The 288,358-nt window shown below is 44.0% G+C and overlaps 1 protein-coding gene across 3 annotated transcripts; it reads right to left on the bottom strand.

The window, feature by feature from the left end:
- Positions 1 to 118,907: 118,907 nt before the first annotated feature.
- GAP43 (growth associated protein 43) lies at positions 118,908 to 277,368 on the bottom strand. Of its 3 annotated transcripts, none has more exons than XM_069202651.1 (4): positions 277,021 to 277,342; positions 203,308 to 203,851; positions 197,087 to 197,125; positions 118,908 to 119,554 (listed from the first exon to the last, which is right to left on the bottom strand). In XM_069202651.1, exons 1-4 carry the CDS (start codon positions 277,048 to 277,050, stop codon positions 119,466 to 119,468), a joined length of 702 nt encoding a protein of 233 aa, XP_069058752.1. In that variant the 5' UTR covers positions 277,051 to 277,342; the 3' UTR covers positions 118,908 to 119,465. The 3 variants fall into 3 exon arrangements, with proteins under 3 accessions (XP_069058752.1, XP_069058753.1, XP_069058754.1); XM_069202653.1 differs by lacking the exon at positions 118,908 to 119,554 and adding an exon at positions 156,099 to 156,154; XM_069202652.1 differs by lacking the exon at positions 197,087 to 197,125 and having other exon boundaries at positions 277,021 to 277,368.
- Between the last annotated feature and the right edge of the window lie 10,990 nt (positions 277,369 to 288,358).

Raw genomic sequence — 288,358 nt, 5'->3', positions numbered from 1 at the left:
AGTCAGCATCAGGAGAGGACGTCGTCAGGTAAGTGGGGCGGGGCAGGGTTGGAGGGTAGTTTTTAGGGGTAGGGGGTGGATTAAGGGCTTGGGGTGGGGGAGGTCGGGTTGCTTGTTTTTTTAGGGACTGGGGTGGGCAGATTGGGATAGTTCTGTTTTTTAGGGGCGGGGATTGGGGCAGTTCTATTTTTAGGGGTGGGGTGGGGGTGTCAGGGTAGTTTTGTTTTGGGGGATGGGGTTGGGGTACTTTGGTTTTGGGGTTGGGGTGGGGGATCGGGGTAGTTTGTTTTTTGGGGGTGGAGGGATCTGGATAGTTAGGTTTTTTGCAGGTGGGGGGCTTGGGTAGTTTTGTTTTTGGAGGTGGGGTTTGTGGTAGTTAGTGTTTTTGGTGGTGGGGGCCGGGGTAGTTTGGTTTTTGGGGGTGGGGTGGGGGATTGGGGTAGTTTGGTTTTTGACGGTGGGGGTGGAGGGGTCGAAGGTTTTTGGGGCTGGGGGGTCAGGGTAGTTTGGTTTTTGGGGGTGGGGGATCAGGTTAGTTTCGTTTTTTGGGATGGGAGTTGGGGTAGTTAGTGTTTTTGGGGTAGGGGGTCATGGTGGTTAGTGTTTTTGGGGTGGGGGTAGGGGGCCAGGGTAGTTTGGTTTTTGGGGGTGGGGTGGGGGGAATCACAGTACTTTGTTTTTTAGGGGTGGGGTAGTTTTGTTTTTAGGGGTGAGGTAGGTTTATTTTTGGGGGTGGGGTTGGTTGTTTTTAGAGCAGGTGGGAGGTTGGAGTAGGTTTTAGGCCTCTGGGTGGGTGGGTGTATTGGGGTAGTTGTATTTTTAGGGCGGGTGAGGGGGTGGCATGCGAAAACGATGCATTTACTTGCCTTTACTAGGTAGTTCTGGTTTTTAGCGGTGGGGGATTGGGGCAGTTCTGTTTTTAGGGGCGGGGTGGGGGTTGGGGTAGTTTTGTTTTGGGGGATTGGGAGATCGGCGTACTTTGGTTTTGGGGGTGGGGGATTGGGGTAGTTTGGTTTTTGGGGGTGGGGTTGGGGGATCGGGGTAGTTTGTTTTTTGGGGGTGGAGGGATCGGGATAGTTAGGTTTTTTGCGGGTGGGGTGCTTGGGTAGTTTTGTTTTTGAAGGTGGGGGTTGTGGTAATTAGTGTTTTTGGTGGTGGGGTAGTTTGGTTTTTGGGGGTGGGGTGGGGGATTGGGGTGGTTTGGTTTTTGAGGGTAAGGTGGAGGGGTCATTGGTTTTTGGGGCTGGGGCATCGGGTAGTTTCGTTTTTGGGGGTGGGAGTTGAGGTAGTTAGTGTTTTTGGGTGTAGGGGGTTGGGGTAGTTAGCGTTTTTGGGGTGGGGTTGGGGGGTCAGGGTAGTTTGCTTTTTGGTGGTGGGGTGGGGGGAATCACAGTACTTTGGTTTTTGGGAGTGGGGTAGTTTTGTTTTTAGGGGTGAGGTAGGTTTATTTTTGGGGTGGGGTTGGTTGTTTTTAGAGCGGGTGGGGGGTTGGGGTAGGTTTTAGGCCTCTGGGTGGGTGGGGGTAGTTGTATTTTTAGGGTGGGTGAGGGGGTGGCATGCGAAAACGATGCATGCCGTTCCACAATTGCCTTTACTAGGTAGTTCTGGTTTTTAGGGGTGGGGGATTGGGGCAGTTCTGTTTTTAGGGGTGGGGGTCGGGGTAGTTTTGTTTTGGGGGTGGGGGATCGGGGTAGTTTTTTTTTTGGGGTGGGGGATCGGGGTTGTTAGTTTTTTGGGGTGTGGGTGTTCGGGGTAGTTTGGTTTTTGGGGGTGGGGTGGGGGGATTGGTGTAGTTTGTTTTTTGGGGGTGGGGTTCCGGGATCGAGGTAGTTTGGTTTTTGGGGGTGGAGGGATCGGGATAGTTAGGTTTTTTGCAGGTGGGGGGCTCAGGTAGTTTTGTTTTTGGAGGTGGGGGTTGTGGTAGTTAGTGTTTTTGGTGGTGGGGGTAGTTTGGTTTTTGGGGGTGGGGTGGGGGATTGGGGTAGTTTGGTTTTTGAGGGTGGGGGTGGAGGGGTCATTGGTTTTTGGGGCTGGGGGATCTGCATAGTCAGGTTTTTGGGGTTGGGAGATAGGGGTAGTTTCATTTTTGGGGTCGGAGTTGAGCTAGTTAGTGTTTTGGGGGGTAGGGGGTTGGAATAGTTAGTGTTTTTGGGCAAGAATCAAGTTGCACCATTCAAACAGAAGCAACATATGTACACATGCCTTGGTTGTGCCATGCACCACAACACATACACATCCTGGACATATGTAAATCACCAGGGCTACATATCAACATGTACATATGCAGCACATAGGATGAAAGGCATGTCTAATTGCTGTGCCTGTGGTTGTGTCATCACAACATATCTTGCATATAGTCAAACAAACCCTACCAACACAACTAAGACATCAGACACTAGGAAGTCAGTCAATACCATTCCTGGGTTTACGTCATGGTGGTGTCTCTTGCAGACACTCTTCGCAAGTGCCTTGTCCCATTGCCGAAACATTTGTGTGCTGCATCTTACAGCACACATTAAAATGGCACCTTAGCTAATATTACCCAGACATGTGCAGGAAGCACCACCACCCTGCACATAAACATCCTCATAAGGCTGCCACTTCTCCATCATGCAGTAAGGATGACTGTCTGGGTGCAGGGAAAAATAATCTGGACAGCTACTGGGGGATTTGCAGTGTGGTCCTGTACCACAGGAAACATGGCACTACCCAGTGTAACTAACCTGAGGCAGTGTGGAGCCACACATATTGAAGCTGATCAGAACTGTACTACTAGAGGAAAAACGCACTACAGATTGCAATCTGTAGGTCACAACACAGACAGGCTGAGCCCCCAAATACTCTGACAGAACCATGTGAGCCACATAGAAATGGAGAAACAATTACACAAACACAACATATGGTGTATGCCTTTGAACATCACGGTGTCCTGTATCACATTGATGGGCGGGCGATGGTGCATGGGCAAGTCTGGCATTTGTAAGACTGCTAGTGCAGTGTACTCTCTGCTGTTGGCAGTTTGAGTAACATGCTGGGATGGTGGGTGTAAATCTGTCTCCTCATGTCAGCTCTGTGGGGCAGCTACCACTACATTGTTGATGGATCAAATAGAGGCAGCGCCAATATTGGGGTGCATTGGGTGTGACAGCACACACTGCTCTTATCACTGCAAATCAGGCAGTAGAAAGCGCAAAGGGCCAAGGCATGGGGCCCCCTGCACTGCCCATGCCAGGTGCAATGGATGTGCAGGGGCACCTATGGGCACACCACATCAAATTACCACCAACCTTTGCATGGGGATTGACCTCCATACAAAGGCTGGCAAAAAAAGTGGGAACATTCCTGGAGGGTAGTGCTGATCATAATACTGGTCTGGTGTCACAAGACAGGTGGCATTGCCAGTCTGTAAGCTGCCGGCAACCTGCTACTGCCAGGCCTTTGGCCCATGGGGCATTCCCCATGGACAACATGTGCCGCTCCCACCTGAGCTGTTGGCGGTGGTCATATTGCCAATGGCAGTCTGGTGGTCATAGGATGCCAGACTTGTAATGAAGGTCCATGGATGCACCAGTACAACTACCTGAAAATTCTCCATCAAACTAGCTTGAGGCCCTGATCTAAGTTTAACATTAGGCAACTGGCTATGTCCATGATTTTGTGGCATCAGACACTGTCATGTAGAAAATGATGTTCACATCAACAAATGATACCCATGCTGGCCATCCCGGGGCCCACCCCTGTGCCAGTGTCAAATTAGCTGCACTGCCACAATGCCGCATCTCCTGCACCATAGTCCAAGGATGGCTGCATTGAGGGGGAGATCATAGTTGTGTAGGAATGAGTACCTTCCAGCACAACCAGAAACTGAAATGGCAATCTGCTAGGTCCATGTGTGCTGTGCAATGTAGCACACATATACATACATCAACATGAGGAGAAATCAAAGTAAACAACAATATAGCGCCTTGGTAATGCCATCCCTGGGGTGGTGTAAGCTTTCGGTACTGCCCTGGTGTATGAAAAACATGTAAAACTGGGACAGGGGTAAATTGCAACCTGTGTTGATGTGGCTTGACCAGTGCAAAAGCCATTGCAAAGCCCTACCATGCAAATGGATGCATAGGAAGGGGCCACAATAACAAGATGTCAAGCCACCAAAAGGAAATGCATCATACCTTGTAAATATGACGCAGCCTATTGCACCACCTGAGCCTCCCTTTACGTGACACTCAGGTGGGGCAAAGGTTTGTTAACTTGCACCCATAATGTACAAGAACAAGCTGTACGTTGTCACTGAGCCTCCAATAGCAATTCAGTGACATGACATGTCAACTGCTACAACATAGCAGGATTGATTTTACACCATCTCATTGCAGAGGATGATGGCTCTCCTGCTGATCTGCCTGTCCTGGAGTTCTCCGATGACCTGGATAACCAGATGATAACCATCAGCCAAGAGACTCTGCAGGATGTCCTGGTATCTCTCCAGACACCACCTCCAGTTGCAAGGAGGACAACCAACGTAGCAGCCATCACAGACCCACGTCACATGACCCACCCAACACCCAAATATCACAACCTGCAAGCACCGACACATCTCAGGAGTCCGAGGACCAAGGGACAAGCTTCTAGAGGACAGTGGTAGGAGTCTAGCGGGAGCTGGCCAAGCAGGTGCGGTGGGTATAGAGACCGTGGCAGCAGCCTAGAGGGAATGCTCATGTGCCTTGTAACAGCTAATGAGCACACAGCTGCCAACCGAGGCACCCCCTCCCCACTGCGTGGAGTCCAGCAGTGTCTGATGGACATACCTTCTGCCATGAGGGATAGGCCACAACAACTGCCCTCCCAAACTGTCAGCAGCATGATTGAGAACAAGCTGGATTCCATTCAGCATGAAGAGCCCTCCCTCAGGGCAGACACAGCTGCCTACCACCAGAATGTTGCTGCTATCCTGAAAAATCTGCAGTTCCTCCTTGCTGCAGTGATGCCATATGTTATTCCACAAATGGCAGCTGCTGGGAATTGGGACTCCACATATTCAACCTCTGAAGTGTGTGTGGCCCCCTCTACCTCCCCACCACCACCAATGGCACAGGAGACACCACACACATCTGAGGATGAAGATGTGGAACAGATCACCTTCACTCGGAAGAGTACCCGGTAGCACCAGCCAATGCCACATGGTCAGTATTCTTCTTAGCTCTGTGCTAAAGATCATGCCAGTGTTATCACAGTAGGATATGTGCACTCTTCACCCACACACTGTTGACCTGTCTGCTATGGACTGTCATTGTCTCTCACTTACCAATTGTCAATTATTGTTCCTCCGCACTTATCGACACTACTCCGAAGCATGTCCCACGACATGTCCCTCAACCCTGGACTTGTATTGTGTCACAAATGTATGAATTTCACAAATGGGGTTACTGACCTGGACATTGTAAATATTCACTACAACACTTCCACTTGTAAATAAACACCTTGTACACAAATAGCATATCTACGTCTATTGTGATACATCGACTTAGCTAAATGATTGTAGTTTGTGAATCTATGTCATTGGTCACAGAATTTCAGTACAAGAGTGCAGGACTGTGGGGGCACAAAGCTACACACAATGTTCCTAACGTGACAATTGTGTATGCTGATCTCATCACCTACAAGCAATTCACTGAGATGTGGGAGTTTGACTCTTGCTTTAGGCAAGACTGCTGGTTTAAGGATGACAGTACTTATGTTTGTAGGCGACTAGGCCTGTCCTGCAACAAGTTGCAACTGTCGTCCCAACCCTCCCGGCTCACAAGCAGCACCTCACCAAAAACCCAAACAGTAAAAGGTGATTTGTGGCAGCCTTTATGCATGGACTCAAGAGTGTGACATCTCAGGGAGTTTTGTGGTTAAACAGAGAGTACCCTTCCTCACATGAACAACATGTCTCAATCAAAACACAGGCAATGAAGGAGATGCAGTAAAGTTTTCAATAGGTTTTATTAACAAAACTGCAATCTACGATAAGTTGCATGGGCTGCGATGAGTGGGATAATGACTAATGCAAGAAACAGAATTGTAAACACGAGAGTCATTAACACGAAGACCCCCACCATCCTGCAATAACATGCATTGACATATGATGTGTAATATGCCCTAATACCCTAATATGATATACCTAATCTGTAGCCTAAAAGAGAGCTGGGTGTGTTAAACCTATTCTGCCAATGCCATGTCCATGAGAAGAGCCCCCCAACCCTCATTACCTTGGAACAAGGTCTCTAGCTCAGACTCCATAGGGACACAAAGACTGGGTCAGTGTCAAGACGACGTGCAGCATTGATAGCAGAGATGGCATCTGGTCGGAATCCCTCTGACTGTCTGTCTAAGTGAGGTGAATTGATACAGATCTGCTCGGACCCTGGCGTAGGTCTGTTCCCAAACAATAGATAACAAGACAGGCTTGGGACGGCAATTTATGTAAACAATTCCCTCGAAGGAGTGAAGAGGGAAAGTACCTAATGTGAATACCTACAGTTTGTTTAATTTTGCCACTTGATATTGACACCTTAGCGCCATGGCACTGATAACGTGAAACTAAAACATTGGCCTAACTAGAAACAATGCAGCCATCTTGGAAACATATAATTAAATAATTGCGCTAAAACAGACAAGCTAAGTAGGGTAAAAGTCACTAGATGACGGGGCACAGGTCCGCAAGCCAAAAGGCTAAGCTAACTCGTGTATCCCATTGAAACAAGATAGGATTCACTACAGAGTATGTCACAAATGAAGGACACATATATGGTTCCATCACCATATACGTCAGGTATGGCTGAAAAGCAAGACTGGGGCAATATTGTCAGCTGAAACTACCAGAAGAACTCATTGGTGTGGTACAGAGGTATCTAACCTCATTATTGATGGCCACCGGTCAGTTTTGCAGGACAGAGTTCCAATTGCGGCTGTTGTTAGATGTGCTACAGTTCCTAACATTCCTACTACAGGACCCCGACACTGCCAGCTGAGGTACCAGACCTACCTGTCCAATAGAAAGTATACATAGTCATAATGAGTGGTGGGTACACTGGATGGCAAATGCATGGACTAGAAGATGTGATGTTGCAGTCAAAGCAGACAGCTCCGTTGTCAATAGGAATTACACATGGTAAATGAGGCTTTTGTAGGCAGGATGGATTCCATAGACCATTTCCCCAAGATGGACAGTACTCAATTGGAGAGAACCCTGAGACTCACACTAATTACACAAACTGTTTGCAATGTTAACAGGATATTTATTATAAAAAGGATCTAGTAAAAAAAAACTAAAACCTACCATACCCTGAACTAACCTATACTAACTATGCTTTTGAATTTGGTTCGCTAATAAATCTGACCTCTGGCCATTTTGAGTAATAATCTAACAGAACTAAAGCAAACTTAGCATTTGACGGCAGGGTGTAAAAAGGACCAATCAAATCAACACCTAGTTTCACCCAGAGATAAGTGCGGAATTTCTCAATCGCCCACCAGCAGGCTAAGAGCTCCTTTTCAATAACCGAATACAGGCATTCCGAATCTCTTAGTACTCTGGAAGCAAAACCCACAGTGTTTTCACCATCAGGAGTTTGTTGCGTAAGAACTGCCCCTAAACCCACATTACTGGCCTCAACAGTGAGCACAGACTTCAGCTCAGGATTAAACGGTTTCAGTCCCACACATTTGGAAAGCTGAAGTTTGTGCTCACTGTTGATGCCAGTAATGTGGGTTTAGGGGCAGTTCTTACGCAACAAACTCCTGATGGTGAAAACACTGTGGGTTTTGCTTCCAGAGTCCTAAGAGATTCGGAATGCCTGTATTCGGTTATTGAAAAGGAGCTCTTAGCCTGCTGAGCGTCCAGCTACTCCGGAGAGACAAGGTTCAACTGCCAACTCCCGAATGTTTAGACGCTTGCGTTCGCAGGAACGCGCTGAGAACACACACATAACATTATCCTCTTCCCTTCACATTAAATAACTAATAAAGGATGCTAAGAATACTTATATTGTAATTATAAAAAGAGAACACATAAGAAAAACAGAGAACATCTAAGGCAAACCAGTTGTTACATCATTATATAGTCCTTCAAATAATTAGGACATTTCCGAGTCCTCATCGGTTGTTCACGAACAGCAACATTTGTTTGATTCTTTCTCTCTTGATTTGCACTGGTACCTTGTGACTCACACCCCTCAGCTTCATGACCAGAACCATGCCTTACACCAGAAGTAGACACTCCCTCTCCTCCCCAGAAGAAAGAGCTAGAACATTCCTCCTCCACCCGACTTAAATCACACTCACCACCCGTCTGATACAAGGCCACATTCCTCACATTCCACTTCTCTCCTCCTTCGATCTCAACATGAAATTTTCCCACCTTCTTCACACAAAAAGGGACCCCTAAATTTAGAAACACCCCCCTTCAGTCTACCAGACTTGACTTTGACCCAATCTCCAACCCTCAATCCATGCTTGTGCTGAGAGGGTACACAAGTCTTGCATCCACCAGATGCAACCCACTCTTGAAGCCAAGAAGGAATCAATTTAGTCCCCACCGATCGTCCCCTCATCACTTCAAAAGGAGAGCTACGAGTAGCATTATGAATCGTGGAACGATAAGCTTGTACAACATCAATTATCATTTTCCGCACACAACAATGATTAGCCAGAGCTAGTTGTATAGTACCCATGATTAACCTGTTGATTCTTTCAACTATTCCATTACCCTGTGGATAATATAGGGACGTCCTGGTATGACGCACTCCACAATTCTTCAAAAATAAACACATCTCATTTGAAGTCAATTGAGTGCCATTGTCTGTGATAAGAACCGTGGGAATACCTTCCTCCCCAAAAAATATCCTCCAAAACCTTTATGGTTGTGGTCGTGGTGATATCACGTACAAATCTAACCACTAACCATCTTGAGTGCACATCTATCACCACCTCTGCGAAACGCATTTGAAGCGGAAGTTCCAATAGTGGACCAATAAAATCCAAACAAATTGTGTGCCAAGGTTTCCCTGGTTCTTCAATATGCCCTTCCACCCTGCCCACACCAACTTTCAACCTTTTTTCACTCTCCTTACACAGCCTACACTGCTCCACCCAACACTTAACCTGACCATCTAAGCCTGGCCACCAAAAAAACTCCTTCAACCTCCTACTTGTCATTCCCTGACCCAAGTGACCCTCATGAGCCAGAGAAAATAATTTAAACCTCAACCCAATTGGTGGAATAAAACGCTCACCCCGCATCAACACACTCTCCCCACAACACGACAATTCGTCCAACACATCCAAAAATGGCCTCACAGACAGTGGAAGAGAACTCCCTCTTCTAACCCCTAAAGAAACTAACTTAAAAACACATTTCAGACAATCATCCACAGCCATCTCATGCTTCCATTCTTCCAATGTGAATGTACCTAAACCCCACTCTACCACATCACCAATGGAGGCCACAGCATCATCAGTATCACAACACCTTATCGATTGAGAATCAACTCTCTCCCAATCAATAGACAACCTAGACAGGCAATCCGCCTGAACATTTTTCCAACCTTGGACATACTCCACACGATACAAATATTCTTGTAACCTAGCAGAAAGTCTGGCCAACCTCGCTGACCCCTTTCCCACACCACCAGCAGACAGTATCCTTAACAGTGGTTTGTGATCACTCCTTAGAGTAAACTCCAATCCCCACAAATATGTTCTAAAGTACTCCGTTCCCCAGACAGCCGCCAAGGCCTCACGTTCAATAACAGAATAGTTACGTTCTGTCAGGGTCAAAGTTCGAGACGCAAACGCCACAGTTTTTTCACACTTACCATGCATTTGTGACAACACCTCTCCCAACCCTGTGCTACTGGCATCCACAGTCAAAATAGAGCGCATATTAATATCAAAAGCTGTTAGGATACCAGCTCCACAAATTTCTTCTTTGATCCCATTAAAACACAACGCCTGCTCATCAGACCAACAAAACTTACTTCCCTTCCTCAACAATTTCCGAAGATCCTCAGTTTTGCTTGCAAACTTATCCACAAATTTAGAGTAATATTCCACAAGACCCAAAAAGGACCTCAACTGTTCCTTATCAGTCGGAGCTGGTGCCAACTTAATAGCTTCTAATAAGCTTTTCTTTGGCTTGATACTCCCATTCGAAATCGAGTACCCTAGGTAGTCAATTTCTTCTACCAGAAAGGTGCACTTCTCTTTATTCAAGCTCAGACCAGCCTCATCAATAATCTTGAGAACTTTTCGGAGTGTAATGTTGTGTTCACCAACTGTTTCCCCCATCACTAGCACATCATCCTGGAAAAATAATACTCCTTTAACATCCCCAATTTAGCCATCATTCTTTGAAACACACTTGCCGCAGATGCCAAACCAAAAGGCATGCGGGTAAATTGAAAAGTACCTTCTGGAGTGATAAACGCCGTAATATGTTTGGATTCAGAATGAAGCCTAATCTGATGATAGGCACTTCTCAAATCCAATTTTGAGAAAAACCTACCATCCTTAACCAAGGTTAACAGCTCATTAATATTTGGCAAAGGATAGACATCCACCACAATATTCTGGTTGACAGACCTCAAATCCACACACAACCTCACTTTGCCATCTGACTTCCGTGTAATAACAACTGGAGAAACCCATGGAGAAACCTCCACTGGTTCGATGATACCCTCTTCCAACATGTTGCTTATTACTTTCTTGACTTCATCCCTGACAACAAATGGTATTTTACAAACCTTGTGTTGAGTCGGGTAAGCATCATCCTTCAACATAATCTTATGTACATCCCAACTCTTTCTTAAAAACATTACCAGCCTCCTTTAAAATATCATCCAACTGTATGTTATCTATCAACAAAACCTGATTGGATGTCCTGGGACTGATAACTATGTTGAGATCAAATTGATGCATCCAACCTAGGGTGGGTGGACCTTCAACTGCCACATAGATTTTCCCAATAACCTTTCTATCCTTGAATTGAATTTCTTTTAACATATATCCCAGCAGTTGAATTTCCACACCTTGATACCCACCAGGGGATATATCTTTTGGCAACAATTCTTCCTCCGCCCACCAACGTTTAAAGAGACTCTCAGGGATTATGGTGTACAAAGAACCAGAATCCACCATGAGATTCACTTGGACATCCCCAATATAGAATTGAGCCATTGGTCTAGAGCATCTACGGTCACTCACACACACACTCGGAATCCTTCCATCCTCAATTGCTAATATCCTGTCCTCACAAGTTGATTCACAGCAGTCTTCCACAATATTTATGCTCGGTTTCAACTCCTTAACAAATCGGTTACCTTCCCTGCACACACGAGCATAATGCCCCCTGCGACCACATTTGCGACATTCCTTATTGATAGCAAAAAATTTCTTGGAATCCCCCAAGTGTAAAGTACTGCCACACCGAAAACACTCCTTTTGTTGGCTTTTAGTACCCCCCCCTTTCTTTGGCACAGTTCCAAGTTCCTGTTGAGATCCAGTAGACTCGCTTGATAAAACCATAACTTCTCCAGTTTTCTCTTTCCTTTCTATTTCTTTTATACAAAGCCTCGATTCTTCAATAACTTTCGCAAGGTCAATTGCTTCTTGCAAGGTAGGATCCTTTGCCGCTCACAACCTCTCCTGAATTTTTTCATCACGGCACTGAATGATAAGTTAATCACGTATCAGTTCATCTGTCATAGTACCAAACCTACATTTGACTGATAATTCCCTCAGCCTGGACACAAAATCGTCAATAGACTCATGAAAATCCTGGGGTTGCGTATAAAATTTATACCTAGCTAGTACCAAATTGGTTTCTTTAGCAAACCTATTCTCCAACCGTTTAATGGCTTCTTTAAAAACGTCATCCATAGGCTGTCCATTTGGTCCCATGGAAGGAGGAAGATATTTAAAAATCCTTTGACCCTCACACCCCAAAGTACTTAAAAGAATAGCTTTCTTCCTTAGAGAAGAAAAACCTTGTCCATCCAACGCTACAATATAATTCTCCAACATTTCTATCCAATCTTCCCAAGGAAGAGTTGGAACACCTGGAAGTGGAAGAAATAATGGTGGCGGAGAAATATTAGCCTGGGTAGCCATGGGTCCTGTAAAAAAAAATTTTTTAACACCAAATAGTTACAATAGAGCCCTCCAAATGCACAGTATATTAAGTCACTTCCTCTGTAGTGCAAGCTCCTTTCCTCCAACCTGTGTTCCTGAATAAATCAAAGGATTTCCCTGTTTGTTGCCAAGTAGACGCTAAGGCTCAACAAAGTAAAGAGCGTCTAAGATTTCACGTTGCTAGAATGCTGTCACATCACTGGCCAATATGCAGAGCGTCTAAATTTGCCACGGAGACACAAACACCCTGACAGGCTGCCGGCCGATGTGCGAAGCGCTCCTGGTTGCCTAGGAGACGCTGACACACTTGCCGGCTGATAAATAAGAAATGCCGTAGGAGCGCAGTAACCAGCCCACTCCACAGTAGCCAGCAACCAGAAACAGTCGAAAGTATGGCCAGAATGGCCCCAAATCCGTGTTCTCACAACTTCAGGTTGCTTCGTTGAGACACCGCTGCTGAAAGCCGCCGCCGGGCAAAACAGGATCCTCACGACCAGCCGCTACCAACAACCGGAACAAAAAGAACAGCAGAAATAGAATCCAGGGCTGACCTAGGTCGCGCACAACTCTCGTCGCCAAACTGTGGTGAATAAAAGCTATGAAGTCCACGGCATAAACAAGCTTGAAACACAGCTTTATTACCAGCGCGACCTAGCGTCCAGCCACTCCGGAGAGACAAGGTTCAACTGCCAACTCCCGAATGTTTAGACGCTTGCGTTCGCAAGAACGCGCTGAGAACACACACATAACAACACCACATTCTAAACATTGACCCCATCCCGTTAAGAAACAAGAAACAAGTAGGACAACAATGACTATAACTACACATCTACTAACTAATACTATGACCTAAACAAATATATATTTTTTTTTATTTTTTTTATTTTTGATTAAAACACATATAAACCCCAACATGACCCCCCCACCCAACAACCCACCAATAAAAACCTAAAAATATAAACCCACTCCCTAACTACACTTATCCTAACTAATGGCTACACTACACTAACCTACCACTAACGACAGAAAACCTAAACTAAAATATGGTACAACTTTAAAAGGGAGGGGAAGGAACTGGGAGGTGGTCTATCACAGTATAAGTTCATTTGCGTGACTTCTTGACCTTCTTGTTGATGTACTTGAGGACTTTGCGGTACTCTGCCAGTTCCTCCTCCAACCTGTCTAAACGCTGGAGTACCAGGGTCACGTCCCGACGTAAGTCCAGTTCCAATTGTGATGGAACAGCAGCTGGTGGTGGCAAAACTGGTGCGGGGGTGGCGACTGGTGCTGCAGCAGTGAATGGGGTAGGTGCAGCTGGGAGCCACTGCACTGAGGATGTTCATACTCCATCCGTTGTTTTGGGTGGGAGAGTGGGTCCCCCGTGTGGGAATGCCCGCCATGCCCCAGATGCTTTCTCCAAATGGAAACTGCGTGCCATGCGGCGGTAACCTGTGTGCTCCAGGATGTGGTGGTACCTTTCTGACCTTCAGTTGAACTGACGCTGTTCCTCATTGGTCATGTTGGCAGCTGCAAAATGAGGACAAGCAACTATCACTATTAGCATTGGGTGGAGTATGTACAGATTTGTAACTTGCACTGCTACAGCTGATTACACATACAGTCTTACACACATGCCTCTAAAAATTTGAATTGCACCTCATCTGCCTCTATATCCAACTATACATCACCAGTATCTTGTACATGTCAGTGGGATGTCAATCCATTTGAAACCATGATAGCCCAGAGCTAGACTGCTAAACATCACTCTCATCTACACTCTGAGCATCACGGGTCTCAACAAGTATGGATTTCCTGTCTCCCTGAGCTGAAGGGGGGTTGGGCATGCAATCCATCAGCTCAACACACCTGGTGATGCCCCAAGGCCTGAGGACCCATCATGGAGTGTAGGAGTGTAGGAGTGGGCCAATTGTTAGGGGGGCTGCCAACTACAAAGCTGGTATACTAAGTTGTAGTACAGCTACATTCATGTGTCCTGGTGTAAAACCTGGCCTGAGCCTACATAACGGGGGTCCAGCTGCATTTCCCATGCTGTGGCCACATGTGCAACTGATGCTACTTTGATATGAGAAAAGTTGTGCTAACCCTGACCTGCACATTCACTGTTGTCAAGACATTACAGCACTGGAGCCCCTTACCCTGTGCCATGTAGAGTTACGTGTGTTCAAGTGCACGCACATGGCTGTTTGGAGGCCCTGAAGGCCCTGAAGGCCACAGCAATCATGTCACACCTTTGTGCGCTGCAACTGTTTCCGGGAGCATCTCACATCATCAGCAGATGCATGTCAGGTATCCTCATAGCACCAGCTACACACACAACATTGCTTTCTCATGCATCTGTGATGTGATCTACATCAGTCACAATTTACATGGTAGCTGCACCGTATTGGTTACACTGCTGACATATGGTGTTAGGAGATTAACAGACTTTGACCTGAAATATCTTGAGTGGAGTTGTCCACACATTGTGTACATAGATTACTGAAGTTCAGGACATTATGGCTCCTTGCTGTACCACTAACTCATCATCTCTAAAGGGTAGTGTGGCACCAGTGGTGTATGTATGTCTCCCACAGAATCCCCAGAGAGATTAATGCAATTGGAACCCAAAATCTGCCCCATCTTGTCATGAAGTGTGAGCTATGTATGGCACACATTGTGGATTATGGTGCTGTGACAAGGTTGTTAACAACAGGCATGCTATGTACATATACAGCTGGCCTGTGACCTACGATGGCAGACATCCATAAATATGTGGTCAGCCATAACTAATCCCTTTACACACAATTCCATGCCAGCACACGTTGCCCTTTGAACTACATGCAAGGCAATCTCATTGCACAACCCCACAGCATACATGATGGGAATGTGAAGGAGCACCATGCTGACGGACAATTGGCAGCGCAGCACTCTGACAAATTAACAATGCAGGGATGCGCAGTATTGAATAGGAGAGGGCACATCACTGTGTTGTCTCCTACGCCGGCGATAATCTTGCTTCCAGCACTCGACCCAGCCACCCTTTCGCCATGGTGCTTAGCTGGCTGTGTTGAAGGGGAGATAGTCTTTGTGCATGGAGGGACATGTTCCAACACAAACAGATTCTACAAAGGGACTCTGCACTTTTGATGTGTGCTGCGAAAATGCAGCACCCATTGAAAGAGCAAAGGATGGAAAGCACAGCAACATATATGTTAGTCTGTTGTGGCCTGCTAAAGCCACAGCTTTGTGTCTTTGCATGATTTGCTATAGCCTCTTGTGTAAGGAAATGTGTAGGTCTGGGACACCATCTAATTGGTATGGGTGTTGCTATGGCACAGCCACTGCAACACCCATTGCACGCTCCTTCCACCCAAAGTACTTCTTGTCAAGGGGCCATATTCACAAGTTGATGTGAAGCCACAAAATGTGTACTAAGCCCACCATCTATACACGGTGCAGGGCATAGCTTCCCCATAGCCTCTCAAATATAGGCCTCTTACACATGCCCATGATGTCACCATCCATCCTCCTATGACATCTTATCATTGGTCCAGAAAACTACATCGCTCATTGCATTCCAGTCTTCTGACTGACTCACACCAAACCCTGGAATAGTTAACAGGAGCCACAAAATGGCACTTACTGGATGCATCTGGGTCTTTAAATCTCGCGACCTCTCCGATGGTGTAAGGGGCATATCCACCTGTAAGACATAAATGTAGACCATTGCTTAGTGTAAATCCTACTTTAAGCAAATGAACAATATAGTTCAGTGTATTATGCTGACTCTGATACACAATGCACAGCACAAATGGAACTGCCCGTGGTCTGGACCCAGTTTATGGTCAGGCTCCCAAACATGGCCTGGCAAAATTACACAAAGAGGACAATAAATATTGCAGTATTGCAGCACCTATTGCATCCATACTGTCCTTGTGGACCTTAGTGCACCCCATACTCACTTCCATATGTGTGCGTAGTCATTATTAAGTCACAGCATGCTGGCATTGTGGGCCAACATCATCTTTACATGTGAAGGCCAATGATGCACTCAGCAGGAGATGCTACAGATCACGGACCATCCTGCTGAGTACATAGGGGCCCTTCTCAAAATATTCTATGCACAGATTTCACACCTTCACTCAGCAGCACTACAGAGTGTTTGGAATTCATACTTTGGAACATTTGTTGTGACGCTGAGGTATAGATTTTTGCCCTCCCTAACTAATTTTTACACATGCCTCTTTAATGGCACAGGCGTAATTCCTAGCTGTATAATTGAGAAGTTGTACTGTGCATGCATCACTACACTTGGGGCCATAGATATGGAAGTGGCCAGCATCTAGTGCTGTGCCTGTTGAAGTGCAGGCCCTCGCGCACTCCTGATACCACCATGTGTGCTCCATCTCCAATAGACTGCACACCATGGTGGTAGTTAGGGGGAGTAGGGTCAAAATTGTTTTACAGTAGTCTGGTGCTTTGCAGGATTGGCATCATTATTCCCGAGTCCTGATAAGCACTGAGGGGCCCATTGATCATGGTGGAAGCTTATGTTTAATGGCAGCAAAGAGCATGCATTAGGAAATCCACCTAAAATGGGGTGCAGCAGTCTCATTGACTTTACTTTGATAATATGGAGGCCCACTTTGCGCCAGAACGGCCCCCTTTGAATACATTGTGGATGGCACAGCCATGATGTGAACCAAGCCTTGCAAAAGTGATGCAATGCATGCATTGTGCCACTTCGTACAGACTACCCTGGGTAAATAGTAGGTTAGCGCCGCATTCCTGTCAATCACATGACACTATGGCAGCGCGAAGGTTGTGCTAGGGGCACTTACATATGCCCCTTTGTGATGGTTATGCAGGGTTCATCATACATGTGTCCTGCATTGTCTAAATTGTATGACATTTGATCTGCAGGCCTCAAGTGGGGCAGGACCTCTTTATACAGGTTGCATACAACATGTTCACAACTTTACAAGCAGCACTCAGACTTTTCTGCAATTGTCAGTCAAATGCTAAATGCAGCCGATTATATAGCAATGGGAGACTTACCAACAGTTCCGCTGATTTTGATTCCCAAATGATCCAGTGGACTCTGCTCCCTTGCCACCAGATCTGCCCACTGATACTTGAGCTGGTGCTCATTGCATCCAGTCTTGAAGATCCTCCCCAGATGATACACAACCTTGCCCCACCGCAGATGCCTTGCCTCGGTGGGGTAGCCCAGGATCACCCGGCTACCAAGTTGCAGCATGAGGGGCAGGTAATGGGCCACCAACCAGATGAACCCCCCCCCCAGTTCATCAGGAGATATTCTCCCCATTCTACCCTTCCCAGACATGACAAAAGGCTACAGGACGTTAATCAAATAAAATATGGTAAAGGAAACTTAAACCCAAAACTGACCCCAACTCCCAAAACTACCCCAACAACTAAACTACCCAAGACAGACACCCCACAATACAATGACAAAAAAAGTACACCAATAATAAAAATGACAAGTAAATATACAGGCCCATATTTATACTATTTTAGCGCCGCATTTGCGTAATTTTTCTATGCAAAAGCAGCGCAGACTAACAAAATACAACTGTAATTTGTGAGTTTGCGCTACTTTTGCGTCAAAAAAGAGACGCAAATGTGGCGCTAAAAAAGCATAAATATGGACCACAATGTGTACACCAAAAGCACAGGACATAGCACAAGGGACACAACAAGACCACCATACACACCACAAATCCACCAGCACCTTCAAAATACAACCACACACAATCACACGAGAACAGACTGTGAAGTGAAAGTGAAACTGCACTTAATGTACCATGCTTGCAGGCAGGATATCCTTATACATCACTTCCTGGGCGTGTTTTTTTTTTTTTTACGCATGGGAGTCATGTGTAGATTTTTCTTCATGGTGCACTGGGAGTAGTCCTAATGTTTAATTGCCTCTCAGGGCCCAGGCATCATTTCGCAATGTTTCGGTGTGGTTTTGATGCATTAGCATCATTTTTTTTTTACGCACATTGAAATACTGTCATTTTTACCATTATAGCCCTTGAATGCACCCTGAGTAATTGCAGATGTTATATGGGCTAAATACTATGTAGTATATGTTTTTTGGCTACATGTGCAAGTTTATGCATGAATGTCATTGTGTTATGTGTTCACATATGTGTATGACTAGTGATTAGCAGGTAGAGTACATACTTATGTCTGTGGGCAATATATGTCTACATACCTACCAACATATTTTTATATTGGCCTTGTGTCAGACACATGCAAGGCACGTGTCAACCATTACATTTTGTACGCAGAGCATGCAATAGTCTGGGACTGAATTGGCATCATGTATCACCTGTCAAGTTGCGTGTGCATGTGTCTCTACTCACTGGTTACTTATCATAATTACCTAATTATAGGACAGCTACACACGTGTCATATATTTTCCTATTAATCTTTTGCTGCAGATGTTATGGACAAATGTGTTGGTGAAGAATGCTACATGCCATGTGTCTGTATGGACATGTGTTGTGTTGTTTGTGTCATACGTCACGACACTGCTGTGTCAAGGGGATGTGCAAGCTCACATTGACATCTTCCTGCATAGACAGAAGTTGTCCTTTTAACTATTGCCTGTGTAGTCACATCACTGGCACATATGTGCTGTACATCAGTACACAATTGATGGGTAGGTTCATGCTCTCACAGGTTTTGTGACACCTATGCCATTATGTTGCTGCTAGGGTAGCTTTTGCAGTGAATCCATTCACATTACCACAGGTCTAGTGTCAAAATATAAATATGGAGTTGAGTTTGCTCTGAATTAGCGTAATAAAATGACACTAATTCAGTGCACATAGAGTATACATATGGGCCATAGTCCTGCAATTAGTGTGCTTTAACCAATGTAGTCAACATGTGTATTATATGTCTTTGCTTCTTTACAGCCTTCGTGGGATTATATTTGCTTGAAAGAAAGATATGGCTAGAATTCCAAGATATAGTGAATTCCTAAGTTTGAATCAGTTCATCATATTTAATGATCTGTTCTTTCTCAAGTCTTTCAATAATAAATGTATATATTTGATCAGGACCTGCTTGCTCATCGAAACTGAATAGTCCTTAGATACCTCAACGATAGTATACAAACTAAAGCCTCGATTCTGCTGAGAACTCAAAGCTATTAAACCAGGCTCACCAAATCTGTCATTCAAAGTCCAGTAAAAGAGTAAACATGTTGTTAATCTTCTTGAATAGATGTTACTATTTATGAGTCAAAAGTACCACTCCCATAATACGGAGCATGTGTCAGGTTATTATTTTTACCAGTTGTATGACCAGAATGGTTGGGATAATGTGGATACAGGTTCTACAATCACACATATCTTAAATAAAGATTGCAAAGAAATATGTGAGAAAATCAAAGTGTGCTCTTCATATGTACAACCATTGGCCTTTGATAGAAAGAAAATCAAACTCTTTGATTTCTTTCAAAACTCAATTTTATTTTCTGGTAGCTGTATCATTGTAAGAATTTATATTGCAAAGAATGGCTATACCATTTTAAGGTAGCATGACCAAGGAAAGGAAAAGAAATAAGTCCTGGCAAACATTCACCAATCGGGGTCTGGAGATAGTATTTTTTGTGTATTATGTAGAGAACATTTTAGAAATAAATGCTGATATCTTACAGGATAGTTTTGGATGTCACCAAGGCTTTGAGCACAAAATCATTCTAAAGAGCATCAGGGATAGTTCAGAAGAGCATGTGGAAGAATAGGTTACAAATTAAGGCCCTCATTCTGACCTTGGCGGGCGGCGGAGGCCGCCCGCCAAAGTCCCGCCGTCAGGTTACCGTTCCGCGGTCGAAAGACCGCGGCGGTAATTCTGACTTTCCCGCTGGGCTGGCGGGCGGTCTCCTTCAGACCGCCAGCCAGCCCAGCGGGAAAGAGGCTTCCACGATGAAGCCGGCTCGGAATCGAGCCGGCGGAGTGGAAGCTGTGCGACGGGTGCAGTTGCACCCGTCGCGTATTTCACTGTCTGCGCAGCAGACAGTGAAATACATGTAGGGGCCCTCTTACGGGGGCCCCTGCAATGCCCATGCCAGTGGCATGGGCACTGCAGGGGCCCCCAGGGGCCCCGCGACCCCCCCTACCGCCATCCGGATCTCGGCGGTCCGACCGCCGGGATCTGGATGGCGGTAGGGGGGGGTCAGAATCCCCGCGGCGGTGCAGCAAGCTGCGCCGCCGCGGAGGATTCAATGGGGCCGCGGTACACTGGCGGGACCCCGCCAGTGGTGCCGGTCCGACCGCGGCTTTACCGCCGCGGTCGGAATCCCCATTGGAGCACCGCCGGCTTGTCGGCGGTGCTCCCGCGGTCCTCCGCCCTGGCGGTCAAAGACCGCCAGGGTCAGAATGAGGGCCTAAGTTATTGAAAATGTTGGCTCTTAAGAATGGGTGTCTCCCGTAGCCGTTGCCAAACACAAGAAGAGTTGCATCCATTTGTGTGTTGGTCTACGTTCCTTGAACAATAGTCTCCTTGTTAATTCGCTCTTTCCCTCAACTACATGTACTGTTAGCTCACATGAGTGGGGCAACAATGTTTGATTGATATAAGATTCGTATTTCATCAAATTACACTTACAGAAGAGGCTTTGACAACATTTGCAACCCCATTTGGCATTTTATGCTTCCGAAAGATGACCTTTGAGTTTGTATTGACAACAAGGTAACATTGTTTTTCAGAAATTAATATAAAGGTTGTTTTGTCATAAAAAGGTGGTACTGACAACAGGACAATATCTTAATTGCAACCAAATTTTGTTTGGAACACTATACACTGCCGGAGAGAGATTTTGTAAAATCCTTAGTCACAATGGCATGAATGCAAAAACTGTAAATTTATGCAGTATTTGAGTTGTTTAGGTCATCTGAGCTGTTTAAGCCAAACAACTGGAGTTCTTATGTGATATCTCTGAGAAAGAGGTTTAATAGTTGGGGTGGATTGAGATCCACCTCAAGTAATAAAGGCTCTACCCTATTAAGTCCAGTGAAAGGTTTCAGTAATTTTAACCTGAGCTTATCTCTTGGTAGCTATGGCAGAGAGCGAAGAAACTTACAGAAAATGTGTAAAGCATCTAGAAATACCAAAACAGTTAAAAAGTGGACAATACAACAGAATAAAAATCCCACTCCGATTTTGTTGATGCTAGGTGGCCAAAACGGCGGCAGCGCAGTTGTAAGGGACAGGAATGTGTCATATCATATTGATATGTCTCAAACCTGCACTTTCCTTTTGATGACTTGCTGCTCTGCCCTCTTGCAAATTCTTGAAAACTTGGCCCTTAATGCCAAACTTGGAATTATCGCAGGCGTATTTGACTAGATCTGTTTCAAACTTGGCTGTTGAGTGGGAGAGAACCATGCCTGTGAACTTTACCCTTCTTCGTTGTGCAAAACAAGTGGAAGTAGTGAAATATCATTATTATTATACTTTTTTTGTAATCTTTATTTGTAAAGACAAGGAACAATACAAAGAAGCAGGAGACACCATCACATCAATGAAAACTTGAAAGATACACCATAGGTAACCATCTACAAGTACCGGTCTGAGGTTTATCTACTTGTATAGCAAAAGGGTTGAGATGGTCACTGAATGATGACAGGTGATGGAGTAGGAGGAACGTTGTGCTGGAAAAAGAGGCTACATCTTTGGAAATGAAGACTAGTAGGGTTGAGTGGGGCATCTACATGTGATTCATGTGCCAAATCTTGCAGCAGAAGTGTAGCCGATAGTGCCTTTAATGAAGATACAATTGTATTTTGTAAGTTTGCGCCGCTTTTGCGTAAAAAAATGACACAAATGCGGCGCAAAAAAGTATAAATCAGGGCCATTGTTTTCTGGCCTGAACTGAAATAAGAAATTCTGAGCTGTTAAAAATGAGAAGTTCAGTGTGTCAGCGAATCTTATCCAGAATGAGTTCAGTGATTCAGATTATAATATGGCTTCTGTAATTTTGAGTGACGGTGTTGTTTCTGACAGTTAGTGATTCTTAAGATGAAGAGGTTTATGGGGTGGACAGTGTCCCAGATATACGCAGGGTCACTAATATCAGCAGATTTAGATGGATTCTCGAAATATATACGTTTTATTTTCTTTTAGTACAGGGAAGAGGAGGTGTTGGCAAATTGCATGTTATTGATGTGACCTTCGAGCTTTCCTGTGCAAGAGGTATGCAGTTTTCGGTATGGTCTGAGGGCGTTCGATTGCAGACCTTCACACTGTCCCTTGGCGAGCCTGTCCTCGGGTGGCGGACACAACTCTGGCTCTTGCCATCAGCAAACTTTCAATAAACCTACTTGGAAACTTACCTGTGGGCTTGAGGAATTCTCAGCCTACTGTCAACGGTATCATGAACATTACAAATCACTCAGCGTGAGAATATAAACAGTGGAAGAGCTGGCCATTCATACCACATCATCAATTATGTAGAGGAAACTCAATATTGGGCCCTAATAATATGGGACACCTCAAAAATACAAATTCATTGTGACTGGCAACATATATTTAAGATGGCTGGAAGCAGGCTACAAATCATTATGTCATATTTTGCAGTCATTCATTTCACACCAGCCCTATCTATCTCTTTACATTAAAAAAAAAATTACATTGTAAAACCCCAGGCTAAGTGTCTTTTCCTATCATGTCCCATCCATTCAGCTTTTTAAATTTCAACACCCTATAAGAGTTCAAACTCCAAGCTCCCTCCCGGTAAGTTCAAAGGTTACATGACCTATAGTGAGCAGCAGTGAAAGAAGGGAGAGGACTATGGGTTCTGAGTGTTTTTACATGTATTCTTGGAATACCACTAATCATCGGGAAACCTCTTTCTACCACACCTTGAAAAAAATGAAAAGCTAGTTATTCCAACGCCATCTCTTAAGGTAATGGGATCATGTTTGTGCCAAGTTCAATCTATGGTAGAAATTTCTCTCTAAAGCTATTGCAAGTAATTATGTAAATAAGCATTGACATTGGTTATTCAATTGCAATTCTGTGTGCTTCAGTGCTAATATTTACACATATGAAAATATATGATGATATTGTTATCCTTTTTAGCACCTATATCTGTATTATTATAGTGTTAATAGAGATAAGAACAATGTCAATGTATGCCAGGATATGTGTGCGCATAATAAGAAACTTGCATTACTATTGTCGATTCCACCAGATGTGACCTCCTCATTAACCCCGAATCAGAAATACATGGTCAGGCAAGCTCTGCTGCCTAGGCCTGGAACAACTGATTGACAGATCACAGATGGGGTGACACGAAGCCTGTAGACAAACGCTTGAATAGAAAAAACCCTGATTGATCCCTCAGATAGGCAGAGACGCCACAATAGTCGTAGGAGACTGGCCCCCAATAAAACACGTTTGGCTGAAGGGGCGTGCGTGCGTTCCCAAAACACCATAAAACTAAATGCTACATGAAGTTAGGAGCACTCACCCAATCATAACATAACACACACAACACGCAGTGTTCACATGCTCATCATGCCAGACATCTGGACATGTTACCTACTGGCCCACATTTTGTCCACGCATGGTCAAGATCCACCTGAGCACTTTATCAGGTGATGAAATTTACAACTTTGTGACTAGGACTGGATTCCTTTCTGCAAAGAATGTATAGAATTGTTTTATAACTCCTCAAGAATTGTATATAAGGATGCTAAGAACTCTGTAACTTTGAGAGACTGTTCTCAGACCCCGACTCTGTACTGTGCTCTTCTGGCCACTGCGTTTAATTAAATCAACTGTTCATGTTTTGCCATACGTCTCTTGTCTTTCATTTCTCTATGGGAAATCCACATTCGAGCAACAGTAGGGCTCACTCTTTTACTCTGGAACAGGTATACTCCGTGTGATAATAACTTACCTTGTTTCCTACATTTTAGATGTGGTATATGCAACTCTCACTCTTGTAACTTATAGCCAGTAGCCTGATTGCAGTGTAGACATTTGCTGTCCACTGGGTATGGTAGGCACAATATAAATCTGATCATTAATAAATAAATACAATCAGTGTATGAGGTTGACATTCTTCCTTCATTGAGTTGCTGCAGTGAGTGGCCAAGAGCGCTGCACAATGTTAGCGTCCTTGCCCTCCAGCATCATCACTTGGTTTGGGCCTCATTCTTACTAATAAAAATAATCCCCACCCAGGATAAACTTATAACCCATGGGAGTGCACAAGCCCTCCTCTGTGAAAAGGAAAGTTGATTCAGTACAATTCAAGGAGCAGCAGAAGTGGCAGTGTGCATTCTTAGACCACGTCTCCCGTTTATGTTGTATATATGTATGCATGTATGAATGTGAGTTTGTACATATGTGGTATTTCTAGAGCGGGAGCCTAGACAAAAAGCTTGGGAGAGCTATACAGGGTCAACCAACAGTCCTTCAAAGCCTTCTTCATGCTGCTGCTGGTCTGAGAAGGGGTCATGTGGGTCCTGCCTTCATGACCCATGACATTAGGGGCAGCAAGTACCATGCCAAGGGTAGCATGTCCTAACCATTGGTTCCCCAACTTGACGTCTGTGTAAGTGGAGTAAACAGTGCTAGGATTAAGAGAGTCCAATCACTTTGAAGAGTTTACTGGCATGAGGGAACTCCACATGGATGTTGTTGGCCAAGAAAATAAGCGAGTGAGGTGCAGGGATGTAGTAGATGGAGTGTTGGTGCATCATGGAATGCAGCAATAGCGTTGAATTCCAGGTGTGTCAGTTACCCCAGTGCCCCATATTGTATGGATGTGTTTCCTTTGCTCTAATGAACTTTTTCTAAAGGAATGATCTGATGTGAAGAAGATCCTTATAGATTTGGCGACAAGCGGAGAACGTGGTATTGAAGACGTACCTTACTGCAGCGGCCAGTGAGTGACTAATAAGAGAGTGAGGAGCAGAGCGACGTGCCCAGAATTAAAGCAGTGTGACCACGCTACTGTTTAATTGCACTTTGAAGGTGAAAGGTGCTGTTTTAGATTCAGAGTTGCACTCTAACTACCCACATTTAACATTCAGCTAGTCTTTAGCCGCGGGTGCCTTTGAGTAGGAGGCACAGGCCACGACTTTGTTCAGCCGTCATCAATCCCGAGTACAGCGCGTGAGGTTTCAGGTACTTCATTCGCAGACCAAGAACTGGCATTGTGTCTACACGCACACGAGTGCATGTCCACGAGTGAACTCGGCAGCGGGGGTTTAACGTGTGCATACATGCGGCTTCATTTAATCTGTGGGAGTAATTTCTTTCGGACCTGTGATCCTTAGCGTTGTCTTTGACGATGTCCCAATCTTCACACTTGAATTGAAATCACATAGAAATAGGACTATATTTTGAATTAAATGGGAAGGGGACTATGCAAGTGATCCTGTTTACCCTGGTTTTCAGCGATTTGCACACTGTGGGCCTCATTTACAAGAACTGACACTGCTGCGTTGCGGCAGCAATGCATCAAAATAACTTGCAATTTTGTATGACAGAATCCTGCGCCATGGATACGTTGTTTTTGCAATATGGCACACCAGGGCCTAAGGCTCCTGGGTGCATCAAAAAAGATGCCTCAGTGTGCGCCCTGTCATAATCAAATCTGAAGCTTCTGCTGCAAAAGTGGCGCAGGGCTGACTTGGCACATAAAGTGATGCTAATCGGCCCTGCATCACTTTTAAGTATGGAATGTATAAAAAAAGGACAAAAAATGACACTTTGTTTGAAAGAAATGGCAGACTTCACAAAAGACAGCCATGAAGCAGGGAGCAGGCAGCAGAAGCAAGGACAGCGACCCCAGCACCAGCCAGGATGTCCAGACAGACTTCCAGGGGAAGAGGAAGTGCAACTTCAGTCAGGAGGAGAATGACATCTTGATCACTGAGGTGACAGACCACTGACATCAGCTTTTTGTCACCTCCAAATTTCCACTAGAGAGGAAAGAAGCAATTTGGCCGTTCATAGTGGAGAAAGTAACAATGTGGCACAAGCGAAGTTGACTGTCACTGACCGTCACAACTCCCAACAAGTGCTGGAATGATTATAAGAATGATTATAAGTGACAGACAAAGGAGAAACTGTCCAACTACCTGAAAACAGCAATGCAGACGAGAGGAGGGAGCCCTGCGCCCCAGGAGGAGCTGGATGCCTTGGAGGAGCGGGTAGCACCTGTCATCCCAGATGAGTTGGTAACTGGCGTCTCAGGACATGACAGGGCCGCACACAAGGTACAACCACAGCCATGGGGTAAATATTAACAAGGGGCAAAGTGGGCCAAAAGGTTATGTTATGTAGTGCAGCTAGCTATGTTCCAGCGCTCCACTGTACTGTGTGCACAGCAAAGTGCAGTAATCAGGATCATGTTCCATTAAGCGGCTCAGAAATGTCTGTCACACCGCCCAGTTACGTGTTCCACAGCTCAGCCATGCTCCGTCACAGTTCTCAAATACATGTGTAAAGTACAGCACCAGTCCAGGTCCACTGTTGTATACTGGCACATGTAGTGGAATGTACAATATGAGTCACCAGAACTACAAGTCCAACAGTACAAAGTAAAAAACATGGGGGCACAATCACAAGATAAGTGACGCAGGGCAGCACTGCAAGTCATCTTGCTGAGCTGTCCTGTGCAACATGTAAAGGGGAGGAATGGGCCGTACCTACAATGGGCTGCCTAGCGTTGATGCAAACACCCTTGCACCAGGATTGTTCCTGTGCAGGAAGGGACACCTTTCTGCACAAAAACAATCATGCCAGGCTTTGTTCTCTTCCTATGTGTGCTGCAGAATACCGCACACATAGAAAGAGGAAAATAAGGAAAACAATCAATATTTCTCCTTGTTACACCTCCCCTAGGGCGGTGTAAGACTTTATTGCATTCCCCAGTTTAAAGATCCTTGTAAATCAGGGAATGCAACAAAACACATGGGTTTTGCATTGGAAAACCCACTGCAACGCCTACGGTATGCCCTTCTGACGCAGTGTAAGGCAATGCAGTGATTTGTGCTGCCATGCCTCACCCCATATCTACAAGGCCCTAAAAGTCCCGGCAAAGTGGTTTTGCATGGACTTTACTGCCGGTGTGTCACAAAAAGTGACGCACCGGCAGCGGAAGCTGCATAAAAATATGCTGCTTGGACTGGAACAACACACCATGCATGGACATCTGAACCCTAGACAACCTGATAGTGACAATGCAGGACACCTTGCATCACAAGGCTATTGTATTTTACATGAGAACATGCACACAAATGTACACTGTAAAATAAACAAATGGCATGTGCTTGTCAGAGAAGAAACAGCTCACCTGAGAGGGGGCATGTTAAGTATGAACACAAAGGAACATGGCAAAAACCACTGGCATATTAACTGGCATGCCAATGAATAGCACGCAGCTGTCCTGATGTAGGTGGTGAGACCACACAGGTGTCAGTTGCCATGGAAGGGACCACCAGAACTCATGTCATGTGCTAAATCTGACTGGGTCAGAGTTAGTGCAAGTGATGCACATCCGAGGACCATGTGTGTTGAAACCAAAGCTGATGTGTTGTCTTGGTGGGCCCATGGCTGGCAATGCATTGTAAGTGCTAACTGAGTAGGTTTAACTGCCACTGTGTCTGAATGGGGAGACATTGCATAGCAAGGCGGTGAGAATGGATGTGTGTTCTTCAAGGTAACCTAACTAATACATATGCACTGCTGTGTCTGACTGTGTGACACGTGTGTTGCAGCTTGGAAGGGATGACAGAGAAGAGCCCATTAGGGTACAACATCCTATATGTGCTGTGGTCCTGGGTGAAGATGTAGCATGTGGTAGAAGGGGATCTGAAGGGAAATTGTGTCACTATGCCACATATGTCTCAGTAGGAAGATGCGAAATAGGGATCTGTCGAGGGACATGACAAACTAGTCTACCACCACAAAGGGCGCAATCAGCTATGTTTGGAGACTGCAGTGGATGTGCCCAGTCATGTTGCTAAACTGGGTAGATACATGTCACCAGTGCCAGCACTACTAGCATGTGGGGCACCGCTTGACCCATAGCCCTCATTATCAGCCAGGCATGTGAGAACATTGGATATAGACATACATATTCTTGATGTTGCAAGCACATGAGAGTCAACATATGATCTGGTTTACATCACTGTGTGGAATAAAGTTTAGTCAGTGACACGTCTATACCCTTAGACGAGGTACACAGTGCCCACTGTCCCCAATGATGAAGCCAAAAGTGTATCTAATCAAATCAAATGAGTAGACAGAAGTAGGAAATACATGGTAAGTACATACCATCACACATTCATGTGGTGTAGCAAGGTTGTTTTGTGTGTAGGGTTGTGCAGGATATGTGTTGCAAAATCAATACTTAACCACATGAATGTACAATGTGCATGCAAGACAGCACAACAAAGCAGACTGCCATAGTGTACAGTATGAAAGCCTGATGGCAGGATCATTACAAATTCATGACCAGACCCACATCATCTGCCCAGGAGCAGTGGGCTGAATACTGGCCATTGGGAATGCAGACACCCTGGGGATTATGTGCAATCTGAAAAGTAGTGGTGTCAATATGTTAAAGCACAATCACTATAGGCATTATGAAAAAAATACTGAAAGTCACCTTGGCAGATGTGGACCTGACCACTTATCATACATCCAGAAATCATAGGCCCAGTGACCTGTGTAACTTTGTTGCAGTATGAGCCCTGAGACAAAAAGTCTGCCTTATCATGCAGTGTTTTTATGAAGAAGGCAGAGATACTGCCATATGTAAGGCTACTGCAGTGCAAATAGGACTCAATACCTCGGTGTAACAGACATCCTATTCATCAGTATTGTATTAAAAGTAATAAATTAGCAAATCAGTTTGTCAATCAGATTACTCATCTCAGCATCTAACATAGGTCACCATTAACATTGTTCTCTCTCATTGCATAGGATGGACCTACACCTCCTGAGTAGCTGCCTGTCCGGGGAGACAATCTGGCTGAGGATGACAGTCTGCCAACCAATGACCAAGACACCCTCTGGCAAATCCTGGCCTCCTTTGATACACCATCTTCGGTTGCGGTAAAGGCCAACAGCGTTTCGGGGTCTTCTGAGGATCACCACCTGCCAGCCCACCCCCATCCCTAGACTCCGAGGACCTCCAAGTTGAATTCCAACATCATCTAGTAGGTGTCCAGTGGGAGATGGTAGCTGTGGTGCAGATCGGGAGGGAGACTATGGCGGGTACCCTATAGGCAATCCATAGGTGCCTCAGTCCAAATAAGGACACCTCTTCCACTATACAAGACATCTACCCTCTGCAGACTCCAACAGTTCCTGGCTGATATTGTTGGTGTCATGAGACAGAGATATGAACAACTGCCCTGCGAAAGTGGCACCAACATGGTTACCAAACAGCTGGGGGAAATTCCCAACATCCTGGAGTCCATGGAGCAGCAGCGGGACACATACATCACCACAATAGGTGCTTACCATCACGACATTGGTGCTGTGCTGGCAAACCAGCAGGCCCTTCTCAGTGCATTGCTGCCTCACTTTTTGGTACAGAGAAATGCTGCTGCGGTTTGGGGCTCTACATCTTCAGCCCCTGATGTGTGTGTGTTTGTGTGCCTCCTTCCCCACAGGTACTAACACCATACCTTCACTGGAAGCACCACACACATTAGAGGAGAAAAATGTGGACTTCACCTCTTTCCAGCATAAAACTGCCCGGTAGCATATCTCTGTGCCAAATTGCCAGGTCCTCTTTTGTCCAGTGCTGATGACCATGTCAATGTACTTCCAAACTGGTACTGTCCTCAGTTTGCTGTCCCACCTGTTGATCTCACCCATTTGTTGACTGTCAATGTAGTGCCCTATTGGAAATTTTCTCCTTCTCTTCATCACTGAAACATTCCTCTTCTCAACATGTCCAAGGCAATGTGTCCCCCATGGACTCTGTCTGGACATTCTATGGCTCACAAACAATGTTGGGATTGTTGTACCAATGACTGCCACTTGCACCATACACCTATGTTCACTTTGTTGTATGTCTGCTCTTGAGCGGACAGAGTACACCATAGTGGAGGTGCTGCCCCAATAGAACCAATATATTCTCAAAATGGAGTTGTGTTCAATAAACCCATGACAACATCAGCAGAGGCCAAGGGCAAAAGTAGATGTGAACCCTATGTGTGTCTGAAGTAGCAAGTACATACCCAAGGTCACGTACATGAAGTTCTACTATTAGCAATAAGTCAATGGTAAGAGCGAATTAACTCCTCCCCTCCCTGAATGGCCCTCTCCTCCTGACCCCGACATGACTGGCATCCTACTTGGGATGCAGACCTCTATTTTCCCAAAACCATGAAACAAGCGGCATTTATAGTATATATCTGAGCCATCTGTGTTTTCTTCCATATGACCTTGTAGTATTCTGTGTTTTGAGTTTTTACCTAATAAAGAATTGCAAAATGAAAAAGATTGAATTAATTTACTGCCCAGGTAGGGACATTTCCATTGATACTATACTGCAATTGACCCTGCGGTTACAATAAATTGGTGCAAGGGAGCGTGTGTAAGTGGCTGCCAACAGTGTGTGACCCAACACATCCTTAATTACTCAAAATTGCATCACTTATTTATCCATACATAACATGTAGCTGCACTTACACACACAGTATAACAGTAGGTGAATACCTGTATCGGGCTAGGTGTCCAAGAAGGGAGATGTCACATCACCCACGGTACTGCTAAAAACAAGGCCTGTACAGTTACTTCAGTCGTCCAAACTCTTTCACTTGTGCATCTTAGTGCCTCTGCCAACTGAGAGCATAAGATGGCCCCAAAGAAAGTTGCTCCCAAGAAAGTGTTCGTTGAGAAGAAGCAGCTTTTCACCAGTGGCATGCCGACTGCAACCTTTTTCGGGAAAATTGTTCCATGCCACACTGGCCTCCTGGGAGGAACCTGGGAGCAGCACTCCCGCACCAACAGCATCACCCCAACCTAAGACAAAGTCTGTCAGTGAGGCAGCCACGGCAATCATGGCGACACCGAAGAGAAGGGACGTTGAATTAGATTTGTCCCTTTTGCAAAGCAGTACCCAAATGTTTCAGGAAAGAGAAAAAAAGTAGAGAACAGCCACAGCCCATAATAGTAGATCTTCCCAAAGTTGGAGCAAAACAGGAGGTTGAGCTTCCTGCCGAGCAAGAACCTTCTCTTTTAGAATCAGTGGCTCCTAAAGGGTACTACTCCACCATCTTCTCCAAGCAATGATACAGAAATGGAGTGGACCCTGGCAGAGTCTGGGAGATGCCAGGAGAGACATGGGAAAAGAAAAGTTCCAGAAAGCCTAAGAATCATGAAAGGGGATGATGAGGAGGAGGATGATGATGACGAGCCAGTCATTGTGGAAGTTGGCATAGAGGAGTATGACATTGAGGGATGTTGCACAGGCAGCACTGCCAGCTCCCAAATTTGTAAGGCCCCAGCAGGGTTCTGCACCAACCTAGACCTCAGTATAAATATGCCCGGCAGAGAGGCAATCGACACACCCACCTACCTCCAGTTCTTCTTCTTCAGGCATTGCCAGTCGCCCAATGAGAAAGTACTCTTCCCCAGTTTGGAACTTTTTTACGATTAGCAAAGAGGAGGAGAACATTGCGATATGTTCCATTTGCCATGTGAGTGTTCATCGAGGTAAGCCTGGCTCACATTATGGTACTGGAGGCCTTGTGACCTCTATGAAAAAACATCACACAATCTGGTGGGAGGAGCACCTTAAAAAATGCCTGAAAGTGGTTTCAGTGATGAAGGTGAGGAGAGCCGGGAAACATCAGCTACAACTGGTCAAGTTATGGTGGAAGGTGAGGAAGTAGAGGGTGACATGCTCACGCAAAGCAGCCCTGTCCCAATCACTGCACCAGAATCACCTGCCTCAGCAACTTCACAATGGCACAGGAAGACTCTGAGTCAGATGGAGACACCATGGCATATGGTGGTGACTGCACAACAAGGCACATTGAGTCTACCACTGCCTCCATCTCAAAAGTCGCCTCCATCAGTGGCCCCACAAAAGAAAAAAATCCAGGCTACTATTATGGGCATGTTTAGGTAGGAAAGGCCCTGTAACTGCGACATCCCAATTGCAAGTTTTTACAATGGGAAGCTGGCAAAAATGTTTGTTCTGGACCTCCTCCCTTTTTCTTTTGTGGAAGGAGTGGGATTCTTAGAGTTGATGCCAGCCATTTGCCCGAAATGGGAGGTTCCAAGTTAGACCTGTTTTGCCAAAGTTGCTGTTCCAGCACTACATCATGATGTGCTGCAATCAGTTGGACAAGCTTTTCAGCAAAGTGTTGTCCACACTATCCCCTAGACGACAGACATGGGTACCACTTGTCAGGCTACTGATTAAATGTGCACCACTTCACACTGGATCTCTTTTGTGGGGGTAAAGCAAAGCCTTATTACATATCTTGCGCCCTGAAGACATTTTTAAGAGCATTTGGCGGCATGCAACAGTAACCATGCTCGCCATAGAGAAATTGCATACAGCTGCAAATATTTTGGACACGTTTTAAAGCAAGGTGCCTGAATGGCATGATCCAGAGGTCTCCAAATTGAATTTGTTGCCACGGACAATGGCAGTAACATAGTCACGGCCATAGCTATTTCAGGGTCCTGTGTTTGGCACACTGCTTCAACCTGGTTGTGCAAGACTTACTCAAGAAAGAAGACATAGGGCCTGATTCCAACTTTGGAGGACGGTGTTAAACCGTCCCAAAAGTGGCGGATATACCACCTACCGTATTACGAGTTCCATTGGATATAATGGACTCGTAATACGGTAGGTGGTATATCCGCCACTTTTGGGACGGTTTAACACCGTCCTCCAAAGTTGGAATCAGGCCCATAGTCAGCAATATACTGACCACCTGCAGACAAATCTGCATTCATTTCAGCCATTCTTTTGAAGCTGGAGAGTGGTTGCAGATTATTCAGTGTGGTAACAGAGTACCAGTTAAAACCCTGATACAGGAGGTGCTGAACTCAACCTATTATATGTTGCAATGTCTGTTTGAGCTGTACAGACATAACAATGAATATGCTGTTGATCGAGGAGGGGATGCAATTGCAAAACCTATGAGCATGGATGCGGACAAATGGAGCATAATCAAATGCCTAACACAGATGCTGCTCCCTTTTGATTTTTTTATGCAGGAAGTTAGCAAAGAGGACAGTATGATGGACCAAGCTATCTTGTTGTTGCATCTGCTACAGGAGCAGCTAAAGAAGGTGTCTGAAAGGTTTGCACTCGGAGGTGTGAATGAAAAGCCAGAAGCCTGTGCCTTGGTTGAGAGCTTAATCCTTCATTGGCTTGTAATGCATGGCTGCAAAATGACATTACCTCATCCAAAGAGTACATCTGTGCCTCCCTACTTGATCCACACTACAAAAAAATCTTTCCTCTTTCATTCCTTTTTCTGAAGGGGATGTTTCAAAATACAAGAAGTGGATTGTTAAGCAAGCTGGAGAACTGGAAGAAGAACGGATGGAACATAGTGTCCCACTCCGCAGCTCTGGGGTGCCGCCTTCAATTTCCAGAGAGGGCAGTCTTGTCTCACAGCAGCCAACACCAGCAACAAGAACACCGGCAACAACAGCAGCAAAGGAATCGGACCAAGCTCTGCAGGCAGCAATAAAGTATCTGGCTTATCCTGTAACTAGTGTGTGCTGCACGTGTGTTCAGTGCAGCTGGTGCAGTTGGAACAGTGAGAAGAGCCAGTCTCATATCTCAAAATGTGGAGAGTTTAACTATGATCAAAATGAACCAGCATTTCATACCACTTGTTTACACCATTCCGGAAACACCACAGGAGGAGGAAGAGGATGATTGCTCAGAATCAAGTGTGTTTGCTGACCAACGTCTGCGTGAACCACCTGAGTTTGAGGATGAACCGTACTTCCTGGACCGAGTATGCCAGTTATTTCTCATTTAACTTCTTTATTTCTTTGAAAAAAATAATTGGTAGTGGAACATAATGTTTGTGTAACGTTTATGCTGCACCACCATTTTTTAGTTACATAATATATGGCCGGATTGGAGTTGGACCCATGTGCAGTGACCAAACCCCCACATTCCCTTCAGGACATTAGAGAAGATGCCTGCCTCCCTCACATGCCATTGTCTATCCTTTTTTAATATCACCTAGCTGGGCTGCCCTAGAAGATCATTAATTAAAAGACTGCCAATGCTAATGCCAAATTACAGTGTGTTGCAACATGATACCAATGGAGGAGATAATATTTCGTTTAACCACATACCTGCATTGGAATAGGTAACTACTAACTATTGCACCAATGAGTGGTGATGTATTGAGTGATTGTGAGTGATGATTGATGTATGTGGTGGCTGACAGTGAGGGAGGGAGTTCAACAAAATTGTAAACTTGATTCTGATGATTTGCACTGTTTGAAGGGTGATGGGTGATAATTTGTTCCTGAAAGTGATTGGTCTTTCAAACTTAGTGAAATTTACCTGCAGGGTGAACTCCTTTTTTCCAGTCCCTCAGACTAATCAATTTAGTTACCACAAATCTATACAAAATTCTCCAGTTCTGTTTCTCTACTTGTTCTTCAACAGCAGTGCACTTGACTACACAGGTCTACCTTCGCTCGGTTTGGGACTGCGACGGAGTTGCTGAGAATCAGGAAAAGGAGGAAGGAAGGACTCAGGGCAGGACTATCTCAACAGCTAGAAAGTTATTGACTTCAAAAAGAACCCATGATGATGGCGAAGACTCTTAGGCCTAGTACTCACTCAGCTATATGGACTGGAGAGAGGTGCATTGTTTGGAAATGCAGCTCAGTATGTGTTTGCTGCATCGCTGGCTTAAACCTCAAACTCCTCTTATGTTTTTGCTCTGCCTCTGAGTCTTCGTGGTGCACTCCTGACACCTCGTGAAGCTTACCATGATTTCTTTTGTCCTTCTCCTTTAGTCTATAATACAGTTACTGTTTTTTTCAATATGCAGGCCTTCTCCTAGTCTTCACCTGCATGAACAAAACTTAATGAAGGCTCAGAACTCAAGCTTACCTACCAGACAGGTTCAGACAGCAGGCAATTTTGGGCAGTGAAATGCGCGATGGGTGCTACTGCACCCGCTGCATATCAGCATTGCTGCCGGCTCTATTACGAGCTGGCAGCAATGTTGATGTGACTTTTCCGCTGGGCCAGTGGAAGGTAACACTGTTACTGTCCACTGGCCCAGCGGAAAAGTCGAAATAGGGAGCCAGACATACCAGCGGTATTCTGGCGCCTGCAGCCTCGGCGGTCTACTGGAAGACTGCCGAGGTTGTAATGAGGGCCTTAGTTTCTACCCTGACTCCGAAGAGTCAGATGAATAAATAAGATACATCACACATGTCATGTATAAAACGCTGATATATTTATCCACTCTGCTGTAAGCAGATGGTGGTAAAAACGATACAATGCACTACAGGGAAAGGAATGGGCTATATAGATTGTATTTGTCATGTTCATCACAGAGTATCCCTTACTCCAAACTTGAAATCAAATTAGGCATTTACTAGTCTGCTATGTTTTCCCTCTTATCTCATAACCGAGCTTACAGAACCTCTCTGGAATGCACTTCTGAGTTTAAAGAAGACATTTATTGTTATTAATTCTACACCACGAGGTTCCTGAGAGACGAAATTAGTAGATTGGAAGCACACATTCAAAAGTAGTCGCAGCAATGAAAGCAAAATATATCAAAGTACTTCTCAGTTGCAATGTACACAGCAAATATAGGTGATTATATTATAGCATAACTTCAAAGCGAAGCATAAAAGTTAAAATTCATCACTGTAGGGCCTATAGCTCAGCTTCATCTTTCTGGGGTCTGCAAGTTGATGACTCCGGTCAACTGCGAGAAAGAGATTCTCTACCCAAACAGGAGACAGGCAACTGACGTCTAGCTCCTGTGAAGTCAAAGCAGATTCAATCTACCTGGCTGTAGCCCAGAGTCATCCTTAAAAGCAAACTCAGTGTGAGAACCGAAGAACCCCGGAGAGTGGTCAATTCTCCCGAGCCCCCGAGCTCTCAGACTGGATTGCGAGGTAAACATAAAATCTACGTGCTCTTATCAGCTAAGGTCTTGTGTGAAGAAAACAGCTTGGTCCATCTTGTGGAAAAACACAGCTTGGAAAAACACAGCTTATCTGCAATGTCTAACCCCACTTTAAAGCCAATAGGCAGCTAACCTAAATAGCAAATGTAATGTCTAATGTCATGTCAAAGCCAATAGGCAGCTAAACTGAATACAGAATGTAATGGCCAATGCCATGTCAAAGCCAATAGGCAGCTAAACTGAATACAGAATGTAATGTCTAATGCCATGTCAAAGCCAATAGGCAGCTAAACTGAATACAAAATGTAATGGCTAATGCCATGTCTAAGCCAATAGGCAGCTAAACTGAACACAACATGTAATGTGCTACTAGTGAACATTGAGCAACTAATATGCGCAGTGGTGAAACACAAAGTCATTGGTCAAACACAATTAATAGCATCACATTCCACCCTATGACCAATGAATTTTTGTTTCATACCTCTTATTTCAAACAAAAACAAAAACATCAACACAAAAAAAACATTATAAGCAAATCAGATTTGAATGATAAAAGCAATCACTGTAAAGCAATGGAAGTGGATTAACATATTAATCTCATAACCTTTCACATCAGATACATCTACACAGAAAAGTGTCTCTAAAATAGCAATTTGATGTAACATGAGTTCTACTCATGTAAAGGTGCACGGTCCACCTGAAAGGTTTGCTGGAATGTAAGTTCCATACGAAAAAACACAGACAGTTAACTGGTAAGGTTGCTTAGTTCCAGTGGAAGAATATAATCAAACTAGTTGAACTTGAACTGAAGGCGCTAGTTGCGCAAAATGGATCCATGGTGTTTGTACTTTAATCAATCAGGTTCAGGTTGGGGGTTCGGTCCCTTCCCCGACCCCACACGCACACACCCGAAGGGAGACCACACAGCACACTCATGGTCGGTGGCAAAACGTGGTAGGATTTGCAAAAGAAAAAAGTATGACTTTTCCTGCAAATAACATTTGTCATCTGAAATGTGCCCTTCCTCTTCCTTTCCCTGTTTTATAATCAGCAGGAGGTTTTTGGGGCCCTTTGTTATGATTTCTGCAGGTTCTGGAGGGTCACTTGGGGCTTCAACCCCCACCTCAGCACTGAGGTTTTTATCTGCGACACCACAGCTTCCCTTTCCTTGCAGTGTCAGAAGGGCTGGGGCAGACTCCTTCTTTACCAAACCTCCATTCACTGCATTTTTGACAAGTTGGGCCATTCTGTCTCCAATTTGTATGTTATGAATGAATCAGATTATTTTCCAGTAATCAGCATCATTTTGATTTCTCCTTGGTAATCTGCAGCAATCACTTCCCCTAAAACCTGATCAATTTGCCATATCTGTCCTGGTAACTTTCCTCTCCCCAACTGCTCTGTGACTGTTTGTGGGACAGATTGCTCTTGTGCGTGCTGCACAGTTTTTATCAAATCTAGGGGAATGTGCATCTCTCTAATCTCTGCCCACCTGTAAGTGGCTTTTTCTCCAAGCTGTCCACATTTCTGGTGCACCCACTTAGCCATCCCCACTAAGTCAGAATTCTGGGTGGACACTTCAGACTCAGAATTGTTCTCTTTAACATCTGCAAGGGAATTGAACCAGTTATGTACAAGCCATGTGGAAAACCAAACGGCTAAACCATTGGCAGTGAACCAAGAATCACTGTAAAAATGACACATCTCAAGCAGCTCTTGCTTTAAAGTCTGACACACATTGTACAATGCTGTTCCTTCTCGTGTGCTAGAAAAACACTTTTCAGTCAATGAATCATTAGTAAAAAAAACATGCTTTTTATCTTCATGGGACACGAATTCAAATGGTGCACTCAATTTCACTGGTGTCTGTTTTATCTGTGGTACTCCCTGCACCCTCTCCACATCCTGAAAAGGGGCTTGTGACACCTGTTCATGTAGGGCTGCAGTGACTATGACTCTAGCCCTGTCTTGCATGTACCAGATCCAGTGTATGATACTAGCTTCCTGTACCTGTCCTAAACTGTGAGATTTAGGTGAACTCATCACCCACTGCATGCTTGATATTTCAGTTTCCATACTCCAAAGTTCCAGGGGCACTCTTGACTTCCCCTGTTCCTGATTTACATGTAAATCAGTGTTTCCCTCTTGCACTGCGCAGAAACCTTAAGTCTGAATTATTTCATTTGCCAAATTAAAAGCGCGCAGCTGCTTATATTTTTTCCTAGATACTTTATACCAAAGTGTTAAGATTTCACTCAGATGAGGGCTATACTGTTTCCAAAAATCAAACAAGCTAATGAAACTCGGTGTAGTGCAAACAGTAAGAAACTCTAAAATCTTTTGTTTTACTTGTGCCTGTAACTGCACATTTTGCGACGGTACTTCTGCCATGTAATTAATTTTCCTATGCAGAAGCGGTCTGTAAATAATATTCTGGGCTCTGTTCTCAGTGTTGTCAGTTAAGGAATGCGGGGTGTTTTGCTCTATGCTCTGCAATAGTCAGCAATAGTCAGCTAACCTAAATAGCAAATGTAATGTCTAATGTCATGTCAAAGCCAATAGGCAGCTAAACTGAATACAGAATGTAATGGCCAATGCCATGTCAAAGCCAATAGGCAGCTAAACTGAATACAGAATGTAATGTCTAATGCCATGTCAAAGCCAATAGGCAGCTAAACTGAATACAAAATGTAATGGCTAATGCCATGTCTAAGCCAATAGGCAGCTAAACTGAACACAACATGTAATGTGCTACTAGTGAACATTGAGCAACTAATATGCGCAGTGGTGAAACACAAAGTCATTGGTCAAACACAATTAATAGCATCACATTCCACCCTATGACCAATGAATTTTTGTTTCATACCTCTTATTTCAAACAAAAACAAAAACATCAACACAAAAAAAACATTATAAGCAAATCAGATTTGAATGATAAAAGCAATCACTGTAAAGCAATGGAAGTGGATTAACATATTAATCTCATAACCTTTCACATCAGATACATCTACACAGAAAAGTGTCTCTAAAATAGCAATTTGATGTAACATGAGTTCTACTCATGTAAAGGTGCACGGTCCACCTGAAAGGTTTGCTGGAATGTAAGTTCCATACGAAAAAACACAGACAGTTAACTGGTAAGGTTGCTTAGTTCCAGTGGAAGAATATAATCAAACTAGTTGAACTTGAACTGAAGGCGCTAGTTGCGCAAAATGGATCCATGGTGTTTGTACTTTAATCAATCAGGTTCAGGTTGGGGGTTCGGTCCCTTCCCCGACCCCACACGCACACACCCGAAGGGAGACCACACAGCACACTCATGGTCGGTGGCAAAACGTGGTAGGATTTGCAAAAGAAAAAAGTATGACTTTTCCTGCAAATAACATTTGTCATCTGAAATGTGCCCTTCCTCTTCCTTTCCCTGTTTTATAATCAGCAGGAGGTTTTTGGGGCCCTTTGTTATGATTTCTGCAGGTTCTGGAGGGTCACTTGGGGCTTCAACCCCCACCTCAGCACTGAGTTTTTTATCTGCGACACCACAGCTTCCCTTTCCTTGCAGTGTCAGAAGGGCTGGGGCTGACTCCTTCTTTACCAAACCTCCATTCACTGCATTTTTGACAAGTTGGGCCATTCTGTCTCCAATTTGTATGTTATGAATGAATCAGATTATTTTCCAGTAATCAGCATCATTTTGATTTCTCCTTGGTAATCTGCAGCAATCACTTCCCCTAAAACCTGATCAATTTGCCATATCTGTCCTGGTAACTTTCCTCTCCCCAACTGCTCTGTGACTGTTTGTGGGACAGATTGCTCTTGTGCGTGCTGCACAGTTTTTATCAAATCTAGGGGAATGTGCATCTCTCTAATCTCTGCCCACCTGTAAGTGGCTTTTTCTCCAAGCTGTCCACATTTCTGGTGCACCCACTTAGCCATCCCCACTAAGTCAGAATTCTGGGTGGACACTTCAGACTCAGAATTGTTCTCTTTAACATCTGCAAGGGAATTGAACCAGTTATGTACAAGCCATGTGGAAAACCAAACGGCTAAACCATTGGCAGTGAACCAAGAATCACTGTAAAAATGACACATCTCAAGCAGCTCTTGCTTTAAAGTCTGACACACATTGTACAATGCTGTTCCTTCTCGTGTGCTAGAAAAACACTTTTCAGTCAATGAATCATTAGTAAAAAAAACATGCTTTTTATCTTCATGGGACACGAATTCAAATGGTGCACTCAATTTCACTGGTGTCTGTTTTATCTGTGGTACTCCCTGCACCCTCTCCACATCCTGAAAAGGGGCTTGTGACACCTGTTCATGTAGGGCTGCAGTGACTATGACTCTAGCCCTGTCTTGCATGTACCAGATCCAGTGTATGATACTAGCTTCCTGTACCTGTCCTAAACTGTGAGATTTAGGTGAACTCATCACCCACTGCATGCTTGATATTTCAGTTTCCATACTCCAAAGTTCCAGGGGCACTCTTGACTTCCCCTGTTCCTGTTTTACATGTAAATCAGTGTTTCCCTCTTGCACTGCGCAGAAACCTTAAGTCTGAATTATTTCATTTGCCAAATTAAAAGCGCGCAGCTGCTTATATTTTTTCCTAGATACTTTATACCAAAGTGTTAAGATTTCACTCAGATGAGGGCTATACTGTTTCCAAAAATCAAACAAGCTAATGAAACTCGGTGTAGTGCAAACAGTAAGAAACTCTAAAATCTTTTGTTTTACTTGTGCCTGTAACTGCACATTTTGCGACGGTACTTCTGCCATGTAATTAATTTTCCTTTGCAGAAGCGGTCTGTAAATAATATTCTGGGCTCTGTTCTCAGTGTTGTCAGTTAAGGAATGCGGGGTGTTTTGCTCTATGCTCTGCTCAAACGGAGGCTCAGACTGGCTCACAGCTGTCTTAACCCCCTCATTACTGGAATGGGAATAGCCAGATTCTTCTAAAACAGCAGTTTTATAGATTTCAGCATTATCTTGCTTTAATGTGTTCTGGCTAATTTGCTCACGTAAATTCTTATTTTCATGTTCTAACTGCCTAAATCTCTCCTGCATTTTTCTGTAAGCAGATAAAAGTATCCAAACCCTTCTCTCAAAAACAAAAGGAACATCATTTCTTTCAAAAGGCACATTTTATAAATATGCTTTATCACAGCACTCATCTAGTCCTGATAAACAAGAAAATATGTTTCTCACAGCACCATAAGGCAGTTTAACTTCACATGCATTTTCAAACATGGTCTGCCGTGCTTCTTTAATTCTCTAAACAACAAAAAAAACAATTACACTTTTGAATAGTGCACTTCGAAACTCCAATTTCCGACTCTGAAAACTGACGACTAAGCCAAAATGTTCTGCTTTCCCTCTTATCTCATAACCGAGCTTACAGAACCTCTCTGGAATGCACTTCTGAGTTTAAAGAAGACATTTATTATTATTAATTCTCCACCACGAGGTTCCTGAGAGAAGAAATTAGTAGATTGGAAGCACACGTTCAAAAGTAGTCGCAGAAATGAAAGCAAAATATATCAAAGTACTTCTCAGTTACAATGTACACAGCAAATATAGGTGATTATAATATAGCATAACTTCAAAGCAAAGCATAAAAGTCAAAATTCATCACCGTAGGGCCTATAGCTCAGCTTCAACTTTCTGGGGTCTGCAAGTTGATGACTCCAGTCAACTGCGAGAAAGAGATTCTCTACCCAAACGGGAGACAGGTAACTGACGTCTAGCTCCTGTCTGAAGTCAAAGCATATTCAATTTACCCCGCTGTAGCCCAGAGTCATCCTTAAAAGCAAACTCAGTGTGAGAACCGAAGAACCCCGGAGAGTGGCCAATTCTCCCGAGCCCCCGAGCTCTCAGACTGGATTGCGAGGTAAACACAAAATCTACATGCTCTTATCAGCTAAGGTCTGGTGTGAAGAAAACTGCTTGGTCCATCTTGTGGAAAAACACAGCTTGGAAAAACACAGCTCATCTGCAATGTCTCAACTGCAATGTCTAACCCCACGTTAAAGCCAATAGGCAGCTAACCTAAATAGCAAATGTAATGTCTAATGTCATGTCAAAGCCAATAGGCAGCTAAACTGAATACAGAATGTAATGGCTAATGCCATGTCAAAGCCAATAGGCAGCTAAACTGAATACAGAATGTAATGTCTAATGCCATGTCAAAGCCAATAGGCAGCTAAACTGAATACAAAATGTAATGGCTAATGCCATGTCAAAGCCAATAGGCAGCTAAACTGAACACAACATGTAATGTGCTACTAGTGAACATTGAGCAACTAATATGCGCAGTGGTGAAACACAAAGTCATTGGTCAAACACGATTAATAGCATCACATAGTCCAACTTTACTCACTAATAGGCCTACTCACTGGTCTTGCCCACCACTACAGATTCTTTCTAACAAATTAATTCGCTGGGCAATACGGAAAGGAAACTTGACTCACTCTGCTGCAAAGTAAGACAGAGGGATTAGGTGGGTAGGTAGAGCTTTTGCTATAGAAAAGAGGGGTGTCAACATTCATCAATTTATCATGTGCCTAAGCTTTGGCTGATTCAGTCACTTTGTAGATGAAAGTCTAAAAGGAAAAAACTGAAGAGGTGTAAAATAAATCTGTTAATGGAAACCATGAAATATATTTTGGAAACACTTCACATAGCCATAAAAATGGGGCACATGCCAAGAATGGATTTTTCCGTTTGTTTGGTAGGCTGGAGCGTAAGAACGTAGGAAAGAATAAAGGAGTGAAGTACTAAGAGGTCACTGAGTAGACAAAGGGAAAACAGCACACCTTGTGTGTTTGGTTTGCAGTGCATTGAAAATTTAAATGTTGCATTATCTGAAGCAGGCGCACATTGCACAGCCAACACTGCAGGCAGGAATTGAACCATACTGCACTTCCTCGGTCATGGGTGGCAAAATGCCATGGGCAGGGATGGGGTTGATAAATGATGATGATGGGTGGGATACATATCGCCTGGTTTAACAAATACAGTGAGTCAATAAATTTGAACACAAATTAAAATATCCTGCACTTTGAACCATAGCTTTGATAACCATAAAAGATAAAGTAAGTGAAGCAGGTGAGCAACATGCCCCTCTACAGAAGAGCTCCCTTGTTTATTCAACTCAGCAATTATTCTATCTTCCGTTCTTTCTTCCTACTATATTATTCACCCATGGTCACCATGATTTAAGCTTTACTTTCTCTCCTCCAGTATTTCTCCAAAATTCACAATCCTTTATCAATCCATTTAGTATCCACTATCCACCCTTTCTGTCAATCATCTTTTCACCCATCCATCCATTTACCCAATACCCACCCATGCATCCTTTCAATCACCTACACATCCTTTCCTTTCTCTCATTTCACCCATCCTTTCTTTTAACATTTCATTTGTTCCTGTTTCCATCAAGCCATAATTTTAACGTACATTATGAATGCCTTTGCTGAGTTTCAGATAGAAGAGGCCGTAAGTAACTCAACCAGCATTGTAGCTGTAACGCAGGGGGTTCATGATCACAATGCCCTTGTAGCTAGCGAGTAATAGTAATTGTCATTAAGCAAGCAATGTGACTTACAACCGCCCGTCCCTGTCATCGCTTCTCCCCCTGCTCCATCTGCTCCTACAGCAGAACTTGAGCCAGCTCCACTGGTGTTCGTTGTGGCTAGAAAATAAAACATTATACAGTTTTTAGATGCCAGGCACAACTCCCCTTAATTTATTTAATAAAAAAATGCAACCACAATACATTGTTCCAGTTAGGTTAGCACTGCAGTATCTTCTATCACAAATATCACATCACTCTGGACATTTTGTTGGTTCACAATGTTAGAAAAGACAGGTAGGCAAGCCAAACAAATACTTTGCATAATGGAGAGGAAGAGCTATAGCCTATGATAATGTCGACTCGTGATCACTGAAACGCAATGAAGGGGTAGAATAAAAATAGTCAATGAAAGATAGAAAAAAAAGATAACGCAGGGATAACAGGAATTAAATACAAATTGGATAGTAAAACTGGAAAAAAGGAGACAGTATAAAAAAAGGGAATAAGGCAAAAGTAAAAGTAGTATAATAGAGTGCAGAGGTAAAAGTTAGGAAAATAATAATAATATTAAAAGATAGGACTTACTGGCATTAGTAGAGCCTGCAGCATTGGTGCCGGTGGTCAGCGCCTCCCCAGCTCCTGCTGGACCCACCTCTGAAATACAGAAGATAACAAATAGATTAGTGGTACAGTTAATCTCCACAAAATTATTGTAACAGGCAAATGCAGTAACATTGTACTTATCTAAATCAGATCGCCTATGGTGCTAGTATGATCAACTATTGTTGAGTTGGCTATACTCCTAAAATACCTATTCTGAATTTCCTTAACAAAAGATACATTTGGAACTAATACATTGCTATGAATGATCTTTGATTCTATTCTCGTTTCCCAAACCCCTTGATGAACCAACTAAGTCTTCCTTTTTTGCATTGCATATATGCATACTACTAGTATTACACATCACTATGAAATTGCTTGGGACTGTATGAGCTACATAAAGAAAGTCACAGAGAACTGTAACTCACTGATATCACTAATTCACTATGGTGACTGATGGAGAGAGGAGAATGCATTGCCTTCTTAAATAATCAGCCAAATCGAGTGCCGACGAGTACGATTAGGTAGCGCTAAGCACCTGCCTAGCTCAAACTGGATCTCATAATAATATTCGTAACATAAACTAAATGTAATTTACCTCTGAGTGGGAGCAGCATGCTATTTGGAAAAAAGTTAGCATTGTAGAACACGTTCACAACAAATAATATAATTAATACTCACTGAGCCTTGGAATCTCAATACCTAGTAGGTCGAGCAGGTCCTGCTCGTGGTCGATGATATTCACCCAGCGATGCATCAGCTGTTGAGTGGTGCTCTGGACCTAGGTGGTTCGTTGGACACACTGGTGCAACCTAGCCCAATGCAGCCGATGCTCCAGCTCGGGGTAACCGCTACCAGTCCTGCCACCTGCTGACAGCACGGAGGGGAGCTTATGCTCCACATAAAAAACTGTGCTGCCACCTCCTCCTCACTAAAGATGGGCCGAGAACGCACCCCTTGGCAGCACTGCGGCCCACAAAGTAGGCGGCTGCTGCTGGTTGTCCGGCAGGGCCTGTCGCTGCTACTCTCCTGTTTTCTGGTGCCGCCCTGCTCTGCCATTATACTGGGTGGTGGGGTGAAGAAGAAAAGAAACAGGAGGAGAAGGAAGGAAGAAATAAGGGAAAAATAAAAAGAAATACAAAAAGTCACAAAATGCACTAATTTTTTTTTAAAAGCCTAAAAATATTCGGACACAAAAAGACACACTAAAACAATAAATAAAAATGAGGGGTAGATGAATTAGAAGGGTGGAGGATTGAGGAGATTAATAAGAGATGTAAAAAATAGGCCCAGCACCATAAGCAGAGTGAAAAACAAGATGGCCACACCCATGCGAACTGCCTGGTGCCATTCGTGTGTGATTGTGAATGTGAGAACGTACTTCGCGTTGTGTTTGACATAAAACACAATGCAAGTAGGTGCGACAGGGAGCTCAGCCTGTCCACGGAACTCCAGGTAGCGCAGTGGAGTTTTTTTGCCACTTCATGGATGGTATTTTACTAATCCAAAGCTGCAATACTGTGCCTGCAGTAGTAAATGGCTTTTGTCATTTTACAGCTCGTCAAGGTTTACACTGTGTCAAACCTATGCTTAAAGACTTTGCTATACAAATGGCAAAAGATTTTGGCCCATATTTATACTTTTTTAGTGCCGCATTTGCGCTACTTTTTGATGCAAAAACGGCGCAAACTTACAAAATACAATTGTATTTTGCAAGTTTGCGCCGATTTTTCGTTAAAATAAAATGATGCACATGCGGTGCAAAAAAAAGTACAAATATGTGCCTTTGTCCCTATCTAGCTCGGCGTAGATAGCACTGTGCTGATCCTATGCTTAAAAACTTTGCTAGATAAACGGACATTTGAGGAGAGCAAATCTAGAGTGTCGCTGGTGTTGCAGGGTGCTTCTTACTAGAGCTGCTCTCCACCTAAACTCGGGAACTACCCAGAGTTCTCTCTTCCTTTTTGCATAATTTATGCGTCACTCTTACCCTGAAAGGGATTTGTTTTGACTTATACTGGGTGCTCCCTTGCGTCTCAACAAAGCTAAACCTCTCTGAAGAGCTCTAATGAGAGTGAAGCATGTGTCAGGGGTAGCTTTTACTCATTCCAGGTTGGCTTGGATGGTATTTTACCAGTCCAAAGCTGTAATACTGTGCCTGGAGTGGTAAATGGCTTTTGTCATTTCACAGCTCGGCAAGGTTGACACTGTGTCAAACCTATGCTTAAAGACTTTGCTGTACAAATGGCAAAAGACTTTGTCCCTATCTAGCGCGGTGTGAATAGTACTGTGCTGATCCTGTGTTTAAAAACTTTGCTAGATAAACAGACATCTGAGGTGAGCAAATCTAGGCCCATATTTTGTACTTTTTTAGCACCACATTTGCGCCGCTTTTTGACGCAAAGGCAGCGCAAACTTACAAAATACAATTGTATTTTGTAAGTTTGTGCCACTTTTGCATCAAAAAGTGGCGCAAACGCGGCGCTAAAAAAGTATAAATATGGGCCCTAGAGTGTTGCTGGTGTTGCAGGATGCTCCTTACTGGAGCTGCTCTCCACCTAAACTTATGAACTATCCAAAGTTCTCTCTTCTTTTTTGCATAATTTATGCGCCACTCTAACCCTGAAAGAGATTTATTTTGATTGTTTTATATATATATATATATATATATATATATATATATATATATATATATATATATATATATATATATATTTTGTTTTACTTTTTTATACATAACCTAAACATAGACCCCCCCACTCACTAATTGACTTAGCCACCCATATCCCCAACTAACAACTATAAAACCTTAAAATCTGCAAAAGCACTAAACCTAACCCAGACTATCCCTATTCTAAAAATTATCCTAAACTATGCTAAAATGCTATACAAAAATGTAATTAAACAGTAACTGGGAAAGGGAAGCAAGTCGGAGGCAGTCCTAAATTTGGGCATTAATCCGCTCCACAGTTTGCTGCAAGATCTTACCCATATCCATTAGTGTGGCCACCTGTTGTTCCAGGGCAGCCAATCTCGACTTCACCTTGGCATCGTCCTTTAGAGCCTGCTGTTCAAATTCAGTCCTTGGGACTGGTGTTGTGGTATGGCCAGTAGTGGAACTGCTGGTCGTGCTGTAGAGTGTCTCATAACTGTCTCAGACCCCTCAAAAGTGGCCCTTGTGCTTGGCCTGTCCTGCATTTTTTGGCCCTGTTAGACCTGACGGCCTTAGGGTGTTCACCCCTAAGTTTTTGCCTGCCTCCCTCCCCTTTTTGGACACTGTTTTTGCTGGTTTTAGGACTCTGCGCACTTTACCACTGCTAACCAGTGCTAAAGTGCATATGCTCTCTCCCTTAAAACATGGTGGCATTGTTTCATACCCAATTGGCTTATTTAATCTACTTGTAAGACCCCAGTAAAGTGCTCCACATGTGCCCAGGGCCTGTAGATTAAATGCTACAAGTGGTCCTGCAGCACTGATTGTGCCACCCACGTAAGTAGCCCCTTAACCATGCCTCAGGCCTGCCATTGCAAGGCCTGTGTGTGCTGTTTCACTGCCACTTCGACTTGGCATTTAAAAGTACTTGCCAAGCCTTAAACTCTCCCTTTCCTACATCTAAGTAACCCCTGAGGTATGCCCTAGGTAACCCATAGGGCAGGGTGCTATGTAGGTAAAAAGCAGGACATGTACTTGTGTTGTTTATATATCCTGGTATTGTAAAACTCTCACATTTTTTTTCCCACTACTGAGATACCTGCTCCTACCATAGGATAACATTGGGGCTACCCTCATATATTGTTTGAGGGGTAGATTCTGATCTGAAAAGAGTAACCAGGTCATATTGAGTATGGACAGAATGGTAATACAAAATCCTGCAGACTGGTGAAGTTGGATTTAATATAACTGTTTTACTGTTTAAGAATTGCCACTTTTAGAAAGTGAGCATTTCTTTGCACTTAAATCCTTCTGTGCCTTACAATCCACGTCTGGCTGAGTTGGTTGACAGCTCCCCTGTGCATTCCACTCAGACAACCCCAAACACAGGATGCTCAGTGACAGGGCCTGACACTTACATGTCAAAGGACAGTGGCCTGCCCTTACACAATGGACTGGCACACCCCCTACTGGGACCCTGGCAGACAGGATGGAACTGAAAGTGGACTTTGTGCACTTCTAAGACACTCTTTGAAGTCTCCCCCACTTCAAAGGCACACTTGGGTATTTAAACAGGGCCTCTGACCCTACCAACTCAGATACTTTTGGACAAGATACCACTGGGGAAGAAACTCCGAACCAGAACCTGCAACCTGCCAAGAGAAGCTGCCTGGCTACCCAAAGCACTCACCTGACTGCTTTGCTGAAAAGGACTGCTGCCTTGCTTTTGCCCTGCTGCCTTGCTGCTCTCTGACTCTGCTGAGAAGTACTCTCCATGGGCTTGGATTGAGCTTGCCTCCTGTTTTCTGAAGTCTCAGGGCCAAAAAGACTTCCTCTCTGCAGAGAACTCCTTGTGCAGCGAAAATCGACACACAGCCTGCCGGAATCGACTCACAGCCTGCATCGCGGTGAGAAAATCCCCACATGCCGAACTGGAACGATGCAGCCCGGCTCCCGGAGTGGAGATTGACGCAGCACCAGCATTGCGACCGAAACGTCGATGCACGGCCCACAGGATAGCCGAGCCAGAACGACTCAGTCGGACTTCCTGCGAGAAGAATGGATGCAGCGCTTGCCGTGTGACAGAAATTTCCCCGGATCGATGCAGCCCCCTGTGACTTCGTCCTGCACGCCCAGGATTTCTCCGCCTCATCCCCGGAGCTTCCAAATACCCTGCACCCGAAGAGGATCCAAGTCCGCTTGCCAGAAATCGACGCAAGGCCCTTGCTGCATGAAAAATATTGACGCATTGTGTGTGCCTGCAGAAACCAACACAAACCTACCAGTTTTCTACGCATCTCCTCCTCTGTAGTCCCTTGCGGATAATTTAGATGCAAACCAGGTACTTTGTGCTTGCAAGAGACACTTATTGCTTTTAAGAACTTAAGACTCTTTTTATCATTTTCTAAAGTGATATTTCAACGTGAACTTATCAAATCTTGATTGTTTTGACCTGCATTTAATCAGATAAATATTCTATATTTTTCTAAACCTGTGCGGTGTATTTTTGTGGTGGCTATACTGTGTTATTGCATGATTTATTGCACAAATACTTCACACATTGCCTTCTAAGTTAAGCCTGACTGCTCACTGCCAAGCTACCAGAGGGTCGGCACAGGATAATTTGGATTGTGTGTAATTTACCTTGACTAGAGTGAGGGTCCTTGCTTGGACAGGGATTACCTGGCTGCCAACCAAAAACCCAATTTCTAACATTGGTGGCAGCGGTGGGATAGGACTTGTATTTGTGCAGTGACAAACAATAGCTACATTACACTACCTACCCACAGTTGAAGGTCAACCTGATTTTTTAATATTTTTCTGCAATTTCGTTTTCTACCTGACATTTTTAACTTAATCCTCATTCAACATGTCTCTGGCTGGTTCTCAAGCAGGAGCTGATGATTTTGACCTAACCAAGCTGGAGAGATACTCTGTTAACCAGCTGAAGGGGTTCTGCAAGGGGATGGGAGTACCTACCTGGGGTACCTCCAGAAAGGAGGAATACCAAAAGGCGCTGAGGGCCTGGGCAGAAGCCCATTCAGATGAGAATGTTGAGGAGGAGGAGCAAGAGGATGTCCCCTCAGAGGATTTTTTCCCAGCAGTGGGGGTTGTTACCCCTGGAATTGTGCCCCCTAGTAAACCAGGGAGCAGTGTCTCTAGCCATGGCCTGACCACAGTGGAAAGGAGTGAAGAGAGAGAATTTCAACTGCAAATGGCAAAGTTAAAAATTGAAGCTCAACAGTCTGAAGCTGAGGCTGAAAGGGCTTTGGCTGTAAATAAGTTTTTGTTGGCTCATGAACTGAGTCTCAAAGAGCTGGATATCAAGGCGAGGCAGTCTGAGTCCAGCAGTGATGGTGGCAGCATACATGCAGGACCTGCTGGGGAAAGGAAGGTTCGTATACCAAAAAATGTAGTGCCAAGTGATGTGGTGGGAGATGACATTGATAAGTGGTTGGCTGCTTATGAAGTTGCACTAAGGGTTCATGGGGTCTCTGAAGAGCTTTGGGGGGGCGGCTGTGTGGTGGTATGTACAAGTAGTGGGGAGGGACACACTCCTTGCATTGGATCCAAAGGATCAAAACTCATATGCACCCATGTAAACTGCTTTACTTAAGAAGTTTAGGCTGGCACCCGAGAAATACAGTCAGAGGTTCAGGGACAGCACCAAACTCTCCATACAGAATTGGGTAAACTTTTTTGATTTCTCCAGTAAGGCACTGAAGGGATGGGTGCAGGCAGTAAAGTAGATGACTATTTGGGGTAATATAATTTGACCCTGAAAGAGCATATGTTCAGGGTTTGCTTACAGAGCTGCACCAGCACCTAGTTAACAATAAGATGACTGATCCTAGAAAGCTTGCTCAGGAGGCGGACCTCTGGGTTACCACCAGAGTGTCCAAGAAGGTACCTGTAGGGACACCCACAAAGGTTGTCAGGGTTCCCTCCAGAAGAAAGAGGGGGGAGAAAAACTTAAAAATAAGGAGTTCTCAAAAGGCCCCCAAAACAATTCCCGGGGAAGGGTGAGGGTGGTAACCAGTCCCCACCAAAGGGAAGTTTATCTCCAAATGCTTAGAGTGCTTCAAGTTTGGACACTCTAGGGGTGACTCCCAGTGTCCCAAGAGAGCACAGCCCCTCACTGGAGGGCAGGCACCTAGGTTGGATAGTGTAGCGTTCGGAGGGGAGATGGTCCCAGTTAGCTTTGGGGAGCAGATAGAGATCATCTTAACAAAACGGGAGCGGAGGGGAGATGATTTTAAGACCCCATACTGCCTCCCCTGAGCGTGCAACAAATAACACAAAGAGTATGGGGTTTCATGAAGGTATAAAATAAAGTGAAATTGTAGTAGACCCTCTGTATCTCCCGGACTTCGGGACTTATATGTGTGCTGAATGTGGTTATCAGAAAAGGCTGAGGGGAATTTCTCCTTACGGACTAGGGGGTCTCACTTACTATATAGAGTCATGCTTCATCATATGACCACCTACCCCCATCCCGGTATGGTAGTACCACCTGGATGGACTCAAACTTGTTGTTAAAAGAACTCAGAGGGAGTACAGAAATAAAGTTTATCTGGATAAAATTGGGATCCAGTTGTACTACATAGAGTCTAAAACCAGCTAATCAATCTCCTGTGTAACATTACACCTTTATTGGCGGTGATCATTGGTGAGATTAACAACACAGCGGGACGCTTCTAGAGAATAATGACTTGAAGAGTCACCGGTAAATCACAGCAGATAGAGGTGTCACTAGTATCACTGGGAGATAAGGAAATGGTGCAAAAAGCCCACATGCCTGCCAATACTTCCAAGTATAGACAGTGGGTCACCATTAATGGGCAAAGGGTGGAGGTTCTGCGTAACACAGGAGCCAGTGTGAATACTGTCAGGAGTCAGCTGGTGTCTGCAGAGCAGGTCATCCCTAATACATTCCACCAGATCATAGTCACTGGCAATCGCGAGAGCCACCTACCGGGAGCTCTGGTTCCCTTTGAGTGGGGGGGGGTCTCTGGTACTCTAAAAGTAGTTGTGAGTCCTGCCATGCCTGTAGATTGTGGGTTAGGTAATGATCTTAAGCACACTACTTGGAAGGAGGCAGAGCTCAGATCCCACCTGGAGATGTTACATTTGTCTGAATGGGTCTGCATGACCACACAGTCCATGGCTGCCTGGGAATGGAGTCAAGGGTGTCCGGAGCCTGGAACAATGGCCCAGACAGCTGCACAGAGGAAGGGCAAGGGGCATGGGAAACCGGTCCCAAATATTTCCGTGGCAGTTGACGGGGTCCCAGAAGAGGTGGCCTCTGAGCCAACTGGGGAGGATATTGCCACCCTGGGTAACCTGCCTGAGTTTGCTGGCTGGCAAGTGGAGGGTGGGGCAACCAGGGAGGAATTCTGCAAAGCGCAGAAGGAGGGCCCCACTCTTGAGGGTCTGAGGCAACAGGCCTCAGCCCAAGCAGCCGGTGAAGCCTCTGGCAATCCCCACATTTATTGGGAGAATGATCTCCTCTACATTGAGCCTAAGGTATTGGCTGCTGAGGCAGCACATGTGCTGGTGGTCCCCCAGTATTACCGGGCCTTCCTAATGGGTCTGGTTCACGACATCCTCCTGGCGGGACATTTGGGCTAGACAAGACCTTTGCCAGGCTTGTACCCCCTTTTATTGGCCCTGAATGTGGGTAGCCTCAGATAATTTCTGTAGGTCCTGCCCAACCTACCAGGCTAGTGGGAAGATAGGGAAAAGGCTCAATGCCCCCCTGATCCCACTCCCCGTCGTTAGCACCCTCCTTTGAAAGGGTGGGCATTGAAGTCATTGGTCCCTTGGACCCCAAAACCGCCTTAGCAACAGGTTTATCTTTTAGTGGACCATGCCACCCGCTATCCGGAGGCAATCCCTCTAAGGACAGTGACTGCACCAGTGGTGGCCAGAGCTCTGATGGGGATATTTACCTGTGTGGGGTTTCCAAAGGAGGTTGTGTCTGACAGAGGCACAAACTTCATGTCAGCGTACATGAAGTCCTACAGGTTTACCACCCCTTACCATCCTCAATCCAATGGGCTTGTTGAAAGGTTCAACAAGACACTGAAAGGCATGATCACTGGCCTGCCAGAGGCCATGAGGCGTAAGTGGGACATCCTCCTGCCATGCCTTCTCTTTGCTTATAGGGAGGTGCCCCAGAAAGGGGTGGGGTTCAGCCCCTTTGAACTTCTCTAAGGATACCCTGTCACGGGACCACTAAGCATGGTCAAGGAGGGGTGGGAGAAAGCTCCCAAGAAACCTCCCCAGGATGTGGTCAGTTACATGCTGGCCGTCCGCAACCAGACACAGCGTTTCTGGAAACAGGCCAAGAGCAACCTTGAGGCCAGTCTTCAGGTGATGAAGGAGTGGTATGACCAGAAGGCCTCTCTGGTAGAATTCTCATCTGGAGGCAAAGCATGGGTGATGGAGCCAGAAGACCCTAGAGCTATCCAGGACCGCTGGACTGGCCCATTTGAAGTCAAGGAGCGAAAGGGGGAGGCCACTTACCTAGTGGACCTCAAGACCCCTAGAAACCCCCTAAGGGTTCTCCACCACAACAGACTGAAGCCTCATTTTGAGAGGTCTGACGTCAGTATGCTTCTTGTGACAGATAAGGGCATGGAAGAGGCGAGTGAGCCTCTCTCCGACCTCCTCTCTTCCAAGGAAGGTGATGGGTCAGTGGAGGGTGTTAATCTCTCTGACTCCCTGACTCTAGATCAGAGGGGAGACTGCTATGAGTTGTTGGAGCAGTCCTCTTCCCTGTTCACCCTAACTCTAGTCAGGTTAAGTCACACACAATCCAAATTATCCTGTGCCCACCCTCTGGTAGCTTGGCACTGAGCAGTCAGGCTTAATTTAGAAGGCAATGGGTAAAGTATTTGTGCAATAAATCATGCAATAACACAGTTTTACCACCACAAAAATACACCACACAGGTTTAGAAAAATATAGAATATTTATCTGATTAAATGCAGGGGTCAGAACAATCAAGATTTGATAAGTACACGTTAAAATATCACTTTAGAAAATGATAAAAAGAGTCTTAAGTTCTTAAAAGCAATAAGGCCCTGATTTATACTTTTTTTGCACCACACTAGCGTCATTTTTTGACGCAAAAGCAGCGTAAACATACAAAATACAATTGTATTTTGTTAGTTTGTCCCACTTTTGCATCAGAAAATGACACTAATGCGGCACACAAAAAGTATAAATCAGTGCCTAAGTGTCTCTTGCAAGCACAAAGTACGTGGTTTGTGTCTAAATTATCTGCAAGGGACCGCAGAGGAGGAGATGTGTAGAAAACTGGGAGGTGTGCTTCGGTTTCTCCGGGAGCAGACACAGAAGATGCGTTGATATTTTTCACGCAGCAAGGGCCTTGCATCGATTTCCAGTGCGCGGCCTTGGATCCTCTTCAGGTTGCGGGGTATTTGGACGACCTGGGGACGATGCAGAGAAATCCTGGGCGTGCCGGACAAAGTCACAGGGGGCTACGTCGATCGGGTGAGCGAATCGGGAAAATTTATGTTGCAGGGCAGGCGCTGAGTCGATTCTTCTTGCAGGAAGTCGGGCTGCATTGTTCCGGCTCGGCTACGCGTTGATCCAGTGGGCCATGCGTCGATGTTCTGGTCGCAATGCTGGTGCTGCGTCGATCTCCACTTGGGGAGCCGGGCTGCGTCATTCCGGTTCGACGTGACGTGATTTTTTCACCACGATGCAGGCTGTGCGTCTATTCCGGCAGGCTGTGCGTTGATTTTCGCCGTACAAGGATTTCTTTGCAAAGGTGAAAGCTTTTTGTCCCTGAAAACAGGAGGCAAGCTCAATCCAAGCCCTTTAGCACTTCTCAGCAGAGCCAGAGAGCAGCAAGGCAGCAGGGCAACAGCAAGGCAGCAGTCCTTTTCAGCAAAGCAGTCAGATGAATCTTTTGGGTAGTCAGGCAGCATCTCTTGGCAGGTTGCAGGTTTGGGTTCAGAGTTTCTTCCCCAGTGGTATCTTGTCCAGAAGTGTCTGAGTTGGTAGGGTCAGAGGCCCTGTTTAAATACCCATATGTGCCTTTGAAGTGGGGGAGACTTCTAAGAGTGGCTTAGAAAGCACAAGGTCCCGTTTCAGTTCCATCCTGCCGGCCAGGGTCCCAGTGGCGGGTGTGGCAGTCCATTGTGTGAGGGCAGGCCACTGTCCTTTGACATGTAAGTGTCAGACCCCCCATCCTCCCAGCCAAGGAAGACCCATTCAGTATGCAGATGTATGCAGGTGTGACTGAGCATCCTGTGTTTGGGGTTGTCTGAGTGGAATGCACAAGGGAGCTATCAACTCATCCAGCCAGACATGGATTGTAAGGCACAGAAGGATTTAAATGCAGAGAAATCCTCACTTTCTAAAAGTGACATTTCTTAAATGATAATATTAAATCCAACTTCACCAGTCAGCAGGATTTTGTATTTCCATTCTGGCAATACTAAATATGACCTGGTTACTCCTTTCAGATCAGAATCTACCACTCAAACAGTATATGAGGGTAGCCCAGTGTTAACCTATAGAAGGAGCAGGTCTCACAATAGTGGAAAAACAAATTTAAGTGTTTTACACTACCAGGACATATAAACTACACAGGTACATGTCCTGCCTTTTACTTACTAGCACCCTGCCCTATGGGTTACCTAGGGCAGTGGTTCCCAAGCTTTTGATTTCTGTGGACCCCCACTTTAACATTAATGGAACCCAGGGTCCCCCACTAAATCATCATTGGAATCCGGGGACCCCCGCCTGAGTTATTACTGGAAGCTGGAGACCTAATTTGTCAATATTTTTTATTTTATTTTTATTTTCTAGGCTCTTGCGGACCCCCTGAGAAGGCTTTGCGAACCCCCAAGGTTCCCCGGACCACAGGTTGGGAACCACTGACCTAGGGCATACCTTATGTGTTACTTATTTGTAGAAAAACGGGGTGTAAGGCTTGACAAGTACTTTTAAATGTCAAGTCGAAGTGGCAGTGAAACCACACTCACAGGCTTTGCAATGGCAGGCCTGAGGCATGGTTAAGGGGCTACTTATGTGGGTGGCACAATCAGTGCTGCAGGCCCACTAGTAGCATTGAATCTACAGGCCCTGGGCTCACGTAGTGCACTTTACAGGGGTCTTACAAGCAGATTAAATAAGCCAATTGGGTATGAACTAATGTCACCATGTTTTAAGGGAGCAAGCATATATGCACTTTAGCACTGGTTAACAGTGGTAAAGTGCGCAGAGTCCTAAGACCAGCAAAACAAGTGTCCAAAAAGGGGAGGGAGGCAGGCAAAAAGTTAGGGGTGACCACCCTAAGGTTGTCAGGTCTAACATGTGTCCCCCCAACTGAAAATGGGGAGAGCTACCCAACCTCCTGGGAGCTCTCAACACTAAGGTGGAAGTATCTGGAGAGACCATCAGCATTGGTGTGGTCAATCCCCAGGCGATGCTCCACCGTAAAGTCCATTCCCTGTAGGGAAATGGACCACCGCAAGAGTTTAGGATTCTCGCTCCTCATCTGCATGAGCCATCTTAGGGGTTGGTCCTCCCCGTCCTCATCATCATTCTCAGGGCCTACGTGGTCCTTATTTCCCTCATCCAATGGGACATTTTCTGCACACATATGTTGTGCAAAATGTAGCACACAAGTATGATTTTATATACCATGGGGGGAAGTAGAGCAATAGTCCCCCGGGCTTGTCAAGACAGTTAAAGGGTGACTGAATGACTTCAAAAGTCTGCTCCACTATTGCCCGGATCATGCTAAGTGCATGGTTGTAGCTCCGTTGGGCCACCATCTGGGGCTGTGCAGACGAGGTCGTGACCCACGGTTGCAGACCATTTCCTTAGTAAGCTGAAAGGACAGGAGAAGAACAATCAGTCAATGGTCATGATGGTTGATATGCCCACATTCATGTACATTTTGTTATGTGTCCTGAATGACTCATACACTTTTCAACAAGTATGGGACGTGCACTGACATTGTTTAGCAAATGTGTCCTTTTATTTTTGGTATGACTGACACTGTACTACAATTACAAGCATACTGGCCTGTGTGATACACATACTATTTGTAATACTTGTGAGTGCCAATACCAGGAATGTGCTGAGTCTTTACTAGTATGGAGAGTCAGTTAGCCAGTAAGGAGACACTTCTCTCACACTCCTCTATCGTGTTTGTTTGTGACTTCTTTTGGCATTTCTGAACTAAAACTTGTATGATTTTACAATATTTACCCAGTGCAGATTGTACTGTCTCATTCATTCACACATATATGGATGTGACAGTAGTAGTCACTGTTGTTGGTTAGCTACTGCCATGAATAGATTTTTTGAGTGCATGTCAATGTGGGATATGATATTCTACACATGGCAGTGCACTGTGTCCACTAGGTTGATAGTACACAAGGGGAGAGATATGTGGAAGTCTTACACTATACAGTGCAACTGATAAACTTTCAAATCTGCATTGCCTCTCTGACTGAGAACAGTGTAGGACATATTTTCCAACCATGTCAGCATTGGCAGACAATGGACATCATTGCACCAAGACAGGCACATTATCTATATGGTGAATGTGTGGCTGCCTGTCCTACGAGATGTACTTTGTGCATGAGGGTCTACCTTGCTGCATAGCCAGAACCCTTTGAGGACTGATAGAGTAGGTTTGTGTGGCACATAATGGACCACACAAAGGATGGCAGGTGTGTATATGATGACTAATGTAATTTTCCATGGTACACATGACCTGGAGAGGGCAAACCTTTTGAAACTTTCTCAGTTTTCACAGGTATTGGATACATGACATGCCTCATGACCATGGATGTTACCTGCAGGAACCCAGACAACAGAAATGGAGACCCTTCCTTCAAAACGGTGTTGTAACACAGCAGTTTACATAGTGTTGCATTGCTGATGATCTTTCCACCATTTTGAGACACACACAGGGTCTCATTTATGAGTTGTTGCCACAGGGCTGCACAGGAAGTCACCTACCTGTGCTGTTCTGCATCAGATGGAAAGGGCAATGAATGTGCCATATTGATAAGAAACTGTGCATTTGTGTTCCTTCTGCATGCACAAGATCACAATTTGGTGACTAACACCAACATAGGTGCCCTTGCACCATGTTGCAGGTATATCTGCGTTGTGGGCTAAATTGGAGGTAAGTAAAACACTTACAAGTCTCAGTCCTGGGTCATAGGCTGCCCACCGTTGGGGGTTCAAGGCAACCCCAAAGTTACAACACCAGCAGCTCAGGGCCGGTCAGGTGCAGAGGTCAAAGAGGTGCCCAAAACACATAGCCGCCTATGGAGAACAGGGGTGCTCCGGTTCCAGTCTGCCAGCAGGTAAGTACCTGCGTCCTCGGGGGCAGACCAGGGGGGTTTTGTAGAGCACTGGGGGGGACACAAGTAGGCACACAAAACAGACCCTCAGCGGCACAGGGGCAGCCAGATGAAGTGTGCAAAGCAGGCGTCGGGTTTCAGGTAGGAAACAATGGAGGGACCCGGGGGTCACTCTGGTGGGGCAGGCAGGCACAGGGGGGGGGCTTCTCGGGACAGCCACCACCTGGGCAAGGCAGAGAGTACCCTGGGGGTCACTCCTGCGTTGAAGTTCGGCTCCTTCAGGTCCTGGGACTGCGGGTGCAGTGTTGGTTCCAGGTGTCGGGTCCCTTGTTACAAGCAATCATGGTCAGGGGGAGCCTCTGGATTCTCTCTGCAGGCGTCTCTGTGGGGGCTCGGGGGGGTTGTCTCTGGTTACTCACGGGCTCGCAGTCGCCGGGGAATCCTCCCTGTGGTGTTTGTTCTCTGGATCTCGAGCCGGGGGTGTCGAGTGCAGAGTGGGAAGTCTCATGCTTCCGGCGGGAAACGTGAAGTCTTTGGAAGTTGCTTCTTTGTTGCAAAGAAGTAGCTGGTTTTTTACAGGGCCGCTGTTCACTGGAGTTTCTTGGTCCTTTAGTCCAGGGCAGTCCTCTGAGACTTCAGAGGTCGCTGGTCCCTGTCGGATGCATCACTGGAACAGGTTTTCGAAGTTGGAGACAGGCCGGTAGGGCTGGGGCCAAAGCAGTTGTCGTCTTCCTCCTTCTCTGCAGGCTTGTAGGTCAGCAGTCCTTCTTGTTTCTTCAGGTTGCAGGAATCTAGCTTCCTAGGTTCTGGGGTGCCCCTAAATACTGAATTTAGGGGTGTGTTTTAGGTCTGGGAGGGCAGTAGCCAATGGCTACTGTCCTTCAGGGTGGCTACACCCTCTTTGTGCCTCCTCCCTCTTGGGAGGGGGGCACATCCCTAATCCTATTGGGGGACTCCTCCAAACTTAAGATGGAGGATTTCTCAAGGTAGGGGTCACCTCAGCTCAGGACACCTTAGGGGCAGTCCAGACTGGTGGGTGACTCCTCCTTGTTTTTCTCATTATCTCCCCTGGACTTGACGCCAAAAGTGGGGGCTGTGTCCAGGGGGCAGGCATCTCCACTAGCTGGAGTGCCCTGGGGCATTGTAACACGAAGCTGGAGCCTTTGAGGCTCACTGCTAGGTGTTACAGTTCCTGCAGGGGGAAGGTGTTAAGCATCTCCACCCAATGCAGGCTTTGTTTCTGGCCTCAGAGAGCACAAAGGCTCTCACCCCAGGGGGTCAGAAACTCGTTTCTCAGCAGCAGACTGGCAAAGACCAGTCAGTCCTGCACTGAAGGATTGGGTAAAATACAGGGGGCATCTCTAAGACGCCCTCTGTGTGCATTTTTTAATAAATCAAACACTGGCATCAGTGTGGGTTTATTATTCTGAGAAGTTTGATACCAAACTTCCCAGTATTCAGTGTAGCCATTATGGAGCTGTGGTGTTCGTTTTTGACAAACTCCCAGACCATACACTTTATATTGCCACACTGTACTTACAATGTCTAAGAATAGACTTAGACACTGTAGGGGCATATTGCTCATGCAGCTATGCCCTCACCTGTGGTATAGTGCTCCTTGCCTTAGAGCTGTAAGGCCTGCTAGAGGGGTGACTTATCTATGGGGGTCATTCTGACCCCGGCGGTCTCTGACTGCCGGGGCCAGGGTCGGCGGGAGCACCGCCGACAGACCGGCGGTGCCCCGCAGGGCATTCTGACCGCGGCGGTTCGGCCGCGGTCAGATGCGGGAAACCGGCGGTCTCCCGCCGGTTTCCCGCCGGTTTCCCGCTGCCCTGCAGAATCCTCCATGGCGGCGGAGCGCGCTCCGCCGCCATGGGGATTCTGACACCCCCTACTGCCATCCTGTTCCTGGCGGGTCTCCCGCCAGGAACAGGATGGCGGTAGGGGGTGCCGCGGGGCCCCTGAGGGCCCCACAAAGTATTTCAGTGTCTGCTATGCAGACACTGAAATACACGACGGGTGCAACAGCACCCGTCGCACCTTCCCACTACGCCGGCTCAATTCTGAGCCGGCGTCCTCGTGGGAAGGTTGATTTGCCCTGGGCTGGCGGGCGGCCGCCCGCCAGCCCAGGGCAAATCCCAAAATACCCTCAGCGGTCTTTCGACCGCGGAGCGGTATTTTGGTGGGGGAACTTCGGCGGGCGGCCTCCGCCGCCCGCCGATGTTAGAATCACCCCCTATGCCACAGGCAGTATTTTGTGTGCATGGCATCCTGAGGGGGATGCCATGTCGACTTTGCCTTTTTCTCCCCACCAACACACACAATCTGCAATGGCAGTGTGCATGTGTTAGGTGAGGGGTCCCTAAGGGTGGCACAACACATGCTGCAGCCCTTAGAGACCTACCCTGGTCACAGGGCCCTTGGTACCACTGGTACCTTTTACAAGGGACTTATCTGTGTGCCAGGGGCGTGCCAATTGTGGAAACAATGGTACATTTTAGTGAAAGAACACTGGTGCTGGGGCCTGGTTAGCAGGGTCCCAGCACACTTCTCAGTCAAGTCAGCATCAGTATCAGGCAAAAAGTGTGGGGGGGGGGTAACTGCAACAGGGAGCCATTTTCCTTCAGTATGGGTTTGGGTGGTAAGGGTATTTTTTAGGTTTTAGGGTGGGTAGGGTTGTTGGGTGGCAAGGTAATTATATATGTATCAAGTGAGCCGCAACTGATATCAGATGCCTGCAATTAATTCTGCTGAGCAGCCAGGCAGTTGGCTTTTGAAAAAGGAAGGAAATGTTTGTTCTCTGCTGATGAAGGGAGTAACCCAGAAACACGTGTCCAGAAATGTTTGTAAACCCAAGGCCTGAAATAATGAAAATGCCAAAGAATTCTCTGTAAGTTGCTGACTTTGTTACATTCCATAATGACCAATTGCGAGTGCGCTTTTGTTCAGGACAACTCTCTTTGTATATATATATATATATATATATTTATTTATATACACACACATACACACATATATGGATACTTGCGACTTTACTTTTTACTACTCATAACATGCTTTTACTATGACATTTTCGTGGTAGAGGCATGAGTGGTAAAGGCATATGTGTGGTAAAAACATTCATTGTAAATGAATGTGTGATAATGACCATGCACCCTCCTTGTAAAGACATGCATGGTAAATGCATGTGTGTACTGCTTTTGGAATGATCCGCTCATGTACCAGTGCCAATACGTAATTTGCCAATGGGCAAGAATTTTGTGGCATTTTGGACTAAGCACGTCATTTGCCATTGATGTGACACTTTCCTAAAACTTGTATATATAGTAGCCTCAGTCCTGTGTTAGATTTTAAGGGGGGCCTCTTACCTTGCTTAATGACGCAGCCGGATGTAGTGCTAATAAAAGAATGATGCAGGACAGAGAAAAGTGATGCATTATGCCTAAAACGTCACTTTGTAAACATGAAGTACACAAGCTCCTTGTAAATATGCCCCTATATACATATTAAAAATACATCTCTGCAAAAGTATTAGTGCAAATTGGTATTCGGTGATTTGCATGTTGCATATAAAAAAGCAGAAGAAGAGAAGAACATCACTGTGCAAAAGGACCTTTGCTTGGTTTTGTACCCTTGATTCACATACGCTTCAACTTTTAAGTGTATTTTTTTGCTCCTTCTTTCAGATGGGTGTCATTTTTTTAGTTGAATTTTGGTTTTGTTAGAGGTACAAGAAAATGCAGAATGTATCTTCCCCAACTCCTTTTTTGCAGGAACCTGGTGATCTGCTATAAGAGTGGAACTTATGGTTGAGATCTTTCAAGGCATATTTATCTGCATAGCTGCAATTGATGCTCAGAAGTTCAGACTAGAAAGAATAAAAACGCCTAATGGTGGCCAAGATGGCGGCGTGAGCGGACGCGTTGGTCCAGGCTCCACCGCCTAGGCCTCCAAGATCGCTTTGCGAACCCGGGACTCTGAGGGTCGGTGGTGCCCTTTTATAGCGCCTGGTGCTGTGGGGTGCAGGCTGTCACGAGGAAGACCGGGACAGCCGCGGCGAAGACAGGCGTAGTCGCGGAACCGCGCGGCCTGCGCCGGCGTCTGTGGCCGACAGACACGGGGTGCGGCAGATCGGGCCGCGTGGTGGGTCCTGGGCCCAGTGGCCTGTTGGCTGGGTGCAGTGACACGGCGGAGACCCAGGAGGGTGCTGCGCTGCCGCGGTGCGGTGGGGCCTGCGCCAGGGGACTGACGCGGAGCTGAGGACCGGGGCCCCTGTGGGTTGTTGCGGCTGACTTATTTGGCCCAGAAGAGAGCGGAATCCCCGGACGAGAAGACGAGCGGGCCGGGGCATGTTTGGGCAGCCCTGGCTTTGGAGCGGAGTGGCCTTCAGTGATGCAGTGGGGCCGGGGCCACCAGTCGCGGTGCGGACGGCCCACGGTGGCCCTATCCTGAGCTAAGGCAAGCAGCGGAGTCGAGAAGGGCCACAGAGTGCCCGAGAGTGGAGAGGTCAGTGGCGGCTGGTGGGAGCATAGTGCCCGGGTGCCTGACCCCTTGGTGAAGGTGTGAGGAGGCCCTGGCTGAGCTGGTTGCACGGTTGCAGTAGGAGTGCTGGAGCGATGACGGCCTCTAAGCCCAAGTGGGATCGGACAGTAAGAGACATGTTGACCGGAGTGCGCCCAGTGCCGGGTGGGGCTCCTGAGAGGCTGCCGGCTGCGAGGTCCCCTGATGCAAGGGGGAGATGGATGAGGACGAGGGGGCTCCTGTCACGAAGGGCTTCCTTACCTCCTTGTTTGATTCGCTCCGGAGCGATCTGCAGGAACTCTGCAGGGACATTTCTCAAGAGGTGAAGGAGCTGCGAGTGGAGGTCACATCCCTGGGTAAGCGGGTGGCACAGGTTGAGGATGGTGAGATTTCCTGCGGTGAGGAGGTGGCAGACCTGCAACAGGAATGCATACGCTTGCGGGAGCAGCAGGATCTCCTTCAGATTGCGGTGGAGGACCTGGAGAACCGGTCCCGCAGGCATAATATCTGGATTAGAGGGGTGCCATCTGGGGCTGAGAAGGAGGGCATTGGAGACTTTGTGGTGGCGCTATTCTGCTCGATTCTGTGCCTAGAGGAGACCCGGGAGATTACATTAGATAGAGTCCATCGTGTGATCCACGCAGGTGGAACCGGGGACCGTCCGCCGGATATTCTGGCATGTGTCCACAGCTACGGGCTCAAAGAAAGTATATTGCAACGGGCACGTAATCTTCCACAGGTCCACTTTAGAGGGCACCAGCTGCAATTATTTCAGGACCTCTCGGTATGGACTTTGCAGCGGCGGCATGAATTTAAGCCCATTACGGAGCACCTGCGAGCACATGATGTGTCCTACTCCTGGGGTCACCCGTTCTGACTTATCTTCCGATGGGAGGATCAGCTTCGCCAAGTGAAGTCAATATCGGAGGCGAACAGTATCCTGGGTCTGGAGGGGGATAGCCAGGATCTGGGTGCGAAGGTGGGTCCGGTTGGCGGGGACCGTCTGCGTTGACGGAGAAAGGAGAGAAGGAGGAAGCAGCAACGACCTACTGTATCGGAGCAGATGTCGGAACGGCAATCGGCAGTGAGCAGCATGGCAGCTGGGACCAGTACTTAAGCATGGGGCGGGCGAGGACGGCTGGACACCTGTGGGTCGCAACAGCGCAGGCCTAATGGCCGCTTGAGAGGGGCCTGGGCGGTGGAGGTCGCTGGACCTTGTTGACAAACTTGTGGGGTTCTACGGCCCAGCTGAGACTTTTTCCTCTTTGGAGATCAATGGTTGTTCGTTGGTGTGCTTCCCTGGGAGTCAGGTCATTGGATGGCTTAGTAGTTTGTCCCTGCGGTCCGGAGCGGCTGCGACGCTGTTCTGGGTCTAGGTTCTTCCGCGGGGCTCCCCCCGAGCGATTGTCCCCTTGTGATGCATGGCAGTTAATTGTCTAAGCTTGAATGTCCACGGGCTTAACAGCCCGACTAAGCAGCTGGCGATCCTGTCAGGACTCGAGAAGTCTGGGAGTCATATTTGTTTGTTGCAGGAGACACACTTATTGCATAAGGACACATTTTGCATGCGTTCAAGGTGGTTCTCTAGACAATTCTGGTCTTCCGCAACTATGAAACACGCGGGGTGGCAATACTCCTATCGAGGGCCTTCTCGGGGGAGGTAGTGGGGAAAGTACATGAGGTGCAAGGCAGGTTTTTGGCTATTAGAATAAGAGTTAGGGCCTTCTCCTTTACTATTGCTTCCCTGTACACTCCTAATGCCCAGCAGGAAACCTTTCTGAGGCAGGCTGTTTCCCTGATGCTTAACTCGCCAGTCAGCGCCATTCTGGTGGGAGGAGATTTTAACTTGGTGATGGATAATGAGCTCGATTGTTTGGGTCACCGCTTTGGGCAGACTGGGGCATTGTTGGCGGCGGGGCGCCAGTGGCTGGCTGCATGTGGTTTGGAGGATGTATGGAGGAAGGCGCATCCTACGCTTCGGGATTATTCCTTTTATTCAGTGGCGACCAAGACGTATGCACGGCTCAACCTTTTTCTGGCCTCGCAGGAGTTCATTTCCCGGGTTAGGGAGACCACAATCAAGCCTCGAGTTTTGACTGACCATGCTCCTATTACTGTAGAGGTTACCATGGATGTAGGCCGGGTGGGTTCTTCGGGCTGGCGCTTTAGGGATTCCTTGCTCCAGAATGGGGCAACGGTGGAGTCGCTCCGGCGTGCGATCATGGACTACCTTAGTTTTAATGATGATGGGAGCACCTGTTGGGAGACTGTGTGGGAGGCTCTGAAGGCGGTGGTGAGGGGTGAGGTGATGGCGCTGTCCGCTAGAGATAATAAGGCAAGGAGAGAGATAAGGGAAGAGCTGGAGCAGAAGGTGGCTGTACTGGAGCGATCCCATAAATCCACTGGCGCACCTAGAATCTGGCGGGAACTGGAGAAGGTGAGGCAACAGCTGAAACGGCTAGACTGGGACAGGGCGGAGTATGCGGTAGCGCGGTTCAAGCATAAATATTACATTGGGAGCAATAGGTGCGGGAAGCTTCTAGCGCACCGGTTGCGAGCACAGCGCGCGGAGTCGACGATAAAAGTGATCTGTTCCCCTTCGGGAAGGGAGGTGCGCTCGAGTGATCAGATTACAGAGGCGTTTGTGGAGTTTTATAAGGGTTTATACGCGGCCGATGAGTGGGACAGTGTGGCTCTGGACTCTTTTCTGGAGGGCATAGCAATCACTCCTCTCGGCGAGAGCGAGGCGTCTTTCCTGGGCCAACCGTTAAGGTTGGAAGAGGTCATATCAGCGATTTCACGCCTAAAGGCCTAGCCCTGATGGTTTCACGACACTTTTCTATAAACCCTTTTGCGTGGAACTCGCGCCACTTTTGGTGTGGCTCTTCAACTCCTTTCGGACATCGGGGGCCCTAGAGCCTAGTATGTTGGACGTGATCCTTGTGGTTATCCATAAGCCGGGGAAGGACCCAGAGGAGTGCGCCTCATATAGGCCGATCTCACTCCTGAATATAGACGCTAAGCTACTCACTGGAATTCTCACTCATCGCCTTAATCTTTACATGTCGGGTCTTGTTGATCCGGATCAGTCGGGTTTTATACCACACCGACAATGTGCTGATAATACGAAGAGGCTCCTGCACCTGTTAGACAAAATAGATCGATCCCGCAGGGAGGCCCTTTTCCTCTCTGTCGACGCGGAGAAGGCGTTTGATAGGGTTCACTGGCCGTATCTTTTCTGGGTACTGGAGTGCTACGGGCTAGGCCCCGGTTTTAGATCTTGGATCCGATGTATTTACCGGTCTCCTAGGGCGGTGGTCCAAGTTAATGGCATGCTTTCTTTGCCATTTCCTATCAGGCGAGGGACTCGACAGGGATGCCCGCTCTCTCCCTTCTTGTTTGCGCTATTTATGGAACCGCTGGCGCAGCGTTTGCGGGACAGCCCCTTGGTGTCCGGTGTGAAGTTCGGCGGTGACCACCATCTCATCACTTTGTATGCAGATGATGTGATCCTTACCCTGGCGGAGACCACGACTTCACTGCCTGCGTTGATGGAAATAATTGCTGAGTTTGGCCAGGTTTCTGGTTTCCGGGTGAATATGCAGAAGTCCCAGGTCCTTGGTCTGTCAGTAAGCTCGGAGCATGAGGAAGACCTGAGAGCTAGATACCCCTTTCTTTGGTCGTCTTCACGGCTTTCCTATCTAGGGGTTGAGTTGGCACCTACGGCTACAAAGACGGCGAGCTTGAATTACACTAAGTTAGTTCGTGAAGTGCAGCGAGACCTGGAGTCCTGGGGGAGACATAAACTGTCCTGGCTGGGTAGGGTGGCGGCAGTGAAAATGACAGTTTTGCCGCGTATACTTTATGTGTTCCAGGCACTACCTCTGACTCCACCGCCTCGGGCGATAGCAACTCTTCAATCGACGGTTTTGAAATTTGTCTGGGACGGTCGGCCGGCGCGTCTCCCGCGACGGGTTTTATATCGCTCTAAGGGGGAGAGGGGTCTCACGATTCCCTGCCTTTTGCGATATTTTCAGGCGACGCAGCTCCATTTTCTTTTAGAGTGGAGTCGTCCACTTACTGAGAAATATTGGTGGTGGGCTCTCATATATGGAAGGAGCCCTGGCTCCGGCGGTGGCACAGGGCTGGGGGACCCTACTCTTCCCCGATCACGGGAGCAACGTTACGTATTTGGGACGCAGTGGCTTGTCGATCGGGGCTTACGTTGTTTCTGTCTCCGATGACCCCCAAAGGCGCAAATCCTAATTTTGAGCCTGGGCTCCGTGTAGAAGGCTTGAGACGGTGGTACGAAGGGGGCTGCAAGAGGGTGGGGTGCCTCTTTGATGAGCAGGGAGTGATGTCCTTTGATCAGATGAGGGAGGCATATGGCTTGACAGGGGCGGATAGGCTGATGTACTACCAGGTTCGGCACTGGGCCCTGTTGCCAGCTAACAGAGCATTGATAGATAGGCCTCTTACGCCGTTTGAGAAATGGCTGTTGATGAAGAAGGATGATAAACGAGTAATTTCAGAACTTTATTGGCTTCTGCAAGGGGAGGGGTGTCCGCCTAAGTCCAAGGGGCAGTTGAGATGGGAGAGGGAGCTGGAGAGGGAACTGTCGGATGAGGAGTGGGACAGTATATTTTACAGAATACACCATACAGCCTAAAATGCAGCAGGGACAGAGACAGCATATAAGGTGGCCTCCTACTGGTATTATACCCCAGCAAGGATACACGCTTGGGACCCCAGCAAGACTCTGTTGGAGAGGGTGTGGTGGTACCGGTACCCTTGTGCATTTACTCTGGCATTGCCCCAAGCTCCAGCGATACTGGGAGAGCATTATAGATGATATTGATACAGTGTTCCGTACGAAGATCCCTAGATTTCCATCTTACATCCTGCTGGGTTTGCTCCACGAAGCTAGGAGCTGCAGCTGCTCCTAGCTTCGTGGGGTACAGATAGGGTACCGACACACGTGTCCTGGCTTCAGAAGCTGTGGTTTATCCTGGCAATGGAAAAGCTCACTTTGACTTCTCAGCAACGGGTGGGTGATTTGGGCACACAGTGGAGGCCGTTCTTCCAGATTTTATCCACAGAATTTACAGAGTTGACATGCCCGGCTTATCTGAGAGTCCTGGGGCTGACTTGAACTTTGGTCAGGTTGCCTGTTTGGGGGGACTTTCGAGGGGACTGGGGCTATGTGTGAGGGACGGGATGGGGGAGCGGAGAGACGAGAGAATGGGGCGGACTCTTGAAGGGAAGCATTGTTGGTGTGTTATTAGTTATATGTATGCTTGGTATACTATACATGGAGCTCGCAGCTTAAAGGATTTTAGTGCGTTAGCCACCTGCTCTTTGGACCGCAACGAGGAGGATGATGGCCAGGTCCCTTTGGGCATACATCAGGGATTCAATGGAGGGACTTGTGTATGCCGCTCTGGAGCTTCTCTGCCGCGGTGGTGCATTTTATATGTCATGCTGCGATGTTCTGTACCTTATATGTTTATATGTTTAAATCAATAAACAGATTTGATCCATAAAAACGCCTAATGTATTAGAGTTTGAAGGTAGAATGTGTACAGTCACCTACCTGAGTATGAGCCCACAGCTGATGAGGATCCTGATGAATTTGACACGACTGTGGCCCAGTTGGATGAATACTTTTCAAAAATTAAAAATGTTGTAGTGCACAAGTGTACATTTTTTACAACGTTACAAAAACCCAATTAGAGTACTGATGCCTATGTTACAGTGTTGAAAGTTCTTGTGAGTTTGATGACTTAACTTCACAGTTAATTAGGGACCAATTAGTGTTAGGATGTAGTTCAAAGAAAATACATTAGCGATTTTTAACATGTAAAAATCTAACTTTGGACAAATCTATAGCTATAGCCAACAGTATTGACGGGTCTTGTGAGGATGCAACATTTTTAGAAGAATCATTTGGCAAAGTTACAGTTTCAGGAGCTGCAGTTGACAAACCAGTTACTAAATTTCCTTTAGAGGACAGAAAAGTTGGGGGGTCAAGCAAACCAAGTGCATCAACGTATCAATCACAAAAAGTGAGTTGTAATAGATGTGGTTCCCCAGATAATGTTTTTTCCTTCTAGAACTGTCCAGCTCATGGTCAACAATATAAGAAATGTGGGAAGATTGGCCATGTCTTCAGAGTGTGTCGAGGTGTCGAGTGATTGTGTTCACTGTGTACTTAGTGAAGTGTATGAGGACAGTGAGGCAGACAGACATGGTGAATGTAAGGAGTTAGTTTTAGGAGTGAGGTGTGAGCTCTCTGAAGAAGGTGATCATATTGCTTACTCTGACACTGATGTTATGACTGAAGGGAAGATGATCAAATTGCTAGTTGAGCTTATGGCCCATGTTACCATTGTAACACAAAAGAAATGTGATCAGTTTTGGTCAAGTAAGACTTTGTTGCCACCAGATGTTGTGACTGTGGCATTTCAGGGTAGCAGAGTGGATTTGGTTGGCTATTTTTGGGCTATCATTGAGGTGTTAGGGGAATCAATTAAAGGAGAGATGTACATGGCATGTAAAGGCATCAGTGTATTGGGATGGGTGCATGAGGCCGAATTTAAAATGACAATAAGACCTGGTTTAGATAGACTTGTTACCATTGAGAGAAATGACATTGGATCTGTTACTGATACAGAGAATGTTTGGAAAAAGAGGTTCAGTAATGTGGTTCAGGAAAAATTAACAAGCAATATTGATTTTACATACACTATTAAAGTTAATCACGATGTACCACCTGTAAAGTAGAAATTACTTTGCATTCCTCTGAGTGTAAAAAATGATTTGTCTGAAAAGTTAAAGGATATGTGTGAGCAGGGTATTATTGAGAAAGTGGAGGCAACTCTGTGGTTGTCTCTGATTGTTTTAGCAAAGAAGAAGTCAGGTGAACTCAGAGGGCATATTTACAAGAAACTGATGCATCAGTGGTGATGCGCCAGTTTGTTTGCGTCGCCCCTGCCCTACCTAACGACACCATGGGTGGGTTATATTTACAATATGGCACACCATGACGGTCGGTAGGACAATAGCTATTGTGGTGCTTTGTTGCAGTACCGTCAAAAATTGTTACACTAGTGCAGCAAAGTGAAAGTGAAAGGAGGCCCATAGGTTTCTATGGGTTTCTATGGGTGCATCATTTTAATGCCTGCTTTGAGCAGGCATTAAAAGTGATGCCAAAAATGGCACAGTGAAATTGTAGATTTCACTGTGCCATTTCTATGGGCCACCTAGCGCCAAAACAGCCCCCTTGCATACATTATGCCAGGGGAAGGCATAATGTGGCGCAAGGGAGTGCAAAGTGGCACAATGCAAGAATTGCGCCACTTTGTAAATACAGCACAGCAAAAAAGCCTTCCTAACACCACAAAAAATTGCACTAATGTGATGCAGGAAGGCGCTATGGGCTTGTAAATATGCCCCAGAATGTGTGTGGATTTGAGAAGCATTAATGGAGCCATCTGGGTAGATAATTTCCCACTACCAAGAATTGAAGATTTGATTATGAAAATAGGTCACTCTAGCTGGTTCATCAAGCTAGCCTTAAGAGTGACACATCATCAAGTGGACTGGACAAGGACTCACAACATTTAACCACTTTCATTACTCCAGAAGGCATTTTCCAATTCTGTAGGATGTGGTTTGGCATATCTTCTGCCGCAGCAGAGTCTTTGCAAGACTGGTGTCAGCTATGTTCTATGATTTTCCACCAGTAGTAGTTTTTCAGGATGATATTTTGATATTTCGAACAGCGAAGGTTAACATGATCAAGTGTTGAGTAAAGTGTTGAGTGTACTTGAAAGTAGAGGAACTACTTAATGAAAAGATAACTGTATCTTTAAGAAAAGAGACATTGAGTATCTTTGCCAGGTATTTTCTGGTCAAGGAGTGAAACCTAAACCCAGTCTTATGAGCATAGTTGAAGCAGCAGCTCCTAAGACTAAGGAACAACTTTTATCTTCCTTAGGGCTGTGTGAATTTTATGTTGAGTTCTTGAAAACCTTTGCAAATACATCCGAATGTGTTAGAGTGTTTGTGAATTGAATTGGATTAAGCATTTATAGAGCCCACTGCCACTCCAAAGGAGCACCCTGGTGCTATTGTGAAAAAATAGATCCAACCATAATCAATATGTGAAAATAACACCTGAGAAAATCATCCACTCAGAAAATAAGAGAATAGCACAGTGTGTCAGAGATTTCAAAGATTTAAGATTTTGAGTGCTTGCTATAGATAAGTTCTGAATCAATAAACCTTAGGTGGCCAGGAAGACGGTCCCAGGCCTTGGTACCTAGAACAGTGAATAATTTGCCCCCTCTGATTCTTCTTCTAAAAGAAACAGGCTTGAGCACATTTTCTGGGAGGATCTCAGGGTTCTGCTCATGATATATTGGGTGAATCTAGATGTTAAATATTTTGATCCAGTTGCTGTGTAGGCTCTAAAAGTCATCAAGAGAATTTTAAAAAGGACCTCTGGCAGTCAATGCAATGCTTTTAAGGCTGCTGAAGCAGATGATCTTCTTACCAGTTTAAGAACTAGTCTGGCGGCTGCTGATGGACAACTTGAAGAAATGTGTAGACTTTGTGTAGTCTTCAGTTTGTGAAGAAATTTTCAAAACCACCAAGGAAGAGATCATTAAGGTACCTGCTCTACAACCGTTTGTTGAGGAAAGGCAGTTGTCACAGTAGATGCATGTGAGTATAGGTTGGGGGTAATCTTGTCCCAATTTGGATGCAAACATGAATGACCTATTGTGTTTGCCTACAGGACATTATGGCAGGCTGAGTAGAAATACGCATTAATCGGAAAAGAACTGTTGGTATGTGTGGAGTGTAGAAAAGTTTAAGCAATATCTATGGGGGAGGCCATTTGTGTTGAGAACAGATCATTGCCCTTTAGTGAATATCTTGTCAGGAAAGAACGCTTTACAGCCAGGATTGCAAGGTTATCAGCAAGGTTGTTGGAGTTTACATTTGCAGTAGAATATATTCCAGGGGGAAACACTACTGGGCAGATTGTCTGTCAAGGCAGCCTATTCAAGGTTCAGAAGATCTTGAGTGGGAGTCTAAGATTGAAGGATGTTTCATCACTCATGTTGGAGATGTCAGCATCTGTAGTTAGGGATAAGATTGGATCAAAACAGGTGAGGAGGATCATATTTTGAAAGAAGTAATCTCTGTAGTGAAATCCTGTTGGCCAAAAGAGAAGAATGTACCTTATAAATTGCAAATGTATTGGAAATTTTCTGAGAAATTGTCTATGGAAGAAGGGAAGTTAGAACATGGGGACAAATTAATTTCACCTTGGGGTTTCAGTCAATGTATCATTGAGCTGGTACATTTGGAGCATTTGGATTCAACTGAGACTACATGGAAAGTTAGGGAGGATTTTTGGTGGCCAAGCATGGCAAGTGAAATTGAGGATTTTGTGAGAAATTGTTTGAAATGCAAAAGGAGTGACAACGTTTTGGTAACTGAGGGTACCATTGAAACAATCACATTGTGTCCAAGTATAACTTGGCAACGTGTGGGTGTGGACTTCGTAGGACTGAACCAGGTCTTGTTCAGCAACATGAAATACTTTGTAGTAATGATCAATCATCTGTCAAGATGGGTTGAAGTAGACCCAGTTTGTGAGCCTACAACATAGAGAGATTTATTGCTTTCAGAGAACTTTTGCTACAAAAGGTACTACACTAAAAATTCTGATTGCTAATGATGTTCACTTTACTTCTGTAGAAATGACTTCATTTTTAATCAGATGTTCTGTAAAGCATGTAAGGGCAACACTATATCATCCCGAAGTAGCTGGAAGGTAGAACGTTTCAATAGAGTTTTGGTAGATTGTGTGCAGCAATATGGACGTAGGTGAAGCGGTCAAGGAATTTGTTTGGTCATACAATGTTACACCGCACAGTGTCACCGGGAGGATCGCGATTGAATTGATGAGAGGGAGAGAAGCTACTACGGAACTTTGTCCTTTTTGGATGGTTCAGCTCTTTCCAAAATAAGGGGATGTTTGTGAATGGTGGAAACATGTTGAAAGGCCATCCAATTTGACCAATTTAGAAGGGATAGATACTGAGATGAAACAGAAAGTAATTAAGTTGAAATAAGGAGCCTGGGTGTGTGATAAAAATCCTATTTTGGATAGGAAAGGACTATCCAAGTATAAAGAACCGACCCAAGGGCATGAGGTACGAAAGAATTCTGTGAAGTTGTCGGATGTAAATTGGTGGAGTGCTACACATGTTGCATTGATTCCCAATGACTACAGTAACATTACTTATAAAAAAGCAAATGATGATGGGAAAATGGATAAACTGAATAGTCCTGTAAGAACAAGTACTCGTACTAGATTTGCACAAAACAAAAATGGCAAGATTTTATCAGTCAGTGAAAAGGGAATTTCATGTATTTTATTATGTACTGTGTTTCATGTATATAATTTTTATTTTTGTATGTGTAATTCATTTTTTTTTTTTAAGGTTGGTGGGTGGGTGGTGTTATTAAATGAGGAATTTGTGTAAGAAATGGTTCACAGTTAGGCTGAGGTAAGAAGTTGTATTTCTTTATAAAAGGGTAGATGTGTGGTGATGTAGTAAATGAAGTGTTGGTGCATAACAGAATGCAGCGATGTCATAGGCATTCCAGGAGTGTCATTTACTTCTTGTCCCTTATTGTGTGGATTTTTTATTTTTAACTCTAAAAAACCTTTTCTAACTGACTGATTTGGTGTGAAGAAGATCCTTACATGAGGACAGGGATGTTGGACTTGTCCCTTTTTGCAGGGTTGTCCCCAAACGTTTTGTCTTCTTTCTACTATTTTTTCTGACCAGTTTTTGTTGGCTTTAGGACACTGGGCACTTTAACGCTTCTAACCAGTGCTAAGGTGCATTTGCTGTCTGTCTAAAATGTATTGGTGATTGGTTTATCCATGATTGGCATATTTGGTTTACTAGTAAGTCCCTAGTAAAGTGCACTATGTGTGCCCAGGGCCTGTAAATCAAATGCTAGTAGTGGACCAGAAGCACTGACTGTGCCACCCACATGGGTAGCCCTATAAACATGTCTCAGGCTTGCCACTGCAGTGTCTGATGTGCAGTTTTAAACTGCCATTTTGACCTGGCAAGTGCATCAACTTGCCAGGCCCAAACCTTCCCTTTCACTACATGTAAGGCAGGCCCATCGGCAGGGTTCAGTGTATTTAAAAGGTAGGGCATTACTGGTGTGATTTACATGTTCTGATAGTGAAATACTACTAAAATTGGGTTTTCACTATTGCAAGGACTATCTCTCCCATAGGGTAACATAGAGATTGCCTTGAAATATCTTTTAAGTGCAATTTCCCATTGGGAGCAGATGGAGATCTGGAGTTTGGGGTCTCTGAACTCACAATTTAAAAATACATCTTTTGGTGACATTGGTTTTTTAATTGTAAGCTTGAAAATGCCACTTTTAGAACATGGCCATTTTCTTGCTTAATCATTCTGTGCCTCTGTCTGTTTACTGAATACATGTCTTGGTCAGGATGACAGTTGGGCTGTTTATGTATCCACTCTACACAGTCACAGAAAGGGGGCTGAAGTGTGCCCTGCATATCCTGATGGCCCCTCACCAGGCTGGTGAGTGTTACTGAGCTAGAGTGCTGGGTGCACGGACACTTGTACCTTAATATGGCTGTGCCTGTCCTCACACAAAGCAGTCCCCAACCATTTGAAGTGTGTCTGGGGCAGTGCAGGGAAAGGCAGGGTCTTATGTACTACAAAGACTTCTCTTTGAAGTTTGCCTACTTCAATTACAGTAATGGGTATACGTACTGGACCTCTGACACCACAAAGTTAGAGTACATGTGGACTGAAGACATTCTGCCATGAAGAAGAGCTGGATGCTGTAGGAGAGGAGGGACTGCCACTATGCCTGTTGCTTTGTTATGCTGGACTGCTGTGTGCTGCTTATGTCCTGGTAGTGGAAGGTATGGACTTTGCTTTCTACATCCTGCTTTCCAAGTTTCTCCAAGGAATTGAACTCTTGCCTCCTGTTAAGAAGTCTCAGGGATATCAAAGATTTCACTTCCCAGTGCTCTTCTGCTGAGAGTCCTGACTTGCCAAGAGGTGTCACCTCCAGTCCCTGGGCCCATGGAAGTGTAAGCTGGTGAGCTGAAGGAGACAATCTACACAGCGCCTGTCCTGCGGCTGAACTCAGTGCTGTTCTTGCGGCTGCAGAATCAATGCAGCACCAATTTCAGCATTGGCTCCAACACAGTGCATCTGGATTTTCCACCCATCACCTTTGGGCCTCAACTTGTCATCCACCCTGCACCGCAGTGAGGAACTGAGGCTACGTGTCTGGAAATCAACGCATCACTTCCCCTACCAATAAGGAACCGACACATCATGTCACCTGCGAGGAAAGAATCGACGTAACACCTAAACTGCACAGTAAGGGACTGACGGCTCACTTTATTTTTCTTTGACACAACCGGGTGCTTAAGAGATAAGTCTATTGAGTCATTCGGATTAAGACTTAATATCTTGACTTGTGTATGTTATTTGTTTTTGTCGTTTTGGTCTTGTTTTACTCAGATAAATATTGACTATTTTTTTTATTTGTGAAGTACTTTTGTGGCCTCTTCACTGTGTTACTGTGTGTGTGTGTGTGTGTGTATACATATACTTTACACATTGCCTCTGAGATAAGCCAGACTGCTCGTGCCAAACTAAAAGGATATGGGGGGGTGAGCAGGGGTTATCTCAGCGGTGTGATTCCCTTAACCTGACTAGAGTGAGGGTCCCTACTTGGACAGGGTGCAAACCACTGCCGACTAGAGGACCCATTTCTAACAAGGGGCATAAAATAGGCCTCTGTAGCCCCTGCGTTGATGGGATGCAACCCTTCCAGGGCCCCTCAAACATTGAGAGGGCCCCCATTCAGCCCAAAGCCAATACATATCTGTGAGATGGGAGACTCGGGGATCCTCTTCATATTTTGCAGAGGTGGGCATCACTGGGTGAGTTTCATCCAAAACCTGCCTTTGAAAGCTAAACTGATGTGATGGCTCTGCAAATGGAATGCTTGTTCTTTCTCTGTTTCATATTAGGCTCATTTCATGCTTCAGGAGGGCTAACCGCTTTGGCTTGCAGCATCTCTTGGTCTCTCTAAATTCTGCTGATGCTGCATCGCGCGCGCCACTTGCTCTCCACCAGTGCAGAATTCATTACTGCTGCTGAATCTGTGAATGCAGCTTTGAGCAGTGATAGATGCGACTTTGTCAAGATGAAAGAAGCAACTTGACAAGATTATGCCAACTGGGTAAAGAGTGTGGGTGAGGGGAGGTGCAGCGTCTGCTTCTGTTCCCTTACAGTAAGCAAGTAAAGAGGACTCAACAGGAACAAGCATTTGCAATGCAATGGGTCTCCAGTTTGCTCGAGTTAGAGCTATTAGCGTTGTAAATTCCTAACTGGACTTTTGTTGTCACATAAACGTGCGGTAAACAAGCAATTATCCATGTAACAGAGTAGATGGCCAAGGCAGTAACAAAACTGCCCCAAGAAGGGACAAACATAAAGCATTTACCAATGATAACAGAGGATTTTTGAAAGGCAACCCCATGAAAGAGTGATAGTGATGGGCGTGCGGTGGGTGTGGTTAAAAGCCCACAGATAAGATTACAACAAGCCAAAGCGCTTGCTCGCTTGACCTAAAAAGGCTTCCTGTGGTATCTAAGAACTTCATTTTACCAATGTAGCAGGAGTGGCGAAAGTGATTTCATGTCTCCTTTGATCCTTTGATAGCACTGTAACGTTTAGGCTTTTAACGACTACAATTTACGCCTGATGATTTGGGAGAAGGGTAAGCAATGGAAAACACAGAAAGTGATATGGGGCTACTTGTGGGGTCGTCCTCCATCAAGGAGTAAAGGTTAAGTTCTCTGCTGACCGAATGGACCATAAAACACATACAACTCAGCTCCTTTGTCAACAGAAAGAGACATAGCGAGGGAAGGTACAAGTGGAGGAACGCATCGTCCGACATAGCACAGTTGGTGAACACCAGTGGATGCTCTGACACTATTACCCACTTCAAAAGGTGTTTCCTGCATAAGGAATAATTCACTGAAGTATTCTCTGTGTTATGGGGGCTAATCCAAGTACATAAACTGATAAAAAAGAGAGTAGGGGCATACAAAATTTGTCTAACTTTCGAGTATTTATGTGATATTTTGGGAAAATCACGTGAAGCAGCAGCTACTCATAATTATGTGAACTGCAAATATGTCATTTAGTGTTATATTTTAGTGTGAAATGCACCCTTGCATCAATTTTTTACACAGGTATACATTTTGAGCTAAAAACGTGGCACAAAAAATATAGGGCCATATTTATACTTTTTGACGCAAAGCTGTGCCGCCGCAGTTTTGCGTCAAAAATTTTACCGCCGGCTAACGCCATTTCGATGCTCCGTGCGGGCGTCCAATTTATACTTTGACGCATGGCGGCGCAATCAACAGGTGGGAGTCATTTTTTTTTACGCACATCGCAGCGTCAAGTCGTAAAGGAAAATGACGTTAACGCGACGTAATTGACTGTGGGTCGATTTACGACAGCGCAACCCGGAAAGCACCGTTTTTTTTTACGCAATAGCGTCAAAAATACCTGCAAACACTGCCCTTTCAGCAGAGGAGAGCCAAAATGGATCCCAGATGCCACTACAGACCCCAGGAAGATGACAGCAGACCAGGAACCAGCCAGGATGATCCATACAAGAACCAGGACATATATAGAAAAAAAAGAAAGTGTCGCTTCAGTGCAGAGGAGCAGGAAATCCTGGTTAAAGAGGTGACGGAACACCAGCACCAACTGTTTATCACCTCTAAGTTGCCAATCAGTAGGAGAGAGGCCAAATGGCAACAAATTGTTGACAAGATCAACAGTGTGGCTGAAGTACGCAGGACAGTCACCGAGTGTAAGAAACGCTGGCATGACTGCAAACGTAGGACAAAGGAAAAAATGGCCAGGAACAGGAAGGCAGCACTGCAGACTGGAGTGAGGAGTCCAGCACACCAGGAGGCCCTGGACCGCCTGGAGGAGATGGTCGCAGCCGTCATCCCTGAGGAGATCGTCACAGGGATTCAAGGACAGGACAGTGCAGACTACCACGAGACAACGCACATGCAGGGTAAGTCGCATGGGGAATTATAATGCAATAATGTTGACTGTAAGCAGGGGGGGAAATACCTACTACACATTGCATGTAAGTCAGCATATACATGGAGTGGCATGGGTAAAGGGGCACCGCAGGGGGGCATGCCCTGCACATACAGAAGCTGGGGCACAACATAACACAACACCAACAACAGTCCCATGGGGGCATCCTGTCATGACAACTATGGAGCTAAGGGAAAGCCTCGACAGGAGGGAAGGCCACTACGTCAAACTTACATCCTGGCACTCGTCAGCCAAAATATCTCCTACATTAACTAGGGCCCTATCAGCAATCCACTAGCCAAAACAACAACTGCAATGTAACTGCAACAACAGTTGACACTACCACCTCTGATCTCTGTGCAGCTATAGTAGCCAATGGCAGTAACCTCCCCATGGAACATACATACCTAAATTAGGGGGTGAGGATGACATCTGCAACAATCTCCTGAAACAAGACAAAGGCCCCAGTACACTCATATGTCAATGCCCATAGTTGTCACATACATCAGCCAAAGTAAACAGCAATAGGAGCGACACAGCACTAAGGACACACCCATGCTGCATATGTCAGGGTCCTTCACGTGCCTGGCTAACCAGGCAACATCACAAATGTCATACTGCTCAGACAACAGCATTGAGGAGGGGACACATGCAACTGGTCACTGAAATACACTTGCACAGTCAGAGGACCAAATAGGACATTGATACGATAAACAGGGCAATCCAATTAAACACACATTACCCAACATCAGCAGGACACATTAACAATGTCTACATCCATATCACATCATAACATTGCCATGCATAGGATATGCCACATGTCAATTACAATTAAGTCAATGTGAACAATCAGGGATTGGTCCTGAGAGGCAAGTGTGCTGCCAGGGCAATCAGAACAACCACAGCCAGTGAAAGGTCTCACCATAAGAATAGATATACACGGAGGGTTGAGTAGGACAAAAAGATGGCTATTCCCTGTTTGGTACAAAGCAACACCTAGAGGCGATTAGGCAGACTAGTCTGATAACTCAATATCATACATGTGACACACAGGCCTATAACAATGCCCATATGAAGGACAGCAGATACCAATACCAAACAAGATCACAAAGTAAATTCATCAAAAGGCTGGCATGTTACGTCAAAATTGTCACAACACAGACACACTAATTGTACCCTGTTTCATTGCAGAGGAACATGGATCTCCTGCCGATATGCCTGTCCCTGATTTCCCTGATGACATGGATGACGAGCCCATAAACATTCCCCAGGAGACCATCCAAAAGGTCCTTGAAACCCTCCAGACCCCACCTTCAGTCACAAGGAGGAGCACAGAACAAGCAGCCATCACAGAAGAACCACCCACCACCCCAATTGCAAGACCTGCCAGCTCCTACACAGCTGAGGACTCTGACGACACTGGCACCAGCTTTGAAAGAACTGTAGTTGGAGTACAGCGGGAGCTGGCCAAGGAGGTCCGGGTGGAGATGCAAAATATGGCAGCCAGCCTTGAGGGGGTGCGCTCGTGCATGATGTCATCTGCAGATCAGGCAGCAGCTATGCAAGCCCTAACATCCATACTGCAAGGACTACAAGAAACTATAAAGGAATTCACCACTGCAGTAAGGGAGTTGCCACAACACCTCGCACCCCAAACTTTCCACTGCATGCACGAATGCAATCATGACTCCCTCAGGGCCGACCTGGCTGCCTACCATCGTGATGTAGCTGCTATTCTCAAAAACCAGCAGGCCCTCCTTGCTGCAGTACTGCCCTTAAGACCTTCACAGGGAGCAGCCACTGGGATGTCTGACTCCACGTCTTCTAACACTGAGGTGTGTGTTGCCCCTTCACAACCAACAACAACAAGGACAAAGCAGGCAACACACACATCAGAAGAAGAAGACATGGAACAGATCACATTCACACGGAAGAGTACCCGGAATCACTAGTCCCTGCACCATGGCCTACTTTGACCAAGGTCCTACATTTTGTCAATTGCCAGTCTCACTACAACTATACTCAATGACTGTTCTGCTAACCACTGTATGACTTGTCAGCATTGCCAGTGAATGTCTCTCTCCTACTAATCGGCAAATCCTGTCCCTCTGCACTGTCTGTAACATCACCCCAGCATGTCAGGAGCATCATCCACACCCCTTTTGTAGGATCACCATGTAAGAATGCACTAGAACGGACTCAGCAAACATGGACAATGTACATTTTGCACTACAGCACCTATCAATAAATAGCACTTGCACACCTAATATGTCTCTGTGTAATTTGACACATCAACTGTGCAGTAGATAACTCAAAAGTGCCTGTGTGACAACCATGTAGCTTGTCAATACAACTGTCCTGACATCATGTAGTCTGATACATCTGTGCAGTGGCCAGGATTGCATCATAGCCTGACCATCCTGAGGAGAATAACTGAGGAAGGGAGAAACCACACACAATCATGCTGTGTCGGACAGAATAATGCTCCATCAATAGCAATCAAAGTCAACTAATGGTGGCTGATAAATGTGGGCACCATGAAATAATAAAACATAAAATTATGCAGTCTAATCTAAGCAAACACAACTAAACACAGCATCAATCACCCTTTCTGAGTATACTTCCAAGAAGGGAAGTCATGCAGAATTGTTGCACACATGATCTATGTCAGTAATGAAGACAAGAGTGTTAACAACACCTCATCTACAAAGATGTCCCTGAACATCACACTGCAGTCCGACCTAATGAATTCCCCACAATACCAAGTCTGGAAGCACACTTTGTGATGTAGAAAACATACTCATCAACATAAATCCTTTGTGAGCCATGTAAACTCCAAATGGTGGTTCTATCAAATGGTGGATACTTACCAAGTTAGCACAGGGGTAGCTGCCATTTTAAACCTCTTTCTTCTTCGGTGTGTGTAGCATAGGACACAAATGTCATAGAACAACAATCACCTACACTGATGGCAAGGCCATGATCAAGTAGCAGTTAACACATAATGCAAAGGGTTAACTATATATTTATTCATAAGTATTCACACCAGAGGCAACTAAGGGAAAAGTCATACCTACACTAATCTAATCTGACTACTCCTAACCCAAAACTGTCCCTAACTAACCTAAGCTAAACTTACTCTACACATATAACGAATCGATCTAAACATCAACCCCCCACCCACCATTATGAGACAGGACACATGCAGGACAACACATACTAACCTACACACATACTATACTATCCTAAACAATCATATATTTTTGTGTATTTTTTTTATATTTTTTTTAAATTTTTTTCATTTTTTTTTTCTTTTTCTAAACAGACAGGAATCCCAACATTGACACCCACCCACCCATCCACACACTCAAAAATGAAAAATAGAAAGAATAAGGACCCCCCACCCTCCTCCCTAACACTAACTAAGCTAACAACCTATACTAACCTAACACTAATCCCCAAAACCCACCTATCATGATAAAAAGGAAAGAGGAGAGAAGGGAGGGATAAATTAAAATAGACCATATAAGTCCTAGAGGTTGGCCCTCCATAGGGTCCGCCTGATGGACCTGACCCGCTTCTTTATGTACACATCCTGGCTCAGCTTGTCCACCTTCCGAATGAACTTGTCCATTTTGCGGTCTAAAGCCTGGAATGCCGCAGGGTCAATTGGAAGTGCTGCTGCTGTCTGTGTGCTGGCAGAGGTGCTCTGTGTGGGAGTTGTTTGTAGCCCACTGGACTGTCCTGCAGCTCTGATATTGCTGGGTCCAGGTCGTGCTGCAGAGGCAGGGACAACTGTCCCCGCCGTTGCTGGGGCCACTTGGGGAGAACTGGTGGTTGTGGTGGTGGTGGCTGTAGTGGGCAACGTTGGCCCACCCTGTGGTGAGGCCCACCATGCTCCGGAGGCCCGATCCGCCTGGTATTTTCGGGCCATCCGTCGGAACCCCGACTGCACCTGCAGGATGTGCCGGTATCTCATGGCCCGCCTCTCAAAATCATGCCTCTGTGCGGCACTCATGTTTGCAGCTGTGAAGAGAAAGGGCAACTATTTACCATAGGAAATGCATTGGGTGGAATAGCACAATGGGTCAATTTGAAATTACTTTTACTATAGTTGTAACAGCTCATATCACCACATAGATCATTGAAAGTCTCAGAGGAAAAACATGGGAAGCCTGCATACAAAGGGCATCTCACACCTAGCATATACATGTCTATACATGATGGGTGACATCAGCCTAAACTTCTCATCAAAATAATTAGTAATGCAGCTGACATTATGGCTGCACCTCCTCCGCCTATTGCCTTGACTACATATGTCAGTGTATGTGATAACAATCACAACCCTCAATATCTGCGATTTGTAATTGGATTTGCTAGTATAGAACTCATGTGCCATAACTGAGTGTGTACACTAGGTTCAAGACAAAGTTTCAAATGGTCACAAGTTTGTGTAACATACTGGTTGCTACAGTCCTAGGTACCTTATTCCCAAACACATGGCAGTCTTTGAGGGGGGGGTGGGAAGATCATCCAACAATCCCATAATCAATGCGCAGGAGTGTATAGAAAGCTCAACAAGTTTTTGCCTCCACACACACAACACCAGTGAAGGGCTAGCAACAAATCGGAGTCAGCTAAACCTTGTCCTATCCAAGGTCCACACATGTCAAAATGTACTGACTTAGGCCAACATCACATACTACCAGTGAGGCATATTTTTCTACAGACACAGAGGAGCAAGAACACCCATGATCATGAGTAGAATGTACACCTAGGCCATTGCACTCTAGTCCCACACACTTCTAGTACAACTTGTGGAAGTACATGCCCCCGGAAGATCCAACCTACAGTGTACTCAGTCCATCGTTAACTAGGGAAGCAGCAGATTTCAGACAAGCCATTTGCAGAAGCTATCTGGGAGAATGTCAGTCTGAAATGCAGACTCAGTCTGAGACAAGTCCCAGAGCAACTCTTACATTAACCAGTGTATTCCATATGACTCACCCCATTCCCCATAGCGGGCCCTACTGGAATGGCCTACAGACCCAAAATCTGAGAAATGGATAAGCATAGGTCCCCCCCAAATGAAGTGATAACTGAAAACCCACTAATGGAACAATACTAATGAATGGGCAGCACATCAAACCTTGAATTCTGTTGAACACACAGTAGTCCATCATGCATCACCAGCAAACATTAAAAATAGCACACATGCAACACTCACTGTAGGTGTCGGGGTCCTCAAAATGAGCCACCTCTCCCACTGTGTACGGTGCAGGTCCACCTGTAAAGCATGGAAGGAAGAATATACTCAGAATCCGTGCACTGACAAACAATTGCAATTACAAAGACAATGTGAGAATATGACATGAGTAATGAAACCCTTTCACACATGCTCATACTGCATGGAATTATTCATGAGTAACATTTACATTGGATGAGTCTCCTGCTACAGTTACACACCCTACTACACACATGCAGTGGCCTGAACAGTCATGTGGTGGCAAAGATGCACCTCCATTAGTATGCACCAACAATATAGGGGTGCATTCATCTCATCATGTGCATCCAAGAGAGACATCCAAAAGCTGGTTACTTGAGGACTGCATGACCTCTCAAACTCAAACAGCCTATGTGGTCAGTTTCCATACACACCAACCAGACACACATGTGACATATGTGTGGACAACATTGCTAACTTCAATTGACGTGAAGGCAGCACTCATTTATAGCATCATGAAGGGTTTACAAATGTCAGTTTAGCTATGGCGTCTACATATGTAGGTATGATGTTTCAACATCCATTTTTCACTGGCTATTGTGACCTGTAGAGTCCTAATTGCGTCATTAATGTGTCGCTTGTCTGACACAAAGGCAGCACTACATTACATACTGCTACAGGCAACCGGTATGTGTAGAAAACATGAGCTACCTGACTGCTAGCATTTGTCTTCCTTCACATTGTGCATCAATTACCCAGTAGGTTTCCCTAGCATTACACACAGTCAGCTACTTATCTGGCAGATTGGGTAACAATCATCACATGTCGCCAACAGCTTTAAAATGTGCACATGTAATTGATCTGTACTCACCAACATGGCCACCAATCCTGATTCCCAGGTGGTCCAGCAGATCTTGCTCCCAGGATATCAGATCAGCCCAGCGGTGCTTCAGTTGATGGTCATTCCTTAGGCTACCATATACACGGACCAAGTGATGGCGCACCTTCCCCCACCGGACTTTACAGGCCTCCGTGTGATACCCCTGTATCACCCTACCCCCAGCCTCCAGCATGAGTGGGATGAAATGGCAAACAAGCCATATAAATCCCCCCAATTCCTCCTCACCCATCCTGGAAAGCCGTGGCCTACCACACATGTCAGCACTGACAAAGGGGAAAAAGTTGTAGAAAAAGGAAAAGGGGGAAATGGGGAAAGGTAGAGTGGTGAAATACAAAGAAAACTTAAGAAGAAGAGCCCAACTAACCCCTATATTACAGTTCCCACAACAGACTCCCACAGACAATAAATAAAACACTGGACTTGACAAAATAATACAACACAGACTCAGACAGTATTCAACAACAAGACAATGATGACAAAAGCACAATTGAGATGGTACACTGGACACAAAAGCACTAATACACAGGACAACACTTTGCACACAGCCACACAGTCTAGAATAATCTGAGACTGCAAAGTGAAAGTGAAAGTACACCCACTGTACAGATTCTGTAAACAGGATATCCTATTACAGCACATCCTGCATAAAATGGCCGCCGTTTTCCCCCCCGCTATGCGTCATTTTTTCACGCATACAGCTTGTGCGTCATATTTTTTGACGCATAGGAGTGCAAATAATGCAGAGTCAAAAAAAAAATCTTCATTGGTCTATTATATTTGTTTGAGGCTTATTTTACAGTTCTAGAGTTGAAAATTAAGCTGCAGGAAAATATGATATCTAAATATGAAAAATATTTTTGACTCTGCATTATCTGCAATCCTGTGCGTCAAAAATTATGACGCACAAGCTGTATGCGTGGAAATATGACGCATTATGGAAAACAATGGAGGCCATGTTATGCAGGATATTATATCTATTTTTGAAAATATTTTTTGACTGCATTATCTGCACTCCTGTGCGTCAAAAATTATGACCCACAAGCTGTATGCGTGGAAATATGACACATTATGACAAATATGTCTTTCATTTGTCAATTTGAGAAATGAATTTTGTCATGACCAAACGGTGCTAAGTGATACACATTTGGGGTTAGCTATGGCAAATGTCCCTTATAGGATGTATAGAAGGTATTCACAGTGCAATAGTAATGATTGGTCAGAATGGATATTACTCATAATTGTACACATATGTGGGTAATTGCTGATGGCTATTTTCAAAATATGAATGGGATACCAGGATGTATTCCTTAGCAAAAATGTGTCCACATTCATCACGGTAATCAAAATTATATAAAGGCCAAATAGGTAGTGCAATGTCGCCTACACTTTTTAAGGGGGTAACCATGTCCTAATTACGAGTTAATGTATCTTAAATGTGTTTTACTTTTGACATGTAGGGCACACATGCGCCTTATGCATGTGTGTGCTTCACATGTGCATAAATAATGTATATTTGGGGGGCAGTAGAGGTGGACTTAGGCCCCCAGCACCCTAGGGTTTGCTCTTCCAGACTTGCAAATTTATCCAAGGGTTTCCCAAATTCAGTGATGCTAAACCTTCAGCAGCAGGCTCATGGAAGCAAATAGGGTATGATTCACTGTTTGCCATTCTGTAATCCCATTTGCCCATTTTACGTTTGCCCTATTGATTCTTTGGAGAAATCTGACATACCATTTTGCATTGATATATTTTGCAAAATCTCAACGTTCCTCATCTCATGATAGCAAATAGGTTGTTGATGTATGTGGCCCTTTATGCATTACCTGGTTTAGTGGCATGTTTCATTCTTCCTGCTAGGTTACAACTGAGACACTACTGTGATCGGCTGCTTGCAAATATTTTGTTGATTGAATGGTACATGTACATGTGTGTGGTCCAATATTGATCCAGTATCAACTGTCAGGGTGTATGTTGTCACTGTAACTTCCAGGTCTCCTCATGAGTTAGTGGCAGCTAATCTTGTTTCTATTGGGTATTGTTTGTAGCAAAATTTGAGAGAAGCCATTGAGGACATGGTCACCTACACATGGATGGTCCCACCCTGTCACTGAAAACGTGTAATGAGACTTTCAACTGGGCAACCTTGGTGTGCTGAGTGAGAGAATGTCTCAGGTGTCTGGATCCGGCATGTGTCATTGCAACATTTGTACTCCAGTTGGCCTCTGTGGATGGTAATGTATCAGGAAACATCATAGCCTCTGTGCAGAAGTAAATGGCTGGTATTCAACACACACGACTCATCTTTATCATTTGAACAATGTTACTCAGCGTTTGAACAGTCAGGGTCCTTATATGTGTTGACTTTTCATGGACATTATCTGAGGTTGCTGGTTTTGATGGAGGCCAGTTACACCATCATACACTATGGTCCTGGTCCACTGTCACACTTTGTAGTTTAGGCATTAATGAGGGCCAGACAACGGAAGGGCCAAGATTTGGCTATTCAAGGGCACTGTCACAAATCGGATGCAAATAACAGTCAGATGATGCAATACTATGTATTTGAGTATACATTGATGAGGTTAATGACAAATTAGTTTCTGAGGTACAAGAGGTTTTGCACAGCACGTGTGGTCCATAGGTGGACCCCAGGTATCTGTAGAGTGACCCACGGACAGGTGCCAGTCAGGCTGACAGGATACTGGGTCAATCAGGAGCAAGTTCTTTCAGTAATTACATGATCAAGTGTTTTGACTAGGACTGGTCAGAGGGAGCAGTAGACAGTTGAGATGTCACACTGTGTATGTCCTGTGTTGTTTTGAAGGTGACACATGAACCCTGATTAAGTTTTCTACGGCAACATTAGTGTCAAAGCTTAATGATGTCATAGCTGAAATTCAAACATGTATGCAGTAGGAGGCATCAGTAGGGACGGGGCATGTACATTTGGGTGGTGTGCATGGAGGGGATCACTGGTGTGGCCTCCATCAGTGGCTCACTAGTCCTGTCAGATGGGATTTGCTGATAAATAGCCTACTGTACCTTTCACAGAAGAATCAATCTACAGGTGATACCAGGCCTTATAAACTCTAAGCCAGTGTATTATATGAGCTGAGTTCCATGCAGTGAGATGGTACTATGACAATGGTAGGCATAGGAAAGGGTGTGGCACACTGGATGACTCTTGTGAGTGTGTGTGTGTAGATGAGGGAATCTGAGTGTACACAAATCGGCATTCCAGGGACCTCTTCAGACAGGTGGGGTGTGAGCAGCTGCAAGTGTGTGTAATGTATTTAGAAAAGGGCTGACATGTAGATGGGATGTGATGTGCTGGATGCTTGTCATAGGTGTAGCACTTGTGCTGTGTATGTTCTGCTTATGTGTAACTCTAGTGACAGATAGTCATTGCAATGATAGTAAGTAGTTGGAATTACTGTTGGCAAGAGTCTAGTACTACATTCCTTCCTGAAGCATTACCATGTGAACTGCCTGATGTATGAGGCCTGTTTTCCCCTAGTTGAGTGATGGTGTTTTAGTCGTGTGCCATCTGCTGCGATGATCCATGTTTACTACATGTATGTGAGTCATATGTGTAGTCCTCAGCTATTGCCCTTCAAAGGTGAACTGTACAGGATGTCTGTCATTTACATTGTGTGTGTATTTGACCATTGTATGGTGGCCATTACATTTGTGGTGTATTTTTTTGTGTCATGATTGTTATATCATTATTGCTCAATGAGACGACATTCTTCTTCAGATAGTTCAAGCTAAAGGTGGGCAGAAATGAATAGGCCAAACCATGATGTGGTGTTTGTTATCAGTGTTTATTTACAATAGTGCATTAAGTGGTGATGGTGATAATTATGAAAAGAAATTATTTACAATGTGTTGGCGCCTATGCACTCCAGCAGCCGTGTTTGGTTGTTCCCCCTCCTGTTGCAGGCCAGCATCCTCCTCTTCTTCGTCTTCAGGCATGTATGGGTCTGGTTCGAGGAGGGGAATGTTCATTTTTACACAAATGTTGTGCAATATTGCACATGTGAGTATGATCCTACAGACCATCTCGGGGGAATATAGTAGACTACCGCCAGTGATGTCAAGGCAGCGGAACCTTGACTTGAGGATCCCAAAGGTCCGCTCAACAATGCTGCGTGTCCTCTTATGGGCGTCGGTGTATGCCCGCTCTGCAGCAGTACTCGGGTTCCCAAATGGTGTCATTAGCCATGGCTGGATGCCATACCCCTGATCAGCTGAAAGAAAAACACAGAATGGGATCATGTAGATGTAGCTGGCACTATTGAAAAGACCTTTAATGGCAGTAGTTGTCTTGTGTTGTGTGTGACTCTTTTGTGTACTAATGTGACATCCTATACTTGTAGGCTATACCATCTGCATTGTGTTGTTTCCTTGGCTGAGCAAGTGTTTGTCTGCTAACCGTTTGTCAGCAGTATGTTTTGGGATTTTCAGTACAGTGTGCCCTCCCTAGCATTGTGACTTGTGATACAGGTGTCCGTGTGTCTTCATTGAGGGTGAGATGATAGTTCCATGCACATTTAAATTTGGAAGTGTTGTTAACACGTTCATATCAAAGTACCCTGTACATCCCTTGAAACTTATGCAATGTATTAATGTAAAGGTCATTGTGACACTTAAAATTTGCAAGGTGACATTTTGGCAACCACACTCATTAATGTCTTCACATTAGGCTGTACAGTAAATTCCAATGTGTGACAGGTTCAATGGTGAGTTAAGAAACATGGCTAGTGATGTCAGGACCTCAGTGTGTTCCTGTCTAGATGTTGCTGTTGTGGTGTATGTGTTGTGTGTCCTAGAGGGTTGCTGTGCAGTGTGTATATAAGTAGGTTTCTGTACTTACCAACAAGTAGTCCATTGCCATACCGTCCATCCTGGAAGTGTTGGGTGATGGTGCTGTGACGGAAGATGAATGAGTCATGGACACTCCCAGGATATTTTGCCACGATGTTGGTGATCAATCCCTGGTGATCGACTATGGCCTGCACGTTGATTGAATGTGTGTGCTTCCTGTTGCGGTAGAGATGTTCTGTTGCAGCAGGTGGCACAGGGCGTACATGTGTGCAGTCGATTGCACCAAGGACGTGTGGGAAGCCACTGATTGCGTAGAACCCCTGTTTAGTTTCCTGCTGCTTCTGCAGTGTGTTAGGGAAGCAGATGTGGAGGGGTGTCAGGCGAATGATGGCATCCAGTACTTTTGGCAGAAATGCGGAGAATGATGGTTGTGATATTCCGCCAACCAGGGCACCAGTTGTTTGAAATGAGCCACTTGCCAGCAGGTGAAGTACGGCAAGCAGCTTTGTTTCTGTTGGGATGGTGCGGGGTGTCACTAAAGTGGGGGCCAACTGCGGTTCAATGTTGCGCAGCAGCTGCTGAATGGCCTGCCAGTTCAACCGGTACCTATGTATGATGTCGTTTTCCCTGAGGCCATGCAGGGTTGTTCTTGGGCGGAATATCCTCTCCTGCCTTCTGCGCTGCCTTTGGGGTCCCTGCTGGTGTTGTAGCTGCTGGTGTTGCTGCTGGGCACTGAGTCTACGTGCACGCTGGATAAAAATCACCTCCATGTCTCCCTGTTGCTGCTCTGCTGCTCTGCTGTTTGTTCTGTGTGTTCTGATTAAATACAGGTGTGTTTGCCCCATTTTAATGCCTGCCCTGACCCAGGCGTTAAATTTTGACGCACATCGGGCTGTGCGTCATTTTTTTGCTCCGCCTCCCGGCCGAGAGTCATTTTTGCCCGGAAGCATAAATACGACGCACGGCCGTTTGCGTTGTTTTTGGACGGGAACGCCTACCCTGCATATCATTAACACTGGGCGGGTTGCCGCATCCAAGAAATTACGCACACGGTGGAATTTTGTCGTCCGCGGGCTTGGGCGTCAGAGTTTAAATATGGGGCAACGTTTGCGCTGATTGTGTGTCAAATTTTTTGACGCACAATCGGCGCAAACGGAGTATAAATATGCCCCATAATTCGCAAACAACAGTCACTCGTTTTCTGGTTGATCATGTTGTTCCCACGCTGCAACTTTGCCGTAGCCGGAGATGTAGTTACGTGATGTAGCCTAATGTCAACATTTCAGGAATTTCACATAACAAGCATAATGCGGAATCCCTGAATTTACGCGAATTACGTTGGCGGAATTTAAATTTCGCTAAACCTGCTGACACTGGATGTCAGCTAAATCTCAGCAAAGGGATTCCCAGGAGCTATTTAGGTTGTACAGGAAATCACCAGTGAGATTTTTAGTGATATCACCAAATTCTCACAAATCTTTGCAAGATGTTAAACTGTAAGAGGGTACTAACTAGTTTTACGCTCAGATTATATATATTGTATATATCGATGCACATATTCCAATAAGTAAACGCATCTTTTTTAATAGATGACACGCAAATTAGAAAGCCAATATTTTTTCAAACCTACATTTAATTCGTCGTCCCTAACACATTTCATTTTTGATAGCAAACAAACCTTATACAGCTTCTTCTGCGTGTTCAAAACCGGTAACAATAAATGATTACTTGTATGACATTTTCCAATCCTAAAAAATATTTTCTGAAAGTACCATGCAAACAGGTAGTGTCTTGTTTAACGCTCATTGAGTCAAGGATGTGACTGCGAAAACACCATTATGCATTCAAAAGTTGTGAATGTAGTTGTGTGGATGGGTAAATGCAAGAATGAGTCAATGCACATAAATCAATGACTGATTGAGTGCAGGGATGAATGAGTGAGTGACTGGGTGCATGGACGGGTGAATGTCTGAGTGACTTGGTATGTGGATGAATGGATGAGTGACTGCAGCGATGTTTAAGTTAGCAGCAGTGACAAGGGGAGAGAATAGCCTCATGCCAAGTTCACAGCCTCTACCACCCTAACCTCATAAATCCATGCACTCAGTCATCCCCTTAGCCATCACCCATCCATGCACCCACTCATTACTTGCTCTTTCATCTGTCCATGAACACAATCAGCCATTCGTCCAAATATCCATCCATGAATGAATTCACACCTGCATGAATCCAGTCAAGTGCATTCTCCTCTCTGAAGGTACTTTTATTGATGCATCTAAACACTCACCTATTCATCCACCATTGCACTCACCCATTCTTTCATCCAGTCACCCGCTCTTTCACTCATTCTTTAATTGACACAGTTACCAATATACACTCCTATATGCATTATCTCATCAATCACGAATCGCCCAACCATTGATCTGTCAATACCCTCAGTCACTTATCCATTCATTCATCCACCCTTTATCTTACTCTTGTATTCACAGAATTACCAGTCCACACAACTGAATACACTAAATCACCCACTGATGAAGAGGCATTTTCATGTTTTTTAAAAGAGCCAATGTTGTAAATAAAGATGTCTCTCTTGTAAGAATGAATTCAGGTAGCCAGTCACGTAATTTAAGGATGTAGATTTATTAAGAAGTCTCTTAAGTTACAGATTACAGCTAAATGCCCCACCAGGAGCAGCATCCTTACTGCCCAGCCCACTCTCTCCAACTGACACTCCAATTGGCACTCTTATCAGCACAGGCACCTTTCAACATTCCATTACATCCCACACACATACTGGCTGAGCAGCAGAGAACTGAGATCTATGGAGAGGATGTATCATAGCAACATTAGGTCATAACAGATCTCCTCTCCTCAGAGAGATACATAAAAATACAATAGGACGTAAGATGGGAATTACAAAAATCAACAAGTTCTGTAAATATTCAAACACATAAATCATTAAACAAGAAAAATATGATTACACTCCTTAATTAACAAGACAGATAAATGCATGGCAGAACCAGGGACACACGCCCTTTACTGCACCCAATAATACTACATCAGGGTGCAACACACAACAGCCGTGTTATAATGCATAACACATGCAGGACCAATGCAACATTAGGATGCAACACACATGCCCCCACAGCCTTTCCTTAACCCTTTAGGAAGGACTGTAGGAACATCAGGGTGCAATACATAACATCTGCCCTAAACTGCATTCCTTATGCAGGATAAATGGTATATCCCCCTTCTGCTTAGACTTACCAGGACCAGGGGTACATAACCACTTCATTCCACACTCATCGCAACACACAGGGCATCTTGTCAAAATTAATAATGGGTGTCTTTCAACCCCTGCAATGGGTTTCTTTCAACCCTCAATCATCCCAACATACAGGGCATCTTGTGAAATTAATAGTTGGTGTCTTTCAACCCTCTCAATGAGTCTCTTTCAACCCCCACTCATCCCAGCACACATGGCATCTTATGAAAATTTACAATGGGTGTCTTTGGACCCTCGCAATGGGTCTCATTCAACTCTCACTTATCTCAACAAACAGGGCATCTTGAAAAAATTAACAATGGGTGCCTTTCAACCCTCGCAATGGGTCTCTTTCAGCCCTCACTCATCCCAACACACAGGGCATCTTGCGAAATTAACAATGGGTTTCTTTCACCCCACACTCCTCCTAACGCCTGCACACCCTACACGAAAACACATGCTAAACTACATACTATTCAACATTTGAACTCTTTGCATACCACACATAAGGAAAGCAACCATACTTCCTCTCAGAAAGTTGCCATTAGGGAGTCGTAATGGGGTGCAAGAAAAGTGGTGCATCATAACATGATGCACCCCATTTCATAAACGGTGCCATTTCAATCGTAATACTTTTAAAAAGATTGACTAATTAGACTAATCATATATGTTAGAAAAGGGTCTCTGATTGGCTGTCAGTATGCACTCTTTCCAAGCAGGAGCCCTCACTCTAGTGATGGTAATGGAGGTACACACCTAGGATAACCCCTGTTCACCCCCTTGGAAGCTTGTCAGAAGAAGTCAGGCTTATCTTAAGGGCAATGTGTAAAGTATTTGTACCAACACACACAGTAATACTGTGAAAGCACTTCAAAATGGACACCACACCAGTTTAGAACAATAGCCAACATTTATCTAAATCAAACAAGACCAACATGACCAAAATCCAACATACACAAGTCAAGTTATGATTTTTTTAAGTAAAAAGAGTCTTACTCAATAGAAAACAATGGCGGCGTTGATTTTACACAAAGTTCCTGGTTTGTGTAAAAAATAAAGCAGCACAGGCGAGCATGTGTCGGCAAAGACAGCAATGCGTAGATTCCTTACTTGCAAGTGAGGCCGTGCGTCGTTTCTTCTCCGGTCGGGTAGGTGATGTGATTTCCGGACAGGCACCTCGGGTCCAGGCAGGTTCACGTCAATTTTGATGGCCAGCGACGATGCATGCTAAGTCAGACCGCATGGTGATGAGGAACCACACTGCATGGGGCTTGCAATGATTTCAGCAGGCCGCAAGCGGGTGTTGCATCATTTCTCCAGCTGTGCTGCAGGTGATTCGTCGATTTCCCAGCTGTGATGCAGATGGCACGTAATTTTTACGGCCACATCACCGGTGGTGATTCAAAATTTTCCCTGCACGCCTCCTGTGTGTGGATTTCCACCTTGGTTCTACCAGCTTCACCTTTCAAGGGCCCAGGGATTGGATAGGGCACCACTTGGCAAAGTAGGAATCTCTGCAGAGAGCCCAGGTGCTGGCAGAGGCCGTCTTTGATGGCCCTGAGACTTCAAAACAGGAGGCAAGCTCAGTCCAAGCCCTTGGAGACACTTCACAAGCAGGAATATACCACAAAGTCCAGTCTTTGTCCTCTTTCATGCAGAAGCAGCAACTGCAGGCCAACCCAGCAAAGCACAGTCATAGGCAAAGGAGCAGTACTCCTCCTCCAGCTCTTCAACTCTTCTCCTTGGCAGAGGTTCCTCTTGAGTCCAGAGGTAATCTAAAAATCTGGGGTTTGGGGTTCACTACTTATACCCCTTTCTGCCTTTGAAGTAGGCAAACTTCAAAGGGAAGACTCTGTTGTTCACAAGATCCTGCCTTGCCCAGGCCTGGTCCCTGACACACACCAGGGGGTTGGAGACTGCATTATGTGAGGGCAGGTATAGCCCTTTCAGGTGTAAGTGTCAGCTCCTTTCTCCCCACTCTAGCCCAGGAGACTCATCAGGATATGCAGACTGCACCCCAGCTCCCTTTGTGTCACTGTCTATTGGTGATTCACAACAGCCCAAATGACAGTCTGACCCAGACAGGGAACACACAAGCAGGCAGAGTCACGGAATGGTTTAAGCAAGAAAATGCCCACTTTCTAAAAGTGCCATTCTCAAACTGGCAATCTAAAAACCAACCTTACCAAAAGATGTATTTTTAAATTGTGAGTTCAGAGACCCCAAACGCCACATCTCCATCTGCTCCCAATGGGAAACTGCACTTAAAAGATATTTAAAGGCAGTCCCTGTGTTAACCTATGATGGAGATAGGCCTTGCAACAGTGAAAAAACAGATTTGGCAGTATTTCACGGTTAGAACATGTAAAACACACCAGTACATGTCCTAACTTTAACATGCATTGCACCCTGCCCATGTGTCTACCTAGGGCCTCCCTTAGGGGTACCTTACATGTATAAAAAGAGAATGTTTGGGCCTGGCACGTGGGTACACTTGGCAGGTTAAATTAGCAGTTTAAAACTGCACACACAGACACTGCAGTGGCAGGTCTGAGCCATATTTCCTGGACTACTCATGTGGGTGGCACAATCTGTGCTGCAGGTCCACTAGAAGCATTTGTTTTACAGGCCATGGGCACCTCTAGTACACTCTACTAGGGACTTATTAGTAATTCAAATGTGCCAGTCATGGAAAAGCCAATTATACATGCAATTTACACAGGAAGTACTTGGATTTTAGCACTGGTCAGTAGAGGTAAAGTGCCCAGAGTACCAAAACCAGCAAAAACAAAGTCCAGCATTGGGTCAAAACATAGGAAGCAGAGGCAAAAAGATAGGGGAGACTATGTCAAGGATGCCAGGTCTACCACGTGTCCCCCCAACTGAAAGTGGGAAAAACTACCCAACCTCATGGGAGCTCTCATCACTAAAGAGGAAGAATCTGGACAGACCATCAGCATTGGCGGTGTTCCACTGTAAAGTCCATTCCCTGTAGGGAGATAGACCTCCTAAACAGTTTTGGGTTCTCACCCCTCATCTGCATTAACCATCAGAGGGGCCTGTGGTTTATCTGAACCTGGAAGTGAGTCCAAACAAATGGGGTCTCAGCTTCTTCAACGCCCAGACCACAGCAAATGCTTCACACTCAATTGCAATTCACCTATGTTCCTGGGGTAGTAACATCCTACTGATGAAGGCTACAAGCTGGTCTAGGCCCTCTTCATATAGCTGTGCTAGTACCACCCCCACACCATGCTCAGAAGCATCAGTCTGCACGACAAACTCCTTGGAGACGTCAGGCACCTTCATCACTGGTGCCGTGCACATGGCTGCCTTCAGGGCATCAAAAGCTGTCTAGCAAGCCTCAGTCCAGATCACCTTTTTGGGTTGCTTCTTGGAGGTTAACTCAGTCAAGGGAGCAACAATAGTGCCTTACCTCTTGACAAACCTCCTATAGTATCCTGTGAGACCTGAAAAGACTCTTACCTCTTTCTGGGTCTTGGGAGGCTCCCAAGCCAGAATGGTGTCAATCTTTGGTTGTAGGGGTGCCACCTGGTCACTCCCCACTTGGGTTCCCAAGTACACGACAGAACCCTGCCCTATTTTGCACTTACTCACCTTAATAGTTAGGCCTGCCTTCTGCAGAGCCTCCAACACTTTTCAGAGGTGCTGCAAGTGTTCCTCCCAGCTGGACCTGAACACAGTAATGTCATCCAGGTAGGTCACACTGAAGTCCTCCAACACAGCCAAAACCTGGTTAACCAACCTCTGAAAGGTGTCAGGGGCATTTTTCATCCCAAATGGCATCACCTTGACCTGGTAGTGCCCAACTGGGGTAGAAAATGTAGACCTTTCCTTGGCCTCATCAGTTAGAGAAATCTGCCAATACCCAGACATTTGATCAAACATGCTGAAAAACTTGGCAGCTCCCAACCGATCAATGGGCTCATCATCTCGGGGGATGGGGTGCCCGTCAGTCTTCATGACAGCATTGAGTCCACGGTGGTCCACACAGAACCTGAGTTCTGGAGTGGCACGGGGTGCAGCACCCTTTGGAACCAAGACCCCTGGACTGTCCCAAGGGCGACTGGAGAACTCAATAACCCCTAGTGCTAACATTTTGGACTCTTCATCCTTAATGCTAGCCCTGACCTTGTCAGTCAACCTGTAAATCCTGTGTTTTATGGGTGGACTGTCCCCAATGTCCAGAACATGTGTACACAAATGAGTGACCCCTGGGACCAAGAAAAACAATGAGTCAAACTGTCCCAACAGTTGGCAACAGTCCCTCTGTTGCTCTGGGGGTCAGTAAAGGGGAGAGGTTCACTCACTCCACAGACCCATCTTTCTCTTTAGAATACAGGAGGTCAGGAAGACTCACTCTCTTCCTCTACCCCATCATCTTTTGCTAGAAGCATTGACAATTCAGACCTCTCAAAGTGAGGTTTGAGGTGGTTCACATGCAGGACTCTTAAAGGGTTCCTTAGAGTCCCCAAGTTCACCAGATAGGTGACCTCACTCTTGCCCTCCACCACCTCAAAAGGCACAGTCCACGTTGAAGAACCAGAACCTTTTGGGCCTGGCGGCGCAGGGTACGCCTAAAATCTCCTTGGATTCACCTGCCTCAACTAACAGAGACACGGGACACTCTGTCAGGCGTAAAAGATCAGATTTTATTAGCTGCAGCTAGTACAGTTGTCCAAGAAGTACACAAGGTATGTTCTCAGGAGACTGCCACTTTACTTTGTGGCGCACAATCTTATATACCGTATAAAAACCATTTATTAACTACATACACTCCCAGAACACATAGAAAGGAGCCAGTAAGAATAACGTAAAGATAGAACAGAGCCAATAGAAATGTCGGAAAACAAGACAGCACAAAGTATCAAGTGACTTAAGGTTGCCTCCCCTCCAGCTGTGTTTGTCACCCCTCCCTTGAACTAATTCATTAACCGATCCACAACGAAGTTGCATGTGGTGCGATAAGTTTGTGTGCGTTTGGAGGACAGTTGTGAAATGAGAGAATACTAGCAAAGGACAGCGAAGGCCAGACGATAAGATAAGATCGGCGGAGAATAGTGTGAGCCTACAGATAGTTGAAACAAGGATTAGAAAACCAGACAGGGATTAGTGTACTCGGTCAGACCTTAATACCAGCCTTGTAAAGATAGAGGCAGAAAGCTGTTTTGAACACCATGTTGCAGAATAAGCAGAAAAGGCAGAATGGACTTCGTTCGCTGTGTTGCCTGAGTGAAGGCAACATAAAATGGCGGCGGGCCACAAAATGGCGGGTCGATACGATCGTATTAAAAATCGAATTTCCTCAGACCCTCCTTTTGCCAGAACTCAGGCAAGATACACAAACTCATGTTAATCTGAGTCGATGTCTATGGCCATGAGGTCATCAAGCTGTTGCTGTACCATCATTTTGATATTCTCTGCTCTTTGTGACTTAGGTTTGGGAATACATGCAGTAGCACATAGGTTGCAGATGGCAGGACCGCAGTGCATACAAAGACAACAAGAGAATATAAAAGCTAAAATTACTCCAAAGAATGTCAATACCTTCCAACCCCATTTGGACAGTAATCCCCAAAACCACTCTGAAAAGGACCAATCTCCTTCGTCCTGATGAATCGACTCGGAGATTATGTGTAACTTAGAGATAGCTTGGTATACTGTCGGAGCGTCATTAGGTATGAAAATACAGCAACTTGATCCGATCAATTTGCATACTCCACCACGGTCCGCAAGAACAAAGTCTAAGGCAACACGGTTCTGCAAGGTCATAAGACGATCAGCCTGTAGTTCAGCTGTAATGTTACTTAAAGCTCCTACAGTGATGTCTATGGTGGTTTCTACGACACGAACCAATTGCCTTATATTTCTGCTGTTGGCCATTGGACCCCAGAAGGGAAGAAATCCTTTGAGGAAATCTCCTCCCTCTTGTCCTGCTGTGTCTTTCGAATCCACAATCCCTCTGCCATATCTATTTTTATGATGATTCACGGGAGCGGTGTATGTAGGGGGAAGAAGAAAGGCTATATAACAAGTACCAGAGAAATCAGCTGGCAACCATGTATAAGCCCTATCGTGGCAAACGAAGTATGTACCTTGAGATGGTACTAACGGCAGTGGATTCAGGGCTGAATAAACATATGTATGGGAACATAAACTTTCTCTTTGTCTGGTGTTTGGAGTTCTACCATTTATTTGCAGACAGAAATTTCCTTGTTGGGGTATGACCCGTATCGGAGGAGATTTTCCTTGCTCAACCTTATCATTGAGGCTGGAAATGTAATTAGTTATGTTCCAATTGGTATATGCTTTTCTTTCATCTATGGAAGCTTCACTTTTTTCCATGATTTTAGCCATAGCTACCATTCCCTTTATCAATAAACTATGACTGAAATCTGAACCAACACTATGTGAACTGACAGGTTGTTTAATTTTACTTTGATATGCATTATTGAAAATGACAAAATAAGCCCAAGCGGAACCTTCATAGGAGAATGGAAGAACTAAATATGGCATTCCTTTTTCTACCGTATGTGGTATGAGTCCACACACCCAACAGTCAGTTGTATTGATCACTAACTGATGTTGATGTAACAACTGGATGAAGGAATTGTTAAAGTATTCAGTTCTTCTGATGAGTTCATGCTGGGGAAGAGTGTGAAATAGGTGCGGAGAGATAGTAGAAGAAGATGTATAGGTAGGAGAAGAGACAACTTTTTGCTGCAGAGTAATAATGATCCAGTTTACAGATGCCAAAAGAATACACGACAATATAATGACGCATAGAGCAATACTACAACGACTATATATTTCTTTACAATTATTCTTTACATTTTTACTTTCTCTTTTATCTAATGTAGCCTCCATCTTTCTAAGTGGATGCTCACGGCAATCTTCCTCAATCACTGTAGTCACGATTATCTACCGTCCTATGACACTGTGAGGTCCTGCAGGCCTATTGCCACTTACTCAGGTCGTGACTAAGACTCCTACCGTGACCCTGCAACCGGGATAGAGTACTACATAGGAGAGAAAGTTACAAGTTCTTTGGTCTTGGTCTCAAATTATAGCGTTCCTGTCCAGAGGCAGTCTGGTTTTGAAACAATGTTCCTGGATTTGTCGTGTTTAAGCGTCGATGCGATGGTATTGCTTCTTGAAGGATGTCGTCGTCCTCTTTCTCAGAAAGTGTTCCAATTAGACGCGCATCACTGAATGGTACAAATTGCGGAATTTTCTCACTTTCAGAGTCACTGATGCCTCTACGGACCCACTGATCGAAAGGCAAGGGCAAAGGCACTTTCTTGCAGTGCACGGCATGCACCCAGTTTTTCTTTCCTTCGACTTTAACTGCTGTTCTTGTGGTCAAAAGAACCAGGCGTGGCTCTCTCCATCTGGGCTCCAAATTTCTCTGTCGTTGGAAATTTTTCGTGCAGACCCAGTCACCTGGTCGGATGGAATGACCTGGGTCTGTGGAAGCCTCTGGTAGAGCACTCTGAACCTGTTGATGAAGAACACGCAATTTAGTTGTAAGGTCATGCAAGTAGTCAATCAACATCGGGTATGGCAAGTCTGAGTATTTCTTAGGGCGAGGAACTCCCCATACATTAGCTGGGCGACCAAATATCACTTCGTAAGGGCTAAGCCCCAAACGAGAGTGTACTGCTGTTCTGATGGACAGAAGAGCCAATGGTAAAGCATCAGGCCAATTAAGTCCTGTGCTAGCTTGCACCTTAGCAATTTTAAGCTTCAAGGTTCCATTGTAGCATTCTACTAAACCAGCCGACTGTGGGTGATTCGCCGCGTGGAACTTCTGTTTTATGCCAAGACCTGCACAAACTTTTTGCATGACTTGACCCACAAATTCGCTCCCATTGTCACTCCAGACAATGCGCGGCAAACCAAACCTAGGGAAGAATTCTTTCAAAAGTATTTTGGCAGTTGATAAAGCAGTATTGTCCTTCAGAGGGTAGGCTTCTACCCATCTAGAAAAAGCACATACTACCACCAGAACATATTTGAGGTTGTTGCATCGTTCCATGTGAATATAATCGATCTGCAACACCTCAAATGGATATGTTGGAGGAGCAAAATGACCTGCTGGAGTTGGGGTTCCCTTTCCCGGATTGTACATCAAGCAAACAATACAATGTTTTACTACATTATTTGCACACTTTGGGATTCCCTCATTTTGCCACACTGGAGCCAGAAGTTTACATATTCCTTTTGCACTTAGGTGAGCTGGACCATGTGCCATAGTAACTACAGGTAGTACATAAGCATCTGGTAACAGCCAACGTTGATGTTCTGATAATTCAACCCAACATCCCATCTCATCTAACATTCCTGTACTTTCCTTCCACTTTCTCAACTCATTCTCCGTAGCCTCTCCTTGAATTGATTTCACACTCTCTACTGTATCTTCACACATTCCCTTTTCTCTTACGCAGTTTGCGGGACCTGCAAAATACATTCGACTTGTGTTGTCTCTGGCTGTCTTTTTCGCTACCTCATCTGCAAATGCATTTCCTCGACCAACATCGTCCACAATCTTTTTGTGTGCACTACACTTCACGATCGCTATCTGAGTAGGCATTGTAAGTGACTCAAGAAGTTCAGTCACTAATTGACCATGTTGTATAAAATATCTCTACTCTCTTCGGCGATGGGAATACTAAAGAAAGCATTCTTTAAATCGATAACTGAAAACCAAGTCGCTGTAGAAGGTATCATCGTCAACAGAGCAGTGATATCTGGGACTACAGGAAACTGCGGTACGACAATCTTGTTTACCTCCCGAAGATCAATTACAAAACGATAAACAGGAGGCTGAGAAGGATCAGTGCGTTTAAGAACCGGAAGAACAGGACTGTTACATATATTTCCTCTCGTTTCCTCAACCACACCCTTCTGAATCAAATCATGGACAATTTCCAGAAGTGCTTTCTCACCTTCAGTAGAGATTCTGTATTGCGGAATACGTGGCATTTCAGCATTGGGTTTAAGAGTAACAACATAAGGTGGGATCTCAAGACAACCAACGTCATTCGGACCCGTAGCCCAAAGCGTTTCGGGAAGAGAAAGCAATTCAGGTGGGAATTGATCTTTTGATAAGTACATTGGACTAGTCATTTTCTGTCCTAGAGTGAGGTATACACCAGAAGGTGAACAATATATCGTAGCATGCATTCTTTTTAATAGATCTAAACCCAACAGATTTTCACCACAACCATTCGTCAGAAGAAGCGAAGCTTCTAAATCATAAGGGCCTATTGAAACAGGCAAAGGGCAAGAAACTGGATTGCGAACAGGGGCGCCAGAAAATCCTACAGATACATTCGTTAAGCCAGACAAAGGTGCGCCAGGGAGTTTAGAATGAATGATAGAGCTTCTCATGGCACCAGTATCTAAAAGAAATGGCTCTGAAACACCCATTGTAGTGACATTAACATAAGGTCCATTCTGATCCACTGGAATTGACGTAACCCCCTTACTTTGTCCATGGCTGTCCTATTCAAAATGAAGACTTTCATTCCCTCCTTCAATATACTGATCCTCACTGTAATACTGTGTAGACCTAACATTTTGCTGGTCAAAGTAATTTCCGGAATTTGGAGGAACAAAAGAACGCTGCCCTTGGGTTAACACACCTCGACCTCTCCCTCTATTTGCTGACTGAAGACCACCACGACCTCGTGAAGCAGATGTTGCTCCATTACGCTGCAACAATGCCGGACAATTGTTCTTAAAATGACCTTCCTCCCTACAATAAGCACATTGATTGGGACCTAGCAAAGGTCTTGGAATGAATGGTTCAGGCTTTTGATACAACCTCTGAAACTGCGGAGGCTGTTGAAACTGAGGCTGAACATAACGAGGAGGATAAGCCTGTTGCAAGAGAACTTTAGTTTTTAATTCTTTCGTCTTTTTCTCTTGTTTTTCCCTTTCTTCTTTGTCTCTATTTTCATAATATTGTGCAGTAGCCAATATCTGGGCAGAAGAAGAAACTGCCCATGAACTCTCGGAGTCTTTTAGCTTGTGTGATAGTTCAGGAAGCAAGTTATATACGAACTTATCCACAAATAATCGCTGTCCCCCTTCTGTAGCCATATCTTGACCACTGTGATCAATGAATGTCTCCTCGAATCGGGTAAAGAAATCGGAAACACTTTCATCTTTCTTTTGTTTACATGCTGCTAGCTTATCCCAATTAACTCTCAAAGCAGGCATCATTGTTTTCATTAATGTAATAATCCTACCAGGGAGTTCTGAGATCAAAGCGTCGGGCTTTGCACCACCTACTTGACCTCTATCTGCGGCAATAATAGCGTTCCAATCGCCGCCTAATTCTTGAGCGTGATCCTCTCTACGAATTTTAGCCCATATTGTCTGTGGAACTACATTTCCCATCAACATGTCAATATCTGCTAAATTCATAGTACATGCATCAACTGTTTGCGACAACTCTTTATAGTAACCAGCAGGATTTTTGCGTGAATCTGGTAGTGACTGTTTAAGTGCTAAAACTTCAGACCTTTTCCAGGGGACATGTATCCATATGCGCTGAAAATGCGCAGGAATAGCTGGATTAGCACCTGCTGCTGCAACTTCTTCCTTCCATATTGGAGAAACCTCTCTCATGGGATAGTTTTTCAGTGCTGTCCTAACTGAAGGATCAGAATCAGGAAAAGTCTGTGAGAACAATAGGGATCTGAAAGAAATAAGTGTTCTGACAGCGTTTTCAACCTTAGGACCCACAATAAGTCCTTTGTCAAAGTCAGCCTGAACATCTAACAGATCCTGTGGGACCGAACCCAAATTCATATCCTCCCATTCTTTAGCGAGAGTATCGCACATAACTTTAAAAACATATCTCTGCGTAGGTGCATTCCATTGCAGAAAGGTGGACATAATATCGGACGTACTATATTGAGGACCCTTCTTGATCCATCTACAAGAAAGTGAGTCCAATTTTTCTCGCTCTTCGGAGTCTGGGAATTGACTACGAGACTGTCTTCGAGAAAAAGCTGGAGACACGTTTAAAGCTTCAAAGAAAGGTGATAAGAGACCAGAGACAGTATCGGTAAATCGCTTACGCGTAGATGGAGAATTTGACATAAGGATAGGGGACAAGGTATTAGGTGAATTAATTAAAGGAGCATTAGGAATTGCCAAAGGAGCAGAAGGCAAAGGAGTTAAAGGCAAAGCTGGCATAGGCAATACTTGAGGAGGCAAATGTGGAAAAGCTGGAGCAGGCGGAAGCACAACTGGCGGCTGAACAGGCTGTAACATCGGGGGTGCATTAGCACCTTGTACATAGGGCGGAGGCAATTTCAATAAGTGGGACATTAAGGAATCTTCCTCAAAATCTTTTCTCTTATCAAGGGAAGAGATAGGCAACGTCGGATAGCATTTATCTATTGCCATTCGATGCTGTCTGTCTGAAATTTCCATTGCATTATCTATTTCATCATCTTTGAATTGCTGAGCAGCCTGTATAATCGTCATTCCCTGTGTTTTCCTATCTCGTTTCGCTTGTTTAATTTCTCTCTGTTTGGCTTCCTTACGCCAAAGGCGAAAAGAGTCAAACATTGCCGGCCGGGCTTTTCTTTTAAATAACGTTGCTTCTAAATTATCTAGCACATCAGTTTCGAAACTACCATTTTCTGGCCATTTTAAAACACCATCTTTCTTTGTATATCGGGTCCATGTCTTATTAAAGGCAATAGGACCAACACCATGTTTAGAATAGAGCTCATATGTGGGAGTTCCAACCGAAGGAATCGGACAGGAGTCCTCAAGCTGGGAGTCCCTATTACAACCAAAGCAACAAAGTTTTCCAAACTTAGTCAGACCAGACATCTCACGATTTTCACTGGCTGTTCACAAACATCAAGGGGGTAAAACTTTCAGTTTACACAGCACAAATGCACTTACCCCTCGGCTTTGGCCACTGCAATGGCCAAATCTAAGGACCTAAGGACAAAACAAAGACCAAAATTTGTGGGCGCGACCCACCAAATACTTAACTAAGGATGTCTTCTTACACCAACAGAGGCCCGTCTATCGTCTCGCTTTACCATACATCATCAAAGAAAGGGCCAAGGCAGGGCGGCAGTCAGGGCAGCAGTCGTCAGTAGCCGTCAGGAAGGAGTAACCGCGCTGAAAAAGACCTTCGGACCACTTCGACATACAGGGGTCGCTTGACGTGGCTCGCGATTCCTCCAGAATTTTCTTGCGGGGTTCCTCACGACCTTCAGGCAGAACCGGTACCGCTGAAGCCGCCCCACGTTGGGCGCCAGTTGAAGAACCAGAACCTTTTGGGCCTGGCGGCGCAGGGTACGCCTAAAATCTCCTTGGATTCACCTGCCTCAACTAACAGAGACACGGGACACTCTGTCAGGCGTAAAAGATCAGATTTTATTAGCTGCAGCTAGTACAGTTGTCCAAGAAGTACACAAGGTATGTTCTCAGGAGACTGCCACTTTACTTTGTGGCGCACAATCTTATATACCGTATAAAAACCATTTATTAACTACATACACTCCCAGAACACATAGAAAGGAGCCAGTAAGAATAACGTAAAGATAGAACAGAGCCAATAGAAATGTCGGAAAACAAGACAGCACAAAGTATCAAGTGACTTAAGGTTGCCTCCCCTCCAGCTGTGTTTGTCACCCCTCCCTTGAACTAATTCATTAACCGATCCACAACGAAGTTGCATGTGGTGCGATAAGTTTGTGTGCGTTTGGAGGACAGTTGTGAAATGAGAGAATACTAGCAAAGGACAGCGAAGGCCAGACGATAAGATAAGATCGGCGGAGAATAGTGTGAGCCTACAGATAGTTGAAACAAGGATTAGAAAACCAGACAGGGATTAGTGTACTCGGTCAGACCTTAATACCAGCCTTGTAAAGATAGAGGCAGAAAGCTGTTTTGAACACCATGTTGCAGAATAAGCAGAAAAGGCAGAATGGACTTCGTTCGCTGTGTTGCCTGAGTGAAGGCAACATAAAATGGCGGCGGGCCACAAAATGGCGGGTCGATACGATCGTATTAAAAATCGAATTTCCTCAACGTGTCTTGGAGAACACAAGACTCCACTGGGGCCATGACCCACACTTTCTGGCCATGTGTTCCTGGCTCGCTTCCAGGTTCCCTAGAGCGAGCTTCCTGAAGTGGGCTGTCTGGTTCCTAAAACCCAGCATGTAGCTGAATACATCTTGGGGGGGCTTACTGGAGGCTTTCTCCAGGCCTTCACCAGACTTAGAGGTCCTCTCACAGGGTGGCCATACAACAATTCCAAGAGGCTAAAACCAAGTCCCTATTGTGGCACCTCCCTGTAGGCAAACAGAAGGCATGGCAAGAGGACATCCCACTTCCGCCTCATGGGCTCTGACAGGTCTATAATCATGCTCTTTAAGGTTCAGTTGAATCTCCCAATCAAACCATATCCTTGGGGGTGGTAAGGAGTGGTGAATTTGTATGTCACCCCACACTCTTCCACAGAGACTTTCATATAAGTAGATATGAAGTTGGTACCCCAGTCAGATACCACCTCTTTGGGAACCCCGTGCAGGTAAAAAACCCCATCACTGCCCAGCCTACCACAGGGGCTGTGATTGATCTAAGAGGAATAGCTTCTGGGTACCGGGTGGCATGGTCCACCAAGACCAGGATGAACCTGTCACCCATGGCTGTCTTGGGGTCCAGAGGCCCCACAATGTCAATCCCCACTCTTTCAAAGTGGGTGCTGGCTACACGAAAATGGTGAAGGGGAGCCTTACATTTCCTCCTACTCTTGCCACTTGCCTGACTAGTGTGACAAGACCTACAGTGAGCATCAGCATGCCTGTACATTTGGGGCCAGTAGAAGTGGGTGACAAGCCTTTCAAAGGTCTTGTCCTGCCTGAAATGCCCAGCTAAAGGCACATCATGAGCCAAACCCAGTAGGAAGGCTCTGAAGCAATGTGGTACCACCAGCACACATGCTAACCCAGGCTCAGCAACTTTAGGCTCACTATATAGGAGACCATCCTCCCAATAAATCAAGTGTGATCCAGACTCCTTGAAAGATGCCTGGTCTGCAGCCTGCTGCTCCAAACCCTCTAGAGTAGGGCATGTTTTATGTGCCTCACACAATGCTTCCCTGGTCGGACACCCTTCCTGCTGCCACTGATTTAGCTTGAGCCCCTCCCCCAGTTCAGCTACCTGTGCCCCTGTAGACTCCAGGCTGTCCCTTTCAGGTTCAGCCTCCTCACAGATTGTGGAACTTCTGGGGTAGGTTTCCTGCGCCCCTTGCCCTTCCTCCTTCTGGATGGCACCTGGGCCACTCTTTCAGGCTCCAGGGCCTCCTGATCACCCTGACGGGCTGCCATTGACCAAATGGACACACACACCCACCCCAACATCTCCAAATGAGACCTGCCTGTGTTCCACTTCCTTCCAAGGGGAATCCTCCAGGTCATTGCCAAACAGACAATCAACAGGCATGGTTGGACTCACAGCTACCCTCAAGAACCTGAGTTCCCCACCCCCCACTCAAAGGGAGCCTGCAACACTTTGCACAGGCACTCAGAGTTGTCTACTACAACTACTTGGTGAAGTGCATGGAGAACGACTTGATCTTCAGACACCAGGTGACTTCTCACAGTAGTCATATTGGCTCCTGTGCCTCCCAGAGCCTCCATCCTCTGTCCATTGATGGTCACCCACTGCCTGTCTTTCATAGTGTTCTCGGGCACAAGGGTCCTCTGGACCATCTCACTGTCCCCTAGTGAGATTAGGGTCATCTCCGCTGGCTCCCACCCACCTGGAACCAACTCCTCCCGAAGAGCTACACTGGCCACACCCTGTGACTGAGCACCAGTGGGTGACTGTGTCCCCTTGGTAAATTTGGTGTTCCCCTCATGTGACGCACCTGATCACATGCATAGCACTTGTGGGACCCCTCTCTGCAGGTTTCCCTTTGGAGACCCATGGTTATTTTTCAACTGGGGGCTGGGAATCTTTACCCTGGAAACTAGGTTGGGCCCTTTAGAGAACTTTCCCTGCTTATCCTTACTCCCACCCCACTTCTTCTGGTGGGAATCCTGTCAACCCTTCGCGGAGTCTCCCCCCATACCTCTTTTGGCCCTGGTGCTTTCCCACCGGTCCACTTCCTGAGCAAGGTTCCTGGGGTCAGTCAACTTGCTGTCAATTAGGTGCTGGTGCAGCTCTGGAAAACAAAGACTGTACACGTGCTCCCATGCAATTAAATTGTACAGCCCCTCATAAGTTGTCACCTTACTGCCCTTCACCTAACCATCCAGTGACCTGCAAAAAGAGTCTACACACTCCAAACCAGTTTGGGATTTCTTCTTCTTATAGGACCTAAACTTTTCCTTATACTGCTCAGAAGTAGGACCATATCTGGTGAGAGGGGCATCCTTCATGATAGAGTAGGTGAGTCCCTGAGGATCCCTTAAGGATGTCAGAGTGTCTTTCCCCTCTAACTCAAAGTGCTTCCACAGACCCACCCCCCAATGTGCTTCAGGGACCATGTTCATGTGGAGAGCAGACTAATACCCCTTGAACCACAGATAGAAGCCATCCTCCCTCTTGAAATCCTTCACCAGGTCTTTAGGAATGTGCACCCTCCTCTCAGGCTGCACTGAGGTACTGCTGCCACCATCTCTCCTAGACTGGCTCCATTGATCCAGCTCTCCCAAACTGAGCTCATGAACCAAGAGCATCTTTTTTTCTCTTCTATGGCCAGGCTCCTTTCTTCCATCTCCATCTTAAGCTTATCTAGCACAAACTGGTGCACCCTCTCGCCTCTCTGCCCTGCAGCTTGTCAGGAGTCAGACCCTTGGATGACACACTGCTACGTGATTTGTCGGAGAATGATCTTCAGTGCAATTATGTATATATAATTTCTTGTAAGAGTTTATTGTGCTAGAAGTGTAAACCCTCCACACAGGCAGAACAGGAACCATCCAACACACCACCCGGATTGCTTTGCACCTCCTCACCCTCATTCTCCTACTCTTTGTGCCCCCTAGCCTCCTTAGCTTCCACCCAGGCCCTCAATGCCTTTTGCAGCTCCTCTTTCCTGGCGGAGCTCCTGATGGGGCAGGCAAGATCCTTGCAAAAAAGTTTCAGTTGAGCAACTGTATACTCCTCCAGTTTTTCCAACTCAAAACAGCCTTTGTAGCCACAGCTGGTGCATCCCCAGATTGAAAGATGTTGGTGAGTACTCAACAATACAAAGTTCCAAAAGTAGTTCAAAGAGTTCCCAAGAGAAGTTCAAAAATCACAAAAAATGGAAACAGGAATGGTCCGGAAAGAAAAAAAGAAAAAACAAGTAGTATGTGGTCACGTAATGGTCTTCATTGAAAACAGTGGTGTACACTTAATCAGTGTGTGTCAAGTACAAATACAAGTTCTATCCTCACCGCTGATCACCAATGTTAGAAATGGGGTTTCTGGTTGGCAGTCAGTATGCACTTTGTCCAAGCAGGGACCCTCACTCTAGTCACTGTAAGGGAGGTAGTCACCTAGGATAACCACTGCTCACCCCCTTGGTAGCGTGACACAAGCAGTCAGGCTTATCTCAAAGGCAATGTGTAAAGTATTTGTACCAATACACACAGTAATACAGTGAAAACACTACAAAATGGACACCACACCAATTTAGAAAAATAGCCAATATTTATCTAACTCAAACAAGACAAAAATGATCAAAATCACACACATACAAGTCAAGTAATGAATTTTTAAAGTAAATAGAGTCTTACTCCATGGAAAACAATTTAGGCATTGATGATGCACAAAGTACCTGGTTTGTGTCAAAATTAAAGCCGCACGGGTGAGCGAGCATCAGAAAAGTAAGCAATGCATTGACTCCTTACTCGCAAGAGAGCGATGCTTAGTTTTCCAGACAGGCACCTAGGGTCCAAGCAGGTTCACGTCGATTTTGACACCCATCAACGATGTGTGCGAAATCCGGCCGCGCGGTGATGAGGAACTGCGCTGAATGGGGCTTGTGTCGATTTCAGCTGTCTCAAGCAGGTGTTGCGTCATTTCTCCAACTGCGATGCAGGTGATGCGTCGATTTCCCATCTGTGATGCAGGTGGTGAATTGATTTCTTACCTGCGATGCAGGTGGCGCGTCGTTTTTACAGCCGTGTTGTAGGTGGGTCATCAATATTTTCCCCACAAGTCTCCTGTGCATGGATTTGCACCTTGGTTCTACCAGCTTCACCTTTCAAGGGCCCAGGGGCTGGATAGGGCACCATTTGGCAGGGTTGGAGTCTCAGCAGAGGTACCAGGTACTGTCAGAGGAAGCCTTTGATGGACCTGAGACTTTAAAACAGAAGCCAAGCTCAGTCCAACTCCTTGGAGACACTTCACAAGCAGGAATATACCACAAAGTCCAGTTTTTGTTCTCTTTCAGGCAGAAGCAGCCGCTGCAGGTCAACCCAGCAAAGTACAGTCACAGGCAAAGGGGCAGTACTCCTCCTCCAGCTCTTCAGCTCTTCTCCTTGGCAGAGGTTTCTCTTGAGTCCAGAAGTAATCTAAAAATCTGGGGTTTTGGGTCCACTACTTATACTCCTTTCTGCCTTTGAAGAAGGCACACTTCAAAGGAAAGTCTCTGTTGTTCACAAGATCCTGTCTTGCCCAGGACTGGCCCCAGACACACACCAAGAGGATGGAGACTGCTTTGTGTGAGGGCAGGCAAAGCCCGTTCAGGTGTAAGTGTCAGCTCCTCCCTCCACTTTAGCCCAGATGACTCTTCAGGGTTTGCAGACTAACTGACAATCTAAAAACCAGCTTTACCAAAAGATGTATTTTTATATTGTGAGATCAGAGACCCCAAGCTCCACATCTCTATCTGCTCCCAATGGGAAACTGCACTTAAAAGATATTTAAAGGCAGTCCCCATGTTAACCTATGAGAGGGATAGGCCTTGCAACAGTGAAAAACCAAATATGGCAGTATTTCACTGTTAGGGCATGTCAAACACATCAGTACATGTCCTACCTTTACCACATACTTCACCCTGCCCATGTGGCTAGCTAGGGCCTCCCTTAAGGGTGTACAAAAAGGGAAGGTTTGGGCCTGGCAGGTGGGTACAGATGCCAGGTCGAAGTGGTAGTTTAAAACTGCACACACAGACACTGCAGTGGCAGGTCTGAGCCATGTTTACAGGACTAATCATGTGGGTGGCACAATCTGTGCTGCAGGCCCACTAGTAGCATTTGATTTACAGGCCCTGGGCACCTCTAGTGCACTTCACTAGGGACCTACCAGTAAATCACATATGCCAATCATGGAAAAGCCAATTACTCATACAATTTACATCAGGAGTACTTGCACTTTAGCACTGGGCAGCAGTGGTAAAGTGCCCATAGTTCCAAAACCAGCAAAAACAAACTCTAGCACAGGGTCAAAATATAGGAAGCAGAGTAAAAAATACACTGGACTATGCCAAGGATGCCAGGTTTAACAATATATCACCAAAGATGGTGATCCCACTGACCTTGAACTTCTACTATTTGCAGATACATGTTATTTATGTTAATTTTATGTAGAACCGTGCGAACAGTGACTTTCTACAGATTATATAGCCTTTTATAGCCTTTGACTATAGCACAAATATAGAGTGATACAGATAAACAGTGTACATGTTCCAGATCTTGTTACGCCTAGTTTATGAATTTTAAACTTCTACCAAAAAGAGAGATAATTGTTCTCAAAGCTGTTGAAGAAACATCGCTCTTCAACTGTGCTAGCTCATATAATTTAGAGGCAGGACTCTTCTTACAACAAACAGACGCCAGAATATCTCTAGTTCCAGCTGTTAAACAAGAAGTACATTTCATTTTTTGGGCTGAATATGAGGACTTATCAGGCTTCGTATACAAACAGGTGGCTATGAAAGGCATTAAGGCCCTCATTCCAACCCTGTCGGTCTATGACCGCCAGGGTGGAGGTCGCCGGAAGCACTGCCAACAGGCTGGCGGTGCTTGGTCGCCCAGCCGGGTCCGGCAGTTTCCCGCCGGATTACCCCCGGCTGGGAGAATCCTCCATGGCGGCGCTGCAAGCAGCGCCGCCATGGGGATTCCGACCCCCTTCCCGCCAGCCTGTTTCTGGCGGTTTTCACTGCCAGAAACAGGATGGCGGGAACGGGTGTCGTGGGGCCCCCTAACAGGGCCCCAGCATGATTTTCACTGTCTGCATAGCAGACAGTGAAAATCATGACGGGTGCAACTGCACCCGTCGCACCCCTGCAACACCGCCGGCTCCATTCGGAGCCGGCTTCAATGTTGCAGGGCCTTTCCCGCTGGGCCGGCGGACGCTCTCTTGGCGGGCGCCTGCCGGCCCAGCGGGAAAGTCTGAATGGCCTCTGCAGTCTTTTGACCGCGAAGCGGCCAAGTGGCGGTTCCCGCTTGGCGGGCGGCGCCCGCCGCCCGCCAATGTAGGAATGACCCCCTAAGTTTAAGCAATCGGGTTTCTGAGGTCCCAATTTTGAAAAAGAGAAGATTTGTAACAAAGTAAATCTGTGGATTGGTAGAGAACCAGGAGTTACCATAAGGATTTTAGAGGCCCTGATTGTGTACTAGAAGATTTCTCAGGGCTCACGCCTGGACAGAACGCTTTCGGAGGCAGTGGCACAGCAAGGGTGTCATTGGCCTTAAATCAAGCTCGAAAGTGCCCTCTGTTCATGTTTAGGTAATGGATTGTAGTCATTATTGGGGGGGAGTGGGTCCCTCATGCCCATAGGCCACCATGTCTCTCCATCTGCTGTATTGTTATTGATATCTTCGCCCCTGTCCAGAAGCCTCAAGAGTGAGTAGGGTGCAAGCGTGAACAGATAGGATGATGCCTGGAGACAAGAGGAACTGCCTCTTGGAGAAAGGGGATTGTTGGCCTGCATCCTTCAGAGGAGAAGCTAGCCTTGTATAGTCAGCCCAGATGCACGGTGAGTAAGCAGCTGTGCAAGAGCCTTTCGTCGTAACCTTGTTGGATAAACTGCACCATCTTTGAGGGAAGAGGCAAACATGCTGTTGAAAATATGCTGGAATATTTCCCAGCAGGAGGTTGCTGTCTAAAAAAAGGAGAATACAACTGTGCATGGAGGCAGAAGAACTAATATCATCCAGGCCTGGGGGTCAGGAAGCCCTTGACGTGTGGTGCTGGTAGTTATATCATGCCACTAGGAAGAGAAAAGAAGTGCACAGGAACAGGAGGGTGCCTCTTGAGAGCTGACTACCACAGAATAACTTTTTTAAAGACTAAGGCCCATATTTATACTATTTTGGAGCCACCTTTGAGTCATTTTTTTATTCAAGAGTGGCGCAAACTTACAAAGTATAATTCTATTTTGTAAGTTTGCACCACATTTGCGTCAAAAAATGACACAAATGCGGCGTTAAAAAAGTATAAATATGGGCCTAAGGGGTAGCTGACCCTGACAGAGTATACAAGGTCCTGAAGGTTGCTAGGCAACTGAGGCCCTCAGGAAGGATTCTCAGAAGATAGGTAGCTCATTTAATTGCAATGGGCCTAGTTAGGAACATTGTGGTTTTTCATTATAATGACTGCAACATGTAATTGGTCACTAAGGACCTGATTTAGAATTTGGCAGACAGAGTATGTTCCATAACGATGGGGAGTACTTTACTCTGGCCATGCTAAGGGTACTCCACCCTTCTAGAAGTCAGCTGGCCCAGCAGATGTTTCTTAGATTTCCAGAGATTGCTGTCACTGATGCACTGAAAGTTCGACAGATGGCTTCGTCAACATGACGAAACAGTCTGTCAGACATTCAACATTTTTTTTATTTTCAAAAACATAATCCCAAAACGGGATTCTATTTAAAAAAAAAAAAAAAAAAAACAACGACCAACCCCCCCCCCCCCCCCCTCCACCACCCCCCATGAGAGTTTACCTAGCGATGACAGGCAGTGAAAACTCACTATTTGTCTACCCACTCTAAATAGGATGGGTGATGAAATGGCAAAACCTCCGATGGTTCTTACTCAATTTGGCCCATTGTATTGAACTGTATGTCAGTAGTGGAGCCGGAATAGTCCCCACCCTCAACATACTGATGGTCTACCTGACTCTAAATGAGGCGGATGGACCTTCATTTTGACAGAGAGGGTAGTCCATCACCTTTGCCATGGAGTGCCCTTTCTGCCAAACCCTAAATTGGGCACAAAGGCCCATATTTATACTTTTTTAGCGCCGCATTTGTGTCATTTTTTTATGCAAACATGGCGCAAACTTACAAAATATAATTGTATTTTATAAGTTTGCTCGACTTTATCGTGAAAAAATTACGCAAATGCGGCGCTAAAAAAGTATAAATATGGGCCAAAGTACCTAGGAGACAATTTTAGCTGCTTAAGTTTGCAGGGTTAGTTCCACTCTGTGATAATTTTTTACAGCAGGTGATTTGTACACTGTTTCCCTACAAAGCCTCCTTAGGAGGGTTAATGTTGTTATTCCTGCTGTCATTGGGCTTACTATTTGGAATACTGTTTTGCCAATTGAATTGTGTGTATATGTTTGTGAGTCTAGGTGCAGTATTTAGCTTTGAGTACATTAAAGTATTTTCCTTTTTTTAGTAAACAATGATGGTGATTTACTGATTATATACCGCCAAAATGTGAAGTTAAGAATAGTAAATGTATGCCTTTATTTTACTAACCTTCACAATACATTGGATGTCAGTATTTTGCCCACAAGAATTTGAAAGCTCCTTACTTTTGGCCTCAATAGTCTGACATACATCCAGCTTCGTCCTCTATTGCAGATACCAACATGACTGTGAAAGCTTCCACTCACTGAGACCCATCACATTAGGAGTCAGAGCCTTGTAGAAATGTCCTGAAAATGAACTTAATGAATAATAAATGTGTGCTGTTGGCTAAGGAGTTGACTGCTGGCTTGGAGTGAGGCTGCACATAGTCCACTCGCAACACGATTGTTCTGAAAATGCCTAATGAACCGGTGTTCAGAAATGACAACTCTTGGGAAGTGTCAGGCAGGATGAAGAGTGCAGCTCTTGTCTGCTTGAATAGATTTCTTTAAAAACGATAGAAAAAATGCCCCATTCAGGGCTTCATTTTGATATTTTGCAGCAGAGCACAAGAGGTTGATATTTTCTTAGGCCGCTAGCTACCACTATTTTTCTCCAGTACATCAACACTGTCGCTCCCTTTGACTCCCATAGTCCACCTGTTGCTCTGCCATCTACCTTTTCCACTGCTCTTTCCACATCTTAGACTCGGGTCTGCAGTGTGAAGCACCCTCTACGAATTGAAGTGATATAAGGATGCTGCTGAGCCTGTACTTGACCATGTCCTCAAGTCAACATCCCATGCATGACTTCCACCAAGTAAACTCTCTGTTGGGATTTCCCCATTCAACTTCTCTGTCACCATGAGGAATCATCTTGACTGATCTTGGGATGTTATCCATAGGCTTGAAACTACAATCTATCAGAGAGGGCAAACCTACTTCTATCAGTGTGTAAAGTAGGAATGGAAAAAGTTGCTCCATGAAGGAATGTATATGTTAGTCTAGTATTGAACAATTCACTGCATTCTTATATCCATTCAAAGCCACCCAGACAATCTAGACATTTGCAATTTTATAGAGTTGCAATGAGAATTGCAGTTTGTCCACCATACAGAGGATAATAAACAAAAATTATGTATTGGTTATTAGAGACAAAAATGTATGTTTTTGTTCCATATTAATTCCACATCCAAAATAAATAGTTGCGATTTTCTTTAGCCCTAACCAAATGCACAAAAACAAAATGTTCAGAAACATCTAACCATTAACTTATTTTTTAAATATTTTTATTTTGCATGTTTTCAATAACGAACAAGAAACACAAATACAAATATTGTGTTTTACAAACCATTGGTACTTTGTTATGCTCCCTAACCTATTTACATGACCTGATTTGCAATACATGGTTGGTCTCGAGAAGGTCCTTTTATTCCTTGTGAGTAATGTCTGCAGCACACACAGTTTAGCATAGACTATTTGCACCTTCATATACTGCCTTGGTCTTTGTAGATTTCTAATTGTGTATTTTGTGGCATTGCTGTAGAGAATTCTACCATCACAACTGCCCATACCATAATGTCTTCCACCGCTGTTTCAACCCTCCTGGATTTTTTAATTTGATTTTTTTCTGCTAGCTCCCACTCTATTGAATTCCTTATGCACAAATGTATTCTGGGGTTATCTTTCCCCATCCAAGTAATTGCAGTACACTTCTTTGCCAACATTAAAGCTAATTGTACGAACTTAAATTGCATTTTCTTGTGTGTGGGCAGACAAAGATACCTTATAAAAAAGAGTTGTGGAGAAAGTGTTATTTGTATCCTCATTGTTCTATCTAGTCGTGTGGTGACCTCAGTCCAGAAGTCTATCACCTTCGGATAGGTCCGGGATAAATGTATAAACGATGTCTCACACACCCCACATCTCAGTCATTATATAGGCCTAGCTGGATATATTTTACTTGGGATGATTGGCGTCAGGTAGGTGTGATGGAAAAATTTGAAATGGATCGATTTTAATCGGGCATTACCTGAGACCTTCTTCACCACCTAGCAGGCGACTGCCCAATCTTTATCTGTAATCTGATCACCTCTGTTGATCTCGCGAGCGCCCCTAGCCTTCAATGTGGGCCTGGTACTATTAAATTGTAGGGCTTTGTACATTAATGTAGTTAGATGACACCCCATACCCAATCAAACTAGTAACACATTCTAGTCTTTCTGGGAATGAGACCACAGGTGCCACAGTGCCAGAAAGTATCTTAGGCGCCCTGTCACAGTTGTGTCCAATCTACAGAGCCTAATGGAATCCCAGAACAGTTCTAATCTAACATCTCACTTGAGTGTTTACAGTGTGGATGTCCGAGGGCTGAAATAATCTTGTTGGACAAACTTGGATACAAGTTCAACCCAACTCGTGCACCGGAGGATATTCCTTGGCATTTGGCAGTATGATTGGGTATTTGGGCTGGGATGGGCATTCCGTGGTTTTGGAAGGGCACTTGGAAAATGTATGAACATTTGAGGTTAGGCCAGGTGCGGTAATTTTGGGCATGTGCCTGGGACTTTTAAGATGAGCCTGGCCTTTTGAGACTCTACTTGTGAGTTTTCTGCTATTCTAGAGTATAAGGTGACTGCACCTGGGAATTCAATGCTATATCTACATATTTCAGATTGTGCTTCACCATATTATATTGTACCTTGGCATGTTGTTGTATGTGGGCTTTATAGCCAGTAACTTGGCTATCACTGCAGGACCCTACTTAAATTATGAAGAATATTTGAAATTGATATGTGTCTGATATAGTAACTTGTGTGTTTCTTATGTTTGTCATAGTTTTCAACTTGCCTAATGCTAATGCCATCACTTCATTTGTAGTAATTGTGGCTAAAGGTAATGTGATGTCACTTTCTGTGATGTCAAGGGCAGTCTAAGGCCCTCATTACAAGGTTGGCGGTCTTGAGATCGCCAGCCCTGAGGTGACAGTCGGACCGATGCACTCCAGATGGTCCGACTGCCACGTTATGACCCTGGCAGTCGGACCGCAGTCACGCCAGGAACAGCGTTCCCGATGGGCTGACAGTGGGCAGACTCTTGCTCAGCCACAGCAGCACTGAAATCAGCGCCTCCGTGCTGATCATGAGTCCTGTTTCAGCCTTTCCAAGGCGGGGTCCTCCTCTGTCCGACGCCATTGGCCTCGGCTCCATAAGGAGCCGAGGCCAATGCCGCCACATGGTTTCCACTGGGCTGACAGTTGGAACCCTCAGATTTATGAGGTTTCCGCCGGTCGGCCCAGTGGAAAACTTCATAATGGGCCCAGGGGGGAGACGGCCAGCTCTGCGGCGGTATCCTCTCCACGGGGCTGGCGGGCCGATAGTCCACCCGCAACCTCGTAATGAGCCCCTTAGTCTGTGCGATGTCATTTGCTTCCTGTACCTACTTAGTTTGATGAATCCACATCCATGACTCTGCCTGGCTACTTTAAAATGTACCGTCAGTGTACTTTTTCTATTAGTCAGTGTTATGACAAAGACAACATGATATTGATTTCTGCTTTGTTTTACAAAATCATAGCAATTACTGACTTGATGACATAATTGAAACATACCAAGGTTTTCAAGAGTGGGCATAGAGCTAAACAGCCCATGGGCTTTGGGTGAGTTCAAGTACTCTGGATCTTATTTACCAAACTTAAGGGGACACTGGTTGCGACTGGCAATATTTCCATCAGAGCCCCCGCATTACAACAGTCAAAGTTAGAGCAGGGGTGGAGGGTGGTAGTACAACGCAGAAACTTGGGAGAGTGAGAATTTAAAAGACAAACTAAGAAAAACCCAGACAGGGAGTAGTGGAGGAGAAACAGATGAGTGAGGCTATCAGAGGAGTAAAGGGGAAAGCATGGGGAAGGGACTTGAGGGGAGAAGCAGCACATGAGAGAGAGATCAAGAAAACACATGGACTCCAATGGAATGCTGAAAGAAAAAAGAAAAAAGTAGTTCCATGAATGGAATCAATAGATGGATTCAAGTCATCCAATCAAAAGAATGGATACGTCAGAAAAATCTGAAGGAGAGATCAAACAAATCAGTGGTAGAAGAGCCATGGACGACAAATTTAGGCCCAGAAGGACTTGAAAAAATACACCTTACCAAAAATGAAAAGTTAATTGGGAACTATTAACGATTGGTCACAAATTAGTGGACAAGTTATTGATTAGTATGCAGACTGACTACGAACCTGTGCTTCTTGGGAAATTGTGCAGTCAGGGTTGTATGTTGTGAGCACCAGTCCAAGAAAGCTGCAGTGTGGGAACCCTGCCCAGATCAGAGTGTGAGCAGCAAGGGGTGGCACATGGAGACAGTAGATTGGACAGATGAGGTCAAATGCAGGCTTGGAGAATGGTCATCTTAACTCTGGGGGCACAACAAGGTTTTAAACACCCTCATCAGAGACATCTACCTGTTTGTCTTGACTCAAGGGAGCATTTTGCTAATATTGTAAAAATCTGGCAACCCCTTTTGGTGAGGTTCAGGAAGCTCCCCAATCTTGTCTTAAACTGGAACTGACCTGCGACCTAGACACTAGAAGGAAAGGCTGGGGGGCAGCTATGACAGCTTGAAAATAACCTAGTGGTCGTAGGAACAAATAGAGTTTGGATAGCTCAGTCCAGTGTGGTTGAGATCATACACTTTTCCTTCTGCGTTCCTCAGTAGCGATCCCTATGTCTTTGACTCATGATGCCACAAAACATGCTAATATCGTGTTAACAAAGAAGGAAACAAAAAACTCCAGAGTCGGCAATTTATACGCTACTTGGCACATTTGCTTTATTCTTTGAAAACAAACTGGGGGTTCCATTTTTGTTAAATTCATTCCATCACATTGAAGAGGAAGGAGAATAAAAAATAAAAAGACGGATTTGAATTTACTCGATAGATTTGAAAACTCCTAAGGTTAACGGAACATTGCACACATTGTAACAGAGAGAGAGAGGGAGAGAGAGAGAGGTAAGAGCGCGCGAGCGCGCCCGGTGGGGCGGGAGATAAGAGCGTCGTACGCGTTGGGATAGGAGGACGTGGATACAGTGCAAGAATATCTCCAAAATGATTGGCTCAGACCATACTGTAAAACTTGCCATTGACAACACCAAGAAACACTTAAAATGTTGAAGCCACACTGTTTTGACTGAAAACTTTCCTGCCTTATACATGTTTTGCCACACAGAGAGGAGGACGGAGGGAAGGGCGTTAGGAGGGGTGGGAGGGATCCACGTGAGGGAGAGGACGGAGAGGGAGAGAGAGGGTTTGGGGTTTGCAAAGTCATCCGAGAGTGGAAAGGGTCCTAGACATTTCATCATGTTCAGGCACTTTCTTGGTCGGCCTTGTTTTCTTCTCCTTTGACGTTTTCTTGCTGGGCACTTTCAGTGGGTTTGGTTTCTTCTACGGATTCTGTAGAGGGACAAACATAGAGACGCATTAACGTTAAAGAACTGTAAGAGTAGTACATTCATCACAAACGTATACAAATTAATATATTTCTGTAATAAAGACTGGTCTATTTTAATTTCACAAGAATCTGAAGTTTGCTTTACAGTCTTGCCAGTTTTTTTCGGGGAAAATCTTTTTTTATGTCAGGCAAGATCAACCACACCCCAAAAATACAACCTTGTCTTCATCTCTCATAATTATCGCTTGGCAACAACCTCTGGGGGTCTAGCGACCTGTGTAGTTCATATGCCAAAGGAATGGTGCCAATTCATTCAACTTAAAAATGCATCAACTAATAACAGGGAAATGGGGTCTTTTTTTAGCTTAGGGCTGCCCTCTCCTGAGCAAGATGTTTCTAAACTTACCATTTTCCTATGGATTTATGCTCTCCCTGTCCTATACCAAAGGATTTCATCCCATGCGAATATAAACTAAAAAACATTAATTTATGTCAACGTTATTTACTGTGGTGTTTTTAAAGTGGGAACTTGTTGCCTTTCTTCCACTTCGGAGCACCATGTATGTAGCACATATTAGTGCTTAAATTGTAAAAAAAACCATAAGAGCCAGGGCCCCGTAAGCAGGCCACTGCAGCTGGAACCACTGATGGCCCCCGCCACCACTGCCGAAGACGGTACCAACACAACTATTGGCCTACTGACCATCACATTCCTACAAGTATGATAATTCGAACTATTCCAGGCCCCCAAAGCCACAGGAAAGGTTTGGGCAGCAGGTATTAGTCATTTTTAATGTATATTGAATTAATAAACATCTGTTGTGGTGGCCATCTCTAAATGAGATAGCACCACCACATGGCGGACTGTCGTACTTGCTGATGTTGGCAATTAAGTGGGAGTGTTGAGCACTGGAAACCACAGCTCAAATTAAGCACTGGCGCATGTAAGGATCTGTTGTGGTTGCATGTGGGTAGCATATGCTCAATATCGTTGGTAGAAAGGTCCTGTTTTTCAGTGATTGATTCTTAGCAGCAGGCAGTCATAGGTAAATTAATTTCTCTGCAGAATAGATGATCTGTAATATGTCTGTAGGATGTTGGGGAGGGTTGGATTAGCATAGTCTTTGGACACACTTCATGTGGATCCGCTGGAGCAAATATTTGGCCATTTTTACAAGGGAAATTGCATTAGAAAGTCGAAAGTGTAAGGTCACTACAGAACAAATTGGATAGGGTGACAAGCCAATGATAAAGGCTATGGGTTTGATTGGTTGTTATTTAAAGTTTTGACAGCTACCATAGGCTTGATCTGTTTATTATGACTATGTATAACAAAAATGGTAGGCCTTGCTTGTTTACTGTAGAAAGCATATGTTAAAGCCATTAAGCCGTTAGGGGTGAATTTTATAACTCTATATTTGATGGTTACTGTGTAAGAAAACATATTCTCAGTACAGCAGGCCTGAGCTGCTCATAGCAATGAGCCAGTGACAAAGGGCCAGTTTGACTCATGCGGACAGTTATGTTGCATGCCATAAGTCTGAACTGTTTATTATGGGAAATTGCAACAAAATCCAATAGGCTTTTAAGGGTGAATTGGTATGACACTGCAAACATATCTCAGCCAGGTTTCCATAGTGGCATGGGTTCTTGTTTTAACTTTTATTCTTTTAAATTATAGACCAAACCTGTTAGCATTACCAATGCTTGTTTGTTAATGGGGCACTGACCTGGTTTGTGCACGACTCCGCACTTGTGCATAATTTCTCTAAGTTCTCTCTAAAAAATAATATGGAGTAATGAGAGTTGGAGGCACAAGAATGACGTCAGCAGTCAAAGTGCATTAATAAAAGTATGCAAACTGTGATCCAGAGTGAAATGGGAATGAAGTCAGTGAATGTAGGGGTGGGATCAAAGGCATGGCTGAAAAGAATAAAATATTTTACAAGCATTTTGGTGCTTTGTCTCCTTCAGGAAACTGCATATAAAATGATGCACACTTAAAATGAAAACTTAATGCACATTAAACTAATCAGTGCAATATGTCCTGTTTTATATTATCAAACCTCTGCTGGTTAATGTGATCACTGCACATGTATGTGTATGTAACAAGGAACCACAGAACTGCATTCTGGTGGTGCAGTGAGGAGTGTTTTTAGTGTTATGAGGTCCCAGCCAGAGCCAAAAGTACTGTGAATATGTGTCATTATTTTAAGCTTGCTTTACATGCCCTATAGGATAGGCTGCCACAAAATGCAAAAAAAAGATCCAGGTATAAGATTGAAAAACGTGCTTCCAAAAAATAGATTTTAGTAATAGTCAGACTGAATCTACTGCAAACAATTTTTATAACTGTCTATAAAAAACATACACTACACAGGACAGTTGGCAACACAGTTGTTATGACCCTAAAAAAGAATACATATTTGTCCTCACAAAGCTTTAAGGAACTCCACGAATTAAAGGCAATTTCGACTTTCAAGCCGCCGTTACATTTGCAAATTAACCAGTGCGCACATTTACATTTCTTTCAGGCATCTGGCACCCTGGCAAGAAGACTTGTTTCTTGTTCAGCTGCCTGTCCCTTCTTCAACTCCACTGTACTGGAGACCCCCTCCCTCCCACTTCAGTTGAGGCATCTCAACTTTCAGAATTAACTGTCCCGGGATGGTTGTCTTTTAAGAAAAAGGAAGGGAACTGATTTTGTCAAATTAAAAAAGTATGGGCTCATCGTGCCCCTCAGATTCTGCCCACTTTAACCACTGGATGAAATGAGCAACAGGTGTGCATTTCCTTGTCTAATGACTGTTGGGAGCCAGTTGGGAGTGCACAATGAAAGGAGAGGAGTTCTGGCCTGGATGTAGCTAATGTTTTCTAACAGTGTCAGCTCAACGACACACTTTCAAGATAACGACTGAGGTATGTTTTTCTTCCTCTGAACACTTTGATCCTGATTCATAAAGGTAACTTACAGTTTTGAGTAATTTACATTGTTGAGTAAGTTTACTTCTTTTTAGTTATTCATAAAATCTCAAGATAGATTACTAATGCAAAAAAAGAAAACAGTAGCAAGTCTAGCACTAAGCATGGCCAACCACTGGTACTGCCACACGCTCCCATAGAAAATAACAACGGCAGGGAATTATAATTAAACCCCATAGAAAAAATGTTAAATGAAATTAAATTATTTAGAATTAATATAATTCAATGTTAAAAAATATATAAAAATAGCACGTATTTATTGTTTGATCATAAAATATTTAAATACCCTATTTTGAAAATCAATGTAACAATAAGCTTACTGAAAAGTTTAAATTACTCCAGTTTGTAAGTTACTTTTGTGAATTAGCCCACTGTATATACATTTACCTTACGTGAATATACTGAAAATATGCCTTGGATCAGACACTCCTGGATCCATGTGGAGTGCCCTGGTAAGTTAGTAGGGCATCAGTCCTTCAGCACCATTCTATTATACAGTAGGATTAAGTCAAAGGTCAAAGAAGCTTATAAACAGGGCTATTAAAAACAATCATAATTCCTAAAGTGATTCATGGAATCCAACCGATTTTTCTGTGTTACACTGCATTATGGAGTTATGTTCTTGGAAAGTAACCTCAAAAAAGGTATCTTAGTTACTTTTCAAAGATTAAGTACTTTTGATAGATGTCCCTACTTTTCTAATACAACCCCTTAAACACAGGTTTGAAAGTGACCATTCTCATGTAAAGCTTTTGAAAAAAAGGTAATTTTCCAATTTGCAAGAAAGCGCCCATGTTTTGCAAATATTACAAACCTTTTTAAAAAAGCAATTTATAATGTAGCACTATCTTTAATCGAATAAAGATGGAGAATAACTGATTACTTGTTAAGTGATGTGTTCAGTAATCTGTAAAAGGCCAATTTTCAACAGAGGTATTCACTACTCTGTCAGCGTATGCCCTTCGATTGGGCAAATGTTGGATAGGACCATGCTCTCCATGTATGATTTCTTATTTACTTTAGGGTAAGATGAACTAGTGCAGTGGTTCTAAACCTGTGGTCCAAGGACCTCTGGGATCCACGAGGCTTACTCAGGTATTACCCAACTTTTTTACAAAATTAAATAATAATAAAATTAATACATTAAAATAAATAAAATATATACAAATGAAGAAGCAAAATTGAAAACTAAAAATAATCTATACTTGATTGTGAATTAATCAAAATATTTCAAGATCTGAGCTTTTGCTTGGTGTATGCTTGTTTTTGTATTCTTGTGTATTGTTTTGAGGTACCGATCATAGAAATGACTCAGTAGGGGGTCTGCGGATTTCAGTAATGATTCATTAGGAGTGCACAGAAGTCAAAAGGTTAAGACCCACCGAACTAGAGGATCAGCATACCTTCTAAGATAATGACATTGCATGGATACAAATATAATATTACTTTTTGTTTCTGTTAAATATGTTTAGTGAGTTAAACATATTACACTACAGTGTTTTATAACTATTACAGTCTAAAGTTCTACACAGTAAGTTGTGACTGCAGGTATGACATTTCGTAGTGGTTTGCAAGAGGACTACAGAACTTAAGTTTACTCTAATGAATAACTGATACATACTTTATTGGCTTCAGGAGGATGAAAAGTTGCATTAGCCTTTTCAGGATTCAAACCTGTGTTGTGTGAGTTGAACACAACAGTAAGCACTTAGCACAAGCTATCCTAGTGTCTAACACATGGGCTGCAACGCTCTTCATCGTTGAGATGGAATCAGTACTACTTGTGCATGCTGTTACATTCATTGTTGCTGAATACCCATTGACCTGACATGGCTTGCTGATTTAATTGCAGCATTATGATGGCGCATTTACATCCCACAATGCAGCTTAAACTGAAACAGGTGCCAGAAACATAAATGGCATATTTAGAGAGTAAAGATCTTCCTTCGAAGTACTGGTTGGCCAACAACATCCTCGATAGTCTTAACACAATATTTTGTCCAAAGTATATTTTTTCTTTGATATTGTGTCCAAACACCATTACTCCCTGCTTGGGTCCAACATGAGAGATGTGACCGTCCCGTTCAGGAAAATGATAAAAATATTCCCAGCACCCAGGTGGAAAACTCGATTTTTATTTCTAGAAGCCGTCCTTCGCTTGTGGGCTTTGAATCTAAAAAACTAAAATATTGGCAAGTACACGGACATGATAAGGCAGCAGACATTTGTTTTCAGCTGAAGTGCTCCTGCCTTGTTGGCAGGAGCACCTTCAACTAATTTCATTTGCGACTCGTAGGGATTACGGGGGCGGGTGGCGCGGGGGGGAATATTAATAAAATCTAAAAATAAATTTAAAAAAACATACCTGCAAGCCGCGCCGCCGCGCAGCCGCTCCTCCGTCTTCTCAGCAGCAGGCAGGCACTGGCTTCCAGCATGCTCTGCAGCCAATCCTGGTGCTGCTCAGAGCAGCGTTAGCATTGGCTGGGAGCACTAGGCCAGGGTCCTCCCAGGTAGACTGGGAGCCTGTGCCTGCTCTCTCTAACCCGGCAACACAGTGCCGGGCAGGAGAGAGCACAGTGTGCATGTGTTTGGCCAGCCTGATACGGCATGCCAAAACACACATGCTCATCATCCCCACTGCCCTGCCTCTTGAACAGCAAATGGATAATAAACTTTGTTTATTATCCTTTCATTTTTAAAGGATCTGCAGCGGTTGCTGCTGGCGGGGGAAGGGCGTGCCAGGAGCCGCCACTGGCTAATTTGCCCTTCACACCGGTGGGGAACTCATGCTAATGTAGGGCCCCCTGCCAGTCCAGTCGCTTTGCTGCTGTTGCACCAAACTCACAATGACCTGGTTACATCCGACTGGCAAAACTCTTTGGCACAATTCATAAAGCTGTATGCTTGAGAAAGTCTGGTGTAAACATGCAAAAAGTTTTTTACAAGCGAAAAACTTCTTTTGAAAATACAAAAGCTGTTTTTACTCTCATAAAATGTTTTCCGCATGAGAAAAAATAAAAAAGTAAGCAAGTCAGTTTGTACTTGCTCTGCACAGTTTCCAATCCTAAAATATACAGGAGTCTTCAGTCTATATTCTGAAGCGGATATGGAATGCACAAATATTTTCCAGGAGTCAGGCTAGGAATCTGTCACTGTCACAGGTTTCCTGGCATACTTCTGGAAACTTTTGTGAATTGCTGAAAGCCGTAAATCTTCACGCTTACTAGATCATTGGTCCGTGGGTGCAAATTTATGGCTTTATAAACCGGTCTCCCTGTGTCACAATGTAATAAATCAGTATTTGTTTTTACGTCTTACTTCTATTTGAATGTGTGTTTCCTGCTTTTCAGCAGACTGACAGCCTTCGCATGGGTAGCCACGTGGACTTTAAGACTGGTGCACAAGTGCCTTGAACATGAGCTATGCATCGCCTTCTGAGTGGTAAGTTAGTGACTGTGGGAGGAAGCATCTTCACTCGGAGATGCCATCCAATATAACCTTAGAACCCGCCGTAATGGGCTCTACCGGACATTAAAGGCCCGTGCCCGCGGTAAAGGCACGAGCGGAAGGCAAGGGCCTTTAACAAGAGAGAGGGCCTTTAATGGCCTGTAGAGCCTGCTACGGTGGGTTCTAAGGCTAATAGAACACTCTGCCAATAGAGGGCAGAATGTTCTATTAAATAAAACAAATTCCTCAGGATGCCTGTGGGGATTAAAATTCCCTCCTGTGAGGCTTTGTTCACAGCTGTTGCTGTGAACAGAGAGAGCACTGGAATGTTGATGCTCAGGCTTTTACCAGCCAGTAATAGCCCGGAGCACTCCATTGTCTGCAATGGAGATCCGAATAGCCCAATGTTCTAATATAGCCTTAGAACCCCCGTAGCGGGCTCTACCGGCCATTAAAGGTCCACTCCCACTCGGCGAGGGCCTTTAACAAGGGAGAGGGCCTTTAATGGCCGGTAGAGCCCGCTACGGCGGGTTCTAAGGCTATTAGAACATTCTGCCACTCGGGGGCAGAATGTTAAATTAAATAAAACAAATTCCTCACGGAGGCCGAGGGGATTAAAATCCCCTCGGGCTCCGTAAGGCTTTGTTCACAGCTCATGCTGTGAACAAAGAAAACATTTGAATGTTGGCTCCGGGCTTTTACTGGCGAGTAAAAGCCTGGAGCACTCCATTGTCTGCAATGGAGATCCGAACATTCCAATGTTCTAATATAGCCTTAGAACCCGCCGTAGCGGGCTCTACCGGCTATTAAAGGCCTGCTCCCCACGTTAAATGCCCGAGCCGAAGGCGAGAGCATTTAACAAGGGAGAGGGACTTTAATAGCCGGTAGAGCCCGCTACGGCGGGTTCTAAGGCTATTAGAACATTCTGCCACTCAGGGCAGAATGTTCTATTAAAAAAAAAATGTTCACGGAGCCCGAGGGGATTAAAATCCCCTCGGGCTCCCTGAGGCTTTGTTCACAGCTGTTGCTGTGAACAAAGGGAACATTGGAATGTTGGCGCTGCGGGCTTTTACCGGCCAGTAAAAGCGCGCAGCAGTCCATTGTCTTCAATGGACATGCCAACATTCGAATGTTCTAATGACTCTTGCAGCTCTGTCATCTTTCGCCCAGGTACTACAGCATTCCATCATCATCAGTGGTAATCTCGGTTACTTAAAACCATAAAATCACAAAAAACGAAAGGAACAATAAATGAAAACATATCGTTAAAAAGCCGATATCTTATCTACAGTAACTAATTCACGAACTCAACTATCATGATGCCTAATCCACAATATTGCTCCTAACAGTAAAAGCTGCCCACAGCATAGCACACAAGGGGGAGCATTTCATCTGTAAGCATACACGGCCAGGTCTGCAGCGTGTGTAACAACTGGATGTCAACAAAGGGCCAGAATATTTATTTAGAGCACATTTTTAAAACATATGATATAAAGTGCATATGTAAATGAGGTGAGCTCTGGGCTTTTGTGTGTTGCCCTCCAACCGAGGGCTTTGACTTTGTAGGGGCTTCTAGAGTTGTGACAACAGGCGGTGATCAGTGCAGTGAATCTTCAAAAAAATAGTTCTCGGCTTTGGTCCAGCTGACCAACCAGCTCCGGGGCAATTATTTTAATGGACAAAGTGCCATAATAGCACAGATGAAAAATGTTTCATTAAAAGTTGGAAATATCGTCTTGCAAAGTAATGCAAAACACTTTACCTCACCAATGCATTGTGAAAAGGCACGGTAGCTCCCACAAGGAAGTAGTCTGGTTTATGCACAGGTAGGAGCTACTGCACCATTATGCAAACTTCGGCGGTGATGGCTGGGGAGTCCCTCTGCTCGAAGAGAAGGTGATATACCCCTTTCTTTGTGGTTAGGAGGCCACAACTAAAATGGTATACAATTTAGAACCCATTGAAAATTACACACATGAAACAGCACACCATTACTTATACTTAAAGAAACAGGCACTGTAGAGGAGGCTTGCAGTTTCTCAACCATGGATGAGGGCACAGATGAATAAGCACGCTGTATCCCACCATGGACTGTGGCATGGCTATGAAGACATGCAGTGTTTCAACTAAGGATGATGGCACAGCAGGGGTGATGTAAAATATCATAATCATTGATGATGGCAGAGCTGTGGAAGTATTCAATGTCTCACCCATGGATGAGGTTACAGTACATAATCTTACAATATCTCACCCATGAATGGTACAGAGTATCTCAAGGATGGGTGATGGTCTAGCTATGGAGGAATACAGCATCTTGGTCAAGGATGATAGCACTACTGCATAAGCGTAGATTATCTCATACACAGATGGCACAACTCCAGAAGCACACAGTATCTCACTGATGAATGATGGAAGTGCTGTAGAGGCATACATCATCTCACCCATGGATGATTGCACAGCTGCCAAACATTACATTATGTTGCCCAGCTGCAGAAGCACACAATATCTGACGGATGAATGCTGGCAGAGCTATGAAGCTGTAAAGCATCTCACCTAAGGAAGATAATCCAGCTACCAAAATTCACGCACAGATGATGATACGGGTGCACAATGTTACATTATCTCACCCATGGGTTGGCACAGTTGTTGAAAGGTTGTCTAATAGAATATCAATGACAAAATAATGTGTGGACAGAATGTCATGTAAAAATTATCGAGGACTAAAATATCAAGATGGTAGACGGAAAAAGGGAAGTATAGAGTTACTATTGTTAACTGCACATCTACATACCTTTAATAGATATATACCGTCTAGGTACATAAATGTGGAGTTAAGTATAGTAAGACGTTGCTCACATATATTCGCAATATTGTTATACTTGATATCCTTGACACAATATTTTTTTCACACAATATCTTGTGCTCAATATTTTGTCTAGACCCCCTGTTGAACCACCCTGTATCTCAGCCATGGATGATGCCACAGCTGTAAGCATCAACTAACTCGTCCGTGGTAATGCAAGGTTGAATATGCATTCTGAATCCTGCTAATGGACAATAGCATAACTGTGAAAGCATGCAGTACTGGCATCATCCACAGCTGTAAGGACATACAGTATCACACTATGGATTATGATACAGACCAGAAGGATTAGAGTATCCCAACCATGGATGACAGCACAACTGTAGAAGCATGCAGCATCACACATATGGATGGTGACACAGCTCTGGAGGCATACAGTATCTTGCACAAGTATAATGGCTTAGCTCTGAAGGCATGGAGTATCCCACCCAGGGACACCCGTGGATGACGTTGCAACTCTGAAGGCATAAAGATCTCACCCACGGATGATGGCATAGCTGTAGGGTGATATCTCCCTTGTGGATCTTCAACTTTCAATATGAGGATTATTAAACCCAGGGACAGAGGTAAGCCACCAGTGGTAATGACAGAAATGTCAGTTCTATAGGAGTATAGTTTAAGAAAATGTGCATGATGGCTTGATGCTTCTAGTGAAGATGTTGACTGTGTACATATTTCTGGCTTGGTTCAACAAGCCAAGAAAGATCATCGCCCTGCTATTCCTAATCCTCAGATGACACAGCCTGAATGGGAAGTACCGATCTTTAAAGAAAAAGAGCCTGCGCAAAAACATATTGCAAGTGCATCCTTCCATTACAGACGCAGCTCTAACTGCTACGAGAAGTTATATCAGTGTTTGCCCTGGTGGTTGACTGGGGTCTTTGCTGTGCATTTGGTTGTACAATTAACTGCTTGTGCCAAAGCCCCCAGTTACCTCAACAATCAATCGAGTGGAATCCTGAACAGATCTGCCAATACACAACTAAAGCAAATGCTGGTTGAATCCACGCCGGCCCAGCGGTCACTGCCAATTTGCAGGGGAAGCCATTAGAAGCGAGAAACAAGAAGACATCATTTAGTTTAGTTTTAAGCACCGAGCAAGAGCGGGCATTGGAGCAGGCCAGAAGCTGTCTTTTAAACCTGGTTCAATAATCGTTTAGTTGCTTGTCTTATTAGAGAGAGCCATGGGGGATCTTTTCAATCAGCAGAACCACTGGGAATGGAATGTGCAGCCCAGACCTCATCATTCCCCTAATTCACCACACAGGTGGCCTACCACTGTCCGGCTGATGGATGTGAAGTGCAATTAACCATCCAATCTCATTCCATCTTTGGTCCAGGCAAGGAGACGAATCCTTTATAACTATGTTAGTTAAAGGAAAAGGTTCAGGAGCGAGATTGTGAGGCTGAAGAGAGGAGGGAGAAAGTATGTGCACAACAACCAGTAAAAAGGTGATCCAATTGTTATGTTTAGTAGTCAAAACAAAACCTGTCACTTATGCTACATCAGTCAGACACACTCAGCACAAAAGTTCAAAGCCAATGCCCCAAACCCCACACACACAAACTGAAGAATGACTCAAAACACTGAACAGATCTGTGGTTGACTTGGTCATATGTTTACAATCACCTTCAGCAACCAGAAAACGTGGCTTCTGGAAGAACCACCATTAATACTTCACTCAACTAAGTCAAATCCCTCTCCATAAGCCTTACAAAACAACATGTTTTCCATCTCCAAGAGATCCAGAAAGGAACATCAATACTGTAATGAAGAAGAAAGAAGGGCTCCCTCAGACAACCTGAGTCACCCAACTGGTTGCTAATTGATGCTCTGGTCACATACAATGCACACTTCTACACCACAAACGCATCTTCTGGAGTGCTATAAAATACAACTGTACATTTACAAACAAATTATGTGAGCATTCAACAAACACGTCTCAAAAAACAGATCTCTCAAAAATGCTGCAATTGGAAAAGAAAGGGAAGCATCCCACAGCAAGCAACATACCTCCGGAACCTTCTCCTAAAACTACCCATTCTTAAGTCAGCCTCTTCATCTTCACAAAGGGCCAGATGTATCAAACATTTTTGCGATCGCAAATGGCCCAACGGGCCGCTTGCAATCGCAAAAATGCATTGTGGTATGTAACAAGTCCACTTTGCGATTCTGTAACTTGTTACCGAATCGCAAATTGGATTTGCGACTACACACCGATTCGGTATTAGGAAGTAGCGTGTCAAGGGTGTCCCTTCCTAATACCGAATCGCAGAGGTATGTATGATTGTTTTGTGACCAAGAATGCGGTCGCAAAACAAACACAGTTACCACCAATTTCAAATTGGTGGTAACTCATTCGCAAAGGGGAAAGGGTCCATTGGGGAGCCCTACCCCTTTGTGAATGCATGCAAAAACGTTTTTTTAAGAGCAGGCAGTGGTCTGTGGAACCACTGCCTACTCTTGAAGACTGAAAAGAAAACTTTTCATTTTACATTTTTAAACGCATCTCGTTTTCCTTAAAGGAAAACGGGCTCCAATAAAAACAAAAAGATTGCTTTATTGAAAAGCAATCACAGACATGGTGGTCTGCTGAGCCCAGCAGGCCACCATCCCTGTGATTGTAGCCATTCGCAATGGCTCGCAAATTGCGACCTACCTCATGAATATTAATGAGGTAGGCCCATTGGCGAGCCATTGCGAATCACAGTATGAAACTCCTGGAGTTTCATACATTCCAATAGCGATTACTTAATTGCGATTGGCAAAACATCACAATTAGGTAATCGCTATTGTAAAGATTGATACATCTGGCCCTAAATTCCCTACCAAAGCACACATTTTCTCAACTAAACTGTGTTCTCACCCTTCCAAGTCAGAATCACCAGAAAGATATTTTGGTCTGTTCATTGTTTTATTCATTCATTTCTTTGAAAATAACGGGGAGTGTAGGAAAACTCTCCTTTTCGTGTGGTCTTCACTGAATGTTTTGCATTTATGAGACTGAATTGCTGCTATATTTTGACTCTTGGCACTGGGAGTCAGCTGAATAGCCTTGCACAGTATGTGTGTCCCCGACCCCCTAAAGCAGGGTGCACAGATGGCAAACACCAATAGGTCTTTTAGACTTCCAAATAGCCCTCGTGGTTTAATCCACAAAATGAGACATAAAAATAAATGCTTGATGTTCGACGCCACGTGGCCTTACACCACCCACGTGTGGGATGTAAAAAACAGAAGACAGGTGCTGAAAGTCAGGCTTGTCCCTTGGGAGCTTAGGCCTTTCCTGTCAAAATGTCAAAGCAACACCGATTTATGAATTTTAAGGATTAAATCTCTGTAAGTCACAAGCATGGGCAAGACCCAATTTCATATGGTGTAGATTTGAAACATTATTGTTATGCTCACTACATGTTTAGAGATGAAAGAGGTCCTCGAATGTCCTGCTACAAGAGGCACTTTTGCAAACAGACGTGTAGAATGTGTGCCGAGTTTGAGAGTCTCACTTGCAGAAAACAGATTATCTACACTCTGCAACCTCCATCTTTGTCACATTGTAGTGGATACTGCAAATCCGATTCATTGGAGGAGGACTGGCAATGTTCCAAATATAGGTTATAAGAAGGTAGGAAGACCCTGCTGCATAAACTAGAACTTAATTGGTCAGTTCAAGCGATCCGGGACCCTCAGGCAGGATAGTTATTTGCGCTTCCTTTGAAAGCATGGATGACCATCTGTAGAGGATTTGTCTTTGAAATAGAGAAAGAGGCAACTGATCAGACTGAGCCATCACAAAGTGTGTGTTTAAAGTGCCCAGACCTCAGCCTTTGGCTCGGGCCTTTAGCACGGGAGCGGGCCTTTAATAGCCGGTAGAGCCCGCTACGGCAGGTTCTAAGGCTATAATCGAGGCCTTAGTTGACTGCATGAAGCGCTCTGGTGAAGACCTGCATTCCACTGTTTCCTTGTGTAAAATGTCCACCAGAATCCACAAAAAAGGAGCTGGGAGGACTGGACATCTCCTTCCTGCAGGTTCTGCACAACTTTGACATGTGTTGTTTAATTTTACTGAAGGAGGAGGACACTACCCTCCAAGATAAGTGACTCCGGTCCAGCCCTTGGGGCCTGCGTGGGGATGAGCAGCTTACTGATAATTGTTGTCTGCATTCAGTGCAAGGGTAGCCTCTGCTGAAACCACTCTCCTAGGACATCAGATATGCGCAGTTGTTTTCTATGAGTGTCTCTGAACATTTCCTTGAAGAACTTTTAACTCCTGGTAGCTCTAATGGTATTTTGTCATTGTGGTATTAAGGTTTTATTGATTATTCTTTTCTTCTCTCCAGTGAAATGCTTTGTGGGATTTTATATGATTAATTTCCTGGGTTTAATGTTGTTTTGGTGCTGCTGAATAACTTTATTCACATTCTTCCCACGGGAAGCCTTTCGCTTGAACCACAGCCACCAACAGTAACCACAAGATTCCTGCCAGAACTCTGCTTTGACCTTTTTAGGATCAGTGTATGGTAATGAGGGTGTTCCACCACAGGTCACATAAAGACTGAGGCTGCAATCCCCCTCTCCTAAATAAGACAATACAGATAAGCCACAGGGGAGGAAAATGGAGCAATACGTGGGTGTGACCTTTGCAAAAAGAATAAGACCTGTGCCCATCTTTTAACCTTTGAAATAGGCAAGACAGTGGGCATGATGGCCATAGATGTTATAGTGTTAAAGGTGGGAATAAAACCACTAGACCTCCTGTTCCCTCACTCCTATGAAATAGAGGACTGGATAAATCATGAATGCTGTCCATTAACAAGAGTGGAAGCACTGAAGATGCTTGCAGCTTTAGCCTTCCCCATCTGACTCTGCCACCTGCTGTTGATCCCTGCTGGCATACTTCACCAGCTGGCCGCTGTGCTACAACTGCCATTCAAAGCATTAGTCTTTTCCATTCCTTTTAGCACGCGTGTGACCAAATGCAGTTAAATATGCTATGCATTAATAATATATATTTTTGTGTTTCTAGGAATGTGATTTGAAAGAGGGGAGTACATATTTTTTGCAAATTGATCCAGATTAGAATTTAAAATATTAAAATATTATTACATTGTCTGAGATTCACAATATTTTATCAGTTTACATATGTGCATACAATTGTACATGCCAGCACTGATTAATATCATTCGAATAGTCTACAAATAAGTTAAAACTTTTTAAATTTTAAGTGTATATATTTCAAAATATTCTGGACAAGGAAGGTGGATATTGGATTGTTTTACTTCTCAATGTGTGACATAAGTAAACCGTTCTTGTTTTGCATTTGGCTCTGATTATAATTTGGGCAGAGTGGTACCCTGTGGTAGAATAATGGTCCGCTCGGTTATATCTGGTTCTTTTTTCCTGTACCCAGGAAAACCCAGCATTATTTACAGGTCTGGACAATCTGGCCTATGAAATTGACTGATGATCTGTCTGCAATCTCGGCTCGTCCCCTGATTGGCCTTTTTCTTTGTCCTGGAGCAGCACATCACGCTCCACCCTGCCTCACGCCATCCTCCCCTGCCCCGGATGCACCATCAAGCCCCTGTCACCGGTCCTGTGCAGGCTGTATGCTCTCATTTTACGCCTGCTCAGAGAAGTTGGTAAATGGGAATGTTAATCACCATTCAAAAGGAAAGGAAATACCATGCAGAATTTAACCCCTCCCCCCCAAAAAAATAGGTGTGCATGGCTGTAATTAAATGGTACTCGTGGGATGTTACAGCATAGTAACAATATTTACAGATGCAGAGTTGCACCCTGCCAGTACCGTGCAATCATGGCCTTTGCCTTAGCTATTAATCTAAATTAGAACATTGGAAGTTGGAAGCTCCATTGAAAACAATGGAGTGCTGCGGGCTTTTACTGGCCGGTAAAAGCCCGCAGCGCCAACATTCCAATGGGCTTTGTTCACAGCAGCAGCTGTGAACAAAGCCTCATGGAGCCCGAGCGGATTCTAATCCCCTCGGGCTTCGTGAGCAATTTGTTTTTTTTAAGAGAACATTCTGCCCTGAGTGGCAGAATGTTCTAATAGCCTTAGAACCCGCCATAGCGGGCTCTACCGGCTATTAAAGGCCCTTTCCCTTGTTAAATGCCCTCGCCTTCGGCTCGGGCATTTAACTCGGGAGCGGGCCTTTAATAGACGGTAGAGCCCGCTACGGCGGGTTCTAAGGCTATAATCTATGTTGATAATTGGCCGTTTTAAATAGGCTTTAATGTCATAGTCTGTTTAACAATTAACTACACTGTGATTGCTCCTGAATTTTCTCCAGTTAGACACTATCAGAGTCCTTAGGAAACTGCAAAGTATTAGAACATTGGAATGCTGGAGGCTCCATTGAAAACAATGGAGTGCTGCGGGCTTTTACTGGCCGGTAAAAGCCCGCAGCGCCAACATTCCAATGTTCGCTTTGTTCACAGCAGCAGCTGTGAACAAAGCCTCACGGAGCCCGAGGGGATTTTAATCCCTTCGGGCTCCGTGAACATTTTTTTTTTTTTAATAGAACATTCTGCCCTGAGTGGCAGAATGTTCTAATAGCCTTAGAACCCGCCGTAGCGGGCTCTACCGGCTATTAAAGTCCCTCTCCCTTGTTAAATGCCCTCGCCTTCGGCTCGGGCATTTAACGCGGGGAGCGGGCCTTTAATAGCCGGTAGAACCCGCTACGGCGGGTTCTAAGGCTATATTATTCCATGTCCATAAACAGAACTACAAGTGAGAATACAAAGCTTTTGGTGATATTTTGTCTTTCCGTTTCCCATGCACGTGCTACTGCCCAGCCTTGGCAGCAGTGGTTGGATCCATCTATTCAGTAGCAACTCTGCGGCCTAGCTCTGCCTGGGGCAGAATGGACCTCTTTACGTCCAGGCATGAAAGCAGGAGTAAGCTGGAGACTGCATTGGAGGGCTAGAGAGCATGCCTGACCCTTTCTCCACCTTTTAGCAAAGAACTAAGGGGGAAATTTAGAGTTTGGTGGGAGGCGAATCATAGTAGGATCTAAGGCACTTGTAATAAGGCAAACATCATGTTTGTGAAAGGGTATCTATCCAACAAACTCTAAATACAGCCCTTAATAGATAAAGTAGTGCTGACTCCAAAAGCTCTGCTTGCATCGTTCCTAACCACTTTACTTGGAGACTGGCTGCGTCATTTAACTCACTCTTGTCTTATCACTGGCTGCAGACATGCCACAGTTCGCACATGAGATACATATATAGTAATTGTGCAAGTAAAAGTGAATATGGGCCTGATTACAACTTTGGAGGAAGGTTTTAATCTGTCCCAAATGTGACGGATATACCACCAGCCGTATTACGAGCCCATTATATCCTATGGAACTCGTAATACGGCTGGTGGTATATCCGTCACATTTGGGACGGATTAACACCTCCTCCAAAGTTGTAATCAGGCCCTATGTCTCTTAGCTGAAGGAGACTATCTGCCCCTTTTGACCTGAAAGGATTCTTTACAGATTGGCAGTCATTTCTTTAAACAGGAGAAGAATACTGATAATGTTCAGCTGATTGTGCCAGACTTTACTAAGCTATTGCTCATTCTTTAATTGCCCAGACTTTTGTCTGGTCAGATTTACATTTTTTCTGTTCCTCCTGCACTTAAAGGTGTATTGTTCAAATTGTATTTATTTTCATCTCTTTTTCTAGCTCCCTCTTCTTTTATCACATTTGTGAGGTTATACTCAAATTAGCTTCTTTTTATTCTATATGTTATTCATTTAAATTCATATTGCGGTAATTTATTTCTATATTATCTCATTATCTATAATGTTTATTCTGCTTTTGCTTAATTATATTTGCTTAGTTACATTGTTACTCATTGTTTTATTGAATCTGTTAAAAATTGCAATTTCTACTAATAAAAGCTTTTTAACTTAACAAAGGGTGTGTCTCTTAAATACTATGGCTCAGTTTTATGAGAACGTGGAGCAGTGCAGCACAGCAAGTCACTTCGCTGCACTGTACTGCATCACTTGCAAATGGCAGGAATGTGCCATATTTAGGAAATAGGGTGCCTTCCTGTCCTCTCCTCCTGCACTGGCGCACAGGGGCTGCCTAATTCCAGCGCAGGCATCCTTGCACCTTCCTGCGTAAAAACAATCCTGGGAGGTTTTTTCCCTCTTTCTATGTGAGCTGCAGAACGCAGCACACACAGAAAAATGAAAAAACGATTTTGATACATCCCCAGGTTTACAAGTCCATGTCAATCTGGGGATTCAAAATCCATGTATGTTGCTTGGGAACACCCATCGCAATGACCATGGAATGCCTTTGTCGCGCAGAGTAAGGCAACGGAACGTTTGTCCTGCCTTGCCTTACATATCTATGAGACCATTCAAAGCCACGCAAAGTGGCCCTGCGTGGCCTCATAGTTATGGGTGAAAGGTTTGCATCATTGCTGCCGCACTAAAAGTGTTGCAAAGGCAGCGCCAGCCTCTCATAAATATCCCCTATGAATACCATACTATGATCGTTAACGATACAAGAGACACTCGCTAACTCCCTCACTCCCTCAATCCCTCACTCACTTACATGTTTATGCCTCTTTCTTCCGATAATGCGATTGAGAAGTTTTTTAGTAAAAGGAGTTCGAACAGCTCATAGGTTTGACTCACTATTAGATACTTTCACCTCTGACTATTTGCCTCAATCAAGACCTACCTCAGAAGTCTGAAGACCACTTCCGTCTGGTCACTGGTGATCTCTAACTGTTCCAAATGAATCTATACCCTGGATGAAAGGTTTCATTTATTGAAGGCTTTGGCATTTGTGAGAACATTTCAATACATGGCACTCCGGTCAGGAGGATTCCATCCAATGGCAGGATTTTTTAAAATAGCTAATTTAAGGGCTTTCCATTGAAACACATTACTACCACGATGCGAGAAGACTTTGTCCTATGGCATTCCACCTGCAAATATTCCATAACGTCCCAGGAGAGAACATTTAATTCAAATGTAGTTCATTGGATTCAAATCTTTGACATTTTACGTGAGAATATCCTATTGCCTGGCATTCCATTTGAAAATATTAAACTCTGTGGCAACGCATTCAGATAGTCTTACTTTCTTTTTGTTGTTAGTGAGGCATACGAAGATATGGAGAAATAGATTGTTCTGTTTTCACTTCGTGATGACCCCTGACAAATTACAAAACAGTTGACCATCAAAATGGGCCATGGCTGAATTTCTAAACGAAGAAAAATTTATTTTCAAGGGATTTAAGATGGCCATGTTGAGGAGCCTCGGATAAATTTTGCAACATATTCAGTCTTACAAATATCCAAATAAGTCCAAGATGTGGACAATCATGCAATGTGCTCTTCTCTTCTCCAGTCTCCCTGTGACATTCTGTGTGGGCTTTCTCTTTTTGAGCTCTTCACCCACTGGTCTGCGTAGACTCCATTCCACGCAGCACCATTACCGCCTCATTTGTCTTCATTGCACAGTACTCACACAATGAATATTTCCCCAATCTCGCAGACACTGTTTCATGAACGTCAATTCACCAAAATTCCAGGTGCAGCAGAAGTGACACCACACACCGTTTGACCTTTACTTTCACTCACACACTCATTCATACACATACATTCACACATGCACACTGTCTCTCACATAAACACACTCTCAAACGCACGCATGCACACAACACACATTTAAAAGCATTTTACTTACCTCGACTGCCAGGTAGAGTCATATTCCACCTAATTGTACTCCATTTTTTTTTACAGTGATAGTGAATAATTTTACACTATTCACTATTAGTGTAATTAATAAAAGACAGAAAAAAATGAAAGTGGAGTACTAAACGAGCTACCCCTGTGGTCCTGGCACTGATTTTGCCACCTCTGAGGGAATGGGTCGCAAAGGCAGTGCCAGGGCTGGCAAGGGACAAGCCAGGGGTCGCAGCTGCAACCCCTAGCACCCCTTAAATGACGTCCATGCATTGTTTAAGTAGCCCAACTAAAATAATTCTCCCAACAATGGCCCATTTCTGAAAAGCCCTAAAAGGAGGAACTCACTGTGACCATTTCCTGTAATATTCAAGCTTAAAAATCTGAAGGGAACAAAACGTAAGCCATAAATAATGGGAAATTAGTGATGGGAGTGGTTCGGTACTCTGATGGGGAAGGCCTGGACTCGGAGTAATGAATATTACTGGTAAGTAACTGGGTCATATGCCCTCACACATTCCTCTCACCCACCCAGCCACTGACCCAGGGCGCACAGTGTGACAATGCGTTTGGCACACATGACAAAAGCGCTTATGAATTAGTAACAGACATCACAGTGACAGCTGTCACTGGTGCTGGGCCAGTCTTACTGTCTGAGAGGCTATTTTTAATTACAGTTTAATTCGTCTTTAGAGACAGATGCAGCCTTCCCCGGCACCTCTTTTTCTCTCTTTTCTCCTGGCCATCCTTACGAAAGGCCGTCTTGCTATTGCCTGTCAGAGCTAATTAGTGATGTAGCATCTCAAGTGCAATGTCCTTCTGGAGTTGATAGTTTGTCTTACTTGTTTAGCATCATGTTCTTGGCAATTTTTCTTCCCCATTGCTCTACATATCTTCCCTTACGTCCATCCTATTATGCTACTTTTATCCTGTTTTTCCTTTATCTTTACCCCTTCATGCTATATTCTCTCTTCTATTTTGCTCTTTCAATCCTCCTTAATGTAGGACCTTTGCACAATTTTGGACTGTTGTGCACTCTTTTTCTCCCCATGCCCACATTTTCTTTCCTTACCTTATTTTATTCTCTATATAATATTTGTACATTTTCTCTTTCCTAACTCAATTTTGTTCGGCAACCATTTTCTCTTTCTTTGTTTTTCTCTTGTTTTGCACTACACCCTTATACTCATCCCTTGTTCTTTTTGTATCCATCTTCACTCTACACCTCCCCCAATCATTGTCCTTACTCTTTTTCTCCCTCTTTCCTTTATGTGCAATTACTCTCTGCCATTTTCAGCCGCTGGTAATTGCTCCTTTACCTTCTATGTACCCCCTTTCTCTCTTTTTTTCACTGCTCATTTTTTAATTCTTGCTCTCGTTTCTACTTGCTTTTCTCTTTGTCCATTTTGACTTTTTTGGTCTCTTTTCGCTTGTTGCTTTTCCGCTTCCTTCCCCTTCTTTGCTCCTTTTTCAACTCTCTGTAGGAGTGTTCTACTTTTTCTTTGCACAGCATGTCTCCCTCAATTTTCTCTTCTATTTTTCCTCTGTTTGCTCTCTTTTCATCTTTCTTTTCCCTTTTAGTTTTTACCCTTTGTCTCCCTAGCATTACCCCTTTCTTTACTCTTCTTTTTCCGTCTTTCGTTCTTTCTTTTCTTGTTCTACATTCCCTTCTTTATTTTCCTAGTTCATCTTTTATTACTAGTCTTCTCCATTTGCTCAACCAACACGTTCCATTTCTTTGTCCTGTTTTTCTCTCCCTCCACGACCTATTCCCCCTTTGTTTCTTTTATTATTTCTTTGCCGCTTCTCTCCTGAAATGTACCCTGATCTTTATTTAGGCCTTTGTGGCTGCCAAAATGTTGCACAGTTTTGTTCCACGGGATACTCACTCAAGCAGAAAATGCCTTGAAAGTGCAAAACATGACTTTTGAGAGACATTTTGTCCTCGGACCAGTCCCCTTGCAAGTACCTCACATGAATTTTGACCAAGAGATACCATAAAGTGTAATTTTGCAGAATTGCACATATTTTCACAATGGTTTGAGGTATTTCACGACAGGAAACTTTGTAATTTCACAGAAGCGTACTGCCTTTTCACAAGTCTGAATATGAGACATAGTTATTGCGCTCCCCACAGTTTTTTTTTAATTTATTTTTTAAATTCCTCAACATAACTAATTTTTACCCGGCCCTACTTTTTTAAGTGTTGTTTTTCACTACCCGTTTTTGCTGTATTTTCAGTATTGTGCCTTGTTCTCTCTTTCTCCATCTCATTATTTTTCTCAGGTCTTACACTTTTCAACAATTAGTTATTTTTCTTCTCACTTTCTTAATATTTGCTCTTTCTCCTCCTGGCCCCACTTTACTGTTTTCTGTGTTGACCCTTTGCTCTTTTTCTTTATAGTTTCTCTTTGCTGTATGTTCATGTTGTTTATTTTTCTCTATTCTTTTCTGTCTATATGCATGTTCTTGTCTCCCTCTTACTTCTGATGTGCTCTCATTATCTCCGCAGAGGTGTTTTATTTCGCATTATTTTTCTAGTCTGAGTTGGCATGAATTCAAGTTTAAGTGGCAGCTTTATGTATTTATTTACATTTATTTAACAGTTTTCTAAAACACAACCAGCTAAAAGGGGGTGCTAGAGCACCTTACGAATATTATATGAGAGGTACATTAATAAGGTGCTTCAAGGTATAAATGACAATAACAATATTAATCATGGCCCAAAGCAGGTTGCATATTTAGCATGAATCTATTGGGGTACAGGCGAGGAGTGCATGGGAACAAAAGAAAAACACAGAACTGTAGCACTTCATCTGGAATCTAAGGCAAGGCCCTGCTACTTCTTTATTTCCAGTGGAAGCCTACATAGAGTAGGTACGTTTAAAGTCAACAAACAGCAGTTATTGGCATTTTATTGGTATATGTAGTCTTCACTTTACATAGGTAGGCATTACCACTCAGTCAAGGAAAGAACATTGAGTGCTTTGATTTTGCAAAGTGTCAACGATTGGATAAGACCAATGCTTAATTTGTGCGGGTGTTTGCAGGTGCTCGGCACCGGCACTATTTATGAAACTTACACCTAATTATTTCAGTCCACCACATCACAGATTCTTACACTTAAAAAAATCATTATTGAACTTGCATGGTAGCCCATCCTTACTACTTGAGATGGCCTAGAATAGACAAAGATGTCTCACTTGTATCAGTGTGATGGTTAGCTGATAGCTCTGCAACTGGCATTTGTCAGACCTAGCAGCGGCAGTGCTCCGGTGGCACTGAGAAATAAGTTGGGTTCTGGCATTTATACTTAGGCCCAGATTTATGAAAATGTGATACTGCGCAATGCAGCAAGACAACTTTCTACGGTGGGCTGCGGCACATGGAAAGGGCACGAATGTGCCATATCTTCTAAGGTATGGCACATTCCTGCACTCACTCTGCTTTGGTGCACACAGTGCATCCTAGCAGCAACCCAGGCACTCTTGCACCATTGTTCAAGAGAGCCTGAGTTGCAGGCAGGATTGTTTTTCTGCAGGAAGGGACACCTTCCTGCAAAAAACAATCCTTGTTTCCTCTTTCTATGTGTGTGAAAATTGGAAACGACAAGGAGAAAGGTTATTTCCCGTTGTTGTGCCTTCCCTGAAATGGAGTATCTTTTTGACACATTCCTAGGTTAACTACTGATAGTAAATCTGGGAATGCCCTAAGTTCCATGGGTGAATGCATGGAAACACTCACGCTCCACCCATGAAACACTTTCCCAGGGCAGAGTAACGCAAGGCAGTGACTTGCACTGATTTACTTTACTCCAGGTTTACTACGGCACACAGAGCAATGCAAAGTGGCTCTGCGTGGCAAAGTAAATCTCACTTAAAGCTTGCATTGCCCTTGCATCACCATGCATGACGCAAGGGCAACACAATCCTTTTATAAATCTGCCCCTTCTTTTTTACTAATTAACCACTGGGCATGATAGAACGAATAATATGTGCAGATAGATAGTCCTTGTTGTAGAGAACACAAGCCCCACTGGAGATCAGAGTAAGAATGGCAGGATTGCAATTAGAACTGATTTATGCTGGTGATGAGTGTGACAGTTGCATTTTCTTCATCTCGTTTGTGAAGCAGTGCAATTGGACTTGCGATGTCCAGAAAGAAGGGAATTCCAGATTCGTAGGGGCTCATTCCAAAAATGATTGTCAATGTCTTTTGTTTGTTGAGTTTGGGAGTGTAAGGACTGAGGGATGTACTGCACTAGCCCTTTGAAGTCACGCTTGAGGAAGAGGTGGTCTTCATAACCTTGTGAAGGGGTAAGTTGCTTATTGAGAGATGCATGGAGGATCTTAAATCATGTGTTATGTAACGTATGGAAGGCATCCGCCTCCTTTGTTGTCCATTTGGTAGAGGGTCTGTTTAGGTTACTGGAGCCACTGGATTGGAAGTGTGAAATGAGGGTGTTTTTGTGGAATATGGTAAGTATGAAGAAGGAGAGCGGGTATTCGGCTGCCAAATCTTGTCCGGCTGTGCCCTTTGAGGGTTGCCCAGAAGAACACTATTTACTTATTGGAGTGGCTTTCCCCTAACCCACAAGGCTGCCCCAGTAACCTGGAATTCCTGGACTGTAGTGTGTGGCAGAAGAAGAATATGGGTGGCTACATGTTTTCTTTGAAGGAAGCCCTTTTTGTTCCAATCATAAATTCTTTCACACCAGGGCTTTTGTGTGTTGAAGAACGTATACAAGTAATCATTTGCTGTGTCGACACATTTTTCTTCAGAGTGTGCTATGTAATAAACAAAATACGCTGACTGTACTTTTTAGGTCTGGCCTTTGAGACAGCATTAGCTGTGTCACCAGACAATTATTTTTCCCAAAACTTCCTATGTAATATACAGGCCCAGGGGGGCTTTCGGTCACTAGGCTTTGTCCACTGGCCTGTTACATGTCAGTCACTTTTTATTTCTGCCCCCTGCAGTATGGGCAGTGGGTCAACCCACCTTAGCGATTGGATGCCTTTACTTTGAGTGACTGCAATTTGTCTCTTCACATTATTGACATCTGCTTAAAAATTGTTCAATTCTTTTCAATGATCTGGGGAAGGCTGGTTTCTAATCCAAGAAATTGCCTAAAGGAAACACAGTAACCATCAGATGTTGACTTCTTTTAATTAACTTTAATTGCCTCGTTTGTGCAGGTCCCAAATGTATGCTTTGGTACTGGTTTTCCTTTCAAATGCCACTGCCTGCTGAGGTTGCCAGTGTGAGAAATGCTCGTTTAAATACAAAAAAACAATTATGGCACCTTCCGGTTACTTTTCAAAAGAACTGTAGCATCCTTCTTGCTCTCTTTAAGTCACATTTCAGTTGGATTCCGTGGCGTGCACTTTGTACAGTTCCTTTCCCCCTGGTAGGAACTTACATCTCTGTCAAAATGTTCACCTTGAGGGGTTAGTTTTTGTTTGCCCTTACGATGGCTTCTTTTAATGTCATTCTCTTACAAACCCACTGCTACGCTTTCATTGTGCATCTAAATCATGTCATATCAATTCTGGAAATATCTCAAAGTTTACAATTATATTTGTAGATCTGTTCTGATAATGTCTTCAAAATGCAGTCGTGTATTATTGTGCGTCTACCTTGCAGATCCTTTGCAACATTTGCATAAACGTCAATTGCTCGCTTCTTTAAAAGTTATTCTCTGACATACTATATGCAGCGTCCATGGTCTTCTTAAGATTATTTTCAGGCTGCTATCTTACAAGAATGGTTGCATAACCTTTGCTTTCATGTGTTCGCAGTCCACATCCTTAATATCGTTTGTATCCACTTAAAATGACTTGATTGAAATACATGCATTGTACTAAAACTATGGTTCCTACCTAAAGTGTGCCACTGGGTTTCCCCGCACTGTTTCCTAGGTTCGTATTTTAGTGCTCTTATACTACTTTTAAAAAATACCCAATAAAACTTTCAGACATTTTTGTCTCTGCTTTATGCATGCTTTTAACATTTGAATCAGTGGCAGGTGCTACTCAACGGGGATGGCGGGGTGAGGGGGAATTTAAAAAAAAAAAACAGTTACCTTTCCTGTCAGGAGAGATTGTTCCGTTTCTCGTTCGTCCTCTTCTCTTCCCCTACTCCCGGCAGCACAGAAGCACACAAGCTCTCAGACTCCCCTAAGCCAATCATGATGCTGCTATCACCAGCATGATAGTAGTGTCATGATTGGTCTGTGCAGCTTGGTTCGAAACTCAGACAGGAAGTGGGAACCTGTGCATGTTCTCCTCCTAGCTGTGCAATACAGCCAAGTGGAGAAATGCCAAGTGCGCATGACTGCCCAACATGGCCGACCAAACGGTCATGTGCACTTATGGTAGCCCAGCCTCACCCTGCCCGCCCTAACCTGGTTCCCGAGGAAAAATTAAATGATAATACCATTGCGTTATTATCATTTTATTTTTTATTTTTCTGCAGTGCACAAAGCAGTGGGGCAACGCTCTGCCGCATAAGCGGAGGAGCTGCTGCTGATTTGAATGCTTTTCAAGATGTTTTGTTAAACATCCGGAACCTGTTTCTTGAACTAGGCAGATGCAGAGGTGGTCTGCAGGTTTCATTTCCTGAGATATGCTAGTTATTAATTTATTTTATGATTCCTTTTAAAGTGTTTTCTCATGCACTCTTTTACTGACACATGCACGCTCTCAAAGCCTCTCCAAGATGTGCTTGCCTTGAATTACGTGTTTTGCTGCTTTTCACTAAACATGTTGTTTTATGTAAAGTTATCCTACCCTACGGATGTTAATAATTTATTTACTTATTTTCCCACTCCTTCTTGAGGTCTTCTAATGAACTCATTTTCTATGTGGCTATGCAACCATTTAAAGTTAACATGCACTTAGGGCCTCATTACATGGGTGGCAGTCTTAGTGCCGCCACACTTGCGCTGACGGTCAGACAGCCGCATTCCAGGTGGTCCGACTGCCCAATTACAACTTTGGCGGGCGGACCTGGCTAAAGACCACAATCCATGCAAGGATCATAGACCCCGACTGGGTGACGGTCGTCGGGCTTGTAACCAGCCATGGTGGTGCTGATTACAACCCCACTTACTGCCAGGTTAGGGGAAAGCCAGTGTTGGGGGCCACAGAGGGGCAGTGCCAGGGCCCCCTTGCCCGGCACCGTCAGAATGTGCACTGCCTGCATTGCAGACAGTGTGCAATCCAAGAGTGCTGGTCGACCCTCTCTGTGCTACGGTATAGGACTGTTCCTGCCAGACGGACCAGTGGGAACGCTCTATTACAATGTTCCCACCAGTGAGCCCGGTGGGAACATTGTAATAGGGTGGGCGGTGGCATCCCCCTTGCAGCAGTGGGGGCTGGCTGGTCTGACCTCCAATGTCCTAATCAGGCCCTTAGAGATGTGTCTCCTTATAATTTTACTAAACCTGGTTAAAGAAGTACTTCACAAAGTTTGGGAATTCGTATTTTAGGAACTGGCTGTTGTCACTTTCAAGATGTCTATTATGTTTTAACTTCTATCACTTCAATGTTTGACGGGGTGACTTCTCATGTTTTCCGGGGCTTCTCTTGCTAAGTTGAAAGGACATACTATAATGGTATAATATCTATTAAAACTAACATATCTAATGATCTATTAGAACATTTTCGTTCCTGGTAACTTCATACTGAAGAACGCGAACTGTTTTCTTATGTCATTGAAAATTTGTGTACCTGGGTGCAGGACAAATTTTAATGCGCACCTTCAAGTGTATGACAAATGTTTACATGTTTTTGTATCAAGTACTTCAACCTCCTTATGAGTTTTAGGTTTTAAACATGTAGGACGTTTTGTTGGCTTTAATGCATGTCTGCACACCCTTTTCTACTGGTGACACTGCACCTGCTGCACTGATAACAGCCAAGGGTTTTCTTGTACCTGTACTGCTTCTTTTTATTTCCCTTCCCTATTTGTATCACTCTATCTCTGTTTCTGTATTCTACCCACTCTCTCTCTCGTAACCCTCTCTCACTTTTCCTTACTTGATTCCTTCCTTTCTTTTTATGTCACTCCCTTTGCTCACCTTAACTCTTCCCTCTTTTCTTTCATCTTTTCCTGCCTCCCTCACATTCTTTATCACCTTAACTTCTCTTCTATATCCTGCTCTTCTCTTTCTCCCATTTCTCTTAAATCTCCTACCCTCACTACTTCTTTCTCACTTTCTCGTTCACATCTATGTTTGTCTTTGCTTTTCTCTTTCATCTTCTTCCTCCTCTTTTTGTTTCTGCTCCTTCTCTTTCACTTCCTTATTAGGCCTGGGCGGAGTTCACGGAGTTCGACTCAGCGAAATTACATGGAATTCTGCAGAGGTGGGGTTCCGTGACCCGCTGAGTCCTGAATGCACTGATCTCGGAAGAGCTATGCAGGATCGGGCCTGCACTTCTGAGACAGGCGCATTCAGGAGAGGGCCATAGGCAGTGAAAGGTGCCCTTTCAAGCTTCTTGTGCACTGGCCTGCCCTGGGACAGGCCGGTGCACAAGAGGCCTGAAACTGCAGCTTTCTTTCACTGCCTACGGAGGCCAGTGGGAGCAGGCCGGTGCACAAGAGGCCTGAAACTGAACTTTCACTGCCTACGGCCCTGGCCTAAATTCAGTGTGCACAAACAACAAAATAAAAGAAGAAAATAGGAGAGGAGGACTTACCTGCATCCTCGTTGTCCTTCCCCCAGCGGCCTGGCTCCCTCTCTGCCTCCCTCTACCCTCTGCTCAGCTGCTGGCAGAGGGAGGCCTTGCCCTCCCTCTCTCCATAGCCTATGTCCACTGCAGCCCAGCTGTGGGCTACACAGCAGAAATGAAGACTGTCCCCACTGGCGAACTCCATGCTCTGAGTGGCAAAAACTCAGTTAGCTCCGTCAGAGGAGCAGAGCGTCCCGTCCACCCCTATTCCTTATTCCATTTGCTTGCTCTTCTCTCATCACCTTCCAACTTATCACTTTTTTGCCTGCTTACACTCTTCTTTTCTTTTTTCATTTCCTCTCCTTCATTTCTCACTTATTTACTCCTCACGTTTTCTTCTTTCACCTTTCAACCTCATCCTCCAAATCTGCTACTTCCTTCCCATTTAACTTGTCATTATTGTTGTCCTTCCTCTCTTTTGCCCTTTTTTCTTCTGTCCCTTCTCATTCGGTTTCCATTCTTGCCTTCTTTCTCCTTTTCTGTACCACCTTTTTTTCACTCTATTCTCTATCTAACGTAATTGCACAACAAATTAAACAACTAACACCTTTTATATGTTGTCACCATGTACAATTTCAAATAAAGAGTTGGCACTATAGATATATAGAAAAAATTTGCTTTGTCGCTGTCATTAAATTATTAAACGAGTTAATGAAATAATTAAATATAATTTAAAAGCAAAGCCTGCCAAGGCCAGACCTATAGGTTTTGCTCATGCTAATGGTTTTGCGTGACATCCTCCGCTCTTATTACACAAAACCGTGCAATAGCACAAATTAAACAACACATCCTATTTACTGAAGAGCAATTAAATCTATACTTTTGAACACTGCTAATCAAGGGAATTTGTCATATAGTTAAATGTGGGCTTCCGTGTGTGTTTGTGTGTGTGTGTGTGTAAGCATCTTTGAACTTTTTTGCATAGTTATAAGACATTCTCCAACCAGCCCTACACCCCCGACTAACATTAAAGACTGTAAACACACACATATTAAGAATTTGTGCTGCTGAGATACAGAGGTCAATAAAATGAAATGTTCCTAATTTTGCGAAATAGAATCTCGGGATTTAAAGCACAGATGCAACATTTTTGTAAGAAGTCAATTCACGATAATCTTTGCTTTTGTACCTCTGCCTGTTTCTTCTTTCATTATTCTTTGCCATTGTGTTCACCATTTCCTACTACTGATGTAGCATTAACAGCATGACTCCTGGCGTGTTTCCTTTTTTCTTCTCCTAATTCGTTCTCATTTACTCAGTATGTGATCTCTTTTTCTGTCTCCCTCTTCCTTTGCTAGAGTAAAACATATATTTATGGTTTTGTTATGATGAGAACATCAGTCGAGGGAGACCAATTTTACCAGATGAACAGTTTAGACTATGATGTCCGCCTCAAGGGACGACAGTCCTGCCAACTCACATGGGCCCATATTTATACTTTTTTTGCGCCGCATTTTCGTCATTTTTTTAGGTAATATTCTAGGTTTCTATGATGCTAGGACCAAACACAAATTCAGTCGCACACTCAGGGCATGCAGAGGATATTCCTTTCCAAACATTCAGTAGCTATGTACGTATGTGATTTTTAAATACCAATATACTGAAAGCAGTGTTGCATGCCAAAAAGACCCCACACAGACCAGTGTCATTCACTATATAATTCATAGCTGCATATATTATTTGTAGACCTATTCTTATGCAGTGTTTGCAACAAGCCAATGGGTACTACTTTAGAAAAAAGCTAAATGTTTTGTCCTTTTGCAAGCCTAATTATTTAGTCCTCTGAAAACTAAATGTCATTTAATTTAGCACTCATTATATGTTGGGGCCCAAAGAGGAATGTTGGCTTGGAGATAGTTTATTTAGGGTAAATCTTTATTTGAGAATGCTTTTATACAGGCAGTATAACATGAGTATCTAATGCTTTTATTTGTTCACTCAAACGTTAGCTGAGTACTGTGTATGATAGCTACTGTTCAGTGAAGGGAGGTGTCTTTTGTTTCTTTCCGAATTGCAGGAGAGTCGGAGCAGTTGTGATTTTGAAAGGGTTTTACTCCAGATGATGAATGCATATACACAGAAGTGTCTTCTGTTTTTTAATCTTCTTGCATGTTTTCATCTTCAGGCTGGCCTCTGTTGAGGTAGGTGCCTGAGGAGGTGGGGAGTCACATTTAACCCCCCCACCACAGAAGAAACAATAGTATCCATAGTGGTCTTCCATGGTATTGGCCTGTTGCAAAACGTCTAATGGATTACAACAGTGTAAACCGCACTGTGACCTGAAAACCATCTCTGTGTAAAGATGTCCTGCTCACTTTAGGGCTCACGATGTGACAATGGGCCAGACGTATGACTATCGCCAACGGGGATTTGGCCAGTTTGTGACCACTAAAACAGCCTCTGGCATGTACAAACCCTATTTTGCGAGTCAGTATCCAAATAGGGTTTGTGAGTTGCTTTTAGGAAGGGGCGTACCAAGGGCGTCCCTTCCTAATAGCGAGTCGAAGGGGGATGTATGATTGTTTGCGACTAGAATGAGGTTGTGAAACAATCACAGTTTACTGCCTACTTCAAGTAGGTGGTAAGCCAGTCGAAAAAGGGAAGAGGTCTCAGGGAACCCCTTCCCCTTTGTGGATGGTATGAAAAATGTTTTTTAGGAGCAGGCGGTGGCCCCACAGATCACTACCTACCCTTAAAAAATAAAACAGAAACATTTCATTTTTCTTTTTGAAATACACTCTTTTTCCTTTTAGGAAAATGGGCTGCATAAAAATAAAATAAAAAAAACTTGCTTTATTTCAGAGCAAACACACACATGGTTGTCTGCTGTCCCCAGCAGGCCACCATCCCTATGTTATTGCCCATTCCCAATGGATCATAAATTGTGACCTGCCTCATTAATATTGATGAGACAGGTCAATTGTGACGCCATTGGGAATTGCAAAAATTTCTTTTGTGAGTCGCTAAAATTTGTAAATTGCGAGTCGCAAAAGGAAATGGTCAAATATCTGGCCAACTGGGTGCCTGTGTATAGATCGCTAATCCCTTGTGACATAGTGTGGCACTGTGTGAGCTCTGTGAGTTGGTAGGATGGGGATAAAGAAATAAAGAAGGTAACATTTACTGCTGCTTTGCAATTCAGGAAGCAGGAAGAAGATGACATGAAAGAACAAATTATTCTCACAAGCTCAGCCACATTACCAATCAAAAGCACTTCACTGACCACAAGGATTAAGTGTTTCCTGCAGCATTTAAAATGTGTTTTTAGTTTGCTGTTAAATGTTCTCAGTTTCAGCAGATAAAGAAGAAACTAAAAGGAATTGACTTAGGGTCACACATTTCGGTCAATTGAGGAATCTGGAATTAGAACTCAGACCTCCTGTCTGTATATACATATTACAAAACACAACAATCACAGATATCATACACTACACATTGAACAGTAAATTTAAAAGGAGGGTCTTATAAAAACCCTAAAATCTCATAAAAGAAGATCTTCAAGTGAACAGCAAAACTTCTATCTCTTGCTGGGTTTGTTAAGTGCAATTGGATTTCACCTTAATGTCCCAACTTTCCCTTAAGTATAGGCCAATTGCTTTGGTTGCAGTAACTCAAAGGTTACTTGCTCTGCTGGATTATCAAGCTGTTTTTTGCGTACAATTGACCTGATCTTGTTATACAGGTAGCAGACCAGCATAAAACGTGCCAGGTCCTCCCTTGCCCCACACGCAAATTTGTCTGAAACCACCATGTTTCTCCTGGTCTTGGAGTTTAATAACAGGCAGCCACCCCTTGCCAAAGCAAAAAGTCTTCTTTCTTTTGCTCTTTCCTTGAGCTTAAACACCCTAAAGGGCAGTTACTGGTTCTGGTGGCTTCGTGGACTAATGCGTCCACTGTAGGGGCCTGTGTTCAACCTCATGGTTACAGGTTCAAATTCTGGGTGGTCCACTCAGCCTTTCATCCTTCTGAGGTTGATAAAATGAGTACCATTAGGTTGGGTAACAAGAAACATCTGTAATTCAGATCCTTGATACCCTCGGGTGATACGTGCACTCTAGAAATACATGGTATATTATGTTACCTCCCCAGCTACTTAAGTGAGGTGTTCTGCCATCGGTAAGAGAAGGTACCAATTCATATAGCTAAAAAATATTCAAGAGAGTGGAAGTGCTGTACAGGATACCTCTCAGTTATGTAAGGATAATATATGTACTTGTTTCAGAATGAAATGATCAATGGTCAAAGTGGGTGGGACCTGAGGGGCATGATGAGCCCATACTTTCCTAATTTAAGAAAAACAGTTTCCCTACTTATTGTGAAAATAAAACCACCCCGGGATGGTTAATTGCAAGAGTTGAAATTCTTCAGCCGAAGGGTGAGGCAGGAAGTATCCTTTGCTGTGAAACCAAAAGAGGGGCAGACAGCTAAACAAGCCTTCTTGCCAGGGAGCTTCTTTAAAAGAAATGTAAATGTGCACAACTGGTTAATCAGCAAATGTAAAAAGTGCTTGAAAGCTGGTATTGGCTCTATTTGATGGAATTACTTGAAGTGTTCTTATGGCACAGATGTATTCATTTTGAGGGGTATTGCAAGGGAGTTACCAGCTGAGCTGTGAATTGTGTGTTTTTAAAAGACAGTTATAAAACGAATTCCACTATGTACAGTCTGGGTATTACTAAAAGCTATGCTTTGGCAGCACTTTATCTTAAACCTATTTGCAAATTTTGTAGCAGCCTACAGCCTATCTTATGCTGTGTGTAATGCAAGTTTAAAATACTGGCTTAAATATTTACAGTGCTTTCTGTCACAGACTGGGAACTTATAGCACTAAACATGCACTCGTCACTGTTCTCCACTGCACCAACCAGGATTCAATCCCATGGCTCTCTGGTTACAGACCTCTGCAGGGCATTAACTAAAAGAGGTTTCATAATGCACAATAGTACATTTCCCACTGATTAACTTAACTTGCATTTACTTTTCAATTAAGCAGTGCCTTATTTTAGATGTAGTTACCTGAAGGTGAAAGACTGACAAAAGTTACTGAATATTTAGTTTTTTAGCGACACCTTTGACCACGCCCCTACACTCGCCCCGCCCCCTACGCACACAGCAGTACAGTTTCTCTACGTTTTTAAATGCATTTCGACCACTGGCAAGTATAATGTACATGAGATTTCATGATGTATCGAATGAAACAATTCCTAAAAGTGAAAATTTGTATTAAAGATCCCTTCAGAAAGGTATTCAGAATAATACCTATCCCTCACTTGAAGACCCCTTTACAAAGTGTTCAGCCTTGAAACAGAGTTAAGAAGTATGAACGAGTCAATTCCCAAAAAGGCTACAAAATGGGAAATTTTTATTTCAAGTTCACATTCAAGGCAAACGTAAATCCCTTTTAGGTATTTGGCAATAGTTGACGGTCGAGTGAAACTTTAAGTCAGCATTATGTCTGTAGTCTCCCACATGTAAGAGAGGGGGAGCAGACGTTAGTTTGATGCAATGAGTGACTGGCTTAATTTCAAGATTAAGTTTAACAATGTGATCAGATCTACATGTACAGTATATTGCAGATGAAAAACTCAACTGCTTGCAAACTATTTATTTTATTGGAAACTAAAGTTAGAGGACCCTTTAAGGTGCTCCCCTGCCTTTTGGCTAGGTTTACACTATGTAAAGATCAAATGCATAGATACATTTAAGGAACATTAATGGACATACTGTGTAAAGGTTAAAAAGAAAACCTATACATTGTTTAATTAACTTTTTGTTTAAGGGTTGGGCAATGATACCTATACTACAAATTTAAATAATGCATTCTTACAATCAAAATATGGAACACACATGAATATGTCGAAGACTTTTATTTGATTCCATTTTATGTCGAAATATATGTGCTTGCTTGTCACATTCTAACACCTTTCCCATTCAGTCAGGCGCTGGGAGGTGTGATTTCCAGTTGGGTGCACACATGCGCCTGTATGCAGCTGACATACATTTTTACCTACAGTTGATGAAGACCCAGCAGTGATGAAGAAGTACCATCCAAAGATCAATTTCGAAATAAACAACTGATTTCTAAAATAATGTACTCCCACATCTGATTTCCACTTCCTGTCAATTCCAATGTACAAAATCTCTTCTCAGATGCTGTTAATGCTGGATTTCTGCTGATGCTGACACATCATGTTATTGTGCATGCCAGCACCACATCAGCCAGACATTTCACAGGTGTGTTTCGTGTACAATGATGGGTCATATATAATTGCATCGTTTCCACCCCCTGCATGTGCACTGTGTTTCCTAGGAGGTATGGAAGACAAAGGGGCAGATTTAAGACCCCCTAGTGCCTCCGTGCGCCACAATAGCATCATTGTTTTAATGCTAATGTGGCCCAACGAGGCAGAAATTGCCACGCCCAATTTACATAGTGGTGCAATGCATGCATTGCGCCACTTTGTAACCCTTTGCGCTACATTATGTCTGTTAGGGGGGACAAAAAAATAGCACCACGAAATCTAAGAGATTTATTTACGTCATTTTTTTCAGCACTTTTAACATCTGCTCAACTCAAAGCAGCTGTTAAAAGGAGGCACACCATTGTTTACAATGGACCTCAATGGGTTTTGCAGAATTGGCGTCAACATTTTTTACGCTAATCCTGAAAAGCTCTAAACTATCCTCAAAAAGTTTGATGCTAGTTCCCTAACTACAGCCATGGTGTGCTGCAACTTAAATACGGCGCATGCATGGTGGTGTAAGGGGGGGGCGCAAGAAACGTGGGGCTGCAATGGGTGCAGTGCCACTTTTCTTAAATCCAGCCCAAGATGACTTAAGAAACAGCACACTGGTACCTGGTCCTGACATGAAAGGAACACTTTTCTAATGAGGGCCAACAAGCATGCACTGCATCAATATTTGAAAGATTGTAGGGCACCCCATAGCCTCCCCCTCCACTCTTGCTGGACATATTAAATAATCCATATACCCGAATGCTTGGGGGTGTAAACAGCTGTGCCTTATGATTGGCTTGCAATTAAACCTACACTCACTAGTGTTGATATTCTGAGACCTGGGCTGCGAGAGACCTGCAAGGAACACTCATAGCCAAACGCCTGAGATTCTGGGAGGATTCCCACTTATCCACAAAGCCTCTTGTTTAATGTTTGATTCAATGTGCCAGATCCATTGTTTATTTCATCATTTGTTTGGAATAATATAATGCTTGAAACAAAACGCTTTGAAGGAGTCAAGAAACTGTGCAAAAACCATAGACGAGTTAGAAAGTGTAAACAAGTGAGGGGCTTTAAAGTATGAGTAGAAAGAGTGTGGAACTCAATAGGGAAAAGGCAGCTTTTTGTCAAACATGAAATGAGGTGGTGGCAGGAGAGTGAGGCAGAGTCGGGAGCCCTGGAGTATGTGGCGATTGAGGTACGAGTCACAGAAGCATGAAGGGAGGATTGAGGTAGAAGACCCAGAAGCATGAAGGGAAGGTTGAGGTAGAAGACACAGAAGCATGAAGGGAGGGTTGAGGTAGAAGACACAGAAGCATGAATGGGGGAACTGGGGGAGGGAGCACAGAAGGGTGAGGGGACCCGGGGCAAAGAAGGCAAGAAGATGAAAGTAGAGAAGAGGCGGAGAAGAGTAGACAGGATCGAAGCACAAGTGGGGAGATGATCAATTCTAGCCAGGCATGTGCAAAATTTACTTTTGCATAATTCTGTGACATTTAGGCAAAATTAGGTGAAATTATGCATAATTAATTGAAATGCAAATCTGTCATATTGAGTTATAGTTTAGCGTGAAATGTGTTCTTGCATCAATTTTTGGTGTGATGATGCATTCAAATGACGCAACGCGAGCAACAGCTGCTCACGTTCAAGTTCGCAGTAAATTTTTAGTCAATGGCACGTTTCGGGGATAAATTTTTACCATGAATGGTGCGGAGCTACGCAAAGTGGCATTACGGCATAGTTGTGGAAATTTTGCATAACAGGCATGAAATGACATTTGTGAAATTAAATATATCAGCATAACTTATGTTTCACCCAGGCCTATCTTAGATACCCTTCAAACAGTATGATAAATCAAAACCGAAGTCTTGAGTGGATCGCCAAGAAGAAAGAACTACAAGGAGAGTGACGAGATGGACAGCGAACAGAAGTTTAAAAAAAGAGGGGTAGATAAAGTGAGGATGGAGAGGACAAGAAGGGGGAGGGACAGTGCCAGTGAATTCACTGGGCAAAATAAGGCAGCAGGCTCAGGGCGCCACCTAGTGGTGATACCAAGTTACTGAAAAAAAGCAAAAGTTTGCTTTGTTCATGAACTGTAATCTCAACAGCTAGCAAATTCTATTCTAAAATCGATTCTTTATAGTTAAAATGTTTGCACCGCTGAGTGGGATGAGTGTGGGGATTAATGGGACTTAGTAGTGATAGAAAAAGGAGTATGAGGGGCCTGGGAGTAAGAGAGGGAGGAGGGAAAAGAGGAATGAAAAAGATAACGATTAGAAATTAAGGAGTAAAATACAGAAGAGTTTTGTGTAATGGCCTGTTTTTTCTGAAAAAACAGAGATTACCCGTCTTCTGCAGGCAGAACACACCCAGCTACCCTCAGAGGCACTTTATTTTTAACTGAGGTCACACAAGAAAGATGCACACCAAAACGGCCTCAGCTGTCAGGGGATTTTATTTCAATAGTAACGGGCCTAGCCTACGTGCGGGAGTCCTAGTCTGCTCTTCATAGCGTGATGACACCTACAATGGATCTCTCTCTCTCGAACACTTCCGGTTTCGCCTTCAAGTGCTTACTTTTTGCGCGAAAACAGCTGTGAAAATCTGCCTGAAACTGAAAAGACATAATTTAAAAACATATTTTATAAAACTTTATAATGCCTACAGTTTATAATTGAGCATAAATAACACTTATTGTGATTATATAAATGAAAAAAGATTGGCAACTTATGCCAACTTATTTATCAGACTTCTATGTCTGCCGTAAAAGTGTGTTGCAATTTTACATGCTATTGAGTGCTTTCTGTCAACATTGAATGGAGCATCTCTAGTGACGTCACGCCTGTCGGACCTCCCGTGAAAACTCCTGTGACCTTATATGTGCCATCCCCAGCTGGATCACCAATGACCTCACCCATGACGCCCTCTTCCACGTGACCTTGGAAAAGCTCTGTGATATGCTTTGTAACTTATGCCCTCTTTTTTTTACTTTATGTGCCCCTCCCCCCATGCTCTCTCCTTTTTAGGACAAACACCCAGCCACACACATTAGTGACTAGGACTTCCAGGAAGGCCAACAAACATGTAAGACTGGTTGCTTCCTGCTGACCATTCTTGGAGTGTCTGATTGGGCCTTAGAGTCTGCATCACCTTTCCTCCCACTCCACCTGCATTTCTGTATCTGCCACCAGCAGGCTTGCAGAAGGCTTATGCTGTAGCCCCAGTGTTATTTGTACCAGACAGTGCAGCTGTTACTCCAACAGCCTCACCATACCTGTGCAGTAGCCCCTATATATCTGAGTGAAGGTTTTTGACCGGGAACCGCAGATCTCTACAGAAGGCAGTTCATAAAATCATTAAGAGGCACATTCCTCGAAGAAGGTGCAGTGAGGTCATGTTGGTGGACCCTCCTGTTGCAAATTCAGCAGGACCAGATACACATGGTTTCTGCTGCATCTAATTGTGTTGTATGGCTGTATAGTGCAAATATGAATAAATGTACACTGGAAAAACATATATTGGTATTGGATACCACAAGACACCAGTAGCCAAGGTCAAGTGATGTTCCCCAAAGAGGATCTTACAGTGTTGAAACCATTCTGCCCGTAACTTGATCCAGTGAAAGTCATTTGTAATTGGTAGTCTGGGATATCTGCCAGGGTAAAGGTAGTTGTACAACAGAAGTAGTGTATTTCATTATTAATAAACAAAAAAAACATTATCAATAGTACCCTACAATATTCTCAGTTGCTTTTAGTGATAAAATATGTACCTGATGGACATTTTCAGAGCATTCTGTACAAGGAGCGCCAATGTGTTCGTAACCTCAGTTTGTCACTGGTGTATATTCTAGTGTGGAAGTTCCAGTGGAACCAAGGTTTTCAGTTGAGACCAGTTGCTGCCACATGGGAGTTTCTAAATAGAATATTCTGATAATAAGATTGTAGCCTATTCGCGTTTCATCATTTCATGCTGGGACTAATTATGGTCAAGTGCCACGTGAGTTGTGGGTCAGTTGTGGTTTCAGCTGGGGTTTCAATTGTATTATTCTTTAACCATTTCTTCTTCCATGTTTTTTCCCACTGGAGGTGTTTCATGCAGCACCAGAACCCATTATATTCACCTATATCTTCCTTCATTTAGAAAAGTTCATAAAAAACATCATGGCATCTTCCAGACCTAATAACAGATACAAAACGAGTGACCCTTTTAAGGATCTCTGTGGTATAACTAACATAGGCCACATTTTGCAATTATGGCCCTTGCAGTAGGAGATGACACCTGTGTCAGACATCCCTTCATTGTAAACATGTATCAGGAGCATTCTCATACGTTGGGACCCCTAGCTAGTTCCTGCCAAAAGTGTCTACTCAGTTGCAAGTAGTACATTCATGTAATTAGAACTATTTATTCATAGCCATTTTTGGCAACATTTGAAGATGCATAAAAATTCCTATTTTAACTCCTTACAATATCTGTTTTATAATATGATCGTGAGGGTTGTCTTAGTATTTTCAAATAAGTTAATTTCAAATCAATGGGCAATAATGCAAACAACGTTTAGTATCTATTTAAGAGCAGGAGAAAATTATTTCTTAAAACTAGGCACCTGTTTCATTCCAGTTTTTGATCAAGAGAATTTATCAAGATATAAACGCTTTAAAGACATCCAACAGATAGTTCAAAACTTTGTTGTGAATCAGTTAAGCAATTATCTGGTCGAAAATAATTAGTTAGTTGTCTATATGAGGGTAAAATTGACCTGGGCCTCCTGTTTGAAGCCCATTGAAGGGAGGCATTTATATAACCCACTCATGATGTGCAGACTAGTGAAACAGCTGATGGTAATAGTGTCATGCAATTTCTGAATACATAAAAAGAGTTTTTAAAGAAATACAAAATGTCTTGAGTCACGTTGTTAAGCACACTTGCACCCCCATTATCACCTTCTAGGCACCTTAATGCCACACAGGAACAGTAGCAAACCATCACGACTACCTATAGCTGCTCCTTAAAGCACCAATACTCAATGTGGGTAAGAACAAGGTCATATAAAAATCATAAATAAATAAATTAATAATAAAGCACATGTACTTTTTTATATTTTTATTTGATAAAGCCTTTGGGGGAAATGCCACAAAAATAAAACATAATGAGATAACAATGAGGTGAAACAATATGGCCTGCTGAAACGTAACTTAACATAACATATGTAACATAACATAAAATAACGTAATGCAATATAACAATTATAAATATTAAATCCGCAGAGCCACAGTTTATTGCACCACACGGTTACTCCCAGTAGTCAGACAATGGAAACCTGAATTTATAGCTGCTAAGAGTCATTTTTCCATACTAACTTTAAAGGTATAAAAGTTACATAAATAAATAACTGTTCAGAGCGCTCCTCACAAACTACTCTGTAGTCACATTGAGTGTTGAGTAACTCTTGCAATCTATATTATTTCTTGGGCTGGGCATTATTTCAAAACATCTAGGGGCACATTTACAAGCCCCTAGCACCACCTTGCGGTGCCCATAGCATCATTTCTTTTACACTAAGGCGGCACTAGGCTGACTTTTTCCCCCACGCCATATTTACAAAGTGGCGCATTGCTTGCATTGAAGCACTTTGCAACCCCTTGCACCATTTTTAATACCTGCTCAGAGCAGGTGTTAAATTGACACACCCATTTTAATCAATGGGCCTCTCTGTACTTTGCTGCACTAGAGTCAACCACAATAGCTTCAAAAGTGTTGACGCTATTTTCCTAACGAGCGTCGTGTTGCAACGTATTGTAAATACGTCGCAACCATAGTGTCATTAGGTGGGGCGGGGGATGCCAGAAAAGTGGCGTATCAGGACCGAGGCTCCACTTTCTTGTAAATATGCCCCTTACTTGCATTAAATTCCACTTCAGTTCCTTTACTCAGTGCTTTAAATGAGACATTGCTGCCTGGCATTTAGTACCAGCACTTCTCATTGTTTTGATAGTTTAGAATAGGGGCACTTCTACTTCCAGAAAGACAGTATTGGTACTCATCTGAGACAACAGCCAACAGAGGCAGAATGAGAAAGAGAGAATGAAAGGCTGAAATTGGTGGGGGAAAGCAAAGTCAAACAATAAAAGCACCCTAAGGGGAGCAAAGTAAAGATTAAACCACTATAGGAAGAGAACAGACAATGTGAGACTCAAAGAACGAGAAACTGTAAAAGGGAGACTCAAAGAAAGATAAAATGCGACTGAGAGACTAAAAAAGATAGGGTGAAAGTGAGACGTAAATCCTTTAAAATACCAAAGAGCCTCAGTGGAACAGTGTTGCACAATAGAAAGGATAAAAGATAGATCCAGCGAATGAAAATGGCATTAGAGACCCATCAAAAAGGTACAAGAGAGACCCACAGGAAGAGAAGAGGTAGAAGAAAGGTTCAATTACATTTTAAATGCGACCAACAGAAAAACTACTGTAAAAGAGGATTCTTCAGAAAGCAATCCCAAGGAAGTAAATCGAAGAAGCTGCAAGTTTGAAAAACGGTGCAAGTATGAAGAAAAACATGCAGGAAAAAAGAAAAAGAGCTTGGTGGTGAGAATGTGCACTCTTTCTAGAGATCACCTGTGTTTCAAAGACCTACTGTGTACAATACCAGTGCTTCGATGGGGCTGTCGCCCAGCCTGTTCATTATAATTGTTGGGTTTCTTGTCAACCTCATTTACTTATTTCTTATTTGATGACGTTCCTTCCTTTTCCTTTATCTTTCTTTTCCCTGGAGCATGGCCTGTTCATCATGGTTTAGATTGGTTGACTTGAATACTTCCACGGCCCATATCGCGGAACTACTTTTTTCTTTTTTTTAGCACTGCATGTTTTGTTCTCTCTCCCTCCTCTTGTGCTCCTTCGCCCATTCACTTCACTGCCCCTGTGCTCTCCACGTTGTTTTCTTCCTAGTATGTCTGTAAAGCACAGCAGCAGGCATATGTTTGCTATATTTCATTAAAAAGAAGACTATGGGCCTGATATAGAACTTGGCCGATGGGTTACTCTGTCACAACAGTGACGGATATCCCGTCCGCCGAAATCAAAATCCCAAAGGACATAATGGGGATTAGATTTCGGCAGACGGAATATCTGTCACCGTTGTGATAGAGTAACCCATCCACTGAGTTCCAAATTAGGCCCTTTATCAGGTTAGTTTTTGTTTGATCTCCTCCGTTCTAGGAGGCACAGACGGTTGCAAATCTGCTTGCCTGGCTGCTGTAGGTCAACTAAATGGTTGAAGCTTTTGTCAAGTCGTGTGGAATGCAAGTGTTAAGCTCTGGCAACCAGTACTTTTAATTTTAATGCTTCCTTTATTCACTCCTCAGCCAGCTGTAATGTTCTTTTAAGTTGCTGCAACTAGCCCTGCGTGTTAAGTTTAAGCTGCATCAAGTGAAAAATGTTTTTAAATCCTGCTCAGAGGTTCGTGTGTGAAAATTATTTAAAAAAATAAACCATGTTTTTTTCTAAAGATTGAAAATAGATAATGTTCAGATTCTCCATTATTTTGGCTTTTTTTAAAAAATTCTAATGATGCTTCAAACCATTAGCTTGAACTTAAAGTGAGACTTATTGATTTTGCTAGTGCTTGTTTTTATTTCAAGCGCTGAAGGTCTCTTTCAGTCATTTAATTATTATTGTTAGTAGTATTATTATTATTATTATTACTATTATTATTATTATTAAACACTTGGACGCCAAGGACATAACGGTTACATCCTTGGCTGCAGTGCTGAGGCGCCAAGGACGTAACCGTTACGTCCTGAACCTGACTCATGGGGGAGCTCTCCCCTTAAGAGCCAAGGGGCAGGGATGGAAGGGGAATCACTTCCCCTTCCACCCTGACTGCCCCCCTACCCCTCCAGTAACGTCTGATGACGTCAGCACATAATCTCATAGCTTCCAGAGCAGATCGGAAGAGAAATGCAAAGCATTTCTCTTCCGATTGGGGGATGGGGCATGCAGAGGCATGAAAGGAGAGGAAAAGCCTTTCCTCTCCTTTCATGTCTCTGAGCATTTCTGCAGCCCGATTGTGAAGCGAACGGGCTGCAGAAATGCCCACTAGACACCAGGGATTTGTGTTTTTATGTCTGTATGTGTGTAATTGGCATAAGGGCCATTCCCTAAGGGGGGCATTTTTTAGAAGGCCTTTTCTGCCCCCCTCTGGGGACAGATCAGCCTATTTTAATTAGGCCGATCTGCACCCAGGGGGGCAGAAGCCACTAGACGCCAGGGAGATTCTTTTTATTGTAAACAATGAAGGGGAGGGACCCCTTGAGCAAGCGCCACTCTCCTGGGAACCAATTTTGTATTAGCCCATTTCTGCCCCCTGGGGGCAGATCGGCCTGTTTTAATTAGGCGGTTTTAATTAGGCCGATCTGCCCCCAGGGGGGGCAGAAGCCACTAGGTGCTAGGGAGGTTTTTTTGTTTTGTAAACAATGAAGGGTCGCTCCCCTGGGGGAACTTTTTTAATAGGACATTTCTGCTCCCCCTCCTCCCGGGGTCAGATCAGCCTACTTTAATTAGGCTGATCTGCCCCCGGGGGGGGGGGTAGAAGCCACTAGGCAACAGGGATATATATTTTTTACATAAACAATGAAGGTGAGCGACCTCTTGAGCAAGGGTCGCTCCCATGAGGGGAAATACTTTTTAGGCCATTTTTGCCCACTTGTTGCACATCTGCCTATTTTTATTAGGCCAGTCTGGCCCCAAGGGGGGCAGAAACCATTAGACACCAGGGATTTGTTTTTTTATTTGTTATTTTTACAGATGGGGAGCAACCCCTTCGGCAAGGCTCACTCCAATTCATTTATTTATTTTATTTTATTTGTTTGTGTATGTGTGTTTTATTTGGGAGGCAGTCCCTTGGGCAAGGGTTGCTCCCCATGGGAGAATATCACTTTTGGCCATTTCTGCCTTCTTTGGGGGCAGATTGGCCTATTTTTGTAAGGCCCAGCTGCCTCCCAGCCCACCAGACATCAGGGTAGATTTTTTTTTCCAAAAAAGAGGGTGGGGGCATGGCCATACCCCCACCCTGAATAAATGGGGACAAAGTTGTTCTGCCCACCGGTGGGCAGAAAGGGCAATTACTCCCAATTCACTCCCCGGGGGAGGGGGGCAGAATGCCTACTAGATGCCAGGGAATGTAAAAAAAAGTGGGGTGGTGGCTACCAACCAGTATGGGCATGGTTATGCCCACACCCCAACTAAAGGGGGTAACAGTCTGTCAGCTCACCCCACACACTAAAAGTTCTTATCCCAGAGGCAAGCAAGAGGACATTTGATTATTTTGGGTTTTGGTTTTACATTTGGGCCATGAGAGCTTGTCTAACTCTCAAAATCTTCCAACTTTGAATGGTGAGGGCTGCACCTTTTGGACTTTGGGACGCTGCCATGTAGAAAAATCTACGAGACCTAGGCACATCTGAAAACTTAATAGCTGGGTGAGTCCAGGGTGCTGTGCTTGACGTGCACCCGCACCATTTTCTTACCCACAATGCCCTGCAAACCTCCAACTTTGCTTGAAATCACACAATTTCCCCTCATTTTTGTGATGGAACCTTCCGGAATCTGCAGGAATCCACAAAATTCCTACCACCCAGCATTGTCACATCTATCCTGAAAAACATTCTGCCCCACTTCTCAACCTAAAACTGTTTTTATTCAAGCTGCCCTTTTGGACCTGCTTTGGTTCCCCCTCAATTTCAACATGTTTTTGGCTCTTCCCTGTCACAGGCACTTGGCCCACCTACACAAGTGAGGTATCATTTTTATCGGGAAGCTGAGGGGAATGTTGGGTGGTAGGAAATTTGTGCAGGTGTAATGATCCCATACAGAAATGTGGGAAAAATTTGATGTTTTTAGCTCAATTGGAGGTTTACTGAGGATTCTGGGTAAGAAAACACGGGGGATCCATGCAAGTCACACCTCTGTGGACTCTAGTTTTCAGAAATGTCTGGGTTTGGTAGTTTTCCATTGATGGCTGCTGAGCCCAGGACCAAAAACGCAGGTGCCACCCCACCCACCTGGAAAGTGTGTACTTCATAATTTTGACGTGTCAACGTAGTGTTTTGGGGTATTTCCTGTCATGGGCACTAGGCCTATCCACACAAGTGGGATACCATTTTTATCCGGAGATGTGGGGGAATGCTGGGTCAAAGGAAATTTGTAGCTTCCCTCAGATTTCAGAACTTTCTATCACCAAAATGTGTGGAAAAAGTGTTTTTTTGTCATTTGTTTAGGTTTGCTAAGCATTCTGGGTAACAGAACCTGGTGAGAGTGCCACAAGTTACCCCATCCTGGGTTTCTATAAGTGTCTAGTTTTCAGAAATGTCCATGTTTGCTAGGTTTTCCTAGGTGCTGGTTGAGCTAGAGGCCAAAATCCACAGCTAGGCACTTTGCAAAAAACAGACCAGTTTTCATTTGGAAATTTTGATTTGTGCATGTTGTGTTTTGGGGCATTTCCTGTCATGGGCACTAGGCCTACCCAAACAAATGAGGTACCATTTTTATCGGTAAACTTGGGGGAACGCTGGGTGGAAGGAAATTTGTGGCTTCTCTCAGATTCCATAACTTTCTATCACTAAAATGTGAGGAAGAAGTTTTTTTGCCAATTTTTGAGGTTTGCAAAGGATTCTGGGTAACAGAACCTGGTGGGAACCCCACAAGTCACCCTATCTTGGATTACCCTAGGTGTATAGTTTTAAAAAATGAACAGGTTTGGTAGGTTTCCCTAGGTGCCGGCTGAGCTAGAGGCCAAAATCCACAGCTAGGCACTTTGCAAAAAGCAGGTCAATTTTCTTTGGGAAAATGTGAAATGTCCATGTTGGGTTGTGGGGCATTTCCTGTCACGGCCACTAGGCCTACCCAAACAAGTGAGGTACCATTTTTATCGGGAGACTTGGGGAACTGCTGGGAGGAAGGAAATTTGTGGCTCCTCTCAAATTTCAGAATTTTTCTGTCAACGAAATGTGAGGAAATGTGTTTTTTTTGCTAAATGTTGAGGTTTGCAAAGGACTCTGGGTAACAGAACCTGGTGAGAACCCCACAAGTCACTCCATCCTGGATTCCCCTAGGTGTCTAGTTTAAAAAAATGCACAGGTTTGGTAGCTTTCACAAGGTGCGGCTGTGCTAAAAGCCAAAATCCATAGCTAGGCACTTTCCAAAAAACATGTCAGATTTCAATGTAAAAATGTGATGTGTCCATGTTGCATTTCCTGTTGCAGGCATTAGGCATACCCATGTAAGTGAGGTACCATTTTTATCGGGATACTTGGGGTAACACAGATTAGAAGAACAAGTGTTATTGGTCCTTGTATTTCTCTACATTTTTTCCTTCAAAACGTAAGACAGTGTGTAAAAAAGACGACTATTTGAGAAATGCCCTGTAATTCACATGCTAGCATGGGGAACCCGGAATTCAGAGATGTGCAAATAACCACCTCTTCTCAACACCTTATCTTGTGCCCATTTTGGAAATACAAAGGTTTCGTTGATACCTATTTTTCACTCGTTATATTTCACCAAATGAATTGCTGTATACCTGTTATACAATTAAAACCCTTTGCATGGTGCAGCTCCTTTATTGGCTCTGGGTGCTTTGGGTTCATGATGAACCTAAATGCCCTATATATCCCCGCAACCAGAAGAGTCCAGCAGACGTAACAGTATATTGCTTTTAAAAATCTGACATCGCAGGAAAAAGTTACAGAGTAAGATGTGGGAACAAATAGCTGTTTTTTTCACCTCAATTTCAATGTTTTTATTTTATTTCTGCTGTTATTTTCTGTAGGAAAACCTTGTAGGATCTACACAAATGACCCCTTTCTGTATTAAGAATTTTGTCTACTTTTCAGAAATGTTTAGCTGTCTAGGATCCAGCATTGGTTTCACACCCATTTCTGGCACTAACTTGAAGGAGGTTGAAAGCAAAAAAATAGTAAAAATGGGGTATGTCCTAGTAAAATGCCAAAATTGTGTTGAAAAATATGTTTTTCTGATTCCAATTTCTGAGTCTGTCTGTACCTGAAAGCTGGGACGATAGTGATTTTAGCACCGCAAACCCTTTGTTGATGCCATTTTCAAGGACAAAACCACAAGCTTTCTTCTGCAGCCCTTTTTCCCATTTTTTTAAAAAAATGAACTTTTTGCTGTATTTTGGCTAATTTCTTGGTCTCCTCCAAGGGATCCCACAAACTCTGGATACCTCTAGAATCTCTGGGCTGTTGGAAAAAAAGTACGCAAATTTGGCATGGGTAGCTTATGTGGACAAAAAGTTATGAGGGCCTAAGCACAAACTGCCCCAAATAGCCAAAAAAGGCTTGGCACCCGAGGGGGAAAAGGCCTGGCAGCCAAGGGGTTAACACCAAAACAGCACGAATAGCAACAGTATTAATAATAATAATTATTATTATTATTATAATAATAACAACAACAGCACCAACAGCAAGAGACCCTTTATCTACTACACACCACAAACTGAATTGTCTGGCATGGAAGATCTCAGTATGTTAGTATGTTTTTCACCGCTTCATATCACTAAGAGGATGGTTGGTTTGAAGCTCACATTTTAGCTTTGCTGAATTTTCATTTCTCATAGAAAACCCTATTATATGGCTGAGTAGGCACCAGAAGAAAACATATAAAACGATCCACTATCTTTCTAGCCTGTTTTGCTTTCATTTCAATCTCTCTGTGAGAATTCCAACTGTTAACCCGGTTAGGACTGCAACCAGTGCTTTCACAGCTCTGCTGACAGGGTACAAATTGCTTTCCTAGAGAGGCTGCCAAGCAGGATTTCACGGGATGTGGCTGGGCTGTTTAACACCCATCAAACACCTTAGAGCAATGGTGACGTACTGCTTTCTAATGCCAAAAAGGCTATTTCTACAGTGGAATACCAGCAGCCAGTGGGAGTGCTGGCTGATGCACCGTTTATCCCTACGCGGAACACCAAGTTCCAAGATGGCTTCTACCGTGTAGCACTCTGGGGCCACCTCCAGTACCCTGTCTGGTACATGTAGCCTGGCATCATTGGCATAACTTATCTGGCCACACATTAACGGTGCACTGAACTCTCTCTTTTGGGCCATGAAAGTAGGTGCAGCTGTAGACAACCTGAATGTTGTCATCTGGGCTTCCAAAGGTGAAATAGCATTCAATACTCCAAAGGACACAATTTTCTTTAAGTGTAAGGTTTGTGTATGTCCCCACCAGGGGTGTGATCCCTTTGGCACCTCTCCCTAGTTATACTCAGCAAATTTCCTGAAAAGAACAGAAAAAAAACAACACCTTCTACATCTTGTATTTAAAGGATCAATAGATAGTTCAACACCTTATCTAAGTATTGTTTGTAAGTGGTTGTCCCAGTGCACCTTTTGCGATCTAATAATGCATCCATCAAGAAGTAGCAAGTGGTCCTATGTTGCATTCCCAGGACAGTCTACTGGAGGAACACGACAGAAGGTTAAGCGCCTTCTGTCACTGGGTTACAATGAATACATAATAAGTTAAAACTAGTCTAGTGCCTCAGCTGTCTGTGAAGAGAGTGTGAAAGATGTTTTTGTACACCATTCTTATTCCGATGGCAAGAATTGTCATTGCTCATGGAAAGGAGCAGAAGATAAAAGTGACTACTTTATTGTGGTGGACATCAAAGCAACTAAATTTCAAAAGACCACAATTCTCAAATTGTGCTGAGAACCACTTAGGAAAAAATGGAAGCTAATTGCGGGTTTGAGGTAGTGCGAAAGGAGTGGGATTGTATGGAACTGAATGGTCATAACAGAATATGTGTGCTTTTGCTGTCTGCAGTTCTGAATTAAAGAACCAGCTAAAGGAAACCTCTGGATCCTTTGAAACCACACTAACAGTAGGGATTTTGAGTAGTAAACACAATTTCAACAAACTAGAATAGAACATTTGCCATCCATAAGCATCCATGTCAATATATACTTATGACCAATAGCAATCTGAAACTCAGTGTTGCTTCATCTTGGCAGTATTGGTAATACCAGCTACATCATCACAAATCAACATCACTTTTATAGATAACATGTGTGGCAGACTGCGGGAAATACAAAAGGTTTATTCATGCCCCCTAGACATTTCATGGTAAGATAGATGAGGAGTTCCTGAATATCAGCACAAGCAGCTAGAATTGTATGTGATACATATTCATCATTTATTAATTGGGTAGGTGTGATTGACTCACCAGAGATATTCCATGATGGTTTAATAAGTTTCAACATTATCTATAAAAAGTCACCGATGCAATAAGCTTCCTGACAATTGAGTTTGTATTGCAATGCACCTCAAAGTGCACCCTGCTTGGGCTTCCTTGCAAATCTGAAGATAGATTTACTGTTCACTGGTCTGGGAGAGATTCTGTATAATTGGAGCTTAAACCATCTTTATGCTACTCGACACCAGCAACAACTTCTATGGAGGTGTCGTGAAAGTGCCAGCAAGAGGCATAATACATGGTACCTGCTCCACATAACATATACTATCATAGCAAAAAATATCAGAGAATGACATAACGTAACCTCACCTAACAGTAATTAAATAAAACACACTACATCTTGACAGAAAATAAATGCCCATGGAAAGAGCAGTACAGATATTAAGACTTATCAATCATTGGCCTGTCTGACTATTAGAGATAATTGTGTCTTGTGGAGTTTACTGCTCTATGTACCCAAAGGATGGGCCTGTACCAAAAACCATTATAGAGAGACAATAGAAGGATCAAAATGATGCTAATCACATTACAGGAAGCTTGTCAAAAGCAACACAAATCCTGTTCGTCCTCTCAATGTAATAATAGAAAACGATTAAATAAATAAACCATTTATACTAATGGTGCACGTTGCACACCTCACACACTGAAAAGTTTCTTACTACGTACGTAGCAGGTGTTATATGTCGTAAAAGAATGACAAAAAGCTGAGATGTGTTTCAAGGCTGCAACACGATGGCCTGCATGATACAGGGAGGTGAATTTAGCTTATTTTCAAACCCATTGAAAACAAATGCAATTGATGGTTGCTCGTAAAAAGGTAACAAACTTTCATTAGAAATAAGTAGATGCCTATAGGGTTATTTTCTTTGCATAGTGATACATTATGTATTATTCTGGTGAATAGATTCTGTTTAGAATAGTGAAGCTGCTTACCAAGACATAAATCTATGACCATAATTTAAACATTTTTATGAGAAGACTGAATTCAAGCCTATTGGATTTGGAAATTAGGATTATTAGTGACAAAATATTGTCTAACCTACTATGAAAAGAAAAAAATCTCATACCAAATGAGGGTCAAAATATCCAAAACGTCAACCGTTTAGCAGATTGTGGTTGTTAACAACCACAAGTGATCAAAGCTTCAGGGTTGCAGGAAATGCAGCCATGTTGAAACACTCATTTACTAACTGCCTGTGGTGAGTAAGTGCACTGTTTTCCAATATGATGTAACAGATGGGACAGTACGTGCTTTCTAGTCACTATAATCACAGATAATTAAAATAAAATGTAAACATCGCTCTGTGTGCCACAGGAATGTAACCACCGTGTTACTAAGATGGTCCAAGGAGTTAACTCACCCACTTCAGGGATCAGTGGGTGCAACGTGAAGGTGTAAGAATGAAGACTGGTGAATCTCCTCAAGCTTATCTATCAAATCACAATTTCGCTGAATAATAAAAGGCGTCATCTGTTTCTAGAAACAAAGACCCATATTTATACTTTTTTTTAGCGCCACATTTGCGTCATTTTTTGATGCAAAAGCAGCACAAACTGCAAAAATACAATTGCATTTTGTAAGTTTGCGCCGATTTTGCATCAAAAAACGAGGCATATGCGGCGCTAAAAAAGTATAAATATGGGCCCAAGTGAGCTGCACACCCATTGCTAAATCATTAGAATGTTGAGATCTTGGTAGCCAATGAAAAAGCTTCTGTTGAGGGCAATCCCTTTGTTATGGCTGCATTCGGGAAGCATTCTCAGACTGCCAGATCTTTGTACCACACCATGTTCACCCTGGCTCCATGTACTGTGAGCGTACCACTGGAGGTGGTGGTAGTGGTGGAACAGGTGAGGCAGTTTTATTTTTGGGAAGACCGGCACCAGGGGTACAGGAAGGTTATGGATTTAAGGAGGCATTGCAGTGAGAAGGAGTAGGCCTGTGCAATACAGACAGGAGTCCGGCTCCATTGAAGCAGCATCTTTTTTGGACAGTGGCGAGCCGATGTTGGTCATATAGTAGCAGCTGGTGAGGTTACCGCTATTACCATTAGCTTTGGGCAAAAGAAATCCTTTACTTACCTCTGACATGTTATTGGTTCTAGACTGAGGAAGCAGGTCATTAATTGGTGCCTTTCAAGGAAGGTGAAAGCTAAATCAGGTATAAATGTGAATAACCAGCTATTTATGGTATAAAGAGCTTCATACTTAGCATAGAAGTATGAATGCATTTATGTCTGTAGTGGTCCCTGGACAGAGCGAAACTAACTTGGAAGCTCTTCATAAATCCCCCCTTTTTTAAGCCTCTGTGGGTACTGGGACCCAATTGAAGATGCTTGGTTTCTTAGATTCACAGGTGGCAAATTTGGCAATTTACCACTTCTTCCATTTCTCACTCTGCAGATGACAAAAAGATCTGACAGAACGCCATTTAAAAAATCCAGCCATGGGATTGGCTGGGTAATCAATGATCTTCAATGTAGCCAGTGTTAAATCATGTACGCAGGGTGCAGAAAGACTAGGGAGGGGTGTACTATTCAATATTGACACCAACAATATATGGATGTATAACTTAACTTTTCCTAACTCCACATCTTCTTACCATGAAGATGTATGGACAGTGTAGGTACATATACGTGAAATTGTGTATTGATAATCTGGATTTACTTGTTGATATTTTATTTTCGATATTCTGTCCTCAAATTCTGTGCCATCGATTCTGTTGAGTCAATATTCAAGGGGCACACCACAAGGGAGCAGTGCAAGATCTGGTATGAACCTTATGAGTAATCAAATTCAAGAGGGATTTTGAGGCAATCATGTCTGATAATGACCAGTGGCTAGATAGTATAGGGATGGTGAGGGAAATATTGTGGTGCACAAGATTGTTGTAGAACCACCATAAATGAGCTTGTGGCCGCACTCTATAACAATCATGCCAAGACCAGACTGGGTTGCTTGAGTTCCCTTTTTGAGGGGGCCTCGTCTGACACTTTATAATGGACTGCCCCCATTAAGAGCAAGGTTGGTACTGATTTGAATAAGGTGGGACTGTGGCACAGTGCATGAAAAACAATGGATTAGTATGCTACCCGTAGTGATTGCTAGTACTTTAGAATATTTGCAAGCATTCCTCCCATCACCTTTTGTGCTCTTTTGCTCTGTACAATTCACTAAAAATATCTCATGGCTATCCACTAAAATATTATAAGAATAATGTCCAATATATAATTGGTGTCTTAAATAACAGAAAAACTACTTTCAATGGGTCAATACTTTTTTAATGGTACTTAGGGCAGACATTTATGTCAGGCAATATTTTGGCATAGGATATGCTCACATACAACTGTCTATATTGAGCACTGTGTCTATTTTTTGAAGGATCAAGGAAGATTGCTTGCTACCCAATAGGTGAGGTCCAACTTACAATCCCTAGAAGAAGAAACTCAATAATTTAAAGAGGTGGTACTAAAGGAAAGAGGATATGAAGACTAAGAAACACTGTTCTGGAATGCTGTGATTAGATCCAGGAATCAGAATGCTTGCAATTCATCTACCACTACTCTTGTTTGCCTGCACAGTATATTCGATAAGAGCATGAAGTAAAAACATGAGGCATGCAGGAACAAAAATGTGTGATTATCTCCCTGCACAGGAAGCAAATAAGGAGACAGGTACTAATAACTGTATCGCCAACATGGTGTTTCCTCTCATTATGAGCTCTTGTCCTAGATGTACTCTCATAACTAAAAGCCTGGCAATGAACACCAATTAACTTCTTGTGCAGAGGGCATTAGCATCTATTAACATGCAGAAAAGAGGTCAATAACACCTAATTATCACACAGTACGAGAGAAATACATTTTCACTGGACAACCATTCTTAGAACTAGCGTTCAGAACATCAGAGAGTGAAGAAGGTGAGCATGGGCGTAACACAAGACCCTGCAGCCCCAGCAGTGCAGGGGTGGTCCCCATCTTTTCAGGGGCCCCCAGTGCTACAGGGTACCCCCAATAAGGCCAAGAGCAATTATTATATGTGAGATATGGGAGAGTCATAGACACCACATCACATTCTGCAGGGGAGCTCCATCACTTTGTGTTACACCACTCGTGGAAAAGAAATAGAGTTGGACACAACTAAAAATATTTTTTGCAGAAAGAATTTTAGATGCCGGAATAGGCTTGTGGCAGAAGCAGAGGAGACACCTTTGATAAATGCAGAAATAAACCTAGCCTGCAGCAGTCCCTTTTCAGATGATTTGCCTGAGGCCCTGGGCAACTTCGGTGGCATGTGTCTCATGGAAGTGCCTTTCAGTCTCATGATTCATCAGACCTTAGTTCATAAAAGCCCATGACAAACACATAGAACGAGTGATTCTGGCAGGGCACAGAAATCCTATCTCTTCTATCAGCAATGTGTCAAGTGCTGGCCAAAGTACGGCATACTGCAATGAATATTAGTCCTTTTTTAGGTCAGTTTTACTACGAGTTGCATCTGCTAGGAGTTTTCAGATCCTGAAGTTTTTTCTAATTTCTACTCATTTTCTTGCAATAAGGCAGTGGTGCACCGAGAACTGTACAATACAAATTTAAAATGGTTGAAAAAAAATAAGCAAAAAAAATTGCAAATGTCGAAAAGATTTGCAACACTAATTTGAAGATCACTTTTTACTTGTCTTCTTTCTGGTCCATAACTTTTATGTCTGATATTTGTAATAATTTGACTACAAGCAAAATATTATAAGATTCTAGAAATTTCAATGATGACAAAAACGTCACTTTCCAAAAAACTCTAAAGAGGATTCAGTAGATTTCACAGCCGGACTCAACAGAATGCTTCCTGAGTTGCTTAATCTGGTTATTACTTTCTGACTCAATGGAATATCTCCCATCATGACCACGAAGGGGCTCCTGGCCACTCTTTGAATTATTTGATACTCCTCTGTTTCCCCCCTTTTTCCCGGAAGCTTTAAAATGGTGATCTGTTCTATCACAAACATCTCCTATACAGTCTGCAGATCGAAAGTTTCTTTCCTTTTTCTGATCATATCAAGCACATAATGTTCTAATCAGTATGTTCAAGCGGAAAGGAAATATCCGTAACTCTCCACGTCACATTATTGGTGTTAAGCCTAACTCAAATTTTGTCATATTCCCTTCAGCTCATGTATGTAAAATGTAAACACTAAATAACCCTCAGGGACTCCCAAGCACAAAAAATAGTTATTCTGTGATATAGTCTAAGCCTGGGCGAAATTTAAATTACTCCAGCATAATTCACGTGCTTTCAGCAATTTTGATTTACGCTTGATATGTAAAATTCCAGAAATTATGCCATGTTCATTAATTACACTCTGCTGACAACAAAACGATATCACAGGAACAAACAAAATAACCAGAAAGTGAGCACACTTGGGTTTTGGGTGCTATTTTTTGCGCAAAATGCATCCTTGTCTCTAAAATAGATGCAGGGGTGTATTTTAAGTGCTAGATTTGGATTTTGCATCATTACTTATAATTTTGTGTAATTTTCCTGAAATTATGTGTAATTACACAGAAGTAAGTTACACAAAATATACACACCCCTAATATACTCCTAATATTTACCTTATGTGTACATGCTCTCAGGTTTGTCAGACACGTAGACTGGAACATAGAACAATATAGCGTGATATGCCCTAAGAGCAGACGTTTGTGCCCATGTTTCAAACCCAGGATTAGAACTAGGGTCAGCATCCTGTTATTCCACCTTCACCCCCACACATTTACATTCTAACGTGCTATGCTAAATCTTCCTACTCCAACTAGTGTTATGTAAATTCTTTATCTGAGTTCAGTGATTGGGTGTATAGAGTTTGATAAATATTTCATAGATGTGGCTATGCTTGTTTTTAAGATCCTTACAAAATACAAATAAAAGAATCAGTGGATTTATGCTCTGACAACTAAGGCCTGGATTTGGAGTGTGGTGGATGCTGTCATAAATTTGGCAGCTATTCCATCTGCCTTATAACAAGTACCACAGGATGCAATTCACTTTTAATAAGGGGAATGAGATGTCCGCCAAGTTTGTGATGAGTAACCCATCCACCAAACTGTAAATCAGGTCCAAAATTACTAAAACACATCTCGCCTCCCACTCCAGGTGCTGAAATAAGTGAATTAAACCCATACGCAGTGTAACCCAACAACCACCACTCTTGGTCTGAAGTCCTTTCAGCCTGGGAGAGCAGTGGGAGACGGATAAAGCACATTAGTGTTGCTGCCCCATGTGCTGGGGCTCCTGAAACAACTACAGCCCCCACTGCACCCATTAGAAACTTTCATGATGGTCACCAGCAGTAGCAACAGCCCTGGACTGCTGGTTCCTTGCTCCCGGACCATGCCAGAGATCAAACCACAAGTAAAGAATGCGGTTTTCTCATTATGTGCATTTCTGATTAAGTATTTGAAAGAAGCAAGGTACAGTGTTGAACCTTTGAATGAGTTTGAGGAAGAAACATTGCTAAACAAGCAATGGCAAAGACACTGAGTCGCACCTTTGAAGCCAGGCGATGGCTAGATAGCTTTGCCGCTGTTTTTTTTACCTCTCGGGTGGCTACCCAGCATGCACCCGACGCATGGCAGATGTCTTGTAATAGATTTTTTTTTTTTTTTAAATACATTAAAAAATGGCAGCTGTGCATGTATTCATTCAAAATGACCGGAAAACGCTATTGACGTTGTTAAAGCTGTGATGCAATTCAACATGCCTTAGCAAAACCAAAATCACAAGCTGTACAAGTGACAAGTAGCCGGCAGAAATGGGCATCAGTGAATGGGAGAGAGGCCAAATTCTGCCTTTGAGAGAGAGAGAGCATCGCAAAATGATTTGGTCAAACACAGAGAGGTTGAAAAAGAGGGTTATTTAAAGCCATATTAATCGTCCTTCAAATGAAAAGCTTTAAGGGCAGTCCACACAGCCAATAGCAACTCCTAAAATAAGGGCCATCAACCAATGGATGCAGGGGGCTGACAAGAAGTCCATTTGCTATTCCGTATGTTCTGTAAGTATATCGTAGTGTATTGGTAACATGAGGTGTACAACGGAGAGCTATAGCTGTCTGGAGGGAAAACTTTGGTGTTACAATAACAGCAACACACCTTTTTACTGGATAAGCTACGTAAGATAGTCATCAGATCACGAAAAGCACTTGAAGGCCTTTCAGCAATACATAGGCATATTTCGTGGAGTGTCCAAGGTTATACTTTCTTGTTGAAGTGCCTTGGATTGGTCTGAACAAAGAAGGAAGAACTCTTCCGTCATTCAGGTAGAGCGTGAACATAAGGGGATGGTGACACAGCTCTCACATTCATATTCTAATTGCATAAAATGATGTTGATGCCGGTCACTAACTCTACTTATCGTCCCTTACCTTCCTCCATCTTCCACACTTGCGTCTCAGGCTCCTTTGTTCGGGGGGAGCAGCAGGGGCTCTTTTCCCCAGGTCCTACATGTTTCAGGGCCTGTCCTAAATATGTATGTAGAGAGTACAAAAGCAAGTCCTGGCTTGATCAGTTACGATGAGACAGCTAGGCATCGCCACTAGTAATTGAGTTAACTCTGGAGCTGCCTCTTAACTCCTTCCCCCAGAAGACATTTCAACAGCATGAGTTGATATGAACCACAGCGGGGCCCCCACATAAACTTTTTGACCTGCAGCCCACAAACGCTTCTGACAGGCTGGCCTAAGTTGGTTGATGGCCAATAATTAGTATGAATGACTAGATCAGCACTCATCAATGCTTCACAAAATTATTTTAGTCAGTAGTAAAGAGGAGGTGAGACTCAATGAAAGCCTGCGTCGGATTCTCCTGACCAGATTGCTCAGTAGACCTAGATACAAGGTAATTATGGGAAAGGGGAATTTGACGCCCCTTCTGACGCACCACTAGTTCTGTTCCAGTGCCCATGGAGTATTGCTCCTGTTTCCTCCGAGCCATGATTTCCGCCCATGCTGCCCCCACCAATCCAAGGTGCGCATGGCCTGTAATGAGCCCTCCAGGTTTCTGCAGCACAATGCACATTAATAAACGCTGTTTCGCTGATGCACTGGGATTTGTCAGTCTTGCACGCGTTTAATAAGGTGGGTTACCAAGGCAACTCAGACAGACCTCCACCTCTACCCTGATGATATTGATCCAGCAAACAATTACACTGTGGCAGCTGAGAGGTCCTCTTTCTTGTCTCTTCATCGATATGGCAGCCCACACATTCGTATAAGCATGTAGGGGAAGTGCGTGCGCAGCCATGAAGTGTCAGTCTATACATCAAGCTGGGCAGAAGGAAGGTTCTACTGGGCAGCACAAGCTTACGTGTGCTACAGAAAATCACATGATCTCATGGCTTCATTTCTGATTTTTTGGACCACATGGAAACACTTAGGGACACATTTTTGTTGCAGTTGTAGAGTTCCTGGAGAAGTTCTGTGGTTGATCCGATGGTACAAGGTGAAACAGAGGTTGCAGAGGAGTCTGGCTGGAATCTTGCAAAACCGAATCTGAGGAAGCACCCAGAGGAGAGACCCTAAAAAGCCCTGAGAGGGGAATTGGTCACCTAACTAGGTAAGCACCTATCAGGAGGGGTCTCTGAAGTCACCTGCTGGCACTAGCCACTCAGATGCTCCCAGAGTTTCCCTGACCATCCTGAAAACAATATGGCAGAACCCAGGGACACTCTGGAGGAGCTCTGGGCACCACCCCTGGGGAGGTGATGGACAGGGGAGTGGTCACTCCCATTCCCTTTGTCCAGTTTCACGCCAGAGAAGGGACTGGGGGTCCCTGAACTGGTGTAGACTGGATTATGCAAGGAGGGCACCGTTTGTGCCCTTCAAAGCATTTCCAGAGGCTCTGGGAGGACACCCCTCCCATGCCTGTAACACCTATTTCCAATGGGAGAGGGTCTAACACCCCTTTCCTAAAGGAAATGCATTGTTTTCCCTTCCTGTGATTGAGCTGCTCAAGCCCCAGGAGGGCCTAAGCCTGTCTGTGAGATGGCAGCAGCTGCAGTGGAAACATCAGAGAGCAGGTTTGGCAGTACTGGGGTCCATGGCGGAGCCCCGAGGATGCACTGAATTGCCCCCCCCGAATACCAGATTCAGATTGGGGGTACAATTTCTCAACCTTAGACACCTCACATAGCCATATTCAGGGTTACAATGGTGAAGCTACATATATGTATTGACCTATATGTAGTGCACACTTATAATGGCATCCCCGTGCTCACAAAGTCAGGGAAATTGGTCCTGGACAACGTGTGGGCACCTCTACAGTACAGGGGGGCCCTCACACACAGTAACTTTGCAACTAACCTCCAAGAACTGAAGGTTAGACATATAGGAGACTTATAAGTTACCTGGTGCAGTGAAAATGGCTGTGAAATTGTGCTGGCACTATTTCACTCAGGCTGCAGTGGCAGTCCTCAAGAAGTGCTCGTATGAGCTCCTTATGGGTGGCAAAAGAAATGCTGCAGCACATAAGGATCTCTTGGAACCCCAATGCCATACCATATACTGGGGACTTACAAGGGGGTCCAGTATGCCAATCTGGAGTGAAACAAGTGGTCACTAGATTATAGTGACAAATTTGGAAACAGAGAGAGCATAAGCACTGGGGTCCTGACTAGCAGGATCCCAGTGAGACAGTAAAAACATACTGTCAAACAGTCCAAAAATGGGGGTAACCATGCTAGAAAGAGGCTACTCTCTCACAACAAGCCACAATCAATATGAAAGTAAATACAATTGTGACCCTCTCTGCACTTGAAAGAACAATAAACATGTTAACTCCCTCCAGGTAATGCTGTGATTCACCTAGCCAATCAAAAAGCATGGAATGTGGGTACATGACTTACTATTGGTTACCTGCATTCTAAACAATGAGTTAAGTGAAGTGTATAGCTGAGACATGAAATAGGCACAGTTGGTATGGATGACTCTGTGTGGTGCAGGTGTTACTGGCATTTACGGCCTTAATTGTCCTTCCGACTCATAATGAGCATCTGACTGACTCAGTCCTTTCTATAATTGAGGGGCGGAAAATCATCAGCTGTCAATTCCATGCGTAGGAGGCATAAAGGGGTACGCAGTAACGAATACACAAGTCTGCATTTACTCAAAGTCTGTATGACGGGTAGGAGTAAAAAATATTTTTCTAACCTCATTTTCAGTGACATTTTCCTCGTTCTGCTTTTCCAGAGATTAATAACATGACTCACCTGGGGCTAAAAGTTCTCACAACAAAACCGCCTCAGAAAATTGGTTTTCCGGAAAACGGCCATTAAGGTGAGAATGTTTTAAATGCCAGCTTTGGCAGTCCATGATTCACATGTTTACATAGGAGTAGCTAACTGTAGTGCAGCAGGTGCGTTGGCACCGGGGCTTACGAGTATGAGCGGCCCTTTGTACACTTGTGATAGTGGCTTTCAGTAACTGGAAAGGGTAAAGGGGCTCCGTTTCTTTTCTTGCAATAGGGCCCATGGCAACCTTCATGCGCCAGTGCTTGTTTAGAAAGAAAAAAGAACGCTGAGAACTAATATGGGGATTACGCTGAGAAGTTAGTTCACTAGATCCATTTTCAAGTGGGCTGAGTGGAAGGAGAACAGTTTAGGTGTTTTTTAAGTCAACACAATCTCAGCAAATTTCTGGTCTTCACATACGACACACAATATTTATAACGGTTGATGCACCCACTCATCTCTTCAGGCATCTAGCAAGCAACAACTTTTGTTGAAACTCGTTACTATGTTGGACTCTGACATTTATTGAAAATGGTCCCCAACATAGTCATTTTATGGTCAAGCAGGCAATAAAAAGGCATTTTGGGGCTACAGTTTATGCCTCCACAAGGTGGTGCACCTTGCCTTACGAAATTGGCAAATCAAATATAAGTATTGAAAGCCAATATAGACCAACAGGTTCATCAAATCCACCCATTTTTCCATCTGACTGACGCCAGGCACTTGGATACCACCTACCACCTGACTGAATCTCTTGGATCTAATATCCCGATATCCAAACAAACTAGTCTTCAGCTTTTTCCTGAAGCCATCAAGTGATGGTAACATCCTCATATCTATCAATACTGCATTACAAATCAGAGGGAGGGGAGGGACAGAAGTGGACCATCCCCCACAGGAGGAAAGGCCTAGCTTAGGAACTGTGCAGTGCAATGCAATGACCTTCAAGGCACAGACACAAGATATCTCTTCCTCAGGCACTCACCTGAGGAAGAGCTACCACCCAGCTGGTAGAGCTAGTACTGCAAGCCTCTTACAGCAGCATTTTGTGATCTTTCCTCTGTGTGACAAGAACTTGTGGATGTCTGGTTGCAATACATTGCAGTATTAGAGCCATGAATTAATTAAGGCTAAACCTCAATATTTCCTGAGAGCTAAGGCAAGATGTGTTTACTGTTTATAGATGGAGGTGACACTTTGTCAATGCAGTGCTAAGGAGGCATCAGCATCAAAGGGAAAGCCAGGGTGTTTAGCCCCCTCTGCTAGTTGCAAGGTGAGGTAAAAGACTTTGGGAGTAGCTTTATTGTTTCTGTCCCAGTATAATCAGCTCAGTTTTTGAAGCCATAAGCTGGAGGTAATTGGATGGCATTGAGAATGAGATCTGAATTTGACTATGGAGGTGTAAATGTCAAGGCCAAGAGAGGAGTCATCAAAGAAGTTAATGTAAACCTGACTGTTATCCACCAGTGATTTTACATACACCTAAGTAGTACAGACGAAGTCAAAGATAGGACACAGATAAACATTAAAGAACAGATGAGATAAAGCCAAGCCTCAGAGGACTCCACAGTCCAACTTGCTGACCTCGGAGGAGAATGTGTCCAGTCTGATCTGCGGGTGACAGATTGTCTAGAAAGGAGCCGAACCAAATTCTTTTCTCAATGGAAGCCACAACCACAGAGGACAACCACTGTACCAGAATACGGCGGTCCACCGCCGCCAAGGTAGGAGATAGGTCAATAAGCATCTTTTTCAACCAACAACGACATCACCCCAATAATAAGGTTGGTGCCAGATTACACATGTGTAATAGAAAATATGAGCTATCAGTGCTTTTAGTGTTGGATTTCATCATTCAACCTCCATGCACTTGTTCCCATGAACCACTAGATTCCTTGTACTTCTACTTTTCTACCCAATTTCTTTTCCGGTGTTGTTAGTTCCTACACTGGTAGATTCAGAGGGAGAATGGTCATGGTTATTCTATGCTAGAGAGATTCCATCGGTAGGATAAACTGGAGTTCCATTCCCCTAAACTGTATGCCTCAAAACATATCAGGATGCCTCATCATTCCACACAAGATGCCTGAGAGGTTTCCTAGACCTGAAACCTGATACAACAAGACCAAAGGGAGACTTATTGGTCTGAATGTATTGGGCACACTGAATGTAGTGGGCCCTATGTAAATCGGGCTCTCCTGACGATCCTTACCCCCCTCATACATTGGTGGCCAATCATGGGGCCATTAACCCCATTCTTAACTCCCTTTTAAATGATTCTTTATGTCAGGCCACTGTCCCTAACTGCTGGACAAATGGCAAGCTGATTCTGCTGCTGAAAAAACCCTCAGCAAATAAGTCTACCTTAGCTGACTCCAGGCCTATTTAATTGCTGACGGCTTTTTCACAGATGCTTGAGAAACTGATCAATGTCCAACTGTTCAAGTACTTGGACTCTAACCAGCTGCTGCATCTATCACAATCAGGCTTTCGCCCGGGACACAGCACTGAATCTACTTCCGTAGAGGCCTCTGATACTATCAAACTGGACGTGTAAAATGGGAAGCAATTTACCCTACTGCTATTTGGTTTAACTGTGGCGTTTGATAGAGTTTCATGAATGCTTTGAGGAGTGCCCTCCCAGAGCGGGCCAGTAGATAGGAGAAAGTTCTAGTAGACATATGCCAATAGCTGTTGTTCTGACCTCTGAAAACCTTGACCCAACGTCTATTTACTGTGTGAATTTACAATGTTAGAGGAAAACGTTTTTCAGATACTTCATCAGGTTTTATGGGAGAGTGTACCGTCTCTTGGTGGCCACAAGGTCAAATCTCTTTCTGCCAGCTATTTTCATGTTCATTCTGGGTACCACCAGAGTGCCTTTTTTAGGACTAATTTGAGATAGTGCATGCATGGTTGCTTGCAACACAATCTATTAACTAAAGTTATGTTTGGAGCCCGCCCACTGCTTACCATTGGGTGGCTTCATTGCCACTCTTTTGCTGGCTTCTAATTGAGCAATGTGTGTCAGTTTCACTTTATCTTTGTTGGTTTCTCTCTTCCATGGAGCATAGACCAAGTACTGATAGCTTCTGCTGCTTGCACTGGGATTAAGGTACTTTTTTTTCCTTCTACCTCTTTCTTCATTATTGTTGCTTGCTCCCTTGTTACCCTCCTGTGTCGTTGCATGCCTGTTGTTGTTTGCACTGTCCATCGTTGTTGCTTCCCTCTTTCCATGCCCCATTCCAAGTCACTACTTGTTAGTTGTTTTTGCATGCTTCGTACCCCCGCGCCCTTCCTTTATTGTTGTTTGCCCCTTTGTTGCTTGCCCGTTGATGCTTGCACCATTTATGTTGCTTCCCCTGCTCCTCCCTAATTGTTGCTTGCCCTGTGACTCCACCCCCTCACATTTCCCTCGCACCCGTTGTTGGTTGGCCCATCCCATTCCACTTTCTTCCCTGCCTCACACACATACATAATAGGTAATTAGGCAGCAATGTTTTCCCCAGATATGGGCTCCAAATCTTAGAATACTATGATTTTCTCCATGCAAAAATGTTGTCAGATCTTACCTGCAATATGTGTACAGATAAAACCTTATGGCTGGTGTGATATACACTCCCAACCTGTAATCACAATTTGGTTGCAAAGTACTGTTTGGCCCAAATTGGGATTGCTTGATTTCTCAGAATGGGGTGCTTCATAATTAATTCTGACAGGGTTTGCTAAAGGCTGATCTAAATGTATTTTGGGGTATTTTTGCTTTCCTAGATGCACGTATAATTAGCTGCTTCCAGTCCATGCTTTTTATTTGCGTTATGGAACAGGCATCAGTTGTTTTATAATGGAATAAACGAGACTACAAGTCCCAGAATGCAAAGAAATGCCTGAACTGAAGAAACTGGTTACGCATCAACCTGGGAATCTCGGCGCGCATAGTATATGAAGAGGGCTAAAGTGCTTACGTAGGAGCCTGCAATAGTGCGAGCTTGGAGAAGTAATTACCGAGCCAGCGTTTTTGCAGTGTGTGTCTCTATGAGAGCGCGTGCAGCGGGCTGACCTACGTGTTTTATAAACGTATGTTAGACGTGCGATGCTTCGTGCTATAATGTACAGTGTCGTAATGAAATTGGAAGGGGGGGCTGCACAGAACAAGTAGCCCCCCCCCCCTCCGGACTCACTCAGTTCAGGTGCTGTGCTCAGGGGGGCGGGGGCTGCACCGCGGGGGCCTTTGTTACGCCCCTTGTAATGTACAATATTGTACATAGAGACCCAGAAGCGTTAACGTAAAGGAGCTCGAAAGCCTCAGGCTACGGTTTAATAATGAGTACATATGGGGTCGAAGGTGAAACATTGCTTGGGGAAGGCGCATTAAATTGCCTCGAAAGGAAACGTTCCTGCGCCAGAGGTTAAAGGTTATGCACGCACTTCTTCGGCTCACTGGTCTAAACCTCATCAACCTTCACGGAATGATTTACAGCAGCCATATTTGATGCAGAAAACCCCAGTGGCATTTACATAAAAAACGACGCGCAACAAGGCGGTTCTTTTTAACGTATCAGGGGGTCAGTCGTGAGAAATATTAATCAAAATCACAACTACAAAGGGGGAACGCTAAGATTCCTTACAAAAGCATCTTTAGTAATATAGTGAGGTTTCGGTGGGACCTGATCCAAGCAAACAAAAAGGGCTTCTCTTACCTTGGTTGCAGTTGGGTCGTCATAGACAACAGTGATTAGGGTGCAGTAGGCCCCTAATCTCCCGGGGCCACGGCCAGGCGGTCTCGCGGCCCCCGCAGCACAGCGGGGCGCACAACACTTGGGGTGGGCATATTTTAAGGAGGAGGGATCATACTTCCCAGGATCAATAAATATTTCTGTGATATGGAATGCTCATGGGCCCCTCATAGCATTCTGCGGTGGGCTCATCATTTCTCGTTACGCCACTGCCCTCGGTGCCACTGGACCTGCTGCACTATTGATAACGACACCCCGGCGCACCTTCTGCGGCATCGTCCTGGTGGGTTGAGTGCTGCTGGTCAGGAACTGCTGTGGTAGAGTGTTACTTGAAGTGTGACACCAAAAAATCAGTGCTTAATTTGTTTTTTGTTTCCGGTGCTGAGCACCGGCACTTATTTTTGAGGGCCGGGGCTTATTCTTCTGCTCCCAGCACTTGCTGCGAGCAAAAGACACATATAGGAAAGACGGAGGAAGAGAAAAACAAATAAACGTCACAAAGGGAGATAGTAGAAAGCTTCTAGAGTGAGCTGAAGGGGCAGAGTGGCTTTAAATAGATTGAAAAGGCTCGAGATGGCTTCGGGATTATGCTGCCTCAGTATTCCATGTTCCCACATTTAATTGCAGCATCCGCGTATTTCAGAGGAAGGCTTTGGGCACCGGCACGTTTTTATTTACAAATTAAGCACTGCAAAAAATCAGATGAAAAGAGGTCTGGGCTCCAGGGTGTGGCATGTACGCAGTAGCCTGTCCACCGCCAGAAGGGGGCGCCAGATTGCCCTTAGAAGAAGCACATGTGGCTCCATTGAGGGAATATCGACATTGCCAAGGGCAGCGTAAATCCTTGCACGTGCACTGTCTTTATGTATAGTTGTCGTTCTGGATATCTGTTTTCATGTCACTGGCTGCCCGTCTGTCTCCAGCTTTTTTTTTCTTTTTCAAAAAGCTTGGCCTCGAGATATTTATGTAACTTTAGTGGCAGCTGATGAAATCGGTCCTGTCACTCCTTGAGGAAAATATTGAACCAGGGGGGGGTTGACTTAAAAACATAGCTCAAATACAAACGTATAACAATGTTGCCTTATAACATGAAGCAAAATCGGTTGCATTCATCCCATAAAATAATTGAAAAGTGTAATGTTAGTAGAAACTTCCCCCAGAAAGGTAAAATATTGATGTCGTCTTCCACACAAATTCGGATCATACCAACAGGTCATCTTCAACAGCTGTACCAGAACCTTCAGTTGCAGGTGTTAGGACCATATTTCAGAAATGCAAGTGGTACAGGGGTGCTGCAGGCTTTTGCATCTTTCTGCCTAACACTTTTTAGATTCTTCCCTCTTCTATTACTCCAATATTCTATTCCATTCAACTAAAAGACAGTGCATAACAAAGGCCTCCGCAGCCCACACAGTGCTCAGCTGGCCCCTCTAGGTGGCCCCCTCAGAACAGAACACAGTGCATGGGCGGTTGGCACCTGATTGGGTCCAGGGAGGAGGGGGCCCCCACCAGGTGCTTTGCAGCGGGCCCCCCTCAAGTTTTTTACACCACTGCTAGCAGACTTGCATGTCCACCGCTCAAATTAACACATATTTCCCGTTACTAATCAACACTAATCCTTTTGCGTTCCGGAGTATCGTGTTACTTGCCCAAAAGCGATTCAGCGCCTCCTCAGGGGTGCTATATAAATACAATTACAATTATCCACCACCGACCTCCCGCGAGCCATCTCCCTATTACAAAAGGGGCTGCCTCTTCGGTAACAGGAAAGCATCCAAAGGAGCCCCATGCAGGTGAGCGCCGTCACATACTCACCCGCTGCAGGGTAGACCAAGCCTCTACTCTAAACTCAGCTAGTCCAGTGCCTGAAGTGACAGACAGCGGCAGTCTGAAACTGACCTCTGTTTTTACTACATCTTCCTTGCCAGTGTGAGTGAGTTCACACTGCACTGGGGGCATCAAACAGGTTTTCACAGTCATTTCTTTAGCAAAAAGGGCATAGCGGGTGTGGTACTCAACAACATGACAAGCATTGGCAAAACCAACAGGTCTCACCTATGCAAGAGCTATTGACATTGCCAATGTGTTTTAGCTATGTTGTACACCAGTGTGGCTGCTGTTCAGCATGGCTAAAAGTTAGTGGCGTAGAGGAGTTTTGTGTGGAGTGCCGTAAATTGGAATGGAGAAGAGTGGAATAGAGTTTTGTAAAATGGAGTGGCAGAGAATTTCGTGTATTGGAGTGGCATATTGTGGAGTTGCATAGAGTGATATACACAGGAGTGGCAAAGTGTAGAGCGAACTGGTGTAGAGTGCATTGGCATAGAGTGTTGCAGAGTCTAATTGCATAGAGTGCATTGGTATTGAATTAATGGGCATACAATGCAGCGTTGTAGAATGCAGTGGTGCAGATTAGGGTGGTACAAAGCAGAATGTAGTAGTCCAGAGTGGAGTGGTGCAGAGTAGAGTGTCGCAGAATACAGCAGAGTGGTATAGAGTGCAGTGGCGTATACAGCACTGGAATAGAGGTCAGTGATGTAGAGTAGAGTGGTGTAGAGTGGTGCAGAGTGGAGTTGCATAGAGTTGAGTGATGCAGAGGGCTGTGTTGCAGAGTAGAGTTGAGTGGCATAAAGTGCAGTGGCATAGAGTTGTGCAGAGTAGAGTAATATAGAGTGGTGCAGAGTAAAGTATAGTGCCATAGAGTGCAGTGGCATAGAAAGCAGCAGCATAGATGGAGTAGCGTAGAGTGAAGTAGTGCAGAGTAGCGTGAGATAGACTTTAGTGGCGGAGAGTGGAGTATGCAGAGTAGAGTGTCAGAGTGGTGTAGAGTGGCATAGAGTGCAGTGGTGTAGAGTGCTGAGTAGAGTCGAGTGACATAAAGTGCAGTGGCATAGAGTTGTGCAGAGTAGAGTAGCATAGAGTGGTGCAGAGTAAAGTATAGTGCCATAGAGTGCAGTGGCATGGAGATCTGCAGCGTAGATGGAGTAGCGTAGGGTGAAGTAGTGCAGAGTAGCGTGAAATGGAGTTTAGTAGCGGAGAGTGGAGTATGCAGAGTAGAGTGTCAGAGTGGTGTAGAGTGGAATAGAGTGGTGTAGAGAGCAGTGGCATAGAATACAGTGACGCACAGTAGAGTGCAGTTGTGTAGAGTGCATTGGCACATAGTGCAGTGGCTAAGAGTGGAGTAGCACAGAGTGGAGTGGCGCAGAGTGGAGTAGAGGAACATAGAGTGGAGTGGTGTAGAGTACAATGTTTCAAAGTAGAGTGAAGTGCCGTAGAGTGGAGTTTTGCAAGGCAGACTACAATTGCGCAGAGTAGCATAGAGTGTAATGGTGTAGAGTAAAGTGGTGTAGAGTGCAATGACATAGAGTGCAGTGGTGTACTGTAGATTAGAGAGGCATACAGGAGGATTTTTGTATAGTGCAATGGCATAAAGTTGAGTGTTACAGAGTAAAGTGCATTGGCGTAGATTGTATTGGCATGGAGTGCAGTGGTATAGAGTGCAATGTTGCAGAGTGGCATACAGTACAGTGCCGTAGAGTGGAGTTGTGCAGAATAGATTGGTGTGGCCTAGATTGCAATGGTGTAAAGTGCACAGGTGTGGAGTACAGGGGCAAAGACTGCATTGGCATGAAGTGGCGTAGAGTGCATTGGCTTAGAGTTGAGTGGTGCACAGTGCAGTGGAGCGGTGTAAAGTTGAGTGATGCAGAGTATGGTGCAGTGGTGTGGTGCAGAGTAGAGGGGATTGGAGTAGAGTGGAGTATTCATGATGTGGGAGCACACTATTATTACAGACAACTCATTTTCAATTGAAATGACCATTACATTTGCACAGACATAGTTTTACTAATAAAACTATACAGTGCACAGACGAACATGTGTGGGAACTGACCTCGATCTCTGAATGCACAGCACACATGATGAGATATGCACAACATTTACTGGCCTGTTTACAGAAAAGGAGAACTTTGAAGGATGCTGCAGATAAGGTTTGGGCAAGGGAAGGTCGAAACTCAAGATGGACAGCCTAAAAGAAATGAAGCCAGCAAATGGAAAGCAGGAAAATGTGAGTTGCAAACCACAAAGCCAATGGCAAGCAGAAGGCAGAATGCATTCTTAGGTCAGCTTTCTGAATGTACCCAAGATGTCTTTAGCTGTGCCTTAAAAAACTTAAGCTTTCAGATAGAACTAGTCACTGATCTATTAAAACAATGTGATCTGTCTTTGTCTAAAATCCTAACACCAAATGAGACCAGGTGATTTTAACAGTTGGTGGGTAAAATCCCAGATGTAAAGGTCAAGATCAAGATATTTTGCACCATAGTAAATGACAACAGGGAAAGGTAGACATGGTTGTGAGAGAAAACTAGTTCTAAGGCATCAGAACCCTGATGGGGACGTGGCAGGCACTGCAGCCAAACCACTAGAAATCGGCCAGGGAATAGCGGATGGATACAATAGATGTTCAAGAATGAGGAGGGGAGAGCTACTTTACTGGAGGGCTTTTTAATTCCAGTCTGTCTCAGAATAGTAGCCAATCAATGCTTCCTAAGAATGGGAACATCTGTCTCTTTTTTGGGACCAGCAATCCCCTAGGTTCTCCGAGAGATGTGTATTGGACATTTGTTTAGTACAGTTTGACATTATCTCCCCCATGCTATTTATCATGTCATTCATTCATGAAAAGGTGAGCCCTTCAGTCTATAGATACCGGATTCTGATTTCACTATTGTACCTTAACAGCCCCTTCCCTTGTGGGATAGTCCATAAATGGGGAGGATGAACCAAGTTCATCTTTTTTCTGTCCTTTCAGACCTATTTGGTTTCCCTTGGTAGATTACCGGCTAGGGAAAGCAGTGTGTGTTCATTGTCATAAAGTCTGTAGAACTCCCTGCTCATATCATGGTGGCTGGCAGAGCAGTGGGCCTCTGTCATCAGGCCCTTGAATTCCACCGCTTAGATTTCTGATCTCGTGCCTTCTTGGAAGGCATGGGCATTGGCTATCAGGCAGGGCATTGAATAGATTATCAGTTCTAGTTGGAAACAACTTCTGTGGGGATGGTGTATAGACAGATACAGATAAGGTCCTGCTAAATACACATATGGTTGTTGTTTGTACTGACTGATATAGCCTCCAACCACTACATTGCTATTTGCCTGCTACAGATGACTACATGTCGATGCGCAGTTATTGAGACCAGCAAGAGAAGTCCACGCGCCCCAGTCCAGTTACTTTTCTCCTAAGCAGTCCTGTCTCTCCCCACGTATCTAGATTGGCTATGCCTTTCCATGCTTTCAGGCTGAGCTGCGTCCTTTAGTTTGATGTTGTGGACTTGGAGGCTGTTGTGAGGTTTGGCCTGGTCACTTCTTCTCGGTCTTTGGTTGCCCTGGAGAGTAAAAGGAAGCGGAGACTACCTTTTGCTTAGTGTTTACAGAAGGTTCATGCTTGTTTTGGTTTGCACTATTCTCTTGGCGATTATGAGGACATTTTTAAAAGCATGTGCACAATCCCTCTTCCCAGCTATATGTTAATCGATCCATGGGGTCTGCTGCTCAGCTTCAGTAAAAAGATCCTGAGAAGTAATTAACACTTTTCAATTTTTTTATTTAAACTGCACATTTGGGATGGATGTTGAACCGAGGCATCTGACTCAATGGGCTAACTGGTAACTAATCCAGAGTATGGCAAGATAGAGGCCGTCACTAGCCATCAGACGATCAGGATAAAGTCTGGGAACCAAATAAAAAGGTCCGCTTCCCGTGGTAGAAACGCTGCTAGACAGATTGACTTGGAATATTTGAAGTTGGAGCAGAAGTTCTAAAAAGCCAGCAGTATTTGTGGAAGGGTCAAACTGAGCTGCCCTTACACCCCAATGGGAACTAGAGGGAGCAAAACAAAAAAACATTCAGGGAAACACAAATGGTGCAAACTATGAGACCAGAATGCTCAAGAATGTTCTGACTTTTCCAAAACATTCTGGCCCTCAATATTCCATTGGCAGTACATACCGCCTACCACCGCGGTGACAGCTGCCAACATACCGCCACCGCGGCTACCATCCGTCCGCCATATTATGAGTACTGCCTGACTTCCGCCACAATAAGGGTGGAAATCCGGCAGTGCTAATGGTGGTGGACGGTGGTAAGCTGGCGCTGCTACCACCAGCAATGCCATGCCAGTAGAATGCCGCCAGCGGTATTATGACCAGTAATACGGCCTGGCGGTGTTCTGATGGCGGGGCGCTGGTGGTGGTAGCAGTGCCCCTTCCCTGCTGGAAGACCTCCTAACCCAAGGTCAGTCGGGCTTCTGACAGGGGAGAGGGATGGGAGGGTGAAGGTGTTGTTTGTGTGTGTCTGAGTGTGTGCATGAATGTCTGAGTGTGTGTGTGTGAATGCGTCTGTGTGTGTTGTTTGCGTGGGTGTATGCGTGTGAGTGAATGTGTGTAAGAATGGTGAAGTGAGTGCATGTCTGCATGTCAATATGATTGTGTGTAAGAATGTGTGTGAGTATGTCTGGAAGTACACATGTACGAATGAGTGTATGCCAGTGTGTGTATGAATGCGTATATACCAGTATGTGAATGAACGCGTGTATGTCAGTGTGTGAATGAATGCGTGTATGTCAGTGTGTGAATGAATGCGTGTATATCAAGTGTAAGTGAATGGGTGTATGCCTGGTGCATCTGGGTGTTTGTGTGCGTGTATGCGGGGAGGGGGTGTGTAAGGTGGGGTGGGTGCTGTGACTGTAGTGAGGGGAGGAGGGGTGATGTGTGCGAGTGTGGCTGTGGGGTCTCTTGTGTGGTGTGTGCATGTATGGGGGGCTGAGTGAGTGGATTAGAAGGGGTAGGGGGTGAGTGAGTGGATCGGAGGGGGTGGGGGGTTGGTTTGTGTATCAGGTGAGTGGGGGATTGAGTTTGGATGGAGGTGGCGTGGGGGGCGTCAGGTGAGTGTTGGGGGGAAGCCGCCTACTGATGACAGGGAAGGAATTCCCTGTCACTGCTAGGGCCTCATGCCATGGTTTTTGTGGCATTGCTAACATGCCGAAAATCATGGCAGTAGGCAGGCTCATAATGCCGCCGGCGGTACTATGTCTGCCGCTGGTCTGGAGATAGACATCTCCGGCCCGGTGGCTCATACTGCCATGGCGGTATGAGTGGAGAAGTGGGAGGTTGGCTGCAGCCAACCTGCCAATCTCATAATGTGGTGGTATGTCAGAAGACCGCCAGGGACATAATGAACCCCTCTGTCTTTTGCAGAATGTTCTGGCTCTTCCACATTGCCCCAGCAGTGCTGGTCTGTACCACCTTGTGTCTATACCCTCCTTCCTCTCCCCATCCGCCACTGGAGCATCTGCTACAATCTCCAAGGCTGGCCAACAATAAGCTTGTATTGTGGAGTCTGAGAAATGTAACCGTGTCCCTGCAACACTGGACAGGAACACAGGAGAGCATGAGCTTCAGGATTCATGACATTTGTTCTCTGTTGATCCTGGTGACCAAAAAGAGAAAACAGACATTCAGGAAGTGTATGCTGGTTATGTAGTGTTTTTGATGGCTAGTGATGAAATGGTAAATGCAGCAAAGTCCAGCAGAAAGTACTTTTCTGATTGTATGAGCTGATGCAGGAGGAAGCTGGCTGTTAGAGGTATTTTTTGCTCTTCTTTACCAGTGGTGCTTGCTTACCTGTCAAGGATGTCTTTAAGTGATCTGTGAGTGGATGACCTAGACAAATCTAAACAGCTTGGTGCTACACATTCTATTTTGGAGTCATGTATTGTTTGATGTGGCCCCAGATGACTCTGTAACATTTATGTGAACAAGAAATATGCCTATGCATTCCAGTACAAATTCAAATCCTACTTTCATAGGCCCAGGGACTAAGATCATCATCCTATTTCTGTTTCCTCCAAATGCTGAGAATTGTTTCACTCTTGGTATGTGCAGCAAAGGGAGAGAGTGAAGGTTCATTGTCAATTTCGTGAACAAAAAAATAATTGTTTTATCTCTTTACTGGAGATCGAACTTGGGTACTGTTCAATTGTCTGTATGGTTTCAGAGGTCACAGGATGGTACAGATTGATGATCAGAAGTAGCTGAATACGTAAATGTCTTGTTTGCCCTTTAAGATGATGACTATTCAAAAGGTCTTTGATTTGGTCAGGACTTTTCCATATCTTTGGATCTTCAGGAAACATGTTCCTCTGGCAGGTAAATTTAGAAAAATCTTCAATTCATAATAAGAGATTGGCACTTTCATTTTGCTGTTCTGCCATTTAACTAGAAGACTGCTCTGCAGAGTTTCACTGGGCTATTGTTTCCTCTGGTGGAGTCTCGTCACTTGGTTGGCCAGAATAATTTGCCTTACCTTTACGACCGGTTGATCAAAGCTTTGTTGAGGGACATGTTTGGTATGAATTCAAATAGGTCTTATCAAGTTCTGGGTCATTATAGATTGTTGGTGAATATTTGAAGATCTCATCTCACCTCTTCCAAGTGACTGGACTACATAAGACTGTTTTTTGTGTTGTGCATGGGGAAGTTGTTTCTTCTGAAGCACTGGAATTTAGCCCTATGGGCAACTTTGAGGTCCCTTCTTCATTCTCACTCTGCCTGGATTTGGACCTAAAGAGACAAATGAATTATTTATTGTTTTAGGTGCTGTGTTCCCAACATCACCTGAAAGCCTCTAAAGACCTAACTCTCAGGTCAATAGGATCCATGTTTTGGTCTGTTTTCACATTTCTCAAACACATCTACATGTTCACCCACACTGATGGTTTCAAATGTACAGATTTGTGAAGCAAAGTTTGTTTATCCTACCTCTATGGGGTGTTGATGACTGAGACCAGCATAGCCGGTTATAGGAAACACATGGGGTTCATTGGATGCTCCCTGGTAATAGCTCTGGCAAATTCCCTACATTCTTTCAACTGAAAGTATTTGAAGGTCTTTTTCAGGGGATTTCAGGCTGTCACACTTCATCTTTGCTAGCAGGCTCTGGTGGTGTGCATGGCCAATCCTGTGTCCAAGGAATACATTAACCGCCACAAAGAAACAAGATTGACAGCCCTTGTTCTATTGATGGGCAGGATGTTCTGGAGGCCAGAGTTCCAGCTGTCATTTCTGATGCTGTTCACATGTCAAGAGGCACACCTCAAGGTAGATTGACTTCTCAAGATTATTTCATTTCCAATCCTGAATTTCAGAATCTGTTTCAGGGTCCGTGGAGGAGGTTCAGGTTCTGACTCTCAATCATTCTGCTTTCTGGGACAATAGGGTGATTCCCTGGTTCTGTACCAGTTTGCTGAGTTTCCTTGTATGAGGCACAGGTGAAAGGAAACACAAAGAATTCCAAAGTTGTTGAAACTATTCAAGGTAACCTACAGAAATCCTGAAGATTTTGGGGAAGACACCCAACCCACAACATATCACGACAGGCTTCATAATTGGATGAGGTAGATGTTATCTTGGAGGCTTGTCACAAGGTTCACCTGGTGTGGTTTTCCCTGGTTCTTGTCTGGCTGCTGGTCTCTAATTGGTTCTGCCTCATGATCCTTTCCCACTTCGATCTGCAGTGCTTTTGCACCCCACGTTGTCCCATCTCCAGTTTGTTTTCTGGAATCCTACAAAGACAACGTCTAAGCTGTGCTAAGTCTGTGGCTGAACATCTCTATCATAGGCTGTCAACTACAAGGGTTCGCTTGGCCTCATTTCAGGCTTAATATCACTCTATGGGTCTGCATCAATTTTCAGGGTACTTGATTTGGGTTTGCTACACTGAATTTCAAGTACTTACTATTCAGGCCTCTTTTGATAATTTGAGGTGGTCTGGAGAAGCTGAGCCTTTTTGTCTGAACATCTTAAGGGGCTTTTGCTACTTGTTTCCCTAACCCCAAAAGGTATTAGTTCTTCTTGGTGCCTTCCACTAGTGTTGTGGGTCATGATCCACAGATCCACCTTTTGAGCCATTTCAGTGCATCGCAATGGCCCTCTTACATCATAGGTAGTGTTTCTTTTGGTGGTCATGGCTATGAGGCATCTCATGTACATCTGCCCTGTTTCATCAGTTGTTGAGACCTGAGCCTTTCTTCTTGCCTAAGGATTTGCTTCCTTCCCTTTGAGCCAAGAGGCAGTGTTGCTGTGGGATCCCAGTGGAGTAAACTGGGATGTCTTGTTGTGCTTGGATGCCTCAATAGCTGTCTTGATCCCTTTAGACTTGGCAGCTCCAACTATGTGATTCCAGGTTTCTCAGATTTTGTTCTGGCAAACAAGGCTGAAACCAGCAGAAACTGCCGTTGGATTCAAACTCCTGCAGTTCAAGCCTGCACTGTGGTTGGTGTAGTTCTAAGTTTTGCTGTCTAGAATCACTCCATAAAGGAGGGAGGCAGCCGGCTGAGCCTCAGCTACCAAGATCCCTCTCTTGGACGCCTGTAGGACTGACCACTAGGCCACTCCCTCTAAGCTTTTAGTTGATTACCATTTGTTGGGTCCTCCTCATGACTCTGTTTTGAATGTTTGGAGGTAGGTTTTGGTAATGGCTATTCTTTTACCTCTACATTGGTGTTTTCCATAAATCAAAACTTTTCATATGTTTTGCATGTTGGTCTTCTTCAGCATCTAGGCATTGGTAAGTCCTTATATTATCATGAATGATATGAGGGAGAATGCCAGGGAGGTAAAGATTAGATTATTTTGGTAGTCTTAATTTCTCTCTCGCTTCTCTTCCTTGTACTACTCATTGCTTCCTGCCCTTCTGCTGTGGTTGTGGGATGAAGGAGGTTCGGATGTATGAGATTCGCCCTGCCTACAAGGGATAGTGGCCTGGGCAAAGACCATCTGATAGGGGACAATACTAAAACCAAAAACCAGACACCATGAGCTTTGTAGGAGACAGAGGTACAGGTTGACAAGACTATAGTGCCTCATAGTGCCAATTTAGGGTCCATTGTGGCCATTCTCTTTTGCCATATTTACAAAGTGGTGCAATATTTGCATTGTGCCACTCTCCGCCCCCTTGCACCACAATATGCCTGCACCAGGCATAATGTATGCAAGGGGGGCATTCCCCGATAGAGAGGCCCATAGAAATGCTGCAGTGAAATTTACAACATTTCACTGCACCATTTTTAGCGTAATTTTTAACGCCTGCTCAGAGCAGGCATTAAAATGACGTGCCCATTAGTTTCAATGGGCCTCCCTTTACTTTGCAGGATTAGCGCCACAATTTATGGTGCTAATCCTGCAAAGTAGCACAACAGCGTCATAAATTCTTATGCTATTGTCCTAATGTGCGCCATGGTGCGCCGTATTGTAAATATGGCACACACATGATGTTGCTGGGGAGAGGGCGGGCACAAGAAAAGTGGCACATCACAGCTGATGCACCACTTACTTGTAAATCGGGCCGAAAATGTTTTATACTGTCTGAGTGACACAAATACAAGACAGAGGGAATAATGGAAATCATCTTAAGTTATCTAGGCATTTAGGTACAACTTAGGTCAGTCTGGGCATGATTTGCCTGAGTTGACTGAGCAGAAAAAACCTTCCTAAAATTCTCCCCTGGAAAGTAGCCTTTCTGGAACTTTATGCCTAAGCTACATTTGGTGTAATTCTTCTACTTCTGGACTTGTGAAAGAAATGACCCAAATGTGTCAAAGCAAAATACTTGGAGACAGGGGCCGCGTTGAAATGCTGTCAGCTAAAGAGAAAAATCCCTGTGCTGTTTGAAATATCACATCTTTTCAGTTACCTCTAAAGTGAGCTACCATTCTGGATCTGTGTTGGTACAGAATACAATCCCACCATATTGACCAGATGATTAAGAATGTAAAAAGTATAATATCAGCAATGAAATAACATGGTATATTGGTAATTACACACACACACACAACACTCATATATATTTATTTATATATATATATATATGCATATATATATATATATATACACACACACATATATGTATGTTTATGTATGTATGTATGTATATGTATATTTATGTATATATTTAAATATGTATGTGTGTAAATATATATATATATGTATATATATGTGTGTGTATTGTATATATTGTATATATATATATATATATATATGTACTTTCCAACACAGCAACGTGTATTCTGCAGCACACATAGAGAGAGCAAAAGGCCATGAAGGACTGTGTCCCTTCCTGCACATAAACAATCATTCAATAGCGACAATTTGCTACTTCTATGTGTGCTGCATTTTGCAGCACACATAGAAGTGTCAAATTCCCATTGTAGATTTTTTATGGGCAGGAATGGGGCACCTTCCTGCACATAAGCAATCAATCCACTGAACACAGACACCCTTGCACTATGGTGCAAGGATCCCTGTGATAGTGCAAGGGTGCCTGCTTTGGCAGCTAAATTTAGCGCCAGCGAAGGGGGAAACACCGAAGTGCGCCATATTTGAGTAAATATGGTGTATCCCTGTGTTTCTAAAGTGACGCGCCGCTGCAAATGTTAGTGCAGCGCTGTGCCGCTTTTTAGTAAATCGTCCCTAAGTGCCTAAACCTCAGTAGCAACAGCAAATAATGCCGTCCAACAATTTAATAAAGCTGCCCTTCACACACATCAAACAGCCGAAGGACATTTCATGTCTATAATGGAACTGATAGCAAAGTGTGCCCTTACAAGATGAAGCAAACCCAATCAGTGGTAGATCTATAAGTTAATGTGCGTATGTTTGGACTGCTAAAAAGGCCCCATTACTCACTGGAATCTTAGGCAGAAGAGAGCCCTAATCTTATCCTTGCAATAAATTAGCCCTTTATATCCCACCAAGTATAAATGTCCTGACAAAAAATTATCCAGTGTTTTCAGCTGACTTCTTTGTAGCAAGAGGAAGAGCTTGGTAGGTGCGCCTGGAATCAGTTTGATTCTTCAGCTTTACTACAAAGTAGAAGGACATTTGGTCTGGATCAGGGATAAGCTGCTAGCCTTTGAAAAAGACCTGGAACCTGATCCCAGTCTCAATGCTTGACTAAACTGTGTATTTCTATGCACATCATTTTTGTCTCCCTGTCTCTCGATTTACATATACAAAAATATGTAATTCTTAGAATGAGGTTAAACCTCAGAATTGATATCCAGATGGAAACACATCAACCTATTGTGCTGTGACTGAAAATGCCTAGAAACACATTGGTTTGTAGAGTTACTCCAGGCAAATCGTTTATTCGCAATTTGATCAGATTAGGAACAGGTTGCAGTGGCAAAAACAACCATGAAGAGACTTTTAACTGGTCTTCACCTCTGGAAGATACGACCAGGAGCAATATTGCAAAGTACACATAACGGCCCGATTCACAAAGTAACTTAACTTTTTGAGTGATTTACACTTTTGGATAGATTTGGGTCTTTTTGGCCATTCACAAAATCCGATTGTAAATTCACTTCAAAAGCATAATTTACACTCAGATTTTGTGAATAGCCAAAAAGTAGTAAACCTACTCAAAATGTAAATCACTCAAAAGTGTGTAGCCCCCGTGCCCTTCAATTTGATGGAGACATGTAACTTACACTTTTGAAGCAAATTTAAGCTTAGATTTTGTGAATAGCCAAACTATAGCAAACCTTCACAAAAGTAAATTGTTACCTTTGTGAATCAGACCAAAGTGTTCACATATTCTACAATGCACTTAGTATTGGATAAGCTCTGCTCTTAATTGAACTCATTTATGACAGATACAGGAAATGAAGCATGTGGTAAGTTCACTTAAGGGAGATGCTAGGACTAAAACGGGTTGAAGATGCTGAAGGCTTAGAACATTGGACCAGATCTCCTCTAAGAAATAAACTGCAGAAGTTTCCAATGTTTATAAAAGTAGCCTCCACAACAGATTTCCACCACTATGTAAATGAAATCCAATTAGAATAATTTTATGTCAATTTCTCCCATATGATATCTTACAAATATGGTATTTATCCAGCTCTTGTGAGATAATGTTGTCACGAATGTCCCAGTGTATAGGCTAATATTAAGAGCTTCTAAATAATCTGACTCACCAGCTTCTCTGAGGAATTTAATCAGCCTGGAAACATATGTTTTATTGCCTTGCCAAAAAATACAGTAATTGAGTAGGTGAATATTGTTGAAACTTGACCATTTTAAAATCAAACACACTGTGCTTAGGCTAACCCAAGCGTATATCTTCAGTGACTGAAAACATACGCAGTAAATAATGAAGTCCAGTGAGACCCATTTGCACGGTAGACCTGGATGCTTACCAGATTTTTTCATCTGTGGTTTATCGCTGTTCGCTGTTTCTGCAAATATAAAATACAAGTGTTCTTCTTTTAATAAAACAGCTCTGCTCAATAGCTACCTGTATTTTCAGATATGCAGGCAAGTATGAACAAACCAGCAACATGGGAGTAGGACTTTAGTGCAAGGTATGACTTTCAACACGTCTTATGATTATGGATCAATTGGGCTGAAACCAATGTTCTGGAAATATTATAATGTTCAGAGCTCCAAAGTAGACAGAGCAATGGCTGGGGGCCTATAATGGCTGGTATAGACCTTCTGCTCCAACATTCCAATGATTTTCTTCCTGTTTTTTCCTTTGTAATTTAAAACATTGTAACTTCAGTGCTTCAGCTACACCTGTTGTTAAATACCCTCTCTCTTGTCATGTGCCCTTGCCTGTGGCTGAAGACTATATCTCAGGTTCAGAGCTTTGAACAACTGGTGTAGTCTTCGGCAGAAGCCTATTATGCTATATTAGAGCATTCCAACTTTAAGACCTCCATTGAAAAAAGGGAAAAGGCTGATGGCCATCAATAGATGGTATAGAGCTTCAGCTGCAACATTCCAATGCTTGTCTCGTAAACATTGTATCTCTGTGGGTGAAATTTTAGAATAGCTTTATATGCCTCAGTCCTTAGTGGTCATTAAAGTCCTTCTCCCAATGTCCGGCAGTGGTATATAATGCTGCATAAGAAAATTGGAATCATAGAAGCACCTTTAAAATCCTTGGGTGCAAAGGTTTCATAATAGCCACTATTGGCCTGTTACTCCAACTCTCTAATGCTTTGTCTTGTTTCTCTCTATTTTAATGTAACACATTCTGTTTTCATTGGATCATTATCTCTAAGTGCTATATCTGTAGTTACAGGCTCTACTCTATTTTTCACAACAGCCACATGCCACTGACCAAGGCAAAACAGCTATATCAAATTTCACTCTTTTGCGTTTCCCTTGTCCTTAGAGGCACACAACATGTGGTTATATGTAAAGCAAACATAAGCCACAAGGGGTTTAGGATGATACACATATATACAATTCCGTTAGTCAGGGGATGGAGACTGAAGTCAGTTAACCATCATCATTAGACCTTCGCTGTGGGTCACGCTTTGTTTTGTTTCAGTGTTCTGTTACTCAGTGACTTCTATATCTGGGGGTCTCTTTTGGTGCGTCATGCTCCCAGGTGGACTGGAGGACGCCTGTGGACAGACTTACCACAACAGCAGAAGCAGGAGACCAAAATTCAGAAACGGCCTCCAAAATAGATCACAAAGTGTGCCTCATGCTAGTCCAAATGACAAACAATGTAGTCATGTACGAAAAGCTGAAGAGGCACCAAACCTATACTGAGGATGAGAAACAAAAATCCCCTTCCATGATGAGCTCCTGAACACCCAAGCCAGTATCAGTCCTGCAAGATATAAAATATAGGGAAATGGAACCATAGAGGGGTTTATAATTTTGACTGTTCGGGTCTACCTCAGAAAATGTATATATTGGGTCTGGGAGTACCTAACTATTTCTGATTGAACCCTTTATGGATTGTATGTAAAATAAAATTACTTCAGTCTCTCATTAATTTCTTAGATTTTCTTGCGCCATTTTTTCAGCCCCCCTAATGGGGGAACGCCCCTGTTGCATACATTATACCTGGCGCACGCATAATGTGGTGCAAGGGTTTATAAAGTGGTGCAATGCATGCATTGCGCTACTTTGTGAATATGGCGTGGGGAAATGCCACTTTAGTGCCGGCTTAGTGTAAGAAAATGACGCAATGACGGCGCTATTATGGCACCAGGGGCTCTTAAATATGCCCCTTGATTTGACCAGGGAGCATACACTAATAACCTTTGCAGTCAGCCTCTTGAACCTTCAGCTTTATTGAGAACAGAACCACTAAGTATCCAACCCATGCAGTGTACAAACCTGTCTCTTTTTAACCGAAGGCTGAAGGAGGGTCCATCTTCACCACCGTCTGCAAAAGATCCATCTTTGTAAACTTAGGAGCAGAAAGGATAGGGCAACTGGCATTGACATCTATGTGGATGTTTCAGCTTTCCACCATAAGCCTCAGATGCACTAACCATGGTTATTAAAAACTACCAAGATTACAAATGCTGAGATAAAAGCTACAAATCACAAAGGCATATCTAAAAAACACGCCTCCCAGCAAGCCCTTTTCCTTGCTTTGCAAAGCATCAAGTGTTACCAACCTCAACTCTTTCGTCACCACTAAAGACACTGCAAGAGCAGGAAAACCAACTTTCCTGAATATTTTTTGCCTCCGTTAGCTTTCTTTTTAAGTTGATTCTCAGTATTTGCTACTGATCTTCATCACTCCCTTATCTTAAAGCTCCAGGATGCAGTTAAATATGGCATGTCCATAAGTACCGCAAGAGGAGGTACTGTGATTACACCTACTTGAATGAACTCTTAAACACTGTTAAAATGTCTGTGCTTTAGGTATGTAAAATTGACATTATGTTGATGCTCAAGGTCCAAGATGCCAAAGTAGAAGACCAGAGAGTGCAAGGGTAGACTGAGCAGTGATGTCATAGTAGGAAAAGTAGACACTCATGTCATAGGAGTCAGGAGAAGAATGGGTGCTGATGTCACAGGATGAAAGTGTATAGTGGAAATAATGTCATAAAACACAGATCAATATTGAGTAGTGTGTGATAAGAGAAAGCACCCATGTGAAAGACAATTCTTACACATGTATTGACCTGTTAAAGAGTACTGTATACCATAACTGATGTTGCTTAGTGGCCACTTCAGAGCAACGATTGAATCAGTAAGAGAAAATGTTTAGCATGGTCAGCAGACCAACTATGTCTATAGATTTTGGCCCAGATTTATCAATATTTCAAGCAACACATCAAGCCACCTTGCTGTGCTGTGCTCCGTGAGAGGGCAGAAATGCCCTATATTCAACGTTATTTGGTGCATACCTGCTCTCTGCCTACACTGGTGCACAAGCTGCTGCTTAGCGCCAAAGCAGACACCACAGTGATAGGTCACCTGCTTTGTAGAGAGGATTGTATTTGTTCTGGAAAGTGTGCTGTCCTACACAAACACAATCCTCAGAAGCAGTTTCCTCTTTCTAAGTGTGCTGCAGAATTCAGAAAAAGGAAACAAGGTAAAAAATATATATTTCTCCTTGTTACCCTCTGGTGGGGAAGCGTACAATTCTGACGCATTCCCAGGTCTACGAATGTTGGTAAATCTGAGAATGTGTCAGAATGCTTGGGAACACTCACTCTCCACCCATGCTGCAAAGTAATGCAAGGCATCGATGTGCGCTGCCTGGCGTTACTCTAGATTTTGTCAAGCCAAATAGGGCCACTCAAGGTGGTCTTGCATGGCTTGATAAATCTCATTTAGGTTTTGCAATGCCCTTGCATCCCCTTAGGTGGTGCAAGGGTGACACAAAGCCTTAAGAAATATGAGCCTAAGTATAGACAAAAATGATGCCACTTGTCTGATTTTCACTGATCAGTGAATGGTAGCTTTTTTACAGTTGGCCTGAGAATCACCAGTTCCACAGTACAAATGAGGTTGTCAAAGCACCTACCAGTACTGCAAACATGGGGGCAGATTTAAGGAAAGTGGTGCTGCACCCAGTGCAGAGCCACTTTCCTTGTGCCACTTAGCATCCCCCTACCACCATCATGCGAGTGCTGTATCTAGGATACCGCACCATGGCGCAGGATAGGGGTCAATAACGTCAACAATACAGTACATAGGAGTCTATTGTAAACAACGGTGTGCCCCCTTTTAACGCCTGCTCTGAGCAGACGTTAAAAGTGCCACAAAAATGACGCAAAGTAATCTCTTAGATTTCTTTGCGTCATTTATTTGGCCCCCGTAACAGGGGAATGCCCCCTTTGCATACATTATGGACAGCGCATGCATAATGTAGCACAAAGGGTTGCAAAGTGGTGCAATGCATGCATTGCGCCACGTTGTAAATGTGGCACAGGGAAAGAGCCACTTTACTGCTGCCTGAGCATAAAAAAATGACGTTAAGACGGTGCTAAAGTGGCTTTGGGCCTTCTTAAATCTGGGACATGGATTGTAGTTTATTTTACATTTTTCATTGCAAACAGACTGTGTATTGCACATTGCCTTAAAAAACTTGACACTACCACGTACCACTAAATCACACCAATACCCAATTTTTCAATCAGCTTTTCTCTATCTCTAATAAAGATCTGAAAAAAGTGCTTTATATTCTATGTGTGCACATCTAGAGCCCAGGAAACTTTACTGGTAGTAATGAAAACAACATGTATTGAACCAGAACCTGTTTCCCTCATCAGTAGGTCAATATCATAGCCAGAAATGCTATTTGACAAAGATTGTATCCTATGTATGAGGGACAAACGGATATTCCCATTGGCTGAGTATTTTCTATTAACTCCAATGGAATGGTATTTTGGTAAACTCTATTTAAGTTATTTATGGAGTTGGTATTCCTTGAACGGTATTCCTTGAAGTTGTTGAAGATCATGGGGCATATTTAGGAGCCCCTAGCACCATTCGAACTCCACATTAGTGTCATTTTTTGGCGCTAACGTGGTTTTGGAAGGCTGAAAACGCCTCATTATATTTACAAAGAGGCGCAATGCATGCATTGCGCCACTTTGTAACCCTTTGCACTACATTATGCCTACGCCAGGCATAATGTATGCAAAGGGGTGTTCCCCTGTTAGGGGGGCCAAAATAATAGCGCAAGGAAATCTAAGAGATTTCCTTGCACCATTTTTTTCAGCACTTTTAACTCCTGCTCAGAGCAGGCGTTAAAAAGAGGCTTCCATTGGTTACAATGCGCCTCTGGGTTCTTTGCAGGATTAGCATCAGAATTTTTTACGCTAATCCTGCAAAGCAACAGACTAGGGTAAAACATTCTGACACTAGTCCCTTAACTCTAGCCATGGTGAGCCGTATTTTAAATACAGCACATACATGGTGGCGTTAGGGAGGGGCTAAAGGGCGCAAGAAACACTGGAGTGCAGCTCCACTTTTCTTAAATATGGCGCATTACATTTAAATTCCATATGATCCACTGTCGCTTTCTCTGCACCCCTATCTTGGCACATACAGTGAAGTGAATATAGGTTTTAGCAAAACTCTGATTACATATGATATAGGAGAAAGTCATATATTTTGTCTCAGAGTGAAATTCTGAGTTCGGAACAAAGTTGTTAAATATTATTCTCCTTAAACAACACCAAGAACGAATGTCAGGGATTATGAAAGTTAACCCTGATACCAACACAGCTTTCCCAGCAGTGTCAAAAATGTGGATTGTACTACTGAATATTGACATGACGATTATCGACATACAAGACTGTCAAGAGCAAAATATTGAAAGGTAAGTGCATATAGGAAAATATGGGCTTTCCATCACCACAAAGTGCTGAAGGCTGGAGATGGAAGTTCGGGACAGGCAAGTGTTTCCATTGTAGGTACGGGATGACCAGATACCTGCCCATTTTCAGAATAGCCGCTGGCTACAGGAATTATTTTATTCTGAGTGATGACATGCACATTTTCCATGTGAGATGTCCTTTAAATCTGGCAAGGATTCTGCTATCCTGGTCCTGTATTGGACATTCTTGATCTAGTTGAAGACACTGGTATTTTCCAGGGATATTTTAGGATGGTACCCCCTGAAAATCAAGCTCGCAAAGGTAGTGTGTTACCCCAAAAGATATCCGTCTTGAATTACCTGAAGGCACCTAAGTTATTGATGGCAGACTAAAGGTGTATTATCTGTCTTCTGCCAAGAAGGGCACCCAAATGTACAGAGGTGCAAGTTGGCTCAGTTGCTTCTCTCCTGAAATTACATTTGGCAAAATAGTTTTCTGCAATCCCGCCTACCTGAAACTCTTTGACCTATGTGGATGACCTGGTAGAGCCAAGGTGCCCCACTTAAATCTGCTATTTTAATTTTCCACAGGTTTGCCAGGCACAGTTGCTCCTTGAACATTTTCCCATTTAGTTTTCGTTCTAAATCATGCTTTAAACTACTAACAAAGATTTGAGTACATGATGATGCATTCGATTTCTGTCTCTAAAATTCCTATCTTTCTTACAGGTATTTCTTAGTAAAATTATGAATGTGTTTTACTCATCAAGGCAAAAGGATATTCAATGTCAATCGAAAGGAAGCAGTGCATGGTTAGGAGTTACTCACCACTCTTTTTCGCCTCCGTAGGGCTGGTAGCTGCTTTCTCTTGGTCTTTTCCCGTGCTGGCATCCTTTGCAGCAGGCACATCGGTTTCTTTGCATTCTTCGCTTGATGGAGCTGTTTTGGGCTCTGGGGCGAGCAAGCTTTCATTAGAACCCTTCTCAGTGGAACTTTCCGGGAGCTTCTCTTCGGAGGGTGGGGTGGGCTTTGCGGCTTCGGGACTCGCCGCATCAGCGGCAGGCTTCTCTTCTGGCGTTTTTGCCTCTACGGCAGTGGTGTCCTCCTTTTTCTGTTCCTCTTGGGTCTCAGATGCATTGCATGGTGCTTCCTCTGTGCCGTTCGCCTTGCACTCCTCATTCTCCGCATCCTTGTTTTCTACTGCTTCTCCATTGGCCTTGATATCTGAATCTGACTGGTCTCCCTTCATCTTTTTCCTGATTATGTGGCCACGAAAGCTGGCTTGGATTTTGGTTGCCGCTTTATGGGCTGTGTCTTCTGGTTTGTTTCCATCTTGCTCAATCTTTTGGTCAGTGTCTTCCTGTTTTTCGACCTTGAATAGTAGAAGGAAAAAAAAGGATTATCTCCTGCAGGATATTATATCTTTCTGCTCAAATTGCTCATTTATTTGCAAGGCCCATACCCTTCGACTCAACAGGTGTAGCAAGTTTTACCCACAGATCTCACCAACACCCTGCTTTCTCCCCTATTATTACTTCTTGATAGAACTCACTACACAGACATTGGTGTAAAATCACAAACACCCTTCAGGTTTCAAACTGGGGTTAGTCTAGACCTGAAGTTGCAAAAGTTGTTGCTAACTGACGGCGTAATAGTGGATATATAGGTGTTTTCTTCTTAGATCTAAAAAATAGGCAAATGTGAATCACTTCCCATGAAGGTCTGCCTAGAACCTATGCATGTTTCCATCATCACCCTTCCCCATGTGAAAAAAAGAGTCTCCAGAAACATCTATTCGGAAATCTAGAATGCCAAACTATCATGTGTACAAACATATCTTGCTACAAAACGTTTCATCTGAATTAAATTCCTAACCTGAGACAAACTCATATTTCACTTTCTCTAAAATGACAATTGTAACTCTAGTTTAGGATACGCCATCTGCTGTATTACAATTACATCATAAGGCTTCATAATAAGGCAGACGGAATATCAATCACGTTTGTGACAGAGTAACCCGTCCCCCAAACTCTAAATCAGGCCCTTAGGGAATTGGCCCCAAAACATCTAAATGGAAATAAAATGGGGATTTTCATAAATAATTAATGTAAATAGAAAGGGCCATGCACCTGTGACCAATGCTGATGTCAAAACGCATTGGGAGATGTTTGTTCTGTTTTGGTTGAAGTATTAAAAGTACACAGCTAGTATCCCCTGAGTGTGAGTCTTACTGGCGCAGGACAAGGTGTGTGTGTGTGTGTGTCAGGCAGCTTTATTGTTATGACTAATGATGGCTAAGACATATGAAAGTGAGATACTTAAGCACCATTGTTATAAATATTTTGGAATAATTAGATAATGCCCTCAAAGGTTCTTTTGGGTGCATTCACTAAAGATATTATGACCAGACACTATAGACTCGAAGGCCAAGGACCAAGACTTTCACATGGACATGACGTTGCCCCACTCTACCCTCCTGCAGGAGATGAGAGGTAGGCTTCTTACTCATGTGCAGTCCTCTTGTAGGCGATGGCTGGTGTGGTTTACTTCACTGAAAAAGGAGTCACTGTGTTCTACGGTGTGCTAGCCACCGTTGGCCTACAGACAACGTTCCGTGAGCCCAGCTCCTACACACTTGTCTCACATCTCCCACTGGACAATGCGCATGAACCTGGATCACCTGCATGGTGGCCATAACACTCCTACAATTAGTGAGCTGGAATGGCCTCGCCAACTACTAATTACAATTACAGCCGGAGATGAAATGGCCTGTGTGCCCAGAACCTGGTGAGCCAACACTGATTAGCATTAGGAATCACAGCCCTAGTCTAGCCATCAAGAGAGCATCTGGAAGGCTTCCACCACCTCATAAGGCAGCGCCTCATTGTCTTATGACACAAAGCTCTTTGAACCACATGAACTATTATGAAAGGTCATAGAAAGAAAGGAGAAGGACCCACCAGATGTAGGCTTCCTTGGTGTTTCAATGTGTAATATGTTTCTAGTTATTTTGCAATAAAATGATTTGCTAAAATGTTGAAAAGTGGTTGCATGCATTTCATTGCTGTGCGCCACATTTCCGCGAAATAGTAAAATGGGCACTCTCTCTATCCTCTAGTACCTCCTCAGAGTCTCTAGAGGTACAAAGAAAGGGGTAGAAAGGAAAGTGATGTTCCTGTGCTTCCCTTGGGGTCCCAGAACACTGATGAAAGTGGCGGATTGGCAGACACCCATGCGCTGTCTTTCCCATCCGTCCGCACTTCAATGCAGACCCGAAGGAAGCAGTAAAATAGGGGGGCATGGGGTCTCTGTAGTGCTCAGACGCAGCTCTGTAATACAGAGCCACTAGCAAGCATGCTTCTTGCATTCCCTATCAAAGGGAGTGAGAGCATGGAACACAAGGGCTTTAAGAGAGGAAAAACAAGGAGGTGGGGAGTCAGGCTGTCTGGTACATTTCAGAAACAGGGGGCTGGATAGAGGAGAAATAACATAGGTGGTAAAACCAGAGGGAGATGTGGTGGGGTGAGTGTCAGGATGTCATTCCTTATGAATTTAAAGGGAAGCAGGGATGGAAGAAGTGTAAGACATGGGGAAGATGTAAAGATGTCAGGTAACTTTCATGCATATTTAGTACAATGGTAGTGGACACTGAGAAAGGCACGAAGAGGCCAGTGTTTTTCAAGTTGGAACATATTTTAGATGTGTAATTCTTGAATCCTTTCCCTGCTGTCTCTAGGGGATCACACACAACACAAAACTGTAGAAAGGTAGGTATCAAAAGAGGGGTGATTCCCACATCATGGTTCAAGTGACACTGGGACCTGATTGATTGATGATCTATGATGTGTTAGTATTCCCATACCACTAAATTAGCCAAAAGGTAGCAGACGGCTGCCACTCGGTACCGCACAGTGGAAAGCAACTCAGTTGCTGATACTTGTCAACTTTCGTTTTCCTTATTCAGGGTGAGAGACAACAATTATTGTTAGTCTCTCACCCTGAATAAGGAAAAGATGAAAGATGATTTAATTTAGTTTGTAAACAGAAGGGTTGTTAATGGCACAACCTGCATCACATAGAAAGACTGGTCTGCAACCATTGTTCTGGGCATCAAGATACATATGATACCACATCATGGACGAAGCAAAGAATGCCCAGACTAAATAGTGCAAAATACTTAGCAGTCAAACCCATCAATTCCAATTAGTGCCATTTAACTGGCTCCCCAATAGGAGGAAATGCGGGGAATTCGATTTGTGCTTTGGAAAGAAGATCCATTTAATCATGTAGGGGCTTACCAAGTTGTTGTTAAATCTCTGGTCAACCGCAATGACGTGTTAGCTCTACCTTTAGAGAAACCTGCTTCTGACCATGTGAAGCTGACCGCCAGGATGGCCCAGCCCCCTTCGAATTGGGAATACTTGTTGCTCTTACGTCCCATTAGATACAGTTGGGTTGTGCCTCTAATGTTTACAGAATAACCTATTTATCACCTCACTATGAGATGAGATGGTAACAGAGAAGATGAAATAAAGACGTTGTTTGAGCAATCATGAAAAAGCAGCCATTACTCTTAACTTGCTAGCGAGCTATTATTTTGTTTCCGATCTTCCATTTTGGATAATTTCTTTTTTGGAGAGGATTTGACATCTCCTGAACACATAGATGTTTTCTTTCTATGCATTTGTTCTTTTAAATCAGGATTTGGGATTAGATAATCCTGATGTGCACAGTAGATGACCTTTGTAGATTTCTGTTTTAATCGTACATGATCCCTAACCAAACTTCACGGTTTTACTAGCACCTACGGTGCATAGCAAGGAGTACGTTATTATCCTACAGCGATAAAAGAGGACTCCTTTTTCTGCATGTCGGGTCATTTTAGTCACCTTGGTTTCCCCTGTGTGCAAATCAGACTGCTCTCCTGTGTGGCATATCTCTGTTGCTAGAGAGAGTTATCATCACAAGGCAACATCTGCAATAAGTATTCTTCTCAAGCATAGGTTAATAGCTCATGTATTTCAGAAGGTAAATGCTCGCCTATGTCAAAAGGCCAGGCAGAAATGATCTTCCAATGAAAAGAACAAGGTTAAATATAGAAGCTGGAAATGATGGTCATTTGGTTAGAATGCAAACTAAGACTGAGGCCAGACAGGATTAGGTTTCATTTAATAAATGAGCCCAACCCCCACTGTGCAGGTGAGGTTTATACCCAAGAGAGATGCCTGGGGTGCCAGACATTCTGGCAACGTGATAGCATCATGTATGTCAAACCAAGTATCACCCTCAGAAGCATTAGTGCACCTGGAGCCCCATGAGTAGAGGTAGCAAGGTTACGACCTTTGAGAATATATCCGTGTTGTTACTGTCCCAATCCTGGTCCACGTTGTCCTTCTGCATTGGCAGTGTTCATGTTTTCATTTGTGAGTAATTGACTAGGTGGTGCTTTCTGGCTTGAAAACAGCTATAGATCTGCTCATTACCTGAGATTAATAGTTGGGGCTTTATTGGTAACCCGCACTGGGTTTGAAGGACAGGGGCAGCTACGTACTACAATCAGAGCATTGTTGGACTCATGTCACCTGTTCCCTGAATGATGAAATGATGCTGTGCATCTGAATGTTAACCGGCTCTGGACATACGACTGGTAGCTCTAGCTGCAAAGTGCAGGGAATCTCAATTCTCATGATAAAGTTGCACTGCTCCAAGATATTCAAGCACATACAAATTTCCAGCAAGTCAACTACCTTACTAAATGATTGCACAGGCAGAAGGCATTGGTGCGAATATTGTAAGTCAGAGGGTATAATTTCAGCATTGTTAACTTAGTCTTTCAGGCTTCCCGGGTGAATTAGCAATTGAATTGTGGCAGAACACAACTAATCATTAAAGTGCCGCCTGGAAGGCTGAGGGTAAGAATTTAAGAATTTAAGTATCCAACAACTGTTATTATCTATATTTGCATTAATTTGTTGAGATCAGCCTGTCTGAGAATTTGGGTTCCTACCAAAATCAGACAAGAATAACTCTTGCTAAAGCAGAGATAAACATCATACCGTGCAGTGTCCTCATCAAAAGAAAAATGTATTTGGGAACTGGCACACCTGCTTGCGGAACCCATATGTGGGCATCACATGTGGCACGAGAAGATGTTTTTACACATCATATTATATGATCATTACTGCTTATCTCTGGAGAAATGAATGGAGTGATCTACAAAGCAAATTTACTCTACAAATTTGTAGCTCTTATGATGATCCAAAATATACGTCAAAACCCACAGCTCTCAGAGCAAAGAGGAAGATGTACATCTCTACAAATGGGACAAACCACGGGGTGTTCCATGACAGCTAGACTAATGACCTTACACCAAACCCAAATCCATTTACATCCCAAGACATCAAATTTAAATTGGCTGTAGTCACGCTTGCAGTGATGCATATGTATTTTGAATAAGGTTCAAACTGATCTGTGTGGGGCAGGAAGAAAGAAGGAGATGAAAAAGCAGGAGATAGGAGATTGTGGAAAGGAAGAAAGAAAAATATTATAATCATGTCAAAACGAATGTAAAAAGGTTGTCCTCTTCACTACTTTATTATCTAACTTAAGGAAAGAAACTCAACTTAATCTTAAATACACTTTACACTAAATAAAATAAGCAGGTACCAAATGTTTGTGCATGTAACTCAGCAAAACTTTGATTGAATGCCATATTTTAATCTGTACTGATGTACCATAGGGAGCAAAGGGGTTTTGCTGCAGTAATGAAAAGAAAGGCAAACATGCGAAAAAAAAACTCTATGCTGTTTCTCAAAACAAAGTTAAAACGACAGGCAAAAACGATGCACTCAAAATGAATGCACACCTGCTGTGCAGCCAAAAAGAGAAAATAAACAGCATTTTAATGATAAAAAACTGAAAATTGTTGTATGGTGAAGTTTACATTATATTTTTGTCTACGCTTATGTATTATTCGCAAAGGGTTCTATTAGTCGTCAAAAGGCACGGGTTATATTTTGTTCACCTTAAATACCCTTTCCGATGTCTAATTACACCACCCATTAAACTCAGAGATTAAACTTTAATAATCTAAGTAATGTAAAGGAGTACAGTGGCAAAATCAAGACAGAAGAAAACAGAATAGAAATCAATGGAATTTTTAAGCTGCCAGACTAAATGAAATTTGCAGCATGCCACATTAAAGACAACAATCACTTGATAAGAGCTACCTCCGAAACCATTCCACTTCTACAGGAAGCTATTTACTCCTGCTTTTAAGTCAGGCCTGCAATACTGGGCATCAATGAACCATTCAATTAAAGCAGTGCATTGTGTGGAAAGCAGTGGTTATTGATAATTCGCTCAATCTATAATTCAAGACCTAAAAAAAAGGTCTGGAGCCGCCTATATGCTTCCACGTTATGCTCCCCATCCCCAGCCAGCACAGGGGCTGAGATGTCACAGTGCACAAGACACTAGATTTTCAGTAAGATATTATGGGCCAGATTTTTAAAAAAGTGGCGGTGCACCCACTGCAGCGCCACTTTTATTGCACCCCTTAGCGACCTCCTAATGCCACCATGTGTGCGCCGTATCAAAGATACAGCACACCACCGTGGTAGTTAGGGAACTAGCGTCAACAACTTTGACGCTAGTTTGGAGCTTGGCAGCATTAGCGTAAAAAATTTTGAAGCTAATACTGCAAACTCCAAGTAGCTGTCTTCTGGAATTCATGGGTCTCTTTCAGACTGTGCATACCCTCACACTGATGAGAATTACAGCAACGTTGGATTTACCTCACTTGTCTCCTTCCACTTTAGAATCTACTTCTACTTAGCATGTTTCCATTTCAAGGTTTCCTTAAATATATAGGTTTCTTCACCTTTATTGGTATCTTTGGAAGTATGGCTATTGTAATTTATATTGGCCTTTTTTTTTTACTTTCCAAACCAGGATAATACATTTCTGGTAAATCTAGATGTTGTATAAATGATAGGAAGAGGGACTGGATGCAATGGCATTCTGGGGTGAATATATGGATAAACACAATCTCTAGCTGTGGACCTTCCTTGACACAACCTTGGCTGACTAAGGCCCTGATTTATACTTTTTGGTGCAAAATCAGGGTCCCGTGGGCATGGCCATTGCACCCAGTGCCATGTAAGGGGGCCCATTTCAGGGCCCCCAATGGACCTTAAAAAAAATAATTACCTGTACTTACCTATACTTACCCGGGATGGGGTCCCCCATTCTCTCTGCTGTCCCTCTGGTGTGGGTGGGGGTATCCCTGGGGCCTGGGAGGGCACCTGATGGCTTACTCCATGGTGTTCCACCATGGAAATATGCCCACAGCTCCCCCAACGCCTGCCCTGACCCAGATGTTAAAAAATGGTGCAAAGCAAACTTTGCACCATTTTTTTTATCCCTTCCGTGAGTGATGTTAGCATAAGGGGATAATTATGGCGCTAAGGCCATAGAGTAATTTTTTCCATGGGAACACATACTTTGCATCTCATCGACGCAAAGTAGGTTTCCACGTCCAAAAACTGACTTTAACTCCATAAATGTGGCACTAGACGGGTCTAGCACCAAAGAATAAATATGGAGTTAGTTTTGCACCGAATTTGCATTTAAAAAAATGGCGCAAATTCGGCACAAAACAAGTATAAATATGCCCCTTAGTGGCCATGTCGCTGCATGAAATCTTTTTCGTGTCAGGCCTGCAAAGGCTTCTGAAATCGTTCGAAACGTTGAGCAGGGCTGAATTTACAGCAAAGGGTCTCGTTGCGGAAACACTGGCGCTGTATGACATCTGCTGGCCGCTGCTGCGGAAAGTGTATTTTCATTTGACAGGTTACAATGAACTGTCATTCAACTTGGGTAATTTGACAGTGAAAGTCACTCTGTGTGCCTGAATTCATTGTTCAAAGACACTTAAATGGTACAAACTGAGCTTACTTGTACAAAGTACGTCAGATCAGGAAGAGTGTACCTCGCCACATGCCTCATTTGCAGAGTAATTGAACACATCAGGAATGTTTCAACTATTCTTTACTGAGAGCAACCAAGTGTGTAAATACAACTGTACATTATGATGTGAGTTGTGTGCTTGGAGGGTGAGGTGGAGGGCACGTTTCTATCATATCCCAGAGTAGCTTATGTATGGCCATCACTGAATTGGATGTAAGTGCCTGTTGTGTATATTGACTTATAGTCATCTAATTACACCTAGTTGTGGTACATCATTTTCATATGATATTAATGCAAAGCATACAATGGAGCATATATGCTGACTCTACGCAGGTTTGTGCCACATAATTAAAATCACTTACTGTGCTACTTTTCCCATGCTCATCTCAAAATGTTACATTGTATAACCCTCCCCCATGGCCATTGTAAAAATGCTCCCAGGAACTGCAACGGGCTTTATCGTGGGGCTAGAGGTTTCGATGGAACTCAAAGCCACCTTTACTATGGATAAAGGGTTTTGTGTCAGGTATTTCATTGCCCACCTTGGAACACTCCTACCACAAGGGGAATCCTGGGCGTGCCAGGATCGTGTTCAGAAGCACCCATGTGGTATGCTTTCAAAGTGTGAGCTGGCATAAATCACCTGGTCAGCTCACATTTGAGTGGGTTGTGAGTCACCTAAGGCGCAAGGAAGCGCACAGTACATAATTACGCTTTTTCTTTAAATAAATTCAATTTTTACATAATATGTTCTGTAAACCAAATGGCATATCTAGAGAGCTATAGATTTAATAGAAAAATATCTTGAAAATCTGTAGAAAAGCCATGTCCTAGGTGTGACAACACATGCTCAATGTGGATGGCTGATATGGTACTGGAATCAGGGAGTTCAGTGAAAGTGGAGCTTACGCACAGGGCAAAACATTTAACTTGCATATTCAATTATATGTATTAAAAACAATTCTGTAAAAACAATGCCAGCCAAGTAGCCACCGAACTTGGGGAAGGTGTACCTATACCATCAATTCACTGATACCCAAAAGACAACTCTACACATCTCAAAGTAACCCACTTGGTTACATCCAGCCCAATACTATTTTAATTAGTTAAAATTGGATGAACCTTATGTAATCATGCTTTCTTTACAATGGGGGTCTGAAGCTTATAAAGCTCATAAAGCCATGTCCGTGTGATAGGCATGGGAGACTATATTGGCTCTAAAGCCTTTATTATCTAAGTGCTGGAGGTCCTGTTACGTTTCCAAACTAGAGCCTGGGATGGAGGTTGTGGAATTAAAAGACAGACTGTGGTTGATTTATTCTCATTCATGTCTGTACGTTCTCCGTCTCCCCTGCCACTACTCAGCTACTGTTTGCACAGCCTTCAAGTGCCCTGTTTCAAGGATCACTTTTCAGTGGGGAGTGTTCTGGCTAATCCATCAGAATTATTTATAAACTGAATCGGCTCTGACAGTGTGTGAGGCAGACGAGTCAAAGTGACTTTGGGATCGTTTTTAGGTCGAGCACGCAAGCACTTTGACGTGTTGTAATCTATCTGTGGGCTTTTAACCACGCCCACAGCACGCCCATCACTATCATTTATTCATGGGCTTGCCTTTCAAAAATCCTTTGTTATCATTGGTAAATGCTTTACATATGTCCCTCCTTGGGGCATTTTTGTTACTGCCTTGGCCATTGACTCTGTTAGATGGATAATTGCACGTTTGCCGATACATTTGACTACAAGCAAACTTCTTTTCCCTTTCAAATTTCTCCTTTGCGCTCATGCTCATGGCGGCAGTGGTGGTCAACTTTTTTACTTTTCATTTTCAATTTAAGTGGCAAAAAAAGTCCAGTTAGGAATTTACAGCGCTAATAGCTCTAATTTGAGCACATGCAAGACCCATTGCATTGCAAATGCTTGTTAAAGAGTTGCGTTTACATTAGAGCAATTTGACACATACATTTTGAGGAAGCCTACAACTAGTCACCTTCCTGACCTAAGGACTATACCCATCTGGAACTTCTTGAGTGGGCTCGCTCACCCATAAAAAGCTTGGGCAGCCTTTTGTCATTTTGAAGCCTTTTTGGTGGCTGGCCAGTATATAAAAGGATATGGTTATTTCAATATCATGCATGTGATGCAAGTTATGCATTTTGTCACTTTCTTTTTGATATGATAAGTGTATTTTAAAGTCTTGTCTTAGCACTTTGGCTGTATGCCTGCGGAATGGATGTGTCATTTTGTCTAGGGGTCCCTGATGTATGAGTGAAAAGGTCTCCTGTGACTTGATGGTTGGTGTAGGCGTGGTTTCCTGTGCCCTATGCATATTTGTTGGTAGGATCCTTTGGCCAGGTCATTTGGATCAGTGAGTTTTCCTCATCATTGGGTGGCTTGTTCCCTGTTACAGAATTGCTTAGTAATGCAGGGATTCATTTAGCACGTGGAAGAGGGAGTTTTATATATGCCGCTTTGCTGAACTACTCCACCTGTGAATGTGAGATAAAATACAGTGTTCTGTATCTAACAGATACGCGCTTAGACCAGTGTGAAGAGTATAACTGAGCAGAGTAGATGCTGCTCTTGGTTTAGAGATCTCTTCCGTACCTGAAACCCATAATCATGAATAACCAAGTCTGCTTGTTTTGTATCAGAGCCTCTCATGACTCTTGCCTGCCCAAGAGTGCTGTTCTGCTCCTATGTCACGCTGAAGTTGTGCCTTGCCATGGTTGTATGTCATATGTCAATATCAGAGTCAGAGTACAGAGGACAGCTATATGTTTACCATATGTATATCTTATAGCAAGTGTGGATTTACTGTTACTAATGGCCTGATTTAGATTTAGGTGGAGAGGTTACTCGTCACAACAGTGACGGATATCTCATCCGACGAAATCTAAATCCCATTGTTTCCGAAGGGATTTAGATTTCAGCGGACGGGGTATCCGTCACTATTGTGACAGAGTAGCCCGTCTGTTGAAAATTTAGATCTAAGACTGCTATGATGGTATTTATTGGACAACACTGTCGCAAAACATCTGAAGGCCTGAAGTATCTGAAGGTCAATATTTCAACCACAATAATATCACTATTGCCTTTAATGGAGCCTTACACACTGCAAACTGTTTCTTATATGCCACCCCACCTGACCTGATCGAAATTTATCTCTGCTCCCATTTTATAATTTTTGCCCTACAAGGTTCATCACCATTACTTGGGCTTTGCATAAAAGGTCAAGAAATGAGCTTTGCAGTCAAATTCATTAAAAAAAACCTTAATGCCAGAAAAATACATGGGCAAATATACAAAGAATTCACTCTGTTGTGTGAATGGCACACAGCAGAATAGCACCATATCTACTAAGATATTGCACTGTTTTTTCTCTCCTTGCACTGGTGCACATCTTTAAGCTGCCTCAAAAGAACAAGTTTTGTCCTGAAAACAACACTGTGCAGGTTTCAATCACTTTTGTGATGCAAACCCAGTGAAAAGTGTTAATAGATGTAGCCCGTAATGTAATTTAATGGCAAGCAAAGTCTTAACTAAGGTGAAAGCCTGATACTGGCTCCCTGTCTTCCACAAGAGAGCTCATTACCCTCCAGTGAGGTGCAACCATTTCTGGGGAAAACAATGGGAGCAATTACTGCATGAACCCTGGGTCTGCGGATCAATGAACCACAGGAAGCCTGGGCAGATGGGCTGCCAGAGCTTATCAGGCCAACTCGAGCAAAAGCATTGCCTTGGGATTGGCTACAAGGCTACTACAAGGAAACCAATTACTTAAGGGCTGGACCCTTGACTGAGGCTGACATCTTTTCCTCATTTACAGCATCTTAATGGAAGGTCTTAGATGCGCGGCCTCAAGTGATTACACACAAGCTGCTGCTTGCCTTCCTCCCCCCGTTCCCATAAGTAATGAAACAGATACCCATGTTTATTGTGGCTGTACTTCTAATGTAGCTGACGGCGGTCTGGACAAGAATAATGCGATACCACAGTCACAAAAGTAAATAAACCCTTTCAGTGTTCAGGTATTCCATTAACAAACATGGAAATTATTAATATGACAACCAGGTTAAATGTACTTACTAGCCTTAGACCTTACTCAGCCAGATAGTGACCTAGGCAGGGTAGGTTTTATTCTTGAAGGTATATGGCTGCTTATGCTTGATGGCTGATGGTATGTGAAGCAGGTTAAACATGACTGTCAATTTAGCATTACTTAATTTCAAGACAGCCCCGCAGAGGTGAATTTTAAAGCTCACTGGTAAATGTTGGAAGTGGGACCTTCCTTGGATTCTCGCCACACTCCTTCTTATGTCCTCCCACATGCCTGTCGCCCAAACTTTTCTCACCCAGTATTGTATTCTGTGGTATCCGCATTGACCGTGCATCCCATATCCCATTTCCAAACAAATGTTTGTCATCCATGTAAAGTTCTTTCAAAATTTTGCTTGCTGTTACCAGACTTAGGGTGTGCTACTAGAATTGGCAAGAACTGGTGTAGGAGGTGAGGAGGTGATTGGGTTTTCATCTGTAATGATCAATCTTTAGCAGTGGATAGACAGTCGCAGTGTTGGTGCTGGCTTGTGAACAGCAGAGGTAGAGACAGATTTTGAGTATACCATTAGTGTAATTTTGACTATATGACATCTTGTAAATATGACATTTTTTAAAATGTCCTGGACCACTAACTTCCATACCACATTACTGTGTCCTACTTTATTTCAAATTCTCATTCATGTGAACTGACATCAATATTTTCAGTGCCTGAGGCCCTCCAGAGATACTAGCCTTCTTAAAATGGCAGTCTTTAATAACAGAAGCAGGGAAAATTATACATTTCCTTTACATTATCTACACGATCCACAGCATTTTCATATTTCCATGCTCAGAGTGCACGGTCTTCTAAACTGATGTTTTGTATCTTTTTTAATGAAGAATTCTACATTTTGTTTAGGCAACTTGAGATGCTCTTAATTTGAATCGTCATTAATAAATTGGATCCACTTATTGAGGGTAACCTTTTAAAACACAGGATCTCAACTTTCTCTGATCTACATCTCATACAGTCATGTAGTGAAGCACAGCCTCTAACCAACCATGGTGGATCTCATAGATTCATAAAATTTAGTTTTGAAAGACTTACACTGATCCGTTCCGGATTCCGCGGCCCATCCATCACCAAATTGGTACGCGTTTGTTACCATAGCGATTCTCTTTCAAATTCAATATTTCATGACCCCCCATTGAATCCCTGCAGCTGCTCTATGCAGCCTCTATGTGATGCACCCTGGCAGAGGAATGGCAGCCACCACAGTGGCATTATGACATGTGCATCATCAACGTGTGACAATGATGTGGCTGTCTCCATGGTGATTAAAGAAGAGGTTTCTTAGCATACCAATGAATAGAGAAATGAGTTTGTCATTACAAATTCAGAACCACATAAAGTATTTCAAAAACATACAATTTTGTAAAGAACAAGGTTGATTATTTACTAGCTTTAAAATATCACCTGCCCTTGAATGTTCTTCTAAGTGAATGGCTGAGAAATCTTAACCACAATCTTCTCCAACATAACAGGTATCGATGTGTACGTGTGTTCATGCCCAACCCATACAATTTGGCGTTTTGGTTATAATAAGAACATTTTGGTAGAAAGTCTGGTCAGAAGTTAAAAGGAATGTATAGTAAAGGTCATGTGCCTGCTCAGTAAGAATGTTTTAAAAAAACTAGGTTAAAGCCCATTCCTGCAGGCTATAATGGTTGTTAAAAGTCCTCTATTGTGCTATGCGTTATATGATATATCCTTAGGACCTCTTATTTGTATTCTTCGAAGGCCAGACCAAATTGACACCCAAGTGGTCAGCAAGTCATGATGTGTCTGATGGTAATAATTAATGTTATTGTGGGAGAGGGGACGCTGAAAGTTGACAGGTTCAGGGTAAAGATTATCTTGACACAGTAGCAGGAACCAAGAAAAAGGAGATTAAAAAGGGTGATTGGGTTCTCATAAAAACATGTGAAGGCACCTAAAGGTGAGTTCAAATTGTTTGAACCAGTCCAAGTTTAAAAGGTTTCTACAAGTGCAGTGTTGCTTGAGGATGATTGTAGTGGATAAAGACCCTGTGGTGGCACTCAAGCCTGGGCAGAAAAATGACCTTCAGAATAGTAAAACGAGTGATGAGATCTCCTTGTGGTTGTTTTTAGATTCTATAGACCACATTAGTGTGGATTTAGCACATGCACAGTGTTAAATGATTATCCTGGAGCACTTGTTAACTCTGCTACTTACTTTGGTGCTGGTTCTGGTTATTCTAGTGACTGTGATGCTAATCCTGTTTCGCTGGGTGTGCCAGTTCACAATGAAAATGCTAAAAAGGTCAGTGAAGATTCATGCAAAATGAAAGATTTTGTTTTATATTGATACCTATTGGCATATCTTTACTTGTTTCATTGTTTAGTTGTTATGTTTACTTTGTAATGTGTGCCTTATTATTTATTATGTTATGTTTGATGGGAAATGTACTATACTTTATATATTTATTTAAGACCTCTTGCTTTGAATTGTCTTGCCAGAAGTCTTACAACCTGCTTGGAATTCAGGGTCATCACCTGTACTGGATGCATGCACCAGAGAGTCAAATGCTGGGTACCTCTAGTGCAAAAACAACTGATGATAGTCAGATTGCTGAACAATCTCAAAGATTCACCCCCCCAGCCACAGATCTAGGCCTAAATCTATTGTTTTTTTTGCTCGCCACACCATTCCAGTTTGTACCCAGCCATATGCAAATTAGTCTTGACCCCGCTCCCCATGGGAACAGTCCAGCCCAAACTGCCTGGCCAGGTCCTCCCTGGACTGGAAACAAGCATTCTGGGACCGGTTTTGGATTATCACCCCCTGCCCTGTCTGGACTTACCCTTCCCACTTAGGGCATCAAATGCAACCTCTAGTGGGCCTATTATTGGTATACAACTGATTAAGTACTGTGTCACAGAGATCACCTAGAAAGCTGTTGGGCTAATCAAGTCTGGACTTAGGGGTGGAGCTCATTTAGCATCTCGCTCTCCCTCTTTGTCTCTCTCTCTCTGTCTTGATATAGCTCCACCCCAAAGCTCAGACACTCTATGTTCTTTGCATGGCATGCTCAACTGCCTCAAGGATGAGATTAAGTTGCTGGAACATACCTATCCTCGGGCCCTGCATAATTTCCTGTTCTCTGTTTTGCAGGGAAAGGTGCAGGAGTTTTGTGATGCTGTGGACCATGAGATTCTCTATCTGGGGAAGACTGCCAGGGCACATGTGTTCTGGGAAGGGGATAGACTGAGCAGGACCCTGGCATGGGTTTTGAGGTTCTACTAGTGCTACTAGAATTAAGCGGGAGGATGGGTCAGCTACTTCCCTCCCAGCTGATATTCTTGGGACATCCTGGAGCTATTATGCTGATCTTTATACCTCCAGGGTGCCGGCACTGTCAGCCTACCTAGAATATATTTTGCTGGATTGGGTTCGGGGCACTCCAAGAGATCTCTTGAACTCCCCTATCATGGTGGAAGATATCAAATTTGCTACATGCGTCCTACTCAGTTGGAAGACTATGGGCGGAAACGACCTGTCCATAGAGTTGTACAAGGAATAGGTCAACCTGTTGACTCTGCGAATGCAGGTGCTTTACCAAGATGAGGTCATGAAAGTCACCTCCTGCATCACTGCGTGAAACTATTATAACTCTGATCCCAAAGCCAGGTAGGGACCAAACAAAATGATCTACCTATATAAGCTGCTCCCTTATAAAACCTGGCAAAATTGCTTGTCCATTGCCTTCATCCATTAATGCAGTTTTTGGTTCTTCCTGAGCAGTCGAGACTCATCACTCAGAGTTCTACGGTGTGCACCTTTATGACAGTGCTGTATCGGCTTGATCCTGACTTGCCAGCAGCAGCCGCACTTTTGGATGCAGAAAAAGCATTCAGTGCCCTGAAATGGCCCTGCATATTGAGATGATTCGGCGTATGGGACTGGGCACCTGTTTTTTGTAGAATATCTGATTAGTGTACAGCGTACTATGTTGTAGGCTCCAGGTTAATGGCCAGTACTCACAGATTATCTACGTTACTAGAAGCAAGTGTCAGGGCTACCCCTATCTCCACTCATTTTCGCTCTGGCGATCAAGCCCTTGCATGCTTCCTCCGCGATTTTTACTCTGAGCCTGGGGTATGTATAGTCACCTGGCCACTGATAGTCTCCTTACATGCAGATGATCTAGTACTGTATATTCAGAGGCCAGGAGACAGCCTCACCCCTGTGTTGGGGAAGGTTTTTAGGTTTGGCAGTCATTCGGGGCTCCACATTAACTGGAACAAGTCAGAAGGCTTCCCCTTAATGGATTTTATGACCTCCCTCTCCCCCGGAATTCCCCTTGACATGGAAGACCGATGTGATGAAATACCTGAGCATACTTGTGACATGGAATTACATTGCCGAAATTTCAGTGTAGAGCTAGAACCACTCAAAATTAGTGTTCAACATTGAATACGCCTGCCATTATCTTTACTGGACCAGATTTTGGTTTTTAAGATGGTGGTGTTCCCTAAATGTTTGTATCTCCTCACTAATATTGCAGTCAGGATACCGGCTGTCTTTTTTAAGCAGCTATGGCAAACCCTTAGCTTGCTTGTTTGGGGGGGTAAACAACCGCATCTCCACTGGGACATGCTGACCCAACCTCTGGGATTCAGCGGTCTGGCAATATCTGACTTTTAGGTGTACTATATCAAATACTTACTCCAAGGTATTGAATTACTGACACACACCCACATTGAGTGCACTATCACGTGCCCCTAGCCGCTACTAACTACTCTTCTCAAGCAACCCCATGTACAAATGGACAATGATGACATGGTCTGTTTGCCATTTAAGGCCTAGTGTACCTTGTCCTGTAAAGTGAACCACCAAATGTTATATTGTCCACACTTGCCGGCTCCGTACAACTCTTCATTTCCTCCCGTTTTAGAAAATGTAACAATTTGCATCTTAACACAGACATTGGCCCTCCGGGTGACTTTCTCTCTGACGGAACATTCATTAGTCTGAGAATGTTTCAAGACTGAGCAGGCCCTTCATCCATGGTCACTTTACACTCTGCATCCAGAGATGTTTACCCAGACTTTTCTAGGCCACCGCCCGAATTCGAAGTACTCTTGCATTATATACAACATGGGGACATGAGCACGTTAATTTCATTTTATAAATGAGAAACATTTTCCATGCCCGGCCCTATCCCATTCGAACAGGTCGGACTGGAAAAGAGATCTGGGTGTTCCGATCCCTGACAAATGCTAGAATCACTGCTGTGCACAAGTACGAGATGCCCCTCTCAGATATCATCATAAACTTATTCACTATAAATTCCTACACCATCTCTACACCATCCACGAACGAATGGGTAGATTGGCTGGTGCCACCCTGTGCCCTATAATAAATGCAGCTATATTAATGTGGATTTTCGACATGTTGCCTGGAGCGGCCCTAAAATGTCTGAGTACTGGTCCAGGATGTTTGGTCTACTGAGGGACATGATAGGCTGTGTTGTATCCTCCCTCCCATTGTTGCTTTGCTGGGCACGTCAATAGATGCTCTCAAGGAAGCACAAAGATTTGCAGCAATGGCTCTCATACTTGCCAAGAGATGGTGGCTATGCATTGGATGAAAAAAGTAATCAGGAACCATAGACATTGGTTGCATGATATGAAAACGTGTAAAGATCCGACTGAACTATATCCTCAGGAGCTGCACCCAGCATCCCACCATAAAGGCTTTGGGATATACCATAGACCTGTTTGCCAATTCATTACTCTGAATCCCAATGGTATCACTTACCGCGGATTCACTATGAATGCATATGTTGCTTGCAACTATTTATCATTTACAATCCTCTTCACTGCCACCACTGTGCTTAATGTACCCACTTCTTTTTTATTTTTTGATATACATTGTTTTGTCCTAAATCTCAATTAAAAAATATAAAAAAAGGAAATATACAAGTAACTTAAATGAATCACTCTACTGTGCCTAAGATATAAACATCAATGGCGGATCCATTAAAGGAGCAAGGCCAGCATTCTCAGCATCAGAAATTTGTCTGTAGGGCAACTTAATTTTCTGTCAGCAGAACCAGAGAGGTAGTATTGGGCCTAAGTCCAAAGAGCACATTTGAATGAGGAATACCTACAGAATTGCTGCACCACAAGTGTATAGGGTAGAATTGTGGGTGTTCTATGAGTGTTGGTCCTGCAAAATTAAGTAAGCACCTGCAAATTTTTAACTTTGAAGGTGTACACCATGAACTGTAGGTACTGCAGGTGTGCTTGTGTCAAACCCAGGTTCAATTCTCTTCCTGGCTCTGAAAGAGGGACGGGGGTAAGAGGACACTTCCATATTTATTAAAAATGTAAGAGGGTGAGGTTTGTCACATCTAAACTTGTTTGTCCTGTGGAGAAAAATAAACAATGCAAAAAGGTCATTTACGTCATATTTGTGGTTACAAAATTGTCAAAGCTTAGATTTTGCATATTCAACTACTCTAGGAATTTAGTGACAGACATATTATCTGTGGATCACCCAGGGTTCTTTGTGACTCCCTAAAACATCAAACCTCGTGTTTGAATGTGAGAGCAATCCTGTGGAAGGATATGTCTGACTATTTCCAAAAATCTTACTGGATCTTTCTCTCACTGGGGTAGGAAGAGAAAAGTTGTTTCTCCTTTGGAAAGACCACAAGCACTGCTTGCCTGCCATGTTCCTCGACACTGTCTGGCCAAAAGGGAGGCATAGTTAGAGAATGAATGAGTTTGGAAGGTGAATAAAGCAGGCACCGAGATCCTATCTTGGTTTCCGCCAGTCAACCCAGCGAGAAAGTCGTAATGGGTCCGGTGGGGAGGTAGCCAGCATGGTGGCAACCTCGCCTTTGGATGTTCGGCAGACAGGTTATCCCATCCACCGAACTGGTAATGAGGCTGTTTGTCTCAAATAGAAGGGGAAGGAAGGCATGCATTTATAAAACAAGTATATTCGTCTCCACTTTTTTGACTACTTTTCAGCATTTCCTGGCTGGGAACTGTTATCTTACAAGATAACATTACATTGTCTGTTCACAATGATATTTTACAGTACAAAAAGTTGTACTTTTGTAGTAAGCCCAAATGTTTGCAAATTGACACTAAAGATCAAAAATAAGAATGCACAAGGATTATCAAAATACAATTAATACAAATATAAAGGTCTGTTCCCTGCTTGCACTTTTATTATAAGGGAGTTAGACGTTTTACGGCCTATTCTCAAATCTTGTAAGAGTGCATAGTAGAGTACTCCGGTAGTACTGCTTCCGATGCTCAGAAATGCTTTTCTGTGTCAAATGTAAGAAGTGCATCAGTATTTTTGGAATTATGACATTAGCATAAAAATTCAACTTAATTATTAATGAAGGAAACCACTACCTAAAGATACCAATAAGCATTGCATATTATTCCTAAAAGCAGCTATCACCGGTTAGGACTCTCCTACAGAAATCTTAAGCTGTTTTTGTTAAAGAAGTAGAGGCAGATTTACTAAAATCTCACACAATGTAATAGAGCAGGTAAAACGGCTGTGCTGCATTGTGTGAGAAGGAGAGAGCAGGAGAGCGCCATATTTACAGAAATATAGCACTCTCCTCTCTCAATAGGGCCGCCACAGAAGTCTGCTGCTGTGTGCAATGCACATCTACACATCTGCAAGCAGCGCTGCCCTGGGGATTCTGACCCCCTTACCGCCAGCCTGTTTCTGGCGGTTTTCACTGCCAGGAAGAAGCTGGTGGTTTTCACCGCCAGGAAGAGGCTGGCGGTAAGGGGTGTCCTGGGGCCCCTGGGGGCCCCAGCACTGCCCATGCCACTGGCATGGGCAGGGCAGTGCAGGGGTCCCCTAACAGGGCCCCGGCCAGCTTTTCACTGTCTGCCTAGCAGACAGTGAAAAGCGCGACGGGTGCAACTGCACCCGTCGCGCGGCCGCAACACCGCCGGCTCCATTCGGAGCCGGCTTCTGTGTTGCGGCCTCATTCCCGCCGGCCCAGCGGGAATGTTGGAATGCCGGCAGTGGTCTTTTGGGCGCATGGCGGCTGATTGGCGGTTCCCGCCTGGCGGGCAGCTACCGCCGCCCGCAAAAGTTGGAATGACCGCCTTAGTGTTGTTTTGCGTCACTTTTGTGACACCAACACAGCACTAAAACTTTGTAAATAAAACCTGTATTAGCTATAATTCCAAACTCAGCTTTTAGCAGACAAATGGATGGCTTTCTTGGCTATCTCAGGTCCCTGCTGTTCAGGCAGTGGCCCTTCTCTCTATTTTTAGATCGAATGTGCAAGCGCTTCTGGCCTGTTGTTAGCATTGTGGGCTTTTAACCACACCCACCTCATGCCCATCACTTTCACTCATTCGTGGATTTGCCTTTCAAAAACCCCTTAATGACAGTGGAAAATGCTTTACTTTTGTCCTGCCTTGAGGCTGCTTTGTTACCGCCTTTGGGTCTGACCCTGCTACATAGATAATTACACGATTGCCGATATGCTGTACCATGAGGGACTACTTTTTTATTTATTTGGTGTCTCCCCTTGGCGTTCTATGGCGCTTTAAAGTTTTTCTAGCACAAACTTGATCGCACTCGATGTCCCAAACAGATGGCTGTGTCTCCATGTCAGGGACATGTTATAAGGTTCCTTACCTAGTACGGCCAGGAAGCCTGCGGCAGTCGGGATGTGATTTTTGTGTTTGCCCCTTCCCTAGGGTGTGAGGGGATTTGTTTTATTTTCTATTAGCACTCACAAGAGTGAATGTCTTCCTTAGTCTCTTCCACAGCCCCACTTTATTACCTACAAACTTATTTTTTGAAGGTCCTGATGGCTTGGGTTGCTTGCTTTCTCCCTTTTGTTTCCCTGCCAACTCCCTCTAACCCCCTGCTCACAGCTTTTAAATTATGAGTCTTTTTTCTATTTTCTTGCCAGGGTGTGCAACATATCCTGCTACAGGGGTGCTGCCTAGTCTCCGATTGTGCAGGGTCTCGCACATACTTTATTTTGTAGTTTACCACTGTAAAATGACCAAAATAGTAAACTATTAAAATAAAATGAAACAGCGTTTCTGCATGCGTGAACATGCACTGTGGCCATCTCTGAGAGGCTTTTCTTTGTCTTTACTGCAGAAGAAAAACAAAATTCAAAATGGTCACAGAACATGCGTGTGCATGCAAGAGAGATGCCGGGGCAAATAATCAAGCATTTGCAAGGCCAATACGTGTTACAGGTGAGACCTATTGGCTTTGACAATGCTTGGTTAAAGTCCTTTTCTTATAGTAATCCATAAAAAGGTCACAATATAAACATCATGTTGCACAAGGAAAAATGGTGAGGCTTAATCAAGGAAGAAAGACAACAGTTATCCTCCATGTAACTTCCCACGTTAACACTATGATTTGCATACCTGTGTAGAAGGGGAGGAATGAACTCTACTGATGTCATAAAGGAATATTTTGGTGAGCTGGTTGACAGGAGTCATTCTTGATGATATCTATATTATATATGCTAGGCTGTTTTGAAAGCAAAGTGCCTTTCAAACATTTGCAAAAAACAGACATCTTGAATGTTTCGCAGTTATGAGCTGAATCCCAAATGTTTATCTGGGGCGAATATGGAGATGCTCTGATAACCTTTCATGTTTTCAGAGGTCAAAAAAATAAGTAACAATTATCTTGGTAAGACATAATACCTACATATCAGATGCTGAAATAATTCAGCTGGTAGGATGCCCTCGGCAAATGTCCAGTGTCATGATTGTCCCCGTGTTCAAAGCTTAGGGCCGTCACTGCCTCTTTCCTGAGATATTGCAAAACCGGTATCGCCACGTGTTTGTACAAAATCTGCCTCTGCAGCGCTTCTCATTTCAAAGGTCTCGGAAAATTATGCAAAAATGGGGGTGCAAGTTGCTGATCCTGAGGTTTCATACAGTCAGGAAATTAAAGGGCGAATCCATTCTTATCTGCAGGCTTGTGCGTTTCTGCTGTGCTAGAGGCTTTCTTTATGAGTAGGCCAAATCCAGGGGAGGCAGGGGATTGTCAAGAATATCTCATTCTTGCTATATTTTATTAAAAGATTGACAGGAAGATAGAGGGATGGGGAGGCGGTGAAGATGCAGCTAAAGCAAGGGGAGGAAGAAGGGAGGGAAAGCCAGCAAAAGAAGAGGGGCAGATGCATGGACGTCAATTCACCAAAATGCCAGGGGTAGCAGAAGTGACATCACGTGCCCTTTGACCTCCACTTCCACTCACGGACAAATACTTGCACATACACATACGTTCACACTTACACACACTCTCTCACATAAACACACTTACCCGCAAGCACTCACACAATGTACATTTAAAACCGCCATGGAAGGGCATAGTCACATTTTTGTTTGTACTAATAGTGAATAATTTATTATGATTCACTATTAGTGTAATAAAAAATGTACGAAAAGCAAATGGAGCGGAGCCCTGACTGACGTCCATAAGGAGATGCAGGCCCTCTGTTCCTGCAACTGAATTTGCCACCTCTGGAGCCAGGGGTCGCAAGGGCAAGCCAGGGGTCGCAGGTGCGACCCCTTGCGATTCCTAAATGAAGTCCATGGAAAGATGGAGGGGAAGACAAAGACTGAACTTGTAAAAGGGGAATTCCAAAATTCCAAGGAGAATGGAATCGAGAGAGGAAATTTAGAGAGTATAAGTAATAGATGGAAGTAGAAAGAAAATGGGGGGTTGAAAGACTGAAAAAGAGTATTTATATATATATATATATATATATATATATATATAACCTAGTGGTAGTTATAGTTAGGTCTGCTTTTCCATACAAAAGATCATTATTTGGTTTGCTAATAACTTCAGGTTTGTTTGACAAATCTTCATGAAACGTTCCAAAACAAAGGTTCATCCACCTCAGCTCCTTCCTAAACGGTTTTGGGGTGAGCCATCAAGCGGTAGCCAAGAAAAAAGGGAGGATCCAAAAACATAAGATTACCATGCATTTTCCATAGATTTCCTTAGGCAGGGCTACAGTAAAAGCTGCTAAATGGAATCACAACAAATTGTCAGAAAGTTAGATCTAGTTCTGCAGATTGTTCTTTTTGTGATTTGGTGTAAATCCTTTCAGTAGTTTTTGTGAAATTAAGGGTGACATTTTTTTAATGTTTTGGCAGCAGGGCTTGTGAGAGTCTCCCAGACTTCCGGGGGGAGCATCAATTTAAAAAATGGAACATTCTGATTGTCTCTGGCAGCTTTATTTCCCTTGGGCCATCTTGCTTCTGTGGAGTGCTGTCAGTGTTTTGATTGGCTGCCAGCAACATCAGAAACATTTTGCCAGCCCCCATTATAGGATTCAGGGACGTAGACCCTGATTTCGAACTTGGCGGATGGGTTACTCTTTCACACAGATGACGGATATCTCGTCTACCAAAATGTAAATCCCTTTGTTTCCTATGGGTCTTATATTACAGAGGACAGGCTATCCGTCACCATTGTGACAGAGTAACCCATTCACAGAGTTTTAAATCAGGCCCTTACTCTCCTGGAGTTCTTAGAAAAGAGATATATGGAGGAAGGGTAGGGAGACCTTGACCCCCTAGGCCCCGTGACTGGGCCCGGAGGGAGGGACAGCCAACCCATACCAAAAACAAAATGGCAAAAATTACTGCACTCTCATGGGATTGAAAAAGCATCCGGGCAGCATTTAAATTCTTAATGCCCCTGGGAGCCTACCTCTGGGGCTGTGTTCATGCGAGGGAGTGGGGTGCATAGCCCCCATCCCTGGGCCATTAGATGCCCTGGGGAGCCCACCCCCCACAGCTGATATTATTTATGGGAGAGGGCCACATGGCCCCTTCCCTGTGCCCGAAGAGGCCCTGGAGAGTCCATTCCCAGGGCTGTAATAGATTTTTTACTGGAAGGGGACCACAGCCTCCCTCCTTGAGCCACTACTGGACCAGGGAAGCCCACTGGGGGTGCCAAAAATTCACAATATGGGTGGGGGGCCATGTGGCCCCCTGCCCCAAGCCTGAAAATATCCCAGGGAGCATGCCCTCTGGGTCAATTTGTTTAACAGAGGGGGCAGTGCTGCCCTCCTCTCAGGCTATGTTCTGTGATGCCCACACCTGGGACATAGCGGTTTCCCTGCCCTCACCAGCGCAGGCAGGGAAATCTATGTTTTCTCTTGCTTGGTGGGAGCATTTTTAAATCTCCCCCTAAGCGGGAGCAATCACCTTGTCTGCTCCAGGCTGGCAGGAGCTTCAGAAATGCTCCTGCCCACTGGAAGTGGACTTTAGGTCTGTTCCCTACCCACAGTGATGTGGGCAGGGAACCAGATTTAAATATTGCTCCTGCCCACAGGGAGCAGCGTTATTAGCTGCTCCCTGTGGGCAGGAGCAATGCTGGCTCCAGCCGGATGTGGAGACCTGACTGGGACCGCGGGGGCTCCCCCGGCACGCCAACTACAGCATAGTAGGTGCCCTTGGTTGGCACCAGGGCACCCACCCTTAATGGTGACAAGCCCTGGAGGATGGAGTCCCTGGGGCTGAAATCGGCCCAGGGAGGGGGGCCACATGCCACCCTCCCCTTTAAAAATGTTGGTGGGTCCCAGGTGATGGAGTCCCAAGGGCCAAAATCAGCATGGGGAGGGGGTGGGTGCATGCTCCCTCCCCCTAATGTTAACACCAGGTCCAAGGGATGGGAGCCCTGGGTCGAAATCAACCCGGGGACTGAGCCACATGCTCACTTCCCTTTCTAAATGGTGCTGGGCCCTGGGAGATCGGGTCCCTGCTGTGCCTCCTCCCCCTGAAAAGTCCACTGGGCCCCAGTGGATGGGATTCCTCGGACTAAAATCGGCCAGGGGGGGATGGGGTCCCTAAGCCCGAAATTGGCCAATGTAGGTGGCTGTGTGACCCCTCCCCTTGAAAAGTGCACTGGGGCCTGGGGGAATGGGGTCCCTGGGATCAAAAGCAGCATGGGGAGTGAGGCTGCATGCCACCCTACCCCTTAAAATGTGGCCAGGCCACAGGGGAAGCGATCCACAGGGCCAGATCGTCCCAGTGAGGTGGGCCACAAGCACCCACTTTTATTTTAAAGAGTGGGCTTGAGGACGGTGTCCCCAGGGCCTAACAAGGCTTGGGAAGGGGAACCTTAGCCCCTCTCCCCTTCATTTGCATAGGTGGACCCAGGGAATGGGCTCTAGGGGCTGATAATGACTCGAGGAGAGGACCTCCTTGCCCCATCCTCTTTACTTAAAAAAAACAGCCCTGGGGGATAGGGTCCCCTTGGCCAGGATCTATGGCCAACACCCTACTGCACAGTACTGGAGGCCATGAGCAGGGTGGGGTTGGCTGTATGGGGGGTTGTTGGTTTGTGGCTTACGCCTGCAGCCGACCCCCGCTGCACACGGCCGAAAGCCATGAGTCGCAGCGGGTTGTGTTTACATATGGTAATTAAGTATTAGCTTACGGTAACAAAAACCATAGAAATTCACTGAAAAAACAAAGGTTAAAGTAACATTATTATAGATAGAGGTGATAAAAAAAAAACATGATAAATTCACTGAAAAACCAAAGGATAAAGTAACATTATAGTTAGCGTGAATCCGTCAGTGATAATATTCACGTTTTGGAAAAAACAGAAATTCACCAGTTATAGTTAGCAATGCTAACTATAACTTGCGCCCCATCATGCACTGCTTATGACCTCACATATGACATCAGTCATGACGTTCTATGACATAATTTATGACATCACTAATGACATCTGACTACATCATTGATGAAATAGTTTAAAAAGAGTGACTAAGAAGAATCAGAAGGATGATAGAAGGGGATAGAAAGAGGATGGGTATGCAACATGAGTGTGCAGCAAATGGGAAGGACCATGGATTGAGAAGTATTCAGCGAGGAAGAGAGATTGAGGCGTTAGGAGAAAAAGAGAGAGATCTAAGAGAGCCGGACAGAAGACAGGGGAAAGGGAAAGAAAGAGGCAAAAGAAAAGCAATATGCATAAAGATAGGGAGTTTTATTTATATATTTCTGTTTTAAATTCGACTTCATTCTGCCTTCTTTTTTGCATTTTTTCTGAATGCACTTTTTATTAGCAGAGGTGCACACTTCAGACAACGGGGCAACACACTGATGGAAAAAGCAATGCATTTGGAAAGTAAATGGCATAGTTACATTATCAGTGGAGTTACTGAGGGTCGCCCCGGATGCTTGTGCGGTGCTGCTCAATTTTCCACATAATGATAAGTAAATCGAATCAATACTTTGCATCACTGTGCACCACATAAGTGTTCGTGCAAATCTTTAGTAAATAAACCCAAAAGAATCCCGATGGCCTAGTCATACAATGCTTGTTTTTTTTTATTGTAGCACAAACACTTGAGTCCCAACAGAGCGCAAATATAGGGCAGCAGCACACTGGGCTGTGGGAGAAATACCAGCCTACATCCAGAGAGCATGGTAGGAAATCACTTGAGTGTGAAACTCGCTGCTGGTGCTGGGGCCACTGAGGCATGAAGATTCTTTGGAAGTAACTTACTGAAAGTGGGACAGCTGCATAACAAGTCTCGTGGGCCCGAGGGGAGGGAAGACCTGGAGCTCAAACCAGAAGACGTGCTGTAAATCATATTCCTAATCGTGCCCCACAAACAGAGGCGCCCAGGAATCTCGGCTTTATGAAGGGGGGTGTTCTGTCTTTTGTTATCCTCAAAACATTGGAGCAGCCTCTGCATGAGAGAAAATGCAGGCAGGGACCTGGTGTCTGTTCTCCGGTCCTGGACGCACAGTGATGTTCTCAGTGCATCTCTGGCCTTGGAAGTGCGTCCTGAGATGAGGCTCTGAAGTAGGCATGTCAGTGGTATTTCTATAGCACAAAGGTAGCCAAAAGGCAACTGAGCGCTGTGCAGGGTCAAGAGGCAAGCGTAAAGTAAGGGTGATGGGAAAGGTAGCTGGTTTGGGGGCTATCAATGCAATGTGACATAGGGCCTGATTACGACCTTGGCGGATGGGCTACTCCGTCACAAAAGTGATGGATATACCTTCCACGTATTACAAGTTGCATTATATCCTACAGCGGGGGGGATATTTGTCACTTTTGTGACGGAGTAGCCCATCCACCAAGGTCGTTATCAGGCCCATACTGTTCTCTAGAGAGGTACCAGTGGTGGGGCAGTCCTACGAGGATGTTGATCCAAATCCTGGGTCCTGGATGTAGAAGGCCTGTTTAGTCTACAAGATAAGTGCTGGTTGAGATGGCTTTGTAAATGATGCTTCTGGTTTTTGAGGATGTTCCGGACCGGCAAGGGAAGTAAACGGAATTCTATTAAGATGGGGGGAGAAGTGATGTGATCATAATTTTTCAGGCCCATAATAAGACATGCCTCAACCCTGAATGTTCCTGGAAATGCATTCTGAGATAAGGCTCTATATTGCTCTCTCATGCTCGAAGAGCATCTTTCTTTGAGGAATCCCTCTGCTTCTAGAACAGCATCTTGCGTGGAGGCTGATGGTCTCCAAGCACCACTACATCTCCAGTAATGAAGCATACAATAAAACGCCAAGTCCTACTATGCTCCTGGTGGTTTCTCTATAATAATGCTCCAGATGTCTCTCAGCCCAGGGAGTAAATCGTACAGTAGCGCCCGAGCAGCACTCTGTGTCTGTAAGTGGCTTTTGCATTGAGGCTCCAAACATATCTCCATACTTGGCAGCAAATGTTGCACTAATGCTTTGCACAACTCTGCCCTGATAATAAATAAAATGTCTCTTCCAAGTCTATTCTTAAAGTTTAGTGTACTGTCCCTTGTATGATCTAGCTTTTCTTCTGGGCTGTGATGAATTTAATCTTTGCTTCTGTTTATGGGTTGCAAGGTACTCACTGGACTCTACATATAGTTGCCAGGTACCGGTGTATTCTGGGGAAAAAACATTCCCACTGCACAGGGAATCTCCTTCCTAATAGGCTACATTTCAGCAGGAATCTAAAGGGAGGTTATCACTCTGTATCACTTAAGTATCTGACCCAGTGAGAATGCAGCATATTCTGGGAGGGTGTGTCTACTTCCTAGATGAGTGACTTTTGGGTGGATTTCGGTCACTTGCTGCATGCAATGAAAAGCGGAGGCCTCCCATGTCTATTTCTCTTCATGAAAAAGAAGATGGCAGTGTAAAGGGAGGAAACACCTCCAATAAACTAACCAGGTCGGCCTGGCCCATAGGCCTCTAAAGACCCATGGAGTACGCTGGTAATTAGGTTTCTTCCTCCAGTGTCTAGAGTCATTTAATATTAAGATTAATTGTTGGGCAATGGAAGGAGCACAGTGTTGGCTGGGCTTCCCTCTGCATCAATTAGCTCCCGCAGCTTGTAAATATGGGAATTTGCATAGCGGGAACCTAGCTGCAAAGCGCTGGGACACTGTACAAAGGTTGCAGAGCAATGGCGGCCATTTTCTTTACTGCCAATAAACACTGTCAAATTAAATAAATATAAGCGCGGCAGACACGGGACTCTGCTTCAGAAGTAGGCTTAAGAGTGTTTTTTCCACATTACTGCGTCCCTTGGCTGTCCTGACGCCGCACAGGCGCGTTAACCAAACAGGAAGGCCAGGGCCAGAAAACCATCAATCAACCCTGTGTAGGAAGCTCCCTCTCACAGACAAACAGTAGACACTGCCGAAGACATAGTGCAGACCAGAGCCTTGCATGCTCCATCTCTGCTTCTTCTCTGCACATCGTAGTACAGAGGCCTTTATCAAGTGTGGTTTCACAGCCTCCAAGATTTTGACTTTTTGTTTTGTTTTTGTAGCGGATACTTGGCTACAAATCTAAATACAATAGCTTGTTTCTTAAAGACAGTCATGAAGCAGCTTTTGCTAGCACGCACAAAATGAATAACAGGTTATACTGTCACCAAATATAATGGTATCAAATGCCCCTGGCTTGGAATTCATGGCTTTACCGAGATTCAGATGTCAGCGGTGAGTGTTTAACTCACAGAGCCAACTAGTAAACAAAGCGTATTTTATATGGAAGACCCTTCGATGTCCACTCCTTAACATCCAGTCGGCTGAATCTTAAAACTTGGTGTAGATGACAGTACAAAGAGCTGGGCATAAGTGCACAGATTTCCTCAGCGAAGAGGATGAAGGGAGTTTTCATAACTTCACCAGCGTTCTAAACTTCACTAAAGTTGCAAAGTTATATAAAAAACTTGATTAAAAAATCCCACAAAATGTGATTTATGGGAAACAATTCCTGTCCAAACCCACCTTTAGTAGGGGAATTTCCTTACAAAATGTTTTGCACTATAACTCATGATTAACTATGTATGCATTGGTATTTATACAGCACAAACCTAACTGTAGCAAAAGAGCACTGTACATTACATGATGGGTCAGGAGACGATCTACAAAATCGCATAATTCAAGTGGGGATCACACAAACACATTTCATACATATTTAGGCACAGGGAGAATTTCAGCCAATCACACGGTGGCGGTGGGACAGACGCACTCCTGTTGGTCCAACCGCCAGATTATGATCCTTGACGGTAGGACCTCCAGGAGACCACCTCCACCGCCAGGATCACGGGTCCCGATGGGTTGGTGGCAGTCAAAGTCATGGTGAACCCCAGCGATGCTCATGGTGGCACGGCCATGCTGATCATGACTATACTTTCCGCCTGCCTTTCCCTGATGGTTCACTGCCATGGAAAGGCTGCTGGAAAGCCAGTGCTAGGGGCATTGTCATGTCACAATGTCATGTCACGGTAGCCTCACGCCCGCCGTATTGATGGTCTAGGCGGCAATGCCACCGAGATCGTAATTAGGCCCTAAGTGATTTGCCCTGATTCATACAATGTTGAGCTTAGCTCCGAGGCCAGGATTTGAATCCAGATTCCAAAGGCAGCAGTTCGATCTGCTAGGCCAAATCTCCTCCAAAAGTCACACCAAACTCTAGAGTAAGGCAAAGCAAAAAAAGATTTTGAAGTTCCTCTAATTTCAAGAGTAATTCACACCTAGGACAAGAGTAAGACACAACTAACCATAGAGCTAGTTTTATGAATAATGGCCCATATTTATACTTTTCGACGCTAAACTGCGCTAACGCAGTTTAGCGTCAAAAAGTTTTGCGCCGTCTAACGCCATTCTGAAGCGCCAAGCGGGCGCCGTATTTATGGAATGGCGTTAGACGGCGCAATCAGACCGGCGCTGCCTGGTTTGCGTGGGAAAAAACCACGTAGACCAGACAGCGCCGGCGTAGGGGGAAAATGGCGCATGGGCGTCTTAAAATGGGGCAAGTCAGGTTACGTCGAAAAAATCGTCTTAACCCGACTTGCGCCATTTTTTAACGACGCCCATCCCCCATCAACATGACTCCTATCATTGTAAAGATAGGAGTCATGCCCCCTTGCCCAATGGCCATGCCCAGGGGACTTCTGTCCCCTGGGCATGGTCATTGGGCATAGTGGCATGTAGGGGGGCACAAATAAGGCCCCCCTATGCCACCAAAAAAAAATATAAAAAATAAAAAATTATACTTACCTGAACTTACCTGAATGTCCCTGGGGTGGGTCCCTCCATCCTTGGGGGTCCTCCTGGGGTGGGCAAGGGTGGCAGGGGGGGTCCCTGGGGGCATGGGAGGGCACCTGTGGGCTCATTTTGAGCCCACAGGCCCCTTAACGCCTGCCCTGAGCAGGCGTTAAAAAGTGGCGCAAATGCGCCGTTTTTAGCCACGCCAACTCCCGGGCGTCTCTTTTGCCCGGGAGTATAAATACCACGTAAAGTCCTGGGAGTCATTTTTTAGACGGGAACGCCTCCCTTGCATATCATTAACGCAAGGAAGGGGTTCACGCTAAAAAATGACGCACATTCCGGGAACTTTGGCGCTATTCGCCTCTAACGCCATAGTATAAATATGGCGTTAGTTGGCGTTAGTTTTGCGTCGAAATTGCGTCAAAAAAAACGACGCAATTTCGGCGCAAACGGAGTATAAATATGGCCCAATGTCTTTAAGGTAACCCACTAAAGGGAAAGATGTGTACAAAATTATGTTCACAGAAAAAATGTGTATGTAATTTTACATCAGAAAGGTGTATCTGAAGTAACTATAGAGCAGAATACGCAGGTAGCACTGCACGGCAGCATTACATCTGAGGTTAACAAATATATTGCTTTTAGATATGACTGATACTTTGACAAAAATGCAAACTTTATCACCTTCATGGGACTTCACCAGTCACTGAACATTCTGCGGGGTTGCTCCACTGAAATGTGGGCATTCCACTGACAGACGCCAACGTTTGATTTCTCCATTACAGAGATCAACATTTGATCTCTATACTGGCAGGCACCAGCCCTTGGTTTCACCCCTAACACACACCTGCCTTAGTTCTCTCCACATGCTGAAACCAACCCTGGGTCTCTATTCCGAGAGACACCAACCCTGGGTTTCTTCAGTGACAAACACCAATGGGTCTCTACCAAGACAGTCATCAACCCAAGGCACATGCCAAGCCTGGGTCTCCACAGTGACAGAACCCATCCTTTGCCTTTTTGTGGCAGATATCAAGGCCCATATTTATACATTTTTACCGCCACATTTGTGCTGCTTTTTGACGCAAAAGCGGCACAAACTTACAAAATACAATTGTATTTTGTAAGCTTGCGCCACTTTTGCTTAACAAATGACGCAAATGCGTTGCTAAAAAAAGTATAAATATGGGCCCAAGTCTAAATCTCCCCTCTGATAGATAGATGTTGGGTCTTTTCACTCATAGACACCAACACTTGATCCTTTCACTGGCCGCCACCACCTGTTGGTCTATCCACTGGCAGACACCAACCCCATAGATGTTTCCTGTCAAAATATTGATCTGAAATTCACTCTGGTATCAAACTATCATCACAATATCGAAAACAAAAATACTAACTTCACATACATATAAAGTAAAGTGCAAAAATAGTGGCTACCAAAATACTGTGGTCCAAAACATAGACATTACAATGGTAAGTATATGTATTTACTTGTAATGAAAATTATTGGAATTAAAAATACTGCTTGCCTTATTTTTTTCAAGTAATATATCCAAATATTCAGATATTATAATACTGTTTCAACATAAATTTATTAACTTAAAAATATTCTTAAAAATACATATAACTTCAAAATCTTTTCATTTCATTCAAATCCCAATCAGAAACGGCAAACATCCCTCCATCTCAAGACCTCTGAGACATACTAGCCAACATCTTCCAATGGAAAATCAAAGACAAATACAACGGCTTCAGACCAACAAACTCCCCAGCTCCGACCTAATGAACCGTCACAGATCCCGCACCGCTAAACCACCCTCACCAGGGACGAGACCCGCACCATCATGAGCACCATCCACTCCGGAGCCCCTACGGACCCCTGTCCTTACCACATTTTTAACAAAGCCAACACCTCCATTACACCGAGCTCTGACACACCCTCAACTGTTCCATAGAGACAGCCACTTTTCTAGAGGACTGGAAGCATGCCGAGATCCGCCCCTTCCTGAAGAAACCCATGGCCAACCCCTGGACCTCAAGAATTACCGCTCCATCTCTCTGCTGCCTTTCTCATCGAAAAGGCCATCAACGATCAGCTCCATAAGCACATCGAGGACAACAACATCCTGGATATCTCCCAATCAGATTTCAGGAGCAACCACAGGAGACCGCCCTCTTGGCCGCCACAAATGACATGCTCTCTCTCCTTGACTGCAGCCATACAGCAGCCCTCATTCTACTGGACCTATCAGCCGTCTTCGACACGGACTCGCACCTAACCTCTGCTCCAGACTCCACACAGCTGGCATCCATGAGAAGGCCCTACAATGGATACGCTCCTTTTTACCTGGCAGAACACAGAGAGTTAGACTCCCACCTTACCTGTCAGAACCTACAGAGATCAAGTGCGGAGTTCCATAGGGTTCCTTCCTGAGCCCCACACTCTTCAATATCTACATGACCCCTCTCACATCCATTGTCAGGAACCATGGGCCGACCATCGTCTTCTATGCCGACGATACCCAGCTGATCACCTCACTGACCAAAAACCCCACAACCGCCAAGGAGAATTTCCACAACGGGATGGAAGCCGTCGCCACCTGGATGAAGGACAGCTGCCTCAAGCTCAACTCTGACAAGACAGAGATCCTCATCCTGGGACCCACCACATCAGCTTGAGATTACTCCTGGTGGCCATCCACCCTCTGCACCCTCCCACCACAACAAACCACCCACACAACCTCAGCTTCATTCTGGACACATTGCTCACCATGACCCGCCAAGTCAACTCAGTCGCATCCTCCTGTTTTCATACAATCCAACTTCTCCAGAAGATCTACAGATGGATCCCAAAGGGCTGCCACAGAACCGTAACCCATGCCCTGGTCACTAGCACACTCGACTATGGCAACGCCCTCTATGCCAGCACCACCCAGAAGCACCTGAAGAAACTACAGCATATCCAAGACGCCTCTGCCAGACTCATCCTGGACATTCCCTGCCGCCAACATAACTCCAATCACGTAGGAGACCTCCACTGGCTTCCTATCAAGAAGAGAGTTAACTTCAAACTCCTGATCCACGCATAAAAGGCCCTCCATGACCCAGGACCTGCCTACCTCAACCACCGCACCACCTTCTACTACCCCACCAGTCCTCTCCACTCTGTTCAACAAGCACTAGCCACCGTACCCCGAATACCGAAGACCTTGACTGGTGAAAGATCCTTTGCCTATCTTTCGGCAAAGAGCTAGAACACCCTGCCCCTGCACCTTAGGCAATCACCATCGCTACCTCAATTCAGGAAAGACCTTGAAACCTCACTCTTCAACTGAAGCTCAGAGGACAACCCCCCTCAGTGCCTACAGACCCTGTCTGGTAAGCAGTTACGCTCTATAAATCCTCATTTGATTTGATTCATTAATACATTAAAATAGAAAAATAAATGTCTTATACAGATAAAACTAATTCACAAATCAAATAATTAATGAATCAAAAATAATTCATAATAAAATGCCATATGAACATGTATACTTATTAATTCAAATATAAAAAGGATGGTTTTACATTTATTAAACCATTATAAACACATTTTGAAAATATGTAACAAAACAAAAATTTATATTTTTCAAATACTAAAATCATAACAAAAATAGAAATATTTAAAAAAAAACACAATAGAAAAATAATTAGAAGAAAAAATAAAAAAGATATGCTTTTAAATTAAATATGTTTAAAATCTCTCCAAAACAATTTTATTAAAAAATAAACAAATAAAAACAATTAAAATACTCTATTCTGTCAACAATCCTACAAAGAATAGGGAAATCATACATTCTGTGATATGTTGGTCAGATTTCTTAAACTAACTCAAGTCTATAAATATAAACATTGGGAAGTAGATACTTTGGGGGTGATCAGATTTGATAATCTTACTCCAATCAAACAAACATTGGGGAAAGTGCTTATATTTGAATGATCAGATTAACTATTTCAATTCCATTCTATCTCCAGTCCGACAAATAAGGAAGCAGCATATTTTGGGGTAGTGGGGACATATTTTACTATTCTCACTCCAGTCCGACAGACACTGGGGAAAGTGCACACTTTGAGTGGTCAGATTTACCTTATGAAATCCAGTCAAACAATCATTGAGGAAACACATACATTGGACAGGCTCTGATTTACTATATAACCCCAGTTTAACAATCATTGTAGTAAGAACATGTTTGAAGGAGGTGGAAAGTTTACTACTCTAACAATTATTTGGGAAAGTGCAAACACTGGGTGAGGAGAGTCGAATTTACTATTTTAATTCTAGCCTAATAAAACATTGTTGCGTTCATACATTGGGAGGGTCACATTTACTATCTTACTCTAGTCTATCAAATATTGGTTAAAGCTCCTAAATTTGGAGTATTCCTACCTCTGCCCCCCTTATAAAACAAAACACAAACTTAAAAGGAAATGTATACATTCTGTCATGATAATAAAACATTATTTTTACAACCCAAAAATAACTAATTTCACATTGTACATATTTCACTTCTTAATTAATTATAATTTTATAATATTTTTAAACACACCACCCATTTTTAATATACCCACAACCCAAAATAATAACTATTTTTTTTACTTAACCTCATAATGCCACAATTGAATATTTTTTTATAAAACAAACTTGTAAAATAAAAAGTATTGAGGTAACAATTAACATAAATAATTGACTAATCAGTTAATATTAATTAATGTATATTTTAATTAAAAGACTACCACCAATTCTCCCTTAAATCACACAACCCAAAAATACTAATACATACATAATTTTAACAATATGTAATTAAATAAATAGTAAGGCCAAACAATACATTTTAACATATTCAACATTTAACAATAATTAATAAATCCTTTAAATAACAATACCACCACAGTTTTCTAAAAACAAAAATGTTTTGCTATTTAAAATAATTAAACATATAGAATATGTTGCTAAACAAATCATACTAAATGCATTAATTAATTAATATCTATTTATTTAGATTGTATTTAAAACATTGCCCGTCTAATCACCCAATAATTCCACAACCCAAAATGGGAACATGTTATAATCAAAATAATGACTAATTGTGAAACCAGATAAATAACAACTTAAAACATAACTAATATTGAAACTAATGTACAAGTTGTTCAATTAACATTAATTGATATACAGTTTAAAAAACACTACCTGTCAAATCTCCCAATAAACCCAACAACCCAAATAAAATTATATATTACTAAAATATGTTTAAATAATTAAAAATACTTTTCACAGCAACATATATATTGAAAAAACAAAATGCAAGAAATTAATAAACAATATAAAGTATGAGGGTAAATAATATTTAGAAATTTGATATTATTGTAAAAAAATATATGTACCTTCAATAATTTTGACAACCATATTTTTCTTGTTAGAATATTTTGACTATGATATTGTGGTGAGATGATTAGGTGAAATGTCACCCGATCATCACCACTGACAGCACCAACCTTGCATCTTTTCATTGCAGACACCAACCTTTGGTCTCTCTATTGCCGACACCAACCTTTGGTCTCTGTAATTGCAGGCACCAAGCATTGGTTTCTACCCTGACAGCCACCAACCTTGGGTCTCTCCACATATGAACACCAACCTTGGATCCCTCCATTACAAGGCACCATCCCTGGCTTTCTTCACTGACATGTATCCACCCTGGGTTTCGTCACTTGTAAATACCAATATTTGGCTTCTTCTCTTACAGACACTAACACTTGGTCTGTCTGGTCATAGATAAATAGACATTGGGTATCTCTTCTGACAAACACCAACCCATGGTTTATCTACTGGCAGACACCAACACAAGTCTCTCCACTGAGGGACATTAATCTTGGGCTTCTTCAGATATAGCCAGTGATCTTGACTCTCTCCATGGAGAGACACCAAAACCAGGTTTCTTTAGTGACAGACACTATCCCTGCATTTCTTTAGTGACTTACACCAAGCCCGAGTTATTCCACTGACCAATGCCAACCCTCACCACACTTTAATGTACGTTTCATCTTCAGCAGTGTGGGCAGTTTCCCACTGCTGCAAAAGGCTACTGAAACTATTCTGTGAAAAAAAATCCTACACAATTTGCACTTTGCAAGCTTGCACTGATGTTTAATAAAAATAAAATTTTGCATGGTTCAGAATTTGCATAATCACCCACCCTTAATTATCTATAGCTCTCACACTTGTTCTGTGGTCTGTTTTGCACTGCTCAAAATCAGCGCTGGCCCTTAGATTAACAATACAAAAAATAAGAAAAGGAAATAGTTCTTAAGTAAGAAATACAACTGTGCACTTGAGGTGAATATATTGTTGTTTTTATTGGGTGTAATAGGTAGCCTCAGAGGACAGCAGACCGCTCTGCATAGTAGAGGGAGATAGACTGTCTCGGGGACAAACCAGTGCTTAATTTGTGCTTATTGTTTCCGGTGCTAAGCACCGGCACTTATTTTTGAGGGCCGGCGCTTATTTTTCTGCTTCAAGCATTTCCTGTGAGCAAAAGACACACATGGGAAAGAGAGTGGAAGAGAAAAACGAAACCGCGTCACGAAGGGAGAAAACAAAAGACTGCAAGAGTGAGCTGAAGGGGTAGGGAGTGGCTGTTAATGGATCGAAGAGGCCCGAGGTAGCTTCAGGATTAAGCTGCCTCAGTATTCCTTGCTCGGACCTTTAATTGAAGCAGCCGCGTGTTTAAGAGGAAGGCTTTGGGCACCGGCACCTTTTAATTTACAAATTAAGCACTGGGGCAAAAACGTAGTGAAGCTCATGTGGGGTAGGTCACACTGCATCAAAGGCAATAGGAGAGTTATATAAAACTAGTGAAAAGAACTGCTGTCTATATAGCAACGTGGGACGCACAGCAATGGGGGCAGTGTCACCTCACACAATTCTAGTAAGAAATAGTGCAACTCACAGCATAGCAGCATATGGCTTGTTTGGACAAAGTGTTGATTTTTTAAACTTTAAACAGTCAGGTCACGAAAAAGAGAACCCCAGAAAAGAAAACATCTAGCAACGACCCTAAGCACTGAGCAGATGAGCGCAGCGAGTAGAATTCCACCTTTAGGGATAGGCAGGAGTGAAAACTTGGCATACAAACGATGAGGCGTGCAGTTCCCGCCCTCTTACAAGAGTCCCAGGCTGAACATGCAGAGCCTGAACACCTGCTTCTCAACAGTCTACAGCCATAGGAGCAGGGGAGTCCCAAAGCACAATAGGGAGGTGTGGTTCTCACCCACCCTGCCTCCTACTGCCAGCGGAAACTCAGCATGACGTTTTAGAGCCATGGGCCTACCCATAAAAAGTATAGAATAACTACCTTGTTTACCGTATAGCGCCACATACAACAAAATGCACATATTTAATTAATAAAATAACAGAAAGTTATTACCTAATTTCATAGTACTCAATTTACCATATTTAGGAGGATGTAAGGCTGAGTTGTCCTTGCAAAGATTTGGATTTGTGACCTGCAGTTCACACACCTTACTGGAATACTCTGTCATTTACGCCTAAAATGCACAGTTTGCGACAGAGTGGGCACTAATTTTCCCTGCAAACCCATGCTCAAATCATGAATGTTGTTACCTGCATGTTTAACTCCACTACCTTCCTAAAAATAGAACTGCGGTTACTTTTCTAACTCTGCCTGCGTACAGTGCCCTTGTTTGTGTACACCACATCCTTCAAAGGTTATGAAAAAGGCATAGTAAAAAAATGATTTCCTATTTTCTTTTTCACCCAAATACGTTATACTGCCATGCTGTTTTTCCTACGTCGCTGGCAAGGCCTGGAATGACCTACCCCTTCCATTCTGATCTGCACCCTCGCTGGCAGACATCAGGAAGACGGAAGATGTTGGAAGACAGAGGCCTCATTACCCGGTGCCCAGATACCCCTAGGGGTGACAGCGACCCGCTCTACAAATGACTGGTTGATTAACATGCCACCCTGTTCTAGGCATGCCCTGCAAACCCTGCACCACCTGCATGCGCCTGACTCATTGGGGTGAGCCAGGGGCTCAGGTAAGTGCAGGAACTGTACAGGGTCGGACTGGGATGGAAAATAGGCCCTGGAACTGAATTAGTCAATCAGATAGCTAGAAAGTAGCCCATTTGTGCTATATTCTGTCTGGCCCTTTCCTGTCACGTGGTTTGGTCATTCTCTGCTGGGATGCTGAGTCCCTCGATTCTGCGTCCCCCAAATAGCGAACGAGGAGCGGTGCAGAGATGGTTGGATGCCTTGCCTCCTGCTGCGCCGACAGCTGCCTGATCTGCTGGGACTTGAAATATATTCTTGTTTCAAGTTTTATACATGTAGAGTCGCTACTTGAAAGTATGTAAACTGTGGCAGTTTTGAATTAGTAAAGACACGCTAGGCTGAATAGGTGTTTTGCAAAGTAGTGGGGAACTGCATGCATTTGTGTTAGCTGCAGGCAATATTTGGGTTAATATCAGGAAAATCAGAAGTGGAAACCGGATCACCAGACCATAAAATATGTCCACGAACAGCCAAAAACCGAGCCACACACAGACCCTTCAGGCGAGCCCTAATGACGCTTCCAGCCTGCCCTATGGGCCAGTCAGACTCCGACACTATGGGCCTGATTACAACTTTGGAGGAGGTGTTAATCCGTCCCAAAAGTGACGGTATAGTGACGGATATACCACCAGCCGTATTACGAGTCCATTATATCCTATGGAACTCGTAATACGGCTGGTGATATATCCGTCACTTGACCGTCACTTTTGGGACGGATTAACACCTCCTCCAAAGTTGTAATCAGGCCCTATGTCTCAGTGGTCTTCAAACTTTTTAATGCCGCCTCCCCCAGTTGAAAAATAAAAATCATTGTGCCCCCCTCAGAAATTTTCACAATTATTTTAGAAAGATGGCAATGTTTAAATATGTCTAAACCTATTTAAACATTGCAGTTAAGTACTGTTACCTTTTTAAAACTGCAATAACATGTTTCTGCTTAAAACAAAGGCCTGTTATGTGTGTAATGCTTCTTTTGGCCAGAGTTTGGAGCCCCCCCTGGGATCACTTGAGCCCCCCCTAGGGGGGGCCGCCCCCCAGTTTGAAGACCTCTGCTATGTCTGAAGGTTTCTCATTCCTTCCAAGTAGTTTTTCCATGTTCTCTTAACTTGTCGTGCTTCTATCTCGCCACTGCTCTGACATTTCCCTGGCAACACCCACGTCCATGTGTTATCTGTGCATACTTTTCATACATTACGAACACATAAATTACACCTCCGCATCCACTCGAAAGCGCAATATTATGGCTAATTTAAACAATTTTGCGGGCGTAAGTGACGTTTACGTGGAAAGAAGCCTTCGCTAATTATCTTCTAATTGTTTGATTGCCCTCCCTGGCTCGAAGCACAATTGAGACTATAGAAGGCTAAATCAGCGCACACACAGAGAAAAAGGCGCTGTCCAGCAGCATGGGTTCTGAAACAGGCAAGCACTGGCAAAGGCAATCAATTTTTCTTTGCTGCTGTTTACGAGGCAGCATTATACCGCTATTGGCTTTGAAAATGCTTTGCGCAGAGACTGGCCTAAGTAATGGTGTTAAACCGGCCGCCTCAAAAGTTTATTTTCTATACTTTCAAGGTAGCCACTGCATTGTAAGTAGCAACATGCTGTTACATCATCTTGAAAGTGGAAAAAACACAATAAGTTTAAACTTTAAAAATGGCTACCGCGTTGCATCAGACCACGCTGCATCACGCAACATGGCGGCATCTTGAGAGTAGAGGAAATGCACCTTCATGATGACTGCTAACACTTGTTGTGCCAATGCCGGCACAATTTAAATGGGATGGGAGAGATAGCTAACGGCGGAGAAAGACATAAGAAGAGGGGGGAGGAAAGAGGGGTGGTGGATGGGGGTGGGGTGGAAGAGAACGACACACAGCCGCAGCTGGGTGTCAGAGAAAAGAGGCGAGGTGGAGGAGGCTTCAGGAGCAAAGTAAAAAGCACAAAGGCATTTGATGTGCAGAAAGAGCGACAGTGAAGAGCAGGGCATGCAATCCATCCCATAATGAAAGATAAAACAGACAAAAAGTTCCATGACGGTAACGGAGAAAAGAAACAACTCATCCGATCAAAAAAGAGAGAGTAAAGAAAAACTGGTCCAGAAGCAGAAAAAAAAAAACCGAAGAACAGAGAGAGGAAACCCAACTAACCATTTCCAAGCCACATAGCAGCAAATAGGAGGTTGTGTAGGAGCTACAAGTGGGACTATGCGTCAGTTCTCCAATATGATTGGTGGTCTAGGGGTGCGTGAGATCCTTTCTGCTTCACCTGGCATTTTGGCAACCTGGCATCCATGGTTGGAATCCGGTCTAACATCTTTACACATTCTCAGTGTTGTACACTTTGGATCATTCATCTCTTTCATTGAAATGATCCCTTTCCAAGCTCTTTCTTAAAATGGAGTCATTTGGGTCTCAGTCTCAGGGGTGGGTTTAGGATTTTCCAAAGGTTTGGGACTTCAGGTGCTCAGGCTGTGTCCCACAGCTTACACCACTTGAATTCCTGTTGGAATATAGTCTGGGAGTTAGTAATTAAAGGGCCATTGTTGGATTTTACTTTGTGGTGTCTTTGAAGGTGTCCTGGATGCTTGCAATAGGATGCCTTGTGCTTGGTGGAAAGAAATTTGATCTTGAAATGCGGTAGAGCTGGTAGCCATTTTAGGGTCTTTAATGTGGTTATTGATGATGCCATCTTTGTATGTTGATGGCAACTGGCCAGACTTATAGCTTGGTTTGACTTTCTGCAGTCTGTTGGTTTCTTTTGTAGACTGGCATGTCCACGTTATGGTAGCCCATTCATGCCACGGCCGGTGAGCACGTAAGCTCCAGCCTATAGGTTGTACAGAGATGTGGTATTTCTTTGGAGACAAGATAGCTGTAAGTTGGCTGCCCTGACCACACCAATGACCTGGATGGAGAGTGTGAGACATATGGTCAGAATCAAATAAAACCCCAGCGTTTCTGACTCTCGGACAGGACTGTCATCGCCCATAGCAAATATGGTTTCTTGAAATGGAGAAAACATCTGTATGGCTCACCCAGTGCCAGGACTTTCAACTTGGGTCCATTGAGTCATCATTACACTTCTATCATCCATTAATACATGCTAATGACAAATACAGGCCACAAGGTGCAAATATCGTTTCCCATGATAAATAGTTTCTTTGCAACATTCTGAAACTCAGTGTTAAGAAAACATGACAGATAAGCTCAGCAGTAAGGTTAGAAGGACGGCCTTCTAAAGAGTGAGGGTAGATTCAGGGCCTGCACTTCCATAAGGCAATATGCTACGTAACAAAAAGGCCTTGAAATGCTTCTTCTGTGAATGGGGAGTGCTCCATGGGCAAAACAGAATGCGTGTGGAACACTGACATAACTTTCCTAATTTCTGCTTAGGTTCAAACATGCAAATGCTTCATTTGAGAAAGTTTCTCCACTACCAAGAGACTTAGGTGCATATTTACAACCCTCGTGCACCGCAGGTGTGTCACTTTTTGTGATGCACATGTGGACCATAGTGCAGACCCGTATCTACAAGCCCATGCAAAGTTTCTTTGCTTGCCTTTTCATGGCCATGCAGGTATGGTGTCAGGCAATGCAGCATAAGTCACTGCTTTGCCTTACACTGCGTCAGGGAGGCTTTCCATGGGTATTGCAGTGGATTTTCCACACAACACCTGTGGGTTTTGACACATTCCCAGATTTACAAAAATCTATAAACCTGAGAATGCCTCAAAACTGTAGGCTCTCCAGGGCAGACGCAACATTGTTTCATTTTTCTATGTCTGCTGCATTCTGCAGCACACATATAGCGGAAAATGCCTCTCTGGATCGTTTTTGTGCAGGAAGGTGCTTCCTGCACAAAAGCAATCCTGCCAACAGTGCAGACACCCTTGCACCATGGTGCAAGGGTGCCTATGTTGGTGCTAGGCTGCAATTTGTGGGCCAGCACAGGAGGGAAGGACAGAAATGCACTGTAGCTTGTAAGTAGGGTGCATTTCTGCCCTTTTGAATTGGCATAAGCCAGCACAGCAGAAAGGCTGCCATACACCAATTCCTTGTAAATCTGCCCCTTAATTCTCACCATGTCCTAGTGACGGGTGGATGCTCACAAGAGCAGTTTCCTTTCTGTAAGCTGCCTGGAGTCACTGCTGCTTTTAAAGAGACAGCCACAGGACAGGAATGCCTTGGTATGGTCTTGTCTTTGTCATCTCTTAGCTTGTTCAGCTGAATTGTGACATCACAGCGGGCCATGGGATGCTTCCCACTGTAAGGAAACAGCTGTCAGGGCTCTAAATTAGCCAGATGTGCAGGCGCGTCAGAATAATGTCTGGATTGTAACAGTGTGCTGCTTTGCTCTCTAACTTGAGGCTGTTTTAAATCGGATTAGTGCCATTCATGTCACTGGAGACCGCTGGCCAAAGTCAAATATTCTGACACGAGGAATGGCATGCCGTGCATTTGTCATCCCCTTTATTCCTCTAAGTAATTATTCACTTTGGAGTTTCATAGATCGACGCCCCTTTCATTTCCGTGCACTTCGGAGTGTTGAAGGAGTGGCAACAAGTCTACCTCGAGCATGGACGAAGGCAGAGTCTGAAGGGCGTACTGGGAGCTTGGATAGGGAAGACAGAGTCCGAAGGGGTGTACTGGGAGCTTGGATAGGGAAGACAGAGTCCGAAGGGGTGTACTGGGAGCTTGGATAGGGAAGACAGAGTCTGAAGGGCGTACTGGGAGCTTAGATAGGGAAGACAGAGACTGAAGGGGTGAACTGAGAGCATGGGTAGAAAAGACAGAGTCTGAAAAGGGTGACTGGGAGCATGGCTAGAAAAGACAGAGTCTGAAAAGGGTGACTGGGAGCAAGGGTAGGGAAGACAGTGTCTGAAAAGGGTGTACTGGGAGCATGGATAGAGAGGACAGAGTCTCAAAGGGGTGTACTGGGAGCATGGCTAGAGGAAGACAGAGTCTGAAAGAGGTATACTAGGAGCATGAAAAGAGAAGACAGAATCTGAAGGGTGTACTAGAAGCATGGATAGGGAAGACAGAGTCTGACAGGGGTGTCATGGGAGCAAGGATGGCAAAGACGTAATCTTAAGGGGTGTACTGAGAGCATGTAGATGGAAGACGGAGTCAGAAGGGGTGCACTGGGAGCATGGATAGGGGAAGACAGAGTCTGAAGGGGTGTACTGGTAGTATGAAAAGAGACATCAGAGTCTGAAGGGTGTACTAGGAGCATGGATAGTGAAGACAGAGTCTGAAAGGTGTTTACTGGGCGCATGGATAGGGAAGACAGAGTTTGAAATTGATGTACTGGGAGCCTGGGTAGGGACGAGAGCTTGAAAGGAGTGTACTGGGGGCATGGATAGGGAAGACAGAGTCAGCAGGGGTGTACTGGAAACAAGAATGGGGAAGACAGAGGGCCTGATTATGATCTTGGTGGACGGGGTTACTCAGTCACAAATGTGATGGATATCCCGTCCTCTGTATTACGATTCCATTATATCCTATGGAAATTGTAATATGGCGGATGGAATGTCTGTCACATTTGCGACAGACTATTCTATCTGCCAAGATTTTAATCAGACTCAGTGTCTGAAAGTGGTGTACTGGGAGCATGGATAGGGAAGACAGAGTGTGTACTGGGACCTTATCAGATGGTCTGCACTTGTCCCATTCCCTGTGGAAATTAGATTGAAAACAAGTTTGAAAAGGCTTCTTTTTAAGTGATTCATGGGCTGCTTGTGTGTGACTTGGCTCACAGGTGTAGGCTCAAAATATTCCACAACCTGTATCTCTTTTACATCTGGATAATCCAGTACTGAATTTGTGCCAGTGTTTGTTGATGTTGGGCACCGGCTCCTATTTCTAAACACCTGCTCTTATTAATCAGAGAGTACCACACGGTGGTGCTATCATGAATGTTTCTCCTGGTCCTTTATTCTAGATATAAAGGTCAGGTCATGAAAAATGTCACTTCTGCAGTGCAAATTTGCAGCAATGCATGCCACACTGGCTGGTGAGTGCAAATGTCAGTGCCAATATAGTTTCAAATGCTGCAAATGCCACCTTCTGTACTGGTTGGTCCGTGAAGGTGTTAGTGCAACATCACACTGCATCTATGAAATGTTTATGCAATATGGACTGATACTGCTAACCGAGGGAAGTGCACATCTTTGCAGGCATCCGCACTCATCCATGCATTCTGTCAAGAATCCATCCATGTGTGCGGTTCCCTCGTTCCATTAACCCACACACCTACCATGCATCTTTTCTTATGAATAGATGTGCATGTCGTAGCATGTGTAGGTGTGTTTCGGAGAGTTGTATGGGTGCCCCTACGTGTGTTTTCTGTGTGTGGAATATAAAGCCTGTTTGCATGGCTCCCTCTCTGAGTTTTTGGTTTGTGTGTGCATGGATGACTGAACGTGTGTCGTCCTTCCTGCATACGTACATACACGTGTGCACTTATCAATGTGCGTTGGGTGCCTCTGTGCACTAAAGCCAAACCTTTAGGGTCGCCAATGTTTGTCCAAAGAGTGGCCTCACGTTGACAAAGGGAGTGCTCGATTTTTTGTTAGGTGCATCCCTCTGGCTGGCCTCTATGGTGTCTGTGGTGTAAAAACAAGGGACTTCAAATTCAGATTTCCTAGGCTTTGCATCATCTCCATCGCATAGGTGTAAAATATACTGGTGAAATTTGTCACACGTATTTCCACAAACTGACACAAATGAAAACGACATTTGCACCATCTAGTGCAAAAATAACATTTTACACCTTTACACCGTTTATTTGCCATCTGAAAAGTGCAGCATTTTAATTTACCTAATCCAGACATATCGGGTTAAAATCTGCCAGGCATCTCGGGACGGAGAGTATGCCGTCAGTACCCATTACTTTATCTTAATTAGCCCATTAATGTTACACCTGTGCTTTCGAATATATCATCATTTGGTCGGAGCGTTGAATTACCCAATATGGGGCATATTTATAAGGTTTTGGCCTAAGGCAGTGCAGCAAGGCATCGTGCTGCGCTGCCCTACGACAAAGTGAAAGGGCATGAGTGCACTGTGATAGTGCAGGTGTTTTAATACAAATTATTAACGAGTGCTCGTGTATTCTGAGTAATGGGTTTGTGTAGAAAATATAATAACGTAGAAAAATAATGCACACATTTGAAAATGTGATCACGATGAGTGGCCACCAATGTTCACGTTCAATGGTGTATTAATATGAAAAATTGAGCATACGTTAGATTAATGTAGTAATATATCATATTAAAGGTTATGCATTATGTATTAGTTTTATTAATTGTAAGCCTTAACTTAGCAAAAGTCTAGGCCTAGTTGCCAGGCCTCATATGTCAAGCTGTATTTTTTAACGTTTAATAAAATGGCTGTCCTAGAGAGTTAAACTGTGATTTTCCACTGTATTGTGTGAATGTGCTCGCAGCTGAAAGTTTTCTCATGAGAACCCATTGCTAGAAGATGCTGTTCTTGCTAATTGTAACAATTGTATGTAATGGGCGTAAGACTGACTTTCTCAGGAGGAGAGCAATGAAGATACTGACTGGAGTAGAAGCAGCAACAATATTGTTACCTGACGAGCTAGATGATGAGGACATTGCAGAAAAAAACAATCAGCGACATGTGAACGGAATAGTGGTAGAAATCATAGATGTGGAGTTTTAGTTTTATTGTACAAAGTGTGAACATGCGATTCCTTGACCAATAGGGATTTGGGAAATAGTTTTAGGAGTTTTGACTTAACAAGATTGCGCTGAGGGAAGAGAGCCCCATTGCCCATTTTCTTGCTGGCTGAAAGGTCACTATATGTCTTGATAAGCGACATGCTTAACTTTAATGCTTAAAGACTTTAGGTTTTTGAACTTTGATGCTGAATCCTGATGCCTTGCTGATTGACTGATGTCTTGAGGACGAAGACTGACTTGGTTTGCTGATCCATAGTGAGGATAGGTAATATGAATTTGAATGTTGATTATCATGCATATTTGCTTTTTTGTTCTAGGTACCAACTGCATTGTTTTGATAAAGCCATAGTTAGATATTTTTTCCAAATTCGTGTTACTAAATTATTTTGCATGAAGTACCACATGCTGATGCTAATATGGTGTTAGTTAAGGATCCTCGCTAATGAAAATCTGCTAGTAAGAAATGATGCTTGATAAGTTTCTTTGCTGAAGCTACCTATAACGTGATCTTGTTTGCGAAATTGTTCCTGTTATTAATCTGCACTGTAACCTTAGAATGTGTAATAGTTCAAGCTTAGATTAGATTACGTTTCTTCCACCGCTTTGGACAGCCAGTATTGTTTCTGTATGTGTTTCATTTGATTTTGAGATTAATCTACATGACTTTAGCATTGTTAATATAGGGAAATAAATATTCTAACTTTTACTAAAACGTGTGGTTATTCATGACTGAAAGGTCATGATGTGTGGCAGTTACTGACTCCATTGATTATCAATGCTATTGTCATTGATTATTGATGTTACTGATTGATTACTGATTATTGATTTGCATGTAACGGAGTTATGTTGGGAACATCTTAATTTCGAGTTAAAAGGTTCATCGACCTATTCATGTCCCCTTGTAAGTTTACTTTTGAAGGTCTGACACGCTAACAACTGTATTTATGCATTACAGTGCCTTCCTGTCCTTTCCCCCTGCTCTGGCGGCATTTCAGCAGCCTAGCACCAACACAGGCACCACTGCACTATGGTGCAAGGATGTCTCCAATGTATGCAGGATTGCTTTTGTGCAGGAAGGGGCCCCTTCCTGCACAAAAGCAATCCAGAGAGGTGTTTCCCTCTTTCTATGCGTGCTGCAAAGTGCAGCACACATAGAAAGAGGTAACAACAAGGAGAAATACAAATATTTCTCCTCATTATGTCTCACCTCAGGAGGTGTAAGGTTTTGGTGCTTCCTCAGGTTTATGTGATTTCTTAAATCTGGGGCAGCATAAAAAATCAATAGGTGTTGCATGGGAAAGCCCACTGCAACACCTATAGAACACCTCTTTGGCGCAGAGTAAGGCGACTTAGCGACTTGTGCAACCTTGCCTTACTCCACATCTATGAGGCCATGCAAAGCTGTGCAAAGTGGCTTTCAATGGCCTCATAGATATGGTTCTGCGGTCTGTGCCACAAGAGCATCAAAAAAAGTGGTGCTACGGCAGCACACTGGGCTCTAGAATGCGCCTCTCTGTCCTTAAATCCTGTGTTTTCCTAGATCACGAGCAAGAGTGATAAATTGGGCTAGTGCTTCAAATGTTTTTGTGGCCTGCGTTCCTGCAGACTTAGGGGCATATTTATCATGGTGTTGCTTCACCCTTGAAACCACACAAGGGAGCGCAAGGGCGAAACAACACTAAAGTCAGATTTATCAAGCCACGCAAGGCCACAATGCGGCACCCTGCACGGCTTGCTAAATATGAATAACGCAATGCAGCGTAAATTGCTGCCTTGCGTTCCAAGTTACTCCACCCCAGGGAGGTGTGGGTGTTCCAATGCATCCACCCATGGATTCTTAAGCATTCCCAGATTTTCCAGTACTGATACACTTGGGAATGCGTTGGAATACTACGCCTTCCCAGGGGAGGCTTAACGACGAGAAATATCCCTATTCCTCCTTGTTTTTCCCTCCTTCCATTCTGCAGCACACATAGAAAGAGGAAAATACTTCTGAGGATTTCTTTTGCGCAGGAAGTACTCCCTTACTGCACAACAAATAATCTTGTCTGCCACGCAGGCACCAGTACACTGTGACGCAAGGGTGTCTGCGTTGAAGCTTGGCAGACAAAAGTGTGCCAGCACAAGGAAGGACAGGAATGTGCTATATAAAGTTGGATACAACTTATTTCTGTCATTTTTCTCATGCAGCACAGGAATATGGCTTGCTGCACTGCACTGCATGAAAAATTGATAAATATACCAGTTACATTTTACCTGTAATTACCCAGTTTGTACCACGTAAGCCTCCAAACTGCTTCTAAATACTATTGCCAACCCTCTTGCTTCTTCTAAACCAGGCTTCTCTAATAGCAGCTCGTGAGCTACTGTTAGTTCCCCAGCTATCTGTATGCAGGTCTCCTCTGTGCAGCCCTGCCTACTAAATCGGAAGCTTGTGCTCCGTTGAATTAATGTACATACATCAAAACTAAGAGTGTGTATTCAAGACAAACATATCTTTGTTTTCAGAACTCTTAAACTGATATTTGGAGAAAAATATTCTAATTTCCACAATATATTTAAAGCATATATTTGAGTGATAAATCATGTGCCACTGGAGAGACTTTTTAAATAAATGTGATTACCTGGAAGCCAGAGGCTTTGCAGCTACAGCTGTTATGTATTAGCTATTTAAAGGCATCGTGCATTGACAAAGGCATTTCTTATATTACTGCTAGTAACAATGTGCAATGCACTGATGCTCGCTGCTAGTAATCTTGCCTGTTGTGACCATTAAAGTAATCTTGTCTGATGTGGTCACTATTAGAACACTAATAAGATTAGTAGCTCTCAATGGTTTAATTCAACATAAGTAGCTCTTATTACAGAAAAGGTTGGAGATACCTTTTCTAAACTAATAATCCAGGTACTAAGGCCTGTTAAATGCAGGCCCGTAGATTCAGTAACAAATTAAAAGGACTCCACAAACAGCAATCGTTGACAAATGCCAATGTGTATGCTTTTCATACAGAGCATTCTCACACAGACACACAACATACAGACAGACAAACATTCAGAATCAAAGTGTTGCTCTACTGTGCACACATATAGACACTCATACTGATGTACACATGCAAGCACCCACGTACGCACACAGTGCACATGGCAAAATACAAATTTAGAATATAAGCTGCAAACAGAACAGCTCAGACCAATGGTTTCCCAGGTGGTCCGTCTTGGGTCACATCCAGTCAGCTACATTTTGACAAGTCATATTCTGTGCCAAGGTTAGTCAGAGAGTGAGCGCTTACTCCTGACACGTGGTGTGACCTGTAAACCATTTATTCAAAATCACAGCAGGGCCAACTCTGCCATACATCCACTGAAGTCAATACAATGAGTACCATTTAATTTGGTAATAACAAAATCTATTACTTACAGTGCTTATGAATGATAACACCTGATGTATAAAAAATTAATATACGATAAACAATGTATTATTAGTATTACCATGACCCGCCTTGTCCTTAAACCCCTCATGCTCTTTGTTACTTCCAGGATCCATATTCTCTTTTCTGTAGCTTGCCTTTAAATCCCCTTGTCATATGGTACCCACCTCCCAAGCCTTTCGATCCTTGGACTTTCCGTCCCTTACACTTCTTTGTGAGTACCACCTCATCTTCATCTTTTGCTTTAATGTGTTTCTGTTCTATTTCCTCATACACTCTGGGCTCATGTACCACATAATACCCCTTCAGCTCTATGGGGCACATGTATGTACCATTTTTCCGGTTGCAAATGGCCCGATTGGCAGAATCGGACCGTTTGCGACAGGAAAAAAACATTTTGTATGTACAGAGCCTATTTTGCGATTCGATAATCTATTTACCGAATCACAAAATAGGTTTGCGAGTCGCAATTAGGAAGGGGCGTTTCCTTCCTAATTGCGAATCGCAGTGTGATGTAGCATTGTTTTGGGACCGTGAATGCGGTCACAAAACAATCGTCTTTAGCACCAGTTTCAAAATGAGGGGAAATTCATTTTTGCTGATTGGCGTAAAAGTAAGAAAAAGATACAAAGATGTATGTATGCTAATGCATCATTGCACATTTGCATGTATGCGTCATGATGCTATGTCTACCTCGGGTGATGACTTTTATGTTTGAATGCGCAAAACACATACTTGGGCATAGGACATGACACAGCTGCCATTTTGTTTGTTTTCCTTTTACTTGCCATTTCAGGATAAAAGACTGCAGTCTTGGGCAGCGGCAGCCGGACATAACGGGCTGATGGAACCGCGCACCCTCACCTTTACCCTAAGAAGAAGAGTATCTGTTGGCTGAGCAAAGGTCTGCCTGACAGACATTCTTTATTTTCAGGTCTGGCAGCCAGAAGCTAGCTAAGCGCTAAATGTGCCGGCTCCTGGCTGCCTGAGCTGAACCTTGCTGTGCTGAAGATGCCACCACTCCTGTGGGTGTAACTTCTTCAGTCTGGCATAGCCCTCGAGGCCCTCCCCTTCATGATGAGGGGAAGCATCACTGATTGCCTCGGACCTGGGGCCTTCAGTTTAATGCCCTGAAGTGCACAGGGCCGAGTGTCAATCATTAAGAGCTCGTCACAGAGTGGGGTGGGTTCAGCAACTCTCATTGACCCCATCCCACTCTGTGACGAGGTAGGGACTGCTGTCTCCCCTCGCTGGCTAATTTTAGGTCAGCCAGTGAGAGAATGCAGCAATCTCAACCCTCCTCAGACCTCCGAGACAGAGCCGTGCAGGTGAGTGTGATTTAAAAAAAAAAAAACATTTGGTGCATGTATGCATATCTGCATGTACGTGTGAAAGTTTGGGAGGGAGTGTTGTGAATGGAGGAGTGGGTATGTAGGAGTGTGTTTGTGTCCCGTCCTCCCTCCTCCATGCTAAAATTACTGGCCACCACTGGTCTTGGGTGGTCAATAAACAAAGTTAAATGTATGTGAAAGTGCATTCTTAAAGAGCAGAGCCCAAGCAGCACATTGCAGCCGCCCGGTCCTACAAAAAATGTTAGAAAAGGATTTATTTTTATGAATGAGATAGGAGAGGTGGGAGAGAACAGAGTAGAGGATGGTCAAAATACTTTGGCGCATAGGAGGACAGGCGAGCACCAGAGAATCTTTAGGCGGGGAAATGTAAAAAGAAAAGAAGGGAGGGGTAGGAAAAGCAATGGTTGAGATGGGGAGAGGAGGGAGTAACATGAAGTGTTGCTGGGAGAACAGGTGTTTGGGGTGGAAGCACTCCCACTGACTGCTCAAAGAGACTGAAAAAATAGTCATCTGAATGTGAGCAGTTTGGGGCTAGAAGTAAAAAAGGCTATTAAAGAAGCTATGCTCCATGGGAGGGATGAACACAAACAAAAAGATGAAAGGGTGCCATTAAATATGAAGCAAGTAAAGGAGATTGCCAAGAAAACCAAGCAATTGGCTAGCCAAACCTGACTGTAAGTATTGGTATTGTCCACATCAGGTCTTTCGACCAAAACATAGCTAAAAACTGTCTGTAGGCAAGACCTAAAAAGATACTTCTCATTGGGCCCACTTCACAAAGGTTCAAAGTAAGAGCAGGTGTGAGAATGCAGGGGTAAGTCAAAAGTATCAAACTTAACATAAGCATTAAAATTAAAATAAAGAGATTTGCACAGCTAAAACGAACAGTGAATGCACAAAGGATAGATACAGTAAGTGATAATGTTTGATTTTAAAGTTGAGCAGTGGTCAAACTACATGTGTTTATAGTTGGTGAAATTGGCTTTGGGATATGTTAATTTAAATTGCCAACATTAGACTCTTTACAAACTTGCCAAACTTAAAACAAAACACAGTGAAAATCCTACAATAAAAGCAGAAAAACAAAGATTGGCCAGAGAATTCCTCCAGAAAGACATCTCCTGCCAAAAATTAGTTTGCAGGACATTACACAAGCGGATCAAGTTCTAGTAAGGTAAGCATTTTTGCAACTTTAGAATTTGCTAAATGTTCAGCTTTGCACATACCCCCCTGCAAAATTGACTTAACACATTCCTAGTCATCATTACAACCACCACAACATACATATAGCAAAAACGGTTTGCTGTAAAAATAACTCTATTCTAAATACAGGATTCCAACAGGTTAACATTGACATTAAAGTCTAAGTATCCCTGCAAGATGCAGGTTCAGTTAGAGAAACAGTCTCATTCTATTTTTATACTCACAAGAATATGCAACACACAAAGGATTATTGCTATTTTGACGCTCCTCAAAATGCATACCAAGAAGCAAGAGGTCTTAAATGATGACTACTGATCTAGAATTTTATAGGAATGGGGGAATACAGCCATTTTGCAATCAACTCTGTGGCATGTTTTCAGTACCCATGCTCTTTCAAGGTGAAAGTGGTTCATCCACTTAACAGAAACCAGAGGTGATAAAGGAAAACAGATTTAAAAGTTTGGCACACTTCATGCACACCAGGTGTGAAATACATCTGACAACATTTTCATCTCCAAATTCTCTGGCAAACTGTTAAAAAATGGTTCAGTCCTACAGTAGTGTTTGCCATCTTATTATTCTATTAACTTTGTCCATTAGGAAATATAATGTTAAAGTAAATTTCACATCTCACATTATCTCAGCAGTGCCTCCAGTGAAAGACTATTATTTCCAGGTTTAAAGGTATTTCGCAGCAGGCATATGAATTACAACAACTAGAGTCACATGTGTCATTAGGTAGATGGATGTAATTTGCTTTAATGTTTTTAACACTTTCATAACCATGCTGCCCAGCACTTGAAACCTTCCCTACTGTATTGTTAGTCTGAATTTAAATCCAAGTAGAAAAATGCCATTAAGGTTACTAAGCTTTTTCTATCGAATGATTACATAACTTTAAAAAAATGTCATCAAAACCCATCCAGATTTTCAGTATCTTTATATTTAATATAATTATTTAACCGTTTACGTATTGGAACCAATGCCATTTGCACAATATCACTACTACTGGCGATCACCATCCATTCAAGAGGTCTAAAAAGTTTCATCTTTTTCCAATGCAAATCTTCATTAGCCGTTTGGTAAAAAATATAAATGGGCATCTCCTTTATGATTACTAGCTCACTTTTTATGATGTTGTTTTACATAGCATAATAATGCTGTTGCTTTGGTTCCTGTTGACCAAAACGTGTGGAATATGGTATGCTCCATTGGATTATATTACATTATATTATGTTACGTTACGTAAATTTATGTTATGTTATGGCAAAATCTATTATCATGATGTTATATGTTGTTATGTAATATTATGCTATATATTGCAATGTAATGATTTGTTATGTTATAATATCACCATTCGTATAGTGCTCTTCTACCACTTGTATGACAAAAGCACTTTTATGAAAGATCTGGTTGTTCAGTCATACCTAGACCATATATTGTGGTGTTGTGTGTGCATCCTTGATCCAACCCCATGCATAGAGGGATACAAACGTAGTATGTTGTGCCCCATTGTACTCAATTCATCAGGCCTAGTATTAACATTGCCTTTTCTCCTGATATAACACAATACATTCAGCTACGTGTGTTAGTTCTCCTCATCCCAGTCCTGCATCCTCTCAGGATGAAGATCAGAATGTTATAGATGTGAAACAATTGGCACTTATTTAACACATATTTTTGTTACATGTTGAGATATACAGAAATGTCAATTTACCTCTGCTATATGAAACATGCTCCTAAGGTGTGGCGAAGTCTGCAAGTTAGTGTTGGTTCTAAACTGACTGCTTAGAATTGTTAGACTTGGTTCTAAACTGACTGCTTAGAATTGTTAGACTACCAGCAAGTCAATTGATTCAAAACTCATATATTTTGTGAAATGTGGAAAATGAGTAGTGCATATTTTACATTAGAAGATATACGGCACATTTAAAATGTGAGCTAGGAAGCCATCTCTAGCTTTCTTGCAAATGTGATGTTTATACGACAGTAGACAAGTGGCCAAGCATTACGAAAGGCAAAGAAGGCAAATCTTTGCTGGTTCAAAAGGCCTAGGATTTAACTTATATTGAAGGAATGTCATGATCCTGTGACAAGAACAACTAATGTTTTAAGTATAAATGTTTAAACTCTGAGAATTAGCTTAAGGTTATAAAGGGGGGCAGTTTAGATAAGATTCCAAGAAGTATAGAGAGTAGAAAGACAGAAGTAGGATTTCTGAAATTCACTGCATTGTAAGAATGATAGTTGATATTGATTTCTTATTCATTTTGTCTATATAAAAGGGATTGCAAAATATCAGATGAATCCAAAAGGATAGCAAAAGTAATTAAGCAGATGAAGAAGTTAACAATGGTGAGAAATTCTCTATATGCTTCATACATGTAATATCTTTACATTTAAAACCAGGATAAGTTTCAGAAAGGACATGATGATTTCCTGTAAAAATAGTTTATGGTACTTGAGTTTCCAATTGTTTTTTTGGACAAACTTCAGTCCAAATTTTCTTGATATCCCTGATGTCTTCTTTAAAAAACAATTTACTACTGAGAACTCAATAAATAGGGGCTGCGGGTTCTGTTTTGAGGGGGGTGTAGAATTGTGTAGTGGGTTTATTCCCATTGAATGAATGTATATAAATAAAACGTACTTTACAATAAATATCATCTGTTTAACACTTAAATGCAGTGGGTATAGGCTTATTTCTTTTAAGAACAATCACAAGTAATTCATTTTGTTGGAACACTTTTTCCAATGTTAATTACATGTAGAGATACAAATTTAACCCAAAATTCAATAACGTGCATTGTACAAAATAACATTTTGGGGATAAGCATTGAAGTGAATTGATACACATCAAATGAACTGATCCAGGTTTGGTGAAAGCCTTGATCCATGTACACAGGCTACAATGACCAGCCAAAGTTCAAGCCCAGTGGGCTCTAGGAAGTTTTGCCTCTTCATGATGTCATCAACATCAAGGGTGATGTGATATATTTCGTAATCACTGATGCCATCAGTAATGCCAGTAGTGAGGTCATCTATTACATTAAGTGTGAGGTTGCAGGCCGTACACTGAGGGAAAGAGGTGGTTGTCTGGGACATCGTAAATAGCAAATTTCAGTGATTCTTTTGTGGTATTTGTTTATAAAGCCCAGGTTATTTTTTGATTGGTCTAAACAGCCACTACTTAACTAAAAGCCAAAGAAAGGTCATAAAAAGAGGGCAAAAGGGAAAGAGGACATTAAGCATCTGTGCTGGCCGCGTATACATTTTAATTTTAAGATAGAGATGTAGAAAAAGGTTCTAGAGACATGGAGAGTGAAAAACTGGATACAGAAAGAAAAAAGAGAGAGGGAACTAAAGAGAAGGAAAAAGATGGCATGTAAGATTCTATATTTATATTAGAACTGTACACATCTAATGAGAGAAACTGAAAGATAGAGAGAAACAAAGTGGTTAAGATAGATATAGGGGGGCGTTGCCGCAGGCGTTAATGCAAGCAAGAAGAATGAGCCCCCTGCACACAGCTGGGTTTTACATGGGGTATTGCATCAATGGCAACTACACCCTTGGAGAGAGAGAGAAAAGAGAGAGCAAGAGAGACAGAGGCAGTGAGAGGCATGAAGTAAAGCAATGAGTATGTGTGTGTGTTTGTATGAGAGATAAACAAAGGGAAAGAAGAGAATGAAATAAAAACAGGAGCGAGAACTAGAGAGGAATAGATGATAACATGTGTCAGTGTTAGAGGTTTTTGCATCCTCGTAGTAAGAGAGAGATATGCAAACAAAGAAACACACAGGGAACAGAGAAAGCCATGGAAAGCCAGAGACAGGTGTTGGGAAAGAAAGTTCCCTTTGTGGCACTCAAGAGCATGCTCTCCTGCCCTGTGTCATCTCTTATGCACAGTCTCTTTGGGATTTTTTTCATCTGTACAGCTTGACAATCATGTGAGCTACTGCCCTCTCTTAGCGGTAGCGTGAATTCCAGTAATTTATTCTCTATAATTAATTTACCTAATGTGCTTTATTATTAGCCCTTTCACTTGTCTTCTTCAGGGGGAGATGTCTACTGGCCTCCCCATGTGGAAAGTTTTGCTAGTTTCCCTTAACTGCATCCATGGGTTGAGTGTTTCGACTATACGTGTGTCTGTAACAGTGTATGTTGGAATCAATGCCCTGTGTGTGTAGCAACCTAAAACAGTGAAGGGCTGTGTGTGAGTCTGCCCAGTTCACTGTTCAATGGTGACCTGGAACCCCCATTCTTGGTGCAATGCATCCCCTTCCTCAGTGCTTAATTTGTAAATGAAAATGTGCCGATGCTCAAAGCCCTCCTCTTAAACATGTGGCTGCTGCAATTAAATGTGGGAGCACGGAATATTGAGGCAGCGTAATCCTGAAGCCATCTCTGGCCTCTTCAATCCATTTACACTCACTCCCTGCCCCTCCATCTCACTCTTGCAGCTGTCTTCTTTCTCCCATTCTGACGCTTTTTCGTTTTTATCCTCCTCCGTCTTTCCCATATGTGCCTTTTGCTCACAGCAAGTGCTGGGGAGCAGAAGAATAAGCGCCGGCCCTCAAAAATAAGTACTGGTGCTCAGCACCAGAAACATCAAACACAAATTAAGCACTGCCCTTCCTGAACCTTTTGTAAAGGTACAATGTCCTGTGTTTTAGGGTGCCAGGGTCTCTTCCCTTTGAAGCTTGCTACCCTGTTTCTCCAAGTGCACACTCAGCTCCCCCCTTCTTATTGTCTTCGTATTGTCTAATCTGCATCTACAAACAATTTGGCCTGCTGTCTGGGTCCAGTAGACAGCTGAAGATCCTATTGTCTAGATCCCTGGAATAAACTGGTCATGCAGTGGTCATGCAAGATTTAGGTGGAGGAACCGCCTGAATTTGAACCATTCAACAGAGCTGATTGGTTAGCCCTGGTGATCATGGCCATCTTGACCAGGGTTTCTCTTCTATCCAAGGGGAAACTCTGCACTTGGAAAGCAGAGACACTTAAGTTACTGGGTAACTCTGTTAGTGGATGTTTTCCTACACTGCAGTTTTGTGTGGTGTTGTGTGAGCTGACCCAATTGAAGTGAATGGTCAACAATCTGTTAGACTGTGTGTTATGATCAGAAAGGAGAGAGCACTGCCACACATTAACATTGGCTGAACACTCCATCATTAAAGAACATTCTAGCGTTAAGTGCATAAGTGCTAAAATAATGTTTAAGATGAAATCTCTGGCTAGGAAGGTGATGGAGAGTTCTCGTTTTCTTTGCATGTGATATATTATGTGCAATATTTCATTGTATGTGCCACAACATACTTGTCCTTTTATTAAGTAAATCAATGAATAGACATCAATTATGTAAGTGCAGTGTATTGCTCTGCTGTGTTCCGTCTATCCCTCCTCACATCCTTGAATAATATTTGGGCTGCTCTATTTCAACATTCCGAGAGTCAAATGCCAAAAGGAATTACTTGAAAATTCAGTTTGAGGGCCAATAATACTGCAGACCCAGGACACCAGAGTCCAGTATTCCTAGAGTCCAGTATTCTGTGACTGCCCTGGACCAGTGCTGGATTAAACCCTGCGGAGGCCCCTAGGCAGTCAAAATTTCAGGAGCCCCCTCGAAATTATCTACGAATACGTTTTTAATTTTACCAACCAACAATTTTAACAAACTAATTTTATTTCACAAAACTAAACATTACACGTATGTACTTTGCACCAATTTTTTTTAACAGCAGACAGAAGATGAGGTTTTAAGAGACAAACTCTTATGTGAATCTGATGTCTGTGGTTTATGTACTTTAAGTTGTTAATGGGTACATTACATTAATAAAGTATTTTCTCTATAGAGTATTTAATGTAAAGTTTTCGTTTCTTTGAGTTGCTTTGTTTTTTTTATCTTTTGGAAACAATTTAAGAAAGCTTAATTGTAATTTTCTTTCAAGATCAAATCAATATTATTTTGACACATTGTCGCGGGGCCCCTAAAAGGAGTGGCCCGTATGCCGGTACCTACTATTTGGTAGTCCGGCACTGCCCTGGAACCGCCCAAATAAAAGGTGTTACAAGAGGATGAAAGGGAGAGGACAGTGGGGAACACTAAGGAGCAAGCAAGGCAAAAAGAGGGTCCTCGAAAAAGAGAATGAAGAAGAGAGAGGGATGAGTAAGAGATGAAGATTGAGAGAGCGAAAGAGTGAGATGAAAATGGAGACAGAGAGAGAGCGAGAGAGAAACAGAGAGAGCATGCACACGAGAGATGGTTTTGATGATTTAATACCTGCATTTAAAGAAAGGGAGGGGATCCTTCAATATAATTGAGACAGAGATTTGGTGTTATTCCCTGCCTTGATGAAAGCCAGTGGGGTTAAGCTCTATGATGCTCTAAAAGAAACACTTAAGTACATTAGTAAATGGGAGGGAGTGCTCCGCCCCATGTATTGGTTTCCATTGTACCTTTGCTAGCGAGCACATGATTCCAGGCACATATATTCATGTCCCGCGCAGAGAAGACCATTTCCTCTCCTCTCGGCGGGTGGTTGCCACTAAGAGGGAGCATGGGCAGGGACAACTTGCTGTTCCCTGCTCCGATTGGGTGATTGCTGGTTGCGGTTCTCCGGAGCAGTGTGCTGTTAATTAGCACCGGAAGCTCCGGCCTAATTGGAAGTGTGTAAGTGGTGTATGTGGGAGATGAAACCCACACTGCTGACATGATCCCTGCTAAGAGCGTCAGAGACATGCGCTGCTCCCCAGGGAGGGGGTATTGACGAGCAATCCCACCAGAGACTACAAAACATCTGCCTATTGCTCAAAGGAAGACAGTCAATGGACAGGGCCCTGCTGCGTAAAAACGAATGCAGGAAATTCAGCATTTCATAGCTTTTCAAATCATCTTGTTGTAAAAATTGTTTCATTCTTGCATGGGCCCAGTTTTTAGGTATGTTGTGAGCTTTTAAAGACTACCCTTTTCGGTTCAATTGATGTACTAGCCTCATTCATCGCTAACATTTGTGAAAGGCTCTTTCTGTAACAGTTAAGGAGTCCGCAGCCACATGAATGACTGTGAGGTGGTGGCAGTCGAAGATGTCATAGACTATCATTCTGAGATAGAACTGATTTAGGAATCAATTCAATGCGCCCCGTGGTTCCTTTGCTCATCTCTGCCAATACGGGCAGTGTGTTATCGGCTGGCATGAATGCAGAGGACAGAGTGCAGATCTCAGCTGAACTTGAAATGCAGCATATTTGGTCCCTGCTTAAAGTTGTGGCATTACCAGAATTGTCAACTGTAGGGCTAGGTGTCAGCAAATCCCAATTAACTGTAAGCACTGGAAATAACTTGGTTGTAGATACTATGGCCAGGAACATCTAAACTTTGTTCTATCAATCAGAAGCCAGGGAATCCCAGTTCAGTAACTGTTTGCTGATAAGTTACTCTTGCCCTTGCATTAACGCGTTCCCCTTTGATACAGAACTGGTGTATCGCTTTGGTACATCAGGCCTTTTGTTCTCCTTTGGGACAGAGAACAGGTGCCTGGAACTTATAAACAACCTTCAAATGTGACTTCATAGGCATAACAGATAGGCAATTATGGGGCTCATTCCGAGTCCGGCGGGCGGCGGGCGCCGCCCGCCGGTCGGAAACCGCCCAAAGACCGCACCGTGGTCAAATGACCGCGGGGGTCATTTTGACTTTCCCGCTGGGCCGGCGGGTGATCTCCAGAAGATCGCCCACCGGCCCAGCGGGAAAGCCCCTGCAATGAGGAAGCCGGCTCCGAATGGAGCCGGCGGAGTTGCAGGGGTGCGACGGGTGCTTTATCACTGTCTGCATAGCAGACAGTGAAAATCATGGTGGGGCCCCCAGGGGCCCCACAACACCCGTTCCCGCCATTCTGTTCCTGGCGGGTTTTACCGCCAGGAACAGGCTGGCGGGAAGGGGGTCGGAATCCCCATGGCGGCGCTGCAAGCAGCGCCGCCATGGAGGATTCCCTGGGCCAGGGGAAAACCGGCGGGAAACCACTGGTTCCCCTTTTCTGACCGTGGCTTTACCGCCGCGGTCAGAATAGCCCTGGAAGCACCGCCAGCCTGTTGGCGGTGCTTCCGTTGCCCTCCACCCTGGCGGTTTCAAACCGCCAGGGTCGGAATGTGGGCCTATGTCTCTGTTGGGACTTTTACTGTAGGCACGTCTGTGGTATCTACATATCTGCCAAGTTTCCCAGGTCCATGTGTGGTGAGCTGCTGCAGTCCGGGTTTTCTTGCTTTGAATTCTGGGACTTGTATAATGTAATAAACAAGCCTAGACTGTGTCCACAGGGCATGCACTCCCCCTCAGGACAGTGATTGCCCACAGAACCTTATGGGTGGTTCACCTTCGCAGTGTTTGGCAATTAGTTGTGAATCATGGCAGTTTTGTGTGGGATACAAGAACAGAGTAGTACCCACAAATAGTAGATGCCTCCTCGACCCCCAGCATAAATAATTCCTCAAATCACATCATAAAATATTCACTACGCTACCAGTGCGGTTCAAGCTTGTGTCCACGGCAGCAAGATCTACCTCACATGCTCTTTGAAAGATAAATAAAGATTTCTCCTTTGTGGGGCACAAAGTAGGGAAGTCTTTGGTCAGGAGGTTCATGATTTCTTCTTTGGCAGGGAGTTCATGGTTTCTGATCAAGGTACTCTATTTCCATGATGGAATTTAAAGACAACCCCTTTTGGAAAATCTGCAGACCATATGGCCTTTATACGGCTCAGGATGTAGGTCTTCAGAAGTTTATAGTCAGTGCCACAATAGACTGCTCCATGGGAGTATGTAGAGAGTTGATGCCCAAGTCGTGTTTCTTGCACCTATTAAATGTGGGAGCATGGTTCACATGTGCGGTTTGAGGTGACTGTCCAGTGATGTTGATGGATGAGTAATCACTCTAGCTACAGAGTCTAAAGCCTGTCTGTTGATGAGGCAGTGGTATGCCTGAGAAGTTTGGCGTTCACTGTATAGGGGAATGAGTCAAAGCCAAAAGGAAACAAGTGTGTGCCAGAAGAGTAGGTGTGTGAATTGTTTTCTAGTAAGAAACGTATTAAACCTCTTCCTTAGGTGTTAGTCAAAACTTTGAAGAACGACACTTCAGAGACCATCTTGTGTGCCCCAGTAGATCTAGCTTGGTATTAAAACCTATGTCCTGCAGCACTTTATTGAGAAGAATTTACATGTGAACCTCTACAGGAGAGCCTGTTCTTCTTCAGTGACCTGTTTTAAGCATATCCATGATGGACATTGGGAAGTAGGGCCACTATCATGGGGTTCTGTAATCTAGAAGTCAACAAGTAGTGGTGAAGTGTGGTTGTTCCATCTGGACCATGATGCCAATTTAGACAAATATGACTGTCTCATTTGGGTATGTGTTAGGAGCATAAAACAGGTGGTACGCATCCAGTTCTCTTCAAGGAATATACCTGTGGTGGCCTAGCTTATGTGTGTGGTTATAATTTGGCATTGTCTAGAAAATGAGCCCTGTACCAATATGATACATTGCTTGAGAAAGCAGCAATGTTCCAGGAGCTGACCTTTCTAGTGGCACCAGGAACCTCCACTTTGGGATAGAAATCTCTCATGGATGTCCATCTGTAACATTACAACCCCCAGTGTACTTTCTGGCATACCCTGTTATTTTATTCTGCTTGCTAACCTCACATCTCAGGTACTTGTTAATGTTCATGTTCCCCAGCAAAGTGCCTCCCCACCTACAGTGGGGGATGGCTACTTTCCTGTAGGGGTTGTCGAAATATTCTGTTCTGTCAGCAGAATTGGCAGAATTTTGCCCACTCCTCTTTACACTTTAATGCGGAGTAATGGACAAATTCTGCCAATCGCTGCATGACAGGACTTTTCTCCTGTGAGGCTCCAGAATATGCAAGCTGAGTAGTGTGAGTAAAATTTGGCATCCCCTAGCATGATTTTTTAATGTGGGCAGTCGTCTGCATTCATGAGCGGTCACAGGGCTGCCGTTTGAGGAGATTTGCTCTTGCCCTAGTAGATTTTCTACTCAAGCAGCAGCAAAATCAACTTGAGTGGCCGTGTGCTCTTGTGCAACACATGGTGCAGTGTGTGCTAATTTTCAGTGCTGCTCATGCTACTGACAATAAGTTGCAGCGTGAGCGGCATATTTTGTGCCCGTTGGTTAAATTCCGTAGAATCTCACTGAGTATTTCTGTAAGTCCGCAGAAGTCCACAGAGTGCAACTCTACAAGTCCCATCCAGCCCTACTCTTCTCTCAATAGATTACGATGAGACTGATGTTTGGTGGCAGCTGATTGGTATGGAACGATACAGATCTTTTTATGGATCTAATGTCCTTCTTGTTAAAACTGCGTAGTGTCCCAGAACTGAGATATCTTACTTTTCCCAGTGGCATAACAAAGCCCCCCGCAGCCCCCGCAGCCCAAGATCCAGGGGGTCCCCTCAGCACAATACCATGGACTGAGAGCACTTGAGTGAGTCTGGATGGGGGCACCTCCATGTACTTTGCAGGGGGGCTCCCTCGAGTTTTGTTATGACACTGACTTCCCCATGATTGTGTATTTTGTTACTGTGCCAATGCGCTGTATGTTTGGACTGTGAGTGGTATTGTGTGCCCTATGTAGATATATTGCATGAGCTGGAATGCTTGAGAGGATGCAAAGGAAATGTGGGAATTCAGGAGTAAGGCAGATCAGAGATGCAATTGGATGGGGCATAAATGTCTAGTTGTTCACCTATTCACTTCAGAACCATGGTTTGGGGTGGGCACTGGACAGCAAGTATTGGATCTGGAGGGCTGGTAGGGGGATTTAATTAAGAGCCCATTCTGGGTGAATTAGTGACATTTGGATTTCTCAGAGAGAGTGTAAGAAGGTTGCAAGTATCTTCTGGATGTGGCTTGAACAACTGGCACTACTGTTTGTTTAGTGTATAGTATCTGTTAACCTTCTTGAAGGTTTGAGGGGTGACTCACCAAAACATCGGCTGTGGGTGTTGTGATATGGGATGACTTGTCATGATATCCTGAGGAAGAGGTCTTGTGGTTTGGAATTAGTTGAGGAGGCAATCAGTTGTGATCAGAAAGAGACATTTTGGGAGATCCTGGCATGTGTCACTTGAGATGGGGGTTTACACTCTGATTAGGGCTAAGGATGGGATTACAGTAAAATGATTCTGGTTACTGGGGCTTAGAATCACTGCTTGAGCTCAGAAGTTGTGACGGTCCAGTTGGCTATGGCTTAGAGAGTCACTGCTCAAGCACTAAGGGTGGGTAGAAGAGCACTAGAATTGTAAAGGAATGCAATGGTTGAGTTTACTTGGGATTTCAATCGCTGCTCGAATGTTTCCTTAGGGCACCGGAGCAAAATAATCCAGTGTGCTCTTGTTCTAAATCACTTTTTAACCACTTTAGAGGGCAGCAGAGTATGGGTTGCAGAAGTGAGTTTGTAACTCAGCAGAAATCAGAGTAGACTGTAGAACATAAAACTATTTCTGTGGATGGGAGGTCAGCAGGTGCTTGGCAGCATTAGCATTATCATTGAGGGTCATGCGCAGGAACTACTAACCGATGTGCTGGGGTCCTTTGGTCCCTCTGCATGCTAACTGAGGCGGGGGTCCATGTGGTCAACGTAGCAACTGGAGATAGGAAGGCAGTATATGCATCTCGCTTCTTTTTTGATGCAGCTGAGTCAGTAGGAGGCAGGAATTTATTGGTAGTCCTGCAGTGGCCTAGCCCCAGTCTCTGGCCCTGGGACTGGTCCTGGGACTTCTTAGTCAGCTGGAGGGGAAGGGGAAGAATGGAAGTGTATAATGACTAGCACTTCCTAAGCTGTCTTGCTTATATTGGCTTAAGCTATGATCACTGTTCCTGCACAGGCCTTCTTTCGTGCTCTTTTTCTATAGAGTCTTCAACAGATGTCTGCTTTTCACAGATTGTTGACTCTTTCCATATGGTGATGGCTGTATTAGATCTGGGCTGCTAATTTGACAGGTCATCCCTGACGAAGTTTAACAGGGAAAAACATATAGTATTTACTGTATTGTGCGAATGTCGGTGTGTTAAACACCAAAATCCAGATGTTATTCCCCAGAAAGTCGTATAGGTGCTATTTACCACACCCAATAAATAACAACCCTGTGATATTGTTATTTACTAGGTTCGATAAATATCACCTATATTTGCAATCAGGCCCAGAGCGTTTTTGCAAAACAAAAAGTTGATTTGCATACTAAGAACTCAAAGTCAATAGTATGCTTCAATTTTTAGGCAGTATCTGTCTTTGAAAGCGTTGAAGAACCGACCTACACAGCATATAGAGTTATTTTTGCAGAGGACACAAGTACTATTGTGCAGCCCAGATGTTGCCTTACAAGCTGGTTTACAATGTAGAGTAGTTTTCTGAAGATGCAGTTAGTCTAGAATAAAGCATGTTCAACAGGCAGTCTGGTGTCCTGTCCTCTCATCTATAATACATAATGGTTTTCCCAGCCACAAAAGTAGTTAAACGGCTCTGCGAAGGACAAGTCCCACCTCCTCGGAGAGCCCATTTGAATTGGATGCAGAAGCACACTTTAAGCGATTTCTCCTGCATCCTGAACCATGGGCCAGACACCACAAACTGCTAAAACGTGTGAAAGACAATCGCCCAAGGCCAATCTATTATTTGTGGCATGTCACCATTCACTTCAGACCTACTTAATAATCAAAACCAACTCATCCCAACGCAAGATTTGTATGTTCTATCAAGTCAAAATCAGAAAGACACAAACCCAACAGCATTAACGTATGGCAGTGGGCTTTTTAAATGAGATTTCAAGGGCACATTCTGCTGCTTTGTGTAAGTGTGGGCAGCAGAGGAAGCCTTTGGCTACGTCCGGCCAAGTGATTGTAAGACACTACCTCCCCGCCCTCTGTTGCAGCTCAGTGGATATGAAAACCACAGCGCTCATTAAGGGAGGGAACCATTTTTACAAACAATTAAAGAAGAGAGATGGTGGATTGTGTATCATACAGAAATGCAAGGTCAAGTGATTTATCAAAGCACCAGTCTTTCCAGTGCCAATCTTTATGTGGGCATAGGCAGTGCTTAATGTGTAGAAAAATAAGTGACAGAGTTAAATGTTTTGCTCAAAATCCCACAGCTGGCTCTATCGAATGGCAGGGCTGTCTAGTACCAAAGGTGTGTATTATTTATTCCACCTCACACCTCTTTCATCCACCACCAAACATTCCCTACTTTTATACCTTACTCTTTCAGGTTCTTTTTTCCCCCTGCTTTCTTTATATATCACAGTTTTTCTTTCTGCCCCCCCCCCCCCTCCACCCCCGCCCCCTTTGCCCCTTTGGTTTTTGTCTCGCTTGGTCTGGGTCAAAGTCTGATGAGGAAAAAAGGTGCTGGTTGCTAGAGCTGAGCTCACTTGAGCCCCACTTGCAACCACAGACTCAAACTGAGCCCTTAATATTCATAAGTCGCATATTTTACATAACGAAATTCATATCTAAATTTGTGAGACACAAAAGCAGCAACTGATAAATGCTGCCTCTTTAGTAGGTAGAACCAAGAACAGAATATACTGAACGAGCATGCCTGATGAAGGTAGCGTGGAATGTATTTTGGTGGAAACACGTCCAACATTTTAGGAAGGTGGAGATTTCGTCTTTCTGCAGAGATGAATGATTTAATACCATCGTCTATTTTCCAAACAATATTATTTTTGCTTTTTTCACTAGTGTTTATATCGTGATATGGTACATCATGCCAGTTTGTAAAGTACAATTCGGTAGCCAATGCTTTTTTAGAATTTCCGCTGCAGCTATCCTCGTTTGTTCTGACTTAATGAGCACTTTTGTTGGCTTTCCTAATGAGGCACACGTGAAGCCCTTGCGAGTATCACATGCAAGTTCTCAATATTGTTCTCCGCTAAATGTTTGCTGTGTTTTTCCACATCGACAGAAATAATCTCCATGCTTGACGGAGGTCACAAAAATAACTCACTGTGTCAAGCTTGGGCTTTTGGTTTCCTCTCTTGGGAATAGGGTCGACAATGATGCAAATGTCTATATATATGTATCTTTCCATAACGTGCCTTTCCATTTACAATGCACCATGTCTAATGAGCGCCGTTATTGACTGTATTGATAGTCTTTAAAAACAATATTTTCACCATATTTTTTTTTTTTTATAAAGTAACATGGTATCTGTTTTCAGCATGGTGCGGCTTTATAGCAATGTGTTGGTTCCGGTTTATCTAGGTCCCCACCCTTTGCTGTGAAACGATCACATGCATTTGATGACCAACAAGGGGCAGCACACCAACTCAGTGTTCATTCCAGGTGAGGATGGCTCTTTGGACACCATATAAGAACATACCACTAGCCATCTCACTAACACTACTGGATGCAGGAAATCCACTGTTATGAAGTGCATCATTCAAATACAGCCATGGTAGGACCCACAGGCAGAATCTAGGTTGGCTTCTGCCAAGACTAGGGGGTGCAAAGGGACAAGGGCATAAAATTGCCTCCTCTATAAAGGCAGAAGGGTGTGGCCTACTAAGAACATCAGAGTAGCCTCCGAGCATCCTCTCTTTATGAATCACCGAGTGGCTTTGAGGCCTCAACAGATCTCAGTGCATGGGCCACAACTACGCTCTCCACAATATTTCCGAAAGTGAGAAATAAGGAAAAGGTGTCGAGAAAATGTTCAAAGACTTCAGGATCCATAGGATGCTTGCATCATGTCCACTAGCGGTGCCGAGGGACCACTCCATAGTAAACTCCAGAGCAATGTCTCACAAAATGTGCCAAAGGATTCCTGGAAGGGCAACGAGGAGGGTTTCAATGTCCTAGACGATATCAGGGGCAGCAACTGGTTTAAAGTCTTTTGAAGTTACAAGATCCTTGGATTTGGGGTTGACCAAGTGATTAGCTGCCCAACACGCCATTCTCAGACGCCAGTGATCCCACTGTCAAACAACTGGTGTGCCTCATGGAGGTAGAGTGTGAATAAGGTGTCAATGGGGTGACATAACGCCCCCACCACGAGTTTCCAGGACCCAGGGAATATAGAATAATGTTTGAAACAAATATTCCGCAGTTTGGTACCATGGGTCTGTCTTTTGTCCTCCGAACTTCCTTGCCACCGGTACCCCTGCTTCTCTTTCGTGCAAACAGTGAGTGCTCCCGGTTTGTAGCTCCAAGCATCCTCGCGGCCCAGGCAGCATCTCAGATGTAGCCTAACCTGCTGCATATCATTCATTTCAAATATCTCCATGTTCAAAAGATGCTAATGCACCTTTCACACCTCTGTGTATTCAGAAAGCGATCCAGCCTTCGATGTCTGGGGGGCAATTGAGTCATCTGCGGATCCCAAACGGCAGGAGACGTTGCAGGACCCGAGGGCGAAAAATCCCAGCGCGATGGAAATGTGCCTCGCCTTTTTTTTCCCTTGTCTCTGTCGCTCTCTCAGCCTCCCCCTCCCATTGCTCCTGTTCAGCTTTTCTAGTCCTTCCGTCCATGCGGACAAGGCCCACGCGGCCAGCCTGATAGTGGCTGGAGATGGTCCCTTGGCGCCGGGTGCCCGGCCTGGCTGCACCGATGCCCGCATCAGAGTGTATTCCAATGAATTGGTGTTTGGGTGCAGGCAGGTTGGAGTGAGACGTGCAGTCGGCATTCTGCTGCTACTGCTGGGCGTGGCTGCGCGCCCTTCGCGCGCGCCCTGCGTCCTCAGGGGGCCATTTTTTTTTACGAATGCCTATGTGAATGGCGACGCGTGATAGTAGGTTCCCTTCCCGTCCACCCGTGGCCTACCTCCTTCAAGAAGACATATTCAGTACTTTAACCAGTGGGAATCATGTGCAGTCTCAATTCAGTGCGTGCGGCAAACTCAGTGCCACACATCAGTGACATCATGAAGCCATCGAAACCATGTGTGTGCAATCTACACTTAAGAGGATAAAATGGGGCCAGAGCGATCAGCCTCTTATCCTTTTACAATCAATAACAGGAGTGCAACAGAGCTAAGCAATGACAATTACTTTATAGCGCTACGAAACCGCAAGACCGTGTTAGTAAGCACACTATAGTCCTAACGCAAGGGTTTCCCGTCCTCGGAATATTATCCATCGTCAATGTATAGGCAGGTTTAGCTGCTTATACATTGATAGAACTAATCAGTAGGTATCAATTATTATATTTATATGCAGTAACTACTGCTAGTGGCTATCTGTTGGTCTGGGAGTCCAGGTCTATTAATTAATTCATCCATTCTTCCACCCCACCCGCAGACCATCTATCCACCCAAACACGCTGTCCTCCATCAATGTATCCAGCTCTCCATCCATCAACCCACGTTCCAAAACTTCTAGTGATCCATCAATCCATCAAGGCCACCCAAATCCCTCCTCCTCAGCCATGTACCCATCCTTCCATGCTCCATTTGTGTTTTCGATTCAGGAAGAGAACTGTTCCAGCCTTCAGACTGGGCATCGATTCAGGGGCAGCGTCCAGCCAATACCCGCCTGTACCCTGTTAACATTCCGGTCACCTCCCCTCTTTCCCACAAAGGCAGCCGAGAACTTTGAACTGGGGGCTCAGAGGGAATGAAAGGCCTCTTTTGACTACTCCTCTCGGGGAGATGCCTCTGGCGTGCGTGCCAAGGCGGGTGGGTGTCACGCCCGTCCGTATTTTTTAAATGCCTGTTCTTGATAGCATCAGGTGCCTGCGCCTTGCGGGTCAGTCCCTGGTGGATGTCACGCCCGCCCGTATTTAGAAGTGTCTGCTGTTTAGTACATCAAGCGCCCGTGCCTTGCGGGTCAATCCCTGGTGGATGTCACGCCCGCTCGTATTTTTAGATATCTGCTCTTTGACGCGTCGGGTACCCGAGCACTGCACGTCACCAGGCGCCATGAGCAGGCGCCATGAGCAGACAGGTGCGCGGAGCGCAGCTAGTGGTACCCAGGGATGCGGAGCTGTGGATGCTCAGAGACTGGGACCAACAATGCGCGTCATCGCACCCCCTCAGGGCACCAGCAACGCCCAGTGCTTCGCCATTCTGTACTGCAGCTGCTCTCCACCTCTCGCTTCTCTTCCTGTCTCTCTGTGAGCTGGACCACCTCTCTCACCAGGCGGTGCATCCGTCTCCTTCCCCCCTCTCCTTCTATCGTGCATTTATCTTCCTTCTTTCTCTCCTGTCCTCTCTCGCTACCTCTTTCTTTCTCGGTCTCACAATCATCCATGAATTCTTATTCACCCAACCTTCCAACCATTCGCTCAACCACCGGCACGCACCCTACCAACCAACCACCCATCTCTGCAGCCCCGTCCATCCAAGCAATCCCCGCCCATGCATCCATTCATGCATCCATACTTAGATCGACCCTAGTCTAGCAACCCACTTTTCCAATATGCACCACCTTCCATTTACTTACTACCCACTTATATACTCCTCCAGACACCCTAAAACCAGCTTAACAATCGTGCATGCACCAACCCACCGTACGTTCATCCACACACTTCTCCAACACCCGCCCGTTCACCCACCCATTCATTCATCTGCCCATCATTTACGGCCTCTGCCCCCGCTACCCATTTTCCAGGGCTTTGCCAAGGGAGCCACGCCTTGGAGCAGCCCCCACTCCTTTTCGCACAGCTCCATCACAGCTCCACCCGCCTCTCACAAGTACGCCCAAGCGTGAACAAGTCACGACCGCCCCTACACAATGGATCAATTTAGTCTGCTCATGTTTGGAAACAAAATCACGCCCCTTCGTGTAAGAAAGATTAAAAACGAACTTTGTTTCACTCTGTAACCTGAACCCCAAGATAGAGTGCTGCTGTAAGGACTGGTCGGGGTGGGGGCGCGTAGCCGGTATTAACGTCGGGGTTGGCCTCTATGCCCCCCATCATCCCCATATACAGCCACACGGCCCTCTTGCACACCAAGCCCCCAGCAAGATAAACACGGATTCCCTCTAATGCACAGTTTCCATTACGTTTGTGGGGGACAGGGACCACCAGATCACCCACATTTCCTTGTGTATATTAAATTTTATCGTCATCACACGCAAGTTGTAGCTACAGTTTTTGAGGATGGGGTATCACCCCGCCCCACCCTCCCACATATGCGGTAGACGATGTCTCATCTCCCCTCCCCCACACTGAGGACTTCTACACGTAGGTATCGTGCTGTATTATGCTGTGCACCGGAAGTAGCGTGCTGTGTAATGCTGTGCACCGGAAGTAGCGTGTTGTGTAATACTGCGCACCGGAGGTAAGTGTGCGGTGTAATGCAGTGCACCGGAGGTAGCGTGCTGTGTAATGCTGTGCACAGCAGGTAGCGTGTTGTGTAATACTGCGCACCGGAGGTAAGTGTGCGGTGTAATGCAGTGCACCGGAGGTAGCGTGCTCTGTAATGCTGTGCACCGGAAGTAGCGTGCTCTGTAATGCTGTGCACAGGAGGTAGCGTGTTGTGTAATACTGCGCACCGGAGGTTAGGTTAGGGTGGGGTGTAATGCAGTGCACCGGAGGTAGCGTGCTCTGTAATGCTGTGCACCGGGGCTAGCATGCTCTGTAATGCTGTGCACAGGAGGTAGCGTGCTCTGTAATGCTGTGCACCGGGACTAGCGTGCTCTGTAATGCTGTGCACAGGAGGTAGCGTGTTGTGTAATACCTCGCACCGGAGGTAGCGTGCTCTATAATGCAGTACCCGGAGATAGCGTGCTCTGTAATGCTGTGCACCGGAGGGTAGTGTGCTCTGTAATGCTGTGCACCGGGGCTAGCGTGCTCTGTAATGCTGTGCAAGGAGGTAGCGTGCTCTGTAATGCTGTGCACAGGAGGTAGCGTGTTGTGTAATACCTCGCACCGGAGGTAGCGTGCTCTATAATGCAGTGCCCGGAGGTAGCGTGCTCTGTAATGCTGTGCACCGGGACTAGCGTGCTCTGTAATGCTGTGCACAGGAGGTAGCGTGTTGTGTAATACCTCGCACCGGAGGTAGCGTGCTCTGTAATGCTGTGCACCGGGGCTAGCGTGCTCTCTAATGCTGTGCACAGGAGGTAGCGTGTTGTGTAATAACTCGCACCGGGGATAGGTGTGCGGTGTAATGCAGTGCACCGGAGGTAGCGTGCTCTGTAATGCTGTGCACCGGGCCTAGAGTGCTCTGTAAATCTGCTCACCGTCCTGTCTGGTCGTGCATCGCCCCACACGCGAGCATCCCTCACCCGACCGGACGATACCCTCCCCTCACCGAGGACCACACGGTGATTTTTATATCGGTAGTAGGTAGACCATTTTATGGTTCTTTTCTCTCAGCTCCGTAACCCCCCGTTGCCGCATCATAGTCCTAAACGGCGCGTCCTTTGGAGGTACTGAAGGGGTCTGAGGCGCCCAACCACACACCTGAGGCATTACTTCAGCAGCCTGAGACGCCCAGAGCTGCCCCAACAGACATGGGCAGGGATGGAGGCGGCGAGGGACCCATCTGCCCACAATAGGTCTGGGTGCCTGCTAGTCCTAGAAGACCCTGTGTGATCTCAGACAGGGCGGGGTCAGGCTTTCTTCTCCCGCAGTCGATGCCCCTCCCCAGAACATCAGGGGCAACGTGCAGACTCCCCAGATCCTCTCCGTGGGGGTACTTGGGGCATTTTTTTTTTTTGAGTGGGGTTGGGAGAGTTCCTGCACAGAGCAATGTTTTGCCACCATCTTTTGTCCTCGTTGGCACAACAGGTTGGCTCCCGGCAAGACTTTCTGCAGCCTCTGCTTTCCGGTGGTGGGGAGGGGCGGGGGATGGGGACGCCGCATACAGTGGGGAAGGGTCGGCCGCAGAGCACTCCACCCTTCCATGCTGTGGTATGCCCAGGTGCCAATCCCAGAGGGGTGGCGCGAGGACAGACAGATAATGCTCACCACCTAATCTGAGGTCGCAGTCAGCTGGATGGGTTGGCACCGCGCCCATCAGGCCCTGGCCCCATGGCCCCTCCTCATGCCGACCCGTCGGAGTCATTGCCCCCACCCCCCTACTCCTGCACGTCCCCGCACACACCTTCTACTACCCAACACACACAACTGTTCCGTGTACCACTCCCAAAGTCCCAATGAATTAATGCACACGAAGTGGGCGAGCCAATCCAAAAGGCAGCCACCCCTCTAACGAGTAGCGCCGCCAGCACACCTTGTACATCCGTCACCTCCAGCAGGGTCCCCGAAAAGCCATCCCCAGTACATTAGGAGCAGCGAGCTCAGTGGTACAGGTGGGCCCGCGTCACAGCAAAGCACTCACGCCATCAAACCAGCACCAAAAGCCAGTCCACCCTAGGAACAGAGCACTGATGCACCCATCTACACCCCCTCGACACCCTATGCACCCAACCCCGACAGCATCCCATGTCTCACATAGTCACCGCGCCCATCCTGTCAGATAACTCACCTTCCTCACAGACCATTCCCCTGCACCCGCCCTCCCCACAGACCAACTTCCCAAAGGCGCAGCCCCACGCCTCCAGCGCGCACCTTTTCTGAACCCACCCCGCCTACAGTCCAGCCTCTCTGGGGCGCCGTCCCCAGATCCACTACACAGATCACCCGCTTCTTACCCTGACCACAGACCAGCACCTAAGAGGCGACACAGAACCAACCCATCTTTATTCATTCTACATCTCAGCGTCTCGAAGGCGGCATCCCACACACCAGCAGAGCCACTCCTCGCCGCGCCCACCCCGCTGACAGCCCAGCATCTCAAAGGCTCTCTCTCAACAGTCACCTTCCGTACCCACCCCACCCACAGACCAGCGCCTCAAAGGCTCTGCCTCTAAAACCATCCTCCAGGTTAAATATCGCCGACCCTGCCCAGGTCTCAGCATCCGTCTCACCTGCCCATCCCAACATAGCGCCTACACGTCTCTCTCGACCGCCCCGCCGTGTGGTCCCCACCCTAACTCCAGCTTGTCGACATCTGTAGCCCATGGACCCCACCCCACCGACGGCACACCATCTCCAGTGCTACATCTCATCCCCTCCACATACCTCCCGCCCTGCCCAGACAGCCAGCACCCCCCAGGCAGGAAATCAGGCAGGAGACACCCACAGATACCGATGAAAAGGCGACCACCCTACCTGTTTTGTTCTTCTCATACAGCACAGCATGGTTGGTGTTTTGGGCTCCCGGTTCCTTCCTCGCGCTCTCTCCTTTCTTGCAGCTCTCTTCCGAGCGTGTCCCCCCTCTCCGCACCTCTCTGAGTTCCCTCTTTCACGCTCCCCCGCACACACGCACACACACACACATACACACGTGCACCGGGACAGCTAGCGGCGACTGGAGGGTCCTGTGCTCATCTCACACGCAGGCGCTCTCCCTCCTTCCCCCCTCTCTCTCTCTTGCTCCCTCCCTGGCTGTCGGTACCTTCCCCAGACTTGAAGCGAGCTCCCAATGACTGTTCACCTCCCTTCCTCCTAGCATCCAAGACCGCCAGCCCCCACCCCTCCCAGCTCCTTGCCAGCCTCATGAATATTTAAACTCCTCCAATCTGGACCCAATTACCCAGTGACGCTAACACGGTGCCCTGATACTTACAGACAAACACCGACAGACAGACACACACGCGCAACATCATCATCAGAGGCATAAAACGACCCACACAAACAGGCAATCCGCGTCCACACACACTACACATAAGAGATACCCAGTGACAAATACTCACACACAAATACACCCATAGGCTTCCATATAAATAGGCGAGCACAACCAACCATGAACACATACATTTACGCACACATACTCAAATGACAACACACACATACAATAACACACGTAGGCACTCGTAAACACTTGTGGACAGATATAGACACACATGCAGAGAGACACAGATATTCTCACAGATAGACTGGCACTCATGCTCAGTCACAGATACCTACACATACATAGACACGAAGCACAAACTGACATAGAAAAAGAAACTACATATAGAAAAATACACAGATAAAACTGATACCACCTCATAAGTCACACACACAAACATATGTACATGTAGTAGATGTGTACAGGCTCATAAACGTACATACACACACCTACATACTCGTGTGCACATGAGCACACACACACAGATGTAGATACACAGAGTACATAGGTAACTCCTCTATACACGCACTGATGCAAACGTCCGAGTTTAACTACTATTAATGTAATCCGCTGTAACAATGTATCCAATGTACTCTGATGCCTTCTGGCCATGTGTACTCTGTATACAATTGTAGAATTAAATACATAAATAAAATATAACTTAAAAAACCAATACTACATACATAGCAAGCACACATCGTCACTACACACACACACACACACACACACACCAACCACATGATTAATTCAAAAAGACGTAGTCGTAGATAAAGAGAAACAAGCCCATACCTTTGTAACACATATACACTCATAATCATACACATGCAGCAAACACATTTATCCAGACATGAACATATCCATATCAAATGCAATGAAAAAACTGCATGTCTCCACACAGACACACAACTATCTATTCATAACTGGGATGTTTTTCACAAAGAGGTTCTGGCTGATGAAACAGACACCAAGAGCAATGCCTTATTTGTCTATGTTGTCACTCAAACCTCAGAAGTGACAAACATCCACTTCTCAGTTAATCATATAAAATGTAATGCTATGTCCCATCACACCATCTTCAAATGCTCAGATGAGCAGTGCAGGGGCTGAAGAGTCACAGGGAAGCCATGAAGAACCTGCTGGTCTGCCAAGAAAACTCACCGCAGTTGGCATTAGACAACCTTCCTCCAAATGTAAAAACAAATCCCACTGTCCTGCCACATCCCGCACCCACATCCCTTGGCATTACCCACTAAGGGAGGTGGGTGTGGGACCACCCAACCATATTTTTGCTCCAACCAAATGTTAAAGAACTGAGAAATACCTGGCATTCTGCCATCCATGCCACCTGCTCTTGGTAATACCATGGACTAAACCTCCACCAAATGCAAAACAAACCCTGCTTATTAAACCACTGCAAAATACACCACTTACCCTTTCCCAATACAGAACATTCATAACTAGATTCCTGTCTCTACACATTGCCTTGTTCCATCTCCTGCAAGAAATGCATAACATCCTACCTAGAGTCCTATGGCATGCCTACACCATCTCTTCATAGTACTTCTCCCTCCCAATCTGAAGATGCGTTTATTGCTCCGACATTGAAAAGGAATAGCTGGTACCACACTAAAATGACCTTGGGAGAGCTGCTCATCAGTATGGCCTCCATTGCCCTAGTGTGGGTCTGCAGAGCCCCATGCTGACAGGTGAGATAACACCTGACTGCGGAAGATCGTCATCTGCATTCCTTCTTTGGGTCACAGGGGATCCAGGGGAGGCAGTGGATCACTGCCTGTGATCGCACCGGCATCACACCCTGGTTTTGACTGCAGCTATGTCATTGCGGTTAATAACTGGGTCTGAAACATGTCATTCTCGCTAAAAACTTCCACAAGAAGCCACACATAACAGAAATGCTGTTCAATGCTTTTTTTCCAATGAGGTACGTACAACACTTTCATTGTTTCTTCACATCAGTCATCTAGGCTTCCTTGAAAGTGATCACTATGCATTTACACACAAATAATGCCAATGAGCCTAATCTGTAGGACAAAGCAAATTAGTTGAGGGGACACTTGAATATGAGGAAATTTAGATTTAATTTAGGGTGACTATATGTCAGATGTCAGGGGAAGCAGAGAAATGACCCTGATTGTCAGGTGCGACATTAGATGGATGTGGGGAAGCAGAGATGGGAATGCAAGAATGATGTAAACGGTATGGTGTAGATGCGTATGGCTGTCAGAAGGTGGGATGAGGTAGTTTGGGCCAAGACGCATATGTTTGTGTACTAATATAAATAAATAATGTGCTGAGAAACTTGGCATCTTGATACACAGCAGCTTCTTTGGTCTTTGCATAGGTGGTAGAAACAGAGATAGTAATATTGAACAGGATGTTGATGAAAAATCACATTACATTTTCAGGGTCACAGAACAGATAGAGGGACTGAAAATGAGATTAATCTGCTCTATACAACTTCCTGAGGACAGACAAATAATCAGGTTCTGTGCAATATGAAAACAGCATTGAACAGACATCCCTGGTGGTTACGAGCAGAGCTAGTGTTCAAAGTTACAGACAGAAGAAAAAGGCACCCAAAAGGTCATCTTGCCAAGGCTCAATTGACTTCAGAATCAGTTGCCTAAATTTATCTGTAGTTGCATTGATGAAACACTCCCTAACCCGGCAGACGCACTGAAGAGAATTTGTGGATATGTAAGCAAATCAAGCTAGACAACAGGAGTGGTTGGGTGGAGGATTGTGTGTCTCACGTACAATCCACACAAGAAGAGCTTTTATGTTGTGCGTAGGTTTAGTACCAAAATATCACACATACAGCTTATCCCTGTAATTATAAACATTTATAATTTGATTATATGTATCTAGATATGTGTATTTCTTTGTACAAATATGTATGATAATAATACAGTTTTTTAAACCATATATCGATACTCTTTAGAACTTCTTAACAAATGTATATATTACTCATGGTTAAATATTTACGTATATATTCTTTGCTTAACATGTATATAGGTCACTGCATAGTTTTCATATAAGATACTTGACTAGATGCTTATGGGTCTGTTTTATTTATCACAATATGTAAATGGTATACTGGCAATTTGTTTGCTTCACTACTTAAATAATGAGATAAATATCATTTTTAATATTAGTTATAAAACAAATATCACAAATACATTACCTTAAAGTACAGCAACACTTGAAAGTCTGAATTTATAAAATACTACTTTAAATCTCAATATATCCTCTTCCTTATACATGTATACCCTCCCTATATACTTCTCTATCTATATATTTATAACTTTACCCCTACTTTAGAAGGAAAGAAAGGCAAAAAAACTTTTGACTCCATCCAATGCTCTACTTTATGTCTCAGCCTATTTCACTGTCAATATATCCTCTACCCCCACTCTCTGACTCACCCCAACCTCATTCTATTACTATGATCTCAAAAATAACCCTTTCTAGACTCTCCCCTCCTCTGTCCCTCCTTGGATTACCCCAAACCTCACTTTACTACTGTGATTTCCAAAACAACCCTTTATAAATTCTTCCTTCATGTCTCCCTCCTTTCACTCATCACAAACTCATTTCACTAGTATGAACTGCCTAATTAATTCCTAGATACACTTCCCTCCTCCATCTCTCCTTTTACTCATCCCAAACCTCACCTTATTACTATGATCGCTCAAATAAAACTTTCTAGACTATTCCATCTTCTCTACCCCCAGTATCCTATTCAATCCAACCAACAGACACCGCTCAAATTAACTCATATTTCCCTATACCAATCCACCACCAATCCTTTTTGAGTTCCGGAGTAGCGTGCTAGTCACCAAAAAGCGCTTCAACACCTTATCAGGGACAGTAAGCATTACATAAATAGAATTCCAATTATAATAAAATTGGCTGACATACATATGATGTATTAAATATAATTCACAAAATTATCTCCCCATTGGACTCAATAAGAGAAAAGCTGCACCCAATGGGACAATGTGTCTGTGTACAATATTTCGCACACAGTGTTTACGCCGGATCATATTTCTGGCTACAATATTATGTCATATAATCTTTAAGTAAGAGTTTTTATTATTTTTTTGTCACTGCATCTTGGCAAGTAGCGAGTAGTATTGAGTGACAGGCTTAGAGATGCTATTATAGGGATGTAGAGAAACACAAATGATGTTTTGGTGTTGTATGTGTACAGCAGAGGCTGTTCATGCATGGAGCTGTGAATGAGAAGCCGCACTAGTGCGTGCAGTGGACCAAAGGAGAGAGAGACGCAGCTACCCGTGTGGTTGTGCCTATCATACGTAGGGTAATTAGTTGCAGTCTCAGGTGGATATCACTCAGTTCTATGTTGTGCATCCCTTTCTAGTGATGGGAAGTGGTGGTGTTGGCGCCTTGAAGGACCATCACTGTTTATAGTCTTTGCCACAAGCCAATTCCAGATTTTTTATTGTTTTTTTTCAAATGAATCCTTTTGGCAATGATTTAGTGACAAATTTCACAAGTCAGTGGCATAAATGAAAATACAGAAGAGCAGGTTTTACTTGTCTAAGACTAACTGTTTGACCCTGAAAAAGTGAAGGTTCTGTCCCTTTAAATGTATTACAGCCCTGCTCAGAAGTGCACCCACTCTCCATTTCAAATCGAAGTGCAGCAACTCAGTACAGGACAGTACCTGGCGATCTAAAGCATTGCCTTAATTAAACCAAAGGGTTGCAATAAATCTGAATTGGTCCAGGATGGAGTCCTGTTGAATTGGCTAATCAGTTTCAATAGTCATAACCAGTGTTTTTGTGTTTTGAGTGAGCTTCAGTATCAATTGATTTTTCCAGATGTTACCAATATGTATCACAGTTCCAGTACATGCTTCTTATGACTCATGTTTCACCGAGATTAGGAAAAGTGGAGCACTTAAGGAGAATTGAACAGATGAGTTATTGAAATTGTGTTTTTGATGAGTCAGATTTACGACGAAGTGGCAATGACAGACTCCTGCGCTCCTGAGTATGTGTAAAGCTTCTTCCCTGAAAGACATCATCACCTCCTTTTCAGTCCATCCCACAGAATTTCACTCTCACAGCATGATCATCCACTCCTTTCACACCTGTGCGTGGATTGGTGCAGCTGTTTCTGGTCTGCAGCTCGCCTAAGCCTGTGAGGAGCATTTATTTAGGCAACACACCTTTCTCCATGCAATCTATAGGGTCATGCCACTGGGCATTGAACACAAAGATACATTGTAGAGGGGCACCAGTGTGAGCTTGTGGTTGTAAACAAGTCTATCTGTGCCTTTATGTTTAAAGTGGTGTTTTTCTTCAGCTGAAACCAGTGCTTACTTTGTAACGCACAAAGCAGTTTTGTGGTCACAAACTACTTGGTTCGCAGAATTGTACCGTTTGCAATTGCAAAACCACTTTTCCTTGCATACAAACACCAAACTGAGATTTAGTAACTTGTTACCAAATAATTTGGGTTTGCGATCCAATTCCCATTTGGTAGGTGGAAGGGGCAGGTTTAGGACATCCCTTTCAAATAGTGAATCAGAACAGTATGTCATAGTATTGTGAAACCAGAATCCAATCGCAAAAGCATTAATATTTTACCAACTACACAAGTGTACTGGTAATGCATTCACAAGCAGGGAAGGGTCTCCAAGGGATCTCTTCTTCTTTGAGAACGTTAAAAAATACATTTGTAAGAGTGGACAGTGGTCCCATAAACCACTGGACTACTCTTAAACAATGTAAGTTAAACATTTCCCTTTTTTTGATAAAATGCATTCAGTTTTTCTATAAAGAAAACAGGTTGTGTTTACAAAAAAGATTACTTTATTTAAAAACAATCATATACATGGCGGTCTGCTGATCCCAGCAGGCCACCATCCCAGTGATGGCTGCAGTTTCTTGTAGGTTGCAAATTGGGACCTTTCTCATTAATATTCATGAGGTAGCTTGATTTGCGTCCAGCTAAGAATCAGTCATTTGTGAACCGTCCCATCAATTCAAAGGCGAGTTTGCAAAATAGCACTCTGGTCGCAAAAATACTTGTTGCCAACTGTGACTGTTATTTTGCAAACAGAGTTTACTACATCTGTTCATAAGTACCTGGCCTCAAACTTGTGCTCAGATGCCTATGGCTGGCACTATAGAATGTTAGGGGTGAGAAGTACTAAGGCAGCATAGTCTTGATTCCACCTAATGCTTCTTTCATCCACCACCAGGCACTCACTGCTACTTTATTTCACACCAGCAGGTCCTCTTTCACTTATGCTTTCTTTCTATTCACTGTTTTTCTGTCTTTCTCTTTGTGTTTTGCTCCCACTGTTGCTCTGGATCTGAGTCTAATGAGGAAAAATAAGTGCCTGTCCCCCAAAAAAGAGTGCCAGTGGGCCCCACAGGCAGCCACCTGCTTAAACTAAACACTGGCAGAACCATGCAGTAAATCCTCCTCCTAGGTTTCATGTACCAGTCATTACATGAAATACCTTATGTAGTTGAGATGCACTGCGTTATGACTAGACTAGGGCTTTCCCTCCACCACATCTACAAATCTCAGTCCAGGCACACAACTTGCATACTCCTAAATCATAATTAATGCTTGCACAGTAGTAGCTCTCCCGATGTGGGTTTGCTCACAAAACTTTGCCTGATATACCTGGTGAAATTTAAGCGAGCACACACAGCACTTTTCAAGTATACGCACCTTACGGATACCATTCTGTGGTCAGAACCTCAGAAAGCTTGTACTAAGGAATATTGAGGGTAGGAATATCAAGGTAGACTAATATCATGGAGAGAATATGAAGGGATGAAATATTGAAAGGTTGGAGATCCACTAATCTAGCCTTAGCCAAAACTATACGTGTCAAAAAGCCAGAGCTGGAGTCCGATCCTTCACCTATCTTGCTGCAGCACACTGGAATCTGCTACCCCTGGACCTCTACCGTACAAATGACTACCTCAGATTCAGAAAGAAGCTTAAAACTTGACTCTTTCCAGAATAACTGTTTTATCTATTATTGTCCCACCCCCCAGTGCATCAGTAAACATGACATGAGCAGCTACAGCACTGTGATATCCACCTGGGGATGAGTGCTTGCACTTTACGAATACAGCTAAATAAATAAATAAGTGCATGTAGAGGAAGTATAGATTTACTATCCTTATCTCCCTGTTGAAGATATATATCACCAAGGTACATGCACATGGAGTTAGGTAGAAAATCTATACTTACTTTTCACAATTTTGCCCCTGATATTATGTCCATGATATTTGGTGCCATGAAGATTCCTACCTTGATAATCCAGGGGATAATCCAGGGGCATGACATGGTAATTGTGCAACAATTAGATATTGCATCCAGTGATAATGAAATTTATCACATGCGCATTTACCACCTAGGACTGTGTGGGACTTTTAATGATCTTAATTCCTCAACCATTGACGGAGTGATTGGTAGCATTGGTAAACAGGACTGTATGGAGCTCAGAAATGCCAATTATACAGATTACTTTGTCCTAGGCAGAATTTGCTAAAATATACCTGTCACATCTACCTTTTCATGTGCACGCACACACACACAAACACACCCACACATACACACACACATACACACAAGCAAATGAACAAGCCTTTTACTTAACATATGTAATGCATGCTTAAATAAAACCACTAGCGATAATGCATTTACCAAATGTACATACAAACTTTGTAGCTCTTTGCAATAAACATATCTCTGCAGAAATAAACAACCATCACCACATAACCGGGTACACCATAACAAGAGCAGTGGGATGAAGAGATTGCTGTAAGTAACTATGTACTCATATGCTGCTATAATTTATAATTCAAACTCATCAAGCTGATGTCAAGGACACTATAAAAAAAAAACTTGTTGCACGAAAAATGAGAATTGTATGATGACGCAAGGCCTGATTCATACTGGTAACTTATATTTTGTTGTAATTCACACTTGTGAGTAGGTTTACTGCTTTTGCTTCTTCACACAATCTGAAGGCCTGATTCACAAAGGTAAACATACATGTTTGTGTAAGATTACACTTTTTTTGCAACTCACCAAGAAATTTTATGAGTAGTCTCTTTATGACTGCAGAGCCTCCACACTTATGGCGGAGACACTGCACATAAAGAGATAGGAATTTGTAAAGATACTACTCGTAAAATTGCTTTATGAATCACAAACCATCATAAACGTACACAAGAGTGTAAATTTACCTTTGTGAATGAGGCCCTCTGCATCTCTTACTCCCGAAAAAACAAAGTAGCAAGTCCAGGACCATACATGACCAACCAATGGGTCTGCAGCACCCTCCCATAGAAAATAATTGAGGTAGGAAATTAAAATAAAACCCCACAGTAAATAATTTTAAATTAAATTATTTAAACTCGTTAAAATATAACTAAAATTAATTAATGTTCAACATATATTACAGTAGTACATATTTATCATTTAATTATAAAATATTTTAATAGCCTGTTTTGAATTTAAGAATTAATGCAACAAAAAACGTACGCAAAAGTGTAATTACTTGAAAGTGTAAGTTACCTTTGTGAATCAGGCCCAACAATATTTTGTCAGTGCTGTGAAGCAACCACTTCACCGTATGAGTGTTACAGAAAATAAGCAAATGCAATACTATCACACAGATCAATGAAGAAAGAATGTTTATGCATAATTTTCATATATTGTGAATTACAAGTATTGCTTTCATATGTAAAGGGGTCTTGAACATTTGACATTGCTAAATAAAAACATTTAAAAAAAGAGAAAGTAAACTTAGCTAGCACATTTAAGACATCAACTTTTCACTGACACTGAATAGCAAGCACATCATGCTTGCATTTTTATTAAAGGGGTCATGGGAACGATTTGGATTGGTGTTAACACTCAGAGAAATTGTAATTGTAGTTGCATTTATATAGCACTTCCTACCCCTGAGAAGGCATTGAAATGTTGCTGAGGAGTGCTGCAGAGCACTCTCTATCCAAGCTAATCACCACATTGAGGGCCTGGTGTGCCAACACTTTTTTTGCATTTGCAGACAATGTGAAAAGCAGAATCAGGCTATGTTTGTCCACAAAAAGGCATTTTGGTCTGTAAGAAACCAAATTGTGCTTAAGGAGCATGTTACCGAATTGTTATTTGGGATTGCGCCTACATATAGATTCAGGGGGTCATTACGAGTCTGGCGGTCACTAGGCTTCCAGACTCCCAGAGGGCGGTCAGCCCACCGCCAATGCGACGGTCTGACCACCACATTACAACGCTGGCAGTCGGGCTGGCAAGGAACCACCAGCTCTACCAGGATCGGAGATCTTGGCAGTCTGGAGGAGGTGGCGGTCCTAATCTGCCAGGGCAGTGTTGCCCTGGGGATTACGATCTCCTTCCCCGCCAGCGGTTTCATGATGGTACCACCACCATGAAAATGCTGGCGGAGAACGGATGCAGGGGGCCCTTGCAGACAGTGAACATTGCGTGGGTGCTGGTGCACCCTGCAAGCTACAGCATTTCTGGCGGCTCGATTACGTTTCCCACTAGGCCAGTGAGCAGACACTTAGGCTTCTGCCTGCTGACCTACCGGAAACTCTTATTAACTCCGTCGTGGAGGTCACCATGTAGCCAGCGTCCACCGTGTCTGGAGTTTGGCTGGCAGAGTTTTCTGTCTGCCAAATTCAAAACCGGGCCCTCAGATTTTAGAAGGGGTGTATTTAGTATGTTCCTTACAAATACCGAATTGCAGTAAGATGTGTTTTGTGCCTGAAATCTGTTTTGCAGACCACTGAAAGGTAATGGTAAGGAAATTGCAAACGAACAGGGGTCCCAAAGTGATCCACTACCCTTTTGTGAATGTTGAAAAAATATTTTTTTAAGAGTAAGCAGCGGTCCAATGACCACTGCCTACTTTTAAAAAATATTACACTTTTCATGTTTTTTTAAATTCATCCAGTTTTCCTTTTACAGACTCAATTTTTTGTACATCTGATCCTGAGTACCTTTTCATGTTGTTTTAGAAAGAGTTAAGATGGCATTAATGCAATCAGGCAGGGTCGAAATGACATCTTGGGAGAAACGGTTTTGACACCCTTTAGATCCTAAGGCTTCAGCAAATGACTGGCTGCGCCAAGTAATAGGGTTGTATCTGGGACATGGGCACCCATATAAGGTGACCACAAAAGAGCAATGTTAGTTGTCTTCTTGAAATATGAAAGGCCATCATGCACTGGAAAGTTAAAGGTTTTTTTTTCTCCAGATGCGTATGGCAAATCAGACCAATCCAGGCCCCTCAATATAATAAGAATGGTATAGGTCAGATTTTTAATATATATTGAATCATTAAACACTGTGTTTTATGCTCATCTCAAAATTAGACAAACAGTGCCAACATGTACCTGTGTTGAGTAGTCAGCGCAGGTGCCAGCACCAGAAACCACCTGCTCAAATTAAGCACTATGGTGAATGGAGAGAGGATAACGGCTCCTTAATAAGGGGCACAGAGGAATGTAAATGGGTAGCCAAGCTGGATGCAAATCTTTCCATTTTCTAAACTCAGACCTTTAGGTATCACGATGCCCAGAGGGCATCACACAGGAAAAGAAGACTTTAGATGAATTACAAAGTTGCATGGATGACTTGGGGGGTGGATGGAGTACTGTGGCACAGCAGGCGCTGTGCAGTTTCAGGTTTAGGGGTGCTTTCATCTTTAGCTAAGTACACATAAAAGTATGTTGTTATTCTTACTAACTCGAGCCACACTCCTGCTTACCTCCAAGCTTTGGTGGG

Source organism: Pleurodeles waltl, chromosome 8, assembly GCF_031143425.1.
Source record: "Pleurodeles waltl isolate 20211129_DDA chromosome 8, aPleWal1.hap1.20221129, whole genome shotgun sequence".
NCBI lineage: Eukaryota > Metazoa > Chordata > Amphibia > Caudata > Salamandridae > Pleurodeles > Pleurodeles waltl.
Note: the sequence above shows the minus strand (reverse complement) of the source record. Positions and strands in the feature narration are given on the sequence as shown.

Coding starts and splice junctions, on each gene's coding strand:
- GAP43 (XM_069202651.1), bottom strand. CDS start 277,050: ATGCTGTGCTGTATGAGAAGAACAAAACAG. Junction 203,852..277,020: donor GTATGAGAAGAACAAAACAG/GTAGGGTGGTCG, acceptor CTACTATTCAAG/GTCGAAAAACAGGAAGACAC. Junction 197,126..203,307: donor TACGGAGGCGAAAAAGAGTG/GTGAGTAACTCC, acceptor TTATATTTGCAG/AAACAGCGAACAGCGATAAA.